Here is a 266375-nt window from a genome sequence, read left to right on the forward strand (position 1 = left end):
CTCTGGACTTGAGTAGGAGAATGTTAAAAGTAAAACAATAGGAAATATATTAGTGATTTTGTTACAGCCAGTTTCTCGAGTAGGAATCTGCTGGGCCAGATCACTCCTGGGATGGATGAAATGTAACAGTATGGACCCCAGAAGGGATCCTGGTGACACACACAAGGCATGAGCCACAGCCAGCCGATATAGCATTTCGCCATACTGGCAGCTACCTCGATAGCGACCCAGTTCTCCAGGCAATGACGAGGTTTCAGCAATTTTCGACAGTACTGCTGTATGAGGTAATACTTCCCTTCCACATCAACATGCGCACTTCGATCTTAAATATACCTCTGCACCAACTGATGAGGTCATTGGCAATCCATACTAATATTATAAATGCGAAAATAACTCGATCTCTTACGTTTTCATGGCTAAGTCGTTGACCGGATATCAATAAAATCTGGCGTGAGACGGCTTGAGCCTTGATGAAGATGGGCTACATTACAAAGTGTGCAGTACAAGATATTTATTTGAAGAATTTTACGCAAATTGAGGATAAAACATTTACTCTTTGAAGACGCTAGTTACTCTTTTGAATTTTATCATCTTTTTAAAATACTTTTATCGGATATGTTCTATGTAATATGATGCAACATTACCAATACAATGTTTGTTCGGCTCTCAACCTGCTTAATCCATTCTTCTATACTATAACCAGTATTATTAATTGCGAAAGTGACTCACACTGTTACTTTTTCTCGACTGTACCGCTGAACCGATTCTGATGGTATTTGGTATGGAGATAGGTTGATCCCTGAGGAGGACCATAGGCTACTTTAGAAAATTGTATTTTTTGAGTATTATTAACATTTTTAAATATGGTACACGCGAGTGAAATGCAGACGATGCTGGCGCGATGGACGGCAAATTTTAGTGTCTATAGATTACTCAGTGACAGGGAAAATACAATGTTATTATGCGCGTGGTTTATGATATTGAGTTCCTACACTACCTGGCACAGCGGGAGAGTTCTGTTGAAGACACATCAATAAAATCGGAAGGTAAACTCGAGAATCATATTTAAAACTGTTACTATAAACCTCGCACTCATAGGTCTGATTTAGAGCATAGTTCCAAGAGACATCAAGCTGCGAAAGTTACTCAAATCCGACAAACCTCAGGGTAGTGTCCGCCGAAACTTGGATTCAGAAAGTGATGCGGCCTTAAGAGCTATGGAGACATCAGGACAGGCACAAGCCCGTCGCGTTTTAGACTCTGAACGTGACGCATTTCTAACAGCCTCCAAGACCCTTAAAGACTCACAATGACGGCATAATTTAAAGACTGTACGAAAAACAGAAGGTCGTACATTTTCATGTGGAAAAGTGGGAGGCTCTTGATGAGGCTGCATTTGACTATAATCTATTGACTACACTAATCGTAAATATCACCATAGAGGGTGAGTCAAATGTAGGCACCATAATGCATTAAAATGGAACGGAGAAGCAGTTGGAATGTGTTGCTCTGGTGGAAAAACCTGACATACAGTACTAGATAAGCCAGAGAAACCCCTAAAACCTCTACTTCTGCTCGTATGTAATGAATCGAGGCTTCTTTTAAATATAACTGGAAAATATGAGGGCTATTCTGAAAGTAGGGAACGTTTCCGTCTGACGCCGATAGGCACGCGCCGATCGCGTATATTTTGGTATGTGAGTGCTCGGAAGTTCAGTCGGCATCCATCCGTGACAGCGGGAACGTCTCTGTGCGTCTTGTTTTTTCGATATTCGAATTTGAAATGTGCGCTGCAATCGAAAATCCCGCCAGTTGTGAGGTGCGGTCTGTGATACGGCTTTTTTTTTGGCAAAAGAGCTAAAACCTATAGAAATTTATCGTGAACTGTGCGAAGTGTACAGAAACAACATAATCAGTGAATTTTCCGTCCGGAAATGGTGCATTCGGTTTAAAAATGACCGAACCAACGTTCATGATAAAGAGAAGAGTGGACGCCCGAGCATTGTGACTGACGATCTTGTCTCTAAAGTTGTTGAAAGGATTCGTGAAAACCGTCGCTTCAGCAACCATAAATTCTGCCTGGTACTGTCAAACTTTGCACAGCCTTAGAAGAGCAGTTCATTAGATTAGATTACATTAATTATTCATTCGATAGACACATATAAGAGGGAATCCTCCTGGGTGTGGAACATGTAAGATAAACACATTACAAAAATGTAATTAGAAAAACTTGAGTTTCATTAATTTTAATGATCCCCAGTCAATAAACAGTAAAATTATGTACATTAATCAAATTTAAACTTCTAATATTTACAGCTTTAATACTTACATCTGCTTTCATTAAATCCATCATTCAGACATTTTCTAGTTTCTTGGCTATTACAAAGAAGTATTGTCAAAAATTAAAGCAAATTAGTCATTTCAGTGATCCTCAGTTAAGAACAGTCAGATTATGTACAAGATTTAAAATTAAACTTCCACTATTTACAGACTTAAGACTTACATCTGCTTTCCATACATCCTTCATTCACACAGTTGGTAGTTACTTGGTTGTTACAACCAAGTATTGTCAAAAATTAAAGTATAATAAATTTTCATTAAAATGGTCTACTGCACTTGTTGAGAAACTCATGGATGGAATAAAAACAGTTGGCCACCAAAAATTCTTTTAAATTATGTTTATATTGTGCCTTGTCTGAAACTAAACTCTTAATGGTTGCTGGCAACTTATTGAAAATATGCGTTGCTGAATACTGGACTCCTTTCTGGGCAAAAGTAAGTGATTTTAAATCTTTATGTATATTGTTCTTATTCCTAGTATTGATACTGTGTACTAAGCACTTAGTTGGAAAAAGAGATGTGTTATTTACAACAAACTTAATTAAGGAATAAATATACTGAGAAGCAGTGGTTAATATGCCCAATTCTTTGAATAGGTTTCGACATGATGTTCTTGGATTTACATTACTCATCACTCTTATTATACATTTCTGTACTCTAAAAATTTTTTTTCTGTTTGTGGAGTTACCCAAAAATATGATACCATATGACATAATGGAGTGAAAATAAGCAAAATATGCCAGTTTTTTTATATTTATATGACCTATGTCTGACATCATTCGCATTGCAAACACAGACTTGTTTAGGCGCTTTATCAGTTCTTTAGTATGTTGCTGCCAACTGAATTTATTATCAAGTTGTAATTCCAAGAATTTTACACTCTCAACTTCTTCTACTTCCATGTCCTCATGTTTTATACGCACACCAGAAGGAAATCTCTTGGAAGTTCTGAACTGCATATAGTGGGTCTTTTCAAAGTTTAATGACAGTGAATTGGCTATGAACCACTTATTAATGTCAGTAAAAATTTGATTAACTGCCCTTTCTAAATTTATATTTGATTTACTATTTATTGCAATGTATGTATCATCTGCAAATAAGACAAACTTGGTATCTGGTAATGTAACAGATGACATGTCATTAACATACACAAGAAACAGCAGTGGACCTAGTATGGAACCTTGGTGAACACCACATGTAATTTCTTCCCAGTCAGATGATGTCTGATTGTCTACTGCTGAAGTGTTACATAATGACACCCTTTGTTTTCTGTTAGTAAGATACGACTGCAACCACTTTGCAGCACTACCAGTGACGCCATAGCATTTTAATTTACTTAAAGGAATGCTGTGATTCACACAGTCAAACGCCTTTGACAGGTCACAGAATATGTCAGTTGCCTCTAATTTGTTGTCCAATGAATTAAGGACATCTTCGCTATAAGTGTAAATAGCTTTCTCAATATCAGAACCTTTAAGAAACCCCAATTATGACTTTGACAGTATGTTATTTTCACTAAGGTGCTTAAGTAGACTCTTGAACATAACCTTTTCAAAGATTTTTGAAAAAGCTGGCAAAAGTGAGATTGGTCGGTAATTTGACAGCATTTCCTTGTCCTCTTTCTTGTGGACAGTTATAACTTCAGCATATTTAAGCCAGTTCGGGAATGTTCCTGTGACAGGTGATTGATTACACAAATAACTTAAGATATGACTAAGCTCACATGAACACTCTTTTAATAACTTTGTTGATACGTTATCGTAACCACTTGAATGCTCTGATTTCAAGGACTTTATGATGGATTCTATTTCCTTGGGTGAAGTAAGTGTCAATTCCATTTTACTGAGATTGCTTGTGTGCACTGGTCTCAGATATTCCACTGCATTATTTACTGAACCTGACAACCCCATGCTATCAGTAACAGAGAGAAACTACTTTTTTAATGGTTTGCAACACAACATGCGTTTGTTACCAGGGTTTCATTTATTTTTAAAGCTATTTGTTCCTCCTCATTTCTGGTCCTACCTGTCTCTGACTTAACTATATCCCATACTGTTTTTATTTGATTGCTGGATGTATTTATCTTCTTCTCATAATTCAGGTGTTTAGATTTCTGGATAACCCTATTCAATATTTTGCAGTAATTTTTGTAAAGAGCTATAATGCTAGTATCAAAGGTGCCCCTATGTATCAGATTGAGTTTCCCTTTTGTCTCACGTGATATCTTTATCCCTTGTGTGATCCATGGTTTCTTATTAGACTTCTGCTTAATTTGAGTTACCATCAGGGGAAAACAATTTTCAAATAAGGTGCTAACTTTATTAATGCATGTTTTGTATTTTTCATTTTTGTTTTGGATGATGTAAACATCCATCCAATTAATTTCTCTGAGCAATCTCCTAAATTTCCCAGTTTTTGACTGTTTTATTGGCCTTCTGTGCTCAGTTCTGACAGATGTTTTACCCTGACAATTTTCAAAATTTAATGTTAGGTGTTGCATGTCATGGTCAGATAGCCCACTTACTACTGGTTTTTTAATGTGGCTTAGTCGCCTAGAATTGTCTATATATATATTATCAATGGCAGTCTTAGAACATTTGTATACCCTAGTTGGGAAATTAAACTGAATGACAATGTAACTGATTTCGGTAACTGTTGACTGACGGTGTTTTTCAGGACATCTATATTAAAATCACCAGCAACCACTAGTTCTTTGTTTTTTTTTTATTTTAGATGAGATAACAAATCTACAAGACCGTTTATAAACAGGTTGAAATTTCCTGAAGGTGCCATGTATATGGCTACTATTATGAAGGACCTATTATGCAATTCTATCTCTGTTGCACATGCTTCTAAGTGCTGCTCTAAGCAAAATTTATTAATGTCAGTATTCTTAAATTTAGAACTGTTTTTACCAGATGTGGCAACTCCTCCTTTCTCCATCTTTTGTCTACAGAACTAGGTGGCTAACTTAAATTCTGTAAGGTTTAACATATCTATATGAGTGGTCACGTGATGTTCAGAGAGGCAGATTATATCAACTGTGTTGGACGACTCTAATTCATCAATGCACATAAGTAGTTCATTAATTTTACTTCTGAGCCCTCGAATATTTTGATGCACTAAAGATAGTTGGCATTTCACATTTACCGAGGTGAAGTCGGGTGGAAATAAAATTTCTGCTGATTGCTGTAAATTTTTAACCAACAGCTGTGTTCGCTGATCCAATGTGCCAGGATTATGCTGTTTGATTTCTTTATGAAACTGAAGGTTTGTTTCAATCTTTACTTCTCTCAGAACTTGACTTCATTCTGTCCTACCTATCCTAAAAAAGGTGCTGCTCCAACACCTATGACCACTGGTATATTACCACTCATGGCAGTACCTCCCCCCCCCCCCCCTTACATTTCCTGCTATTAGCCCAGCCCGTTTACCCTTCCCTTTCCTGTTGAGGTGTAGCCCATGTCTAGTATAATCCCATCTACTGAGAGAATCAATAGGAACCAAACCAATATGTGACCCCACACCCGACCCAAGCAGCCGTTCCATTCCAAATTAACTCTCCCGACAGAAGAGTTTAAATGAGGTCGGTCATGGCCTCTCAGAACAGACACAAACACTGGTATGTCTCGTTGCTGATGCACCTTTGCCAGGTCACACTCTATATTGTACCCAGGATCTCTGTCAATACTATTGCCTGGCCCACCCAGTCTTCCTTGGTAAAATCCTCTGTCACCTGACCCAGACCAGCACTTGGTTTAAAAAAAATTGTGACCTGGTATTCTGATCCTAACTGGTCCTGCAAAAGTTGGCCTATACCTCTGCCATGTGAACTACCTAACAACAAAACTTTCTTTCTCTTTGCTGACTTCCCTACACTCTTATTCAATTTTCTACTGAAAGTTTGTTGTGCCCTCTCTACACCTATCTCTGTCTGAGGCTCATCAGCTTCTAAGTGAAGCAACAGGTCAAACTTATTCTTCACATTCACCACAAAGCTGTCTGACAAGGTTCTAGGTCTGTTACTCCTGTTACCTGTTGCCACTTCCCACCTCTCTTTACCCTTCTCCCTCCTTAACCTGTTCAGATCTTCCCTAGCCTGCTCTAATTGTGCCTGAAGGGCAGCAATTTTCCCCTCCTGTTCCACTATTTTCCTATCTCTACTGCATATCCTACAGAACCACTGATGAGTGTGATCCACTTCCCCATTTCCTACGCCGCTACGGTCACCCCAGTGGAAAAACTACTGCACCCATCACACCAAACCCCGGAGCTAACAATTCTACGGCACGTCAGGCACTTTTCACTCATGGTACAAATCTTACTTTAGCGAGAATAAGTCAAATTAAATTACAGAAATACAAGAAAACACGTTTACGCAAGATTAGATCTAGTCTCAATCGTATGTAAACAAACTTACTTTAGTGACAATAAGTTAGATTACCGAAAAGAAGAAGAAAAACACGTTTACAAAAATTAGGCCTAGTCGCAACTGTATGTAAACAAAGCTACTACCGTATGTACAAAGTTTCCAGATACCGGAATTTAAAATTTACGCTGTGTTTCGAAAAATAAGAGTTAAACAACAAAGGGATACGCTTTTCTTAACTTGCTGGAATGGAACAGAACAATTAAATGAGATTCTATAAGTTTTACTGCACTAAGATGTATGCAAGAATACGATCGTAACCCTGCTTTACGTTCCTTTCGCGTTTTCTAGAATAATACGTAAAGAGAAGTGAAAACTTTAATAGTAAGCTTGCAAAACACACTAATACACATATTAAATTAGTTTCGTGAACCAAACAGAGTTTTATTGCACTCTAAAACGCTTATCTGTACGGCAGCACAAAACTCACGCGTCCATAACAAACGTCGAGGAAGGTTGACTTCCAAAATTTTGTTTTTACATGACAATGCCCGACCTCAAACGGCAAACTGCACAAAGAACTCCTTAATTCATTCAAATGGGAAATTTTCCCTCATCCGCCCTACAGCCCCGACCTTGCACCAAGCGACTTCCACTTGTTTCCCAAGATGAAGAACGCAGCGCTATGATGACGACGAGGAACTCCATGCGGGCGTGACTCACTGTCTGAAGTCTCAGGCGGCAGAATTTCACTACGAAGGTCTTTCAAAGCTTGTCCACCGCTACGGTAAGTGCCCCATTGTGTTTGGTGACTATGTGGAAAAGTAGTATGTCACTCGCTCTTTCAGATGTATGTAACAAAATATATATTTCTTTAATGCCAAAACTTTCCCTACTTACTGAATAGCTCTCGTATAAACATGCTTTCAGATTCTACTTACAGTAAAATAATAGAAATACTTTCGTTATGTAAAAAATGTTCAAATGTGTGTGAAATCTTATGGGACTTAACTGCTAAGGTCATCAGTCCCTAAGCTTACACACTACTTAAACTAAATTATCCTAAGGACAAACACACACACCCATGCCCGAGGGAGGACTCGAACCTCTGCCGGGACCAGCCGCACAGTCTATGACTGCAGCGCCCTAGACCGCTGGCCGAGCGGTTCTGGCGCTACAGTCTGGAACCGCGAGACCGCTACGGTCGCAGGTTCGAATCCTGCCTCGGGCATGGATGTGTGTGTTGTCCTTAGGTTAGTTAGGTTTAAGTAGTTCTAAGTTCTAGGGGACTTATGACCTCAGCAGTTGAGTCCCATAGTGCTCAGAGCCATTTTGAACCCTAGACCGCTCGGCTAATCCCGCACGGCTTTCATTATGTACCTACATACCAGCATTACATACTTTTGTTTACACATTCGTTTCTACACCACTACATACAAAGACATATCGCAGTATTACTAGCTTGCTTACTCACCATCACTCTTCATAACAAAACTTCTGATACGCTAGCAAAGCAGCGCATAGCAGCTAGTTGTAGATATATTAGTGCTTGTGTTACAGCCAGTTTTTAGGCAGGGATCCAGTGGGTTGGATTATTGCTGGAAGAGAGGAAGTGTAACAGTAGGGTCCCAAATGGGATCCGGGTGCTCTATTCAAGGTGTGAGTCACAGCCGATACTGCATTTCGCCGTAATGACAGGTTACTCAATTGTGACCCTCTTCTCTGGGCAACGATCAGCCTTCAGAAGGTTTCAACAGCGCTGAAGTATATCCCTTCTGCATTAAAAGACTCCCTTCGTTCGTATGTTTACCTCTAGGCCAGTTGACAAAGGCTTGGCTATCCAACTACGCACGCCTGTGTCAGTTTCGGCTGCACAGTTGACGACACTCCCCTGACGCAGCTCTCATCGCCACGGCTGGGATGCAAACCAACGACTGCTGCCTCATAGCTGGCAATCGGGTTGGATTCACTCTGTCACTCTCTCCACGACAGCACGTGCTGGACTCTGCCGCTACCTCACGGTTCGAGGTTCGAACAAAGGTCCCACCCCCCGGCACTCCCCTCTAGCGCCGCTGGGGAATGACGCCGCTCTACAGCCATCTGTCTGCGGTTCGACATTCCAACGTCAACGGCATGTCCTACAGCTCTGATCACAGATCTGCTACGCTCCGGCCTCTCTGGTCCTGACACTGCCTCACAACCCACACTGAACAACAGCCAACCATTGGAATGGGGTGGTAACAAGGCCACTTGCTACTGGCGCTTACAGGTGTGCATGTGTACTGGCGTGCCTGAATACGGGGTTCAATGCCCGTTGCCTGTCGTATGCCTACTGCAGCTATGCTGCAGTATCTCTCTTTATGATTAACAATAAAGGACTTTGACAACATTTGGCTAGCTTCATCGTCTACACCTCCAACAGAGAAACGATCACTCTCTCCTTTCTCTCTCACATCCTTACACGTAAGTATAACCTTCCCCCACAATTCATTGTAATATACTAATCCCTTCCCTCGCTCACAAAAATATCTGCGAGAATAATAATAACAAAATTCCACGCAATGCAAGTCCTTCAAGATTTTCCTTGACTTTCACGCAAACACTGGAGAGAATGTTACTAAGGGTATAAAAATATCTTGTAACCGGAAAAGGGAACTGTATCTGACAGCAAGAAAGAGTAGTGACCCAGAAACTATCAAAAATTATAAAAACTACTGTGTTATATTAAGAAAAGTTATTAAAAAATCCAGGAGTATGTGTATCATGTCTGAAATCAGCAACTCTGATAATAAAATTAAAACAATTTGGAATATTATTAAAAGAGAAACAGGTCAACCAAGAGCAGAGGAAGACAGTATTACCATCAAATTGAATGAAAGCTTTACGAACAAAAAGTCAGAAGTTGAAAATATTTTTAATAATCATTTTCTAAATGTTGTGGATATAGTAGGATCCAGGTGTTCATTAGAAGATGCTAGGCTGTTAATGGAAGAGGCCATACCTATGCAATTTGATACAATTGAAATCTCACCCACTTCTCCCTCTGAAATTAGGAAAATAATAAACTTGCTTAAAAGCAAAAACTCACATGGAATTGATGGCATTTCCAGCAAAATACTAAAAGCTTGTTCTCAACAGATAAGTAAGATTCTCAGCCACCTGTGTAATAGCTCTCTGGAACAGGGCATTTTCCCTGATAGACTGAAATATGCTATTGTTATACCTTTGCATAAAAAGGGGGATAGATCTGATGTCAACAATTACCGTCCAATCTCCCTTCTAACAGCTTTATCCAAAATTTTTGAGAAATTAATGTATTCAAGAGTAGCTTCACATATCTGTAAAAATGAAGTACTAACAAAATGTCAGTTTGGTTTCCAGAAAGGTTTTTCAACAGAAAATGCCATATATGCTTTCACCAGTCAAATTTTGAATGATCTGAATAACCGAACACCACCCATTGGGATTTTTGTGATCTCTCAAAGGCTTTTGATTGTGTAAATCATGAAATTCTGCTACACAAGCTCAAGTATTGTGGCATGAGTGGGACAGTGCACAAATGGTTTAATTCATACCTAACTGGAAGAGTGCAGAAAGTTGAAATAAGTAGTTCTCGTAACATGCAAAGATCAGCACATTCCTCAAACTGGGGAACTATCAAGAATGGGGTTCCACAAGGGTCAGTCTTGGGTCCTTTGTTGTTCTTATTATATATTAATGACTTGCCATTCTATATTCATGAAGAGGCAAAGTTAGTTCTCTTTGCTGATGATACAAGTATAGTAATCACACCTGAGAAACAAGAATTAACTGATGAAATTGTCAATACTGTCTTTCAGAAAATTACTAAGTGGTTCCTTGTAAACGGACTCTCACTGAATTTTGATAAGACATAGTACATACAGTTCCATACAGTGAATGGTATGATGCCATTAATAAATATAGACCTTAATCAGAAGCATATAGCTAAGGTAGAATATTCCAAATTTTTAGGTATGTCCATTGATGAGAGATTAAATTGGAAGAAACACATTGATGATCTGCTGAAACGTTTGAGTTCAGCTACTTATGCAATAAGGGTCATTGCAAATTTTGGTGATAAACATCTTAGTAAATTAGCTTACTACGCCTATTTTCACTCATTGCTTTCATATGGCATCATATTTTGGGGTAATTCATCACTGAGGAATAAAGTATTTATTGCACAAAAGCGTGTAATCAGAATAATAGCTGGAGTCCACCCAAGATCATCCTGCAGACATTTATTTAAGGATCTAGGGATATTCACAGTAGCTTCTCAGTATATATACTCTCTTATGAAATTTGTTATTAACAACCAAACCCAATTCAAAAGTAATAGCAGTGTGCATAACTACAATACTAGGAGAAAGGACGATCTTCACTATTCAAGATTAAATCTAACTTTGGCACAAAAAGGGGTGAATTATACTGGCACTAAAGTCTTTGGTCACTTACCAAATAGTATCAAAAGTCTGACAGATAACCAACAAGTATTTAAGAAGAAATTAAAAGAATTTCTGAATGACAGCTCCTTCTACTCCATAGAGGAATTTTTAGATATAAATTAAGAAAAAAAATATTAAAAAAAATAAAACAAATAAAAATAAAAAATAAAGAAAAACAAAAAAACACAAAAAAATAAAGTTGTTATATCAATTTAAGTATGTTGTTAAATTAACCTAATTATGTCATGTATTGAAAAATTCGACTCGTTCCACATCATTACGAAATATCGTATTCATGATCCATGGAACTAGTATTAATCTAATCTAATCTAATCTAATCTAAGGCATATCTGGAATTTTCCCAACGCCTGATAACCCTACATCCATGGTTGGGCGATACAAGCATAGCAATTCACAAAAATATTGATGACAATGTCTCACAATGTTCAGAAAATTTGAACCAGAACCAATACAAGAACCCTAAAATCGCGTTAAGCCAGAGGTAATGAACGCATTAACCAGCATGTGGCATTTTCGAAGTGATGAAAAGTAAATCATATGACCTACTTCATAATTACCAAAGCACCAACAAAAATCTGAAGTTGATTACAGTCCGTTTCAGTTGACGAGCAACTCAGAAGACTACGAAATGATACACGTGCTATGGAATAGGAACATGTGAACAGTCTGTCCAGTGTCGCACCAGTGATAGTAGGTTCAACAATTAATTAAATCCGTAAGGGTCCTAAGGCGTGGACCGTTTTACTGTTGTATGATTACCAAATAAGTGCTGTTATCTGATTCTGTTACGCATTGCCGTTAGCTCTAACTGGTTGCTGCTAAATATTCCAAAATTTCCTCCTATTTGCGAGACACAAATTTTATTGTGTGTGTGTGTGTGTGTATTCCTAAGGGACCAAACTACTGGGGTCATAGGTCCCTAGACTTACACACTGCTTAAACTGGCTTACGCTAGCAACAACACACACACACACACACACACACACACACACACACACGCACCCATGCCCGAGGGAGGACTAGAATCTTCGGCGGGACGGGGACGCAGTCTGTGACATGGCGCCTCAAACCGTGCGACCACTCCGAACGGTACAGTTTTATTCTCTGTGACTGGTTAACGCAATTGGTATGCCAAGAGGAGGGAATGTTTGAATATGAAACCAATTTGCAAACAGGAAACGTAGTTTCTACTGGAGAAAATGACTTGCAGGTGTTGAAAAGTCTATAGCTAGTAGTGTCGAGGACAGAACCACTGTGATAAGATGGAGTGGTAAATTATTTCCTTGTTACAACATTTCCGACAGGTGACAAAGATTGTTTCTGTTGCAGTAGCTGTAATGTGCAGCCAGTCATTTAGTTGTCAGTCAGATCAAAACGTAACATTATGCAATCCCTGCCAAGTAGGAGACACAGGCACCTATGCATGTTATGCAGAGCTTTTCGAAAGCGGCACTGTTTTATCTTTTTTGTGTCAGATTCTTGTATGTTTGCAGTACCTGAGAACATGAGTTATCTACAAGAAGAATCAAAGTACAGTACTTGTATCCGCTTGTCTTATCGCCTGATCGCAATCTTTATATTCCTTTTCACATCATGTCCATACAAAGGTCTGATTAATAAAAGATCTGTAGCTGGAAAAAACAATGACGTCAATAATTATTATTCGAGGGTTACGTTATCTTTTGAATTACTGCTTTCAAAAGAAAATGAGAGAAAAAATAAGATTTTTCCTCTAACTGGGCAACTTTACTTTTAGGCATCGAGCGAGATAACGCATCCGTCAAGGCAGTGGATTCTTTTTCTGAAACTTCATGGTTCACATAGCGGCTCGAACATCCAAACGTGGACTTTACGTAGGTTTCTTTAAATCGCTTGAAAATCCAATTCGATTGAAGCAATAGGAGGAGGACTCTCCTGCAGAAACCTTTATGGAAACATCGTGTTTAAAGGAAAAACTACTAATTCAATATTTTCATACTTGCAAAGGATTTCAAATCAGAACGTCGGGTTACTACTTTTTGTGTCTTTGAAGGTACAAGCAGTTCTTTGGCTTGGAAATTGGTTCGGCAATTAGATGCTTGTGTTCACCGGAAAATGAGTTTCATTGACAAAAAACCCAGAAAGGAATTACATTCCGCTAACTCATCAGCCTGAAAGATTAAAGGAGCCTTTTTTCAACGAAATGCAGGATAGTATGAGTTGGTTTCACCACTACAAGAAAAGTCTTTTATAGATGTGGTTATTAACTCCTATTTTATATTTTAGAACAGGGAATAGTGGACATTATGAAAGAATGTTATCTCGAATTTTATGTTAATCAACTAGATACGTGTTTAAGTAAAAGATAGATACAAAGTTAATAAATATATTGTTTACAGAACTTCAGACGAGCATAAAACATACAGGGTGTTACAAAAAGGTACTGCCAAACTTTCAGGAAACATTCCCCACACACAAAGGAAGAAAATATGTTATGTGGACATGTGTCCGGAAACGCTTACTTTCCATGTTAGAGCTCATTTTATTACTTCTCTTCAAATACATTAATCATGGAATGGAAACACACAGCAACAGAACGTACCAGCGTGACTTCAAACACTTTGTTACAGGAAATGTTCAAAATGTCCTCCGTTAGCGAGGATACATGCATCCACCCTCCGTCGCATGGAATCCCTGATGCGCTGATGCAGCCCTGGAGATTGGCGTATTGTATCACAGCCGTCCACAATACGAGCACGAAGAGTCTCTACCCCATAAATGAAAGTCAAGAGGGTTGAGGTCAGGAGAGCGTGGAGGCCATGGAATTGGTCCGCCTCTACCAATACATCGGTCACCAAATCTGTTGGTGAGAAGCGTACGAACACTTCGACTGAAATGTGCAGGAGCTCCATCGTGCATGAACCACATGTTGTGTCGTACTTGTAAAGGCACATGTTCTAGCAGCACAGGTAGAGCATCCCGTATGAAATGATGATAACGTGCTCCATTGAGCGTAGGTGGACGAAACTAAAATGAGCTCTAATACGGAAATTAAGCGTTTCCGGACACATGTCCACATAACATCTTTTCTTTATTTGTGTGTGTGGAATGTTTCCTGAAAGTTTGGCCGTACCTTTTTGTAACACCCTGTATATCGTCAGTTTCGGGATTGTGTCTGTCTGTGGCTTCACGATGTAAGTATCCTACTCTTCAAGAGGAAGTAACACTGCGCACCCGGTATTTAAGAGCCCCATAAAATAACACAAGATGATGGGTAAACATTGCAACATTTCGAGGAGTAAGGACTAAGTAAAATTTCTGAACGATTGTATTCCACTTGTGGGCCACGAATGTACTTACAATTAGATACGCTGGAACACATAAGACACAGCAACAGCGTACGAGATCACAATCCAACCATGTGCTCGAAAGCATCCCAGCAGTAATTTTATGTAGAAATTTTCTTAGTGTATGGTACGAGGCCTAAAGTGTTAATTTCAGAGTCCGTCCGTCCCTGCTCGAATTCCTTGGTGATGCGAATAACTGCGAGCATTCTAGTTACGAAGTCGATGCCGGTGAGTTACAGTTCTCTGAATCATGAAGGCTCGCAGATACTAAGAAGCTGGAAGAGGCATACCGGATAGTTTGCAGCAGTACTGTACTTTCTGAGCATACAACGACAAAACACAAATAATAGATCTCTATTCTTGGGTTTGTGAGAGACTTAACAACACAGATCGAAAAAACTGCAGCTGTGCATGAATGTTAAGCAAATGTTTGTAAGCAGAGTAGTATATCTGTGCAAACAGATGACATTACCGCTTATGAAACTTGTCTCTTAGGTTTGTTAACAACCGGTGAGCTTTCCATTTACAAACTGAAGGGTTGCTTTGTCTGGTACACAAGCCAGCCTGAGTGCGGTGTTCTGGTACTTTTTCACGCTTGTTAAAACGCATATCACACACCAACAGTTAAACTACAAAAGATTACACGATCCATACACGTATGGTGCACAAGACATTCTTCTGTTAGGGTAGCAACTACAGCGACAGGGAGCGTATTCGATTCGTAAATTAAAAATAAAATAAAATTTGTGCAATCATGAAAATTTGTGCAGTGACGAAAAACAATGGATACTATGCGACGGCTTGAACGCTAAGACGGAGGGAGGGAGGGAGATCGAGGAGTGTTAGATAATTGGCAACAGTACCACACGCACTATACACGTTCCTGGTAAAAGCATCGTGACAGGAGCTATCAGTCAGTCAAAAACGAGATCGTCATTGGTTACTCACTTTCTGTATAGTCTCTCCAAAGTAGGAAGATATTTCGCACCACCTATTTACGGAAGTAAAACCTACCTACCGTAAGTAGCCATACGACATTCTTACTTCCATGCAAATAGCCAATTACTTGTGTAGAGATACTTCATCTGTGTACAAGATGTGTCTGAAAAGTCCTGTGAACGATCTCAGAAAAAAAGGAAACAGAATTACAAATACCTTTACTGTTCTTAAAAGTAGTCACCAGTTTATCCTGTAGTGAAGTAGAAGTGGATAGTTCTTGTGAATTATTATGGGTGGAGGTTACACTCAACAACCGAGCTAGGTTAATAATTGGCTCCTTTTACCGACCTCCCGACTCAGCAGCATTAGTGGCAGAACAACTGAGAGAAAAATTGGAATACATTTCACATAAATTTTCTCAGCATGTTATAGTCTTAGGTGGAGATATCAATTTACCAGATGTAGACTGGGACACTCAGATGTTTAGGACGGGTGGTAGGGACAGAGCATCGAGTGACATTATACTGAGTGCACTATCCGAAAATTACCTCGAGAAATTAAACAGAGAACCGACTCGTGGAGATAACATCTTGGACCTACTGATAACAAACATACCCGAACTTTTCGACTCTGTATGTGCAGAACAGGGAATCAGTGATCATAAGGCCGTTGCAGCATCCTTGAATATGGAAGTTAATAGGAATGTAAAAAAAGGGAGGAAGGTTTATCTGTTTAGCAAGAGTAATAGAAGTCAGATTTCAGACTACCTAACAGATCAAAACGAAAATTTCTGTTCCGACACTGACAATGTTGAGTGCTTATGGAAAAAGTTCAAGGCAATCATAAAATGCGTTTTAGACAGGTACGTGCCGAATAAAACTGTGAGGGACGGGAAAAACCCACCGTGGTACAACAACAAAGTTAGGAAACTACTGCGAAAGCAAAGAGAGCTTCACTCCAAGTTTAAACGCAGCCAAAACCTCTCAGACAAACAGAAGCTAAACGATGTCAAAGTTAGCGTAAGGAGGGCTATACGTGAAGCGTTCAGTGAATTCGAAAGTAAAATTCTATGTACCGACTTGACAGAAAATCCTAGGAAGTTCTGGTCTTACGTTAAATCAGTAAGTGGCTCGAAACAGCATATCCAGACACTCCGGGATGATGATGGCATTGAAACAGAGGATGACACGCGTAAAGCTGAAATACTAAACACCTATTTCCAAACCTGTTTCACAGAGGAAGACCGCACTGCAGTTCCTTCTCTAAATCCTCGCACAAACGAAAAAATGGCTGACATCGAAATAAGTGTCCAAGGAATAGAAAAGCAACTGGAATCACTCAACAGAGGAAAGTCCACTGGACCTGACGGGATACCAATTCGATTCTACACAGAGTACGCGAAAGAACTTGCCCCCCTTCTAACAGCCGTGTACCGCAAGTCTCTAGAGGAACGGATGGTTCCAAATGATTGGAAAAGAGCACAGGTAGTCCCAGTCTTCAAGAAGGGTCGTCGAGCAGATGCGCAAAACTATAGACCTATATCTCTGACGTCGATCTGTTGTAGAATGCTGTAGATGCTGTAGTATACAGAGAAGTTGCAGCATTAGAAAATTGTAGCGAAATGCAGGAAGATCTGCAGCCGGTAGGCACTTGGTGCAGGGAGTGGCAACTGACCCTTAACATAGACAAATGTAATGTATTGCGAATACATAGAAAGAAGGATCCTTTATTGTATGATTATATGATAGCGGAACAAACACTGGTAGTAGTTACTTCTGTAAAATATCTGGGAGTATGCGTGCGGAACGACTTGAAGTGGAATGATCATATAAAATTAATTGTCGGTAAGGCGGGTACCAGGTTGAGATTCATTAGGAGAGTCCTTAGAAAATGTAGTCCATCAACAAAGGAGGTGGCTTACAAAACACTCGTTCGACCTACACTTGAGTATTGCTCATCAGTGTGGGATCCGTACCAGATCGGTTTGACGGAGAAGATAGAGAAGATCCAAAGAAGAGCGGCGCGTTTCGTCACAGGGTTATTTGGTAACCGTGATAGCGTTACGGAGATGTTTAATAAACTCAAGTGGCAGACTCTGCAAGAGACGCGCTCTGCATCGCGGTGTAGATTGCTCGCCAGGTTTCGAGAGGGTGCGTTTCTGGATGAGGTATCGAATATATTGCTTCCCCCTACTTAAACCTCCAGAGGAGATCACGAATGTAAAATTAGAGAGATTAGAGCGCGCACGGAGGCTTCCCGCGAACCATACGCGACTGGAACAGGAAAGGGAGGTAATGACAGTGGCACGTAAAGTGCCCTCCGCCACACACCGTTGGGTGGCTTGCGGAGTATAAATGTAGATGTAGATGTAGAACACACTTCTGAATTTGGTTGTAAAGCTGTTGGAAATTGTCAGCAGCAAACGCTTCCTGTGCAATCGCTCGACGCACCTTCGACAGCGCGTTGTTGGATATCAGTAACGTCTGCGAAGCGTTAGCTTTTCAGGGCTAATTTAAGTCGGGGAAACAAAAAAAGTCTACTGGCGCCCAATCTGGAGAATAAGGATGGCGATGAAGAGCATTCACTGGTTCGTGAACAATAACGCTTCCACTGTCTTTGCTTATCTTCAACTCTTATGGCTCAAATGGCTCTGAGCACTATGCGACTTAACTTCCCAGGTCATCAGTCGCCTAGAACTTAGAACTAATTAAACCTAACTAACTTAAGGACATCACACACATCCATGCCCGAGGCAGGATTCGAACCTGCGACCGTAGCGGTCGCTCGGTTCCAGACTGTAGCGGCTAGAACCGCACGGACACACCGGCCGGCCCAATTCATATGCTGTCATTGTCAAGGATAGCTGCTGATCATTCGTTAGCATCCGTCGAACACGTTCGTTGTTGTCTGGGATGGTGCTTGTTGATCGCCGATCTGAACGCAACTCAGAAACTCATCTTCGACACCTTCCTTTCGATCTCTAAAGCGTTTGAATAACTCAGACATACACTTTTTACTCAGAGCTCCAGCACTGTACACGTCCACTAAATTTTCCAGAACCTCCTCGCCTTTTTCCCTAATTTGAAGCAGAATATAGTGTTGACATGTTACTCCATGTTGCAATGACACGATTTCTCACACTGACTCCATCTGCTTGGTCGCGACATGCACCAGTGCTTCGCTTCGCTGATTGCACGATAGGGGACGCTTGTCGACATCCTTCTCAGTGTGAATATGCGGAGGCCACATCCTAACCAGCGCGGTTTACAGCGTATGGGACCATGTACCGAACTTTTCAGAGCCAATCTGTACTTGTCCCTGTGACAATAACTTCATCCAACCACCCCTTCAACTTCACCTCTATGGTAAGGAAAGTCTTCGCATCTATCCTCTCCCGGCGAGTTCATAAACACTTGAACCAATACATATTGTTTCCTGTTGACCAGCGTGGTTATCATTCCAACTTCTGTTCTTTCGTACCTCATCCATCTACTATTACACCACCTTAACAATCAAAACTCCACAAATTTTGCATCCATTGACCTTGAAAATGATTATGACCGTGTATGGTATTTTGGTCTCCTTTCCAAACACCAGATGTATGCACTTCCAATTCTACATTTACATTTACATCTACGTCTACATCTACGTTTACGTCTACAACCATAGTCTGCAAACCATCGTGCAGTGAATGGTAGGGGCTGCTTCCTATTATATCTGAGATTCGTTCAAATATATTTTCAACATAAATCAGTTTTACATGACAGTTAAAATATATGAAGATGATAGTATCACTGTTGCTATGACATAACGATGGTGCTGGTGATTTTTGAGAAAGTATTATGTTTGTATTGAAGATGAACTGCGAGAAGCTAATAATATTGAATGGGAGGCAAGAAGAACGAGGGAGAGAAGAAAGCTTGCGTTAGGATATGACTGTCATAGATCATTGTAGGATATAATTCGTAGGACGGGTATGTAACGCGGTGGATTTCATTGTTGTGAAGTGGAAACTAATTGTGGATGGACAAGGCACGAATGTACATGGGAATTAAAATATTGTCGTAACACCGCGGCATTTCGAGATAATAACGTAGGATATAGGGTACTTGAGTTGGAACTTCCACTTTCTATTCTGGGTAAGAAGATGCTCTAGGAAGAGAAAATGGGGTGGGAACAGGATGTGTTGGTATAGGATGTGAGTTGGGGGAGACAGACGAATGCGGAAACAGTGGTGGAGATCCTGTCCCTCCGTGACTGAAGGGATTAGTAAAATTTTTCATTGGCGGAGATATAGGTGATTACGGAAATAAGACAGGGCGTATTACGTCATATAGATGAGGTGGATGACAGAACGACGTCGATTTCAATTGGTTTTGGGTTTTGTGTTGAATGGCAAAGAGGTTAGCTTCCACGACTTTGTAATTACTCCAACGGTATAGATAGCACACCAAAATATTTCAGCAAACAGAAAGAATGGCTCTAATGAATTCACAGTCTGAGGTTGTCTAGATACAGCTCCAAATGATTTAAGTTACAGAGATATTGCTTGGCCTTGATTTGAAATATGCATGTAAGTCGAGTCATTTACTGCTTTGGGGCGACAGCCCAATTGACCACAACAGACCTTGCAACTTCGTCCACTGAAGCTGCATCAATTATCAAAAATCCTAAAAGCCTTAAAAATGGATTAGCTGGAATAGTCTGCAGCTTAAAATTCTTATCTTGGTGTGATTTATCGACAGAGTAAATTCCTCAAAAGTTAATTTTTAACTGTGGAGAATTCAGATCTGACCTACAACAAACAGTTTTATTTCCTAATACAATCAGACACATAGTTTGACATTTGTGATTTCAACCTTATCAGACGATCAACTTGTGATAAGTATATAACGTTAAACATAAACGTGATTTTGACAGGAAATAAAAAATTGCAATCTATGCTCAATGAAGACAGGCCACGAACAAGAAAACGATGACATCGATGTCACCTTCTCCAAAGTGTTTAGCCTGTGTTTATGGGATGAAAAGGGATTATTTTAATTGAATACCTTGCAAAAGACGCAACAGTAACTTACGATTAAAGCTCAAGTCTTCTGGACCAACCAGAGCATTGAAACATAGATTGCAAAAGGAGGAAAAAAATGCTTTCATCAAAACTACTCACCTCCTCACAAAGGTACTTCGGCAATGGGAGACGTGGTGGATTAGAAGCGCGAATTGATGAGATATCCACCCAGGTCGCAAGATTTGGCACTCTCTGATATCCACTTACACTCTCATCAAAAGGAATTTGCGGTAAGGAACCTTTAGAATCTGTAAGATGACGCGTTTTGGCGTAGGCGTTTCCGTACAGAGGTGGTGATAACTACAGGTGCCAGATAAAATAAATAATAGCAAAATATACCAACATGAAGTGAGTGAAACCATAGAATTACTTACGACAACGCTTTTACTCTGAAACAATTACCTTAGAAGTTATGCCTATGACGTGCGCTGGCACTTATATCACTTATATATCTATTAACATAAATCAGATTGTAACAAACAAGCTGTTGTTGATTAGATCTTGTTGAGGGCAATCAATTTAGCTGAGCAGCTTTTACACGGGGTACCTGAAAAAGATGCGATAGCGCGATGTAATAGAATAGTAGAGTTAATTGGTTTAATGAAACTTCTCTAAGTTTCAGATACAGATACAGATTGACAGACAGCACCAAGCCATTCTGGAACAGTATAACTCAAGATCAAGAGCTGCAATTGACTCACATTTACCTAGATAAATTGATGATGAATTACGATATAATTAAATAATCGAATTAGAAAATGATATTGAATAAAACAAATCCGAACACATTATGAGAATGAGAGGAAAAATTCCTTTAAAAACAACATCCAGTATTACGTTTGTAGTGTAATTTATAAGTTCAAGAACACTTTTTAATTGCGTGTATCTCAGGTACTAATCATCATAGAAATAACTATTTACGATTAATTTCCTTGTTTCACTAATTAGAATGGGACACCATGGACTATGTTAATGAATTCAGAAAAATGTAAATAACTGGCATTTTACTTGCGAGACACCTTCTGACGTCTATAGAAGAAAAGGAAGACAGGTGTGCATTTGGATAGCCTTTCACAAGACTTTGTGCACAAAAGACGTCATTTTACATCACACGTACATGTCTAAGACTGTAGGAACTGCTATTGACTTTCGTTAACTTTCGATGCTGTGTGCTTGGAAAACACCATATTCCCGGCGGGGTCAGGGATTTTCTCTGCCTCGTGATGACTGGGTGTTGTGTGATGTCCTTAGGTTGGTTAGGTTTAAGTAGTTCTAAGTTCTATGGGACTAATGACCATAGATGTTAAGTCCCATAGTGCTCAGAGCCATTTGAAAACACCATATTGGGTTCCGTAATTTCGTATCGTAATTTGCGTATTATGAAAGTTTGTGTCCCGCACTATTCAAAATTTCGTTTTTTACCTTTACATTTCTAAAAGGTTCTGGGACTATCTTAATAAGCTAATAGAAGTATGTTTGCAATATCCGATATTATGTAGAGAGTGCTCTCTCTCCCTCTCTGTCTGTCTGTCTGTCTCTCGCTCTCTAACACAAAAATGTCTTCAGTTACATTACATGTTTATCCACCAATATGACGTTTTACGTAATTTTGTTGCAACACATTTTATCAATAAAGACGCGTTTTCGAGAGATCCTCAGTGGTTTGAAACAGCATTTATTAATTGGACAAAAGATAAATGATATTCTGCTCTAATTCGTCTGTTGGAATGGCTACGCAGCCTTTATAATTAGAGAACAACTCCTGAAACTAGTTGTCAGAGTTTCTAAAAATAAGCCTATTTTGTCGAGGCACCTTTATGAACAGTGTTGAAGTTATACTTTAATGGATACAATACTAACTCGCTTCAGTTTTTGTTTTTTCATTTATTGTTTTAAATCAGCAAGGTATCTCAGATTCGGTGGTGACGAAGTCATATTAGTCTAAATTTTTCGATAAGTATCACTGTTAATTCATGCCAACACTTTAATTTCTCCCTTACGCATAGTCCAGTTCACATGAATGCAGGACCTTATATATCCAGGTCACAGCATCCTGCAGGAAAGTGAAACCGTAACCTCCACTGCTTTCTACGTGAGGTGAACGTTGCTTTCAGCGTCATGTTCGCCTAGCGGGTTGTGAACCTAACGATGCCGAAAGTCGATAGACAGCTTTCAATACAGCGTGTGATGTTACAATGACGTCACGTTTGTACAAAGTCCTGTGAACTGTAGGTTACCCGACACAGGCAATACTAGTCAGCTGGACAGTGAGCGTGGCAGCACGGTGCTGACCGCAAATGCAGTGGTTCGGTTTGGCGGAAGCGGTGATGGGGTTTCGTGTGGCAGCGACAGCCACAGTAACTCGAGGGGCGGATCGGCCGGGTTAATGAGTAGCACAGTGCAGAAATTATAGAGAAATTCAATGTCATTGTGGAATTATAGCGGTTCATTAAATGATTCGTGCGGGTTTTGCGGTGCGCCTGCTCTGATATAACTCAAGACCATTTGTCACCAGAGGAACGCATAATTACGCTGAACTTAAGACATATAATTACTATTATTTGAACTAGTCCACATTCATCGAAATTTCAGAGAATATTAGTAGAACACTGCAGACTAACATTTAAAGGACATAGATAATTACGGCTGTACGCAAATAACCTTAAGAGCCACGGTAATCAGCGTAGTTAACTGTTCCGCTGGAATTTTCGTGATGTTGCTACTTCACCCGTTACGTCAGCTCGTAAATTCGTGTGACTATTTAACCGTTCTTCCACAATTGTAATTTAAGCACGGAACCTGCTCGCCGAAGAAACAATGAACAACGTTCACTGACCCAAAAGGGGGACTGCAGCGAAACGTAAGCGCAATTCTTAGCTAAGAGACTCATTTTCAATGCAAGGCTGAGGTTGAGTTACATTCATTTACAACGGCAAGTAAACTCTCAAATCATCTCTTTCAGTTGTGTTCTGTCGTCTTCATAGTGAGTCTGTATGATTATTCGACTGTGATCAATGTACGTCTCAGCTGCTGTCTTTATTTACATGCCCGGCTTAAAACTATTGGTGCCTTAGTTTATAAGGAACGTCATATACATACGAGTTTTATCAGTACGATCAAATAGTCATAGGATTTAAGCTCATGTGCGACTGTGTACTCAGGTATGACAACTATCCTGACATAAACCTTCAGTGATTAAAAAATGAATACTTCCCGTCCGGTAGCGCTATGTATGAAAACAACTGACTGTGCTGTGTACAGTCTGTGGCTGGTTGGACTCATTGTTGGAATATTCGCTTGTGTAGTGTTGGGCAGTTGGGTGTGAACAGCGCGTAGCGTTGCGCAGTTGGAGCAGAGCCGCCAGCAGTGGTGGATGTGGAGAGAGACATGCCATTATTTTGAGAGGTCCGCCAGAAAAAGGAAATTTGTAAGAATAGTTGTCATAATTGATAGATATATATGATGACTTTTGAACATTATTAAGGTAAATACATTTGCTATATTATTCGCAAGACTCTTCGATGGTGATTTTGCACCCGCACAGTTGCAACGGACGGCTGCTGGACATCTCTACAAGGACTGCAGTGGGTCTGCACCATTGGTGGCCCACTAATACCATTATCTCTACAAGAAATACAGTGGGTCTGCTCTTTGATAACCTGCCTGCCAATATTCTTCAAAACAGCGACTGACTCTGCTGTTGGTTCGCTCTGTTGTGGCTCCTTACCTGTCTGCATGTCAAGAGTCAGCACTGTCTTTCAGTTGGAAGGACAACACTTCTTCAAGACTGCATGGAAATCCACTACTTCCGTGTGCATTTTCTTTTACTGCTCATACTTTGTACTACTGTGATGAATGCTCAGGACTGTCTTTATGGACTGTGAGGACAATTTTTGCTTTTGACCAACGGTATATCAATAATTGTGAGCATTTGATATACACTACTGGCCATTAAAATTGCTACACCAAGAAGAAATGCAGATGATAAACGGGTATTCATTGGACAAATATATTATACTAGAACTGACATATGATTACATTTTCACGCAATTTGGGTGTATAGATCCTGAGAAATCAGTACGCAGAACAACCACCTTTGGCCGTAATAACGGCCTTGATACGGCTGGGCATTGAGTCAAACAGAGCTTGGATGGCGCGTACAGGTACAGCTGCCCATGCATCTTCAACACGATACCACAGTTCATCAAGAGTAGTGAGTGGCGTAATGTGACGAGCGAGTTGCTCGGCCACCATTGACCAGACGTTTTCAATTGGTGAGAGATCTGCAGAATGTGCTGGCCAGGGCAGCAGTCGAACATTTTCTGTATCCAGAAAGACCCGTACAGGACTTGCAACATGCGGTCATGCATTATCCCGCTGAAATGTAGGGTTTCGCAGGGATCGAATGAAGTGTAAAGCCACGGGTCGTAACACATCTGAAATGTAACGTCCACTGTTCAAAGTGCCGTCAATGCGAACAAGAGGTGACCGAGACGTGTAACCAATGGCACCTCATACCATCACGCCGGGCGATACGCCGTATGGCAATGACGAATACACGCTTCCAATGTGGGTTCACCGCGATGTCGCCAAACACTGATGCGACCATCATGATGCTGTAAACAAAACCTAGATTCATCCGAAAAAAAGACGTTTTGCCATTCGTGCACCCAGGTTCGTCGTTGAGTACACCATCGCAGGGGCTCCTGTCGCAGTGTCAAGGGTCACCGCAGCCATGATCTCCGAGGTGATAGTCTGTGCTGCTCAAAACGTCGTCGAACTGTTCGTGCAGACGGTTGTTGTCTTGCAAACGTCCCCATCTGTTGACTCAGGCATCGAGACGTGGGTGCACGATCCGTTACAGCCATGCGGATGAGATGCCTGTCATCTCGACTGCCAGTGATACGAGGTTGTTGGGATCCAGCACGGCGTTCCTTATTACCCTCCTGAACCCACCGATTCCATATTCTGCTAACAGTCATTGGATCTCGGCCAACGCGAGCAGCAATGTCGCGATACGGTAAACCACAATCGCGATAGGCTACAATCCGACCTTTATCAAAGCTGGAAACGTGAAGGTACGCATTTCTCCTCCTTACACGAAGCATCACAACAATGTTTCACCAGGCAACGCCGGTCAACTGCTGTTTGTGTATGAGAAATCGGTTGGAAACTTTCCTCATGTCAGCACGTTATAGGTGTCGCCACCGGCGCCAACCTTGTGTGAATGCTCTGAAAAGTTAAACATTTGTGTATCAAAGCATCTTCTTCCTGTCGGTTAAATTTCGCGTCTGTAGCACGTCATCTTCGTGGTGTTGCAATTTTAATGGTCAGTAGTGTATTTGTTATCTTTAATATAAAAAAATTGGCAAATGTGTATTGACCACTGCCCATAACAATTTGTAAAATTTTTTGTGGGAAACATGGGAGCTATGTAAGTAGGCTGTTTAGGTTTTTACGTTGGTAACACCACATAGCGCTATGTATGAAAATCACTGACTGTGCTGTGTGCAGTCTGTGGCTGGTTGAACTCATTGTTGGAATATTCGCTATTGTAGTGTTGGGCAGTTGGGAGGAGAGCGGCCAGCAGTGGTGGATGTGGAGAAAGACATGCCAGAGTTTTGAGAAGTTACTATAAGCGGACGATATAGACGTGTGGACGCCAAAAAAAGGAAATTTGTAAAGATGGTTGTCATGAATTGATTGATATGTATGTTGATTTTTGAACATTATTACGGTAAATACATTATTGCTTCTCTATCAAAATCTTTCATTTGATAACTATGCCTATCAGTAGTTAGTGCCTTTAGTAGTTAGAGTCTTTTATTTAGCTGGCAGTATTGGCGCTCGCTGTACTGCAGTAGGTCGAGTAACGAAGATTTTTGTGAGGTAGATGATTCATGAAAGGTATAGGTTATTGTTAGTCAGGGCCATTCTTTTGTAGGGATTATTGAAAGTCAGATTGCGTTGCGCTAAAAATATGTCAGTTTAGTGATGATCAGGATAAGTAAAGAGATAACTGTTTGAGTACGTTGAGTTTTGCTCAGGTGTTTGAAAGTCAAATAAAGTAGAAGTTTACCAGCACAGTCGTTCATAATTTTTCAAACGGGATGTTTCAAGCTGAACATAACGTCATCATGATCGGTGATGAAGTCATCTGCCTTTATTATTCGGAGTTGTCAACGGACTTGTCCGCAACGCTGTGTCTCAATTACTGCCAGTTCCCCTTGCGTTCTCTCTTTCCATCAGAGCTATAGTTGAGTAGGCATAAGTTGAGCCATGGACCCGGCACGGCACCTTCGCATGGCTACCGAATCCAGTAAAGTAACGCGAATTTCTAAATGTTTCTACAGCAACGCTTCAGTGTTGCCATAGCACTGTAGACCGCCACTGCTGTCGCCTGCAGACGTTAGCATTTCGCAGCTAAAGTTGGCAACAGTGCTGCGTACCTCGCAAAATGGTGCCGTCGTCATACTGCGCCGTTTGCGCTTCTTGATTACGGCTTGGAACGAGGTGGCTATGTACTACGAGCTGCGCTCTGCCTTCTGCAACACAGCACTCTTTGCGTGCCCCTGACACCGGTTGTGACTCATAGTATGAGTCGGATCTGATTCTCTTCCTTCCGCTCCACGTAATAACTTTAACTGAATTTGCTATGCAGCAGAATAAGAATATATCTGCTTCAACAGACATTTTCATCTGCTCAAATAGTAAGAGGACAATGACGAAAGTTCATTCTCATACACTGGGGGACTTTTTCCACCGTGTACAAGCTCTAGAGGCTGACAGATGAGAGGATACGAAACAAAGAAGGTCTAATGAGCTTATGTTCGGAAAGGCATGGTTTACACGCTAGAGACCATTTACTCAATCGTACTTTGTTACAGAGACTGCGGTCTAATGAGTGCTGTACTATGCAGCCACAGTTACAGTATGCATGGTTTCTTCGTAGAGGGTGGTACTGTTCCTCGTACGTCAAGCCTTAGCGCCCTCTCCTGCTATAGTAATTGGTAATGTTGTGTCCGATTCACTGTTCTTGCTGACTCACCTTCTATTGGATGTGTACAGAGTTGCATGCAACGGTTCCGTATTCGAATCGAGAGCTAGCCAACATGGTGTTTACTTACCGAAAGGCAAATGCCAACGGGCAGCAAGGTTGTACCAGGAGACCTATCCCCGCCGACAACACCCACAGCGTTCAATGTTTGCAACAATGTTTCGCCGTTTGTCAGAGACAGGATCGGTTCAAGAAACAAGAAATCATGAAGAACGCACCCAAAATGTTCGGACCCCAAACTTGTTACAAAATCTGACTAACACTGTTTAAGGTGACCGCCATGTCAGGGTAAATCAGACTACCTTGTGGAATATTCTCCATGACAATTGTTACTACCCTTGTCACTTACAACATGTGCAGGGCTTACTATTTAAGGTGACCGCCATGTCAGGGTAAATCAGACTACCTTGTGGAATATTCTCCATGACAATTGTTACTACCCTTGTCACTTACAACATGTGCAGGGCTTACTAGCGCCACAATTTTCACATCGGGAACAGTTTTGTCACTGGTTTCTTCACCAGGAGCCACAATTCCAGGATTTGTATCATCCATCCTATTCACAGACGAGGTCAGCTTTACGCGGAGTGGTATCTTCAACTTTCATAACAGTCGTCTGTGGGACAGTATGCAGAACCCCTGTGGTATTGGGAAAGCGAAGCATCAGCATCGGTGCAGCCGGAACGTGTGGGCCGGGATAATTGGCGACCGTAGTTTGGGACCAGTCTTCCTTCGACGTCACCTAATGGGTCGGAATTATCGGTGTACTCATTTATTTACATGTCAAGTTCCGTAGGACCAAATTGAGGAGGATATCTCCAAAGTCATGGAACGTGTCAGTACACGAAATTACAACATAAAAGTAATAACAGATAAAAATAAAATGATTATGAACCTGAAAAAAGTCAAGCCATAACTTTAAGTAAACACAATCAACAATACAACAAGAATCTGCTTAATTTTTCAAGGAACTGTTCGACAGTATAGAAGGGGTGACCCATGAGAAAACTCTTGAGTTTCGATTTGAAAGCGCGTGGATTACTGCTAAGAATTTTGAATTCTAGTGATAGCTTATTGAAAATGGATGCAGCAGTATACTGCACACCTTTCTGCACAAGAGTTAAAGAAGACTCATCCAAATGCGGGTTTGATTTCTGACGAGTATTAACTGAATGAAAGCTGCTTGTCCTTAGGAATAATCTAACATTGTTAACATGAAATGACAGCAAGGAATATATATATATATATATATATATATATATATATATATATATATATTGAGAGGCTAATGTCAAAATACCCAGACTTGTGAACAGGGGTCGATAGGAGGTTCGTGAACTTACACCACTTATTATCCGAACCGCCTGTTTCTGAGCCAAAAATATCCTTTTAGAATGGGAAGAGTTACCCCAAAACATAATACCATACGACATAAGTGAATGAAAATACGCAAAGTATACTAATTTTAGTGTCAGATGATCACTCACTTGGGATACCTTTCGAATAGTAAAAATGGCAGCATTAAGTCTTTGAACAAGATCCTGAACGTGAGCTTTCCACGACACTTTACTATCTGAACACAGAAATCTGAACTGTTCAGTTACACTAATCATATGCCCATTCTGTGAAATTAAAACGTCGGGTTTGTTGAATTGTGTGTTAGAAACTGTAAAAACTGAGTCTTACTGTGATTTAGGGTTAATTTATTTTCTACAAACCATGAACCTATGTCGTGAACTGCACTATTTGAAACCGAGCCAATGTTGCACACAACATCTTTACCACCATCATCATCAAACAGAAATATCTTAGAGTTACCTGTAATGCTAGAGGCCATATCATTTATATAAATAAGGAACAGAAGTGGCCCCAAAACTGATTCCTGGGGCAGCTCCCCACTCAGATCCCACATCAAAGCCATTCCCAACACTGTGAATAATGACCTTTTGCTATCTGTTACTAATGTAAGGGGAGAACCAATTGTGAGCTACTCCCTGTATTCTGTAATGGTCCGACATCTAGAGCAATATTTTGTGATCAACTCAGTCAAATGCCTTAGTTAAATCAAAAAATGTGCCTAGCGTTGAAACCTCTTGTTTAACCCACCTACCTCACAGAGAAAAGAGAATATAGCATTTTCAGTTGTTGATAGCAAATCGTGTTATATAAAATGATCAATTATCCTTACAGACACAGCCTTTTCAGTAACTGTAGCAAACACAGATAGCATAGAAATAGGTCTAAAATTGTCTAAATTATCCCTTTCTCCCTTTTTATAAAGCGGCTTTACTACTGACTAGGTCTAAGGCGCTGCAGTCATGGACTGTGCCGCTGGTCCCGGCGGAGGTTCGAGTCCTCCCTCGGGCATGGGTGTGTGTGTTTGTCCTTAGAGTAATTTAAGTTAAGTAGTTTGTAAGCTTAGGGACTGGTGACATTATCAGTTAAGTCCCATACGATTTCACCCACATTTGAACATTTGAACCACTGAGTACTTTAACCGTTCAGGAAACTAACCATTCCTAAAGGAAAAATTACAAATATGGCTAAATAGAGGGCTAACATGTGCAGCACAGTACTTTAATATTCTACTACACACTCCATCATAACCATGAGAGTCCTTAGTCTTCAGTGATTCAATTATTGACTCAATCTCCCTCTTGTCTGTATCACAGAGGAGTATTTCAGACATCAATCTCGGAAAAGCACTTGCCAAGAGAATGATATGATTCCCTGTAGAAACTATATTTTTATTTAATTCACCAGCAATGCCCAGAAAATGATTGTTAAATACTGTACATATATCTGATTTATCAGTAACAGAAATAATTTTACTACGAACTGACTTTATATCGTCAACCTTATGCTGCTGACCAGACACTTCCTTCAAAACAGACCATACAGCTTTAATTTTATCCTGTGAATTAGCTATTCTATTTGCATACTACATACTCTTTGCGTTCCGAATAACATTTTTAAGCACCTTACAGTACTGTTTGTAATGGGCACTGTGGCTTGATTGTGACTACTTCTAACATTTTGTTATAATTCCCACTTTGTTTTACATGATATCCTTATCCCACTAGTCAGCCACTCGGGCTGCCTTTTACTGCTAGTGCCCCATTTAGAAAGTTGTAATGGAAAGCAACTCTCAAAGAGCATGAGAAATGGGTTAAGGAAAGCATTATATTTGTCATCTATGTTATCAGCATTGTAAACATCTGCCACTCTTGTTCCTTGACGAGGTTTAAAAACCTCTCTATTGCTGTTGGGTTAACTTTCCTACATGGTTTGTGATTATATGTGACATTTGTTTGAGTACAAAAGTGCTAAAATTTGTGCATCATGGTCTGAAACGCCATTCACTCTTTTATCAACAGAATGTCCATATAGTAATGAATAATGAATAAAAACATTGTCTATGGCTGTGGTACTGTTCCCCTGCACCCTAGTTGGAAAAAACAGTGTGTGAATCAGATCATATGATTTAGGAGATCCAACAACATCCTTTTTCTTGCACCATTATATGCAAAATTTATATTGAAGTCACCACATATAACTAATTTCTGGTACTCTCTATAAAGTGAACGAAGAAACGTCTCTAGCTTGAGCAGAAATGCTCTGAAGTCAGAGATGGGGACCTAGAAACAACAACAATTAGAAGTTTAGTTTCACTAAATTTAACTTCCCCTGCACAACATTCAGATATCTGTTCGGTGCAGTACCGTGATACGTCTATGGACTCAAATGGCATACTGTTGTTTACGTACATGGCCACAGCCCCATCCCACAAGGAACTCCTTGAAAAACAGCCAGCTAATTTGCATCCTGGTAAAGGGAGCCTCTGAATTGTCATATTATTTAAGTGGTGCTCTGATATACCAATAATTTCAGAGTCAACATCTATAAGCTGTTCACTAACTTTATCTCTAATACCTCTTATATTCTGATGAAATATGCTAATTCCTTCTCTACTTGAAAACATGATGTCCTCTGAAGGTGAGTCCTTAGAGGGACTTCCTTTAAGCAGGTATACCTACCAGCTGACTTTAGTCTAAAAAAGGTGCAGTTGTAACACCAACTAGTACAGGAATTTTTCCATGACTGATCCCATCACCACCCAGTACATTGTCACCTAAAAGCTTTGCTAGCCTCCCCTTCCCATACCTACTGAGGCGCAGGCCATGCCTAGTGAAACCTGATCTACTGATTGACTCCACTGGCACCATTGAAATGTGACCCATGCCCTGTGCCATCAGTGCCTTCTCCAGCCCCATGTTGACTCGCCTAATAGCCGCATTAAGATGAGACCGATCATGACGCTGAAGCAGTCGCACGAAATGCACATTAGTGCCACCAGTTTGAGTAGCTATCTTTAGCAGCTCACCACCTACATCATACTCCCCTTTCCTATCAAGACTGTTCCCTGCACCACCCACTATCATTACCTGATCCTCTTTCGTAAATTTCCTACATAGCTCCCCTATGCTGTCAGTCATCTGAGCCAACCCTGCATTAGGCTTCACAATGCTGGTGACCTGGTACTCACTCCCCAACACTTCCTGCAACCGCTGGCCCACACCTCTACCGTGCGGACGACTACATCTACAGCTACAAGAGGCTCCTCTCCACTCAACGCTGACAGTTGGTCAAACTATAGCATATAGGCAAAGTACAACTGTCTGAATACCCCCTCGTCCTAGCTGCCTACTTGCCAACTGCCAGTTCCCATTCCGCAGCAGCCTTCACCCTCCTCAACCTATTTCCTCCTTTGCTTGTTGTTAATGAACCTGAAGTGCACAGATCTTACGCTCCTGCTCCTCTATCAACTTATTTCTACTACAGATTCTGCATTCTCAGGAGAGGGTATCGCTAGAATTCCCACTGGCTTCCCCACTGCATTTCCCCAAATGAAAATACTTTGAACAAATCCCACACCGTAACCCACTACTCATGGTAAAATTTTACAGTTACTGAAAGAAGCTATAGGTCTACGTTACCTAAGTTCAGTTACACCAGTGGAATTACTTATAGAACTAACAATAGCGGTCTCGAAATTCTCTCCACTAAGAGAGCAACTACTTGATTTAATACTACTAAACCACAACTAATACCAATACCAATAAAATTTCATAAAATTATTAGCTAAATCGAAAAATTCAAGCGGTCAGTGGAACACTCAACTAAGTTGAAACACTGAATGAAAATTGTACTGATATAGTTCTCTAGAAACGCCGGCCGCTGTGGCCGAGCGGCTCTAGGTGCTTCAGTACGGAACCGCGCTGCTGCTTCGGTTGCAGGTTCGAATCCTGCCTCGGGCATGGATGTGCGTGATGTCCTTAGGTTAGTTAGGTTTAAGTAGTTCTAAGTCTAGGGGACTGATAACCTCGGATGTTACGTCCCATAGTGCTTAGAGCCGTTTGAACCATTTTTTCACGAGAAACAATAAGAAACGTCAGCTGAAAACTAAAGCATGACATTTACCAAGCGATTTCAACCCACAGAAAACTTTAGAAAGCACAGCGAACGAAAGTTTCTAATAGTTTATTAAATCATTATTTCGCCACAAACAGCACGAAAAATTGTTGAAAACTATTAAATTTAATAACTGTATAACAGTGCACAAATAACTTTGTCAGGATTTAGCTTGCAGGTGACTTTGCCCCCGCTGCTGGAAGAAGTGCCATTGATGATTCGAAGTGTTATGTGGCTGCTACATGATCGTGCCCCAGCTCACTTCGCCGTTAACGTCCAGAAGCATCTCAGTCGTGTCTTCGCTGGTCGATGGATTGAACGGGGAGGTCAAGTTGCGTAGTCTGTTCGCTCACCGGATCTCAACCGAGAGATTTCTGGTTATGGGCCCATTCCAAAAGTATCGTGTATGCAGAGCCCATTCCAGATGTGGAGACACTGGAGTAGCTAGCATATTCATGCTGCCTTTGACATTACTCGGATGCGCCTGGCCGATGCGACCGTGAGAGACAGAACATACTATGGCACGTACACGCATGTGTTGAGGCACATGTAGACTATTTTCAACACGTACTGTATCTGCGGCTGCATGGCACAGCGCATGTTACACCTTAGTCTCTGTAACAATGTATGACTGAATAAATGGTCTCCAATATGGAAACCATGCCCTTCCGGACATAAGTTGATTAGACCTTTTTTGTTCCGTGTCGTCTCACCGATCAATCCCCAGAGTTTTTGCACGGTGGAAAAAACACCTTGTACACAGTCACCTTTCACCAAGCTGATTAAACAATTGCATTTGTTTCTAATCTCACCCCTTTTTGGGATAATTTTAACTTTAGGGCGTAACTGATGTTAATGCCTAAATATTCCAAAAGAACAAGTTTTCGATTCTGATAAAGAAATGAGACAGAGAGTGGGAGACTTAACGCCCTCCTCTTCTGTTGTTCACTCTCTTTGCCGTTCTTCATAGCAGTTGTCCTGGTTATAATGCTGGTTATAATGCTGACCAGAACAGGATGAATGCATCAGAGGGATATTGCAAAACAAATTATAGAAACCAATGACTTTTGATTGCTATCCTATAAAGAGCAGACTATAGGTAAGCATACCCCCTGCTGACAGAATCACTGAATAATTTTAGTGCTGGGAGCTGAAAAATTATTTGCCGTAAATATGTTTATGGTATACTATAATTCACAACAGTTGTTAACTTACCAGTGTAATCCATCGTAGATAGCGAGAAAACAGCGCTCTAGCATTTAGAAGGTAACTAACTTTCTATCAGTAGGCAAAGCAGCAAAGCACATAGACGAAATTGACGCAGATGAAAAACTTACAGTAGGAAACTAGGATCTATGATTCTTCGACAGAACTACTCGCATCGGCAAAAGCAACCACTATGTCATGCTACAAGCATATTTTAAGGATTCTATCAGTGGGGTATAGTTGTTATTGCGATAATTTATTATCAGGCGTAGTTATCGAAATACATTAGAATGTTTAGTATTTGTGAAATAACGCCATTCTCTTACTGATATGAAACAGTGACGTAGTAAACGTAACTGGCGCTGGGCCACAACACATTATTGGCGCCTCCCTCCCCTCCCCCCAGTCCCACCTGCGCTCGGGGTACTACAGTACAGTTCACTGTCGCCCCACCCTCCTCCAGAAACACATAGACTAATAAAACATTTAGAATTTACTCTAATAATAATATATTTTCCGAAATATCTTATTTGTCTCTGCGACAATTTGGTGCCCCTCTGCAAGTGGCGCCCGAGACGTTATAGACCTTATTGCCATGCCGCCCCCCCCCCTTTTCCCAACCATACGTCACAGATATGAAAACATCATATTTGAGACGCATTTCTGGGCCGACCACTATTTACCAAGGTAAATCTGCACAGCCGACGCAGCCTTAGTTGGTTAAAATCGTAGTGGTGACAGGACATGTCGTTAGGGATGTGCGATGTTGCCAATTTATCGATGCTGGTTTAGATTTCATCATCGATGCCTAAACATCGATGGCTGATAACAAGCTACCTCAAAACAGTGATGATAAATGTTGAATACCTGAATAGCTTGGCGAAAAAAGCAACATACAGATACATCAAATTTTATATTTATTAATCAAGCGTGATCCAAGTATGAACGGATTCTTACTGGTCACAACACATTCATTATAGCATTGAATTTTTCTCCATTTTTAGTGCGTTTGGTAACAACGTAAATGCTACAATAACAAAAAATGAAGTAGCAACAACTGCTGACATGACTCGTCAGCGAATATTACCTTTTCTATGGTCCTTGGGAGAATATGACGTCCCTTCATTGCTGTATCATTTTGTAATCTTCTTTAATGTTAACACAGACCACGTGAAAACGAAGGAGAGTTGAAAGTATTTTTTGTTCGTAATAATTATGTATCAAAATAGCAGATACAAAATGTAAAATTATTCGAGAACTAATACAACACAAACATCTAATAAACTTATTTGTGGATGCTTTGGCTTCCTTTATATAAATACTTGTATTTATAGAGATCAAATCTAATCTTATGTGTTTTTTGTCATTAAAAATATTTCAAAAAGAAACAGCATACACTATATACCACGAAAGCATTACCTGAAACAACATTGAAAGGCAGTTTCCACGCTTAGCTCTAACAACAGCCGATGTTCTTGCTTTAGTTCGTTCAGAACTGTTGCTGGTCCAGTCTCCTCATCAGGCCAGCGATTAAGAAGTCGCGACATCCAAGTTAGATATTTTATCCTAACGTCAATGTTTCGTTGTCTCAAAGACATCATTATCGATTTTCTAACTTCGAGTTTTAAACTCTAATTTTTAAACATCGATTATCATCGGAGACCCCTAATATCAACACCTGAATAAGTATGGAAATATCAGAGATGCGACAATTAATAGTTACTAACCATCAGATAGCTTCCGACGTCACGAATTCCGAACCATAGTGCAAAACATGAACCCAACGTTATTCTCCACAAACGCTTCTTAGTGTATCGGTTGTGGAGTCCACAAGGTCTAACATGGATAAAATAATACTGCTTATTAGAATATTCACATTATACACTGACGACACCGACGCACCATACCGACAGTATGAGGGAACCCACTGGCAAAAATCTTCTGCACGATTTGTCAACATGTCCTGGCACTGAATACAAATAGAATTTTTAATGGTCATTACATATGAGGCAAGAACAAGATTTCGGTAAGGAAGCAATCATTCAGAAAATAAGAGGCGGAAGGTGTCGGCGATGACACTCAGATAACGTTATCAGTGCTGTTTTCTGGACTAGCCAGAGAGCAGACGTGTATCGTCCTGATGGAGGCGGAAGATAAAATGCCGATGATTGCAAAATTAAATTTTTATCTCACCGACGCATATCAGTTTTGATTTTTTGCGCATCATTTCATGAATTCCACGTAACACGAGAGGCGCTGTTTCACGTCGAGATAAGTCCGTGAAGTATATAATCACTACCGGATGACAAACGAATGCAGAGTGTTGTCACAAGATCAGCACATCGGTAACTATTACGGCAAGACCACTGCACACTTGTAAAATGAGAGGTAGGTATCAGTGTTTCTCACAGTTGATTAAGTTGGAAGCGAAATGACTACGTATCCACTCAGGTGCTGTCCAAGTGGATGGCAGACACAGAACTATTCAGTGTCAGAATAAATCGATTATATGTGGGGAAAGTATTGGTACTAGATTGTTGATAACTTCCGCTGCGAATGGTATGTGGAATGGATTCAAAATTTTACATTGGACTAGAAATTACTCGAATAGTGGAACAACTACTTAAGGACAGAAGGACTGTTAGCTTATACCGTCGCCTGTACATCCCACTGTCATAAATCACAATTTCAGACAGCCGTCCGTTCTGCACACGACAAACTGAGTAGCGTTGTAATAAAGTCTGAGACAATGTCAGTGAAAACACGAACTGGGAGATTTTTTCGAGTCTCCTAAGCTCCAAGAATAAAAATAAAATGTGCTTCCTATCACGTCGCTGTGTTATCAATTAAATATGCCTACAACTGCAACGCTGGCTGGTCTCAGTAAATTCGTCCCTCCTACGATATTTTATTGGAAATATTTTTTATAATTTATTACTTTTTTCTTTTTTGTGTTGAATTCTCGAATTCTCTCAACTATGGACCACGTACAATAATTACAACTATTTATTAATCAAGACGTGTTCTTTGCTCTTTAATTCCAATATTTTTTCATCCTTCCTCTCCGCTGTTTCATCGGTTTTCAGGCAAGATTCTTGAGCGCTTACTTTTATCTTGGCCTTGAAATCCCCCTACGTTATCAATTTTGGTTTTGGATATTTCGCAGTTTTGGAATCTCCCTCAGAAACATTCATTTCTTCTGGGACTTGCTGATCACCTCTGCAATTTATTTTTGTACTTTTTGTTATTGAAGTACTGAAATATTTATTTAGCTAGTATGCTTTCCCCCATGCATTTTATGTGTGCAAGGAAAATGGCGCTTCTTTCCTAAATGTTTGCATATAGATTTCTTTTTCGTTCACTGCAATGTTTCCGTCTAATAATTTTGATGGGGTTGGATGTTCCTTTATGATTTGTCCGCGTCTGCGAATTAAATTTCTGTTTTTAAACTCCGCTTTTTCTATTTACACAAACATGTTTCGACATCTATGTGAAAAACAGGTGTGTACTTGCAATCCAAAAACATACCAAACGAAAGGTACACAAAAGGACGGAAATCGTAAGTACATAACATAAACTACAACTACTCTCCAAAGAGTATTCCCATATTAATAACTCTTTAAGCAAATTTTTCAAACTGTTTTGCAGATGACATACTGTCAAACCAACCCGTACACATCCTACTTCGCAATTAATTTTCTTCATTGGGTCAGGCAGTCCGCATGCAAACGTTACAGCGAAAAGGATACGATTTTACTTAATTTCAGTGCAGTCATGATCTCCATAATATGAAAATGTTCGCTGCTTGCTGCAGTCTCACAGTTACACCGAAGGCTGTTAGTCGAATGGTCCATATCGCACACTCAACACAAAAGTTTGAGCGTTGCTGCTACAGAGTGCTGATCATGGTTAAGGACGAGAACACAATGCCTTTGTACTTCAGAAGCATGTGCAATCTTTGAAAGGAGCTCGCAACAAATTGATCGTCATTTAACTGCTGTAATAATTTGTTACATAAGTAGATACAAAGTCAGTGTTCGCACTGATACCCAATAAGTGTAATACCACATTTCTCATTCCAGAAAGAACGCCAGCGAGCTTACTATTGGGTATCGAGAACACGAAGCCAATGTACTATGCTGTTTTACAAATTCTTATGTGAGCTAAATGAAAAAATGAGGACAAATTCAGTAAAAACAAATAATACTTTTAAAGAATAATTCAGTAAAGACAATAAAATAATACTTTTAAAGAATAATTCATACTGGAAAGAAAGAGTCATGTAAACATGAAGAAGAGTTGCAGTTTGCATTTATCAAGGGAGAAATGAAAGAAATACAATAAAACAGTAATGGATCACAGGGAACGATGAATATGTGACATAAATATAGGGCGAGTCAGCTGCCCCTACGTATGCGTTTTATGCAATTTGCAGCACCTTCAGATACCACGCACAAGATTTTTTACCCTCTTGATCGCTATGCGCAAATTATTAGTCCTACAGAAAAAATTTAAACAAGACTTTTCTACAGAAAATTTAATGTAGTTAAATTTTGTACTGGGGCACTTATCAGCTACAGGCCGTACTTTTGGACTATTCAAGAAAAACGTGCAAAAATTACCTTAAATCGCGTTTTTCTTGTATAACTCGAAAACTCTGGCGCCCAGTGGAAACGCATCCCAGTACAACATTTAATTACATTAAAAAGGTCCTGTTAATTTTCTCTGTAGGACTAATAGTCTGTGTGCAGCGAGCGAGAAAATATGAAAATCTCGAACGTGGGTTTTGAAGGTGTTGTGGATTGCATAAAACCCATAGTTAGGGGTAGCTGAACCATCCTCTACAGTAGAGCAGAGTCGCAGATACCAGTATTTGAAAGTTTGTCGGTAAGCTCGCTGCTAACCTGTATGAGGGGCAGTTATCACGATTTAACAATCGCCTGAAAAAATAAACTTGCGTATCTAATTGTTTCGTTTATTTCCAAGCATATGTCCGCGACCGAAGAAATCATCTGGATTTGACCTGACACGACTGCAACATTTCCAGTGCTGCCGAAAATGAATTACCGCACGGTACTCCGCTTTATCAAAGGGCTGCGACATTTTCTATTGTCTCTTTTAGCGGCTTGCTACGGTAATTTGATGCGGTGTTTTCAGTTTGTAACGGATTGCAGACATGTACCTGCATTCAAGCAAAAATTTAATTCGCAGAACGTAATCCTTTCGAGGTGATAATTAAAACCTTACGACTGCACCTCGTATAATGATCTGGGATGCGCCACTAAATTTTCTTGAACTGGCATGCTGTCTGTTATTGCGGGGCTTAGTCTCTCCTTCTCAGCACGGCTTTCTCTTTGCGTGCAACACTACCAAAGTGTCTACGTGTTCGGAGAAAGGAGAGCAGCCAGCAGCACTTCTCTTGACCGCCAGTACAAATTTCAACTGATTTCTTCTGAACTACTTTGACCGACGACACTGAGATTTCTGACAGTTTCTGGTAAAGTATTTGTATTTTGATGCGAATCCAACTGATAATCGCTGCTACACTTGGAAATAATGGTTTCGCAGATGTCAGTTCTGCAGAAAGGACCTTTCGGGACATGGACAATGTAGAAGTCGAAAGAAGGACAACATGATAAGACATAATGGTGCATTTTTCTACTATTTCATTAAAATTGGTAAAAATAATTTAATCTAAAGAAAGTAAAATAGCAGATATCAAAGAATTTAGAGATACTAATAATCAAAATTTTAAGAACAAATGTTGTTAAGAGTAGTTCAGATCACTTCTTGGTAGGTGCAAAGACGGTAGTAACTTCTTAGGGGCAAAGAAAAATTAAAGATGCAGATATTCCTACGAAGAAAGAATGTACCATCAAGGAAACTTAGGTAGCCTGAGAAAAAGAGTCTGTACAATTTCTTTATAAATTACGGTCACCAAACAAATTGAGGCCCCTAGAATTAGAAACAGCGAAGGGTATGTACCCAGGAATTGAAAAGTGCATAACTGAAGCAGTATTTGAAGCGCTGGGACACCAGGAACAGGAAAGTTAAACCCGAAAAAGTTGTTGTGTAGTAATTGGTTGAGAGCAAGAGACGAACAGGATAGAGCTTTGTTTACTAAAATCAATAAAGAAGTAAAAAATACATCTGTTAAAGGGAAAATGAAATCTGAGAGGTTAAATGCGAGAAAGTCCATCGATGCTTGGGGGGCACAAAAGTGGCAGCGGGATGGGAAATGGTTGTACTATCGAGGAAACAGGTAAAGGAAAGTGCAAACCTGCCGGTTTTCAGTCTAGTAGAGTGGGAGAAGAATTTTAAAGGCCTGCTAACAAAGAAAAGGATAGAGTACAAGGAAATAAAGTCAGTGGTGGGAGACACCCAGGACGATCAAGAGGTGGATAAAATAATCACGAAAGAGATACACATTGCGGCTGCACAAATAAAAATCTGTAAATCAACAGGGTCTGGAAATACGCGGATCTAGTTAGATATGACCCGAGTATTCTGCATAAATACCTATGTAGGTTATTTAATAAACGTACGAGTAGGTGGTAGGGCAGGGAATTCCAATACACTGGAACTTAGCGTATCCAAGTCCCCTACATTAAAAAACAATATAAGAAAGGGTGTCGCGATTATCGTGGCATAAGTGTTACAACTTTAATTATCAGTGTATGGGAGGATTGTAAGATCAGAAACGGGTAAGATTATAACTGAAGTGGAAAAACAAAGTGGCTTTCGAAGAGGCCGGTCATTTTTAAATGACATCTTTACCTTAAGTCAGATCATGGAAAAGAGACTAGAAAGAAATCTAAACAGTCATTTGGAGTTCATAGATCTTGAGACAGTATATGACACAGTGCCACTACAGATAAGGTTCGAGGTCCTGTGGTCAAGGGAACTGCCAAAAAATTATGTAAATAATATCATAAACCTCTGCAAGTCGGCAGAAAGTGTCATTAAAGTGAGGAAAGAAATTTGTAGAGGCCTTCAAAAGAACTAGAGAACTAATCCAAGGCTGGTGTATGTCTCCCACACTCTTGATTTATTTATTTTATTTATTTTATTTATTTATTTATTGTTCCGTGGGACCACATTTAGGAGAAGTCTCCATGGTCATGGAACGAGTCAATACATGAAATTATAACACGATTGTAGAAACAGATAAAATGAAATATAAGAAACATATTCAGGCGACAAGTCGTTAGTTTAAATAAAGAAAATCAAGAATGTAACACTAGAATTTGCTTAATTTTTTAGCTCTTCCAGGAGCTCCTCGACAGAATAGAAGGAGTGAGCCATGAGGAAACTCTTCAGTTTAGACTTAAAAGTGTTTGGGCTACTGCTAAGATTTTTGAGTTCTTGTGGTAGCTTATTGAAAATGGATGCACAAAATGTATGTACAAAAGGCTCTAGATCCTTGGTATAGAAAGTGACTGGGCATAGGGATTGAAGTAGAAAACTATATGCACACACTTTTCTATGCTTATGACTCAGGTTCTTGCAGAAAACGAGAAACAGGATAAGTCTTACATGCTTAGCAAGTTGTTGGAAGAGTATAAAAAGTGGGGTTTGAAAATTAATTTTGAGAGGACGGAAAAGAAGGAATATCTATGTTGTGGAGAGGAGGGAAGTAACTTGGACATAGGTGGACATGATATCAAAGTGAACAAAGAGTCTAAGTATCTAGGAAGTATACTATCACATGATGGAAGATGTGACAGAGATATCCAACAACATATCAAGCAGAGAAGGCTGGCTACACAGATATTATGTTGTGCGCTTCGGTTCTCAAAAATGGTTCTAAAATGCGATTATACAGATTCAGTATGGAACGAACAACAAGTCACGGGATTGAGTGTTGGCAACTTATAGAAAGAAATAAAAACACAGTTAGAGCTTTAGAAATGGACCACTTGACAGGAGCACGTACAATTTCCTGCGTATGAAATGAAGAAATAAGAGAAAGAGCGCAGACACCTTGTAGCATTATAGATAGAAAAGAAGGAAAACAGCTAGTATGGTTGGGGTATGTCAAAAGAATGGAAACAGACAGTTGGCCTAAGAGAGCACTTTCATTGCAACGTGCTGGAAGGAAAAGAAGAGAAAGAAGACCACGAAATGGCTGGCTAACGGGATCCAAGTAGCGATGGAGAGAACAGGAACAGAAGAGGATGAGGAAGAATGGCGATATCGAGGCGCCTGTCGGCAGAGATGTGGGATGCGCTGACAACTGTAGCACACTCGTGGTAATAATTACAAAAACATATGATGAGAATCAGCAGGGCTGCCATTCCTCTGACTTTCTTCAATAAGAATATATGAGCAGGAGTACGTCTTTCTCAAACAGCACCAAAATGTTTTATTTCGTAATCGACTTCCTCTCCTCAAAACGTGTACAAAGACGTATCACAAACCGTAACACAAAACTGACTTTTGACTCTCCTGTACTAGCACGCAGCTGATGCAGTTGACAGTAAACAAATGGAAAGAAAAGAAAAAAATGTACGCCAGTCGTAATTTTTCTGCTAACTTACATTCTCCATAGATGATTAAAAGTTCTAGATTATATCTTCGTTCTTGAAAATGTACTCACACAAATCTTCAACTGAAGTAGGTTGACTAAGTGACCAGTGTGCATTTTCCTTGTGTTTCCACCTGTTCACTGTCAACTTCAGCAAGTGGAGGAGTTAGGCTTGCTCGGGTGCCTCAGTTGTGTACTGTTGTACGATACTCAGAGTATATTTTGTGTTACGGTTTTAATGACGTCATCCTTACGTGAAGGTTACGCTGTGATACGGTTTTGGATAACCTTTGACGAGATGAAGTGAATTACCGAATAAAATATACAGCGTACTATTTAAGAACGGCGTATTCCCGCTCATGTATTCGTAATGAACGAAGTTAAGGAATGGCAAACATGCCGGTAATGTCTCCCTCTAGTTAAACAACATTTGCTTTTTTTTCCCTTGTCACCTCTAAACCTTAGGTTTTCCTGTAACTGGCTAGACAGAGTAGGTCAAAAATCGGAGGAAGGCAAGATCACATAAAAGAACACGGGTGACTGTCAGACAACCGATCTAAAGTTCTGGAGTTCGATTCCCAGTCCTTCCTAGTACTTTAAAGTTAGTTACCGTTTATTTCAACTGTGCTAACGATTTTTGAATGTGACAAATACCATTCCAATAAAAAAAATTGTGACAGAATTCCTCCCTTGCGATCTGTCTAAAGTAAACGTAAGAATGTCTTTGCGGAGTACAAGTTGCTACAACCATCGAGCATTCATATTTATCATTTCAGGTTGAAACTTCCTGGCAGATTAAAACTGTGTGCCCGACCGAGACTCCTTTCTTTCAGGAGTGCTAGTTCTGCAAGGTTCGCAGGAGAGCTTCTGTAAAGTTTGGAAGGTAGGAGACGAGGTACTGGCAGAAGTAAAGCCGTGAGTACCGGGCGTGAGTCGTGCTTCGGTAGCTCAGCTGGTAGAGCACTTGCCCGCGATAGGCAAAGGTCCCGATTTCGAGTCTCGGTCGGGCACACAGTTTTAATCTGCCAGGAAGTTTCATATCAGCGCACACTCCGCTGCAGAGTGAAAATCTCATTCTGGAAACATCCCCCAGGCTGTGGCTAAGCCATTCTCCGCAATATCCTTTCTTTCAGGAGTGCTAGTTCCGCAACGTTCGCAGGAGAGCTTCTGTAAAGTTTGGAGGGTAGGAGACGAGATACTGGCAGAAGTAAAGCTGTGAGTACCGGACGTGAGTCGTGCTTCGGTAGCTCAGCTGGTAGAGCACTTGCCCGCGATAGGCAAAGGTCCCGATTTCGAGTCTCGGTCGGGCACACAGTTTTAATCTGCCAGGAAGTTTCATATCAGCGCACACTCCGCTGCAGAGTGAAAATCTCATTCTGGAAACATCCCCCAGGCTGTGGCTAAGCCATGTGTCCGCAATATCCTTTCTTTCAGGAGTGCTAGTTCTGCAACGTTCGCAGGAGAGCTTCTGTAAAGTTTGGAAGGTAGGAGACGAAGTACTGGCAGAAGTAAAGCTGTGAGTACCGGGCGTGAGTCGTGCTTCGGTAGCTCAGCTGGTAGAGCACTTGCCCGCGGAAGGCAAAGGTCCCGAGTTCGAGTCTCGGTCGGGCACACACTTTTAATCTGCCATTAAGTTTCATGTCAGCGCACACTCCGCTGCAGAGTGAATATCTCATTCTGGATCATTTCAGGTTGGTTTTGGCTACCAAGGGCGGTTATAAAGCATTTTATTCTGTGCGATTCAATCATGAATAATTTAAAGAACAACCGGACAGAGTCTGGGAATAGCCTGTTTATGTTGCGTAATCTAGGGGCCCATCCAAAACACAAGCGTTACTTTTTGGTCATTCCAACCTCAGTAGGCCGAAATATCAGCAATCCGTACCACATTTAACCATTTAACTCTTAGTGGGACAGACGTCAACTCCTCTCCTTCAGGAAAGTGTGCAGGAGTAATAACAAATAAAAATGTAATGTGCAAGGAGGCATCAGCATCTCTCCATGACGTACAAAAATATAAAAAGCTCTTTCCACTTGACCTTAAAAAGAAACTTGTACAGACACTTTTACTTCCAATTATTCATAACAGTGATGTTACCCTGCAAGTCCTTTCTCAGGAAAGCTTACGGCATCTGGAACTGGTTATGAATGCATGTGTTCATTATATTTGTAATGTTTGACTCTTTGATCACATTCCACCACCTTAAGCACATCTGTCCTGGTTGCGTGCAGACAAGCGCAGAGATTTCCATACCCTCTGCCTTCTCTACTGTCCCTCCAATGACCACTGTCCCTTATATCTCTCCTAGACCTTAAAGCTCTTGTCTGAGCAACATGGCAGAAAAAACCGCTCCCATCAGAGCAAAATTCTTCTATCCCGCTGAATAACATCTCCAACTTCACAAGACAACTAATGACTTATCTACTAAAGCAACATTAAGGGTCACCATGGTACTTGTACGTACTCGTTACCCTGAACTTCCTCATTTTCCAGTATTCTTAATCTATGCAGTCTCCTTAAATTTTCTTTACCCATAACTCGCTGTATCAGGAAACGTCTATTTCGTACGCTTATAAAATATTGTTATAACTACTACTATCGTTGTTGTTATTACTGCCATTATTATTATTATTATTATTTTACTGTTATTAATAATATTAATTATTATTAGAGGCTGTAGCTGCAGTAGCACAAGTACTGCCAGTATTAACTTTATTAGTTAATAGTCTGTACAATTTACTCACACTGTCACTAAGTCACTCAAATCATTCTAATACTAGTTGTCATATAAAAATTGTGATTTCTTACGTAAAAAAAGGTAATATGTGTGTGAAACTTTCGTCGTTTGTAAGAGAAGGCCTGATGGCCCTCATCAAATGAGGTCAAATAAATAAATACATAAAATATATATCACATGGGGAAATGTGACAATATACTGCAATTTTTTATCACATCTGGAAAGTAAGGAACTTAAAGAAAATTGCGCAGTAAGTTCGCTCAGAACTTTTGTGAGGAATACGTAGAACCATTTTAGCTAAGCTGTTTCTTGCCTACGACAAAAAAAAAAAAAAAAAAAAAAAAAAAAAAAAAAAAAAAATAGACACGCCATCCTGTGAATGTACTGACAGTGAGTTTATAGTGTGCGCACTGCTTCCAGCGTAATTCTAGGGAGGGTAAGGGACAAGCGTCGGGAGTGGAGAAAGCCAGACCCGGCACGGACGCGTGCTTCGGCCAGAGGAGCGGTAGCCGCCATAGCCATGCCTTTTTCTGCGTATCCCACTGAAGATGGCGCGCTTTCTGCTCCGAGTAGGAGAGCACCACCATTACTCGTTTTATCACGAAAACCATGAACACACACAGACAAGAGAAACACTACGGATGCTGAGCCAACAGTGTATGTTTGATAGCTTACATTAACAAAAACTCAAAAACACATTTAGCGACCTGAAGTCTTGCAGTTTCGACCGGACGAAAAATTTATTTGTTGGTAATATTTTAATCTATTTGACCTGACGAGATCAGGGCCAAGCTTTCATAAACACAAAACTTTTTGTGCCATATTTTACATATACACTCCTGGAAATTGAAATAAGAACACCGTGAATTCATTGTCCCAGGAAGGGGAAACTTTATTGACACATTCCTGGGGTCAGATACATCACATGATCACACTGACAGAACCTCAGGCACATAGACACAGGCAACAGAGGATGCACAATGTCGGCACTAGTACAGTGTATATCCACCTTTCGCAGCAATGCAGGCTGCTATTCTCCCATGGAGACGATCGTAGAGATGCTGGATGTAGTCCTGTGGAACGGCTTGCCATGCCATTTCCACCTGGCGCCTCAGTTGGACCAGCGTTCGTGCTGGACGTGCAGACCGCGTGAGACGACGCTTCATCCAGTCCCAAACATGCTCAATGGGGGACAGATCCGGAGATCTTGCTGGCCAGGGTAGTTGACTTACACCTTCTAGAGCACGTTGGGTGGCACGGGATACATGCGGACGTGCATTGTCCTGTTGGAACAGCAAGTTCCCTTGCCGGTCTAGGAATGGTAGAACGATGGGTTCGATGACGGTTTGGATGTACCGTGCACTATTCAGTGTCCCCTCAACGATCACCAGTGGTGTACGGCCAGTGTAGGAGATCGCTCCCCACACCATGATGCCGGGTGTTGGCCCTGTGTGCCTCGGTCGTATGCAGTCCAGATTGTGGAGCTCACCTGCACGGCGCCAAACACGCATACGACCATCATTGGCACCAAGCCAGAAGACTCTCATCGCTGAAGACGACACGTCTCCATTCGTCCCTCCATTCACGCCTGTCGCGACACCACTGGAGGCGGGCTGCACGATGTTGGGGCGTGAGCGGAAGACGGCCTGACGGTGTGCGGGACCGTAGCCCAGCTTCATGGAGACGGTTGCGAATGGTCCTCGCCGATACCCCAGGAGCAACAGTGTCCCTAATTTGCTGGGAAGTGGCGGTGCGGTCCCCTACGGCACTGCGTAGGATCCTACGGTCTTGGCGTGCATCCGTGCGTCGCTGCGGTCCGGTCCCAGGTCGACGGGCACGTGCACCTTCCGCCGACCACTGGCGACAACATCGATGTACTGTGGAGACCTCACGCCCCACGTGTTGAGCAATTCGGCGGTACGTCCACCCGGCCTCCCGCATGCCCACTATACGCCCTCGCTCAAAGTCCGTCAGCTGCACATACGGTTCACGTCTACGCTGTCGCGGCATGCTACCAGTGTTAAAGACTGCGATGGAGCTCCGTATGCCACGGCAAACTGGCTGACACTGACGGCGGCGGTGCACAAATGCTGCGCAGCTAGCGCCATTCGACGGCCAACACCGCGGTTCCTGGTGTGTCCGCTGTGCCGTGCGTGTGATCATTGCTTGTACAGCCCTCTCGCAGTGTCCGGAGCAAGTATGGTGGGTCTGACACACCGGTGTCAATGTGTTCTTTTTTCCATTTCCAGGAGTGTATAATGATAATGCTTACAACATTATAAATAGCCCAAATGGTAGTAACAGGAGTGGAAGGATGATATGAAAAAAAAAATCTGAAAAAAAAAAAGAATTTACATAGGAGTAAGGCTGTATGGTAGAACATTACTGGCTATACACGATGATAGCATTAATCCTACTACTAGCGCTAATAATGATAATAACAATAATAAAATAATAATAGAAGAAGAAGAAGAATATTAACGTTAGAACATACAGACGTTTATACAGGCGTACAAATGTGAAACATTAAGACACAGTGAGTTCTAACAAGGGGAACTCCCCATCGCAACACCCTCAGATTTAGTGGTAAGAGGGCCCAGTGGACAGCCCGTCAAAAACTGAACACAGTTCAAGCATGAAAACAGGAAGAAGGTGTACTGGACTGCGAAAAACAAAAGTAAAACAGAAAAAGTGATCGGTCGAAGAACAACAAATGAAATACAGAGCAGCTGGTAAGGTGAATGCCGTCGTGGTGGTTCAGTGGTTACGCCGGCATGGTAGCTCAGCGTGTTCGGTCAGAGGGTTAGTTGCTCTCTGTAATAAAAAAAGCTGAGTGAATGGCTCTAAAATCAGCTTGAACGGGTGCCATGGGATGTCCGCTCCGAACAAATGCAACGAACAAATAGAGATTTAAAAGATAAGTGGTTGCGATGTTAGACTATCACGCGGGCGAACCGTGTTGGCACCTTACTCGTGCCTTTTTTTCCGCTTTATTCAAATATGTGTCTGTACCGAGGTGTAACGTCCGTTTGGAACAGCGAGGTGTAAGTTAGGGACGTATAATGACAGCTGATTCTGCACAAGTACTCTATTAGCAGCCGAAAGGATGTGGCTTTCGAATGGGAGCAGCAAACTTTGATGACAAAGCGACAAGTCAACAGACTCCTTCACCGGAAAACACGTCTGATGTGTCATACACGGCATTAGTGACAGTACGTGTGTCATACGATAGGAATCTCTTATCGACGCACCTAATTTGTACGACTGGTAAGTGAGTGAGGTATGCCTCCTTGCCCGATATAGGTGTTCGGCCGACCGCTTTGGTAGAGCGGTTCTAGCCGCTTCAGACTGGAACCGCGCGGCTACTACGGTCGCAGGTTCGAATCCTGCCTAGGGCATGGAGGTATGTGATATCCTTAGGTTGGTTAGGTTTACGTAGTTCTAAAACTAGTGGACTGATGACCTCAGAGTTAAGTCCCATAGTGATTAGAGCCATAGGTGTTGGTATGAACTCAGCAGTTTCACAATCACACAGTTTCTCTGTGCTCTGTCGAAACATATGTTTTTAACGTTTTTGAAATTGCGTTCCGTTTTGGAGTACTCTTGAATTCCTTTGCTGTAACTTAATTCACACCCGTTTATTTGTTGTTTTTATATCTGTGAGACGTCTATGTGGTATCTCGCCTGCTCTAACTGTTCATCACATTTACGGTAACGTATTCTTACCACATGACTCACATTCTATAACCAATGTATAGTATGACAGCTGCCAAGACTACAGAAAGAGAACAAACGTTTCAATTACCGGACGGCCAGTACATAATGTTGTGAAAAAGTTTTGACCACGCGTTATCAGCTTGGTAGTCTAACACCATGACCACGTACAGATGAGGCCGTTGCTGTATGAGATTGCTGTTTATTGTACTTCTTATTCTTGGACAGTTTACTATTTACATTTTGCTTTTTTTCACAGTTTAGTAGACCTTCGTCCTGTTTTCATGCTTGATCTGTGTGCAGTTTATGACGAGCTATCCTGTGGGACTTTTACCGCTAAATCAGAGAGGGGTGCGATGGGGGGATTTCCTTGTAAGAAAGGATTTCTAATAGACTGAAGAAGCTAACGAAGTTGGTAAATGGGGAGTTCTGTTGAGGTTAGAGCGTTGTGTTGGGAATGGATTGATCTTAATTGTCTTAGAGTAAGGGATGCGTTTGAAAACAGAAGAATAATTTATTGTCGTTTTAGAGGGTTGGTCGTTAGCTTTCTTTTGAAATTTGAGATGAGATTAATTTCTCTGATATGCTGACGGAGATAGTCCCAACGTAGGATTCTTTCTACTAAAAATGATTTAGGGAAAGGCAGTCATTTCATGGAAAGGGGCGAAACGGACTTTCCGCTGATGGATACTAATGATTTTGATGTGCCCTGCAGATGAGATGGTTGAGACAGCGAAGGGGTGTGAGGAGTGTATACGTTGTTTAAACAATAAATCAGGTAGAATTTGTGGAAATCTCTGTGTTCGTCTACGCGTAGCCAGAAAAGATGCTCATGAGATGGCGGCATATGACCATAAATGACGAACTTCAAAGTTATATCCCAGGAAAGCGTTCGCAACCAGCTCCAAGCATCATATAATGAAGAGAGAAATCGCTGGGTAACGCCACAGAAGTCTACAACTCAAAATACAATTGGCAGGCAAGTAACCGAGGGAAGAGTTCTGTGACCCTTGCTGTTCATGTTCTATATTAACGAACTAGCACACAATATTAATAGTAACGTAAATGTTTTTGCAGATGATAGAGTTATGTGTAAAAACGCTGCATAAATATTGAATCAGAACTTAATGAGATTTCAAAGTGGTGCAAAGATTGGCAAGTCGTTATAAATGTTGTGAAATTTAAAGTCGTGCACTTCACAAAACGATAAAACGTAATCTCTTATGAAATATCAATGAACCATAGTTGGAATGAGTCAATTAATATAAATACTTGGGAGTAACAGTTTGGATTGATATGAAATGGAACGATTACATAGGCTGAACCGTAGGTAACGCAGATGGCAGACCGAAGTTCATTGCTAGTATACTAGCAAAACGGAATCAGTCTACACGTAGGTTCCTTACAAAAAATCGTTGACCCGTCATAGAATATTACTCAAGTGTGTCGACCCATACCAAACAAGACTAAGACGACATATAAACGTATACAAATAAGGGCTACGACAATGGTCAGAGGTTTGTTCGATCCATGGATGAGCGTCATTGAGAGGTTGAAAACATCTCTGTTGGCTGACTCTTGAAGACAGACGTATACTATCGCGTGAGAGCGTACATACAAGGTTTCAGTAATCTGCTTTAAGTGAGATATGCTAAAGCCATTACATTTCACTCCCGTTCGTATCACGAAAACAAGCTGTCACTAATTACAGCAGACATAGCGGTGTTTAAGCAGTCATTCTTCCCGTGCTCTATGTGTAAATGGAACAGAAGGGACCCCTAATGAATGGTTCATTGGCAAATAGCGTCTGCCATGCCCTTCAAACCGGTTTGCAGATGTAGAAAGTGCCCGCTCTCATGTATGTACGTGAAGCTCGCTGATGAGCCTCTTTGAACAAAAGAACAAAATGCTTTTGGGTGTTAGCCCACATCGTTATGAAACACTATAAAACGACGTTTCGATCATCCTTACAGCTGTCTTCCTCAGGGCAACAAAATTTCTCTCAGTCATTCTGAAGAGAACCGCTTCAAAAGTCGGCTGTGTAGACTAGTGTTTCATAACGAAGGCCCAACACGCAAAAGAATTTTATTCAAACTGGCGCTGACAGTGGAAGTCTACGGACAGATGCGAATGAGGCTGTGTTGTTTGTCCGACAGCGGCAGCGGCTGCGGTTGCAGTGGCGCTGCTGTTGCTGCAGGTGGCGGCGGTCGCAGCAGCACCCAGGAACGCCGGCTGCCTGTCCTCCGGAGATCCCCGCTGTTGGCGCTCACACACAGGTAAGCTGGAAGATGAACTATTACATCTACCGACTTGACACAAAATCCTAAGAAGTTTCGTGTTCAGTCAGTACACGGATCAAAGCAATCTGCCAAGATACTCGGAGCCCATTCTGGGGGACTACGATACTAGAAGGTATCAGATAGATTATATAATGGTAAGACAGAGATTTAGGAACCAGGTTTTAAATTGTAAGACATTTCCAGGGGCAGATGTGGACTCTGACCACAATATATTGGTTATGAACTGTAGATTAAAACTGAAGAAACTCCAAAAAGGTGGGAATTTAAGGAGATGGGACCTGGATAAACTGACTAAACCAGAGGTTGTACAGAGTTTGAGGGAGAGAATAAGGGAACAATTGACAGTAATGGGGGAAAGAAATACAGTAGAAGAAGAATGGGTTGCTTTGAGGGATGAAGTAGTGAAGGCAGCAGAGGATCAAGTAGGTAAAAAGACGAGAACTAGTAACAATCCTTGGGTAACAGAAGAAATACTGAATTTAACTGATGAAAGGAGAACATATAAAAATGCAGTAAATGAAGCAGGCAAAAAGGAATACAAACGTCTCAAAAATGAAATCGACAGTAAGTGCAAAATGGCTGAGCAGGGATGGCTAGAGGACAAATGTAAGGATGTAGAGACCTATCTCACGAGGGGTAAGATAGATACTGCCTACAGGAAAATTAAAGAGACCTTTGGAGAAAAGAGAGCCACTTGTATGAATATCAAGAACTCAGATGGAAACCCAGTTCTAAGTAAAGAATGGAAAGCAGAAAGGTAGAAGGAGTATATAGAGGGTCTGTACAAGGGCGATGTACTTGAGGACAATAATATGGAAATGGAAGAGGATGTAGATGAAGATGAAATGGGAGATACGATACTGCGTGAAGAGTTTGACAGAGCACTGAAAGACCTGAGTCGAAACAAGGCCCCGGGAGTAGACAACATTCCATTAGAACTACTGACGGCCTTGGGAGAGCCAGTCCTGACAAAACTCTACCATCTGGTGAGCAAGATGTATGAGACAGGCGAAATACACTCAAGCTTCAAAAAGAATATAATAATTCCAATCCCAAAGAAAGTAGGTGTTGACAGATGTGGAAGTTACCGAACTATCAGTTTAATAAGTCACGACTGCAAAATTACTAACGCGAATTCTTTACAGACGAATGGAAAAACTAGTAGAAGCCGACCTCGAGGAAGATCAGTTTGGATTCCGTAGAAATGTTGGAACACGTGAGACAATACTGACCTTACGACTTATCTTACAAGAAAGATAAAGGAAAGGCAAACCTACGTTTCTAGCATTTGTAGACTTAGAGAAAGCATTTGACAATGTTGACTGGAATACTCTCTTTCAAATTCTAAAGGTGGCAAGGGTAAAATACAGGGACCGAAAGGCTATTTACAATTTGTAGAGAAACCAGATGGAAGTTATAAGAGTCGAGAGGCATGAAAGGGAAGCATTGGTTGGGAAGGGAGTGAGACAGGGTTGTAGCCTCTCCACGATGTTATTCAATCTCTATATTGAGCAAGCAGTAAAGGAAACAAAAGAAAAGTTCGGAGTAGGTATTAAAATTCATGAAGAAGAAACAAAAACTTTGAACTTTGAGGTTCGCCGATGACATTGTAATTCTGTCAGAGACAGCAAAGGACTTGGAAGAGCAGTTGAACGGAATGGACAGTGTCTTGAAAGGAGGATATAAGATGAACATCAACAAAAGCAAAACGAGGATAACGGAATGTAGTCGAATTAAGTCGGGTGATGCTGAGGGAATTGGATTAGGAAATGAGACACTTAAAGTAGTAAAGGAGTTTTGCTATTTGGGGAGCAAAGTAGCTGATGATGGTCGACGTGGAGAGGATATAAAATGTAGACTGGCAACGTCAAGGAAGGCGTTCCTGAGGAAGAGAAATTTGTTAACAACGAGTATAGATTTAAGTGTCAGGAAGTCGTTTCTGAAAGTATTTGTATAGAGTGTAGCCACGTATGGAAGTGAAACGTGGACGATAAATAGTTTACACAAGAAGAGAATAGAAACTTTCGAAATGGGTTCTACAGAAGAATGCTGAAGATTAGATAGGTAGATCACATAACTAATGAGGAGGTATTGAACAGAATTGGGGAGAAGAGGAGTTTGTGGTACAACTTGAGAAGAAGAAGGGACCGGTTGGTGGGACATGTTCTGAGGCATCAAGGGCTCACCAATTTAGCATTGGAGGGCAGCGTGGAGGATAAAAATCGTAGAGGGACAAGAGATGAATACACTAGGCAGATTCAGAAGAATGTAGGTTGCAGTAATTACTGGGAGATGAAGAAGCTTGCACAGGATAGAGTAGGATGGAGAGCTGTATCAAACCACTCTCAGGACTGAAGACCACAACAACAACAATACGTTTTAAATCCTCTTCCGGCCATACAGATTTTCGTTTCCTGTGCTTCCTCTAAGTCGTTTACGACAATTAATGGGTAGGTTCCTTTGAAACGCGCAATCCTGATTTCCTTACCTATCCTTTCCTACTCAAAGCTTCTGCTCAATCTCTAATGTCCTCGCTTTTAATGGAAAATGACACAGACAAGACCCAAATACTAAATTTCGCTTTCGAAAAGTTGTTTGACAGGAGAAGACGGTGCTGTTGTTCCTTCTTTAAATTGTCGGACGAACGTCAAAATAACAAATATCGAAATAAGTGACAACGGGATAGAGAAGCAACTGCAACTGCTCAACAGAGGAAAGGTGACAGGACGTGATGGGAACCATAAAATTCTACGCATAGTATGAGGAAATAGCTCCTCTTCTATCAACAGCGTACTGTACGTCGCAGGAGAGAAGAAGCTTTCCTAGTGACCAGAAGAAATTGGAGGTCATTTGGGTTCTCAAAAAGGGTTAGCAGACAGACACGCAAAACTATAGGCCTGTAACACTGACGACGACCTGCTATAGAATTTTGGAACTTGTTTTGGAACATTCTCACATACCATGACATTTCTGAAGTTCGAAAATCTCCGCTGTAGGAATCAATGTGGCTGCCGTAAACAACGACCTGTGAAACCCAGCTCACTCTGTTCGTGCACGAGACCCAGAAAGCAGTAGATACTGGAGCACAGATTGATGTCATGTTTTGTCATCTCTGGAAGGTGTTTAATGAAATTCCATACTGCCGCCTAAAGAACAATATACAATCCTGCGGAATAACAGACCAGCTGTGTGACTGGATTGAAGGGTTTCTAGCAAACAGAAAACTATATATCATTCTTAGCAGAGAAAAGGTCAGATGTGAAAGTAACTTCAGGCCTACAGTGATGGAGTGTTAAACCACCATTACTTTCCTCAGCATACGAGTATAAATGACGTACTGGATAAAATCGGAAGTTGCATGATCATTTTCGCGGATAATGCCGTTGTGCAAAGAAAAGTCGCAACGCTAGAAAATTCTAGAGAAGTGCAGGAAGATCTGCAGCAGATCGACACTTGCTGCAGACATTGCTAGTAGATTATCGGCATAAACAAATGTAACGTATTGCGCATCGATGGATAGAAAGACTCATATTGTATAGTTAGACGGGTACAGAAAGATTACTAGGGTGCTGTAAAACAAGGTATCAGTCCAGGGACCGGACTCTGCATTAGCTGACTGTGTTAGGATGTCGATGTCAGAGTGCGGCTGGACCGTCACCACTTGGGCAGGGATGAGGAATACTTCGATGGCAGCTGACATGCTCGGCGCTCGAAGGAACTTGTAAAAGGTAATTAACAAACAAGCACTTAAAGTCCAAAATACGCTGTTGTCTTCATTCTTGGCTGAGAGCAGTAGCGGCGGGCAGAAGGGCGCTAGCCACGCGGGAATTCGCTGACACCCGCACGCTCCGTGCTATCTCAACCCCTTTAGCGGCGGAAGCACGGCGTCAGCACCCTTTTACATCGGGGCATGTTGGCTACAGCTCATCCGGCATTGTCCGTGCTGCCTCTGGTGTTAGCAGCTAAGGGTAGTGGCTTACCAGAGCACTCTCATACACAGCGCTCTGGCATGCAATGACTGGCTCTACACCGAGTGTGCATCGTAGGGCTGAGTCACACTCCAGCTCCCAACAAGAGTAAGACCCGCAGCATTGGAGTGACATCACGGCACATTGGCTGCAGCTCGTTCGGTGTTGTCCGCATTGCCTCCGCCGTCAGCAGCTCGGAGCAGTGGATCACGAGAGTGCTGTCATTGACATCGTAGACTTCACCACGGAAAGCAACCATAAGCTCCTTCCTGAATGTGCGAAGGTGGACTGGGTCACACTGCGGCCTCCGTCACGTGTAAGGCCCGCAGCATATGAGTACGCCTACAGCAACAGAAGGCAGCCAGCACCTGTGGCATGCCCCTCTGCGATGACGATTCTTGAGTGATCTTTGGCCCTCCAACTAGGCCTCTGGAAGGCCAGGCGGTGACTGTCATTCTCAGCTTCCCATCAGTTTCGACTCGAACGCAGGACTGCAGCCTGGAGTGGCAAAATCCACTTGGCAGGACTCGTTGTTCCAACAGAAGATATGGAATGACATAGGTCCAACTTCCTGGTTGGCTGGAAACTGAGTACGAGTAGATCCAGTCACTAAATATGAGTGACATTTAGAGAGGAACTGTTTGACTTGCAGTGCTATTGCAAGGCGATGGTAACTCCCTTTTCTCGACTGGTCAGCTTTCTGCACCTGGTTGTAGCTGAAAGGTATCTTAGCTTCGCCTTTCAGAAGCAGTAGTGAACATGTTCTGCAGCGTCAGTTCTCTGAATAACCTTTCTTACATCTGAGTTATGCCTTCGTAATTCACTCTGCGTGGTCAACAAGATGATGGCATTCTTCTCTCTTTCTATGATGTCATTTTTCCGCCTTGGCATCTTTCACACCCAGTTCTTAATGCGTGTAGCAATTAACTCTGTCATGCGGCTGTATTACATGCAACAACAGCTCTCCTTCCTTATTGGCATTCCACCCATCTGTTGGACACTGACCTGCCTTGTTCGCCTCTTGCGTTACCGGAAGAAGACTTGTAAAATTCTACTCAACTCTCAAGTGTATTATTGCGTGGCTCTTCAGTATCTAGGAGTATGTGTAGGAAGCTGCTTAAAGTGAACTTACACACATAAAACAAATCGCAGATAAGGCAGATCCATTGGAAACACCTTCAGAAGTTAAGCCATCCACGAAGGAATAGCTTACAAAACCACTGTTTGACCAATACCTGAAATATTCCTAGTTAGCTAGGAATCCGTAGCAGAAGAAGATCCAGAGAAGATCAGTGTGTTTCGTTACAGGTTCACTTACTAAACGTTGAGGCTTTACAGAGATGCTCAATCGGCACCAGTGGCAGACGCTGCATAAGAGGCGTTCTGCATCGCAGCGTAGTTGACTGGTAAAAGTTCCGAAAGCTTACGTTCCTAGCATATCATTTCAGGTGTAAATAGGCTTAAAATAGCCTATGATATACGGTTACAAAATCTCCTGTTCGATTTAGGCTGACAAAGAGATAACGGTGGAGCTGAGTGAATAAAAATGTCTTGCGATGAGCAAATATGAAAATCGGTAAAACTCTTTTTTTCCAGTGAGGTACCCTGTAACTGATCTTATAATATGCAGTCTGCCTTCAGTGAAGAAGGATGATATATGCTGCACATAAGCAACTTAAATTCGCTGATGTGCAAACATAGCAATGACAGTTGAAAGAAAAACTGTACAAAAGAATGTAGAACATGTTTCTGTTGTAGAGTCAGGAGCTTCTATTACCGAAATAACACTCAATCTTTCGCAGTATTTACTAGTATTTATTGTGTTGCATGTTCTGAATAATTTCTCTGAGGATGCGAGGGATAACAATAGTTTCAGTTTAATGCTCTATCACGTTTAATAGTAGACAGATTAACAGAAAATTGTAAACTACTGAAAAGTTAGTAACGGTACCATTCCCACACAAGTCAAATTCATTCACAATGGGATTTCATAATCTACGAATATGTTGTTGACATGCATACAAACATACTTTGTTTAACTAGCTTCATGAGAAAAATTAACATTAGGCCAAATTTTCTGCACCTTTGAAAACATGACTCAAACTGTCTTATTATGCCCCGTCATAATGTATAAAACTACTGCTGCTGGGTCTAGACCCAGAAGAAGGTCGCTGCAGCCGTGGCCGAAGCGTTGGTTCTTCTCCAGCAGCAGTAGTTTTATACATTATGACGCGGTACCATACCCAGAAAACTTTAATGTCGACTGACTCTGGCCGCGGAAGCCTACGCAATTATGTCTTATTATACTTTATATTGAACGTTATTTAATATTATTCTGTACGTTAAGAGAGAGTGATGTCATCCCACAACTGGAAAGTTCGCTGACTGATTTGCAGAAAATCTTAGACTTCGTTTAACCACCAATCAGTGCTTCCCCTTCCATCACTAAAGTACATGTGATGAGCTACAAGTTTCGCTGTGTTCTGAAATTCTTGTGTAAATATTTGATATTCCCAGATCAAGGAAAGGCAAGAACATCATTTCAAATAAAATCATTCTTATTACAACAATGAGGTGCTAAAAACGCTTTGATGACCGCTTGTCACTTACTGTACATGAACTAAATCCAACATACATTGTAATCAGGCCACAAAAAATTCAAATACGATTGAAATTCCTGTAAAACAATCATGTCGTACATACGCTTAGCACAATGTATTTATTTCTTCTTTATATCTGACTGCAACAGGTACCGATGAACAGCATCACGCTCTTGGGACACCAGACACTCAGAAATCGTCGCTTACTCAGTCAAAGGTTGAGAATGACAACACATGGCTACATTCTGAACAAGAGGATGCTGAACATGGAAGAAGTGAGCAACACTTAGTACAAAATGTAAAGAAGAAACCTTTATATGGCTGGTCTAGTCTCATAAAAGCTATATTTCAAGAGAAAGAAAACAGAAGCAGAAGCGAAGAAGATGACAGCAGCGACAGCAGTAGTAATGACAGCAGTGACAGCAGTGGAAGTGACAATGAAAATTCTAGTGGTGATAACAGTGGCAGCAATGAAAGTGATGGAGATGATAGTAACAGCAGTAGTAGTGATGAGGAAAATACTAGTGGTAATAACAGCGGCAGTAATGACAGTGATGAAGATGACAGTAGTAATGATGATGAAAATACTAGTGGTAGTAACAGTGGCAGCAATGAGAATGATGAAGACGACAGTAACAGTAGCAACAGCAATAGTAACGATGATGAAAACAACAGTGGTAATCACAATGGCAGTAATGACAGTGATGAAGATGATAGTGGTAATGATGATGAAAATAATAGTGGTAATAACAGTGGCAGCAATGAGAGTGATGAAGATGACAGTGGCAATAGCAACAGCAGTAGTAACGATGATGAAAACAACAGTGGTAACAACAGTCAGAGTAATGAAGATGACAGTGACAGTGGAAATGGTGGTGGAGGCGATAGTGGAGATGGAGGTGATGGTGGACATGGAGGCAATGGTGGAGATGGAGGAGATGGAGGACATGGAGGCAATGGTGGAGATGGAGGAGATGGAGGTGATGGTGGAGATGGAGGCAATGGTGGAGATGGAGGTGATGGTGGACATGGAGGCGATGGAGGCAACAGTGGAGACGGAGGCGACGGTGGAGACGGTGGCGATGGAGGCGATGGTGGAGACGGTGGCGATGGAGGCGATGGTGGAGACGGTGGCGATGGTGGAGACGGAGGTGATGGTGGAAATGGAGGTGATGGTGGAGATGGAGGTGATGGTGGAGATGGAGGTGATGGTGGAAATGGAGGCGATGGTGGAGACGGAGGCGATGCTGGAGATGGAGGTGATGCTGGAGATGGAGGCGATGGTGGAGACGGAGGCGATGGTGGAGACGGAGGCGATGGTGGAGATGGAAGTGATGGTGGAGACGGTGGTGATGGAGGTGATGCTGGAGATGGAGGCAATGGTGGAGACGGAGGCGATGGAGGAGACGGAGGCGATGGAGGAGAAGGAGGTGATGGGGGAGATGGAGGCGATGGAGGAGACGGAGGCGATGCTGGAGACGGAGGCGATGGTGGAGACAGCGATGGTGGAGATGGAGGTGATGGTGGAGACGGAGGTGATGGTGGAGACGGAGGTGATGGTGGAGACGGAGGTGATGGTGGAGACGGTGGTGATGGAGGTGATGCTGGAGATGGAGGCGATGGTGGAGACGGAGGCGATGGTGGAGACGGAGGCGGTGCTGGAGACGGAGGTGATGGTGGAAACGGAGGTAATGGTGGAGACGGAAGCGGTGGTGGAGACGGAGGTGATGGTGGAGATGGTGGTGATGGAGGTGATGCTGGAGACGGAGGCGATGGAGGAGACGGAGGCGATGGAGGAGACGGAGGCGATGGAGGAGATGGAGGTGATGGTGGAGATGGTGGTGATGGAGGTGATGCTGGAGATGGAGGTGATGGTGGAGATGGAGGCAATGGTGGAGATGGTGGTGATGGAGGTGATGCTGGAGATGGAGGCGATGGTGGAGACGGAGGCGATGGAGGAGACGGAGGCGATGGAGGAGACGGAGGTGATGGAGGAGATGGAGGTGATGGTGGAGATGGTGGTGATGGAGGTGATGCTGGAGATGGAGGTGATGGTGGAGATGGAGGCAATGGTGGAGATGGAGGCAATGGTGGAGATGGAGGCGATGGTGGAGATGGAGGTGATGGTGGAGATGGAGGCAATGGTGGAGATGGGGGCGATGGTGGAGATGGAGGTGATGGTGGAGATGGAGGTGGTGGTAGTGATGGAGGTGATGGTAGTGATGGAGGTGATGGAAATGATGAAGGCAGTGGTGGTAATGACGACAATGGTCAGTCTGATAATGAAAATGGCAATGATAATGGGGGCAGTACTACAGAAGGTAATATTGGTGATTGCCCTGCTGTGGGAAGTTGCCCATTACACGAAGATGCCGGATCAGATGTTACTTTGCTGCCACATGCAACTGACTGTGGAAAGTACTGTGTATGTGAGCATGGTATTCCAGTAACCATGCCTTGTCCTGCTGGACTCTACTTCAACCCAGAACTGAGAGTCTGTGATTGGCCTTGGGCTGCAGGCTGTAAGGCACCTACCCACCTTGGCAGTATATGGTACTTCTTGGCACAGATCTTACGCCGACATCATTAATGGATTCCACTCTGTATATCAACATAATCTGATGCAGATATACTATTACAGGAGAATGTAGCAGCTGTAACTATTATATTGTTTTACAGTCAATATTTATTGTACTTTGAGCACAAATAAATTTTTTATACAGTGAACAGACTTATTTGTTTGTTCGAATTCGAAATAAAGTATCCTTAGCGCAGCTTGAAGTAACTCTCCAAACTTTTATCTATTCAATAAACCTATTTTTCTACCATGTGTGGCTGATTTGTTTCCTTTCTTCAGTATAACGTCATTACCGACGTGCTGGCTTCAACACCTTTGCCATCATCCCATTATCTCATCCTTTTTACCCCATTACAAATACACTGAATTCCCAAAGAAACTGCTACACCAGTCTAACATTGTATAGGGCCCCCAACGAGCACGCAGAAATCCAGCAACACAACATGGCCTGAACTCAACTAATGTCTGAAGTAGTGCTGGAGAGAGTTGACAACATGAATCCTGTAGGCATATCCATAAATACGTATGAGTACGAGGGGTGGACATCTCTTTTGAACATCACATTACAAGGCATTCCAGTTATGCTCAATAATATTCATGTCTGGAGAGTTTGGTGGCCAGCAGAAGTGTTCAGAAGAGTGTTCCTGGAGCCACTCTGCAGCAATTTTGGACCTGTGGGGTGTCACATTGTCCTGCTATAATTGTCCAAGTCCGTCGAAATGCATAATGGACGTGAGTGGATTCAGGTGATGAGACAAGATGCTTAAGTACGTGTCACCTGTCAGAGTCGTATCAAGGCGTATGAGGTGTCCCATATCACTCCAACTGCACACGCCCAACATCATTACAGAGCCTCCATCAGCTTGAACATTCCCCCATTGACATGCAGGGTCAGTGGATTCATGAGGTTGTCTCCATACCCGTATCTGTACACATCCATCCGTTCGATACAATTTGAAGAGGGTCGCCCGACCAGGCAACATGTTTCCAGTCATCAACAGTCCAATGTCGGTGTTGACGGGCCTAGACGAGGCCTGAAGCTTTCTGTCATCAAGGGAATACGAGTGGGCGTTCGGCTCCGAAAGCTTGTATCGATGATGTTTCGTTGAAAGGTCCGCACGCCGACATTTGTTGATGGCCCAGCGTTGAAATCTGCAGCAATTTGCGGAAGGGTTGCACTTCTGTGACGTTGAACGATTCTCTTCAGTTGGTCCCGTTCTTGCAGGATCTTTTTCCGGCAGCAGCGATGTCGGAAATTTTATGTTTTACCGGATTCCTGATATTCACGGTGTCACCCGTGAAATGATCGTGAGGTAAAATCCTTACTTCGTCGCTACCTCGGGGTACTGTGTCCCATCGCTCGTGCACCGACTATAACACTACGTTCGGACTCACTTAAATCTTGATGACCTGCCTTTGTATCAGCAGTAACCGATCTAACAACTGCGCCAGAGACTTGCTGACCGCAGCGCCGTATTCTGCCTGTTTACATCTCTCTGTATTTGAATACGCATGCCTATGTCAGTTTCTTTGGCCCTTCAGTGTGGTAGGGGTTTATGAGAGAGATGATAATCAGAATTGGTGATGGGCGCAAAGAGGCACAGTAAGGGAGAGTGTGGAGTAACTAGCATTTTTATATATGCATAATTTTCCATTGGTGATTTTTAAGACATAGGAATGACATTTTGTGAGTGCTGTTGCGAGTATATTTTATTTAATAGTTTCAGATCAAAGAGAGTTCCAAACGTAAATAACAAATAAATCCGTGTCAGTACAAAGATTAATCGGGAATTAGCAATATGGGAGTGGAGAAGTGTGAAGAAATATGCATAAAGATTTTAATTTCTGATTTCCTGCAACACCTGAGACCGTTTCTTCGTTATGTCTAAGAGCAGTCAGATCATACTGTGGACTCCATTTGTCCTGACAATGTTTCTATACTAAAGAAACATCGTAACGGAACTGTTCGCCATCTTCATTACTAACTGCACTAGTTATCAGGGAAGAAGACCAAATGATGGGACTAGAAATTTGTCACGTAACGATACTATGTCATTGAATACGACTTATCGTCAATGTTACCAAACTTTCTTCAAGTCCTGTAGTTTGATTTCTGAACTGATGACCATTATTGGCATTTTATTATACACATCTACGTAACAGTTAAATTTAACCATGCCAGATTACCCCGTATACACCGTTTTAAAGCATATCGATGTTAAATCTTAGTGAATCCAAGTTGCAAACATCACTTCATTTTTGAGCACAGAATCCACGACTAAGCCGAGCAGACGAAAACGCTGTTAAGCAGAGTTATTGGTTCTCATAAACTTGCAGTTTCGAGAAAAAATTTCAAAAAACATGTCACGATTGTTAAGATAACATTATGCTGAAATAGGAGAGATAGGTGTCATTTGCGTAGTAACATGGGAGCCAGTGCATGAAGCTTAACGTCTGGGGCTTTTTACTGAGTAACTTGCATTGACAAAAGACTGCTCTGGAGAGAGAAAAGCCCAACGTTCGAGTCATTCTGTACCGTCTCCCAGCATAGAGACCTGAAAAATCTCTGCTTGACTCTGCCGCTTTTTCACTCCTGTATGCCGGTGCTCGCGATGACCAAAAAACCCGTTTCACCTCTGATCTGAGAGTGAGCTTCTACAGTAAGTATGTTGCGGCTCACGTCGGGTTACTACAATACTGTCGTTTTATCCTCCAATTTGTCTTCTGTGCATTTTGTAGATTTTGTTTTACACATGACAACGACTGCTTCAGATATGGTTAATATCTTTGTGTGATCGGTCATCAGTAATTTTTTCTAATAACGCCTTTCCAGCCGGAGTCATTCAACTTCTTAGCCAGTGCCTCTGTCCTTATGAGAAAAAATATTGCAACACTTTAGGAATATAGAGAACAGTTAAAACTCCAACAACTGCATATAATTCTTGATTATCATCGATCTACGCAGAATAAAATGCCAATAAACCGTGAATGATCGTCTGTGCCTCGTTTGCATTATAGCAGTTAGGAAGAGACACGCATCAGTGTCGCAGTAGTCCATGGTAAGCGATGGTGTTATGAGACACAATACACAACAATACAATAATATTATTTTATCGTAGAAATTCTTTATACGATATTCTGAAATATTTACTATATTGTTGATATGTATTGGAACACGTATAGAGATCTTGTGGTAAATGGCATCAATTATTTTTTTTTGTTTACGATATAATATTATAATCGCACCAATCCTTCCACCTTCAAAACAAGAAGATCGATGACAGTTTAGAAGAATTATCTCTGGTAGCCTCAGTAAGTCTAATGCCACTAGCTGCTTGAGGATTCAAGAACTGGTCACCTGGCAGCGCAGCTACTGAGCAGCTGCCGACTCCTCATCGAGGGATAGTGGGTAGAGACAACGGTGTCCATTGGAAGACTTCTCTTGTGCGTCTACTAAAGAGATAACACCGCAGAGATAAGAAGATGAAAAAACACCATACATATGTTACTCGACTGACTATGTTTCACACAGTTTGACGATCTGAGAGTGGACGGCAGTATATTTAGCAGTTAATATTCAAATCTCAAAATCAGAAGTTACTTGGCTAAATAAAAGAAGCGTAACAGAAATCAACAGATCTAAACAAATAGTTTTCAGTAGAAGAAAAATAGGTCTCCTCAGAGAGGTAAATCGTGGTATACTCATCAGTCATTCACACAATCCATCTTTTTCAATAATCTAAAGTGTTGAGAAAAACGTAATAACAAAAGTAAATAAGGTAAGTAAAAGCACGCAAATAAGCATTGATGACATTCAAAATTTTTCTGGCGTAAAGGTTGTTCACCGAAATTTCTGGAGAACTGTCAGTCCTCAGTGACTTGCAGTCACAACATTTCGCGCATTGAGTCTTCTGGCCATCTTCAGGTGTATACTGCTGAAAGTACATAAGCAATGAATACCGCGATTAGCAAGAATAGTTCATTGAAATCTGAATTCGAGAGTCCTCAGAAAGCAATGAAAATTTACTAAACTAGATCTCGATATGGCGGGTGAGATCATTCTCCTGTTAGCTATAACCTAACTCACTCGGCTATAATGTAAAAAATGAAAAAAACTAGAGCAAGAGTAAATATGAAGTAGTTACTGAGGTTTTACAAGTATTACTAGCTTTATGCTGATGTAGTAAAAATATCATGAAACTCATTTGGAACATTCTTGTCGCTCAATGGTTCCTCCTTAATGTCTTGAAAATCTTCTGTAGCATGAAACAATGGTATTTAATTGTTACAAATACAGTGACATTACCTTGAAGTAATTCTCCCAAAATCATGAAATTTCTTTAAGGGGTTCGGTAAAGGTCCAAATTCATGAAATGTTCAATTTTTACTTGTTTGCATTTTAAAAGTCTACAGGCTTTCCCTTTTGAACTGATATGTAATTTGTTCAGTTCGGAAGACTACAACTATTTTTAAAATATTTTTGAAATATGTGCTGCATAGGTGTGAGCCACCATCGCGCTATTAAATTGCTGTCAAATGTTGTACTCATGAATCTACAAGCTCATCGTGTACATTTTAGTGATGTGAGTGAAAATAAGTGTTACACAATAAATGTTTTGGCTAACCTGTGATAGTTCGATAAATATCGCTCAATCAATTGTCGTGTGTTTCATGTTTATTTACTCTTTTTTGATCCTGAAAATATTCAGTGCAGAAATCTGAATGTAGTGGACACATACAGAAACGAATGGGATCAAGACTTCGGCGACTGAAAGCTACATACAAAAAACAAAAACTCAGTGATGGTAAAGGGTTGGATGGATAGGGAAGGTTAAGTGACAGTGTAATTGAAAAAAACCACAACTATTATGGAATGGCTGTTAGGCAGAACACACACAGTGTCGATGAAATGAAGAAGGCTGTTTGGGCTCTTTTTTTCATGCTTTTTTAAATGATGAAAGTTCTCTTCATTACTTGTGCCGCAAAGGAGAAAACAGTTGGTGTAAGTACAACAAGGGATTGCTAACTGGTGAAATGTACACTCATAAACACAGTCTGCCTGATGCGGGAATGGAGGGGATAACACCTATTTTCAGAGACTTAGTAGCACTTGAACTGTTGAAAAAGTGTGTTCATGGAAAAACTCAAAGCGCCAATGAAAGTGTAAATAGTGTTATACGGCCAAGAATCTCAAAGACTGTGTTTGTTGGAATGGAAACACTTCGATCCGGTGTTCAAGATGCCTCTTCTGCCTTCAGTGATGACAACGTTGTAAGGTGCAAGGTATTTCGAAATATGGGAATGAAGATAGGTTTCAACATGGTACTTGCTTCAGACAAGGAACGCCTTCGTGCTGCTGACAGGGCTGTAAATAGCCTTAATATACAAGCTACAGTAAACAGAAGGAGGACAAAGAGGAAGCTAAAGGAGGAACTTGCCGGAAGATATGCACTCTATGGACCTGGAATGCACGAAAAAAGGTAATCCAAAATTTCTCGCTCGATTCCCAATAGTTTTATTTTTTCGTACATGTTTCTCAGGATCTACCAAACCACTTTGCTTCGGATTGCTTTGAATTTTTCCAGAGTCCCTTAAAATGCCGAAGCAAGAATCTACTTTCTCGGAATTGGCAGAGTATGCTTCAATCGTGACATCATAAATTGCAGGTTTCCTTTTATCCAAAAAACTTGGACAGATCTGAGATACTAATACATTACTTGAAAAATACAACACAGTCATCGTAAACCTTCGGACAAGGACATGCTCCTTTGGCTCTGGCTGCTACGTTTCGCACCCGTCCATGAGCACGCTGTTGATCTGTTCTCCGTCCTCTAATATCATTCCACTTCGTTCTGAGCCCCTGACTGTACTTCCGTGAGCCATAATTCCGTCCCGTATGTTCATGGTGATAATCTTGCCTTCTTCACAAACTTTTTCCAGAGGCGGTTTCTCTTCTCTCCCATGGTTTCATTTCGCTTTCGATTTTCACAAATATTCTTCGCCCGGCTCTACAATTTGATTATTACGCAAATCATCTGACTGTGAACTTCGTGCAGCAGGCTTTTCGTGCCTACATACTAAGTGACGTTCCTTATACGGGAGTTCCAGATAGTGACAGAATGAAGGCTTCCAAGACCGGATGTCATTGTTGCTAGTAAACATTGAGGGGTATAAGGTCGTGGTCCACGAAACCCTTCGGCAAGACTCAGTGGAGGAGGAAGATGCCCAGCGCAGTTCTGAACGAAACGTTAGGAACAGAAGAGCTTCGTGAGCCACATCCTTACATTCCGAAAGGTTTACCAGCAGCAGTTCAAGGTAGTGACTTCTCTAAAAAAAATTTCAATAACTTGGAGTATGTTCCGTTATACATCTGGTTGTGTGATCGGCTGATGACGATATTTAGACTCTAATCTTATGAGCTTTTAGACCAGTATTTTGCCAGGAATGTCATCTCATGAGAAACCGTCTTTTTATTTTTACAGAAATAACTTAGTTCCAACTTTTTTGCCTTAACGAATCGTATCTTTTTTTTTTTTATCAGTCTACTTCAGTTCCTCTCTAACAATAACCTTCACATTGCGGCGGGGCGGGTAATAATTCTCTTTCTTCGTACTGTTCACTGCAAAAGTTCCACCTACCTCAGTACGGCGTCAGTTCACCATCTCGTTTCTCTGCATACGTATGTATTGTTCGGACGGCGGAAAAGCAGCGTTGATGAAAACGTCGCCGATCGCCGATACGTACATAGCAAAGTCCGCATAAACTCTAGTAGCCAGCTATCCTGTAAATTCGTCATAATAATTTTCTGGCAGAAGGCAGTTGCTTCTTTCCTTCAGTAAAATGTCACAGTTGTAATACAATCCTTTTTATTTCCTTTAGCTCAAACGAAAAAACCTGCCATCAAGCCCTCATGTAATTAACTAACGAAACTACTACTCTCAGTTCACAGTTCATGCAATCCAGATCACACGCAAAGCAGCCAGAAATGTACTTAAGTCCGACCCGAATAATTACGCGATCTCACAGTCAATACTGCGCTACTGTAGATGAGTTTCACACTCGATCCTTTTCAGTGGATTTCTAGTAAAGACATTGCCCCCCAAAATTATTCCGTATATGTATACGAAACACGCCACGCGGAATTTACGCACAGACCGAAAATTCACACGCGGTTATCTTTCCAACAAACCAATTCCAAAACTTCCAACTTTCACCAATCTGTTCGTAAATGCAACTGCCTTCACGGCAACACAATCTGGACGCGAGAAACCAATTACTTCTTCATTTTACACGTAATGAAGACTGAAACGTTCAACATGACCTGCACGTCCAATAGCTGACTAGCGACCGCTTGAATGCTGCTTCTACCACAGCATATGTATCTAGCAGTGCGCGGGAACTGCTAAACTCTGATTGGCCTATCATTTTAGCTGGCCAATCACAAGAATTGTTGGCCTGCTCCAATCACTACTGACAGATGCATTTACGCCGTTCCCACATGCAAATACTAATATAATGTTTAACAATACCAAACGAAGAGAAATCTGGCACTAAAATCTGCCCACTTTGATTACGTAATGTAATATATAAAATTAATCTTGAAATTAACATATGTCCCACATACACACACTCACTCACTCTCATTTATTCCCACAACAATATAAGACACAAATAAAATTTTGTCTGAATTTTATATTACGAAAATGAAAAATAATTAAAGTTTTGTAATTAAATCTTAATTAAATAATTCTGCACACTGAGAGTTCTGGTTATGTTTTCAAATGATACCAAAAGATAAAATGTTATTGTTCCTAACTGAATTTGATTCCCTAACTGTCGGTTTTGGCTATGACAGATAGAAGGCTGAAATTTTTACACAATCTTATCTTGAATAATAAAAACTAGCGTACCGATTTTGAACAAGATTGAACTATATTTAGTATAGTTTATTTAGATTCATAGGGGGTTTGAATATGTATGTATGTATGTATGTATGGTATTCTGCCTTACGGCAGGTCTTGTCATGGGTTAAGCCTCTTCCACTCTTGTCTGTCCATAGCCAGTCTTTTCATTTCTGAATATTTGCCTCGTTTGATATTGTCCAGCATTTGATATCTTCTTTTTCCTCTTCCCCTTTTTCCCTCCACCATTCCATCTATTTCTTCCTTCAATAACCAGCCCCTCCTCAAACAATGTCCAATCCAGTTCCGTTTTCTCTTTCTGATGACTTTCAGCATGTTTCTTTCTTCTCCAACTCTTCTTAACACTTTTCCATTCCTTACTCGGTCTTCTCACTTCACTTTTTTCCATTCTTCTCCATATCCACATGTCTAGTGTCTCAAATCTTCTTTCATCTTCCTTCCTCAATGTCCAGGTCTCCGCACCATATAGTGCAACGCTCCATATGTAGCATTTGGCAAGCCTTTTCCTCACATCTTTGTTTAGTGGTCCACAAAGTAATTTCTGTTTCCTCTTGAATCCTTCTTTTGCCATTGCAATTCTTTTCCTAATTTCTGTTGAGCAATACATATCATCCATTATTACAGTTCCCAAGTAATTGAAGTTATTCACTTGCTCTGTTTCCTCTCCCCCTATTTTCATAGGCTTTCTCCCCTTTCCTCCAGTTACCATGCTTTTCGTTTTCTTCTTGTTAATCTTCATTCCATATTCTTCTACTTCTGTGTTTAGATCATCTAACATTTGTTCCATCTCTCTTGCACTTTGAATATAAGCTCCTGGTAAGTGACACACTGGCGCGTTCACACGCTGCAGTAGCAACAGGTGCACAGGACACATTGCTAGGACACAACTTGCTGCCTCCTTCACAGCCTCCGGCACCAATACTGCAGGTTGTACTGCAATGTAGCTTACTGCAATAATTGTTATCACGCATTAACTCGCGACGTCACAACATGCTTTGCTTGAACCTTCCGCTGGAAGTCCGTTCATCGTCCACTGACAACACATCTGAATCTGTACTGACTAGCAACCAGTTCACTGGACACATGCTACTGCTCTCGTTGTCTGAGATTGCAAAAGCAGGCATTCGGCACGACTTGCTAAGGTTGTACGTAGATCTTCCAACTAGTGAGTCCGACTCTGACGTTGGTTTCAGCTGTGGCTCCAGTGGTATTGAACATTCGGTAAGAAAAATAGGAGAGTTTTGCTTTTCGTTACACATGGCTATGTTTCTTTTTGTGACTCCCTTTAAATACCTTCGTGATTCCCTCTCTACTTTTCCCAACGCTGATTTTATTTCCCTCTCGAATTCCTCTTGATCTCTCTTACATTCTTTCAGGATTTCCTCTCGACATTCCTTTATGAAACTGATTAGCGACACCATACTCAATGTTAGTTCCATGTCTATTGATTATCCCTCAGCTACATCATCAAATCCGGAATCTTTGAATTCTTTTTTCTCCTTTAAGACACAAAGGAGCTACAGACGTTGGCTGCGAGTGGGCACTGGTTTAAATCCATGAAGAAAGTTGCATATTGTGCCGGACCGGGATTCGAACCCGCGTCTCCTGCTTACTAATCAGATGCTCTGGCCTCTAAGCCATCTGGACACAATGGTCAGTCCAACTGCACGTACCACTCTAGACCATAGCGCACCTCCCGTCAGACCAAAATTTTTAACTTATCCACACACTACGATTCAGTGCCCCTTGTCCATTATCCTCATATCTCGCGCTATTTTGCCGATTTCATAAGATTTCGGGCGTGGTCTGCATCTGCACTGAAGCGATCATTGGCCGTCTCGCCTTAATCATATACTGAGTCTGTTCTTTTGGCGCCTGACGGGAAACGTTCTAGAAACGCGCGTGCAGTTGCGGTGACCACTGTGTTCGGGTGGCTCAGTGCACGCCGACACTTGGGTCAGAGGGCTGTTGGCCCTCGGCAATAAAAAAGCTGAGTAAACGAATTAACAATGAACTTCAGCGTCTGTCAAGGAAGTCTCCCATACCAAATGCAACGAACAATCGCGACCTCTTTTTTTTTTTTTTTTTTTTTTTTTTTTTTTTTTTTTTCAAAAGTGGTCTGAATATCTGTCTAGTGAGCAGGAGATCCGGATTCGAATTTCGGTGTGGCAAAAATTTTCAACCTCCCATTGATTGAAATCAGTACCCACTCACAGCCAAGGTTTGCGATTCCTTTGTGTGTGAGTTCATAGTGGCTGCTGGATCAAGATGGTGCCTGCTCTTTCTCACTTGTGCGAAAGAACAGACACTATATATGTACTGCATTCTCCCTCTTTGCTGAGCCGAGTTCCCCCAACATTGTCTGCTGGTATTTACTCTTTTACTAACGGCATTTTTACACTTGAAAATCAAAGATGTAGAACTCAAGTCTAACTTTCTTCTTCTATACAGATTTAGTCACACGCAAAATGGTTCAAAACTTTCGCTTCGATTGGTGAAATCAAACCCTACGCAGTTGCATTTTATGACATTAATGTATTTTTCTGCGACTGTTGGTTGTTGTGTTGTGACGTGGTGCCGAAAGTGAGCAGGTACCTGTACATCGTAGTACGGGTCGTCCTGAACTGCTGTAATCTAAAGGTTGCCGTTTCGCACATGCTCTCTTAGGCGATCATTCTTTTCAACCTCTTTGCACATGGCCCCTTCGCTGTATTGTTCGTATCTGTTCCCCAGGTTCACTGCTCCGACTGTTCTTCAACGAAAAGCATCTACTTTCACGGTAAGACAACAGTAATCCTCTCTTCACGTACATTATAGTTTGAATTTTCGGCGATTGGACATGAGTAAGGGATGCTTGAAAGAGAGAACATGCTTCTTTGTTAAATAAATTTGACTATGTTGCGTAATATGGAAACATGTATCTTTACCTTAGAACAGTGATTCCTAAACTATTTAAGTAACGGGATACTCAGCAAAGTCCTATTATCTTACTGAAATCCACATCAAATTAATATATGTGGAGGACACTGAAATTCAAAATAAGAACAAAAACATTTATTAGAAATATTTTCTTAGTGATGCAGTTCCATTTTTTATAGTTTACGATAACTTCTAATCTGAAGAATTAAAGTTCTGCAGTTTTATTAACATTTCTTTTAAAGTTAGGTATCATAGCTCACAGTTATATGCGCTTGTCTAGAGCAGCATTTGTTCACGACCTCTTGCACAACAACACGTTGTAACGAAACGTAGCAAAGGTAAGATAACCTTTTGGTTTCTTCAGTGTATTCATTCTCAAGACTAACCCAGTACTCGTTCAATGACACAAACTCAGCCGTATGTTTTAATGCAGTTGAGCTCTGAAGATCAATGAATTCATCGCATTCCAGGACGGTTAGCATCAGATTACCTGTTAATGGTAAATGGATTTTGTACCCAATCGATGTCAGTATCAGTATCTGGAAAGTAATCCGACAAAGGTTCCAGCAGGTTTAACAAATGACCAGCATTGATACTTCTAGAATGAGATTTTCACTCTGCAGCGGAGTGTGCGCTGTTATGAAACTTCCTGGCAGATTAAAACTGTGTGCCCGACCGAGACTCGAACTCGGGACCTTTGCCTTTCGTGGGCAAGTGCTCTACCATCTGAGCTACCGAAGCACGACTCACGCCCGGTACTCACAGCTTTACTTCTGCCAGTACCTCGTCTCCTACCTTCCAAACTTTACAGAAGCTCTCCTGCGAATCTTGCAGAACTAGTACTCCTGAAAGAAAGGATATTGCGGAGACATGGCTTAGCCACAGCCTGGGGGATGTTTCCAGAATGAGATTTTCACTCTGCAGCGGAGTGTGCGCTGTTATGAAACTTCCTGGCAGATTAAAACTGTGTGCCCGACCGAGACTCGAACTCGGGACCTTTGCCTTTTGCGGGCAAGTGCTCTACCATCTGAGCTACCGAAGCACGACTCACGCCCGCTACTCACAGCTTTACTTCTGCCAGTACCTCGTCTCCTACCTTCCAAACTTTACAGAAGCTCTCCTGCGAGCCTTGCAGAACTAGCACTCCTGAAAGAAAAGATATCGCGGAGACATGGCTTAGCCACAGCCTGGGGGATGTTTCCAGAATGAGATTTTCACTCTGCAGCGGAGTGTGCGCTGTTATGAAACTTCCTGGCAGATTAAAACTGTGTGCCCGACAGAGACTCGAACTCGGGACCTTTGCCTTTCGCGGGCAAGTGCTCTACCATCTGAGCTACCGAAGCACGACTCACGCCCGGTACTCACAGCTTTACTTCTGCCAGTACCTCGTCTCCTACCTTCCAAACTTTACAGAAGCTCTCCTGCGAACCTTGCAGAACTAGCACTCCTGAAAGAAAGGATATTGCGGAGACATGGCTTAGCCACAGCCTGGGGGATGTTTCCAGAATGAGATTTTCACTCTGCAGCGGAGTGTGCGCTGTTATGAAACTTCCTGGCAGATTAAAACTGTGTGCCCGACCGAGACTCGAACTCGGGACCTTTGCCTTTTGCGGGCAAGTGCTCTACCATCTGAGCTACCGAAGCACGACTCACGCCCGCTACTCACAGCTTTACTTCTGCCAGTACCTCGTCTCCTACCTTCCAAACTTTACAGAAGCTCTCCTGCGAGCCTTGCAGAACTAGCACTCCTGAAAGAAAAGATATCGCGGAGACATGGCTTAGCCACAGCCTGGGGGATGTTTCCAGAATGAGATTTTCACTCTGCAGCGGAGTGTGCGCTGTTATGAAACTTCCTGGCAGATTAAAACTGTGTGCCCGACAGAGACTCGAACTCGGGACCTTTGCCTTTCGCGGGCAAGTGCTCTACCATCTGAGCTACCGAAGCACGACTCACGCCCGGTACTCACAGCTTTACTTCTGCCAGTACCTCGTCTCCTACCTTCCAAACTTTACAGAAGCTCTCCTGCGAACCTTGCAGAACTAGCACTCCTGAAAGAAAGGATATTGCGGAGACATGGCTTAGCCACAGCCTGGGGGATGTTTCCAGAATGAGATTTTCACTCTGCAGCGGAGTGTGCGCTGTTATGAAACTTCCTGGCAGATTAAAACTGTGTGCCCGACCGAGACTCGAACTCGGGACCTTTGCCTTTTGCGGGCAAGTGCTCTACCATCTGAGCTACCGAAGCACGACTCACGCCCGCTACTCACAGCTTTACTTCTGCCAGTACCTCGTCTCCTACCTTCCAAACTTTACAGAAGCTCTCCTGCGAGCCTTGCAGAACTAGCACTCCTGAAAGAAAAGATATCGCGGAGACATGGCTTAGCCACAGCCTGGGGGATGTTTCCAGAATGAGATTTTCACTCTGCAGCGGAGTGTGCGCTGTTATGAAACTTCCTGGCAGATTAAAACTGTGTGCCCGACAGAGACTCGAACTCGGGACCTTTGCCTTTCGCGGGCAAGTGCTCTACCATCTGAGCTACCGAAGCACGACTCACGCCCGCTACTCACAGCTTTACTTCTGCCAGTACCTCGTCTCCTACCTTCCAAACTTTACAGAAGCTCTCCTGCGAACCTTGCAGAACTAGCACTCCTGAAAGAAAGGATATTGCGGAGACATGGCTTAGCCACAGCCTGGGGGATGTTTCCAGAATGAGATTTTCACTCTGCAGCGGAGTGTGCGCTGTTATGAAACTTCCTGGCAGATTAAAACTGTGTGCCCGACCGAGACTCGAACTCGGGACATTTGCCTTTCGCGGGCAAGTGCTCTACCATCTGAGCTACCGAAGCACGACTCACGCCCGCTACTCACAGCTTTACTTCTGCCAGTACCTCGTCTCCTACCTTCCAAACTTTACAGAAGCTCTCCTGCGAACCTTGCAGAATTAGCACTCCTGAAAGAAAGGATATCGCGGAGACATGGCTTAGCCACAGCCTGGGGGATGTTTCCAGAATGAGATTTTCACTCTGCAACGGAGTGTGCGCTGTTATGCAACTTCTTGGCCGATTAAAACTGTGTGCCCGACCGAGACTCGAACTCGGGACCTTTGCCTTTCGCGGGCAAGTGCTCTACCATCTGAGCTACCGAAGCACGACTCACGCCCGGTACTCACAGCTTTACTTCTGCCAGTACCTCATCTCCTACCTTCCAAACTTTACAGAAGCTCTCCTGCGAACCTTGCAGAACTAGCACTCCTGAAAGAAAGGATATTGCGGAGACATGGCTTAGCCACAGCCTGGGGGATGTTTCCAGAATGAGATTTTCACTCTGCAGCGGAGTGTGCGCTGTTATGAAACTTCCTGGCAGATTAAAACTGTGTGCCCGACCGAGACTCGAACTCGGGACCTTTGCCTTTCGTGGGCAAGTGCTCTACCATCTGAGCTACCGAAGCACGACTCACGCCCGGTACTCACAGATTTACTTCTGCCAGTACCTCGTCTCCTACCTTCCAAACTTTACAGAAGCTCTCCTGCGAATCTTGCAGAACTAGCACTCCTGAAAGAAAGGATATTGCGGAGACATGGCTTAGCCACAGCCTGGGGGATGTTTCCAGAATGAGATTTTCACTCTGCAGCGGAGTGTGCGCTGTTATGAAACTTCCTGGCAGATTAAAACTGTGTGCCCGACCGAGACTCGAACTCGGGACCTTTGCCTTTCGCGGGCAAGTGCTCTACCATCTGAGCTACCGAAGCACGACTCACGCCCGCTACTCACAGCTTTACTTCTGCCAGTACCTCGTCTCCTACCTTCCAAACTTTACAGAAGCTCTCCTGCGAGCCTTGCAGAACTAGCACTCCTGAAAGAAAGGATATCGCGGAGATGGCTTAGCCACAGCCTGGGGGATGTTTCCAGAATGAGATTTTCACTCTGCAGCGGAGTGTGCGCTGTTATGAAACTTCCTGGCAGATTAAAACTGTGTGCCCGACCGAGACTCGAACTCGGGACCTTTGCCTTTCGCGGGCAAGTGCTCTACCATCTGAGCTACCGAAGCACGACTCACGCCCGCTACTCACAGCTTTACTTCTGCCAGTACCTCGTCTCCTACCTTCCAAACTTTACAGAAGCTCTCCTGCGAGCCTTGCAGAACTAGCACTCCTGAAAGAAAGGATATTGCGGAGACATGGCTTAGCCACAGCCTGGGGGATGTTTCCAGAATGAGATTTTCACTCTGCAGCGGAGTGTGCGCTGTTATGAAACTTCCTGGCAGATTAAAACTGTGTGCCCGACCGAGACTCGAACTCGGGACATTTGCCTTTCGCGGGCAAGTGCTCTACCATCTGAGCTACCGAAGCACGACTCACGCCCGCTACTCACAGCTTTACTTCTGCCAGTACCTCGTCTCCTACCTTCCAAACTTTACAGAAGCTCTCCTGCGAACCTTGCAGAACTAGCACTCCTGAAAGAAAGGATATTGCGGAGACATGGCTTAGCCACAGCCTGGGGGATGTTTCCAGAATGAGATTTTCACTCTGCAGCGGAGTGTGCGCTGTTATGAAACTTCCTGGCAGATTAAAACTGTGTGCCCGACCGAGACTCGAACTCGGGACCTTTGCCTTTCGCGGGCAAGTGCTCTACCATCTGAGCTACCGAAGCACGACTCACGCCCGCTACTCACAGCTTTACTTCTGCCAGTACCTCGTCTCCTACCTTCCAAACTTTACAGAAGCTCTCCTGCGAGCCTTGCAGAACTAGCACTCCTGAAAGAAAGGATATTGCGGAGACATGGCTTAGCCACAGCCTGGGGGATGTTTCCAGAATGAGATTTTCACTCTGCAGCGGAGTGTGCGCTGTTATGAAACTTCCTGGCAGATTAAAACTGTGTGCCCGACCGAGACTCGAACTCGGGACCTTTGCCTTTTGCGGGCAAGTGCTCTACCATCTGAGCTACCGAAGCACGACTCACGCCCGGTACTCACAGCTTTACTTCTGCCAGTACCTCATCTCCTACCTTCCAAACTTTACAGAAGCTCTCCTGCGAACCTTGCAGAACTAGCACTCCTGAAAGAAAGGATATTGCGGAGACATGGCTTAGCCACAGCCTGGGGGATGTTTCCAGAATGAGATTTTCACTCTGCAGCGGAGTGTGCGCTGTTATGAAACTTCCTGGCAGATTAAAACTGTGTGCCCGACCGAGACTCGAACTCGGGACCTTTGCCTTTCGCGGGCAAGTGCTCTACCATCTGAGCTACCGAAGCACGACTCACGCCCGCTACTCACAGCTTTACTTCTGCCAGTACCTCGTCTCCTACCTTCCAAACTTTACAGAAGCTCTCCTGCGAGCCATGCAGAACTAGCACTCCTGAAAGAAAGGATATTGCGGAGACATGGCTTAGCCACAGCCTGGGGGATGTTTCCAGAATGAGATTTTCACTCTGCAGCGGAGTGTGCGCTGTTATGAAACTTCCTGACAGATTAAAACTGTGTGCCCGACCGAGACTCGAACTCGGGACCTTTGCCTTCCTTTCTTTCTTCCTTTTCTTTCTTCCTTTCTTTCAGGAGTGCTAGTTGTGCAAGGTCCGCAGGAGAGCTTCTGTAAAGTTTGGAAGGTAGGAGATGAGGTACTGGCAGAAGTAAAGCTGTGAGTACCGGGCGTGAGTCGTGCTTCGGTAGCTCAGATGGTAGAGCACTTGGCCGCGAAAGGCAAAGGTCCCGAGTTCGAGTCTCGGTCGGGCACACAGTTTTAATCTGCCAGGAAGTTTCATAACAGCGCACACTCCGCTGCAGAGTGAAAATCTCATTCTGGAAACATCCCCCAGGCTGTGGTTAAGCCATGTCTCCGCAATATCCTTCCTTTCAGGAGTGCTTGTTCTGCAAGGTTCGCAGGAGAGCTTCTGTAATGTTTGGAAGGTAGGAGACGAGGTACTGGCAGAAGTAAAGCTGTGAGTACCGGGCGTGAGTCGTGCTTCGGTAGCTCAGATGGTAGAGCACTTGCCCGCGAAAGGCAAAGTTCCCGAGTTCGAGTCTCGGTCGGGCACACAGTTTTAATCTGCCAGGAAGTTTCATTGATACTTCTAACTTCACTTAGTAAGTCCAACGTGTTTTACTGCAGAATATTATATAAAAGTGGAAAATATTTAATATTGTCCTTTTTTACGCAGGTAAACCAGAGCTTAAACCTCTTTTTAAAGGCTGGTATTTTTTTCTCTCGAGATAAGTATGGTTGTTGATTTTCCCTGCAAATATGTAGTGATTTCGTTGACTTATCCAAAAACTTCGGCAAGATAGGCTAACTTTATAAGCCATTATTCATCATGCAATACTTCGGAAATGTTACGGACACTGACATGTTTTGCCCCATTTAGAAAACCTTCAGCTCGTCACGAAGTTCATATAGCCTGGCTAAATGCTTTGCCTCTGGAAAGCCATCGGATTTCAGTACGCAGGAGGAGTGTCTCGTTCGGACTACCCATTTCTTACCAAACGTTTTTGAGTAATCTTGACTGGAGAGAACGACTTTTCATGTAATTAACGATTTTCACAGCGTCATCAAGAACTTTCTGTAAGTCTGATGGCATTTTCTTTACTACAAGAGCATAACTCTAGTGTTACATCCCGGCGCAAAATTTTTAAGTTATGATACGGTGCCCTTTATTTTTCCTACCACTGCAGCAGCCCGTCGTTATATATATCAACACATTTTTTCCAATCAATGCTGTGTTTATTCATGTAACAAGCTATGACTTCAAATATTTTTTCCCCAGTCGTATTGGCTTCCAAAGGTGTGCAGAACAGTAAATTTTCTTCGATTGATGTACCGAAGATATATCTCACTAATACAATTAATACTGATAGACTAGCTACATTAGTAGTTTCATAAAGTTGCATTGCTAACAAATCAGATGCATTGGATCTGTGCTTCAGTTAAGCTTCGATATTATCGGATATTTAGTGAATGCGATCAGACACAGTGTTGTTTAAACATTGTACTGCTGCAACTTTCTTTGCCGTGTCTTCTCCAAGTATACCCTTAACTTTTTCTAACATGCAGTTTGATTAAGTTCATTGCAATTGCATGTGGTTTTCCAGACCGAGCTATCTGTAAATTAGGAGATAAGAGGATACAGTAGCATTTTCATGATCAGTTTTTGCAAATTTATGCAATTTGGAAATTGCTCATGAATACTTCTCTTTGTGTTTTTGGAAAAAAACTGATATCATTTTCCTTGAGATTTTCGTGTTTTGTATCAACGTATCTGGCACCAGATAACTATTTACTAACACCTTTTTACAAATAAAGCATAATCGATAGAGTTCTTTGATAGCCTAAAAGGTAAAAATCCAAAGGACAAAGAAGTGTCATTTTCTTTCTTTCGTTGACTTTGCTCCTTCATTTTCTCTTCTATCTCTTGTTGATTTTGATGCCATTTTTTTTCGCACTCTAAAATTAATGAACTAATAACTTGCTAAAACAATTATTTTCAACGAGAAATAGAATTTTGACTGAAAAAGGAAATAAAAAGGTAATTTAAAAACACTAAAAAACACGCTTTTGCAGCGAATGAACTAAAAAGTAAAAAATAAATTTTGAATATACGGATTAAGTTCAGCTACAGTTAGAAGTCCCTCAGCTCAATAGTCATTAATTAATTATTAATAGCTAATTGTAAAGGTCAAATTAATAACAACAATAATAATAATAATAATAATAATAATAACACATATTTACACATCGTAATTAATAATGTGTAACTTTACTATAAAAAATATATCTAGTTGAGAGACTTCTTACTGCTTTTGGGTAAAAGCTTTACATTAAAAATTTTTTTTGTTCACATCGTTATACAAGAGTATATTTCTTAATTTTCGAGACTTTATGTCTAATTTGTAAAAGTAATGAGGAGACTCTAGGCTTAGCATTTTGTATGTGATAGTAAATACACAATCATTTGATTCATATCTTCCAGGGTGTATATACGGACAATAAAAAAATTCCCTGATTTTTCCCGGATTTCCCGGGAAAAATATACTTTTTCGCGCGCGAAACTACACTTTTTCCATGGTAAAAATACGTCTTTCCGTGTTAAGTGACAATATACTCTCCCTTGGAGATATAAAACTTATCAAACTTTAAATGGTAAAAGTTTTATACGTCGCCGTAGAACTTCCCTGCATTTTAGGAAATGAAAAAAAGAGTTCTGAAAGATCCTTGATGTACTGTAATGTGGACATTGCATATTTCCGTAGAAAACACAATTACGTGTGAAACTGTTCCAGAAACCATCTCGCACAGTTTCCGAAGGATAATTACACTTCTTGCCATGTTTACTGCATGCATAATTTGTAATCTATGAAAGAACTAAAATAAATATGAGAATAATCTTGAAGTTTGGTCTTCTGTAGCGTGTGTTACTCTTTAAAAGATGTATTAAACACCAATGTGCCAGTAAAATATTAAGTAATGGTATGAACGGCTGGTCTCCCTGAGCCCTAAAGTTTTCCAAATGGCTGGTCATCAAAGTGTTAAGTTCTGAATTAGAGTCAAATGCACCGTGATTTAAGAAATTTATCGCACATTCTCACACCTGAGACAGTTCATCTTGTGTAAAAGAAAATTTTACTTTGGAAATAAAGGTTCTCAAACCACATTCGAAATGTTTTGCCGCGACCATCTAAGCCGTGTACACAATAAGTTTGAAAAATCTTTTCGAAACATGTTTCTGGCTACTTGATGTGGATATCGTTTGCTAACATGTTTCGAAATACGGAAATATATATCCGTACCAGTGTCGCCACAGATCAAAGGAAACAATGTTTCAGGCTAGCTAGTGAAAGTCGCAATCTGTCGTCTGCTGTATAGAGTTGTTAGGTACTGTATTTTCGCTTGCTGTAGTACGTTTCACGGGAACAAATGGAAAGCATTAGGCTGCAAACTGTCGAGATGATACCGCTGCACCAGCCTGAGAACTGCTTGTAGAATATTCGAAGCAAGCAGCACAAGTGCAGCAATAAAAAAGAAGGTTCTCTGAAGAGAATTGCTGCTACATTTGGTAGAATAGTGACAAAAGCTGTGTAAAAATAAAATAAGATCGCTTGTCTTAACTTCTTTCGAAATGTGACGTAAATGCATAAGACTCTGAAATGAATTTACTGTTGTCAAAAAAGGAAGAGTAACAGCTGTTTTTGGTTGATTGTAAATGCATTCCTGAAATTTCTGTCTTTTCTTGAAACAAATGATGCTTCTATATTTGCCAGAAATTCAAAATCGATGGATGACATCCGAGTGAAACTGAGGGAACGAGAGCGATGTTCAATATTCAGCTAGCGAAGCTAATTATTCGCACCTGTTCTGTGGTATCTTTTAGTGCAGCAACGACGACGACGCCTTTCATTTTGCTAGCGCAAACCTTTTAGTTTCAATAATACTGAACCACATATCATTACAATTTCCTTGTCTGTAGACATAACGTTGCAGACTCTATGAAAACAATCCGACAGATGGTCTTGATGTTTTTCATCATTCGCATGAGACTGGGTACCTTTTCTTTTATTTCTTTATTTTGGCCTTCGGTTACAAGGACCATACAGCCAATAATGCTTATAAAGTGCCCAAGAAACATAATCACAAAAATCCGAATAGCACAAAATTACGAAGTTAGCATACAGACAGACTCTCGGCCGCGCGGGATTAGCCGAGCGGTCTGGGGCGCTGCAGAAATGGACTGTGCGGCTGGTCCCGGCGGAGGTTCGAGTCCTCCCTCGGGTATGGGTGTGTGTGTATGACCTTAGGATAATTTAGGTTAAGTAGTGTGTAAGCTTAGGGACTGATGACCTTAGCAGTTAAGTCCCATAAGATTTCACACACATTTGAACACTTTGAACACAGACTCTCAAAGTAAATTTAGACAAACACTAGACAGCGGGCGGCAGTGATGACAATGACATTGGTGCGGAATGAGAAACAACACTATACAGCAACATTGTGACAAATATGCATATGCTATTAAAATAAAAGACAAAACATAAAAAGCCCGCATCTCGTGCTCGTGCGGCAGCGTTCTCGCTTCCCACGCCCGGGTTCCCGGGTTCGATTCCCGGGGGGGTCAGGGATTTTCCCTGCCTCGTGATGGCTGGGTGTTGTGTGATGACCTTAGATTAGTTAGGTTTAAGTAGTTCTAAGTTCTAGGGGACTGATGACCATATATGTTAAGTCCCATAGTGCTCAGAGCCATTTGAACCATTTGAACCAAAACATAAAAGGGCAAACACAGTACACCATACAATAAATACAACAATAGCTGAAGAACTAAACTAAAATAACATCATATAACAATGTGATAAATGTAGGATACAGGCAGACATACATAAAATAAAAGAAGAACCCTAAATGACAAACACAATACAACCAAAGGTAGTCACAGTATAAAAATGACATAAAATGCACAAGAGAGCAATAATGAAAATTTAATATAGAACTAGAGGTCTGTACGCGAATTAAAACACAAAATTACGCACTTGATTACGAACCAAGCTGATGCCATGTGAAAATCAGGCTCCAGCAACTCATAAAATAACTTTGGATGCCGGTGGCTTTCAAGTACGGTAATCTGTGAGCAAGTTATATTTATCAAAACAGTGGACTAAAACAGGAACACTGATGGGGAGGAGATAATCACTCGGAACACCAGGCTAACTATGCAGTCGTTCAGTGGGAACATGCCAGTATGATGGGATTAAGATCCCCTGGTGCCGGTGTGTCATCCCAACGTCCAGACGTGATAATCTTCAACCGATATGGGAGCGCGGGGTAACACCCGTGTCCCAGTCTCATGTGAATGACGGAAGTCACATGACGTCTTCGAAGCTGCACTGAGGCGAACCATGGTCAAGAAGAGATGTTCGGTTGTATGGCCGACAGGTGGCCGCCCTTAGAATGCTGAGAGACATGTCGTTCACAGCTCCAAGCACGATAAGCAACCTTCCGTATCGTCGATATGAGATCCGTATAAGGGATGGGCGTTGGGCGTAACTGGCCTTCTGTAATTATCCTCTTGGCAAGGCGGTGAGCAATTTCATTATCAAGAATGCCATGATGTCCTTTAATCCAGAGTAATTGAACGGCAGTGCCTAAGGTCTGCGCGTCTCTTATGCCACCAAGACATCCAGAACATACCTGTTGGTCTGTTTATCAAACGTGGGATGATGCAATTTCTGCAGCATACCTTGAGAGTCCGTAAATATCAGAACGAACCTGAATGTCCAGGAACCATAATGAATAGCTTCCCTGTTGGCCAGTAGCTCCGCCGCATAGATGGAAGATTCAGGTGAAAACGCAGACATTTGGTAGGCGTCACTAGAAGATCAAAAGAAGGCGTATCCCACCACCCGCCTCAGATTTAGAATCGACTGTGCAGATGTGAGCATACTGTGGCATTGTATGGTGAGAAAATGCTACAGGTCATGAGTGATATTGGTCTCCGCTTGGAAATCGGAAGAGCAGGTACGTCACTGGGGCTTGGGCGAAGAATAGACAAGCAGGGAGTTTTGTGTAGTTTGGAAAGGGTGTAAAGAGATGGCGCCGTTTCTGGTAGCTGCGAACTAATAAAGGACTTCTGGCCATTCGTCGTCTATCAGCTGCCTGTGTGAGTTTCCAGAATCGAACTACCACCTTAAGACAGGCACAATCAGATATCAAAGATCGACTTATAGACAATGACATGACGGATGCTTCTACCATCAGGGCGTTGGTGGGCATTGATTTCATGGCTCCGAGGACAAGACGAATCACTCTACAATGGAAGACATCGAGCTTGCGCAAACATAGTCTAGTACAGAACGTATCAAAACAGGGCAAGCATACGCAAGACGTTCACAGTGTTATCCACCTTACCGATGAGGAACGCAACATGTCGAATCCGCGTGAGACTGCTGTCGAAATAGCCGCCAAGGAACTTAGCATGTGCCCGAACAGGAAATGTGTACGGGCCAAGACGAATTTCGGATGAGAATTTATTAATCAGTTTCCTCATGAATATCACAACAACGGATTTATCAGGTGACAAAGTGAGGCCATCTATTGGTTATGAACTGTAGATTAAAACTGAAGAAACTGCGAAAAGGTGGGAATTTAAGGAGATGGGACTTGGATAAACTGAAAGAACCAGAGGTTGTAGAGAGTTTCAGGGAGAGCATAAGGGAACAGAAAAAATATTGAATTTAATTGATGAAAGGAGAAAATACAAAAATGCAGTAAATGAAGCAGGCAAAAAGGAACACAAACGTCTCAAAAATGATATCGATAGGAAGTGCAAAATGGCTAAGCAGGGAGGGCTAGAGGACAAATGTAAGGATGTAGAGGCTTCTCTCACTATGGGTAAGATAGATACTGCCTACACGAAAATTAAAGAGACCTTTGGAGAAAGGAGAACCACTTGCATGAATATCAAGAGCTTTGATGGAAACCCAGTTCTAAGCAAAGAAGGGAAAGCAGAAAGGTGGAAGGAGTATGTAGATGGTCTATACAAGGGCGATGTACTTGGGGACAAAATTATGGAAATTGAAGAGGATGTAGACGAAGATGAAATGGGAGATATGATATTGCCTGAAGAGTTTGAAGAGTTTGACAGAGCACTGAAAGACCTGAGTCGAAACAAAGCCCCCGGAGTAGACAACATTCCATTAGAACTACTGACAGCCTTGGGAAAGCCAGTCCTGACAAAACTCTTCCATCTGGTGAGCAAGACGTATGAGACCAGGCGAAATACCCTCAGGTTTCAAGAAGAATATAATAACCTCAATCCCAAAGAAAGCAGGTGTTGACAGATGTGAAAATTACCGAACTATCAGTTTGATAAGTCACAGCTGCAAAATACTAACGCGTATTCTTTACAGACGAATGGAAAAACTGATAGAAGCCGACCTCGGGGAAGATCAGTTTGGATTCCGTAGAAATGTTGGAACACGTGAGGCAATACTGACCTTACGACTTATCTTAGAAGAAAGATTAAGGAAAGGCAAACCCACATTTCTAGCATTTGTAGACTTAGAGAAAGCTTTTGACAATGTTGATTGGAATACTCTCTTTCAAATTCTGATGGTGGCAGGGGTAAAATACAGAGAGCGAAATGCTATTTACAACTTGTACAGAAAGCGGATGGCAGTTATAAGAGTCGAGGGGTATGAAAGGGAAGCAGTGGTTGGGAAGGGAGTGAGACAGGGTTGTAGCCTGTATATTGAGCAAGCAATAAAGGAAACAAAAGAAAAGTTTGGAGTAGGTATTAAAATCCATGGAGAAGGAATAAGAACTTTGAGGTTCGCCGACGACATTGTAATTCTGTCAGAGACAGCAAAGAACTTGGAGGAGCAGTTGAACGGAATGGACAGTGTCTTGAAAGAGGGTATAAGATGAACATCAACAAAAGCAAAACGAGGATAATGGAATGTAGTCGATTTAAGTCGGGTGATGCTGAGGGAATTAGATTAGGAAATGAGAAACTTAAAGTAGTAAAGGAGTTTTGCTATTTGGGGAGCAAAATAACTGATGATGGTCGAAGTAGAGAGGATATAAAATGTAGACTGGCAATGGCAAGGAAAGCGTTTCTGAAGAAGAAAAATTTGTTAACATTGAGTATAGATGTAAATGTCAGGAAGTCGTTTCTGAAAATATTTGTATGGAGTGTAGCCATGTATGGAAGTGAAACGTGGACGATAAATACCTTAGACAAGGAGAGAATAGAAGCTTTCGGAATGTGGTGCTACAGAAGAATGCTGAAGATTAGATGGGTAGGTCACATAACTAATGAGGAGGTATTGAACAGAATTGGGGAGAAGAGGAGCTTGTGACACAACTTGACTAGAAGAAGGGATCGGTTGGTAGGACATGTTCTTAGACATCAAGGGATCATCAATTTAGTATTGAAGGGCAGCGTGGAGGGTAAAAATCGTAGAGGGAGACCAAGAGATGATTACACTAAGCAGATTCAGAAGGATGTAGGCTGCAGTAGGTACTGGGAGATGAAGAAGCTTGCACAGGATAGAGTAGCATGGAGAGCTGCATCAAACCAGTCTCAGGACTGAAGACCACAACAACAACAACAACAACAAAGTGAGCCCATTTTCGAACGCCCATGCCGCCAACATTTCACATGCGTCGGCAAGCCATTGGCGTGTCACCCAAAAGCACGACGAGCGAGGGTATATACAGACGTCGTCTGTGTACTGAAGAACTTTGACGGGTAAGCTGAATAAAGCCTCTAGGTCGACGAGAAACAAACAGGGCATTTAGTAAGGGCTACGGGACACTAGGTAGGATTCGTGCAATACATTGTCCTGATCGTGGATATATACGGTACAGCAACCAAGAAAACTGTATAGCATCCGTAAAATCATCACCGGCAGATGCAGCAGCTGCAATTTGTTGATAAGTCCGTGTACCAGGACATTATTGTAAGCCCTCTAAAAGTCAAGAAATAAGGTTGTTAAATACACGTTAGTGAAGAATGTGTTTTCAATGACCGTCGCAAGAGAAGTAATATTATCATAAGTAGTTCCGCCCCTGTGGAAGCCGTTTTGAGTCCGTGGAAGCAAGTTCTCATGCTCCAACCACCACACGAAACTTTTGGAGACATTCGAATATCTTACGTACGCAGTGTGACAGTGTAATCGGCTATTATGATGCCGCCTGACCAGAGTCTTTCCCACACTTCAGTACTGACACCAATACCAGAGTTCTCCAGTCACTGAGAATATTCGCATCCCTCCAGATGTCATTAAGGATGTTGATAAGAACATGTTTTGCATCGTCAAACAAATTTAGAACGATGGAGTAGTGGATCTGGTCATAGCCGAGAGATTTATGTCATGAGGACGTCGGGCCCTGTGGAATTCGGAGGGAGAGAATGGCGTGGTTAAACTGTCTCGGCAGTGGCGCCTATCGGCGCGAGTTAGATGGGTTCCGGCGCGGCAGATGGAGGGGCAACAACGGCGGCAAACTCGTCTATCCAGATCTGCAACCGCTTGAGAGACACCAGTTTCGGTTTGAGCGAAACCACGATCGATCAAATGCATCCAACGGGAGGGTGCATAGGTAGTTATCCACAGAACTTCCTCCAGCGTTCTTTTTTCTGGGCCTTGAGAAAGTCCTTAGTGGTTGGATACATCCGTTTGTAGGTGACATAGTTCTCTCACGTAGTTTGACGTTTAAGACGACTGCAAGCCAGTCTCCATTGCGCTATCCAACACGAATATTATGGGTCCTACGAGGGAATCGGGGATCGTCTGGTGCCAGTCATCCTCCTCCTGTGTGGAATAGAACGCGATGCCACTAGACTGATATAATTCCTAAACATAATTTACCTTGCTTGCGGGGACGCCACGGAGGGGAATGACAATGACGATAGTTGATCATCCATTAACGCCATATCGTAACCAGTCTGCCTGATAACGTTCCATTTACGAGATGGCCTATAGGCCTTAACGGGCGTTGTAGAGAAATTCGATGTCAGAAGAGCGTAGTGGTTAGACGCCATAAGATAGGGAACAGTAGTTAATGTAAAAATCAAAGGAAATGACGCTGAACACAGAGTCAAATCGACGACTGAGGGTCTCTGTCCAGGAAATGGAAGTAACGTAGGGGATTCATCATTGAGGAGGATAAAACTGAACTCGTCGAGCATCTCAAGGATCCTGTCTCCCAATCTATCATTATAGGCACAGCCACACAGTCTGTTATGCACATTAAAAGACGCCACAGCACAATATTGGGTGACGATTGTCGGTAGTCAACTACAATCATCGAACTGCCATACTGTCCCAGGTGTGACAGCAAAGGAGTACCAAGACATCACTGTTTATGCAGTAAACCACAGTCATCATCATCGGTTAAAGGTACCACTCCATGATGGCAATGTCAACAAGTAAGACCTGGCATCGCATGCTGGAGTGCTTCTCTCATGATTTGTGACACCCATACAAATGAGTCGACGCCTTCCAGTATTTAGTGGGGATCGTCGAGCACAGAAACTGACGCAGCACAAAAGGAAAAGACTGATAAAATACAAATGTAGAGTTAAGAAAATGATATATTTGTAATTTTTTTCTTTTGTAAAAGTAATTATTTTATCATACATGTAAAGCCCTTAATGTGATAGAGACCTTAAAATATTATGTAAAAAAATTAATTAGTATAAGTAGATAATCTCAAAAATCCCTGTAAAGCCAAGTTAGTTTTCCATATAAAAAAGGTTTTGGTTAATCATAGGTTGAAAGAGGATAGAATAAAGAAAAAACACTTCTTCACTCTTAAAACAGTGATACAAATAATGCCTAAATAAATAAAACAAAGTCACACAACAGAGCTTCACTAAAGAAAAGTTATAACCACACTAAAACATGATACACTGTACACTAACGAGTTTAGAAAAATTAATATTGTAGAAACAATTTTTGGAAATGAAAAAGAAAAACAGACACATACTGGCAATGACAAAGAATAACAACCTTAGTAAAGTCTATAGTTGCCTAACAACAAAACATAAATTGTAGAATTAAAAAATAGAAACAATAGCTATAAAGAAATCATAAGAAAAAAAATTGTTAACAATGGCTGAGAAAAGTTTATTGGAAAATCTAAAAGAACAATTTTTGTCTGACTTTGTCAATGTTTTCCTCGACATTGACAAACCCCAGACAAAAATTTTGTCAGAAGGAGGGAGGTATGAAAGACGTCGTGGTCTCCTAACCTTCATTGCTTACATGTTCCGCCCTCACAATCATGTTCCGCACATCAGGACGCTTCATTCGAACCCAAAATCGATGAGATAAAGTCAATTTTGTATGAATTCATGTAAACGGTATGCAAATAACTAGTAAATCACAAGTGCACACCGAGATTGAAATACTCGAGGCTGGCGTACACACACACATTCAAGACACGACGGTCACAGGGGCTTTTAGTTCGGGAGAGGCAAACCGCATGCCGAGGGGCCGGTCCCTTCAGAGGACGAGTCAACTTATCTACGTCGGCCGGCGACCACCCGTGGAGCAGACAGCATTTGCCCAAGTGGAAGGGAGAATGACCCCGTGTTCGTCTTAAAAGCAAATTCTGCTACATCGTGTGGGAGCGCCCAGCCTACGCATTCTTTACAAACATAGCACGCAATTTCAGAGGTTTTCACAGGGAGACAGCAAACGCCAAACGCTGATGCTACAGATTTCCGAATTGGTCGCCTTAAACGAAACGTCATTCTCCCATTTTAGAAGTGCAATGCTGATTAGCAGACGATATTCCTGACGCCTTGAGCTGAAGGAGTAATGGAAGAGACCGCAAGATATACCCCTTCAGGTCTGGCATGGAGAGGGTCCGTTCCATTGTCGCTCTTGGAATGAGAACACGTAACGAGAGCGTGTGCGCACGTACGTGTGCTCAAAGAGCGAGGAACAAGTCTCTCCTCAGTACTTCACTGGGAGAGCACCTCCGTCGAGAGCGAATCTGAGTGCGACTCTATATTCAGTCCTTGCGATTACCGTGTTGGCCAACACACTTATTGTGCGGTGTGAATGGACAGAGTTATAGTTAAACGCCTGCGAGCGAATTTTTGAGTGGCATCACGGTGGACTGCTTATCTGACCGGTGTACCACGCCAATGGTTAGACTAGGGGCGAATAGGAGTCATTGACTTCATCAAGATGTAGGGAGAGTTTGATTGGCGAATGTCAATCCGGATAGAACGAGAGTTATCTTATTTGTCAGCAGCAAGCAGCGCAGACAGCAGTCATCACAGCTTACGGTATTGTGCGCTAAAGCTCTTGCGAGCCCCATATTTCCTTCACAACAGTACACTTCACTGCATTTCAAACACGACAGCCTTGACCATACCTAGCAACGTTCTAACGGATAATTATTAAAGTTGAGTAGACACAGCTCTCAGCCATTCTGCCAAGTCAATAACAATCTTAAACTTTGTATAGAAATTTCATTAGCCAATCCTATTCTTAAGAGGTAACTCCACATTCCGAGAAGAACCTGTAAATAACTTGTTCAGTTCATAACTAAAAGTGCCATTGTGATTTCTCAGAATTTTTCCAAAATAAATAATAATTTTCGTTAGTTTCATGTTTTTCTTACATTAACTGGCACTACTCCAGTACCCAAGTATCCCACTAGTTACGTAAGAAATTTTGTGAATTTTTGTGTCATTTCCTTACAGCGGACGACTCCAGAAGATATTTATTGCTGAAAGTTTTTCAGGCATTTCTCTTTAGAACGTTTAGGAGCGTCTGTCTGACTTCTGTAGTAGTGTGAGGGTGGAAACTGCATCTTGCAGGAGCCACAGGGTAAAGGGTACATCTCAGATTAATCCGTTGCGCAGAATGACAGAATAGCACCCACACGCTCACACCATCCGTGTATTGATCAACGAAGTGCAGCAGGCATTGAACTCCATCGCAAAAACTGACATCCGCCACCCGTACTACACGACGCATGTACGTTTTGATGGTCGTATTCAACATTTAGGCTGTTACACCGTTTGCAGAATGAAATTTTCACTCTGCAGTGGAGTGTACGCTGATATGAAACTTCTTGGCAGATTAAAACTGTGTGCCCGACCGAGATTCGAACTCGGAACCTTTTCCTTTCGCGGGCAAGTGCTCTACCACCTGAGTTACCCAAGCACGACTCACGACCCGCCCACACAGCTTCAATTCCACCAGTACCTCGTCTCCTACCTTCCAATCTTCACAGAAGCTCTTCTGCGAATCTTCCAGAGCTAGCACTCCTGGAAGAAAAGATATTGCAGAGACATGGTTCAGCCACAGCCTAGGGAATGTTCCCAGAATGAAATTTTCACTCAGCAGTGGAGTGTACGCTGAAACTTACTCTGTGCTTGGGTAGCCCTGATGGTAGAGCACTTGCCCAGAAAGGCAAAGGTACCAAATTCGAGTCTCGGTCCAGCACACAGTTTTAATTTGCCAGGAAGTTTAAGTTATACCGTTTATTAATGTACCAGCTTTTCACGTTTGCAATGGTTTTCTAGAGCTTACATGAACCTCTGACCTTGCAACGTTGATCACTTACAAATGTTCTGTAGACAAACGTACGTCCGAAATTTTCTTATTGTATATTAACTTGGCTGTTTTTTTCCCCATCCGTGTAATTCCTTGCCACGATCACTACAGTACCAATGACGATAATAGTAATAAAATTTCCCCCAATGTAGTAAAATTATGAATTTTTCTGGGTTCCATTCTAGTACCGGAGAGAGGGTCAAACTGAACAACATGTCTGGAAGCTGTTTTCAACTTATGAGTATCAGTTTACAAAAATACTAACGACACAGCGTTTCGCTCCAAGGATGCACCGAGCGAGGCAGTAGTTTGGAGACTGGTCTCGCATTTGGGAAGACGACGGTTAATACCCGTTCCATCGATCCATATTCAGTTTTTCGTGATTTTCCTATATTGCTGGGATGGTTCCTTTGACCTAAGAATATAAAGGACAAAACCAAGGTCCAGAAGATTCAGTTGCAAGAATTTTTAACAAAAAAGAACAAGAAATCTCGACGACTTGGCCAGTTTTACTGTTCTGCGAGTGCTGTTACCTGTACATGGTTGCTGCTAAACATTCGAAAACTGTCTCCTATTTGCACGACGCTGTACTATTCTCTATGACTGTTTAATGCCGTTGAATGTCGACAGGAGCAGACGTGTGTGTGAGAAATGCACTGGAAAACAGTAAATGTAGTTGCTTCTGGGCAAAATCACTTACGTGTATTGAAAAGTCTATGGCTCGTAGTGACAGGAATATGTTCGCAGTGATAGTATGGAATGGTAATCTATTTCTTTGTTACAACTTTGTCTACAGGAAAGAAATTTTGTTTCTTTCCCGTAGTTATAATGTACGAGCAGTCACCTATTAGTCAACCAGATCCAATCGTTACGTTTTGCAAATACTGGCCGGCCGCTATGGCCGAGCGGTTATAGGCGCTTCATTCCGGAACCGCGTGACTTCTACGGTCGCAGGTTCGAATCCTGCCTCGGGCATGGATGTATGTGATGTCCTTAGGTTAGTTGCGTTTAAGTAGTTCTAAGTTCTAGGGGACTTATGACCTCAGATGTTAAGTCCCGTAGTGCTCAGAGCCATTTGAACCATTTTGCAAACACTGCTAGGTAAGTGACACAGGTATTCGCGAAAGTTAATGAGCGTTTTTTCGAAAGCGGCGTTGTTTTATCTCGATTGTGTCAGAATTTTGACAGTTTGCAGTGCCAGAGGACATGCGTCATCTATAAGAAAAACCACAGAATCTGTAGGCGCTTGTCTTATCTCTTGACCACAACCTTTACATTGCTTCTCAGTACCAGAGGACATGCGTCATCTATAAGAAGAATCACATAATCAGTACCCACTTGTCTTATCTCTTGACCACAACCTTTACAGTGCTCCTCAAATCATGTAGATACATAGGTCTGATTAATAAAAAAGCTGTGGCCAGAAAGAGAAATGATGATGTAAATAACAGTTATTCGAGAGTGAATTAAATTTTACGTTATCGTTCGAATCTCTGACTTCATAAGAAAATAAGCGCAGAAATACGACTTTTGGTCGATGTTGACGCCTTTTTTTTTAAGTACCGATCGAGACGACGCGGTCATTAACGCACTGGATTCTATTTCTGGAAATTCAGGTTCCAAATCACTGCTTGAGTGTCCGAAGGTAGACTTCCCGTATGTTTTCTTCTCCGCTTAAAAATCAGTAACTTCATCTTATGCAGTACAAAGAGGACTCTCCTGCAAGAAACAATAGTACTCGCAACTTTTTTGGAAAACGTCGTGTTTAAAGGAAAAGCTATGAAACAATTTGTCCAGAATTGTTTACCTGAAAAGTATTCCATATCAGAACTCTGGGCTACGATTTCTTGCATTTTTGAAGCTACAAGCCAGTCTTCGGTTTAGAAACTGTCTGGGCAACTAATATGTTTGAATTTAAAGGAAAATGAGTTTCAGTGACAAAATAGCTACAAATGAGTAGCATTCCGATAAGTCACAGCCTCGATGGATTAAAGACGCCTTGTTTCAACAAAATGCAAGTTATGATTTTTGGAGACAGTATGATTTGTTTTCAACCCTACATGAAAACTCTGTTGTGCTCAAGGCTCTTACCTACTACCTGTTACTTTTTAATTTCAAATTTACAGTAGTGTGCTGTGTAACGTAAGAAAGTAATCTCGAATTTTCTGTTAGTTTAACTTGACATGGGTCTAGTAAAGGATATAGACAAAGACAAAATACATTGGTTAAAGAACTACACACGAGCTCAGAATATATCTCAGTATGGGATTGTGTCTAGCTGATGCTGCACGAGGGAAACAGTCAACTCTTCACAAGTAAGTAATACTGTGCACTCCATATTTAAGAGTCCCATAGAATCACGCAAGATGAGGTGAGAGATTGCGATGTTTGAAGGAGCTATTACGAAGTAAAATTTTTGAACGATTATTTTGCAATTCTGGAGCACGAATGCACTTACAATAAGATACACTGGGAGGTAAAAGACATAAGAATAGCATACGAGAATACGATCCAGTTGTATGTTGGAAACCGTTTCAGCAATAGTTTCGTGAAAAATTTATCGTAGTGTATGGTAGGGGACCTAACTGTTAATTTCGTTATCCGTCTCTGGTCGAGTGCTACCGAGATTCGAGTAATTACGGACATACTGGTTATGGTTCAAATGGCTCTGAGCACTATGGGACTTAACAGCTGAGGTCATCAGTCCCCTAGAACTTAGAACTACTTAAACCTAACTAACCTAAGGACATCACACACATCCATGCCCGAGGCAGGATTCGAACCTGCGACCGTAGCGGTCGCGCGGTTCCAGACTGAAGCGCCTAGATCCGCTCGGCCACGCCGGCCGGCATACTGGTTATGGAGTCGATGACGGTGGGTTACATTTCCCCGAACTATGACGATTCCTACTTGTAAGAAGCTACAAAATTCCTGCAGCATAGTTTACAGCAAAAGTCACTTCACTGCAGTACTCCATTTTCTGACGTGCATTGGCAAAAAACAAATAAGGAGCCTCAATTCTTGGCTTTGTGAGAGACTGTCAATACCACAGGTAGAAAAAAACTGCAGGTGCGTATGGATGCAAGGAAAAGGTAGTGTGTAAGTATACTGTAGCTGTGGAAACGTGACGCTAATCTGTCACTTAGACTCGCTAAAAACTAGTGCTCTTTCCATATCATAAAAGGAAATATAGCAATTAAATTTCAACGAAAACTGGCTACCGAACTTCGTAATGGCACTTGATTTGAATACCCCCACAATACCAAAAAGGAGGGGGGGGGGGATGGTTTTGATAGTGCACATTGTACAAAGTGCACTGATTTTGCTAAGAATGTTGCTAAAATAAATTAATTGAAATTAACGATTTTTTAAGGTGAGCATAAACTGACCACCCCCTCATATTGGTAATACATTTTATGGAAAACAAGTTGGAGTTGCTGCTCTACAGCGGAAGTACGGAATGGACTTGACGCGAGGTATGAGATTTCGATCAAACAATTGAGGAGGGAGCAGAATGGATCTGTTTAATACAGAAGTGACCAAGGATTCAGCTTTGTGGCAGAGTGCCTCGCCTGGCTGCCACACTTCCCCTACTGCACGTCACACTTTCTAACCGTGAGGAGGAGGAAGAGGGGGGAAAAACTGCGAACGCATCGCATTTAAATGACAATGCGGTCGCACTCCATACGACTTGGTTTTACATTTCACGTTTCTCAACAACACAGATTAAAAACCAAAATTTTGAGTTTTATATAATTATTTTTTGCGCACCGAAGACACAATTTGTGTCTAATACAAACTCCTTGCATAAGGAAGTACGTAGACAGTTTCACCGATTTTCTCACTCAGGTTGCCACGTAATCGTGACTTATTTAGTTTAATTAACGAAAAAAACTTTTTCCGCACACATACGTTGGTCGAAATATTGTAACACTTCGGCAATCTCATTATGCAGATTTTTTTAATGAACACACCGCCATTTGACTGTATTGTTGTTTATTAATTACGACCTGGGTTTCGGACTTTTATGTCATTTTCAAGTGATTGAGTTTATGTCATTAACATATATTGCAGGACGTGGAAAGTCTGCCTCAGGAAAGCAATGTAGACATTCTGGACAGTTTTAACATTAACGGGATTTGTCTTTAATACGGGAATTACCTTGCAGACCAGTCAGTTACATCTGCACATGCACATCGACGCTTTCAACTGGAACGGTAAAGTGTGTCGAAAATACACTCCTGGAAATTGAAATAAGAACACCGTGAATTCATTGTCCCAGGAAGGGGAAACTTTATTGACACATTCCTGGGGTCAGATACATCACATGATCACACTGACAGAACCGCAGGCACATAGACACAGGCAACAGAGCATGCACAATGTCGGCACTAGTACAGTGTATATCCACCTTTCGCAGCAATGCAGGCTGCTATTCTCCCATGGAGACGATCGTAGAGATGCTGGATGTAGTCCTGTGGAACGGCTTGCCATGCCATTTCCACCTGGCGCCTCAGTTGGACCAGTGTTCGTGCTTGACGTGCAGACTGCGTGAGACGACGCTTCATCCAGTCCCAAACATGCTCAATGGGGGACAGATCCGGAGATCTTGCTGGCCAGGGTAGTTGACTTACACCTTCTAGAGCACGTTGGGTGGCACGGGATACATGCGGACGTGCATTGTCCTGTTGGAACAGCAAGTTCCCTTGCCGGTCTAGGAATGGTAGAACGATGGGTTCGATGACGGTTTGGATGTACCGTGCACTATTCAGCGTCCCCTCGACGATCACCAGTGGTGTACGGCCAGTGTAGGAGATCGCTCCCCACACCATGATGCCGGGTGTTGGCCCTGTGTGCCTCGGTCGTATGCAGTCCTGATTGTGGCGCTCACCTGCACGGCTCCAAACACGCATACGACCATCATTGGCACCAAGGCAGAAGCGACTCTCATCGCTGAAGACGACACGTCTCCATTCGTCCCTCCATTCACGCCTGTCGCGACACCACTGGAGGCGGGCTGCACGATGTTGGGGCGTGAGCGGAAGACGGCCTAACGGTGTGCGGGACCGTAGCCCAGCTTCATGGAGACGGTTGTGAATGGTCCTCGCCGATACCCCAGGAGCAACAGTGTCCCTAATTTGCTGGGAAGTGGCGGTGCGGTCCCCTACGGCACTGCGTAGGATCCTACGGTCTTGGCGTGCATCCGTGCGTCGCTGCGGTCCGGTCCCAGGTAGACGGGCACGTGCACCTTCCGCCGACCACTGGCGACAACATCGATGTACTGTGGAGACCTCACGCCCCACGTGTTGAGCAATTCGGCGGTACGTCCACCCGGCCTCCCGCATGCCCACTATACGCCCTCGCTCAAAGTCCGTCAACTGCACATACGGTTCACGTCCACGCTGTCGCGGCATGCTACCAGTGTTAAAGACTGCGATGGAGCTCCGTATGCCACGGCAAACTGGCTGACACTGACGGCGGCGGTGCACAAATGCTGCGCAGCTAGCGCCATTCGACGGCCAACACCGCGGTTCCTGGTGTGTCCGCTGTGCCGTGCGTGTGAGCATTGCTTGTACAGCCCTCTCGCAGTGTCCGGAACAAGTATGGTGGGTCTGACACACCGGTGTCAATGTGTTCTTTTTTCCATTTCCAGGAGTGTAGATCGAAAACGGATGTAAGATTGGCAGTGTCCTGAAAAAGTTTAAGTAACTAACCTTGTATTTCTTTCAAGGTCTCAATTATTTCTTCAGACCTCATGTTTTCTTTAAAGCCAGTGAGCTCAAAGAACAGGGCTGTGTTTGTTAAAATGTGTTCCTTCTACATTGCGATTTTCTTTTTAAATGCATCCTCATCACGTCAGAAAGAAGTTGTCTCTCATCTTGCAATGTCTTACTGTGGGCAAATGAAGGGTCTCTACATGAGCTTCTTCATAATTTTGTTTGCCATTTAATTTAACGACCCATGTCTGGCATCTCAATTCTGGGCGCAAACTGTGAACTACACAAAAAAAGAGACTGAGCAGCTTAGTGTGTCTATAGTGGGCACAAGGTATATTAGCTTTGTTTCACCTCACATTTTACTAAAATTTTTGGTAATTATCGGAGCCCCGCGCGCATATCCAGCACATCTGTGTGCTGTATGACAGTATATCTGTCACCTGATGAATGAAAAGCATAAATGAGAGTGTACAAGGTAAATTTCAGTATCTAGATCTGTGGGAGTAAAAGCAGTCTGCCGTTGTGGCAGAACAGCCAACCCTATAAAGCACGTACCAGGTAGCAAAGAGGTTTCTGTCCGCCTTACACGAAGTTCTTGTACAGGTTGGCACCACACAATAGTGATCTCTCTGGTCACTTCCGGAAGAACGGAACGCGTGGGTTCCAAAAGCGTTCGCTCGGCAGTGTTCCGCGAGATGGGCGACAACGACTAAGTGAGAGGGTACGTATTCATAGTTAATATATTATCTTATTTTCGTAGATTGCAGCTTCCGTCAACATTAATGCCTTAATCTCATCGCTAATTGAGCGGTATATGGAATTTTCCTGGTTAATTTCAGAGAGTTGCACTTAGTCAAGCATGCAAGCCATTGACCTGCTCTACCTCTTCTCATTTCAGTCTGATTTAGTTCGTTGGTGATCTCACGAGTATAGTATAAGTGATTAGATGTTTGAAACTTCGATTTCTGTTAGTAATCTAACTTGTTTCAGCACGTGTTAAGTAGGGATCTGAGAGCTTGAAGTTTGCAGATCGTGAATCACAGTAATGTATCCTGTCGAATTAGGTCAGAAATTCTGAATTTTATCACTGCTTTTATCAAAATTTTTGTTCAAATGGGTCAAATGGCTCTAAGCACTATGGGACTTAACATTTGAGGTCAACAGTCCCCGAGACTTAGAACGTCTTAAACCTAACTAACCTAAGGACATCACACCATCCTTGCCCGAGGCAGGATTCGAACCTGCGACAGTAGCAGCAGCGGGGTTACGGACTGAAGCGCCTAGAACCGCTCGGTCACAGCGGCCGGAAAAGTTTTGTTGTGACGACCACGTGTTCTGGATTGTGAGAAACGTTACATGTCACAGTTACTGATTCTCGGGGGTAAAACTTACAAATTAGTTTCAGAACATCTTCTATGGTGCAACCAGTAAGAGTTTATTCTTATCGATGAATTCTTGTTCACTTCCTTCGTGCACTCAGGCCAAGGGAATGGCCGTGTGCCAACACGTGCATACTGGTGAAGTTTTTCTTTATTCTCCTGAATCTCTATTATATGTGTGTATGTACGTGAATGTAAGGTGTTGTGGTTGGCAGGAGAGCCAACACCGTGTTACTAGAGGAGGCCGAAAGGCACGCGTTTTAGCTCACGCAGGCTGGCGTGAGGTCTGGAACAGGACAAGGAAATTAGAATTTAGAAAAACGGATGTAGCTGGTAGAATACTTAACTTTAATCCATTAATGATGAACGTCGCTCTTGACGGTACATGATTCACAATATCAATAATAACTGAATATGGCGCCTTGCTAGGTCGTAGCAAATGACGTAGCTGAAGGCTATGCTAAACTATCGTCTCGGCAAATGAGAGCGTATTTTGTCAGTGAACCATCGCTAGCAAAGTCGGCTGTACAACTGGGGCGAGTGCTAGGAAGTCTCTCTAGACCTGCCGTGTGGCGGCGCTCGGTCTGCAATCACTGATTGTGGCGACACACGGGTCCGATGTGTACTAACGGACCGCGGCCGATTTAAAGGCTACCACCTAGCAAGTGTGGTGTCTGGCGGTGACACCTCATAAGGCCCTCAAGCCTGCAGTACTTTTGTAACTCAGCCAAGAGCGTTATAAGTAGCGTGAATAAAGGGTCGCTATGTGTAAGATGAGTGAAGCGCAATTTGAATAAGAAAATGCTATCTGACAGTGAAGTCAACGTAAAAGAGTGGGTCGCCACCATCTCTAGCCACATGACAAGGAAGAGGTTGGGCTGAGTCGAAAAATTACTCAATTTATTCATTAGAAAAACTCGTAAACATTCATTATGAAGTCACTCATAAAGAACGGGATGTAATTATTAATATGATCCCGGAATTGTTCACGTGGATCAAATGTTAAAATAAAGCAAAGAGTGAGCGGACACACTGCATAAGAGTAGCTTGCAACAACATTCCTGACAACAAGTTCTACTCTAATGCATTTGTTTAAAATAAAAAGGCAACACTAATTATTGCACCTGTGCGCATGGAAACGTGGTGGATGGGCTAACAAGGAAAACTACAAGGTAAATGGCGTAGGTACCGCAGACGTAACATCGGTACATTGTATAAGGTTGGAGGGAAAATTATTTATCCCTTGAAACATTGATGTAAGGCACCTACATAACTGCTGATGCCTAGTAACTAAATTCAATAGACTCGTGTGCCCACATGGTTCGCGGAAACACAATTTTTCTTACCGTGGCCAAATTTTAGTAACATTAAACCACGCAACAGCGAACAATTAATATTTTACAAAGGACACATTTGAATAGACAACTGGTAATGGCAGAGGGCCAACAAACTCTAATATTAACCCAAGTGGATGATTTCCAACGGACACCAACTAATGAAACAAAGAAGATTCACGAAGAGGAAAATATTACCAAGGTTCGGAAAATAATAGAATGTACACACACGCAGTCGCAGGCACACAAAAATGTTCAAATGTGTGTGAACTCTTGCGGGACTTAACTGCTAAGGTCATCAGTCCCTAAGTTACACAAATGTTGCATTCCTTGCTGCGACCCAGTAAAACAATCTTTACTAGATGAGACGCAAGACCGAAAATTAAAAGCTCCCCTCTCGCTATGAGACAACGCGCCACGCGGTTAAATAAACTTACCCTTCTTCGAAGAGACCTCGGAAGCAGACCCTCGGCAAACTGGAAGCAGACTGACCTGCTCACACACTCCAACGTCTCCCACGTGACCCCGTGGCCAGGAAAACCCTGAGATGAGGCTTCCGCTACCAACCTAACACCACTAACTTTCACACAAGGAGAGCAAAACTCTTTGCCTACCTGAAAACTATAAGGGTTGACCATTCTGTAAGACTACCGCAGCAGACTAAACCACCGTATAGCAACATGAAATACACCCACATTCATTCACTCACGCATGCCAGAGTGTTCTGTATCACTGGAAAGCAAATAAAATGATAATGAAAGGGGACTACAGGGCCCTTTCAACCATCATACATTTATTAGTTGTTTACCCTATTAGTTTGTTCAGCTGTTCTTGAATAAACGTGATATTTTTACAACAGTACATGCTTACGTATTCCCTCGCTAACGTCCATTTTATGTCCTGCTGCTATTCGTTGTGCAACAGATAAGTATGGCCAAGTTACTCAACTATCATAAATGTGTAGCTCCGGCAACTCAGTTCATCTAAACATTAAAGCTTTTTCTTTCATGTACATTCACATATCGCCTTCCCATCTTCCATATTAATAGATACCTCATTTTTATGGACATCTTTATCACGAGCAGCAACCCCCACTGGATCTTTCACCGATGGGTACCCTTTACTGTGTGCACTCTGTAATCAAGCCAATTAAAATATGAGATCTGCAACCTATTCGGAATGTTTTAACTTTCGTTCCTGCACTTCTTTTTCTTTCATAAATTCAACTACAGTGAATTTGAAATCGAAAAGTCATTCTAGGCATGCTCCTGACTAAGTCACTTTAGTCTCGATACTCTTCGTTCAGTACCATCGAAAACTGTTGCAACTGACAATAGAGTAATACGTGCGACTTCAGAAATCTTACTATTCGTACCACTAAGATCTCCCCGATGTTGTTCAATCTGTATATTGAGCAAGCAGTAAAGGAAACAAAAGAAAAATTCGGGGTAGGTATTAAAATTCATGGACAAGAAATAAAAACTTTGAGGTTCGCCGATCACATTGTAATTCTGTCAGAGACAGCAAAGGACTTGGAAGAGCAGTTGAACGGAATGGACAGTGTCTTGAAAGGAGGATATAAGATGAACATCAACAAAAGCAAAACAAGGATAATGGAATGTAGTCTAATTAAGTCGGGTGATGTTGAGGGAATTAGATTAGGAAATGAGGCACTTAAAGTAGTAAAGGAGTTTTGCTATTTGGGGAGCAAAATAACTGATGATGGTCGAAATAGAGAGGATATAAAATGTAGGCTGGCAATGGCAAGGAAAGCGTTTCTGAAAAAGAGAAATTTGTTAACATCCAGTATTGATTTAAGTGTCAGAAAGTCATTTCTGAAAGTATTTGTATGGAGTGTATCCATGTATGGAAGTGAAACATGGACGATAAATAGTTTGGACAAGAAGAGAATAGAAGCTTTCGAAATGTGGTGCTACAGAAGAATGCTGAAGATTAGATGGGTAGATCACATAACTAATGAGGAAGTATTGAATAGGATTGGGGAGAAGAGACGTTTGTGGCACAACTTGACCAGAAGAAGAGATCGGTTGGTAGGACATGTTCTGAGGCATCAAGGGATCACCAATTTAGTATTGGAGGGCAGCGTGGAGGGTAAAAATCGTAGAGGGAGACCAAGAGATGAATACGCTAAGCAGATTCAGAAGGATGTAGGTTGCAGTAGGTACTGGGAGATGAAAAAGCTTGCACAGGATAGAGTAGCATGGAGAGCTGCATCAAACCAGTCTCAGGACTGAAGACCACAACAACAACAAGATCTTCCCATGGTCTATGCCTGCAATTTTTGCACAAAATCCTCCTTGATGTAAAGAACAATGAATCCTGGCTGTCGATCATTATAAGCTTTTGTTCTTTCATTATCTACATCTTTAATTTTTGTCTGCATGTTAATGTCGTTTCACAGAAAATTTGCAGTACCCGTTGCTTATGCGATTGCATTATACACAGGATGATTACAATTAAGGTTAAACTTTCATACGCTGTATAAATAACACCACTGGTCAGAATGACGTCAAATTGCAGCGGAATATTGTCGGAGAAGGGGGAAAACGTATAACAGAAGAAAAATAAATAGTTACAAAATGTAGCAAAATGGTTGAAATGGCTCGGAGCACTATGGGACTTAACATCTGAGGTAATCAGTCCCCTAGAACTTAGAACAACTTAAACCTAATTAACCTAAGGACATCACATACATCCATGCCCGAGGCAGGATTCGAACCTGCGACCGTAGCGGTCGTGCGGTTCCAGACTGAAGCGCCTAGAACCGCTCGGCCACTACGGCCGGCCAAAATGTAGCAATAGATGGTTCTGTAAGCATCATATTTTGATAGTGGTCGACTACAAATGACAAATGAACCATACAACAATTCCTAAGGTGTACGTTTGACACTAAACAAACTGTACAACTCACTGCGCATGGTGTGATACTGTTAGCTACGTAAGCCCATCCACCACGGCAAAGTAACATCACATCGGAGGGGAAAAATCGGTTTTTAATTGTCCTGAGGCCATATACCGCATAAAAACCATGAATCAGAATCAAATCGGAATAGTAATTTCCTGTCCACCGTTTCCTGCGACAACTTGAAATCGAGAAACGGCATGTTCCACAACTGGGCGAAGTGTTTCCGGGGTCACTGTCAGAATGTGTTGCGCAATGCGTTCCTTCAGTGCTGCTAAGTTCGCAATCGGAACACTGAACACAATATCTTTCAGATAGACCCACAGCCAGAAGTCACACGGATTAAGATCAAGTGATCGGGACGGCCAGGCTGTAGGGAAATGGCGGCTGATAACTATAGCATTTCCGAAATGGCGCTTCAGCAGCTGCTTAACTAGATTTGCGATTTGCGGAAGTGCGCATCTTGCATAAAAATGATCCCATCCACACATCCACGCTGTTGGAAGCTGGAATGACGTGGATGCGCAAAAATACACTCATAGCGCTTGCCAATGACGGTGCAGGTAACAGGACCGGAAGCACCTGTCTTTTCGAAAAGATATGGCCCTATGATAAATGATGCCGTAAACCCGCACCACACAGTTACCTTTCCAGGATGAAGTGGTGGTACTGGTCGATTTGCACATGGGTTTTCCGCTGCCCATATTCGACAATTCTTTGTACTGACATGTCCTGTCACATGGAAGTGGGCTTCGTCTGTCCACAAAATCTTGGCCAATCATTGTCCACTTCCATGCGAGAAAGAAATTCTAAAGCAACGGCCTCTCTTGCTGGCAAGTCAACAGGAAGCAACTCGTGCACATTGGTAATTTCGTATGGATAGCAAAGAAGAATGTTTCGTAGGATTTTACGCACCGTGCTCACGGGTATGGCCAATGTTCGAACAGTTCTCCGTGCACTACACGTTTGCACACCACCATTCGTCTCCTCCTGCATTGCTGTAGCCACTGCTTCCACTTACGTCGAATCAATTCGTTTCCTCCCTCTACCAGGTTGCACACCAAAAGAACCCGTCTTTTCGAATTTACGAATCATTCTGCAGAGCGACGTGTGCACAGTCATTATTATAATACAGCTTTACAAGCAGAGCGCGATCCTGCATTGAGACAGTCACGGCAAACGTCGCAGAAGCGAAAGGAGGAAAAGCCGTGTACTCGGGCTGTTTATACCAATTTCAATGGGTCGTGCGCATGACAGGTGTTTTCATTTACGTATTCTGACACATACAGCGCCATCTATTGATCAATTTTTGCACTATTTTTTTTTCTCTCATACGTTTTCCTCCTCCTCCGATAATATTCCGTTGCAATTTGACGCCATTCTGACCAGTGCTGTTATTTCTACAGGGTTTTGAAAGTTTAACTTTAATAATCAAGACAGAATGTCAATCCCAAGGGCCCGGGTTCGATCCCTGGCTGGGTCGGAGATTTTCTCCAATCAGGGACTGGTTGTTTTGTCCTGATCATCATCATTTCATCCCTCCTGCCGACGTGGTGTCAAATCTAAAGACTTGCAACCGGCGGTCGGTCTACCCGGCTCACCCTGTATATCGAGAATTTTCATCCCTGTCATCCCACTTATTTTTAAAGGCTTGTGACGATAGATCGGCTAGACTGCTCCTTTTTGTGGAAACAGCAGGTGTACCTGTGCAAGTCCTTTATACCACGTAAAAACAGTGAATCCTAAACAGCGCTGACATCACGAATCTTCCGAAATCAAGGGAATTATGACGATCGAAAAATACCACTCCGCAATACAAAATGAAATGTCGCGCTGTTTCGGGCACATCTGAGAAGCACCAAAGAAAGCCGAGACAGACTAGGTCTTGGCCGGCAAACGACCCGCACGTCCTGCACGCATGAAGTTCGGCAGGCCGTGGCCGGCTCTGGTTAGAAATGTTTATACACTGCAGAATTTTCTCAGTCGCGAATATGTCTACGGGACTCACTGCTCCGTTGTGCCAAAGGACGAACTTCCACTCGAATTTGTAGATGATGAGGGATGTGAAATAAAATAAATTAACAAAAGAACCGCAGTAGTACAGAAAGACGTAGATTACTTCCACGTACAAACAGTGCGCCAGAGAACCGCTATGCAGAGAACAGGGGGCAGTCTAGCGAGACAGAGAGATGGGCCGCACGCAGACGAACTCTGCGCAACACGTTAGTGTCCGTTGCTTGACCTGGTACGCCAGCCAGCCTGAGTGCGGTGTTCTGGTAGTTTTTCCACACTCGTCAAAATTAATGCGGCACACCACCTGTTAAAGTACACTTTCACAAGGAATAAAGTTTCAAAGTTTACACAGTACACAGACATACAATCCACACTTCACTCCTCTGTTAAGGGAACGACTGTAGTGGCAAGAGGAGTACTGGTCAGTTAGTTCAAAATGAAATAAAATTTGTGCCGTCATGAAAAACAGCGAAGGAACGTTGAAACAATTTTGCAGCAGTACCACACACAATAGATACGTTACCGGTTAAAACATCGAGTCTTGAGATCGCAGTCAATCAAAGACGATATTCATTCAAAATGTGTGTGAAATCTTATGGGACTTAACCGCCAAGGTCATCAGTCCCTAAGCTTACACCCTACTTAACCTAAATAATCCTAAGGGCAAACACACACACCCATGCCCGAGGGAGGACTCGAACCTCCTCCGGGACCAGCCGCACAGTCCATACGATATTCATTGGCTACTTCCTTTTTTTATAGGCTCTCCAAATTAGGCAAATACTACGCGCCCACTATTTACCGAAGCGTGCGCCATACTTGATCATACGATATTCTTCCTTCCATGCAAATAACCAGCTATTTCCTTAAAGGTACAACTACAAAGTACTGAAATGCTATAGACAAGGTGTATCTCAAAACTTCGGAGAATTTTCTTAGAAAATAAAAGAAACACGAGTTGCAAACATAATACCTTGAAAGTAATCACCATTAGCTACAACACATTTCTGATGCGGGTTATAAAGATGTTGGAAACTGTCAGCAAACGCTTCTTGTGGAGTTGCTCGGAGCACCATGGCCACGAGTTGCTTGATGTCCGCAAATTCTATGAAGCGTCTCGGGGGAAACAAAAATCAGTCTGCCGGTGCCAGATCTGGAGGATAAGGAGTGTGTTAACGAACAGTCACCAGTTCGTGAACAAAAGTGTTTACAATTTCTTTACTTATCTTCAACTCTTATCCTATCATTCTCAAAGACAGCCGCCGATCATCAGCAAGAACCCGACGCACTCGTTCAATTTTATCTGGGACTGTGCTTGTTGACCGTCAACCCGAATGCATATCATTTTCAACAACATTCTTCCCGTCTCTAAAGCGTTTAAATTACTCAAACAAACTTTTTATTAATCTTCGACAACGTACAGTTGTCCTAACGTTCCATGACTCTCCGTCGCCATTTCCCCTAATATGAAGCGAAACGTGTTAACCCGTTGCCCGTTTTGCACTCCATGTTGCAATGACACGGTGTCTCTCACTGAATCCGTTAGCTCGGTCGCGACGAGCCTCATTGCTTCACTTCGGTGACTTGCACGATAGGGTGCGCTTGTTGACATGTGTCTCGAAGCGTAGGCGCTGGCGCTTCATCCTAGCCATCGCCGTTTTTAACATAAGAGATCATTCACCGATCTTCTCAGCCGAACCTGCTACCTACTTCTCTAGAATAAACTTCTTATTGCCCCTTCAGTTTCAGGTCGGAGGTGAGGAAGGTGTTTGAATCCATCCTCTTCCGGTGGCGTTATAAACACCTGATCAGCAATTACTGCTCATTGTTAACCAATATAGCTTTCATCCTAACAACTTCTCTCTCGTACTTGTAAGCCAATGTGGCTGTCACCCTAACTACTTCTCTCTCGTACCTCACCCATCTCCTATTGCACCAGTTTAACAGTCAAAAGTCCTCAAATTTTGCTTCCATTTACCTTGAAAATGCCTGATGTCGTTTATGGCATTCTGCTCTTCCTTTCATATACACGCTGCGTGAAATGTATTCTCTGCTGCAAATACGAACAACTATTAGATGTTTTTAATGAAAAGATGACAATGAAAATTAGTATCAGACGGAGGCCCGAACCTGGATTTCCCACTTCATGCGAATGGTCGCCTTAACCGCTTTCGCTATCCGTACACGAGTCACAGCCAGATCCAAACCTTAACACGTCGTCGTTCCCGCGTCACAACCTGTACTCGTACACACATTATGTAATTTTCATACAGGGGAGAATATTTAATTTAAAGTCAAGACTTGAAATAAACAAAATTAATTTGATGAACTACCCAAGAAAATGAGAACTTTTAACATTGCAGCGCGTCAGCAATCGTGAATAATTTAATGATTATAAAGAATCCGCCTCGATTGCAAATAGAAACCGGATGTTGACCTAGGTTATCCGCAGGTCAACATCCGGTTTCTATTTGCAATCGAGGCAGATTCTTTACAATAATTACCCAAGAAAATCATTGTGTGCTCAGTGAAAATTATATAACTAAAACTCACTACCGAAGCACATTGTAAACGATTCATAACATAAAGTGCAACGTTAGACGAAGGATATCTACAAAAATAAATTACTGCCCTACTCGGAAGAAAACAACAGTTAGAAACTACCAACATTGTTAGCTGAAAAGTAGTGAGCTTGCTAACACGACACCTGGCAATCCTGACTACTCACTGTTTGCACAGTAATGCAGGGTGAGATCTACCCTGACATAAAAGTGACTTGTCTCTTACTCACCATGCTGTTTTTGTGTCTGGAGTAGTAACGCACACGAAAGCAAAAACAAATCAGCAGACGCAGCAACTAAATGTAAATAATCTACTCAACGGTTTTTTTGTCCGCTTTGTGTGGCGTAAGGCGCAACGCAAAGACGATAAAAATTTCAAACTTTGCTGTGAAGCATGGAGATGGGTTTTACTTTAAAGAAAATCGTTTTTGAGAAATCGAGCTCTGGTTATTGAGAAAAAGACAGCACAATACAGGAAGACTAACGATTGCAAAATTTTCTCATTACAAAAAAACTTCAAACACATATTTAAAATTCTTCCAAAATCTTCTCTATTAACATAAATAAAAAGAAAATAAAGTATTCCGGATAGCTTCTCCCAGATTCCAAATAACAGATCTCATTCTCTGAAAAACTCAACTGTACGCACTATGTCTCAAATAAGTGTCTCAGCGCTGCACAACTAATTGACTAACAAGTCAACCACAGCTAAAACTTAACACAGAGTTAAGGATCTTATTCACTTCTCCTACATTGCACTCACTTGTCTTTGGACCAGTACAGTAAAAGAGAACTATTTACAATAGTAGAAAACATATTACATCTTAACAGTAATCACGGAGTAGGTTAAGATAGAACGGATTAGGATATATAGATGACATTGATGGTAGAACGATGTAGATTCTAATGAGGCTTATTAGCATTTTAGTAATTTTAAGCAGTTTAGTAATTTTAAGAAGTTTTGGCCTTTGTATTGGATAGTAAGGAGGTTACTTTTTCCTGTTTGGTTTCTTTATCAAGAACAGGTTCCACCCATTTAAAGATAACTTATTACTCATTCCAATGGGATAGATAGTTCACAAAAAAAATTTAACATGCAGGAAGAATTCAGAGTCTGAGGATGTCTAGAACAAGCTCTAAATTACTGTAGTTGCCGAAAAATTGTGTACCCATTACCGGAAATTTGTGTGTTTCGCCAGATTCGCAGTCTTGCGAAGTGGAAACATAAAACCAAGCGAAAGCACAGTCTGCTGTGGCCACTGGGACAATTTGGCCGCTACCCCAAAGTCATATACGACTCACTTTACGTGAAAAATCCACCGGTATCCTGTACCATTCGGATTTAGTCACATGATGATTGCAGGATACCGGTGGATTTGTCACGTAAAGTGAGTCGTATATGACTTTGGGGTAGCGGCCAAATTGTCCTAGTGGCCACAGCAGACCGTGCAATTTCGTTCACTTTACTTACTTCGATTGTCCAGGCATTCTAAACGAATCAGAAATGGATTAACTGGAACACTCTGCCATCGTAAATTTCTTTTTTTGATATGACTTTTTGCTAGAGGAAATACTTACGACGTTGACGGAAATTTACAGGGAGCCTGTTCTTTTATTTTGAACTGTAGAGAAGTTTCATTTTCTGATAAAATTATATTTATGTTTTGATATAAATATACCAAACTGTGATCTTGAAATGAAAGTGCAGCGTTTGATATATTTTATACCGATGGTATAAAAATATAACGTGATTTTGTCAGGAAATAAAAATTGCGGTCTATACACGATTAAAACTGGCCACGAACCAAAAACTATGAAGTGGATTTGATCTGCCACAAAGTTTAACGCTAGTGCCTTACGGGATGACATGGGATTATTTTAATTGAATACTTTTCAAGAGATGCAACAATAGCTAAGATTGTAGCTTAGGTCCTATGGACCAACTAGAATGTAAAAGCACAGACTGCAAAAGGGAAAAAAAGTCTTGCATTAGGACTACACACATTTCAACAAACGCACTTTGGCAATGGGAAAAGTGAGGAATTAGAAGCATGAACTAAAGAAACATGGAACATAAAGAAACATCGTCCCAGTTTTGAAGATTTACATCCTATGACGGCCACTTATTCTGCCGCCGAAAGAAATCGACGGTTAGGAAGCGTTTGAATCTGAAAGTTGACAGATATTGGCATCGGCCTTTCCTGTACAGAGGTGGTGGATGCTTGTAGCCGGAAACGGCGAAAGGACCCAGTGCGCCGGTGTGCGGCTGCAGTTCCGACAGGCGACTTAAGCACGCAGTAGCACTGATGTTAGGGAAAAATCTTTCGAGATGGGAAGAGGCTTTCATTGTGAACTGGGCAGAGAACGTCGGATGACGGAGAATATTCATATTGAGGGACTTGATAACTATACATGGCACTTAAACTACAGGCAAATGCACCCGTATGAAGAGAGTAAGTCTGGTACAATTTCTTTAGACACAATGCTGTCTGAAGTGCGGTGGCACTTATAATATATATATCTTTATTAATATTACTCAGATTGTGACAAACAAGCTGTCATTGATTAGCTCTTGTTGAGGTCCATCAATTTAGCTGCACAAGATTTACAAGCGATACCCGATACAGGCGCGATAGCACAAGGTGATTGAATCGTAGAATTAATTATTTTCTGGGAACATAGAGATAAGATACTGATTGCTAGAAAACGGCATGTCATTCTGGGATGACAGCAACAGTACAATTAAAGAGCAAAAGACTTGAATTAACATAGGCAAATTGATGATTAATTATGATACAATTAAATATACAGTTTTGACAATGATAAGGAATAACACAAATCTGATTACATGATGAGAAAGAGAAGAATTTCCTTTCGGAACAATGCCAAATACATAATAATATCTTATCATTTACATACATTTTTTTCAACTATAAATTATGCAGTTTGAGAATAATAATTAATAGGATGTAAGTATTGGAATAAAGGTCATTCTGGGCCATTTTTTTGCGTAGGTTGCATGCATTCAGAAGAAAACTACATTCAGGATCAAAGGACCGCCCCCCCTTAACATATTGTTTGCTAATTGATTTACGACCCCCTGAGGGTTGACTTATGACCTTCTGAAGATAATTCAACCTTCTGAGAAACTACCCTTCCCCCCCCCCCCCCATCCCCACTAAGAAACCCGAAGTATCCCCTCCTCCCCTTCGCCAATACAAGCACAAATTTTATATTAAATTAATAGACTAATTACTTAAAATGATAAATTAATTACGCTCTCCCCTCGCCCACATACCGTCTCCTCTCCCTCATCTGGTTTTTGGTGGGAGAAGACTCACTCTGTGCTGGAGAGGAAGGATCTCATGACACGAAATTCAAATCAATGTCAGTTGAGATAATAATATATTGTTCAGTTCACTTTGCATATTCTTTATTTAATCATTTTGCAGGAGACAGGGCTCCTCCACTTGGGTACAGCTCACATCTGCACACCTGCCCACAACTTTCCATGACATAATAACTGTAAGCACCAAGGAATGGAATTTAGAGCAAATTATTAGACGGTGCACCAGTGGTCTAGGGGTAGCATCTTTGATTCATAATCAGAACGTCGTCGGTTCCGGGTTCGAATCCCACCGCTGCATCAATTTGATTAATAATCTGCATTGGCGGCAGAAGACTTCCGGCGTAAGAAGTTACCCTCATCCTGCCAACAGCGTTGTCAAAGAGGGCGGAGGATCGGACAGAGGTTCAGGGCACTCTCTTGTCCTAGGAGTGGGAGACTGCCCCTAAAGGCAGAAGAATCGGCAATGATTAACGGCATGAGGCTGCAAAAGACAATGGAAACCACTACATTAAAGACACGTAAAGTGTCACGATGATATCTCCATTGGCAAAAGATTCCGGAATAGTACTCTGTTCGGATCTCTGGGAGGGGACTGCCAAGGGGGAGGTGACCATGAGAAAAAGATTAAATAATCAGCGAAAGGATAACGTTCTACAAGCCGTGGCGTGGAATGTCAGAAGCTTGAACGTGGTAGTTTAATATTTTTTTGTGGTATTCAAAAAATTTAAAAACTTCTCTCATACCAGCCTGATTTATCTTCACTGATCAGGCTAGTAAAAACATGTGTATGTTAAGGGAATTTTCATTCACAAAGCAGGCTTATCACATTCACACAGATCAATACTGTTCTATCCTGATTAAATTGATCTTAACTTAAATTCCATAAGGCAGTGAAGCAATTTCGAAGTCTCGGTGCGACGACAATTGTCAGTCGATCTCCTGAGAACATTTGTAATAATTATTAACTTTCGGTGACCACATGGGGAAGACCGGAGATTTGCTGGTAAGACCGTGTTAGCCTATTTATTTGAAGTAACTGGATATCTTGAGCATACAAAACGGCAGGTTCGTCCAGTGTAAATCAGACGTTCTCCACTGATCCCGTGCAACACAGCGTGGTAAGCAGACACTGTCAATAATAATCAGTTAAATAATACGCGAACACACTTACTTTAGTTTAGTTCATGTATTAAATTCCTTCTCATACAGAATCTCATCAAGATGGCGACTAGCTCAACAATACATACATATACATCCTCCTTCTTTCCCGGCTAATCGGCAAGCATTGCCTCATTCTTTTCATAAGAGAAAACAGATAGCAGAGAAGCTATTCCATGGAGTAAATGGACGCTCCAAGGAATAATAGGGCTGGAAACTACTTTGCATTGATAATAATCGTATATTAAAGTTTAGGAATCGGTAAGATAAGAAGAGATATTTCGAGATATGTACTGAGTTATATAATTTATAAAATTTCTGAAAATATCGCGGAGAGACCGGTGCAAGAGACATTACAGTAGGGAAACTAGAAAATCATAAAAGGGAAATACAAAGGCTCGATCTAGATATAGTAGAGGTCAGTGAAGTGAAGCGGAAAGACGAGAAGGATTTTTAGTCAAATGAATATAGGGTACTATCAACAGCAGCAGAAAATGGTATAACAGGAGTAGGATTCGTTATGAATAGGAAGGCAGGGCAGAGAGTGTGTTACTGTGAACAGTTCAGTGACAGGGTTGTTCTTATCAGAATCGACAACAAACCAAGACCGACAGCAGTAGTTCAGGTATACATGCCGACGTCGCAAGCTGAGGATCAAGAGACAGAGAAAGTGTATGAGGATATTGAAAGGGTAATACAGTATGTAAAGGGAGATGAAAATCTAATAGTCGGGGGACTGGAATGCAGTTGTAGGGTAAGGAGTAGAAGAAAAGTTTACAGAGGAATATGAGCTTGGGACAAGGAATGAGAGAGGAGAAAGACATTGAGTTCTGTAACAAGTTTCAACTAGTAATAGCGAACACTGTTCAAGAATCACAAGAGGAGGAGGTATATTTCGAAAAGGCCTGGTGATACGAGAAGATTTCAGTTAGATTGCATCATGGTCAGACAGAGATTCCGAAATCAGATACTGGATTATAAGGTGTACCCAGGAGCAGATGTAGACTCAGATCACAATAGTGATGAAGAGTAAACTGAAGCTTAAGACATTTGTCAGGGAGAATCAATACGCAAATAAGTGGGATACGGAAGTAATAAGGAATAGTGAGATATGCTTGCAGATCTCTAAGGCTTTATATACAGCAATAAGGAATAGCTCAGTAGGCAGTACAGTTGAAAAGGAATGGACATCTCTAAAAAGGACCATCACAGAAGCTGGGGAGGAAAACATAGGTACAAAGAAGCTAACTGCGAAGAAACCATGGGTGACATAAGAAATACTTCAATTGATCGATGAAAGTAGGAAGTACAAAAGTGTTCCGGGATACTCAGGAATACCGAAATACAAGTCGCTGAGGAATGAAATAAATAGGAAGTTTAGGGAAGCTAAGACGAAACGGCTGCAGGAAAAATGTGAAGACATCGAAAAAGAAATGATTGTCGTAAGGACAGACTCAGCATACAGGAAAGTCAAAACAACCACTGGTGACATTAGAAGCAAGGGTGATAACATTAAGAGTGCAACGGGAATTCCACTGTTAAATACAGAGGAGAGATTGGATAGGTGGAAAGAATACATTGAAAGCCTCTGTGAGGGGGAAGATTTGTCTCATGTGATAAAAGACCAAACAGGAGTCGATATAGAAGAGATAGGGGTTCCAGTATTAGAATCAGAATTTAAAAGAGCTTTGGAGGACTGAAGATCTAAAAAGGCAGAAGGGATGGAAACCACTCCATCAGAATTTCTAAAATCTTGGGGAAGTGGCAACAAAACGACTGATCACGTTGGTGCGTAGAATGTATGAGTCTGGCGACATACCATATGATTTTCGGAAAAGCATCATCCAGACAATTCCGAAGACAGCAACAGTTGACAAATGCGAGAATTATCATACAATCAGCTTAACAGATGATGCATCCAACTTGCTTACAAGAATAATATACAGATGAATGGAAAAGGAAATTGAGGATGCGCTAGATGACGATCAGTTTGGCTTGAGGAAAGGCAAAGGCATGAGAGAGGCAATTCTGACGTTGCGGTTAATAATGGAAGCAAGACTAAAGAAAAATCAAGACATTTTCATAGGATTTGTCGACCTGGCTAAAGCATTCGATAATGTAAAATGGTGCAAGATGTTCGAAATTCTGAAAAAAGTAGGTGTAAGATATAGGGAGAGACGGGTCATATACAATATGTACAAGAGCCAAGAGGAAATAATAAGGGTGGACGACAAAGAATGAAGTTCTCGTATTAAAAGGGTGTAAGACAAGGATGTAGTCTTTCACCCCTACTGTTCAATGTGTACGTCGAGGAAGCAGTAATGGGAATAAAAGAAAGGTTCAAGAGTGGAATTAAAATTCAAAGTGAAAGGATATCAATGATAGGATTTGCTGATGACGTTGCTATCTTGTGTGAAAGTGAAGAAGAATTACATGACCTGCTGAACAGAATGAACAGTCTAATGAGTACATAGTATGGATTGAGAGTAAATCGAATAAAGACGAAGGTAATGAGAAGCAGTAGAAATGAGAAGAGAGAAAAAATTAACATCAGGATTGATGGTCAAGAAGTTGATGAAGTAAGGATTTCTGTTACCTAGGCAGTAAAATAACCAATGACGGACAGAGCAAGGAGGACATCAAAAGCAGACTAGCAGTGGCAAAAAGAGCATTCCTGGCCAAGAGAGGTCTGCTAATATCAAATATCGCCCTTAATTTGGGGAAGAAATTTCTGAGAGTGTACGTCTGGTATACAGCACTGTATGGTAGTGAAATATGGACTGTGGGAAAACCGGAACAGAAGAGGATCGAAGCATTTGATATGTGGTGCTACAGACGAAAATTGAAAATTGGGTGGGCTGATAAGGTAAGGAATGAGAAGATCCTGCTCAGAATCGGAGAGGAAAGGAATATGTGGAAACACTCATAAGAGAAGGGACAGGGTGATAGGACATCTGCTAAGACATGAGGGAATGACTTCCATGGTGCTAGAAGGAGCTGTAGAGGGCAAAAACTGTAGAGGAAGACAGAGATTGGAATACATTCAGCAAATAATTGAGGAGGACGTAGGTTGCAAGTGGTGCTCTGAGCTCTGAGATGAAGAGGTTAGCACAGAAGAGGAATTCGCGGCGGACCGCATCAAACCAGTCAGAAGGCTGATGAAAAAAAAAGAAAAGAAAGAAAAAAAAGAAAAGAGAAGCCATCGTTTCCAGTCGCTCATCTGCCGGGTGCGCCGGGCGTCGGTTGAAGCATCAAGCGTGCGCGTATTGTTGAGTGAATATTTAACGGAATGCATTTCGCAGCTCATAAAGACTCCACACTGTAGGAGATAACTTCGTCCTATTCCACTTCCCTGAGGAAGTTGAAGGGGGCCGATAGGAACAAAGGACTGCTACATCCAGTCACATGACCCATTACATGGTGGCATATAAGAGGGATGCAGTCTCAGTCACATTCAGTCAGTAGAAGATCCATGAAGTGCCAACGGCAACCATGACTGTCATCTGCTTCTGAAGAAGCATAAAAGTAAGTACATGTGGCTTAGTTCCATGTCTTTGTTCAACTTCATGTCCTTGTCTGTGGATGCCTATTGTTTCTTCTTCGTTGTTCAGCTACCTCCAGCATGTCAGGACCAGCAACAAACTCTGGCCTGTCGGCTCCAGCTGCGGCAGCACCACTGTGGGATCCTGCAGTCCACCTGAGCAGCATATTGGAACAGACAACGAGCTGCTGTTATCCACCACTCTCATCAATGAAGACACTCAGCCAGTGCCCTATTCTCAGAAGGTCTGAGCTGAGGCCTTACATCATTCAGTGTAGGGCAGTGCTGGTCACCGACAGATGCACCTCCCAGAATATTTTGGTGTTACTGCTAGGACAGAGAGGTGGTTTGGTGGATGTGGATTGCTCCCAGTGCTTTTCACTTCAACTTGTAACTTAACAGTTAGCGGTTCAAAGCGCTTAAATATTGGTGTTGAAGCATCAGTGGATAGTGAATGGTGTGTTGTGTTGCAGATTGAAAATGCTTCGAGATGTGTTAAAGTGCTGTTTACGGATTTGGAATGAGATGGACTGTGACGTGCGGAACACTACATCAACTAACAGCTGACCTCCGAGCATTCGCATCCACCACTGGACTTGTAGCTTCTTAGTTTCAAACTATCTGTAATATCACTGTACATGGCACGGCACTCGTGGTGAGATCTGAACGCTGATCCATTTATCTGCAACACATCACCATTACAAACTTGTTTGGCCTATAGGTGGTGCTATCCCTTGTGTTGGAAAGACTGAACCATAGGCTTCCATGTGTTCAAATTGTGTATAAAGACATTGAGAACTCACTCCGTACATATAGTGTGCATGAAGATGATTTAGAACACTGCATCAATACAGTGTCAAAATAAGAAACTGAAAGAACTCCCATCAGTTTGAGAGAAATACATGCTCGCTCAATTCTGTGTGTACAAGAAAGCTTTATTTGCTAATTTTTGTACGGATGTGAAGATAAAGAAAGAATCAGTTGATATTTTTGGCGTTGTGCACCCAATCTATGACTGTTGAATAAAAATATATATATTATCACAAACTGTGTTCTTATTTGGTTCATATCTCTCATAGTAATGTTACTGCTACAAGTATTTTCACTGCAATGTCTAGAATACTGCAGAAGAACCAAGCTATCTGAATCATCTTGTCACCACAGTCAATGTCTTCAGTCATTGTCAAACCGAATGATAGACGATACTTTGACTTATATATATACTCTGCAGTTAGTTGATGGCATATATTTCTATGAAAATCCATTGCACACCGAAACCTGATGTAGTCGGTATCATGACAGGATGGGTGACACTTCAGGACTTGTTGTTAAGTGTCTGATTCTGTGATGGTTCGGAAGAAGACCAGAAGAAGAAGAAGAAGAATGGCTACTCCTGCCTAATAACATACGAGCAATAATTGTAGGTCCATCCAACTGCGACAAGACAAAAGTTCTCAAGCCGCTGCTAACACGTACAGACGGAGTCCACTTTGAGCATGTTTGTGCATTTTCGAAAACAGTGTTTCAACCCAAGTATCAGTTACTACAAAAGATACTTTAGGATGTCGATCGTGTAACATACATGACATTCAGTCAAAGTAGTCAAATTCTTCTGCTGGAAAATGTAAAACCAAATACAATGTTTATATTTGACAATGTTGCTGTGGAAAACCAAATCAGATTCTACGAAATTTCTGTTTTGCTCGTCATATGGATGTTTATGTATTTTATTTGAGTCAAACATATTCCAGAATCCTGAAACAGTTGCTCAGGGACAATGAAAATTTCATTATAGTTTTCAAACAAGACAATTTTGAATTTAAAACACATTTACCAGGTGCATGTAGGAACCAACATGTCATTCAATGATTTTGTAAAGATATGTGCAGATTGGTGGAATCACTCAGAGATGGGGTTCCTAGTTATTGATAAATCAAGTAAAATGAATGACAGTTGGTATAGATGGAAGTTCCAAGCGTTACTCTACACAAAGCTATGAAAAAAAGTGATAAGTACATTTCTTTACATCACACCATGGACAAGTTCATACATATGAGAGGCTCTCAGCCCGAGAGGATAGGTGTACATAGACAGAGGAAAATTTCAACTTCTCGAACGTGAATTAGTGATGTAGCGATTTGTGCTCAGACCGTTCTGAGACTGATCCACGACATAGATGCTAGGGTTCCTTAACCTTAGATGTTCACTCGGATCATTCTGAAAAGGAAAGTAGGCTACTTTGCCATAAAAGTTGATGGAATTGAAATGAATGTAAACGACTTAACTGTAAATTCTGATAATACTGGACTTAATGTATATAAGGTGCACGCAGCACAGGAGTTCACTTAGTATATAACAAGATGTCGACCAAGCATAAGGTCATCACAGCACACTAGCCTATTTGAGATAAGTTATGACTGCTAAGGTTAGGACATTTGGATTGAGAGCAGACACTGAGAGGAATATGTAAACCAGCTACAGAATCTCTCGATGAACTCTCAGCGAAATTACACAACGACGACGGCGTTGCTGACTTCATTAACCTCTACAGCGATGCTAAGATAGACAAAACAACTGATGCCAGTGGTGAAAACCATGTATGTTGTACGTGAAGCCTATAAGTTTAAAAGAAGAAGCAGTACAAATAGGTGACAGAGAGTTTCAGAGAACAACTGGTCAAATGTCCTCGTTTTCGTAAATACCACAAAACTGTTAATTATTCACCCAAAGATCTGGAGATGTGAAATACAGCAATTGACTGGTGTACATAGGAAAGTTGGTAACTGGCACAGTGCGAAATATACAACCATTATAAAACCTATATCAGATGCTCAATGTAGCACTGGTGATTGTATTGACATCCAGCATAAGAGCCAGCAATCGGCCACCACAGTATATATTCTACGACGATTCCATTGAGCTAATATAACGATCGCGTTTGCTCGTGGAATCAGCTGCTGCTGGTAATACTGCTCATGCAAATGACATTGTTTCAATAATTTCTGAGCTTAGAGAGACAGATGTACCGAATGAGTATGGAGGCAGTAGTTCGAGAACTGCACAAACCAGCACGCAACACATACCCTTGTAAACATGTTATACACTCCTGGAAATTGAAATAAGAACACCGTGAATTCATTGTCCCAGGAAGGGGAAACTTTATTGACACATTCCTGGGGTCAGATACATCACATGATCACACTGACAGAACCACAGGCACATAGACACAGGCAACAGAGCACGCACAATGTCGGCACTAGTACAGTGTATATCCACCTTTCGCAGCAATGCAGGCTGCTATTCTCCCATGGAGACGATCGTAGAGATGCTGGATGTAGTCCTGTGGAACGGCTTGCCATGCCATTTCCACCTGGCGCCTCAGTTGGACCAGCGTTCGTGCTGGACGTGCAGACCGCGTGAGACGACGCTTCATCCAGTCCCAAACATGCTCAATGGGGGACAGATCCGGAGATCTTGCTGGCCAGGGTAGTTGACTTACACCTTCTAGAGCACGTTGGGTGGCACGGGATACATGCGGACGTGCATTGTCCTGTTGGAACAGCAAGTTCCCTTGCCGGTCTAGGAATGGTAGAACGATGGGTTCGATGACGGTTTGGATGTACCGTGCACTATTCAGTGTCCCCTCGACGATCACCAGTGGTGTACGGCCAGTGTAGGAGATCGCTCCCCACACCATGATGCCGGGTGTTGGCCCTGTGTGCCTCGGTCGTATGCAGTCCTGATTGTGGCGCTCACCTGCAAGGCGCCAAACACGCATACGACCATCATTGGCACCAAGGCAGAAGCGACTCTCATCGCTGAAGACGACACGTCTCCATTCGTCCCTCCATTCACGCCTGTCGCGACACCACTGGAGGCGGGCTGCACGATGTTGGGGCGTGAGCGGAAGACGGCCTAACGGTGTGCGGGACCGTAGCCCAACTTCATGGAGACGGTTGCGAATGGTCCTCGCCGATACCCCAGGAGCAACAGTGTCCCTAATTTGCTGGGAAGTGGCGGTGCGGTCCCCTACGGCACTGCATAGGATCCTACGGTCTTGGCGTGCATCCGTGCGTCGCTGCGGTCCGGTCCCAGATCGACGGGCACGTGCACCTTCCGCCGACCACTGGCGACAACATCGATGTACTGTGGAGACCTCACGCCCCACGTGTTGAGCAATTCGGCGGTACGTCCACCCGGCCTCCCGCATGCCCACTATACGCCCTCGCTCAAAGTCCGTCAACTGCACATACGGTTCACGTCCACGCTGTCGCGGCATCCTACCAGTGTTAAAGACAGCGACGGAGCTCCGTATGCCACGGCAAACTGGCTGACACTGACGGCGGCGGTGCACAAATGCTGCGCAGCTAGCGCCATTCGACGGCCAACACCGCGGTTCCTGGTGTGTCCGCTGTGCCGTGCGTGTGATCATTGCTTGTACAGCCCTCTCGCAGTGTCCGGAGCAAGTATGGTGGGTCTGACACACCGGTGTCAATGTGTTCTTTTTTCCATTTCCAGGAGTGTATTAAAGATTTGGATGATCGATAGCAAGCTGATCTTGTGTATATGTGGGAATATTGACATGTGAATAATTGATTCAAATATATTTTAATTTGCCTTGGCATTGTCAGTTAAATCACAAATGGGGAGAAATGTCGCAGAAGTGTTTGAGCGTTTGTTGCAGACCTATCAGGCTGGACAGTTTTACAATAGGTACTTCACGACCGTGATGCAGTGGTATGGAATACATCACTTCTCAACGTTCACTCAACTGAAGACGAGTATCGTGGAAAGTATAAACAGAACAATAAAAGGTAAAACATGGATGCATTTTAGTCTTCCCGACTCATACAAATGGGAGTATATCCTCCAAGAAATAATTCTATATCACAATCGAACGAAACAACACAATCAAAACGATACCAATCGATGTTCATGATAATGGACTCATGGATACGATGTACTATTAAACTGCTGAATCCATGTAAACAGAAATTCAATGTAAATGATTTGGTGCATATCTCAAAACACAAGACAGCGATTAAGAAGTCATCCCTCTCAGACGAGTCGAGTGAGACATTCAAAACTTCCAAAGTGCAGAGAACAAATCCCTGACATTACATCTTAAAGGATAGCAACGGCACTGAAATTTCAGGATGTTTTTACACAGAGGAAATGCAAGAGAGCTCAGAACCATATGTGTTTCTCATAGAACATGGTTGTTGGTTGGTTTGGAGAAGGAGACCAGACAGCGTGGTCATCGGTCTCATCGGATTAGGGAAGGATTGGGAAGGAAGTCGGCTGTGCCCTTTCAGAGGAACCATCCCGGCATTTGCCTGAAGTGATTTAGGGAAATCACGGAAAACCTTAATCAGGATGGCCGGACGCGGGATTGAACCGTCGTCCTCCCGAATGCGAGTCCAGTGTCTAACCACTGCGCCACCCCGCTCGGTCCATAGAACATGCAGTAAAATGTCGAGGGAACAGGACACTACTTAAATGGCATGGTTTTCCTGCAACACAAAACAGCTAGATTGACGCTGACGATTTGATATATAATGCGTCGCACAGTCTACAACCAGCAAAGTAGCATAACTTTGGCGATAGAAGAGAAATTATAGGAGGTAGTGGTATGCTAGACAAACATTCGGTCAATTTGCTCATTGCGGGGTGTAATTACTGTGGACATGGAGAAAGCTTAAGAAACGTTTGGCTTGAGGTGATAAGCGGATTAATCTGCACGACGAGGCGTGTTTGGAACAAAGGAGTGCTTACACGAAGCGTAAAGATCTCCCAGGACGTTACGCTGCAGAACAAATTTTAGCTGATAAACCCAAGGCAATACCTGTATTGGTACAGGGCAGCGCATTGCAGTAATTGTAGCTGATGATACATCCGTTGTAAAATTAAGTTTGGCTTGGGAATGAAAAAGAAGAAGACAGCGATGTAGAAAAAGAAGGCAGGCCAGGGATTTTTTTAAAAAAACTGTAACCTGACAGCGCTGTACGCAGCTAAAAGCGCCGTGAATTGTAAAGGACCGGTTAAAGTACCCGGGTCCAGCCGATACCCAAGACATCAGACAGAGTTGTCCCCTTCCCCATTCCTGCCATCGCAGGTCTCTCAGCGAAGTATTCACTGGCTGGTGGTGCTTCGGCTATTACCAGACCAGTCAAGAATGCGCAGAACTCCCAGAGGAAGCAAGCAGACATAACGGAACGATAGAAGCAGTAGCCATCAGAAAAGGACTGTACCTGAAACCATACAAGAAAGGACTAGGTCTCCTCAAAAATTAAAAAAAAAAGAAAGCCTTTAGCTATCCTACCGGATAGACCGCACACACATAGAGATATGCTCAAGTTTGTTAGAAAAAAAATTGAGCATTCCAAGATTGTGTGGTGTGTTTATGCGGGATTCAACACCGAAGACCATGTGGAAATCTGGAAAGTGTGCAATAATGAATTTAGATGTGGCTAGGTTACCAGGAACCCATTGCGTAGCGTATATTAAGTTCAAAAATGACTCTGAGCACTATGGGACTTAACTTCTAAGGTCATCAGTCCCCTAGAACTTAGAACTACTTAAACCTAACTAACCTAAGGACATCACACACATCCATGCCCGAGGCAGGATTCGAACCTGCGACCGTAGCTGTCGCGCGGTTCCAGACTGTAGCGCAGCATATATTAAGAAAACTGCTAATAACGTCTGCTAGTTCGACTCATTTGGAGACCTGCTGAAGAGTAGCAACGATACTTCACCGACAGAAGACGTCTGTTCTGCAATTTTCATCTCTAACGAGACTTTAATACTTACTTTTGTCAAGCCGCTGTGGCCGAGCAGTTCTAGGCGCTTCAGTCAGGAACCGCGCTGCTGCTACGGTCGCAGGTTCGAATCCTGCCTCGGGCATGGATTTGTGTGATGTCCTTAGTTTAGTTAGGTTTAAGTAGTTCTAAGTTCTAGGGAATGATGGCCTCAGACGTTAAGTTCCACAGTGCTTAGAGCCATTTGAACTTACTTTTGTGGGCATCTGTGAATCATAATCCTCCTAACATTTATCAAGAAGAATATACAAGGATGCGCATTAAACATCCGCTCATCCATTTGGCTTCAAATACAGAGTCGTACACTCTGACTATAAAAGAACGATCGCGAATCACTTCCCACCGATTAATTTAAGCAACGGCGAATGGAGTATTACGCTGATTGGACTGGAGACATACAACAGCAGTTTGAATATCACAGAGTGTAACAATAACCTGGTGGAAATAGAACGTGGTGCATACGATATTGGCTATTTAAACGACGTTTTAAAATGATATGAAAAAAGATTGTGATACATGCAAACATGCAGAGTTACACATACTAGGTAAATGTTTTATATTCGCGAGATCTGTAAGAGGAGCCTGAACTTCAGAGTTAACACTCTCTCACTATTTGCCCAGGCACTTACAGATCTGAAATAAAGACACCGAATGCCGCGATTGACTGTAACCAGAAATGTTCAATACGACAGCTACTGGCATTCACAAATGGACAGGTTTTGGAGAAGGACCCTAATAAATGTTAAAGATGCGACCAAGCGGCGCAATCCGTGACAAGTGTAACACTGCAACAAACTCTTATCTCAACAATACAATTTACGCATTGTTCCTACAGCTACAACTAGGCTGCAACTAGGCGTTGATAGGGGTCTCAACGATCTTATCGCTGAGACCCCTATCAACGCTATTTACCTTCCAGTCACTGTTCAGATACTGGAGTAGCAGGAGCTGCTTATTGTGGACGAGCATACCAACTCATCGAACCTTCGTTGTGAGGAAATAATAGTGTTGCTACATCTAAAGCAGAACCATCAGCATATATGCCGATACCTGTTAGGACCGGAAACAGCGGCGGCGATGTTCAACCAGCTGGCACTCGCAGCAGCTTCCTGGGGTCCTCATATTGTTAACAAAGACAGGATGGGCGTGAGGTAAACAGAATAGCTAGCTGATAACACAAGGGAACTACGATATTCTTTAATTAGTCTGAAACCTTACAATGACGTCATTCGATATAACTAGCCTGGTGGAATATGATGAATGTATTGTAAGCTAAGAATACTTCTGTCGTGTGCGTACTGTAAGACCTTCAGTACACACACCATCAGATTATTTGACTTGTCGCTCTAACGAAGTAGGCGAGTGTCAGCAATATGTCTCGTGGTCTTATCGTGGCGTGTTTATCTTCTACCGTTAGGTCAGACGATAGGAATGCCACTTGCACGCTTAGAGTAGCAGATTGACGGTGACCAACTTTAAACAGAACTTGTTTAATTTTCACACACATTTATTAAAATAATAACAAGCATAAAGATTACTTAACTTGGTTCTGGATGCTATTTACAAATGACAGTCTGAAATTCCTTTGGTAGTGGTACTTTAATCTTATTCTCACATGTATCTCTGATACTTGACAAAAGTGTCTATACATTTATCTTCATGGCTATGTACAGGAATATGGTAATCTTATTGGGCGCAGACTGAAACTTGACAGTAGACTGGTACAGACAAATGTAGAACTCGTACAGACTGGTGCAGACAAATGCAGACTGACCAATCGGAGGTCTGTACACTTGTTATAATACCTCGCGCGTTCATGTATCACTGCGCGAGTGTGATCCACGAGGAGAAAAGGTTCTACGTTAGCAGCAATCTCATTGGCTGCGTTACATATTAATACGCGGATCGGCGGAAGCAGAATTTGGTCCGTCTCTATGGCAGCGCCATCTCATAGTGCGGAGACGGACGAGCGCCGCGCCTGCGCTGTTGTGCTTAGCGGGGCGCGCTCTTGTACGCGCTGACTACGCGGAACTATGTACACAACATCTAATACAAAACTTGTGCATTAACCTTATTTCACAAGAATGATGGAATTAGGATTATCACGAAACACCAAGGCGCTTTAACCTTCCTATGCAAGAGTTTTATGTATCTTCATGGGTCATGTACGAAAAGGGATAGTACTGCACTGTGGTATCGAACCTTACACTCAATGCAATAGCGTTCCTGTTTCACGAGATACGATATGGACATAATGTGTGGAGTTTGACCATACACACAATGTAGGCATAGCATCTACTCTTAAAACGTATGTCTCTCTTTCTCCTTCGGATTCCAACGAACTAGAAAATGCTCGATGATTCATAGACGAGCCAGTGGATAGAACAGTGGAAGATTAGAAGAGATTTACTCGATGTTACCTCTAAAATTCCTTATGGGGTACTCTAAAGACATGCAGTGAATTGTTCTGAGTGCTAAACAGGAACTTATTGTGGTATGGGGTACAACGGATAACAACTCATACATTCAAGGAGCCCAAAAGAAAAACGAGATCACCATCAATAAAGTAATATGGGAAGTGCCACAAATCACGGTATCAGATAAACAACGTTAGAAGCATTTAAAAATTATGAATGCCAGTATATTTATACCATTATCTTTCTCTTAATAGGAATTTTTAGAGTACCCAGTGCTGCCAACTGCAAGCAGACAAACGTTGGAGTTGCCTAGATTCATCATACATGCAATTCAGACCAATATAAGAGCGAGCGTAGCAAATGATTACACCAAATTCGGCAATTGTTAATGCCAGAGTCTACCTGAACTGCAAATCCTACTCATATGGCAATCTACAGCTGCAATGGAATGAAAATATATACAGTCTAGTATGTGACATGTATGTGACGATCCGTTCTTCACTCTATGAAGAAAATGGATGTCTACTTAACACACAGAAATTCAAGGAGCTCTAGCCAATCATTGTAATAATAGACTGCTCAAAACAGAACAAGATACTTAAATCTTGACCTATAGATGTATGAACTGAATTTGACTGTTGGCAAGTTTTCCAGAACACACTGCAGCGTATGCTTTAGTTCTAGATGACCATGTGATGAGCTTCTCCCCTCTCGCTAGTGTTGTGCAACGAGATGTATAAATGAACAGATGCTGAGCCACACACAAAGCATTTCACAATGACATCTCAAGGTGTGAACAGCATTGCAGTTGGCCAGAGTTTCAGTGATGATGAGCATACACAGTTCATAGTTAAAGATGTTGCATTTGTAGCATACACAGAAGATGCTGGGATAATCGAGAGATTCTCAACAAGCATCGCATCGCCAAGGTCTTTCAAGGATGTGAAGTGTGCTAAAACACGGAGGAGAGAAAAGTGGTTAACACTTTTCTACCGTGGAATTCACTGGGATGATCCTGGTATACCCTATAAAGATACAGTGACGTTGCTTCGATTATTCGACCACAAAGATACCATCATCTGCGTCAAAGACGAGAAAAAGATCATATGGATGCGTCGAATCTTCAAGTTTGCTGATATTCAAGACCGGAAATTCTGTGGGTGTCCTGCTCTCCATCGACTCAAGAAGAAGATGTATGAAAATATTGTTGCTGTGTCTGCTTATGGAAACGTAAAATTACTTTTACGTGGGATGAAAAGTAAATGAATGTTTGCCCCAGAATCTGTTTATGATTTCTTTTCAGCCTTCGCCCACCTCGATAGTAAACAACTATGCCCAGATACTATGTCCATGGTTTTCTCCAAGTACTGATGATATAATTTTAGACATTTTTGCTATATGTCTTTGGCAGCAGACATGGTCATGCGCCTCCTGCTCCCATACGCTAATTTGTGCTGCATGACAGGCGTAATCCCATGGGGTCATTCTGTGTATTTTGTTATGTTCCATGTTAAACTTCACCTTCACGTTCAAAACTAATGTCATTTGTGTTTTGCAGATCCTTTACATATATATACAATTGGAATAGGTTTTTTTTTGTAAATAATGACAACGACGATTTACGCTAACGAGTTTTTCATTTTTTTCCGTTCTCACAAATACAGTATGATTCTTGAGATGAGATTTGGTTCTTGATGTACAATATGATTCTTATATTCAATGCAGACGCTTTTTTTTAACACAACAACAAAAGATTCACTAGTGGAAATATTACAATTTTCAGATATATAAACCTTTGCTAAAAACTAAAACGGTGACACTTTTATTCTTATACTACAAGTAAATTCCATGCTCCCAATAGCATCAATTCTGATGGACTGTGAACTATTTGTATATATATGCATCTACGCTTAAAAAGTAATCATACATGGATGGCTAGCAGCAACTGAGACATAAAAATTGTTCTATTTACATGACATGCATATTTCTGATGTACAGTTCCTTACACTATGATAAAAGATTCATACTATTCTACAACATTTACACCCAGTCTCATCCTCTTCCTGTCACTCAATGAAAGTCCCCCCACCCTCCCCCACTGTGATTTACCTAAATCACTCCAGGCAAATGCCGGGATGGTTCCTTTGAAAGGGCACGGCCGACTTCCTTCTCCGTCCTTCCCTAACCCGATGAGACCGATGACCTCGCTGTTTGGTCTCTTCCCCCAACCCAACCAACCAACCAACCAACCCCCCTCCCCCCACTCTCTCTCTCTTAACAAGTGAATAGTGGAAGAGTTTCAATCCCATCATCACAAATGAGCCTTTCGTCGGCATGAGGCGACACGCCAGACATATATTGCAGCACAGTGTACACTTCGTCTCCTCTCGATCGAATAGTAGTTTGCTCCAACGTATGCTGCTCCTGCGGCGGAGCACTGCGAACACCACGGTACAGGCACCACAATAGTCTTCAGTCAGGAGAGCTCTGTATGCCGCATGACGCACACCCTCATCCCGCCTCTGGAAGGCACCATCCAGTGTGTGATATGCTTACTTTTTTGCTCACACACCTACAGAAACCATAATCAGTGACCCATTTGCCTCGTATTTCATTAGGCCAATACCTCTTGTTCTGTGTAACAATACCGTTACGGTGACTATGTCGGAAGATTTGTCGAACTCTTCGTCATGGCACCTCATTACTTCATATGGATCTCAGTTCTTCACACAATAGATGAACCTATCTGTATGCATATAAAGTAACTTATGATCTGCAAGCTGCGCGGGGTGGCCGTGCGGTCGTAAGGTGAGATTCCGAACACGACGACAGCTACCCTCCGCGGTTGCGAAAAACAGATGGCAACGCTGCCGCCTGCAGTCGGTGCGTTGAGGAACGCAGCGACAGACAAGCTATGCAGCTGCCGGTAACAACTGCGCGAGGCGAGATGTCTGTTAACACCACCGCTGTTATTGGAAGAGGAAGCCGATGACATTTTATTGTTGCATTCCAGGAAAAGACGAAAGCTGGTACTGCCTTTATATAAAAGTAGAACTGCAGAAGGTAGTTGCACAGCACTGATAAAAAGACATTTGTTAGGTGATGAAGCTGCGCGGGATTAGCCGAGCGGTCTCAGGCGCTGCAGTCATGAACTATGCGGCTGATGCAGGCTGAGGTTCGAGTCCTCCTTCGGGCTTGGGTGTGTCTGTTTGTCCTTAGGATAATTTAGGTTAAGTAGTGTGTCAGCTTAGGGACTGATGAGCTTAGCAGTTAAGTCCCATACATACCAAGAGTTGTTAAAAATGTTTTGCAGATATTAAGAATAAGGCTGCTGATCATGTTGATGCCACCTTCTACTCAATCAGATTTCAGTCGTCCTGAAGAAGAATTTTGGCTTAAATGGAATATACCTAATTCTGTAGGCGCTATAGATAGAAAGCATGTTCGCATAAGGGCACCAGAGAAAAGTGGATCTCTGTTTCTTAATTACAAAGATTTTTTTCCAATTGTTTTGCTGGCTATTGTGGACACAAATTGTAAATTCATTACCGTTGATGTCGGCGCTTACAGAAACGAGTCTGATAACGGTATATTTCAGAAATCGGCTATGGGCAAGAAAAATGCCGCAAAGGAGTTTAATAAATCTCCACCAAACTGTTTGCCAAGCACATGTGTGGTATTAACACATTTCCTGATAGGAGACGAAGCGTTTGCTCTCAGTGATTGTATGGTTCAAATGGCTCTGAGTACTATGGGACTTAACATCTGAGGTCATCAGTCCCCTAGTACTTTTGTTGTTGTTGTTGTGGTCTTCAGTCCTGAGACTGGTTTGATGCAGCTCTCCATGCTACTCTATCCTGTGCAAGCTTCTTCATCTCCCAGTACCTACTGCAACCTACATCCTTCTGAATCTGCTTAGTGTATTCATCTCTTGGTCTCCCTCTACGATTTTTACCCTCCACGGTGCCCTCCAATGCTAAATTTGTAATCCCTTGATGCCTCAAAACATGTCCTACCAACCGATCCCTTCTTCTAGTCAAGTTGTGCCACAAACTTCTCTTCTCCCCAATCCTATTCAATACCTCCCCATTAGTTATGTGATCTACCCATCTAATCTTCAGCATTCTTCTGTAACACCACATTTCGAAAGCTTCTATTCTCTTCTTGTCTAAACTATTTATGTTCCATGTTTCACTTCCATACATGGCTACAATCCATACAAATACTTTCAGAAACGACTTCCTGACACTTAAATCTATACTCTATGTTAACAAATTTCTCTTCTTGAGAAACGCTTTCCTTGCCATTGCCAGTCTACAATTTATATCCTCTCTACTTCGACCATCATTAGTTATTTTACTCCCTAAATAGCAAAAATCCTTTACTACTTTAAGTGTCTCATTTCCCAATCCAATTCCCTCAGCATCACCCGACTTAATTTGACTACATTCCATTATCCTCGTTTTGCTTTTGTTGCTGTTCATCTTATATCCTCCTTTCAAGACACTGTCCATTCCGTTCGACTGCTCTTCCAAGTCCTTTGCTGTCTCTGACAGAATTACAATGTCATCGGCGAACCTCAAAGTTTTTACTTCTTGTCCATGAATTTTAATACCTACTCCGAATTATTCTTTTGTTTCCTTTACTGCTTGCTGAATATACAGATTGAATAACATCGGGGAGAGGCTACAACCCTGTCTCACTCCTTTCCCAACCTCTGCTTCCCTTTCATGCCCCTCGACTCTTATAACTGCCATCTGGTTTCTGTACAAATTGTAAATAGCCTTTCGCTCCCTGTATTTTATCCCTGCCACCTTCAGAATTTGAAAGAGAATATTCCAGTTAACATTGTCAAAAGCTTTCTCTAAGTCTACAAATTCTAGAAACGTAGGTTTGCCTTTTCTTAATCTTTCTTCTAAGATAAGTCGTAAGGTCAGTATTGCCTCACGTGTTACAACATTTCTACGGAATCCAAACTGACCTTCCCCGAGGTCCGCTTCTACCAGTTTTTCCATTCGTCTGTAAATAATTCGCGTTAGTATTTTGCAGCTGTGACTTATTAAACTGATAGTTCGGTAATTTTCACATCTGTCAACACCTGCTTTCTTTGGGATTGGAATTATTATATTCTTCTTGAAGTCTGAGGGTATTTCGCCTGTCTCATACATCGTGCTCACCAGATGGTAGACTTTTGTCAGGACTGGCTCTCCCGAGGCCATCAGTAGTTCTAATGGAATGTTGTCTACTCCCGGGGCCTTGTTTCGACTCAGGTCTTTCAGTGCTCTGTCAAACTCTTCACGCAGTATCTTATCTCCCATTTCGTCTTCATCTACATCCTCTTCCATTTCCATAATATTGTCCTCAAGTACATCGCCCTTGTATAAACCCTCTATATACTCCTTCCACCTTTCTGCCTTCCCTTCTTTGCTTAGAACTGGGTTGCCATCTGAGCTCTTGATATTCATACAAGTGGTTCTCTTCTCTCCAAAGGTCTCTTTAATTTCCCTGTAGGCAGTATCTATCTTACCCCTAGTGAGACAAGCCTCTACATCCTTACATTTGTCCTCTAGCCATCCCTGCTTAGCCATTTTGCACTTCCTGTCGATATCATTTTTTAGACGTTTGTATTCCTTTTTGCCTGCTTCATTTACTGCATTTTTATATTTTCTCCTTTCATCAATTAAATTCAATATTTCTTCTGTTACGCAAGGATTTCTATTAGCCCTCGTGTTTTTACCTACTTGATCATCTGCTGCCTTCACTACTTCATCCCTCAGAGCTACCCATTCTTCTTCTACTGTATTTCTTTCCCCCATTCCTGTCAATGGTTCCCTTATGCTCTCCCTGAAACTCTCTACAACCTCTGGTTCTTTCAGTTTATCCAGGTCCCATCTCCTTAAATTCCCACCTTTTTGCAGTTTCTTCAGTTTCAATCTGCAGTTCATAACCAATAGATTGTAGTCAGAATCCACATCTGCCCCAGGAAATGTCTTACAGTTTAAAACCTGGTTCCTAAATCTCTGTCTTACCATTATAAAATCTGTCTGATACCTTTTAGTATCTCCAGGATTCTTAACTAACCTAGGGACATCACACACATCCATGCCCGAGGAAGGATTCAAACCTGCGACCGTAGCAGTCGCGCGGTTCCGGACTAAAGCGCCTAGAACAGCTCAGCCACCGCAGTGATTGTATGATGAAACCTTATTCCATAAGAGTTGTTACATCACATCGAGAGAAACAGATCTATAATTATAGATTATGCCAAGTTCGTCGAGTGTGAGAAAGCGCCTTTGGGCTATTAAGCCAAGTATTTATGGTATTTTATAGTCCTATTGCTGTGGCGCTTGATGTGGCTGGCGACCTCGTTATGTCGCCATGTTGTTTACACAATTTGCTACGAGACGGTTATCTTGAAGAAAATGGTATTCCATTTTATAGCTATAGTGTTAACGAAGCAACCAGCCAAAACAACATGCATAGCTTTTCTCGTTTTGGGGGATTTCTAAACAGCAGTGGTTTTGAAATTAGAGACAAACTTAAAGATTTTTTCTCCAGTGAATACGGTTCTGTGGCGTACCAAGAGGCAGCAGTTAACAATAGGTTGTGAATAACAAAGGATTGTAAATAATGATTTGTGTAAGACAAAACATATATACTGTTGCCTTTTTAACATATTCATATTTTAATTGTTAATGCACATGTAGATCTATTTGTTAGTAAATAATTGGCTGAATATACGTACGTACTTGTTTTATTTAACTCTTGTGCTACAGCTTTCCAGACGTTATCTTTCACTAAAACATTTCTGTATTCTTCATGTCCTTCGTCACAAATTACAGAATATTTCGCCACACTGTTAATTAACTTTTCTTCATCGGAGTCCGAGAAACTCATTTTTACTGAATTGGGTATGTTCGGCCAGTAAAAGCAGTCTCCGGTCGCTATGCGGTTCGGTGGCAGCGGCACTACTGCTTCGTGAACGGATGTGCGGTCTGCCGCCAAAGCAGGTATGCGGCAGCAGAAGACGCTGCCGCCGCGTTCCGCACGCCTCACATTGCAACTTGGGCGTGTGTGTGTGTGTGTGTGTGTTGTCCTTCGCGTAATTTAAAGTAAGATTAAGTAGTGTGTAAACGTTGGGACCGATGACCTTAACAGTTTGGTCCCGCAGAACTTACCACAAATTTCCAAATTCGCATTTAGGATCTGCAAAATGAATTTTCGTAAACTCATAATCGAATCGGTACACATGGAATTTGAAGAGGTCTACTGTGCACATCTCCACATATGAAGTTTTCATGAACTCTACTGCAACCATCGTCATCTCCACAGCAGCAGAGGTTTCTCTGAATATTATGACTCGTTTAAAATTTGGTTTGGCAGTACACTTCCTTACGTCACAATGCCTGTCCCATTTGGTTGTAATCAAAATTTTACTATGTTCCCTCAAATTCTCTTTGTTTTGACAAAACTTGAATTATTCATTAATTTTAAAAAGTCGCTCTCAAAGTCACACTTCGTGGAAGCTCTCTGTTTCGAATTCAGATCAATATACTCCTTCAGTCTGGGGGATTGTTTCAAGGAGATATCCCGGGTGATTCTACGCAGCCTCGTCCCCAGTCTGAGATACTGCTGGAGATTACGACAGTGAATAATGTATCTCCGCTTAATTCCTCAGCGTTGTCATCAGTTTTGGGGTTGCACCTCCTCGTGGAACTAGTTGCTGCGGGCACAGCAGCAAATCGACGTGCAGCATCATGAGAACTAATAGGGTATGCGGTATGCGACTTCCCCCTCCCCAACACAGTCCACTTCAGAGTCAGCCGTCATACCCTCGATTTTTCCACCTATTCCCTTGCATTCTTCTTCGAGCACCCATCAAAACTCACCAATTGGCAGTGATTATTACTAGGTGTGCCTGTATAAGTTACTGATATCCAAGTAAATGATGAAACTTAAATGAAGGGCTGCATTGAACATCTCCCCCCCTCTCCCCCCCCCCCTAGACGTGGCTTATTTGCCTTGGTGTACCTATAGACACATTGACGAAGTCCCTCATGTATCCCTCGCTCAAACAAACAAACAAAAAAATATCAATCAGTAGTTCGATGCTGCGCTTCATTTTCTTGAGCGTAACGTCCAAAGACAACCCAGGTGTTGTGTGATAAAAAGGGGGATCCAGATAATATTTGGTCACGTATAGACTCCAAAATTTCTCGAAAACATCTGGCAGCAAGCACACGCCTGTGGCCATGTAACGCTGTGTGTGCTCTCATAAAGTGGAGATGTTGAATTCGCGCCGAACATTCACAGCATGCTCGTGCTCTGCATTCGATATAGTATCACTTGTACGGATGCTGGAGAATGCTGTTGTGTTCGATAGCCTGGTTTCGTTGAGTTTTGCCATCCTATCCAGACGTATGGGAAAACTCCCTTCCTGGTCACAAGTTGAAACTTTTCTTCGTCGGGGAAGCAGCTCGGGTGATGAGCATATCTTTCTGAGGCAGAGTTTCAACAAGTTTCTGGAGTGGCACTCGCATAAAATGCAGCGGCGCGTAATTCTTGGCATCATTTGTTTGGAGAATGAAATATATTTCTCAACACTCTCGAGTGGGTCACTGATCTGATCCATCTCCATATCGAAATTACCCAAGTGCTCAACAAGAAAGTGAGCATCATACTTGCTTAAATTACGAAAGAAAACGGTCTGTGTCGTGGTAATTGATACTTCAAGTTAAATGTGTTTGAGCAGCGTCACGGAACTTTCCTGTAAGGTGACAGGGGTCCCTACGAGGAGTTTCCGTTTTTCTGTCTAACGCCAGCACAGAAATATGGCAGTCAACCGCCTTCATGAATAAATCTTCGTTTTTCTTCGACTTGGTCATGGGAACGTTGTTGCTGTAAAGCCTATCAAAGTCCCATGAAAGTGTTTCAAGCTCAGTGAGAAGTCAAACTGCAGGATTACCCTAAACATAAGATTTATATCGGTTAAGACTCGATTCATAGGACGGTGCAACTTGGTACGTTGCCACAAATGGTACGTACTTTTCTGTGAAGGAAGTATGTGATGCTGTAGTGTCACCTTGACAGCGAGCCGCAGCAGCGATGAGGCATTCAAAGTCGGCATACGCCATAAACTGGCATCGCTCCTGTAGGTGAACATTCTTAAAATTTATGAATTTGTTTTTCTCGGTAGGCATAATAAGATGCACCGAGTCCTTGGAAGCACTATCTACTACATGCTTTGCTTAACAACCTGTCTGAGGAAAACCCATTAAGACACCTTTAGTAAATATACTTTATACGATGGTTTTTAGACAATTGGGACGAATTGAGTCGGCACATGTCCCTGATCCAAACACAATGATGTCTGTCTCCATCTGAGAGTAGCAGCACGTTCACATCCATGTTATGCTCACCGGGATATTTTGAGAAATGAAGGGATTCGACCATTGTAAGTTTATCCTGTTTGGTCTGCTTATCTGATTTGTGTTTCTTCAGGCCACAAACATGAACCGATATTCTGGCATTCTGCACTGCAGATTTAGGTATGTCCTGGATCTTGAGGGGGAATTCGCTACAGCCAAAATTGTAACAACTATGATTTTCAAGGTATCTACTGTATCAAGATGTACGCTGCGGTTTTTTCGTGTAATTTATTCCGCAAGACAGGACTGACCACACAAAACAAGTCTGATGTTTTAATTCGAGATTAATATATGCTTTCTGATCAGCTATATCCCTAGGAAGCTTGATATAGCAGGACCCTCCATTTATTGGATCATAGGCTTGTGTGTAGACGTCATGGTGTTGTATTCGGCTGAATGCTTCAGATGACGCCCTGACTTCCATTACAGAAAACCGGTCCACTATAACTGTCAAGGTGGACTCACTAAACCACTCGGCAATTGAGGCGCTCCGTGATATCACACCATTTTTCTGCCAAAGACAGTGAAGCCTTGTCTCTTCAATGCCAGAGGCCTGTTTCAGTTTGTGTAACAGTTCAATGCACAGTACAACTCTGTATTTAATGGCGGGATACAGCGGATAATTAATAATATTGAGGAGTTCAGTTTCCAGAATAGGAAGGCACACTTTCAGAAACCCTACAGGATCACGGTATACTCCTGCTGCGTTTTCGATACTAGTGGACGAGATTCGCTCCTCAAAGGCATCCGCAATCACCGAGTATTCTAATTGCGGTATGGCATTACCAATTTGATATCTTTCACGAAAAGCACAGGGAAGGGAACTGCCGATAGCCACAGGACTGCTGCTATTACTGTAACTACAGCTAGTTGACGATAATTCTGCTGCTGCTGGCTGTGAGAAGGAGCAGCGAGGTGTACGTACCTTGCAGTTCAGGCAGAACGTGAGCAAGGAGGAGATGCGTTGCCCTATTGTGAGCAGCCTGCCTGCAGTTGCGGAGATTGTTGTTGCCACGTTCTTGAGGCAGTTGCCGGAGAAGGCTGGCTCATGGACACCAGCCACTAGCTGGTACGAGGTTTGCGGCAGTGGCGGGGTTAGCTATGGCTGCTTTGACTTCCCGTGCAGTGACAAGCGGAGCATTTCACAGCTGTGTGTGCAGCACAGGAACTCGTCTTGTTGGTGGTTTCTTCGCCACCCATTGCACTTGCATCGTGATGTATTGTGTTGAGACACATGCTGGCAGGAGAAGAATAACGAAAAAAAATTAAGTACAACGTTCCAGGTATTGCTTGCTGCTTCTGCAAGCACATTATTGTAAACACTGGTTATGTAAGCAGTTTTAGTGCTTATAAAAATTGTCTACATTGATCTGGCTTCAGGAGATCTGGAATCACCTCCGGCATCTCCTCACTTCGACACAGCTCCTACTCCATCTCCTCCACCATTGTGGCAGTCCATCATTCTCGCCTGACCCACTTTGGGTCCATCAATCTAGCACTCTGGAATCACTTCCGGCATCCTGATCTAATAAAATAAAAACATATACACACACAAAGCTCAGAAAATGTTTTTAGAATGTACAGTTACTCTCCCTGCTCCACTGCCTCGAAATAATCTAAAACAACAAAGGATGTGTCTCAGACAACAGCATATTATATATACACGCAGCATTGTGCTGAAATTTTAGAAAGAAAGAAATGTTTTAAAGAATTTATCTCTGCAACATATTACACATACACACAGTACTATGACGAAGAAAATATATATATATGGAGTACTTACAATGCTGCTGCTGCTGCTGCCTCTCAGCTTCCAACTGGCCAATGGCTTGGTGGATGTAAGTTGTGTTAACACAGGGTTATTCATGGCAATGGAAAACCTCCATAAACCCCACACGCGTGTGTGCTGTTGCTGCACCTATTTCTTCCAGGTCACCTTTAGTAGTATACTCTAAGTTCCCAGGCAGGCTAGTTCCTATTCCTCTCACTATATCCGATCCTCTTTATCAAAGTCTCTGTGGAAAACCTCTACGTTCTCTGTCAACTGGCTAAGCACGGTACTAGGTTTGACAATACTTATTACCTGGTATTCTACACCAAGCTTTTCCTGTAGCATTTTGCCTACGCCTCTGTCTGACATTTCTACCAACTTAGCTTTTAAAGCTGTTCTATGAGTTTTCTGCTTTCTACTTTGCTCAAAAATTGGGTGAGGCTCTTCCCTTATTTCAGAAAACAAGTCAGATCGACTGATAACTGGAATTTGAAATGTGATTTCTGTAGTCCCCTCCTTTTGCAATGTATACAAAACAACAAGTAGCGTTGCGAAAACAGGGTTACTTTTTTTTTGTTTCATTAGAGCACATGAGAGGTCACAGAATATATATTAGACGTCACACGTCACAGTATGTATATTAGTCATGAAATATGAGTAATTTAAATAACTTGTATTGTGTTCGTTTGCATGGCCATCTGCCGCAGCAGCTGTTAAAATGACTTGTTATTGGTTTCACCGTCTTAAGCTTATTGCAATTAATTATCTCCATTAACAAAGAGGGAAGAAACAGTGGTTTGCAGAATATGTGAACAAGAAGCAGAAACACCATAGTAAATTTCATGCCAATTAAAATACTGTTTTTAATCTAAAACAAGCATGTACCCATATTTGCAGATTAACCACAGAAGACGCTTTGTAAGTAAAAGCGAAACGCGTATGGTGTAAAATTCTCTTCAATTATTTGCTGCAAGCCTGAGAAGGAGAAACCAATAATAACTGAATTTGCATCGTACTTGTGAGACACATTCGGACGCAGATTTGTGACGTCAGAGGCCAGGCAGGTGACTATATACAAAAAAAAGGAACAGGGGAACAGGTAGCGGTGACCAGTGAAGCAGTCAGCATGGAGGCACGGTGCTAACCTGATGTGCGGCAGGCCCGGACGGTATTTCGGATTTGTAGAAGGGATGGTGGGGTTTCGTATGGAAGCCACTGCAGTCGCGCATAAGTTATGGAGGTACTTAATGTCAGTGAGGAATTATTAATGGCTCATTGAGTAATCTCTGTTAGACGGAAAAGTGAACTAGTTTGCAATTGAAGATTCGTGTCTCTTTTGAGGTGCGCCTGCTCTGAAATAGCTCAAGCCCCCTTGTTCTCTTACTCTCCCACTCACGACATCTCCAAAACAAGCGGATCTGATAAAATCTAGCAGAATGCTTAGTGTGTCACATTCAACTAGCTTATGTTGTTCATTAAGTCCGTTGATGAAATTTAATGTCAGATTGACTCCCTGCGTATCCGTCGAAGAAGCACTCCGCCACTTTCACTCGGTATATCATTTCTTTTTCATGGTAAATGTCTGACATTACATACCGTTATCACACCTCTTCGTAAGAATAACGTACGTGGTTGTTAGAATGGCGTGATGGTTAAGGCGGTCAGTTTGTGTTCTGCAAGTATGGATTTCGGACCTTCTCAGTTAAACGATTTTTAAATGATGTTAATAGTCGTTAGTTCAGGAGGACAACGAGAATTATTAAATATGTATGATTTTAAAATATTACGTCTACACAGCCGGTCTTGCTTTATGTAATTTCATTTCCGCTTGGCATTAAACAGAATGATCTCTTTTGTGCTTTGTCAGTATGATTTTTCGCGAAGTAAAAAAAAAAAAAAAAAAAAAAAAAACATATGCTTTTTCCTCGATGCCTTCATCAACGCTGATGTAATGCGCTATGCGACAAAGAAAATCTATCCGTCTTTTTGATTAAATGTCGTAAAATAACTTAAAATCGAGTCTATCGAACGCCTGAAAAGAGCAAAATAGATAGAACAGTTTTTATATGTAATCTGCTCCCCTTTTATTTTATTTCCTTTTTTCTTTTTTTTACAAAAAAGATAAAGGACAGACCATTTTTTTTTCCTTCTCTCGGGAGTGAACAAAATATTTCAGTACTGCGTCCAGTTTCCGTCTTCCTCTACAACTGCATTTAACCGCCAGGGAATAGAGGCACCAAATTTCCAGATGAATCTGTTGTTCTATGGCTCTTCCCATGCGGATAGCGCTGTCTTGGTTGTCGGTGCATGTCTTCCAACACCGAATTATTTTCTCCATATCGAGTCCATAAGAGCTCTATTTGACTGAGGTCATCACCTTTCGGAGGCCAGTCCAAGAGCTCAACGTCTTCGTTCACTTGAAACCAGTGTTTTACATAGTTCGCTGTGTGGGCAGGAAAATGGTAATACTGGATGATGATACTGTCTCCGGAAAATCTCTGGAGAACTGTATGAAGCGTTACGTTGTCCAGTATTCTACAGTAGTAATGACTATAAAAAAAGAGCAGTCCAGTTGCCACAGAATGCGGCAACCATTTGCTGCGAACTGAGAATTTCCCTGTATTTGGGCCAGTGCTACTGAAAATGACTAAGAAGATTTCGATGTTTCCTTCAAGGACACATGTAGGAGCAGCAGAAGGAAGAAGTTAATAGAGATAATGGCAGTAATAACCGAAGTATCTGGTAACTTACCATTCTTGAATGGTATTTCTCGATCTAAAGATATTCTTGAAACAGCAAAATTTTCAAACTGGCTTCCAGTCGAGGCTATGATGACCAAAAGCTTCTTTACACCTTGCTGACATGAGACTAGCGTAATTTCTGTGTTAAAAGCCTGCTGATAATTAACTAGTTAACGGAGAAAATTCTTTCACGGTGTTTAATTTCTAAGCTAAGTGCATCATTCGTTACGACGTAATCATCAGCGTAGCAAATGTGGATTCCAGTGGTCTAGTGGATCTATTCAATTTTCTTAAGATCCGAGGTTCTGATTCGATTTCCACTTCTGACGTGTATTTTGAAGACACACGAATAGAACTCCTTCACCTCTAGTAATGCGAAGTGAAGGACGTGAGGCTGTACTGTAGTTCAGAATCCACATTCTAAGCCTTATATCCCGCAGCTACGATATGGGCAGAGCCGGCTTAGGTTGGGCCAGAGGCAGAAGTCGCCGCACACAGAAACTCTGTCGCCACTGTGCTTCGGTACACTAGACACTTTATTTCATTTAATGAGCCAAGTGTCATTTAAGGTCACAGGGCTCTTATTTTATTTGAACTCGAGACACTGAAAAATTTGGTGCTGGACTGGAATTTACACATCGAACTGAAATTAATAACTTCGTACGAACAGGCCTTGGAAGACCCAACGGTACCGACCGGCCTCCGTGTCATCTTCAATCCACAGCCGTCACTGGATGCGGATGTGGAGGGGCATGTGGTCAGCACACCACTCTCCCGTCCGTATGTTAGTTTACGAGACCAGAGCAACTACTTCTCAATCAAGTAGCTTCTCAGTTTGCCTCACAAGGGCTGAGTGCACCCCGCATGCCAACAGCGCTCGGCAGACCGTAGGGTCACCCATCCAAGTGCGTTCACAGCCCGACAGCACTTAACTTTTGTGATCTGACGAGAACCGATGTTACCATCGCGGCAAGGCCCCTTGGCACACATTCAACAATTAGTGATAAATAACTGTCATTTATAATGTCTCCTCGTACATTGTCAACAACAACGATAGGTGTCCTTATTTCTAGTCAAACATGCACACCTCTCACTACTGGTGAACAAACAATTCGAGGATAGAAAACAACGGCGGTAGGTACCGGTTTCTGTTCCCCGTCAGGCAAAAACTTATATCGTCATTTCAAATTCAAACACTTCGCTGCTGGTGCAAAAATTCGATATTTAACATCTGCTTTTACTTAGTTAACAATGTGCTTAAGCGCTGGGGTCGAATCCCCGTTACAAAACTTTACATCGTGGCACTTCATTTTAAATCCGTGCAGAGTTTGTCACTTGAAATTATGATAAACGTAGTTAGTTAACAGGCTTCCAGGCAGATCAGAAGAATTTTCGTTTAGATTTGCTGACTGATACTGATACATACTTCGATATTTCTCGACCCTTTTTTGCCTAGTCACCAATGACGAACATTACTATGATAGAGTCTCGGTCAGGAACGGAAGCTTTGCTTACTTACAATGACTATAGCTGTTTGGTTTCAACGCAGATCCAGAACAAAAAAGTTTTATATGTCGTTTAAAGTTCAAACATGTGCACAAATAACTGATCAGCCGTGAGTACAGAGAAATTACTGGTGATACGATGTTGATTTTGGAGCTTGCCGCTGTTAATCACGTTGCTTTTAACTGATTAGTTCAATATCCAGTTTACGACAGAACGACGTTTCCCTTCTACATTATCATCTGTCTCTTCAATGTTTACCATGGTCCTGCAATAACGTATAGTCGGATCTTAGACAATAGATCCTTTTCTTCCAAGAAAAGGAATGGATACAATTTCCTCCTGTATATCTATTACCACCTCAGTTTTTCCTAAGTCTAATTTTCCTTTGTATTTATGTAAGAAATCAGCCCCTACCAACATTTCAACATTAAGTCTATTAATAATTAAAAAATTCTGTTCAGTCTGAATCCCACCTATAGTAATGGGTTTCATTAACTCTTGTTTAACTACCTTTTTGCTTCTACCAGTGGCCACAATTATTTTAACCCACTAACTGGCATAATAGTTACTTCTTTACTTTCAGGTAGAGCATTTACAAGTTCCTGTGACACTGCACACACCTCGGAACCACTGACTATTAAACATTAAAAACTGTTACCTCAATTATAGGTTGTCTTGGATTTATTTTCAGATATTTAGGCTCAGGCTTGTCTAGCAAATCCTGCACCACCTCTTGTCTGTCGAAACCTACCCCTCCTGTGGAAATTAAATTTCCATTTACGGGATCCTCTTTCACCTTATTTTTATTACTCGCAGCTTTCATTAAACTACTCAAAATGGAAAAAGCATCACCGTCTTTTTCCTCCTCCTTATCTGAAATATACTCTGTTTCTGCAACCCTGATTCTTTGTCTTCACATTCTGAATTATTCCACTCACTTTATTAAAAATTTCCTCAGCACTTTCATGCTCTCCCTCCTGTATTTCTATAGTATTAATTCCACAGTCTATAGGTAGCCTTCCATCTGTTCCGCAGTGCTGATTCACCCCCTCCTCCTGATCTGAGTATTTACTTTCTGTACCTCGTTCCTCCTTAAAATAGTTTCTGTGATCTCTATCTGAACTTTCCCTCTCACAAAAAGCTACTAAATTTATTGGATAATCAAATTGTTTTTCAGTGTCACTCTCCTCTGCCCTACTGTTTTCACTAACATTACTTTCAAAATGTTGTGTAGCTACCGTTCTTACCAAGGGCCTCGATAGCGGGTTTACTTTGTACGGGTTTAGTCTGCAAACGGTAGCATCATCACAGAGTGATAGCAGTTTTCCTGCGGTGTGATGTCATTGCCTCTGACTTAAAACTAACTAACCTAAGGACATCACACACATCCATACCCGAGGCAGGATTCGAACCTGCGACCGTAGTGATCGTGCGGTTCCAGACTGTAGCGTCTAGAACCTCTCGGCCACCCTGGCCGGCTTTTGTACAAATCTTTCTTGGGATCATACTTTTCCCCAGACTAAAACTCATTCAAAACCTCCATTTGTTTTCTTTTTCCCAAATACTCAACCAAAAAAGCCTGTTTGATCTCCACTAATCGGTCATATTTATCTCAAGCTAAATTACCCCACATTCTAGCTTCTCCCACTAGATTAGAATTAATAAACCCTATTTTTTGTTTTCACTCCATACTTTGGACAACACGTCCTCAAAGTCACTCCAAAATTCTTTTGTATGAACATTCTTACTTGGATCAAATTTCAAAAATTGGTGATGTGTAACCGGCAATTTCATATGATTCTAATGTTCCATGAGATACTACACAGACATTATTGGTGTTAATATTTCGTTCGACTTTTGTTAGTCTGCTTTCATGCTCCTACAACTGCTCATTCACATTTGCATGAAACTGATGAATGTTAGATTCTATGTTAGTAAGTTTACTAGCAGCTTGCATACCAAACTTTACACACACATCTTTTCCTTATTTGAATTTATTAGCGATTACAGTGTGACTTTGCTCACAGTACTTTTCTACATTATGGACCTGTTCATTAACTTTGTCTAATTCTAAATGTAACTGTTGCTTTGACTGTTGGTTGCCTTCAGCAACTTGCTCTATCTGTGTAGTTAGTTCACTTTTCACTGTCACAACAGCAGTATTACATTCTTGTCTGACTTACTTAATGTCACTTTTAACATTTTTACTGAACAGAGTCTGGTCATTTTTCCAAGAATCTCTCAAATTCGAAATTTTATCCTCCATTTTAGCTTCTGTTTCCACTGACAAGTTATTAAACCTCTGATCAACTTCAGTGTGTAAGTCATTTATTTCCAAACCTAATTTATTAATTTTAGTATCAATGTTTGTACCCATTTTATTTATTTTATCGTCAATATCAGCACTTAATGATGTTTTAATTTCACTACCCATTTTCTTCATATTAACATTCATCTGATTCATATTCTTTAGAATATTTAGTAACGGATCTGAAACACTATCTCTTCGTCACAAGCAACTGATACTGATTCCTGTTTCGTTTTAGGAATAGCTACAGGCATATATTTAACATCAGCTTCCACCATACCTAGTCCATTTTCTACCCCATAGTTAGACGACATTGACTCAAGTAAACCACTGTCCTCTGTTTGTGATACATCAAAGTTGAAATTACTTATCACTGAATTATCTTCCTAATTTACATTACCTAGATCTACCTTTAGTTTCTCATCTACGATTTCCTGATTGTTTTCAGTCATTCTGCAAAGTTTCTTGGCACACACACACAAAAATTTAAGTAGAACACTACTTATCTTTGGCCTCATCCGGTTGACTGCACGGCTAGATGAAACTGCTGGTCCGTCTACCTAGCTCTGCCTAGGTTGAACCAGAATACGGACCACCGCTTCCTCCACGGCTGCCAACCACTCCAGATGCCGGTCAGCTGCAACAGAAACGCAGTCCCTCGTAAGTTCAAATGGCTCTGAGCACTATGGGACTTAACATCTGAGGTCATCAGTCCCCTAGAACTTAGAACTACTTAAACCTAACTAACCTAAGGACATCACACAAGTCCATGCCCAAAGCAGGATTCGAACCTGCGACCGTAGCAGTCGCGCGGTTCCGGACTGAAGCGCCTAGAGCCGCTCGGCCACCGCGGCCGGCCATCGTAAGTTCAGCAGTCGCAGACGTAGTCTGCCACCTCGTTCCACTGGCTGCCGATTCTTGACGAAAGTTGATTTGCACACGTGTCTATTGTCCTACTATAGTTCCTTTTTACACACGCGTGTGACTACTTCCCAAGTTCACTAAGCACTGCTGCTTTTATAAAGTTCCTACACATCCGAACTTTATTTTTGTTTTTCACGGCCGATGCACCACCAATAGCTGGGGGTCGGGTTAGGATTGTGGCGTAATTGTTTGATCACTGTCTCTCGTCGCACTGTGCACTACACAAGTTCTACCTACCTCAGTACGGCGTCTGATCATCAGCCCGTTTCTCTGCATACGTAGATACTGTTCAGGTGGCTAACGGTTGCAAAGTCGCCGTAAACTCCGGTAGCAAAGTATCCTGTAATACCTTATAACAGTAATCGGATGGAGGGCGATTGCTTCATCTCTTTAGAAAAATGTCAAAATTGTGCTACAAGTTCTTTTACTTCTTTAGGTTCGAAGTGAAACTTGCCATCATCACGTATTTAACTAACGAATAATATCACTGTCCTCAGCTCACAGTGCAAACAAGTCAATACGCACACATGGCAGTCAGGAATGTACTTAAGTCCATCCCAAATTATCACGCGATTTACAGTCATTATTCTGCTACAACATACAAGTTTCGCATTCGGTCCTTTTTCAGTGGATATCTAATAAAGAAATTGCTCGCCAAATATACTATAGAGGAATATGAAACATGCCACATGGAATTTTACAAAGGCCGAAAGTTCACTCGCGGTTCTCTTTCCAACAAAACAATCTAAAAACTTCCAAACTTCACAAAACTGTCCGTAAATGCAACTGCTATTACGGACACGAGAATCCAATTATTTCTTCATTTTACACATAATAAAGACGAAAACATTCAACATGACCTGCACGTCCGATAGCTGACTAGCGACTTGCCAATGCCTTTCCTTCCAGAGCCTATAACTACATCAAATGCGCGGCAAATGCTTAACTCTAATTGGTTGTTCAAAATGACCAGCCAATCAAAACAATCCTTCGAGATCATTTTCGCGCTAAAGCTTGTAACCTCTTCCTCACTTATCGACCTTAATGACAGTAAAAATTAAACCGCGTGTACCTAATGGAAAGGAAATTAATTTTGAAAAGGGGTAAAGTTAATAAAGAAAGTAAAGGTGCGGTCGTTACGTTAACAATTAACTGGCGTTAATTACATATTTGAGATTGGGGGAAAATTACGGTCGCCAGTCCTATGGACAGCTACTACAATAACTGAAAAAGAATGGTTATTGCACATATAATTAGCACTAAAAGCGTGGCAACTGAAGGTAAACACGTGTTGTGTGAAAACTGAATGTTTGTCAGAAGTAATAAATTTCGCTACACTCTGACTTAATTTAGCAAAAGAATTAATAAAACCGGATAATTGAAAGTTAATTTAGTGACCGAAATTAATAGTCAACTTTGTTTCTGAAGCACTGCGAAATTCAATAAAATAAGGTTAGTCTTGGGCTACCTCAACAGTCATTGCAAAAGCTACTCGAATCTACGCAATTTAGAAATAAAAGATTTAACTTTGAACTTGAATTAAATGATTCTGAACAATTAACAATAGTAAAATTTAGTACGTACCAAGCTGAGCTGCAGTCACAGGTAAGCTAAAATATGGTAACAAAACTCGCACTCTTAATTTGTGCTTGTGTAATCTAAATATTGTAGCCAGCTATGAATACTTTAACTGAACTTTGAAATTAAAGCAGTGAAATGGAATGATATTACTTCAACGCTGGCGTCTGAATTTCAACGACACTCGGGTTCGTTTCGGAAAAGGAAGAGACCCTGATTGGTAATGCAATTGGGACAATGAGCAACAAAGGTTCATGCTAAGTTGCTGTATTTTAGTGATGCAAAGGGGTTTGAAAAGCTGAGGTCTGCCATACAGTTCTAAAACTTTACGTGCTTTCAGTCTTCCTTGTTGGTCGATCGAAGGTTTGAAGTCGTCGATCGAGGAGGTGGCGACAATCACTTATTGTCGGCCGTCGCTGCTGCAGAAGCTGGATGTTGGCGCCCCTTCTTCTCGACACGGTCACAAGGGGAAACGGGCTCTTGATGTGCGTCAGCTAATGCTTCCCGTCCGCGACACCGTGTCAGAAACTATCATAGCAAATCGAGCGTAATTACATGCCGCCAAACCCCGAAAGCGCGGCAACTCGCGGCAGCGTCACACAACCCACCTGGTCCGCCGCTCTACTCCAGCCAGACTCCCGCTGTGCCCGCCCTCCACGCGGCAGAGTTAACACTACCAAAGATCCTAAACACTTTGGTTCTCCACACGACCTGTCGGTGTAATCGTTCGGTAGCATAGTTTTCCCTAGGCAAGAGCCAGTGTAAAAATACAATAGTAAAACAATTACAATATATAAAGACACAGAAATATCATATCTTCAGGTAACAAAATAAGGAAAAAAATTATAGTACAATAGATGGAAATAGGAGGATATGCATTTCCGGCGTTACAAGCTGTCCTACGCCAGTCATTATTCACATGTGCATTTACGTCACTTCATCATGCAAATATTAATAAAATGTTTAACAAAACTAATGAAAAGAAAACTAATCTTGAAATAACTTTAGAAAACTATTACTCTACAAACGACTATTCTGGCTGTCTTCTTACAAAAGCAAGTACCCTTGGACATATGTCATCAGCAAGGTGGGGAAAAGACAGCTTTCCCATGACACAATTACGTAATGCTGTACCTCAAATAATATTGAATCTTTATGTATGTCTCACATACACACTCTCACTCATTCTCATTTACTCACACAACAGCACATTAACTAAATAATTATCTTTTCTGAATTTTATATGACGAAAAAAGAAAGTAGTTAACGTTTTTTAATTATGAAAATCTAAATAAATTGTTCTGCTATTTTGTAAACTTCAGTAATGATTCCAAATGATACTAAAAGACAAACTGTTATTAATCCAGAGTTAAATCTTACAAGTGTCGGTTTGGGGTGTTTTAGGTAATTTTCATTAACTCTGAAAGTATGCCAGCTAGAAAGCTGAGATTTTTACACAGTCTTTTTAATAACAAAGGGCAGTATATTAACATCTAACTAAACTGAATAATATTTAATATAGTTTATTTAGATTCTTAGGGGCTTGAATATTCTGTCGCTCGAATTGACACAGGTACCGCTTCCCATGGCTAGGCTAGTGAAAGGTGCGAATGAGTAACGCTAAGATAAAGGCGACTGTTTCTTTCACCGCCACCGGCTCCAAAGCTACGAGTCGTACTGCAAAGTAGTGCGATAAATGCTAATGCGTATTGACTTGAGACGTTACAACAGTATTCGTTACAGTTATGATCAACTGCATGCTAGTCAGTGTCTGCATTGCTGGCCCTGAAGGCTACACTGCTACTAATGTGGGTGCTCCAGCATGGTTCCATACTTGGTGCCTCCGAACCGCTTGAGTTATTGATCTGTAAAAGTAATCATTCTGTATACTCCACTGTATTGCTTTTACAATAAATTTCGAATGAATAGTAAAAACTCAGTGAGTGTTCTAATTTATTTCCAGGAATATATGTAAATCAAATTGTGTGCACAGTTGTAAATCGCTGCCATGAATACCAACTGCACACTCCTTTTCCTCAGTTAACAAGTTGGAGGTTGTGGAGTTTGTCGAATTGCACGATACGGCACACCATCGCAGCAGGATCTTGGCAAAAATGTCAAATGTTTGGACTGTATTATAAAACATGTAATGCACATGTGACTATGAAGGCTTTCCCGGCGTAATAATTGATAATATTCTTCTCGGGTGTGCAGCCGGATCATAGCCTCTTCATGACACAATATTTCCGCGGTCCAACTGGTCGCCATTTTCAGGTGAGAGTGCTGGTACACGATCTCGCCGGAACTGACTTCTCAGTGCAAGCGGCGGCCCCTATATAGGCCGCAGAAGGCACACAACGCGTGCGTGAGAAGGTACCGTAACTGCCCTCTAGCGCAAGTAAACATACCGCGCCGCCAGTGGTGGAAACAGGCAAAATCGAGATATCGCTATCAAAAATTAAAAATATAAAAATTTTATTCCGACGATCGAAACACAAACCGTTGTTTTTTAATGCCTGATAACACCGGGTTCCAAGTCTTACTTAAAAGATAACCCTTGTCTCTATTAATAAGATTATCAGATAAACGAATCTCTATGGATTCTTTTAAAAGACAGTCCCAATAGCGAGATGCAGGGGTAACCATTTGTGTCTCGTCATATAGCATTCTGTGTCCCTCGCTAAGACAGTGTTCCGCCACTGCAGATTTCTCAGGCTGAAGCAGCCGTGTGTGCCGCTGATGCTCAACACATCGGTCCTGAATGGTCCGGATTGTCTGACCAATATAAGCCTTCCCACAGTGGCAAGGGATCTTGTACACACCGGGCTTCCTCAAACCCAAGTCATCCTTAACAGAGTGAAGAAGCGCTCTAATCTTGGCTGGCGGACGAAAAATACTTTTGATATGAATCTTTTCAGAATTCTTCCTATCTTCGAGGAAATGCTCCCAGCAAAAGGCAGAAAAGCCACCGATTTGCAGGTATCTTCTGGTGGTTCAGGCGAAGGTCCAAACTGGAAAGCACGGAGGATCTGTTTATCTGTATAGCCATTCTGCTTGAACACAACCTTATGATGGTCCAATTCTTGTGTCAAGCTTTCTCCACCTGAAATGGCATAAGTTCTTGTCGCCAACGTCCACAGTACCCCCGTGCGCTGGACCGATGGATGACAGCTAGAAGCATGCAGGTAATGGTCCGTGTGCGTAGGCTTTCGATAAACACTGTGTCCCATCATCCTTTCTGTACACCAGAACATCCAGAAACGGAAACTTCCATCACTTTCCACCTCCATGGTAAACTTGATGCTAGGTTGCAGGAATTAAAATGATCTAGGAGGTGGTCAAGAACTTCTCTCCCATGAGGCCACACCATAAACATATCGTCAACGTACCTCCAGAAACAGGTTGGTTTTAAGGACGCCGTCTTCAGCGCCATGTCCTCAAAATCTTACATAAAAGACTGGCGACTATTGGGGACAATGAGCTCCCCATAGCCACTCCGTCAGTCTGTTCAAAATATTTGTCATTGAATAAAAAGTACGTCGACGTTAGCACATGGCGACAGAGCCTGGTTGTTTCCTTATCCAGTTTATCACCAATTAATTGCAAGGATTCTTCCAGAGGAGCCCGGGTAAAAAGCGACACGACATCAAAGCTCACAAGCAAATCCCAGGGACTAAGAGACAAGGACTTCAATCTCTGAAAAAACACCATAGAATTGGGAATGTGATGTTCGCATTTACTGACGTGAGGACCAAGAACAGATGCTAAATACTTGGCTAGATTGTAGGTAGGAGCACCCAAATTACTCAAGATCGGACGAAGCGGAACCCCTTTCTTATGAATCTTGGGTACACCGTATAATATCGGTGGCACGGCAGCACCAGGACGAAGTTTTTTGAGAACGTCGTCAGGTAAAGAACTCTTGTTCAGCAGTGAAAGCGTCTTCTTCTTTTTTTTATTTATTTATTGTTCCGTGGGACCAAATTAAGGAGAAGTCTCCATGGTCATGGAACGAGTCAGTATATGAAATTATAACACGATATTAGAAACAGATAAAATTAAATATAAAAAAACATATTCAGGTGACAAGTCGTAAGTTTAAATAAAGAAAATCCTCAATGTAACACTGGAATTTGCTTAATTTTTTAGCTCTTCCAGGAGCTCCTCGACAGAATATTTACTATATAAGTGACTTATTAGTGTTTTCTTCATTCACCTCTGCCTTTCTTGTGTTGTGACCTGATATTTGTGAGTGTTTCGTATCGAGCAACGTAACCTCTTACCTGTGTTTACATTCCGCGCTGACCAAATGGTTCAAATGGTTCAAATGGCTCTGAGCACTACGGGACCCAACATCTTAGGTCATAAGTCCCCTAGAACTTAGAACTACTTAAACCTAACTAACCTAAGGACATCACACACACCCATGCCCGAGGCAGGATTCGAACCTGCGACCGTAGCAGTCCTGCGGTTCCGGACTGCAGCGCCAGAACCGCTAGACCACCGCGGCCGGCTTCGCGCTGACCAGTTGCAGCTGTAGCGGCGCATCGAAAGCTAAGTACTAATTAATTGTTTGTGTATAGTGGTTTATTTAGGAACTTTAGTAGTCTTCAACCGGAGTTTTTTGTGTTTTCTGGTGAAATAATTTCAGAAGAACCTTTTGGGAACTGTTTTCAGCTTCGTTACTGTGTCATTAGACGTTTGATTCTCTTTCTGTATTAGTCTTTTGTTATATTCACATTTGTTGTTTATTAATACTGTTAATAATAGTAGTTACTTACCTTGTAGAGTAAGTTTGTGATTATTGTAGTCAGGTTTTTAACATATTCTTATTGTAGTAGCGGAACTTAGTAAAAGTAAAATTTTACCATGAGTGAGAAGTGTGGGCTTTGCCGTAGGTTCATGAGTAGTGGTTTGCGGTGTGAGACTTGTTCGAAGTATTTTCACTGGGGGGACTGCAGTGGGGAAGCCAGTGGGCATTCTGGTGAGATCCTCTCCTGGAATTGCAGGTTATGTAGCAAGAGTAAGTTGATAGAGGAGCAGGAGCGTAAGATCTGTGCCCTTCAGGTGCAGTTGAAAAACGCACAGGAGGAGCTAGATAGGATGAGGAGGGAGAAGGGGGTTGGGGAATGGGAGCTGGCTGTTGGCAAGAGATCTGCTAGGAGAAGAAGATTTTCAGATAGTTTTACTGTTGGTGTTTACAATAGATATGACCAACTGTCATAGTGGAGAGGAATCTCTAGTAGCTGTAGATGTAGGAAGTATGCAGCAAACCTCAGTAGTTACGGTGGCTAGAACAGTTGCAAAGTCGAAGAGGAAGAAGAAGGTTCTGCTGTTAGGTAGTTCTCATGGCAGAGGTGTAGGCCAGCAGTTGCAGGAAGTGCTGGGGAGTGAGTACCAGTTCACCAGCATTGTGAAGCCTAATGCAGGATTGTCTCAGGTGACCGTTAACATAGGGGGGTTATGTAGGGATTTTACTAAAGAGGATCAGGTAGTGATTGTGGGTGGGGCTGGTAATAGTATTGATAGGGATGAGGAGTATGACATAGATGGTGACCTGGAAAAGATAGCCACTCAGACTGGCAACACGAATGTGCATTTCGTGGAACTGTTTCAGCGTCTCGATCGGCCTCATCTTAATACAGCCGTCAGGCGTAATAACATGAGACTTGGGGGTGCGCTGATGACAGATAGCACGGGTCACATTTCAGTGGTGTCGGTAGAGTCTATCAGCAGGACGGGTTTCACTAGACATGGCCGGCACCTCAACAGGTATGGGAAGGGGAGGTTGGCAAAGCTTATAGGTGACAGCATAGGTGGCTGTTAGTGGGTAGTGGGTGTTAGAGCTGCACCTTTTTTAAATTGGAGTCAGCTGATAGGTATTCGTGCTTAAGGGAAGTCTCTCTAACAAAGGAACCACTTTAGACAAAGCTTAGGTATCCGAGTAATGAGGGAATGAGTACAGTTCAGCAAAATATACAAGGTATTAGAGATAAAGTTAGTGAACTGCTTATAGATGTTGACTCGGAAATTATTGGTATATCTGAACACTTCTTAAATAAGGAGATAATTCAGAGGCTTCCTTTACCAGGATACAGGTTGGCTGGCAGCTTTTCGAGGAGCTCTTTGCGGTGTGGGGAAGTAGCCATGTATGGGAAAAACGGCATCCCATTTGAGTCAATTGATGTTTCAAAGTACTGCACTGAAAAGGTGTTTGAATGTTGTGCAGGTGTGGTTAAATTTAACGGAGCTAAACTTCTAACTGTTGTTATTTATAGATCCACAGACTCCGATTTCACAACATTTTTGCTAAAGCTAGAGGAGGTTCTTGGTTCACTTTATAGGCAATACAAAAATTTAGTTATATGTGGTAACTTCAATATTAATTGTATAAGTGATTGTGCAAGGAAGAGGATGCTGGTAGACCTTAATTCATATAATCTTATGCAAACCGTATTCTTTCCAACGAGAGTGCAAGGGAACAGTAGAACAACCATAGACAACATTTTTGTTCATTCCTCATTACTAGAAGGGTATTCTGTTAGCAAAAAGGTGAATGGCCTTTCAGATCATGATGCACAAATTTTAACTCTAAAAGATTTTTGTGCTGCAACACGTGTTAAATACAGGGTGTTACAAAAAGGTACGGTCAAACTTTCAGGAAACATTCTCGACACACAAAGAAAGAAACGATGTTATGTGGACATGTGTCCGGAAACGCTCAATTTCCATGTTAGAGCTCATTTTAGTTTCGTCAGTATGTACCGTACTTCCACGATTCACCGCCAGTTGGCCCAATTGAAGGAAGGTAATGTTGACTTCGGTGCTTGTGTTGACATGCGACTCATTGCTCTACAGTACTAGCATCGAGCACATCGGTACGTAGCATCAACAGGTTAGTGTTCATCACGAACGTGGTTTTGCAGTCAGTGCAATGTTTACAAATGCGGAGTTGGCAGATGCCCATTTCATGTATGGATTAGCACGGGGCAATAGCCGTGGCGCGGTACGTTTGTATCGAGACAGATATCCAGAACGAAGGTGTCCCGACGGGAAGACATTCGAAGCAATTGATCGGCGTCTTAGGGAGTACGGAACATTCCAGCCTATGACTGGGGAAGACCTAGAACGACGAGGACACCTGCAATGGACGAGGCAATTCTTCGTGCAGTTGACGATAACCCTAATGTCAGCGTAAGAGAAGTTGCTGCTGTACAAGATAACGTTGACCACGTCACTGTATGGAGAGTGCTACGGGAGAATCAGTTGTTTCTGTACCATGTACAGCGTGTGCAGGCACTATCAGCAGCTGATTGACCTCCACGGGTACACTTCTGCGAATGGTTCATCCAACAATGTGTCAATCTCATTTCAGTGCAAATGTTCTCTTTACGGATGAGGCTTCATTCCATCGTGATCAAATTGTAAATTTTCACAATCAACATGTGTGGGCTGACGAGAATCCGCACGCAATTGTGCAATCACGTCATCAACACAGATTTTCTGTGAACGCTTGGGCAGGCATTGTTGGTGATATCTCGATTGGGCACCATGTTCTTCCACCTACGCTAAATGGAGCACGTTATTGTGATTTCATACGGGATACTCTACCTGTGCTGCTAGAACATGTGCCTTTACAAGTAGGGACACAACATGTGGTTCATCCACGATGGAGCTCCTGCATATTTCAGTCGACGTGTTCGTACGCTTCTCAACAACAGATTCGGTGACCGATGGATTGGTACAGGCGGACCAATTCCGTGGCCTCCACGCTCTCCTGACCTCAACCCTCTTGACTTTTTTTTTTTTTTTTTTTTTTTTTTTTTTTTTTTTTTTTTTTTTTTTTTGTCATCAGTCTACTGACTGGTTTGAAGGGCCCGCCACGAATTCCTTTCCTGTGCTAACCTCTTCATCTCAGAGTAGCACTTGCAACCTACGTCCTCAATTATTTGCTTGACGTATTCCAATCTCTGTCTTCCTCTACAGTTTTTGTCCTCTACAGCTCCCTCTATTACCATGGAAGTCATTCCCTCATGTCTTAGGAGATGTCCTATCATCCTGTCCCTTCTCCTTATCAGTGTTTTCCACATATTCCTTTCATCTCCGATTCTGCGTAGAACCTCCTCATTCCTTACCTTATCAGTCCACCTAATTTTCAACATTCGTCTATAGCACCACATCTCAAATGCTTCGATTCTCTTCTGTCCCGGTTTTCCCACAGTCCATGTTTCACTACCATACAATGCTGTACTCCAGACGTACATCCTCAGAAATTTCTTCCTCAAATTAAGGCCGGTATTTGATATTAGTAGACTTCTCTTGGCCAGAAATGCCTCTTTTTCCATAGCAAGTCTGCTTTTGAGGTCCTCCTTGCTCCGTCCGTCATTGGTTATTTTACTGCCTAGGTAGCAGAATTCCTTAACTTCATTGACTTCGTGGCCATCAATCCTGATATTAAGTTTCTCGCTGTTCTCATTTCTACTACATCTCATTACCTTCGTCTTTCTCCGATTTACTCTCAAACCATACTGTGTACTCATTAGACTGTTCATTCCGTTCAGCAGATCATTTAATTCTTTTTCACTTTCACTCAGGATAGCAATGTCATCAGCATCTCATTGATATCCTTTCACCTTGTATTTTAATTCCACTCCTGAACCTTTCTTTTATTTCCATCATTGCTTCCTCGATGTACAAATTGAAGAGTAGGGGCGAAAGGCGACAGCCTTGTCTTACAGCCTTCGTAATACGAGCACTTCGTTCTTGATCGTCCACTCTTATTTTCCCTCTTGGTTGTTGTACCTATTGTATATGACCCGTCTCTCCCTATAGCTTACCCCTACTTTTTTCAGAATCTCGAACAGCTTGCACCATTTTATATTGTCGAACGCTTTTTCCAGGTCGACAAATCCTATGAAAGTGTCTTGATTTTTCTTTAGCCTTGCTTCCATTATTAGCCGTAACGTCAGAATTGCCTCTCTCGTCCCTTTACTTTTCCTAAAGCCAAACTGATCGTCACCTAGCGCATTCTCAATTTTTTTTCCATTCTTCTGTATATTATTCTTGTAAGCAGCTTCGATGCATGAGCTGTTAAGCTGATTGTGCGATAATTCTCGCACTTGTCAGCTCTTGCCGTCTTCGGAATTGTGTGGATCATGCTTTTCCGAAAGTCAGATGGTATGTCGCCAGACTTATATATTCTACACACCAACGTGAATAGTCGTTTTGTTGCCATTTCCCCCAATCATTTTAGAAATTCTGATGGAATGTTATCTATCCCTTCTGCCTTATTTGACCGTAAGTCCTCCAAAGCTCTTTTAAATTCCGATTCTAATACTGAATCCCCTATCTCTTCTAAATCGACTCCTGTTTCTTCTTCTATCACATCAGACAAATCTTCACCCTCACAGAGGCTTTCAATGTATTCCTTCCACCTATCTGCTCTCTCCTCTGCATTTAACAGTGGAATTCCCGTTGCACTCTTAATGTTACCACCGTTGCTTTTAATGTCACCAAAGGTTGTTTTGACTTTCCTGTATGCTGAGTCTGTCCTTCCGACAATCATACCTTTTTCGATGTCTTCACATTTTTCCCCCAGCCGTTCCGTCTTAGCTTCCCTGCACTTCCTATTTATTTCATTCCTCAGCGACTTGTATTTCTGTATTCCTGATTTTCCCGGAAAATGTGTGTACTTCCTCCTTTCATCAATCAACTGAAGTATTTCTTCTGTCACCCATGGTTTCTTCGCAGCTACCTTCTTTGTACCTATATTTTCCTTCCCAACTTCTGTGATGGCCCTTTTTAGAGATGTCCATTCCCCTTCAACTGTACTGCCTACTGCGCTATTCCTTATTGCTGTATCTATAGCGTTAGAGAACTTCAAACGTATCTCGTCATTCCTTAGTACTTCCGTATTCCACTTCTTTGCGTATTGATTCTTTCTGACTAATGTCTTGAACTTCAGCCTACTCTTCATCACTACTATATTGTGATCTGAGTCTATATCTGCTCCTGGGTACGCCTTACAATCCAGTATCTGATTTCGGAATCTCTGTCTGACCATGATGTAATCTAATTGAAATCTTCCCGTATCTCCCGGCCTTTTCCAAGTATACCTCCTCCTCTTGTGATTCTTGAACAGGGTATTCGCTATTACTAGCTGAAACTTGTTACAGAACTCAATTAGTCTTTCTCCTCTTTCATTCCTTGTCCCAAGCCCATATTCTCCTCTAACCTTTTCTTCTATTCCTTCCCCTACAACTGCATTGCAGTCGCCCATGACTATTAGATTTTCGTCCCCCTTTACATACTGCATTACCCTTTCAATATCCTCAGACACTTTCTCTATCTGTTCATCTTCAGCTTGCGACGTCGGCATGTATACCTGAACTATCGTTGTCGGTGTTGCTCTGCTGTCGATTCTGATTAGAAGAACCCGTTCATTGAACTGTTCACAGTAACACACCCTCTGCCCTACCTTCCTATTCATAACGAATCCTACACCTGTTATACCATTTTCTGCTGCTGTTGATATTACCCGATACTCATCTGATCAGAAATCCTTGTCTTCCTTCCACTTCACTTCACTGACCCCTACTATATCTAAATTGAGCCTTTGCATTTCCCTTTTCAGATTTTCTAGTTTCCCTACCACGTTCAAGCTTCTGACATTCCACGCCCCGACTCGTAGAACGTTATCCTTTCGTTGATTATTTAATCTTTTTCTCATGGTAACCTCCCCCTTGGCAGTCCCCTCCCGGAGATCCGAATGGGGGACTATTCCGGAATCTTTGCCAATGGAGAGATCATCATGACACTTCTTCAATTACAGGCCACATGTCCTGTGGATACACGTTACGTGTCTTTAATGCAGTGGTTTCCATTACCTTCTGCATCCTCATGTCGTTGATCATTGCTGATTTTTCCACCTTTAGGGGCAATTTCCCACCCCTAGGACAAGAGAGTGCCCTGAACATCTATCCGCTCCTCCGCCCTCTTTGACAAGGCCGTTGGCATAATGAGGCTGACTTCTTATGCCGGAAGTCTTCGGCCGCCAGTGCTGATTACTTATCAAAGTTTAGGCAGTGGCGGGGATTGAACCCGGGACCAATGACGTTTTGATTATGAATCAAAGACGCTACCCGTAGACCACGGGTAGCAGCTTTCATTTATGGGGGCATTTGAAAGCTCTCGTCTACGCAACCCCGGTACCAAATGCAGAGACTCTTCGTGCTCGTATTGCGGACGGCTGTGATACAATACGCCATTCTGCAGGGCTGCATCAGCGCATCAGGGATTCCATGCGACGGAGGGTGGATGCATGTATCCTCGCTAACGGAGGACATTTTGAACATTTCCTGTAACAAAGTGTTTGAAGTCACGCTGGTACGTTCTGTTGCTGTGTGTTTCCATTCCATGACCACTGTGATTTGAAGAGAAGTAATAAAATGAGCTCTAACGTGGAAAGTAAGCGTTTCCAGACACATGTCCACATAACATATTTTCTTTCTTTGTATGTGAGGAATGTTTCCTGAAAGTTTGGCCGTACCTTTTTGTAACACCCTGTATAGTCATCAGCTGTTTAGGAAAGCTGATCCAGTTGTTGTAGAGACCTTTGTAAACCTTATCAAGGAACAGGAGTGGCAAGATGTTTATAGCGCTGATACAGTAGACGACAAATATAATGCTATTCTCAAGACTTTTCTTGTGCTCTTTGAAAGTTGCTTTCCGTTAAAACGTTCAAAACAGGGTACTAGCTCAAACAGGCAGCCTGGGTGGCTGACTAGAGGGATAAGAATATCTTGTAGAACAAAGTGGCAATTATATCAAAACGTTAGAAACAGTCAAAATCTAAATGCAGCAGACTATTACAAACAGTATTGTAAGGTGCTTAAAAATGTTATTAGGAAGGCAAAAGTATGTGGTATGCAGATAGAATAGCTGAGTCTCAGGATAAAATTAAAACCATATGGTCAGTCGTAAAGGAAGTGGCTGGTCTGCAGATACAGGTCGAGGATATAGAATCAGTGCGTAGTGGGAATGTCCGTGTTACTGATAAGTCGCATATATGTACAGTATTTAATAATCACTTTCTGAATACAGCAGGTGAACTAAATAGAAACTTAGCCCCAACAGGGAATCCTATAGCACTCTTAGAAAAAAGTGTTCCGAGACTGTTACCTGAAATGCTCCTCCATGATACTGACAAGAGGGAGATTGAGTTAATAATTAAATCACTAAAGACCAAGAACTCTCATGGATACGACGGGGTATCTAGCAGAATACTGAAGTATTGTTCTATGTATGTTCGCCCAGTACTTAGCCATATCTGTAACTTTTCCTTTAGGAGTGGTCGGTTTCCTGACCGATTAAAGTACTCGGTAGTGAAGCCACTTTATAAAAAGGGAGACATTGATAATGTTGACAATTTTAGACCTATTTCTATGCCATCGGTGTTTGCTAAAGTTATCGAGAAGGTTGTATATACAAGGTTACTGGAGCATTTAAATTCACATAATTTGCTGTCAAATGTTCAGTTTGGTTTTAGAAATGGTTTAACAACTGAAAATGGTATATTCTCTTTTCTCTGTGAGGTTTTGGACGGATTAAATAAAAGGTTGCGAACGCTAGGTGTTTTCTTTGATTTAACGAAGGCTTTTGACTGTGTTGACCACAAAATATTACTGCAGAAGTTGGACCATTATGGAGTAAGGGGAGTAGCTTACAATTGGTTCGCCTCTTACTTTAAGAACAGAAAGCAGAAGGTAATTCTCCGCAATATTGAGAGTGGTAGTGATGTTCAGTCCCAATGGGCCACTGTTAAATGGGGCGTTCCCCAAGGGTCGGTGCTGGGGCCACTGCTGTTTCTTATTTATATAAATGATATGCCTTCTAGTATTACAGGTGATTCAAAAATATTTCTGTTTGCTGATGACACCAGCTTGATAGTGAAGGATCTTGTGTGTAATATTGAAACAGTATCAAATAATGTAGTTCATGAAATAAGTTTGTGGCTTATGGAAAATAATTTGATGCTAAATCACAGTAAGACTCAGTTTTTACACTTTCTAACTCACAATTCAACAAGAACCGATATTTTGATCAGACAGAATGGGCAATATATAAGTGAGACGGAACAGTTCAAGTTCCTAGGTGTTCGGATAGATAGTAAGCTGTTGTGGAAAGCCCATGTCCAGGATCTTGTTCAGAAACTAAATGCTGCTTTATTTACCATTAGAACAGTATCTGAAATAAGTGACACTTCAACACGAAAAGTAGTCTGCTTCGCATATTTTCATACGCTTATGTCGTATGGTATTTTTTTTTTGGGGTAATTCTTCTGTTTCAAAAAGGGTATTTTTGGCTCAAAAACAGGCTGTTCGAGCTATATGTGGTGTAATTTCGAGAACCTCTTGTCGACCCCTATTCAATAGTCTGGGAATTGTGACATTGCCCTCACAGTATATATTTTCTTTAATGTCGTTTGTTGTTAGCAATATTAGCCTATTCCCAAGAGTAAGCAGCTTTCACTCAGTTAATACTAGGCAGAAATCCAATCTGCATGTGGAATGCACTTCCTTGACTCTTGTGCAGAAAGGAGTGCAGTATTCTGGTGCATCCATTTTCAATAAGCTACCACAAGAACTCAAAAATCTTAGCAGTAGTCCAAACTCTTTTAAGTCTAAACTGAAGAGTTTCCTCATGGCTCACTCCTTCTATTCTGTCGAGGAGCTCCTGGAAGAGCTAAAAAATTAAGCAAATTCCAGTGTTACAGTGTTGATTTTCTTTATTTATTTTTATTTCTTTATTTTATCCGTTCAGTTGGGTCGTCCTGCAATGTTTTGTATGCTGAGTCCTCAAGTAAGAGATCCATCTTCCCCAGATAGTCATCACGTGACAGAAGAACCGTTGCGTTGCCTTTGTCTGTAGGTAGAATTATCAGAATTTCGTCTTCTCTAATGGATCGGACTGCTGCCCTTTCGAGAGAGGAGATGTTACTGCGTGGAGGCGGCGCTCGCCGCAATGTATGTGAGACCTCTTGCCTAGTCTCTTCAGCTTGGTCCTCCGAAAAGCTGGACACCGCTTGTTCGAATGCGCAGATGAATTCGGTGTAAGGTACATTCCTCGATGTAGGGGCAAAATTCAGGCCTTTCTCCAACACTGACAGCGTGGCGTCGTCCAGTTCTTTACTCGTGAGGTTAATCACTGTCCGCCGACGGGCGTCGTCATCAGATAGCATGGGTTGAGAACAAAGCCGTTGAAACTTTGAAGACTGTTTCCTGACGGCGCTCCTATGCGTCCTATCTGTTAGTGTCCAAGAAAAACTATCCACCCATTCCCAGGATGCATCCGACAGCAGCGACGATAACTCCAAGTGCAAGAAAAGTAAATCCTTGGATATGAGATCCAGTTGTCTTCGTGCGAAGCGAATGCGCTCCTTGACTAAGTCGAAATTGGCACGCTTCTTGATGTTGTTGGCCGTTTTCGTATCAATAAAATGCACAAATCTAGCAAACTTAGGTATTACTCTCCCATCGCGGCATCTCAGCAAAAAGGCGAGGGCACTCAGCAACTTGCCTTTCTTCTTACGAAGTTTATCAAACTTCTTCACAAGTTCCACCATTTGCTTCAACCTGAGAAATCTGCAGTGGCGGAGCACTGTCTCAGCGAGGGACACAGAATGCTATATGACGAGACACAAATGATTACCCCTGCATCTCGCTATTGGGACTGTGTTTTAAAAGAATCCATAAAGATTCGTTTATCTGATAATCTTATTAATAGAGACAAGGGTTATCTTTTAAGTAAGACTTGGAACCCGGTGTTATCAGGCATTAAAAAACAACGGTTTGTGTTTCGATCGTCGGAATAAAATTTTTATATTTTTAATTTTTGATAGCGATATCTCGATTTTGCCTGTTTCCACCACTGGCGGCGCGGTATGTTTACTTGCGCTAGAGGGCAGTTACGGCACCTTCTCGCGCACGCGTTGTGGGCCTTCTGCGGCCTATATAGGGGCCGCCGCTTGCGCTGAGAAGTCAGTTCCGGCGAGATCGTGTACCAGCACTCTCACCTGAAGATGGCGGCCAGTTGGACCGCGGAAATATTGTGTCATGAAGACGTTATGATCCGGCAGCACACCCGAGAAGAATATTATGTAATGCACATACGAACCAAGGAACCATTAATAAACCGTGACTGTGGCGACAAACGCAGCAAGTTCTGGAAATCCGCCTTAGATGTGATTATTGAGAAGAATGAGTTGTAATGGACAAAGCTAAAGGGGAACTTGAAACAGAAGTCAGAGCCCAGAACAAGCCACGGACATCGGCTGCAGCCGGCTGTCGTCCATGCTCGATCAGCACCCCTCAGCGGCAGCAACATTTCCGTGACACGGTCCCGGGTGTCACCGCCTGGGGCCAGTCCTCGGGAAGCCACTCTAGCTAGACTGACCTCCGCGTCGTCGATGCGCACGGCCTATTTCGCCATTGCACCGTTCCAGGTGGTTCGCAGTGGCCCACAAACGCAGTCCTTCCGCGAAATTAGCGTTCAAAAACAGCCATTAAACGGTGCCCCAGCCGAGTAGGTTTTTTTTTTTTTTTTTTTTTTTTTTTTTTTTTTTTTTTTTTTTTTTTTTTTTTTTTTTGCATGGGAAGACTACGCACGGCGCCTTCTGTGTGATAGTCGTCGCTACGTATCTACTAAATAATAATGTCGTGTGACTAGGGCCTCCCGTCGGGTAGACCGTTCGCTGGTGCAAATCTTTCGATTTGACACCACTTCAGCGACTTGCGCGTCGATGGGGATGAAATGATGAAATGATGATGATTAGGACAACACAACACCCAGTCCCTGAGCGGAGAAAATCTCCGACCCAGCCAGGAATCGAACCCAGGCCCTTAGGACTGCCCAGCCCGAGCGCTAGAACTGCGCCAGCTGCCCATCACTGTTCTCCAACCGTCGGTCCAGACTTCGATTCTGGGTAGCTCCATTGCCACGCCGCTGGGACGCCGTGTCCTACCGAAAAATGCGTAACCGCCTTGCTCCGCACAACAACCAAAGCGGGCGTCGTGCGGCTTCTGTGTTACCGTCGTCGCCGCCCTGTGTGGCCGAGCGGTTCTAGGCGCTACAGTCTGGAACTGCGATACCACTACGGTCGCAGGTTCGAATCCTGCCTCGGGCATCGATGTGTGTGATGTCCTTAGGTTAGTTACGTTTAAGTAGTTCTAAGTTCTAGGGGACTGATGACCTCAGCAGTTACGTCCCATAGTGCCCAGAGCCATTTGAACCATTTTTTTTTTTTTTTTTGTTACCGTCGTCGAGTCACCGCGCCGTGTCAACGCTCCACTGAGTATCTCGCGTGTCTACACCACCGCTAAAAATTTTTATTTCTGCAATTTTCTGGTTCAGAATTTGTTTATTTATTTCGTTACAGTGAGGTGAACAGTTTTGAGTTAAGATATTTGTTTTTCATTTTCGTATCATTTTCTATCTTGGTACAATGACAACGAAAACTAGAGCACAGGCAAGAATGGACAAGACTGTAGAAACAGCTCCAAACGAATTTCAGAAAATTTCAGACATAGTGTAGAAAATTCTTGTGAGTATAGTGAAGTCAGGGAACTTTCGCACAATACTGTGAATGTTCAGAGTATAGGCTATTATTTGGCAATCATGCTTTATGAACTGTAGGGAACTACACGCATTTCGGAAAGGCAAAATATCCTGACACAATCCGATTTTGTTATGAGAGATGCAGGTGTTGCTTCTACTTCTACAGAACACTAATTTTGTCTTCCCCTCTTTCAGAAATAATGTTACACAATTAATACTAGCAGAACTATTAAAAAATCCGTTGCCGAACTTCGTGGAGAGATCAAAGAGTCTAAGGATGAGATTAATGACAATTTAAATCTTAAATTCGAGGAAATGTCAGAACGGTTGAAAATTCAGGTACTCGAAAAACTCAAGTCTGATATTTATAATCTTGGGTCCAGACTTGACCATGTACAGTCTATTGACATTTCTCAGTTGAGACAAAAGCGTCACAACAAGAATTGCAAATAGAGGAATTAGCACAAAATTTTGACTCATTACAGCTAACACTGAAGTTTTAAAAACGCAAAATCTGTTGATGACAGATGCAAGACGAGTCTAAGAATTATACAAGGGAGTGATGCAAAGGAACAATGATTCAGCCAAAAGGTCAGCCGACACTTGGCCGATTCCGTTTGCCGATAACGAAGAATTTCAGTCTATGCATCATTTTAAAGAAGGTCAAATGACAATCAAAACGCAAATTAAATTTCTTGGCCACATTGTCTCTACGAAGGCTGTCTTACCCGATTCAGGAAAACTGAAAGCAATTGTAGAAATGCCTGTACCTGCAAACAAACGACAACTTAGAGGATTCTTAGGCCTTCGGAATTTTTATCGACGCTTTATCAGTTTACAGAGCTTGTCTACACCTAGACTGTGTCAACACACAAGCAAGAATACAGTTTCGGACTGGGATGATATTGTCCATACCGAATCAGATGATGTGGAAACTGCACTGCTTAATGCACCCATATTATCAGACCCTGATTTGTCTCTTGATTTTTGCCTTTCTACAGATAGCTCAAAATCTGGTCATGGCGTATAGTTGTTTCAAGAAGTTGTAGAAAATGGAATTCTTACACAGAAAAGTGTATTTTGCCACCTCATTCTTAACCAAAGCCGCACGTTAACTATTCTGTCACCGAGCTCCAAGCTTTAACGATAATTTGTGCATTCGATAAATTTCGTTACTTTCTACAAGTATACACACTAAGGTATATTCCGATCACCGGGTACTTCAGTTCCTTATGGAGGCTAAACTAAATCATGATCGTTTAAGACATTGGGCTTTGTCCCTTCAGGAATTCATTTCACTGTGATTTACAATCCAGGTTCTAAACTCATTATTACTGATGCACTTTCCCGTGGACCTGTTGGTTTAGTCCACAGTAATGAGGCAGATTCAAGTACAATAATTTTAGTTTGTTATATATGCAAAAAGTAGTCTCTGAAAACTTTATTTCATCTTCATTGTGTGATATTGCTCATGAACAGAAGAAAGATTCTGTTTGGAAATACATAAAATAGAAATGGGAAAACAATTCAAATACTGCGATAAGACAGTTTTATCTTGTGGGTAACCACATCTTATTCAGACGTAGACGTCCTGACAGTGCTGTTTTTGTTCTGTGCATCCCAGAAAAACTCATCAATAAACTCATGTGGTACACACATCTCATTTACTCACGCTTTGGTCCTAAGAAATGTTTTCTGAAATTACGGGATCATGTTACTTCAACAACACGGAAAAGCGAATTCGAACAGTCTAAGCAAAATGCAGGCTGTGCCAAAAGGTAAAACCACAGAACACCTCTATTGCAGATCATTACCGTGAAACTAAGAGAATTATCCGCTGTTGACATTTTTGGTCCAGTTACGACAGCTAAACATGGTCATTCACTTGTTTTTGTAGCTGTTGAACTTACCTCTAAATTTGTGTCATTCCCACCTTTACGAAAAGCAACTGCAAACTCTATTTATATAGCATTCGTAAAGAGTTTTCTGAAACAAGTAGGGCATGTTGAGAAAATAATTTCTGATAATGGCCCACAATTTCGTTATAATACATGGCTAAAAACTTTGAGATGTAGAAAAATTAAACTAATATTTATATCACATTTTATACCTTCTTGTAACCCTTCTGAACGTATTATGGAAGAATTAGGTAAGCATTACAGATTGTTTTGCTGTCGTCAACACAGAAACTGGGATTTGTAGTTGTCGGATTTTCAAAACATCATTAAAGAACTATCAAATGATTCTACAACTTTGCCTCCACTCCATTTACTAAAGAATAAACCACCACCAGATAGTATAAAACAATTAATAGCCTTCCTCACACAACGGCGTTTAAGACACCGTGAAATAATTAATTTAGCATTTGAAGACATCGAGAAAGCCGCAGAGAAAAGAAAAAGCTACAGAATCCACAAGTGACCGTCAAAAATTTACAGGTAGGTCAGAAAGTGTTACTTAAATCGGGTCGTTTATCTCATAGAGGAAAGTCTTTAAGTGGCAAGTTTTTCCTGGTGTTTGAAGGTCCTTTTCACATGCGGAGAATCACACATGCAGATACTGTGGAACTCGAAATCATACGCACTCATAAATCACGAGGTATTCATCATGTACCAAACATTAGAATATAAAAAGAATAATACTGTAGGGGGTTTACTATTCTGTAGTAAACATATGCAGCTACGAGCATAGATGCCCTAACTGTTGCAATGGATTTTATTACTTTAGCTTTTGGCACTGTTTCATACTCTTCAACTAATCTGAATATCTGTTAACGTATCTTTTAATGTCAATCTTCTTAATAGGGAATTAATAAAATAGTGGCTATCTATAATTTGTGTTGTCTGAGGAAAAGTACTTTGAATTTGCTAAGCATAATCTGACAAGAAGATAATACAGTGGAAGTAGACGATTTCTTTGCATTTATATTTGCGCTGTGTCAATATGGAATGGTAAGTCTTCTACGAACAATTTGTATTCAGCTGGTATTATTCTGAGTTTACTAGTGAGGTATCTGAGTGAAATAAAAACTATTATCTTATTTCAAGAGTTTGGAACTTTTGAGATTTTGGTATAGCAGAGTAGAGTTGGTTTGATGTTCTGAGCTAATTACTTGTATTTTTTTTTCAGTAAGACAGTTTGCATGTGTAATGAAGTTTCTTGGGACTTGTGGTAACTCCTGGGTTCTTGCTTTACCTTTACCAGACAGAATACTGTGTTATTTTTGAGGGAAATGCATGAGATGATATTTTCCTGTAGATAGATTTTGTGAAGTAGGTCATGATCACGAATTTTAGAGGTACATACAACTGCTGACTTTATTTTGGATATGATATTTTGTGAGAGTGATTCAGAATTGAGAAAGGCATTGCTAATGGATGGTACTTTAACTAGAAACATTTCTGACTTATGCTTGCCCTGCTGTTTAGGAAGTATCTTAAAGAGCGATAATTTCAGAGCTGTATACATACACATCATGAATCTACAGAGTACTGCGTGATAAGGATTTTGTGTCGTCGTTGACACTGTAGAGTATTGTACCAGGGGAAGTAACGACAGAGGATGTTGTTTTGTGGTGGTATGCCTTCTCTACAACACAAATTGCACACATGTATTAACAAGTTTCTTCATTCATAAGAAAAAAAAGCTACTCATCTTTAAGCAAGTTGTTGTAGTACTAGCTCTTCCGTAATAGTCCACATTAGCCTCACTACAGGTGAAGTACACCTTCCACTACATACACTACATTGATCACAATGTACTGACGGCCACGAACTAGAATAGTGACTGAGCTGGCAGCCGAGCTGACTGCGACTGCGACTCTGTGACCATCTGCATGACTGTCTGTGACTGACTCGGTGGGCCATCTGGTCTGCGGCGGCGATCTAAATACTGGCAACCGAGAGTGCAGAGTGCGTTGGCAGCACATTGCTTGCGAGTCTGTCTTTGGCCCCTCTCCTGATAGGTATTCTTCATTCAGCGCCTATTATCGATCTTCTTGCAGCCTCTTTGCTTACCAGTGCGCTGGCGACAGCTTATGCCAGCACAATGGATAAGAAATGTGATGAGGAATTGAGTTTTAGGATTGCCATTTGAGGCTTATGATGTTATTATCGTTTACAATAGAGCAATTACGGTTTATTATGGAGCAATTATGGTATTTTATATGAAGTGGGTTATGATTTGTAGGATACTACACACGAGGCGTTATATATGATTTAATGAGGAAGCATTTTTGCAGCTATTTGTGGAACAGTATAAGGTAAGGAATATACACTCCTTAAACGAAGCAATCCACAGCTGCAGTAGATACATGGAAGTTCTTTTTGTGCACACTTTGTTCGAAGGTAGAGCCACATTGATACTATCAAGAGAGATTTATTTTGTCACGAAAGGATTTCTGAGAGGACAGTACTATTGAAGTTTTGTTGCTACTGACGAGATGTATTATGACGTGTATGACTTATCGATTATGGAAAGAACACAAATTACAATCTAGATATTAATCATACCTGTTACTTTTTTTTTTGAGTCATCAGTCATCTGAACGGTTTGTCGTCCCCACCATGAATTCCTCTCCTGTGCCAACATCTCCGAGTCGCACTTGGAACATATGTCCTCAATTATTTGCTGGATGTATTCCAATCTCTGTCTTCCTCTACAGTTATTGCCCTCCACAGCTCCCGCTAGTAGCATGGAAGTCATTCCCTGATGTCTTAACAGATGTCCGATCATCCTGCCCCTTCTCATTGTCAGTATTTTCCACACATTCCTTTCCTCTCCCACTCTGCGCAGAACCTCCTCAGTCCTCACCTTATCAGTCCGCCAAATTCTGAACATTCCTCTGTAGCACCACATCTCAGTTTCTTAGATTCTCTTTTGTTCTGGTTTTCCCACATCCACGTTTCACTGCCATACAATGCTGTATGAAATGATCGTATGGCGTCGTTCGGCCGCCAAGTGCAAGTCTTACTTTAGTCGATTGGGCAACTTGCAGCCGACGATAAGAATAAAATGATGGTGAGGGCAACAAAACACTCAGTCCCTGAGCGGAGAAAATCTCCAACCCGACCGGGAATCGAACCCCGGCCCAGGGCATGGGAAACAAGTACGTTACCAGCCAGCTAAGCAGGCGGACGTACAATACTGTGCTCCAACCGTACATTCTCAGAAATTTCTTCCTTACATTAAGGCCTGTATTTGGTATTAACAGACTCCTCCTGGACAGGAGACTGCTCTGCTTTTGATGTCCATCTTGCTCTGTCCATCATTGGTTATTCTGCTGCCTAGGTAGTACAATTCCACAACTTCATCTAGTTTATGACCATCAATCCTGATGTTAAGTTTCTCGTTGTTCTCATTTCTGCTACTTTTCATTACATTCGTCTTTCTTCCATTTACTCTCAATCCTTATTCTGCTCTCATTAGACCGTTAATTCCATTCCGTAGATCATGTAATTCTTCTTCACTTTCACTCATGATAGCAATGTCATCAGTGAATCGTATCATTGATATCTCTTCACGTTGAATTTTAATTCCACTCTTGAATTTTTCTTTTATTTCGATCACTGCTTCTTCAATGTACAGGTTGAACAGCAGAGGTGAAAGACTACATTCCTGTCTTACAGCCTTTTTAATCCGAACACTTCGTTCTTGGTCCTCCACGGTTATTCCCTCTTGGCTCTTGTACATAGTGTATATTACCAGTCTCTCCTGTTACTCCTGTTTTTTCAGAATTTCCAACATTTTGGACCATTTTACACTGTCGAACGCCTTTTTCAGGTCGACAAATCCTATGAACGTCTCCTGATTTTTCTTTAGTCTTGCTTCTATTATCAACCGCAGGGTCAGAGTTGCCTCTCTCATGCCTTTACCTTTCCTAAACCCAAACTGATCGTCACCTAACACATCCTCAATTTTCTCTTCCATTTTTCTGTGTATCATTCTACTCAGCAACTTGGATGCATGAGCTCTTAAGCTGATTGTGCGATAATTCTCGCACTTGTCTTCGGAACAGTCCGGATGATGCTTTTCCGAAAGTCACATGGTATGCCACCAGGCTCATATGTTCTACACACCACCATGAATAGTCGGTTTGTTGCCACTTCCTCCAATGATGTTAGAAATTCTGATGGAATGTTATCTGTCCCATCTGTATTATTTGATCTCAAGTCCTCCATAGCTCCCTTAAATCCTGATTCTAATACGGGATCCCCATCTCCTCTAAATCCATTCCTGTTTCTTCTTGAATCACACAGACAAATATTCCCCCTCATAGAGGTCTTCAGTGTAATCTTTCCACCTATCCGCTCTCTCCTCTGCATTTGACAGCGGAATTCCCGTTGCACTCTTAATGTTACCCCCTTGCTTTTAATTTCACCGAATGTTGTTTTGAATTTCCTATATGCTGAGTCAGTCCTTCCGATAATCGTTTCTTTTTCGATTTCTTCACATTTTTCGTGCAGCCGTTTCGTCTTAGTTTCCCTGCGCTTCCTATTTATTTGATGCCCCAGGGTCTTGTATTTCTGCCAGCCGCGGTGGCCGAACGGTTCTAGGCGCTACAGTCTGGAACTGCGCTACGGTCGCAAGTTAGAATCCTGCCTCGGGCGTGGATGTGTGTGATGTCCTTAGGTTAGTTAGGATTAAGTAGTTCTAAGTTCTAGGGGACTGATGACCTCAGAAGTTAAGTCCCATAGTGCTCAGAGCCATTAGAACCATTTCTTGTATTTCTGTACTCCTGAATTTCCTTGAACGTTTTTGTACTTCCTTCCTTCGTCAATTAAGTGAAGTATTTCTTCTGTTACCCATGGTTCCTTCACAATTACTTTCTTTGTGTCTATGTTTTTCTTTCTAACTTGTATGATTGCCTTTTTAGAGGTGTCCACTCCTCTTCAACTGTACTGCCCACTGAACTATTCCTTGTTACTGTATCTATAGCCTTACAGAACTTCAAGTGTATCTCGTCATTCGTTAGTACTTCCTTACCCCACATCTTTGCGCATTGATTCTTCGTGACTAATTTCTTAAACTTCAGTCCACTCTTCATCACTACTACATGATGATCTGAGTCTATATCTGCTCCTGGGTGGGCCTTAATATCCAGTATCTGATTTTGGAATTTCTGTCTGGCCATGGCGTAATATAACTGAAATCTTCTTATATCACCCGGCATTTTTTCTTGCGATTCTCGGACAGAGTATTCGCTATTACTAGTTGAAATTTATTACAGAACTCAATTAGTCCTTCTCCTCTCTGATTCCTTGTCCCAAGCCCGAATTCGCCTTAAACTTTCTTCTAGTCCTTCCCCTACAACTGTACCCCAGTCCCCCATGACTATCACATTTTCCTCTCCCTTTACGTACTGTATTACCCTTCCAATATCGTAATATACTTTAACTAGTTCTTCATTTTTAGCTTGCGACGTCAGCATATATACCCGAAATATCGTTGTCGGTGTTGGTTTGCTGTCGATTCTGATAAGAACAATCTGCAGAAGAGGGCGAACAAGCATAGTGTAAGCAGCCTCTTTAGTAGCCCTATTGCATTTTCTAAGTGGTTTGCCAGTAAATCGCACTCTTTGGCTTGCTTTACCCATAACATTATCAATGTGATCCTTCCAATTGAAGTTATTCGTAACGATAATTCCTAAGTATTTAGTTGAATTTACAGCGTTTAGTTTTGTGTGATACAATCACGTAACCGAAATTTAGCGGATTTCTTTTGTTACTCATGTGGATAACGGCACACTTTTCATTATTTAGAGTCAATTGCCACTTTGTGCATTCTACAGTTATCTTGTCTAAATTGTTTTGATCATCTGGTGGCGGTCAGGGGTGGCATCATCGGCAATCAACAGTGCTACTAAGATTGTCTCCTAAATCGTTTATGTAGATCAGGAACAGCTGAGGGCTATAACAGTTCCTTAGGAAACGTCAAAATTACTTCTGACTTACTCGATGACTTTCCGTCAGTTGCTAAGGAATGTGACCTTTCTGACACAAAATCACTCCACAGAAACGCAATTTGTTTAGGAGTTGCTTGTGAGGAACGGCGTCAAAAGCCTTCGGGAAATTTAAAAATGTGGAACTAATCTGAGATTCGCTGTCTACGGCACTTATCCCTTCGTGAGAATAAAGAACTAGTTGTGTTTCACAAGATCGATATTTTGTGAATTCTTGTTAACTTTTTTCCTAGATAACTCATAGTGTTAGAACACAGAATATGTTCCAAAATCCTATTACAAATCGACGTTAGTTTACTGACTTGAATGAAACCCACCTCGTCTGCATAATTTCACATGTATTGGGTTACGAGTAGTTTTTCTTAGAGAATCTTCAGGCTGACGAATCTTCAGGCTGACGAGATACAAATGGTCTGGTTGTTACATGTAGACCCTTATGTTCATTACCATAACCAGAAACAATGATCACAACATTCCTCCGACCGCTTGGCAAAAGCATAGCGAACAGGCATTGCATGATACCTACAGTAGACTCTACTTTACGTACAATTCGAATTTCTCCAGGTTTTACGAGAGGTCCTTCTATACCGTTGTGCTGTGGTATTCGTTGCAGGTTGATCACTCTTACCGATTGACAACCGAAAGCATTTCGTTGAACATCTCTTTATCTGCAACTCCATGCTCTTGTCTTTCACCTTATGTGCAATTGTCGTCGTTACTATACAAGTTTTGTTAGAGAGTCAGGATAGGATGGTGAGCCTCTCCGATCATGGACTGTTCTACTAGGACCATATCTATCCAGGACAACTATTTCTTCTGAAAGAGAAGCATAGTGTCTCTGTATTCCCTAGATCACTACAAAAAGTTTAGATTTCCTTCCTGCGATGTGACATTCCCGCCGCTTTATCTACCTACGTTACTGAACTTGTAAATTGTTTTTGTCGAACTTCATATTTCAGTTAACGTTGTGTTACAACTATCTCATTGTCACAGACACCAGTTTTAATGTGAATGTCCACTGAAACGTTAGTTATTTTTGTTGCCATTATATTTAAAATATTTTTGTCATCTACGGGTTTCCAAACAGTTTCAACAAGATGATGTTTGGATCATATACGTCTCCAAGGATTTGACACTTAATCTTTCCGTTACAGAATGTATACTTGTCAAGGAATCGTTACCCCACCATGTCTTTACTTTCAGTACCCTGACGAGTATAAAACCAAAAACATAATGGAGAAGCATTAAATCTTAAGTACTGATACTCTGGTCTTGGCAGTCTGTATTCGATGCAAATCTCATCTGATGTTGGCATATTAAGACTTTTGGTTATCATCCTCTGTTATTTCAATAACTGTGAAACTTTCCTTGCGTAATTAAATCATTTAACGGCTGTGGAACTACAGGTAGAAGGCCAGGTAATGTGAGCCTTGAATTCGAATTGAGTCCACCGTCGTACTTGTTATATTGTAATTAAGAATTTAGCAATACAAGACTTCCCGACAGGTGGGGATCGAGTTATCAACACAAAACCAAATAGGGATAATACAAAATTAGGTCTCATTATGATAGAGAAAATAGAAATACAGGTGAGTTATTATGAAGGGAATCAAATCCCAAATAGACATAAGTACGTTCTCACCCTGGCAGTACAAGTATGTGTGCCTACTAGCTCCAGAGGGGAACGTATTGAGAGACTGCATGATGAGATGAAAGAAGTTACACTCAGGTGAGAAAAGTCATTGGACACCGATATGCTTATATGCATTTGGTGGTAGTATCGCGTACACAAGGTATAAAAGGGCAGTGCATTGGTGGAGCTGTCATTTCTACTAAGGGAATTAATTTGGAAAGGTTTTCGAGTTGTCTATGACCGCACTACGGGAATTAACAGACTTTGGACGCGGAATGGTTGTTGGAGCTCGACGCATGGGGCATTACATTTCGGAAATCGTTAGGGAATTCAGTACTCCCACATCCACAGTGTCAGGTGCGTGCCGAGAATATCAAATTTCAGGCGTTAACTCTCTCAACGGACAATGCAGTGGGCGACGGCCTTCAGTAAACAACCGAGAGCAGCAGCGTTTGCGCAGTCATAACAAACAAGCAGTACTGCGCGAAATAATCGCAGAAATCAATGTGGGAAGTACGACGAACGTATCCGTTAGGATGCGAGTGCCTTTGCGAACAGCACAAGATCGCCTGCAGAACCCTAGTCGACTGGGAAACCGTGGCGTGGTCAGATGAGTCCCAATTTCAGTTGATAACAGCTAATGGTTGGGTTGTCAACACGGCACTGTGCAAGCTGGTGGTGGCTCCATAATGGTATGGGCTGTGTTTACATGGAATGGAATGGCTCCTATGGCCCAACCAAACCAATCATTGACTGGATATGTTCGGCTACTTCGAGAACATTTGCAGCCATTCAAGGACTCCATGTTCCCAAACGACGGTATCATGTGACCGGACCACAACTGTTCATGAATGGTTTGAAGGACATTCTGGACCATTTGAGTGAGTGATTTGGCCACTCAGATTGCCCGACACGAATCTCATCGAACAGTTGGGACACAATCGAGATATCAGTTCGTGCACAACACCCTGCACCGACAACACTTTCGTAATTATGGACGGCTATAGTGACAGCATGAGTCAATATTTCTCACTGTATTGAGATGGCTAAGGTAGACAAAAATTTAATTGTGGACCGAGACTGAAATTCGATAGTGGAAAATGAAAGAGAAGAAAAAAAAATTGGAGAAGGTGAACTGGGGGAAAGAAATGCATAAGAAGGCCGCATGATAACATTTTGCACAGATTCCAGTACAACAGTCGCTATCACTCGCTTTAAGAAATTTATGATTCAACTTGATTAAAACAAGAGATTGGTTGATAAGACACATCCTGAGAGATCAAGGAATTACCAGTTTTATAATAGAGGGAAATGTGTGTGTGTGGTGGGAGGGGGGGGGGGCAGGTTTGTATGAATATGTAGAGGGAGAGACCATTACTTTGCTACACTGACGAGGAGAATATCGCAAATGGCATTACTTGATTTTCCAGAAACTACGCTCAGTAGAAGAGGGGTCAAAATAAGCAAACACGTGTCTCGTCTTGAGGAAACTATGATCATGGTTTTCGAGGTATTTTATGTTCCTTTTAGCGAGTAAATAAATCAACCAAAGCGGTGTCGCAGTGGCTAGCGTCGCTGCTTCACGGTTTTGACCCTGTGTTTGAAACCCTATCATCATTTTTATTTTTGTGTTTTATTTACCTAACAATGTCCGTGGAAGCTTACGACACAAATGTTTTCTAATGTATACTGAAATCATGTTGGCCTTATTCGTCTACTAATTGTATGTCTAGTGAATGAATAAAAAAAAAACAACAATATATGAATGAGAAAATAATTTGAAATTTGTTTTAGGTAAAATACCTGTAGTGTGGCTTGATTCATAATCAACTGCAAGGACCAGTTTTCGAGAAAGTGATCCATTACGTCTGGTTTGCCACGAAATTATTGCCAACGCATGAAATCTTCACCAATGTTAACGACGTTACCTTCCTGCGTGAGATTCGTACGAAGGAATGTCACTGTAGGAAATCTGTCTTCGCACGATGCTCGGGACTTACCAAATTTTTATGTTTCGAACGTTTCTACGATCGGTATGATCCATGGGAATGCACCAAACCTTCCTGAAAAATAAACATGACAATAAAATGTAACAAATAATGTAGGAATTGATATAAGAATGAATTATAAGAATATGACACTTTCAAAAGATTGCAGCACCTGAAAATATCATACAACACATTTTATATAATAAGTGTATGCCCCTGTGTACCCCAACTTGCTCTGAAATAGTCATGCAGTAACAGTCTGCGGAGATGGGTAGGTAAATGAAAATAAATAAATAAATGGAAAAATAAAAACTCTAATTGGGTTTCGAACACAGGGCGCAAAAGGAGAAGCGCGACTCTAGCCACTGAGCCACCAATTCGGATGAGATTTTCGCCCACTAAGAGGCATCTAAGTTACGTCTTAAACTTTGATCTCCGTTTTCGCAGAAACGGTCGAGTGTCTAAGGATAAGCCGAGACACGTGCTCGCTTATTTAGACTCCCCTCCCACTGAGCGAAGTTTCTGGGAGATCGTGTTATGGCACTTGCCGTGTTCTCCTCGTAAGCAGATTCAAATGGGTGTTGGCCGCAGTAGTTATGCAGAGGTGAAGAGACTTGCGTAGGATAGAGAAGCGCGGAGAGCTGCATCAAACCAGTCTTCGGACAGAAGACCACAATAACAAGTCGTTCATACAGCTATAGCAGAGGCTTCGCAGGTTCTCTACCCACCGTCTCCCCCACAACCCTCTTGTTTACAAAAGATATAACGCTACATATCGAGTATTATGTTAATCTTGCACTCACGAAAATTATCTCTGTTGTTACGACAAGGAATGTATCGAGCCGGCTCGTCGAATATTTTTACCGTTTTGATCTAGAAATTATGCATAAAAATTTTGTATGTGAATTAAGATAACCTGCTAATGTTCATTAATTCCTTAAATCTTGCTGATGATCTAGTATTAACAGCATAATTTCAGAAAGTAGTAAGTGTGTGTCAGCAGTGCAGAACAAACACGTTGAGCCCTCTAGACTGAAGTTTCTCTTGAGATTAGAGACTCTGTTTTGAAGATCGTAGATCATCATAATGGAAAAGTGTATTTACAAATCTTTGCTTTGGTGTGTTTTCGTAGTACACTCTTTGTCCTGTGAAAAAGTTGCGTTTTTTTCATTAGTCTAAAGAATATATTTTTATGAATAAAGTCAATTTTTACTCTAGAATGTGACTCACAATCGATAATCCATATAGATATGACGTACTAGATGGCTATTTTGCATGTTCCCGGTATCCTAAGATCTACAATAATGAACTTTTATCATCTGACGAAGGGCAGCTTTATTAGATTACGTAACGTAAGCACTGCCGGAGTCCATTATCTGCAGTGATTATGGAATGAACTGTACAGTCAGTGCACCTGTAGGTCCTGAAAACAAAACAGCATTTCAATCATGATGACCAAAGTGAAAAAACGTTCCAGATATCTGCAGCAGTCCTAAGACCATTCAGTTGCCAGTAGATTGATAAGTTAGGTGGTCTCATATTATGACATATGTCACACAAAGACGGCAGGCGTCAAGATAATTAGCACTTGAATCATAAGCACCCTGGAACTTTCGCACGTGTAAGTAATTTTTTTTTAGAGATAGATGCATTCCTTTTAAATGCTTTTCTTAACGAACATTTAACCCTGGTCTCAGCACATGTAACAACACGCACTTAGTCGCAAATGGGTCATCGAAACTGTTTGTGACACAACACAGAGTGTAATATAAGAAATTTTCGTAGTGATTATGTTGTAATTTTGAGTAATGGAGTAAGTTTTGACGAAATATATTTTGTCACTAAATTGTACATATTTTCATATGAATGAATATGATTACGTAATTTACATGCAATATCCAAAAAAGTACTATGTAATAACATATAGTAAACACGCTGGTCTAGTCAGGGAGATTTGCTACTGTGAACAGTGAAACAGTGTATCTGAAGTACGAATTGTTGTTCTGCTGAGGCATGCGCAGCCGCACAGGGAAGCTGGGTCTGGCGCCAAGCTCTTACACAGTGGAGTCTCACAGAAGCGGTCAGGCATAGTGGTTGCTAGCGGCACGTAGGGCAGCACATTGCAAGGTACCAAACTAGAAGAATTGTGTGTTATGGCAAGGCATAATTACAGTGTTAATTGGATACAGTGCAAAAAGCATCAAGAGGAATTAAAATGGAAGAAGAGCACTGTGTACCCAAAATTGTTTATTGCAAAGTGACGATAAGAAGAGCCTGTTGCCGTGCATTATCGGCGATTATTATCTTAAGCAGCCACTCAGTGAAGTAAGACCAGACCAACTTTACCATTTATAAGTGCATCACGGCTAGCCAGCGTAGTAGTTCCATTCGTGAATAATAAACAACTTAACGTTAACTCTGTGTTATGAGTCCTTAAACCTGAAAAGTTACCAAATAGGATTAACGATAATAGCCTTTGTTTCTCAATGAAATATTCTGTTAAAAACTAGTATTAATATTCATTGATTATGAAAATATAATTTCAGTGAGTTTTTAGAGACAAGAGCCTATTGTAGATCAGAATATTTAATTTCTTTGTGTGATCAGTAATTTCTGCTCTCATTTCCAAAATACGTAACAGTGTTACCTGATAGTCGATCAATAGTTTTTTAATGAAAGTTACACTAATAAGACATACGTGTTTTGCTTACAGGAAAATATTCATTTAAGAACAGTTACAATAATGTAAATATTAACAGTCGGCATTATGGTAGGCTGCGCGAAGCTATTTATAACATGAACTGAGTGCCAAACATCTAGCAGTGAAGTGCATAGGCTTAGCCCAATTTGTTTTACTTATTTCATAGCTAGATTTATTTGATGTAGCAAATCGTGATTTTGAATCTGAGCTCGAGTCAGTGTTATTGTGCACGTCCTCTTCTGATTGTGTTGCATTAATTTTTATTACGTAAACACTTTTCCAAATTGATTAACAACTATACAACACTGGGCGCTCACACCGTGAGCTACCGACTATTTCCTATAACCATTTCAATCAAACTAAAAAAAAATATTTAACTTCATTATCTGAGAATTCACTAACTACTTTGCAATTTTTATTATTTGTCAGAATTCCTTCCGCTGTTATTGCATAGAAGTAGTCGTGCAATAACGATTCAGTTACAGCTGATGCTATTTTTTTTAATTTAATTTGATTTAATTTGTTCTTCGAAACCGATGTCTTTTCCCAGACAACGGGGCCATTAGGAACGCGTGTCATCAACAATTACAATCATCCGAAACTGTATGTCCAACGCTGTACTGAAAAAAAAAATGTAGACACGTAATATGAAAGACAACAAAAATTGCTTTGGTTCGCGGAACATTTATTACTTAAGAAAGTACATTGCTTTCTGGAAAACAGAGAGTCCCTTTAGTCAGCTGTAGTGCCAGTACTGCCAGTGTCGTCGAAGCTGCCGTCTGCTTCACGTCTACTGTGCAGCAAGCTACGTAAATTTAAATGTTAACTGTGATTTTCTTACTTGTCACTTCTTTTTCCGAGTGTTTTTGCTTCTAGGAAGCTTTATTTTTGTGTACTAGTAATAATGTTCCATAGATTTCGTGTTTGTTTTGAATACAGTCCAGAGACAGTTACTGCTTATTTTCATTGCTTCCAACAAGAAGGGCCTAGTAACCACAGTTTAGTCAGCTATCAGCCGCCTTTAGTGAATTAGCAGTCTAGTTAAAAGTTGATTACTTAACTCTCTACAGTAAATTGTTGATTTCTTAGGATGGACAGAATGTGTGACTGCTGTGTACGGATGCTGGAGGAGCTGGCCAATGTTCGCGAACAGCTGAACGTGCTGATGGCCACGGTCAGCCGTCTTCAGGCTGCTGCCTCGGAGTGTAGCGGCAGTGGGGAGTCTGGTGCATCGCATGGCTCACCCCAGGTGTTACATGCTTCACCCACTGTCCCTGCTGTCGAGACATCTTCGCGGGTACCGGGCACGATTGGGCCACTCTCTCCCCAAGGGGAGTGGCGGGTTCAGCGGTGTTCGAGTAGCACGAGGCGGAGGGTCAATGTGGAGGCTGGCCGTGTGGCATCGCCCGCACTGCCTGTGAGTGGACATGTGGCCGCTCCTTCAGGAAGGTCCGAACAGGTACATGGGGGGAGGGGTTTATCAGTGATTGGGAGCTCCAATGTTAGGTGGGTGATGGAGCCCCTTAGCGGAAAGGTCGGGGAAGAAGGCCAGTGTTCACTCTGTCTGCTTGACGGGGGGTCTCATCCGAGATGTGGAGGAAGCCGTGCCGGCGGCGATACAGAGCACTGGGTGCACCCGACTGCAAATTGTTGCTCATGTCGGCACCAATGACTCCTGCCATCTGGGTTCAGAGGTCATCCTCAGTTCATTCACGCGGTTAGCAGAGTTGGTGAAGGCGGAAAGCCTCGCTCACGGGCCGGCCGGTGTGGCCGTGCGGTTTTAAGCGCTTCAGTTTGGAACCGCGTGACCGCTACGGTCGCAGGTTCGAATCCTGCCTCGGGCATGGATGTTTGTGATGTCCTTAGGTTAGTTAGGTTTAAGTAGTTCTAAGTTCTAGGGGACTGATGACCACAGAAGTTAAGTCCCATAGTGCTCAGAGCCATTTTTGAACCTCGCTCACGGGGTGGAATCTGAGCTAACTATTTGTAGTGTCGTTCCCAGAACCGATTGCGGTCCTCTGGTTTGGAGCCGAGTGGAAGGCTTAAACCAGAGGCTCAGGCGATTCTGCGGAGATCTGGGGTGCAAATTTCTCGACCTCCGCAATATAGGGTCCCCCTGAATAGGCCAGCCGTGCACTACACGCAGGAAGCGCTACAAAGGTAGCAGAGCACACTGCAGTGCACATGTGGGTTTTTTAGGTTAGAGAATTTCCTCCCTAGGCCCGACGAGGCGCCTCCTGAGACGCGACAAGGTAGCAGTAGGCAAAACGCAATAGGGAATGACAATATTAATGTGGTAATAGTAAATTGCCGGAGCGTCTATAAAAAGGTCCCAGAACTGCTAGCACTAATAAACGGTCACAATGACCACATAGTGCTAGGGATAGAAAGTTGGCTGAAACCAGATGTAAACACTAATGGAATTCTAAACTCAGATTGGAATGTATACCGTAGAGACAGGCGTGTTTACAGCGATAAAAAGTGCAATAATATCGAAGGAATTTGACGGAGATCCGAAATGTGAACTAGTTTGTGTGAAGGTCACGGTTTAAGCAGGTTCAAACTTGGTAATTGGATGTCTCTATAGACCCCCTGGCTCAGCAGCTGTCGTAGCAGAACACCTGAAGGAAAATTTGGAAAATATTTCGAGTAGCTTTCCTGATAATGTTATAGTTTTGGGTGGAGATTTTAATATATCAGATATAGACTGGGAGACTCAAACGTTTATAACGGGTAGCAGGGACAAAGAATCCAGTGAAATTTTTTAAGTGCATTATCTGAAAACTACCTGGAGCAGTTAAACAGACAAACGACTCATGGCGATAACATATTAGACCTTCTGGTGACAAACATACCCGAACTATTTGAAACAGTTAACGCAGACAGGCAATCAGCGATCATAAAGCGGTTACAGCATCGGTGATTACAGCCATAAATATAAATATTAAAAAATGTAAGAAAATTTTTCTGTTTAGCAAAAGTGACAAAAAGCAGATTTCGGAGTGCTTGACGGCTCAACACAAAAGTTTTGTCTCAAGTACAGAGAGTGTTGAGGATCAGTGGACAAAGTTCGAAACCATCGTACAATATGCATTAGATGAGTATGTGCCAAGCAAGATCGTAAGAGATGGAAAAGAGCCACCGTGGTACAACATCCGTGTTAGAAAACTGCTACGGAAGCAAAGGGAACTTCACAGCAAACATAAACATAGCCAAAGCCTTGCAGACAAACAAAAATTAGACGAAGCGAAATGTAGTGTGAGGTGGGCTATGCGAGAGGCGTTCAACGAATTCAAAAGTAAAGTTCTATGTACTGACTTGGCAGAAAATCCTAAGAAATTCTGGTCTTATGTCAAAGCGGTAGGTGCATCAAAACAAAATGTCCAGACACTCTGTGACCAAAATGGTACTGAAACAGTGGATGACAGACTAAAGGGCGAAATACTAAATGTCATTTTCCAAAGCTGTTTCACAGAGGAAGACTGCACTGTAGTTCCTTCTCTAGATTGTCGCACAGATGACAAAATGGTTGATAGCGAAATAGATGACAGATGGATAGAAAAATAATTAAAATTGCTTAAAAGAGGAAAGGCCGCTGGACCTGATGGGATACCATTTCGATTGTACACAGAGTACGAGAAGGAACTTGCTTCCCTTCTTTATGTGGTGTACTGTAGGTCTCTAGAAGACCGTAGCGTTCCAAAAGATTGGAAAAGGGCATAGGTCATACCCGTGTTCAAGAAAGGACGGCGAACAGATGTGCAGAACTATAGACCTATATCTCTAACGTCGATCAGTTGTAGAATTTTGGAACACGTATTATGTTCTAGTATAATGACTTTTCTGGAGACTAGAAATCTACTCTGTAGGAATCAGCATGGGTTTCGAAAAAGACGGTCGTGTGAAACCCAGCTCGCGCTATTCGTCCACGAGACTCAGAGGGCCATAGACACGGGTTCAGAGGTAGATTCCGTGTTTCTTGACTTCCGCAAGGCGTTCGATACAGTTCCCCACAGTTGTTTAATGAACAAAGTAAGAGCATATGGACTATCAGACCAATTGTGTGATTGGATTGAAGAGATCCTAGATAACAGAACGCAGCATGTCATTCTCAATGGAGAGAAGTCTTCCGAAGTAAGAGTGATTTCAGGTGTGCCGCAGGGGAGTGTCATAGGACCGTTGCTATTCACAATATACATAAATGACCTTGTGGATGACATCGGAAGTTCACTGAGGCTTTTTGCAGATGATGCTGTGGTGTATGGAGAGGTTGTAACAATGGAAAATTGTACTGAAATGCAGGGAATGGCAATTCAATCTCAATGTAGACAAGTGTAATGTGCTGCGAATACATAGAAAGAAAGATCCTTTATCATTTAGCTACAATATAGAATGTCAGCAACTGGAAGCAGTTAATTCCATAGATTATCTGGGAGTAGGCATTAGAAGTGATTTAAAATGGAATGACCATATAAAATTAATCGTCGGTAAAGCAGATGCCAGACTGAGATTCATTGGAAGATTCCTAAGGAAATGAAGTCCGAAAACAAAGGAAGTATGTTAAAGTACACTTGTTCGCCCACTGCTTGAATACTGCTCACCGGTGTGGGATCCGTTCCAGATAGGGTTGATAGAAGAGAGAGAGAAGATCCAACGGAGAGCAGCGCGCCTCGTTACAGGATCATTTAGTAATCGCGAAAGCGTTAAGGAGATGATAGATAAACTCCAGTGGAAGACTCTGCAAGAGAGACGCTCAGTAGCTCGGTACGTGCTTTTGTTGAAGTTTCGAGAACATACCTTCACCGAGGCCCGGGTTCGATTCCCGGCTGGGTCGGAAATTTTCTCCGCTCAGGGACTGGGTGTTGTGTTGTCCTAATCATCATCATTTCATCCTCATCGACGCGCAGGTCGCCGAAGTGGCGTCAAATCGAAAGACCTGCACCAGGCGAACGGTCTACCCGACGGGAGGCCCTAGCCACACGACATTTCCATTTTTTACCGAGGAGTCAAGCAGTATATTGCTCCCTCCTACGTATATCTCGCGAAGAGACAATCAGGATAAAATCAGGGAGATTAGATCCCACACAGAGGCATACCGACAATCTTTCTTTCCACGAACAATACGAGACTGGAATAGAAGGGAGAACCGATAGAGGTACTGAAGGTACCCTCCGCCACACACCGTCAGGTGGCTTGTGGAGTATGGATGTAGATGTAGATGTAGAATACGTTGCAGGGGCCAGCCATAGTCAGAACACTGTTCTGTGTAGCTATGAGTTCATTATGTCAGAGCCAAGTACATTCGACGTCAGGAAATTACTGGTATTCGTATGGCGGGTACTTCACTAACGAATGTAGCTACAGGCACCGTATCCAAGATTTATGCCGCATCATTCGGTAAGTCAGAACGCGGAAGAGTGTGTATGTTGAGTGGTCGTGATGGACGGTCATTGAAGAAGATTGTGGCGAAATATAAGAGGATCATAGCTGTGAATGTCACTGCATAATTCAACGTCGCACACGAAAACACTTTCAGCACCAAAACAACATGAAGTTATACAAGATTTGTTATGTAGAACATCCGCAGCGGAGAGGTGCGATAGTTAATTTAGAGAGATCTGCTTCTGCTGTACTAATGATTTATTCAAATCTCGACCGGTTTTTGGATTTTAAATTCCCTTCTTCAGGTGTATGAGACTGTACAGAAAGGAGGGAAGAAATATAATGCAACATATCTGCAAGAACCAGGAGAGTAGTCTACCGAAACAAGGCAACTCACTCACCGTATTTACTAATGCATAAAATGCGGTCGGATCAGGCACTGCATCTTGGCGGAACTAGGAAAAATGAGATGGTCTCATAATCAAACTGACGTAATAATGTAACGTCTGGGCGGGTGGGACAAAGGAAACAGAACACTGGAACAAAAACTGTACTCGCACTGTGCGCCATCGGGCAGCCGCACGGTATAAATGCCAACTACGACTGAGCAGAGGGCCACGCCGGAGGTCTGGAAGCCGGGACGACGGAGGCCCCAATGATGTACCGGGTGATCAAAAAGTTAGTATAAATTTGAAAACTTAATAAACCACGGAATAATGTAGATAGAGAGGTAAAAATTGACACACATGCTTGGAATGACATGGGGTTTTATTAGAAACAAAAAAAAAAAAAGTATTACTAGACGCGTGAAAGATCTCTTACGCGCTTTGTTTGGTGGTGATCCTGTGCTCAGCCACCACTTTTATCATGCTTGGCCTCCCAGATCCCCAGACCTCAGTCCGTGCGATCATTGGTTTTGGGGGTACCTGAAGTCGCAAGTGTATCGTGATCGACCGACATTCTTAGGGATGCTGAAAGACAACATCCGACGCCAATGCTTTCCCATAGCTCCGGACATGCTTTACAGTGCTATTCACAACATTATTCCTCGACTACAGCTATTGTTGAGGAATGATGGTGGACATATTAAGCATTTCCTGTAAAGAACATCATCTTCGCTTTGTCTTACTTTGTTAGCTAATTATTGCTATTCTGATCAGATGAAGAGCCATCTGTCGGACATTTTTTGAACGTTTCTATTTTTTCGGTTCTAGTAAAACCCAATGTCATTCCAAGCATGTGTGTCAATTTGTACCTCTCTATCTACATTATTCCGTGATTTATTCAATTTTCAAATTTATACTGACTTATTGATCACTCTGTACAACTAAGTAAACTGATGATATCAGCGAAGATATAGAAATTTTGGACCCACTGGCTCGAGCGCTTACTACTTCATTTAAAAACATAACGGAAAATGAACGAGCTATGGTGTGCCGTAAGACTAAATAACTCTCAAACATGTAACAGGTTACATTTTTAGGTAACAAGGCAATGGTACATAGACCAAATGAGTGAACAGAAGATTAGACGTAAAAGGCGTGATAAAAGGTAACGGTAATGAGCAAAACAATGTTGAAACCTACTGTTCAATTGAACAACTATAAGTTTCTTAAATAATACGTCACAGGTTCAGCCCTATTTCTCTAAACTCTTATTCTTTAATTAGTTGTTTCGCATTAATCATCTTTACCTATTAATATTATTTCGTCTAGTAAAAGGCGCTGAATCCAATCATTTTAATTTGTAATTTCGCTCCTAGCATTGCTATACTTATATTTTAGATTTTTACGATCGTTTTTTTATTTATATATTTTATATATTTCATTTTACGTCACTTGAGTCCATAATCTAGCCTACATATGAGATGACTCACTTTTGCAAATCGCATTTAAGTGAATGGCATAGGGTTCATCGAACCACCTTCACAATTCTCTATTATTCCAATCTCATACAGCGGGCGGAAAGAATGAACACCTATATCTTTCCGTACGAGCTCTGATTTCCCTTATTTTATCGTGGTGATCGTTTCGCCCTATGTAGGTCGGTGTCAACAAAATATTTTCGCATTCGGAGGAGAAAGTTGGTGAATGGAATTTCATGAGAAGATTCCGCCGCAATGAAAAACGCCTTCGTGTTAATGATGTCCACCCCAAATCCTCTACCACTTCAGAGACACTCTCTCCCCTATTTCGCGATAATACATAACGTGCTGCCCTTCTTTTAACTTTTTCGATGTACTCCGTCAATCCCATCTGGTAAGGATCCCATACCACGCAGCAGTATTCTGAAAGAGGATGGACAAACGTAGTGTAGGAGTCTCTTTAGTGGATGTGTTTCATTTTTGAGTGTCTTGCCAATGAAACGCACTCTTTGGATAGCCTTCCCCACAACATTTTCTGTGTATTCCTTCCAGTTAAGTTGTTCGTAATTGTAACTCCTAGATATTTAGTTGAATTTACGGCCTTTAGATTTGACTGATTTATCGAAATTGTTCAAATGGCTCTAAGCACTATGGGACTTAACATCTGAGGTCATCAGTCCCCTAGACTTAGGCCTACTTAAACCTAACTAATCTAAGGACATCACACACCTGCGACCGTAGTAGCAGCGTATTTCCGGACTGAAGCGCCTAGAACCGCTCGGTCACAGCGGCCGGGACTGATTTATCTTGCAACCGAAGTTTAACGGATTCCTTTTAGCACTCATGTGGATGACCTCACACTTTTCGTTATTTAGTGTCAATTGCCAATTTCCACACCATACAGATATCTTTTTCTACATCGTTTTGTAATATGTTTTGATCTTCTGATAACTTTATTAGCCGATAAACGACAGCGTAATCTGTTAACAACCTAAGAGTACTGATCATATTTGTCTCCCAAATCGTTTATACAGATAAGGAACAGCAAAAGGCCTATAATACTACCTTCGGGAACGCCAGAAATCACTTCTGTTTTACTCGCTATTCTTTATGTTACTATTACGTTTTATTACGGTTTTTACTGTCTAATCTTCTCTTTAGTCATTTGGCCTATGTACCATTGCCTTGTTGCCTATTATGGCAAGTCTGAGAGGTTTACACATATTTTCCTCCCATTCGTTTAGTTGTTTCGCCTCTTAGCAATTTTTCCTTATCATTATTGCTTTGGATAACGTAGGGCGCTCGGCCTAATCATTTTCGGCTGTTATTTCGCTACGTCCATTACTGCACTCACATTTTCCATTTGTGACGGTTTTCATACATTTTATTTTTATGTCACTTGAGCCCGTAGTATCGCATACGTGAGGATTTACTTAGCATAGTCTATTTTACCATTAATTATTTCCCTGCTGTTACTGTTTTTATCCCTTTATAGCGTCCCCAGTGAAATAATACGAAAAGACTTAAAAAACAGTATTTATAAAGAAGAGACATTTAAAAATTGAATAATATACATTTTTCTCATGTATGCGTATTATAATAATTTCTCTGTGTAAGTTTCGAGGGCAAAATAATATAACAAAATGATCTAAAGAGATCACAAGATACGCTCTTTTGTTAATTTTTTAGTCGTCTTCACTTCTTTTCTTGTCTTGGTTGCGTGTAGACGGACAGCTTGCGAGTGCTGGCAAATGCAAGCATAATTGCACTAATTAAGCAGATAATATATTGAATTAATATTATTGTGCACTTTTAATTTGTAAGAGGTGATCCCGATTTCATGTCCACCATCCTTTGAATTAACCTGCATTCGAGTAAGTTACAGTTCAACAATCGCAGCGGCCGATGCAGCCAACGACGCCATTACGTGGCGATATTAACTTATAAAATTTTAGCGGAAGCGAAAAACTCGCTCGCTATTAAAATAATATACATTTTTCTCCACAGCCGCACGAAGTTGCAGAAAATACGTAGCTTTAAGATTCTTATTTACAGTACCACAGCCGAAAGCCAGAGCCAGGACTCCGACTACAAAGAAATGATTAACGGAGGTAAGAAAAAATACCCTCGCGCGTGTGTCGGCCGCAATTGTAATTAACAACTAAAGATTTTTTGCTTTAAAGTGAACTGACTAGCCGAGGAAATTAATATAAAAAGTTTATTCCGTTGCTCATGTTTTAAGATTCAGCGAGCCTAACGTTCATTAACGGAACAAATAATTTATACTGAAGATTAATATTGTTAAAAAAGAGAACTTCACAAAAGCATTTAATTGTAAATCAAAATAAAATGAAATATCATTTTTATTAAGGCCCACCACGTAAGTCGACAACAATCAACATAATAATAGTATATTAAATTACGACGGCCGACGGACGCGAGACCTTGTTCATTCATTCTGAGTATGTACCATTGTCTTGTTGCCTAGAAACGTGACATATTGTTACATGTTTGAGAGTTATTTAGCCTAACCGCATACTACAACTCGTTCATATTCCATTATGTTTTTAAATGAAGTGTTGTAAGCGCTCGAACAAGTGAGTCCAGATCTATATCTTCACTAATAAATTCAGTTTACTTGGTTATACACCATTGGCGCCTGTGTCACATCGCACCTCCAGTCCTCTGGCATGGCCCTTCACTCAGTCGTGGTTGGCGTTCATACCGTACGGATGCTCGACGGCGCACAGTGTAAGTACAGAGTTTGTTCTAGATTTCAGTTTCCTTTGCACCGCGCTCCCGTGTGATACATTTTTAGGTTAGTTTATTTATGGATCCATGTCCGTTCTCTCTAGTTCCGTCAGGATGCAGTGATTTGGAGCTCGTGCTCTGCCTGACCCGACCGCATGCTATGGATTAGCAAATACAGGAAGTGAGTCACTTTGTTTCGGTACTGTGTTATCTGGTTTTTACAGGTACGTTCAATTATCTTTCTTCCGTCTCTCTTTTGTACGCTACAGTCTCATACACCTGTCGTCGTTTAGAAATATTAATTATTACAACTGTAAAGGATCTCTCTAAATATATGGGAAGCTATCTCCATAATTAGTTGATTGCAGGGCGTGCTGGTGTACCCAGAACACTCATCAGTGACACAAATGCCCTTAACAGGAAAACATAGTGCCGAAGCCACGGAACCTGGGCTATCGGGCAATGGAAGAAAGTCATTTGGTAGGAGGAGTCTTGTTTCACACGGTTTCCAACTTCAGGCCATTTACGTCCCAAGAGTGAAGCATGGTGGGGGTTCAGTGATGGGCCTCATGGTTAAATGCCAAGGATTATGTGACTATCTTGGCTGATCAGGTCCATCCCATGACACAATGTTTGTTCCCAAGCTGTGTTCCAAGAAGAGGGCGCCCCTGTTCACACAGCTCGCATCGTCCAGGACTGGGTACGAGGATGAATTGGCGCACATCCCCTGGCTGCCTCAGTCACCAGATCTCAGTATCATTGAGGATTTGTGTTCTGCTATAAGGAGAATGGTGTGTGACCTCTATCGAACTTCATCATCGATACCTGAACTTGGTACTATTTTGCAAGAAGAATCGTATAAGAATCCCTTGAATACCGTACATGACCCGTATTTGTCCACTCTGAGACAACAGTAACGGTTTTGGTTCAAATGGCTCTGAGCACTATGGGACTTAACATCTATGGTCATCAGTCCCCTAGAACTTAGAACTACTTAAACCTAACTAACCTAAGGACATCACACAACACCCAGTCATCACGAGGCAGAGAAAATCTCTGACCCCGCCGGGAATCGGACCCGGGAACCCGGGCGCGGGAAGCGAGAACACTACCGCACGACCACGAGCTGCGGACCGTAACGGTTTTCCTACACGATATTAGGCATCGTTATGTGTTGTGTTCGCGGTGTTCCCATGTTTTTGTCCAACCCCTTTATTGCCATAATTAGTGGAAATGTACTCGAAAAGCAAATTTTTTGATTGAATTACCGACTAATTGGGTTCAAATTTCACTCATAGTCCACGAATTGGAGCACTTTTCTGCTAAAGTAAGACGTCATCTACTGAACCTGTGTGATCAAGATAAGAAAAGATCCAGCAGGGCATCAACCTTGGCCTCCAGGAGCATCTGACCTGGATATGACTATCTCGTACATGACATGTACTCGCGGTTGCGAATGTGGACCACCATCACCAGGGTATTGGAATGACGACAGCGAAAATTGGTGCCCGACCGGGTCTAGACCTCAAATTTCCCGTTTATCGCGAACGGTCGCCTTACCGTTAGGCTATCCAAACACGACTGCCGGCTAGACCCAAACTTCCATATGTCGTCAACCATATGTCTGCAACCCATACTCGTAGATACATTACATAAATTCTCGTGCACACGAGATAGTTTACTTGAAAGTCGCTTGCAAGGGGTCGGCGAATAAAGACGATATTACAGTGCCTGTGTTATTAGGAATTAATGATGCAATGTTACTTCGGACATGCATGCATTGTTGTCATTTCATTGTCCATATTCGAAACTTTGAACACATTTAATGTATTTCGTGACGGCTGTAGTCGCTGCGCCGCGCGGGATTAGCCGAGCGGTCTCAGGCGCTGCAGTCATGGACTGTGCAGCTGATCCCGGTGGAGGTTCGAGTCCTCCGTCGGGCATGTGTGTGTGTGTTTGTCCTTAGGATAATTTAGGTTAAGTAGTGTGTAAGCTTAGGGACTGATGACATTAGCAGTTAAGTCCCATAAGATTTCACACACTTTTTTTTTTTTTTTTTTTTTTTTTTTTTTGTAGTCGCTAGTCGCTGCAGTGGCTAAGCCTTCTTCACACATACATGCATGTCCGACGGAACATTGCATCGTAATACGAAGTAACACATGTGGTCTTAAAAGTGACACATACTGCTCTCATGTTTATATGGTTGAACAAATGCTGCAGTGAACTGTACAGTTTGTCAGGCTTTACGAGATGATCGAGTAGTATTGGGAACAGTTCGTAACTCACTGGAGAGACGGGTGCAGTAATGCATCGCACCACGGGTATGACAAGTGGTACACCTTCTTTAATAGGTACGAATGCACAGTAAGTTGTAACATGTAACATGCTAAAATAGTATTGTATTTCTTATCGGCGTAGACCATGGGTGAAATCTGAGCTTAATGAGATGGTAACTTAATCTAAAAGTTAACATTTAGAATACATTTGTCATAACTAGGACAATATTTAGTACAAAGTCATCGGCGGCTCGTAACCAACATTGGAAATAATTTTGCAAATTCATCGTTCCCAGGTCCATTCTTAGTGGAACGTTTTCGAATCTATTCACTCGAAAAGTAAAACTTACAATCGAAATAAAGATTTTGTGTTGCAGCACATGCCTGTTGGTATTTGTTTGTTCCAACAAGAACCACATACGCTCTCTTGGACATATTGAGGCGGATGACAGTTGTGGAGCAGAAAACCATGTGACATCGAATAAAAAATTCTTTTCCGTGGAAGTGAGAAGCTGACTGAATTCATGTGGCGCACAACTCACTCGTTTACTCAAGGAAAAAAAAAATGCGAATGAGCAGTGAACTACAGAATGCTAGGAAAAGGATTATATAATTTCACGACTGTTTGCAACATGCCCAGCACGGAAAGATCACAATTGTCTTGTTGTGTATGTAGGGCCATAAATCTACTGTAATAGGTTGACCATCCTGTGGGAACAGTGACATCTTCCGGAATAAAGGATAGCCTTTGTTTAAGTTTAAGTTATAGGGGATCTCCACTCTAAATTTTATTCAAATCCGTCCAGGTGCTTCAGCGTGAAGGAGCGACAAACACATTAACTCGACGAAGAAAGATAAAAGGAAAAATTCTTTTTCGGTGCAGCGTAAATTTTATAATATTTATTCGGGCAGCAACGTCATCTGAGTAGTAGGGAGTTGACGGCGTCAGCACACTTTTGATAAAAAATTGATATGCAAACTAATTAAATTGATCAAATAATTAACCCCCGCCAGACCAACCCCCGCCCCCGACCACGCCCACCTCCGGCCCCAATCGATGTCACATGTTTTTCTCAGCTGCACGTGTGCCATAGCCCCCCCTCCCGCTCCCCCGCAACCCTCCCCACAACCTCTAACATATTGGCGGGAATTACGAATTTTGTCGGGAATTTCTTTGTCCCAGGGCTGTACTGACATCCCACCCTCTCTCCCCCCCCCCCCTGCTCCCACCGGAATTGGCGGAAAATAAAAATTGGCGGTTCCCTTTCCAGGAATCGAACCCTGACTATACTGGATGGAAAGCCCAAGTGCACCCCCTTAACTCAAGGAAACTGTCCAGCTAACGGAGAGGAAGGTTAGATTAGTGTACTTTCTTTAATTTGGTCGGGAAACTGACGCAAATATCGATCCTAATTACATAATTAACCACAAAGATCGGGCCTAATTACACAACCATATGCATACTGCTACACAAGTACGGCATAAAAGCGCAATATAGCTCAAAAACAGACGATACCATACAACAGGTGTCATACTACTGGGAAAAAATTTCGCAGTACCACTCGAAAGCGACACACACACCCAACCCTACACTACACCTACAAGCTGACAGGATAAAGGCTGGGGTATAAGGTACTATTTTTATTCTTTTTCACAGGAAATATGTTCAACTTACAAGATGAGGTGTTGGGCAGAGAGGAGTTTAAAAAGTGTATTACATGTAAGCATACCATATCTATCGCTTTTTGGCGTCAAAGTTCACTACAGATGCCTGCTCAAAACCCATACGGCAGCCCAGGTAGTCGAAGCCAACACACGCTACCGCAACCGGTGGAAAAAAATTGCGTCACAATTTTAATTCGAAATTGTCGTGAAAAAACCAGCACTTTTAATGAACTGATCGTAATGCAGCACATGTACTGGGGAAAATCGTCGTCCTAAAAGACTACAGAGGAGGCAGTAATTCTATGTGCATTCTCCTCGATAGGCGCCCACAAACTGACGAAAATCGAGGCCCTCTAACACCCTCCCTCCACCCCTCCCTCCCTCCATCCGCCAACGGGGTGGACACATACTACTTCTAACGGCAACCTGCTCCGCCGACTGCCTTGTGGAGCGGGCAGGCCGCTGTCTGCCCTTTGCTGCCACGATCTGGCCGCCACCTTATGGTGGCGGTCCTAGACAACACAAAAGGGAAGTTAAGTAGCATAACCAAGGCCGTCAGGATGATGCTCCAGATGGCTATTTCAAAAGTCGCGCCCTTTGCTGTTTTTCTGCTGACTGCATTTGTCTGCAGACCCCAACAGGCCCTGCAGCAATCCTTTGATGTGGCGCCCCTTACCCCTTAGCACAAAATGGATATTTACAGGCATAATTCTCTCCATCTAGAGAACTGTCCGGATCAGCACTCGGCTTTCCACCATATGCCCCTCCCCCCCCCCCCCCCCTCCGCCCTCTCCCCCCTCGACCGATGGCCCTAGCAGTCTGGTCCCTTCAATCCCACAAACCAAGCATACCAACCCCCCCCCCCCCTTCGATAGAGAGTGCCTGTGCCTGGCGACCACCACAGGAGTCACGCCGCCCCCGCCCCCTCGCCTGCAGCAGCCGGCCGTTCGGTGATTGAGAACAATTGTATTTTATGTCAATGCATCTATAATCGAGCATCTATTAAAAATAGCAAAACACACTTGTGACCATAATAAATGTCCTCTTTAAACGAAAATAGCCATTTTCTTTTAGTTTTATGAGCAAAATCAATATAGTTTTTACGTTAGCCTGCAGTCGCATCTCATTATTTTGTGATGTCCAGTGAAGCGTACCAATCACAAATGATCAGCAGAGACATGTCCACCCTACGTAAAATCAGGGAAGAAAACGTCGAATATTTTGATGCGAGAGCTCCCGATCACCGCAGAATGTCCTCGTTATTTCGAAACCGTCATCGGAGTAATGAAAAAGCGAGAATTCAAACTCCAAGGAAAAACAATCTATATTATGCACATTCTTCCAGCTTGTTGAACAAATTACACGACTTGAGAGCATCTCTCGCATTCAGTGTCTGTAAATAAACTGTCACGCACATGTGTCTTTCAAGCATTTCGGACAATTTTTCACGCCGTTGGCACACATGTCGGAAAAAAACAAATTGATTTTACGTTTGATAACAAGAAGCTATAATTCAAGGGAACGTAGTTGTTTTGTACACTATGACAGGGTTCCTTTTGTGATGATATATCGTACTAGCCTTTACTAAAGAAATTGTGAAAGCCTGTATCGCCCTCTGTAGGTGGGAGATTAAAATTTCGTTTAAAGATATCGCCAAAACAAGAAAAAAAGAAATGCTTGTGAAGAATCATTCTGCGGTGCCCTAGCCATCAATTCCGCCCGCCAGGTGGCACATCATTGATATCAGTTTAATAGGCAGTTAATTGAATTAATCATGAGAGTCGCTTTCCATGGTGAAGAATTTTTTTTTTTTTTCAGCATTGGATTACACTCACCAGATAGGACAATTGGGAATCCATGGATGAAATATGATGTTCCTTTCGAGGAACACTATTGAGAAATGACATTTGAAGCTGACCACAGAGGGATTCTACAGCCCACAACATACATTTCGCATAAGAACTGCACTATTAAAACACGATCATAACGCATATGTTACCATCAATGTTATATAGGACTGATGTGAGCATAGTATAATTTCTGAACCGTGATCGGATGTGAATAGCGGGGCTATACATCTCTGCAAAGCTATATTGTTCGTGTATCACAAGGAATCAATGTTTTAAGGAAGTAGTTTTTCGTTTTACAGTTTATCTCCATAGTTTATCATAGAGAAACCTGCGAGGAGAATGTATGCCATGCGCTGGAAATATACTTCTTACATTGGGTTAGTAACAGTGTTGCATTCCATACGACTAATCGGTCGGAAACCACAACGATCTAACATTATAGCGTGTTTTAAGGGCAGAACATTGTAGCCTTAGGAATGCGTGTGTCTATGTTCTCTCTTACTAATACCTTCTTGGTAATGACCCCAGACACTAGAACAATACTTTAGAATTGCTAGTGCAGTTGATTTACGTCAAACGCAGCAACATCCGGCCCCCTGGAGCTCCATCATGCATAAAAACCACCTGTTTCTTGTTCTTAACCGTCTGCTATATCATCACAACAGTTTCATATCTACTGTACACCGATAAGGGGTGCCAACCTCCTCGACATTCCTCGATTTGGAGAAATCTTGCGCTCTTGGATTGGTGCGGGACAGCAGTTACAGCCTCGGTTCGCACTGTTCCTACACGAAACGTGGAATGTAGCGGTCTACTTCTGGTCAGCTGCAGGGAGCGTTGGTCAAAGATAATGCGAGGAGATCTTTCTGTCTCTAACTTTAACCTAAAATGCGAGAATGCCATGTGACTCCCATCCACATGGAGAAAGATCGTAAGTTATGCACTATGATCGAAGTTCTAGAGATCTGTAGGTCGCTGTCTGGTATACTTTGGTGTATATGTTCGAGAATTAACAATGAATGAAAATTCTGCACAGTCATATACTTACATTCGCGATGGTACTCGCAAAGTAGTGGAGGGGCTGCTTAGCGATGAAACAGAAATTGGTAAGCATGCTGCCGCGTCGTTGGTCGGCGTTGAAATTACGATAAAATTGCTAAAATTGATCGCACTATCAACTATGATGCTTATTATTACAGCACATCGACGGTATCTTTTCCATCCCAACAGTCCAGGTATGCTGTTGGCTACCAAATAATGTGATTTACACATTGCAAATGGTTCAAATGGCTCTGAGCACTATGGGACTTAACATCGGAGGTCATCAGTTCCCTAGAACTTAGAACTACTTAGACATAACTGACATAAGGACATCACACTCAACCATGTCCGAGGCAGGGATTCGAACATGCGACCGTAGCAGTCGCATGATCCCGGACTGAAGCGCCTAGAACTGTTCGGCCACCGTGGCCGGCTGATTTTCACCATGCGACGTCTAGTTTCCTGGGGGGAGTCAATGGACCAAACATGTCAATGTCAATTAAGAATCTGACACAGACGTCAAAGTCGTGGCGGCAAAAAAAGTGTACAGCAGTGTACAAAGCGTGTTACAGCAGAAAAAGCGGCGAATCAAACAACGAAACAGGGTCCCTCTCGTGTGACTGGTAACATGTGGGAGAAGGTTCTCTTACAGTACAGGTGATCAAACTTTACACCGGTCTGTGCGAGCGACGTCGATCACAGGCCACCTGCTCCAATGGATAAATACCTGCATATTTAATAGGATCACTGCATATGCTCGTTGCCGGCATGTAGACGGTATTCGTTTTCGATATATCGGGAGAGAGAGATGCGGCAATAATCTATTGGATGAAAATAATGGAGCTTTTATAGTTCGTAATTTTTCTCTGCTGGATGGTACAGAGTAATGATGATAGAATGTTTCGGTGATAGACGTGAATGAATCCTGAGGATAATTCGATGTTGAGTCTTCCTAATATTCCCAGCAAGAAACACGACCGTAACTGTTCGTACTGTCGTCGTGTTGCTCGAGCAGGCTTCATTTGACACTGACTTTACACATGGCACATGGGTGGTGGAGCTACAACATGTTCCCACTTCCACCGAGTGGTCAAAAAACGCTCCTATAGCATTAACTCAGGCGACTGTTTCTACACAGGTTGCAGAATGTAGTGGATATTGCTACCTCCAACTTCTGGGTAAACTTGCTAAAACTGATTTCGCTATCAACTGTGTTGTGTATTACAGTACATCACTTCATATCAATGGCGTCTTTCCAATCCCGACCATCCGCTGAGTACGCTGTTGATTACCGCATAATGACTGACTGACACCACATTGTTAAGATGGAGGGAAGCTTGACAGAACACTGGATATCTGCTACTTGTCACTGTGTAACACGGGATTAAATGTAGAGCTCATAACCTTAACACAGTTGTTTAGAAGCGTTCCACATTGATGCAAACTCGTCCTATTCCCATATGCTGTGATACCATACATGTTTTTTTTATTTCCTTTCACCAATAAGACAACAGTACCTCTTTTTATTTGTGCTGCCTCACTCGTGTTGTGAACAGCACCTTCTGGCGATGCTCAACACCGGAAAAGTAATCATGTACATGACTGCAAAATGAAGGAATAATGCTTTTGGAAATGGAGCTCTGAGGCATCCTCTACCTTTTTGATACGAACATGAGATTAACTGTGCAGCTAATGACCATCGAATAGTTGTTGGAAGCGCTCTACAATACCGCAAACTCTTCCAGTTTCCATATGTTGCTGTGCCTTCCACATTTTTGTCAATGAGAAACATCACATATGTGTTTTATTTCTACCAGCTTGCAGAGTGATAACTGTATAGTTGATGCCATGCGATGTTCAGTTTCCTGTGAGAGCCAAAGGATTGAAACATGTTAATGTCAGCCTAGCAGCAGCTGATACAGGTCTCTAAGTCATGGTAGAAAAAACAAAAGTGTATGGTGGTGTACACTGATTGGGTGTGTTACAACCGAAAAAACAATGTATTAAACTGCTTATGAAGGAGCAATACAGGAACCCTCTCATATGACTGATAGTCTGCTGGATATGGTCATCCTACAGTAAAGGTGATGAAACTTTACGCCGGTCTGTGGAAGCGACTTTCATCACGAACCACCTGCTACAATGGATAAATACCACTATAGTTAATAGGATCGCCACGTATGTTTGGGTGATAGATATGAACACACTCTGAGAGACACAGATCTCTTTTGGACTTCCTGTATGTAGTTTGGAGATGTGTCGCAAAGCTTCGTCCTTCCTCCATTCCATGTATGATGTGTAGTCTTCCTAATTTTCCCAACAAGAAACACCAAATTTTCCCAACAGGAAACACCACTGTAACTGCTCGTACTATCTCTTCTACTACCTCGTGTTGCAGGGGAAAGCTTCGTTTGGCGCTGGCCTTACACACTGTACTCGGTTGGTGGAGCTATGGCACAATGTCGCCATTTCCACCGAGTGGTCAAAACGCACTCCTGTCGCATTAACTCACCTCGTCCTGTTTCCCCCACAGGATGCAGAAGGTCTTAGATATAGAACTCTCCGACTTCTGTACAGGTCAGACTTATCACATAGACTAAACTGCAGGGAGGGCGGCGCAGAAACTTAAGAGCAGTTACAAGATGCACAGGGACTGTCTAAAAATAGTGCTAAAGCTCTTCGTGTATGGGATCCTCATCAGATAGGTTCGAAAAAAAGGGTGACTCTTCAAGATACGATAGTGGCACAAATATGATTCACCAGTGGATATAGCCAATAAAAGACGTGTCTACAAGATACAACTTGCGTACGTGGTAGAACGGATAGACTTGATTCGAAATCGCAGACAACGTTTCTACCTGGAAGCGTACCACTATCAGCTTGTAGACTCAAGATGGCTTTTTATGCAGGGTAATGGTAACATGTGCGTTATGATCGTTTTTTAATAGTGCAGTTCTCATACGAAATGTATGTTGTGGGCTGTAGAATCCCTCTGTGGTCAGCTTCAAACGTAATTTCTCTATAGTGTTCCTCGAAAGGGACATCGTGCTTCATCTATGGATTCCCAGTTGTCCTACCTTGTGAGTGTAATCCGACTGCTGAAAAAAAAAAAAAAAACATACTTCACAATGGAAAGTGCCTCTCATGATCAATTTAATTAATTAGCCTATCAAATTGATATCAATGACATGCCACCTGGCAGGTGGAAGAGATGGCAGGGCACCGTGGAATGATTTTTCACAAGCATTTCTTTTCTTTTTTTCGTTTTGGCGTTATCTTTAAATGAAATTTCAATCTCCCACCTACGCAAGGGGAGACAGGCTTTCACGATATGTTTCGTAAACACTAGTGTGATTGAGACGTGGGACCTAGGGAAAGCAGGAAAGATGTGGACGGGGCCTAATCAGTTACCGTTGGTTCCACAGAAAACACACACACTTTATTTTTAAAAAACAAAACCCTCAACAATCATTTTTAAGAGATTTTACTACACTGGTGCTTGAAAGCCTTATTATAATAATTGCAAGTTATTGTCGCTGGAGGCCACAAGAAGTGTTACACACAATCAACGGCTGAAGGCCTGATTAAGAAGGCCACAAGCAATTTCAGAATACACAAGGGCCGAAGGCCTGAATTACAAATAAGGTGGACAATTACACTTTAAGAATACTAAAACCCTTTGTAATAATTTTAATAACTTGTAACAAGCTATAGTAACGGCTGAAGGCCTCATTAAAACAAAACTGAAAATAATTTGTTGGCTCAAGGCCACAAGCAGTGTTACAAAGAACTAACGGCTGAAGTCTGGAATTACAAGTGTGGAAGGCGATAACGTGTTAAAACATTAGGGTAAATTTTAAACAGTTATGACAACTTGTACAAATAATACGGAGTGATCCACAGACAGTTCTCCCTGGATCGACCTGAGGAAGATGACTACAGCTCTGTAATCGGTAAGACAGGCCAAGAGTTGTACTCACGGAATATTATGGCAACTCACACTAGGGGTAGCTTAAGCCTCGACCGACCGACTAACCAAATCCGGCTAACGTCCGATCACCAGTACAACGATGGATTTTTTTTTTAGGCAAGGGCGAAGAGACGGACAGCACCACGTCTTCAGAAAAACACCTAAGGCCGAAGGAAACTAGAACCAAGGTAGACCTCCCAAAACATATGCACAGTATAGAATTTTTTTTTTATTAAAATTCTTGACCAAGGTTTCGGTACATATAAATATACCTTCATCAGAAGTAAAACTTCCTGAATAGAAACACACATTCATTAGAAAAGCCATATCAACGAAAGTGAGAAACAGAAGCTTAAATAACGGTGAAATTGCTAAAGTAATACAGGCACACAATCTTTAGTACTTACTAAAAATTACATCATGCACTGGAGAATAATAAAACAATTATGCCAAAAGGCGTCGTCAGTAATTAAAATATCATCTCCATTTGTACAACATGTGTAATGGGCACAGGATCAAAGCGAACAGTTTAACAATGTTACTTCGCCTATGAACTGTTGAGACACGAGTGTGAAGGCACTAAGGCAGATTGTTTCGCCGAGAGAGGGCCCTTGCATGTGCCAGACTCGCGCATATTACAATCCATAATGGCTGCCATCCTTTATTGTGAAGAATTTTAACAGTTGCTGCTGCAGCCATGATTAAAATCTTGAAATATGTACCTGCCCAGGTTTCAAAGGCTGTTTCGAAATACATGGACATCTCATTTAAAATCCTGAAAACAGGTATGGCTATTGACTTCACTAAACAGTGTGAGAGACGCCATTTGACACCGAATTATGTGAAGGCTTTTATCAATGTGAAACAGTGTAAGAAGTTTCCATCTACTAAAGCTAAACTGGTGAAACAAATTATGAGTGACAGAATCAGTGACCTTTATAAGAAGAAAGATAAACTAAATGAAGAAGCTTACTCTTTGTATCTCTGTATTACTAGAACTTTTAAAGATTATTTTAACTTTCACGTAGACAGTGTTTGGCATAGTGTTAATGAGTGGTTACACAATCGTAAGGTTGAAATTCAGTGTAGGCATGATTTTAAACTTCATAAACTGGAAAATATTACCCCAAAATCTAATGTTGTTCATGCAAAAAGAACTGTCAATTGCGAACACCAATTTTTCGACAGAGTACTAAACAAAACTTCTATAAGCTTTACCCCTCAAGAAAGCGCCATGCTAGCGATAGGTTTTAAATACAATTTCATGCCTGATATTAACGATCCTAAAGTGATAGATAATTTTATTGTTGACCTTAAAGTTGGTCTTGACTCCGTAAAAACTGAAAAATCCCAACAAAATAGGATAGCTTATGAATGTAGCGCAATTATAGAAAGAGAGGTCAAGTCGGTAAAAAACAGTGATTTAAAACAGAGAGGTGGTAACATTATTACTAATATTAACCGTAAATTAAAAAATAATGAGGCTCTCATCACTAAATCAGACAAAGGAAATTCGCTTGTTGTAGCCTATAAAAGTGAATATATTGCTAAAACTTTGGCTTTTTTCGAAGAAAATGGTATATTTGAAATTGAGCAGGATCATACCCCTACGTTACAAAATCAAATTAGAGATACGTTAAGAAGAAGTAAACATCTTATGAAAGAGTTTCAAAAGAAAACCTTAATTAACATGAACCCTAGAGCACCTACGCTTAGAAGTCAGTTTAAGGTACACAAAAGTCAACACCCAGTTCGTCCCACTGTTAATGGAATAAAGAGCCCACATCACAAATTAGCGAGATTTTTACACACTAAAATTAAAGAAGCCTTTGTTTTTGGAAACAATTACTCTGTTAAAAATAGTGCTGAGGTAATAAACAAGCTAAAATCAATAGAGATCCCTTCTTCCTCTCGTTTGGTTTCTTTTGACGTCGTAAGTTTATACACTAATGTTCCAGTGGATATCACTCTTAAGATTATTGAAGGTAACATTCGACAACATAAAACTTTAAGTGAGCTACAGTTGTCGGAACTTATGTCACTACTGCAGGTTGTACTAGATTACAATTACTTTCAGTTTAATGGTAAAATGTATGAGCAACCATTCGGCTTAGCCATGGGTTGCCCGTTAGCTGGCATCTTTGCTGACATCTTTGTGAATGCACTAGAAGAAAATTTCTTCAAAAACAACCCTACGTTAGGCAATAAGATTTCTTTTTATGCTCGTTATGTTGATGATATACTCATACTATTTCAAGGGTGTGGCCAAGATCTACAACAACTGTTTCATGTTTTCAACAGTTTCCACGAGAAAATGAAATTTACAAAAGAGATACAAAATAACGAGAGAGAACTCAATTTTCTTGATTTGAAACTTAAGTTATCGGGTAACACTATTAGCTTCGACATTTTCCGTAAAGAAACTTTTTCTGATAATATTATTCCAGCAGATTCCTGTCATCCTCAAACTCACAAGATCGCCTTTTTTCATTCTGCAGTTCATCGCGCTGTGAGCACACCTTTAGCACAGAATTGTTTTGAAAATGAAATATCTTTATTAAAATCAATAGCTACTAACAATGGATACGACCCTAAATTAATTGACCAAATTGCTAAGAAAAAAACAGCTGTAAAATTTTCTACTTTAGGAGATAACAGGGCAAAAAACTATGAGAGTAATAACTTTATTTCTATTCCATTTTTAGGGAACGTTTCATATAAGATTAAAAGACTTTTACAGACACAATACGGTCATAGAGTTGCTTTTTCCGTAAATAATAGCCTCAAACGTAGAGTAATTCATAATATTGGAGCACGAGAAGAACTCAGCACTAAGTCCGGTGTATACAAAATTACTTGTAACGACTGCCCAAACTATTACATAGGGCAGACAGGTAGACCCATTAAAGTTAGGTATAAAGAACACAGGTTAGGTAAAAATGGGGAAAACGTATATAATTCCACCTTTGCTGAACATCTATGGCTCTTACAGCACACGCCAAGTGAACTGGACGACGTAGAGCTGCTTCATGAAGCTGATAAAGGTGACAAACTAGACTTGCTCGAAGAATTAGAGATTTTCAAGCATCTGTCTCTAAAGGATGGTTTTGTTCTTAATGAACAGGTGCAGCTTCGAAACAAAAATTTTTTAGACAGTTTCAAACCCCTCATTGCCTTAATGTAATATAGTTTGGCTGACTAGGAGTTATTTTCTTGCTTGTTGAAGCCGGTGAAATGCGCTTTTCCTGTCTTGTTGGGATCTACATATTGTGATGTTTGTTAGTTATGAATTTCAATGTGTATGTGTGGTTAAATGACTACTATGTTTTATTCATAATGACAGATGGTTTCGTTTTATTATAACATTTTGGTTGTTTCGCTAGTATGTATTTCACTGCCTACGTTACGCGAGACTCTCGCGCATTACACTAGTGCCCTCTCTCGTTAGATGTTCCAAGCGCAAGCTTTATCCGTTTGACACTAGGACACAGGTAAATTTGGTTCTATATTTCTAGTTTACATAAATGTCTTTAATTGGCGTGATACGCTTTATTTATTAAGACAAAGTTTGAATTAACACAACCTTTAATAATTTTTGATGCGCTTATGTATGTATTTATGGATTGTAATATGCGCGAGTCTGGCACATGCAAGTGCCCTCTCTCGGCGAAACAATCTGCCTTAGTGCCTTCACACTCGTGTCTCAACAGTTCATAGGCGAAGTAACATTGTTAAACTGTTCGCTTTGATCCTGTGCCCATTACACATGTTGTACAAATTGAGATGATATTTTAATTACTGACGACGCCTTTTGGCATAGTTGTTTTATTATTCTCCAGTGCATGATGTAATTTTTAGTAAGTACTAAAGATTGTGTGCCTGTATTACTTTAGCAATTTCACCGTTATTTAAGCTTCTGTTTCTCACTTTCGTTGAGTGGGGTCTGGACCCCTCCACAATCCTCCACACCTATAAATCCCTCATCCGCCCTATCCTTTGTTACGCCCATCCAGCCTGGATCTCCGCCCTCCCTACCTTCTATAAATCCCTCCAAATCCTTGAACGCCATGCTCTCCGCCTTGCCTATCGCATCCGTCTCCCCTCCCCCACGCGGATCCTGTATGATCTCATCCCCTTCCCCCACCTCCTCCTTTTCCTTGAAAGGATACGTATCCTGTACACCTCACGTAAACTTGATCCTCCTTACCCGCTCATTTCCCCGATCCTCTCCCACCCCCGCCCGCTGCCGCGCCTGTATTCCCACGTCCCACCCGGTCTCCATCTCTCCACCCTCCATACCCTCTCCCAAGGTGGCTTCCGCCAGCTCCCTCTCCCTGATGATGTCCTCGTCCCCTCCATCTACCCCTCCTATCAACTTTGACCCTGCCCCGCCCCCCACTTCCCGTGTCCTTTCCTTTCGGCACCCTCCCTCCCTTCTCTTCTCTTCCCTTCTTTTTCCATCTCCCTGTCCCCTCCCTTCCCCCTCTTCCCCCGGGCTTCCTCTCCCCCTTCCTCCCTCCCCCCTATCTCCCCTGCCCGTGGCATCTCTGCTCTCCCCTCTCGCTCTCCCACTCCCCTTCCTCCTCCTCCTCTCTTGGCAGGTCTCCGGACTCGCACACGTATAGTGAACATTCGCGCGCCGGAGATCGTCGCCTTTTGTGTCTCGTGTATGTGACGTCGTATAGTGTTTTTGGTGTCCGCCGTCCCACTCCTACGTTCACTTGTGCCGTCGGACTCATCAGTGTTTTGTGCGCCGTGCCAACGTGTTTTCAGTGTTGTTATCGTCACATGTGAACGACTCCGTGTTTTTTATGTCTCTGTGACCTCTCTCTTTTGCCCGTCACTTTGTTCATTGTCATTCACCATGTTTTATACTCTGTTAAAACGCTATGGCTGAAGAGCGGCGTAGTGTGCCGCTGCCAGCCTACCTGAGTTGTACAGGTTTTAAATTAACAATAAAGTAAAAAAAAAAAAAAAAAAAAAACTTTCGTTGATATGGCTTTTTTAATGAATGTGTCTTTCTGTTCAGGAAGTTTTACTTCTGATGAAGGTATATTTATATGTACCGAAACCTTGGTCAAGAATTTTAATAACAAAAAAAAAAAAAATTCTCTCCTGCAACTGTTTTTGGCTGCCATCCTTTATTGTGAAGAATTTTAACAGTTGCTGCTGCAGCCATGTTTAAAATCTTGAAATATGCACAGTACAATTCAAGAGGCTGTCGAACCAAATGCCGTTTGACAGCATCAACATGACGAGGAAAGGTACACTGTCGGAAAAGTACGCTAACCTTCTGGGCAGGTAACTGGTGCGTTAGCGGACACAAGGCAGAAAATATCGCTGGTTGCACTTCATAAGAATAATACTACATCCAAACTAACCTCAAAGAGCAGAAGGCCGCTAATAGCTTCCGCCAACCAGACAGACTCCACTTGTTGCGGTTGGTCTCACCGATCCTAGGAGCAGCAACACGTAAGCAACAGCAAGACCTCAAACAGCGGAGGTTTCAGTACTGGACACGGTTCACTCAACTTCAAACAACCTGGGCTCGGTCGTCGGCTACAGCCTCTCGGTGCAACAGTGGCCGTTTGAAGGAGCATGTGCCCCCTCCCCCCGTAGGTGGATGGAGGGAGGGAGGGGTGGAGGGACGGAGGAAGGGGCAGTTTGTGGACGCCTATCGAGACCAACGCAAATACAGCTACCGCCTCCTCTGTAGTCTTTTAGAACGACGATTTTCCCCAGTACATGTGCTGCATTATGAGTGCTGGTGTTTTCATGACAATTTCGAATTAAAACTGTGACACATTTTTTTCACCAATTGTGGTAGCATGTATTGGCTTCGATTACCTGGGCTGCAGAATGGTTTTTGAGGAAGCTTCTGTAGCGAACTCTGACACCAAATAGTGATAGATACTGTAAGCTTACATCTAATACACTTTTTAAACTCCTCTCTACCCAACACCACATCTTGTCAGTTGAACAAATTTCCTGTCAAAGAGAATAAAGATAATATCTTACACCCCAGCCTTTTTCCTGCCATCTTGTAGGTCTAGGGTAGAATTTGAGTGTGTCTGTCGTTAGTTTCGAGTAGTATTTCGAAATTTTTTTCCTAGCAGGATAACACCAGTTGTGTGGTATCGTCAGTATTTCAGCTGTATTGCGTTTTTATACCGTCCTTGTGTAGTAGCACTATGCATATGATTGTGTGATTAGGCCCGATATTTGTGATTAATTACGTAATTATGATCGATATTTGCGCCAGTTTCCCGACCAAAATAAATAAGGTACACTAACCTAACTTTCCTCTCCCGCATCTGGACAGTTTCCTTGTGTTAGGGGGGGGGGGGGGGCACTTGGGCTTTCCATCCAGTATAATCAGTGTTCGAGTCCTGGAAAGGGAAGAACCAATTTTAATTTCCCGCCAATTCCGTGGTAGGGGGGGGGGGGGGATATCGGGACAGTCCTGGGGCAAAGAAATTCCCGCCAAAATTCGAAATTCCCGCCAATAGGTTAAGGGTTTGGGTGGAGGGTGGGGTAGATGGGGAGGAGGGGGCTCGGGCACACGTGCAGCTGAGAAAAAACATGTGGCGTCAATTGGGGGCGGGGGTGGGCACGGTCGGGAGCGAGGGTTGGCGGGGAATGGGCGGGACGGGGGTTTTAATTGATCAATTTAATTAATTTGCATATCAATTTGATAACAAAAGTGTGGTGACGTTGCCAACTCCCTACTACTGTATGTGTCTGCTAATGCTTGCATGCCATAAACAAATCCAGATTCACTGAAAGCGTACCACATTTTGCATGTATAGGCACGACGCCACTCTGTCGTACACCATTTAAGTGTAGCCATAGTTATGTCTTCAAGCGTCTCAGAAGCTATTAAGTTATGCCTAACGCGCAGCAGCTAGAATACAACGGACTTGCATGAAAGAATGGATACACTTTGAGGATTATATAATCATTATATTTATTACGTTGAAGCGTATTATGTAGAACATATTAAACAATAAAATAGTTTTTTACAAATACCGTACAAAAGTCAAAGAGTAACTAGGTTATTCTATGAATAATTATTGTTCCACAAGCCGAACTATATTCTTCACATCAATAAATAATTTGTGCTACACACAGGTAAAAGTAGCATATGTGTTAAATCAGGGTATGAGCTAATTCCATTACCAATTTCTTCCAAATCCATTCATCCGTCTCGGCTTGAAGGAGTAACAAACACGCTCAGACACAAACTTTGGCACTTTTATAATATATACGAAATTCGTGTGATGACTACCTGTAAATGAATTAGTTGCCAGAGTTTTTTCAGCTGCTCATTATTCCTCTGACACACACTTGAGTCCTCTTCTCCATGTTGTAAAATTATTAGATGCTTCAATGTCATTCGTACTTGTATTATTCTGTGAATTTTATTCCTCTTTGACGTCGTAATCGACCACTCATCAGAAAGTCGCTGTTCAAATTGATATTTGCTTAGCTTAATGTAGTCAGGATCAGACACACTGTCGTCCGATCCGAACGACATTTCTTCTTCGAAAGTATTTTTCACCATATGAGATAATTACTCGCACAGCAGTTTGGTAATCACATTGTCAATCAAATTCGCAGACGTGATGGCAGATCAGAACGAAATCACACACTTACTATACACAGGCACATGTTAGCCTTGAATCAAAGTGACCTCCAGACTGAAGGGGAATTTGTGAACAGTTGGTAACGACATTGAATGACAGTTAATTTCGTGGAAAATTGAAGAGCACACAGTGTATCAGACAGCTTCTCAATAAAGCGCAGTCATGGTTAACTGTCGTCCGAAGTTCAGCAGTATTTAACTTTCCGCTAGCTTGTGTGAATCCGGGGATACTAGCCTTAATATTTCCACGGATTTGAGGCTGTCCACTATCGCTTGCTATCTGCTGGGAATCTTTGTAGCTGGACACACCTACTGCATCCAATAATCACAATAATTTCTGTTAAATAATCTAATATTCAGCATCCTCGACAATTTTTCCACCAGGATCATATTTGTAAGTCCAGTGTCAATATATGATGGCTTCTGATATTTTCTTAGCGTGGGTCATCCTGTCTCAAAATTCGCTTCCTAGAAAGAATAATAATTTCACTTCTACCGCAGCGTCTTCTCGAAATGCACTGAAAGTTAGTCGATATTTTCCTCTTTCTTTTCCTAGTCATTCCTTGCTACTGCCACGTATTCCTTACTTTCTTCCAGAAATGTCATTTGGTCAGCGAATCTTGACCTTGGTATCAGATCCCTTTTGCACTTAAATATTTCCTCCATTCCTTATTCTACCATCAAAGAAAGATGCATGTGCAACAATAGTAACAGTAAACTTTACCTTGCTCGCTTCCTAACAAGAATTAGTTTTTCGTGATATTTTTACAATTCTAATTTGGTTTTCACAGATACTCTAGCAAGTTATTTTATTTGTTTCTATGTTATTCCGATTCATGTCAGGAAGTGTATTTCCTCAGATTTATCTCAATCACATACATCCTACAATATGTTTGTAAATATAGACTCTATAAACGATATATTCCGAGTTGCTTTGCATTATGCCAAATATGACGTCCAGAAACCACGTGAACTGCATGTTCTTATTACTTCATATTTACTACATGCACAATAAACATGAGATGCGCCCAGGATACAACTAGACAAGTCACAGTTCTCATTCTTCACATTTTTTGTGCAGAAGCCAAAATAAGATTGATATTTGAACGTGACATTATCTCCTCTACTGAAATGTATTGATTTTGACCTTCTTATATAACCTGAATATCTTTGTCTACTCGTTCACATCTGCATTTTGATTTCAAACTGTACAGAGTCTTGCTTTCATAGTTTTAAGTTGAAAAGGTTTCAAACGTACTACACTATGTACTACAATACACGTAAATAAAACAATTTTAAATGCGTTTTTGAACTCCGTTGTTTGTCTTCAGCAAGAGTGCATCGTGTTCATATTTTTGGGTCAAGCAAATCATATGCAATCTTCTTTTCAACTTAATGTACATATTATGACAATTCAAGTTAATCTATGGTTCATTAAGATTCCATTTATGATATATCAGTTTTGAGGGTCATACAACGAACGATAGTCCTGAAAACACTACACTGTGATCACGGCGTGAAGGAAAAAGGGGCATATATTCAATTCTAGGTTTACCTGTAGCACTATTAAAACAAATATTGAACATTAAAATGTACGGAGTAATATGAGATGTCCAAAGCTTACGTGTGGATGAAACGGAACAGCAGCGATAAGAGATAACCCACACAGTGTTATGTAGTCAAATTTGCTTTCAGTATCTCTCTGAGAAACGACAAGCCTAAAATGAAACAATAATTTTCATACAGAGAACAGCACAACTTTCAACATGTGATTATTCTGTTAGAATGTGTCAATACGCTGAAGAAAATTACAGTTTCCCTGATAACATGCCTCCTGTTGAGGGAAGCAGCTAAACAGTAATACACCACCTCTGTACGGTGGACACTGAGAGACACCCTATATTTATTCGCAAAAGCTTTTAAATACTGAAAAATCAAGAAAGACACATTACTGTCACGTAAGTGAACTTTATGCCTTACATTAGGCACATTTCGATGATGGAATGATCAAGATTATAGAACTACAAGATCTCTCACTTTAAGAATTCAGGATGGTGTGAAGATATTTGACTGAATAAAAGTCTCTCAAATTTTTCGCGAAGTAGTATTAACTGCAGAAGACGAAGACGGTGACGGTGACAGTTGTCGAAGCTCGAGAATTGTATCCCAACTGATACGGCCATAAAACCAAAACTTTTTACTGACCTGAACGTTGCGAAGAGGAATCACACGACGATGGGAGCAATTCAGTCAAAACAATCGATTCATTCGAATGTTGGGAAGCAAACGATTCATTCAGTTGTAGTTCTACGAATTGGTTGAATTTTTCATTCATTCTTCTGAGTTGAACGGGTCTGTAGCTACAAACGAATGAAAACCATCAGTTCAGTCGGTTTTGGCTGTACGTATCGGCTGGATTATTTCTCATTCCTTTCTTTCCAGTGAAACCAGTCCGTGGGAGCAATCGAATAAAAACAATCGACGCAGCCCAGCCTATTCAGTTCTGAGTATAAACATTCGATCGTTTTGCCAATGTTGAATTATTATTGTTTACGATACGATACTCTGTTATCGCCTGTGGCCACTGTTGTTCCCGTTCCGATATTTTCCTTTATTGAGTCCCAGTAAATAACTTTCATTTCAGTTTTTTGTCCACATTTATGAATAGCAGATTTCTTAACTGTGAACTTTCTTTCTCTATCAGAATGTCGAAATGCTCAGGGGCGTGGGAATGGAAGAAATCACATGACGGGATAGAAAGTGTTCTTCAAGATTAATACAATGCGGTGTTGAGTATCTGCAAGGATGACTCATCTAATGAAACTATATTAATTAAGCAAATTCGAAGAAAACTAACGAACGATGACATATTTCTGGCAAAACAAATAAATAAATAAATAAATATATCCGACAAGTGACGTTATATGCTTAAAAAGCAAGTAACTAACTCACCAAACATGTCAATAAATTAAATATTTTCTGCTTTATGTTCGCTTCACCTCAGAATGTACCGAAATTAAAATATTGGTGATGGATGCAATCAAGTGGGAAGAGAGAGACAGGCGTTCTTCCTTTTCATATTCCTTTTTCCAGCATTGGTGCAGGGTCAGCACCTCCCTAATCCCCAGTCCCCTGGGACAGTATTTGTGTATCCCAAATGCCAACGTGTAGAGTTATTCCTGCGAAAGTGAACGAAATCTTTGTAAATAATTGCGAATAATGTAACTGAGGCGGGACTTAGGGGACTAGCCTGGCGTTCACCAAGTAGAATGTGGGAAACCGCCTAAAAACCACATTCACGCAGGCCAGCACACCGATCCTCATTAATCCGCCGGCGGTTTCGATCTGGGGCTTCATCACTTCCACGTCCAGGAAAAGACCTTTAACATGCGTGGCTACCCGGGCAGGTAAAACGGACAGACAGATTCAATAAATTTAAATAAGTAAGTAATTGTTCATTTATTTCAACATGAATTCATTACGTAGCACCTGTTATTAACATTTCAAAATCAACTAAAAATACCTATCGAATGCAATAATTACGAAAATTTCGTGTTTAACCCTTAACATCCGAGGTACGGTCTCACAGATCGCTAGCGTTTATTGTTACTCTATTGCTAATGCACAGGTGTAGGACAGGACATTACAGATTCTTTCTCAAAGATGCAGTGGTTTGTTGGTTTCCACTTTCACGTGCGTGAATATTTACTATTACTGCTTCCTTTGTGCTAGCTGTTTCTGAGACCGCACCTGGGACTTTGATATATGAATGCAGTAGCCAAGTCTTCATCTGATCTTCATGTTACGGGCCCCGACTTTGATTATACTTTTTTAAAATGGTTTGAGAACAGTTTAGGAAGTGATGTTGGGTTAAAAAGTGACAAGGATACGGAAGGTGAACATAATTCAGGATAGGAAGACTGCGATAGTGAAGACGAATTTGTTTTGCTGCCTGTGAATGTAACAACTGATCAAAGTGATGAAGATAGAATCGTAGAGACTGAATCTTTAGGTAAATGAAACACATATCGCTGGTCGTCAAAGCCTCGTCCGACGATGGCCAATGGCATTATTTTTCCACATGTTGGATGTAAGTGGGGTGAATACGTTTGTCCTTCCTACAAAAACGGTACTCAGGTGAACCGCTTTAATTTTCTGAAGATGCTTGCAAACTCGTTGATGATAGCAAAGATAAAAAGCGAGTCAACAACTGTCACATAGCCCGTGAACTCCTTGTCTCCATTCACCGTGTTTTGTGTGCGGCAGAACCAGGAGTAGAAGTCGTAGAGCGCTTGGAAACGCGCAGAGCTTGCACCACCTGTGACCCGAAAAAGAAGAGAAAGGCGTCTCCTATATGTCACTGTTGCAAGAGCTAGTCTAGCTGGATTTCTCTAGAAAGATTTCCAGTGAGAGCAAAGAAAACTTCTGAGAAGAAAACTAAAAACCTTGAAAATTACTAGTGTAATTTTCGGTTTTTTAATGTTTTATAGAATCTTTTATATTTTTATTGTTACATGTATAATAAACAATAAAAATATAGCAGAAGGTAAAATTTACAGTGCAGAATACTTGAGGTTTCATAGCATTACCATTATCATGTAATATGTTCATTTTATGCAATTTTTTGTTTAAATGCGTTTTTTCGTAAAAATAAAATAAATATTTTATTTGAATATATTTTTAGGTGTTAATAATGTAGCCCTTCATATAAAAACTGAACTGTTTTACTGAAACTGCTGAATACAGTGTTTATGGCTATTTAAACATAGCAGTCTGTCAGACCCTACCTGGAACATTATGTGACAAAAAAGTGACCAGGGGAGCTAAGGGTTAAGTAAACAGGTATATAAATTCCGAAAATATTTCATTTTTACAAATATAAACTCATGTTCAGAAAAAACGGAACACCTTGGATGGCTAGAGATAGGACGTTCATATTCACAGGACATGTGCATTAATATGTTCTGCAGAAATGATCAGCATTTCAGTCACCTCGGTTTAGCATGTGTCCTGTTGCCTAGTCCCCCATGGGCCCTAATTACTTGCTCCATGCGTGATGACATCGACGCATATAAGGCGCGAATGGCGTCCTGTGGTATAGCCACCCATGCTGCACTCACCTTGTTCCTAATTTCATCTGCAGTGGTCGGCATTGGGTTACAGCACTGCACCTGTCGTTTCACCATATCCCACACATTTTCGATTCGCGACAACTTTGGTGACCTGGCGGGCCACATCATTGGACAAGTTCTCTTCCCTTGCAGAGGCCTTCAGTTTAATCTTACCATCCATCTGTTCTCTTCTCTGTATTTAACAGTATATTTCCTATTGCACTCATAATGTTGCCGCGCTTGCTTTTAATCTTACCGACGGTTGTTTTGAATTTTCTATATTCTATATCAGTCCCTCTGACGACAATTCTATTTTCGATCCCTTCAAATTTTTTCTGCAGCTGTTTTCCCTGGATTTCCTAGTTATTACATTCCTAAGTGACTTACATTGCTGTGTTCCCGTCTTACTTGAAGGTTTTTGTACTTCTTACTTTCATCGGTCAAATGAAGTATTCATCTTGTGTTCAAGGTTTCTTCACAGTTACCTATCTTCTAGCTATTTTTGTCTGCACTACGGTTAACGAATTAAATACTAGTAGTCGAGCATGCAGTCGACTGTGTAAATATACCGCAAAACGATCTCTAACCAGAGTATTGATTACTTTGCCATTTATTTTGGAGCCAAAATATTTAAATTTATTCCTCAGCAAATTTGTTGTTCTCAGCAATTATTATACAATATCGACGCTATTAAAAGTGTTGAGATAAGTTTTCTGTGACACTGTTTCTCTTCGATAATGTTAGAGGCAGGAGAAATGATTTAAAGTTCATCCCGTGGCCGGGACTTGAACCCGGGCCTGCTTGCTTACGTACCAGAAACGCTGACCATTACCCCAACGCAGCACTAATGTCAACTTTGCTACACGGACTACACAAGTTAAATGCCATAGCCAACACAAACTTCAATTCATATCTCCAGATTATTTCCCCCTTACATTGTCACTATTACCAGGGCTCTCCGGCATTGGAATAGCACGGTAACGTTGGTCTCCCTCTTCGATTTTTACCCTCCACGCTGCCCTCCAATGCTAAATTTGTGATCCCTTCACACCTCAGACCATGTCCTACCAACCGGCCTCTTCTTCTTGCCAAGTTGTGCCACAAACTCCTCTTCTCCCCAATTCTATCCAAAACCTCCTCATTAGTAATGTGATCTACCCATCTAATTTACAGCATTCTTCTGCAGCACCACATTTCAAAAGCTTCTATTCACTTCTTGTCCAAACTGTTTATCGTCCATGTTTCACGTCAATTCATGGCTACACTCCATACAAATACTTTCAGAAACGACTTCCTGACACTTAAATCTATACTCGATGTTAACAAATTTCTCTTCTTCAGAAACGCTTTCCTTGCGATTGCCAGTCTACATTTGATATCCTCTCTACTTCTACCATCATCAGTTATTTTGCTCCCCAAATAGCAAAATTCCTTTACTACTTTAAGTGTCTCATTTCTTAATCTAATTCCCCCAGCATCACCCGACTTAATTCGACTACAGTCCATTATCCTCGTTTTGCTTGTGTTGATGTTCATCTTATATCCTCGTTTCAAGACACTGTCCATTCCGTTCAACTGCTCTTCCAAGTCCTTTGCTGTATCTGGCAGAATTACAATGTCATCGGCGAACCTCAACGTTTTTATTTCTTCTCCGTGGATTTTAATACCTACTCCGAATTTTTCTTTTGTTTCCTTTGCTGCTTGTCAATATACAGACTGAATAACATCTGGAAGAGGATACAACCCTGTCTCACTCCCTTCCCAACCGCTACTTCCCTTTTGTGCCCCTCGACTCTTATAACTGCCATCTGGTTTCTGTACAAATTGTAAATAGCCTTTCGCTCCCTGTATTTTACCCCTGCCACCTTCAGAATTTCAAAGAGAGTATCCCAGTCAACATTGTCAAAAGCTTTCTCTAAGTCTACAAATGCTAGAAACCTAGGTTTGCCTTTCCTTAATCTATCTTCTAAGATACGTCGTAGGGTCAGTATTGCCTCACGTGTTCCAATATTTCTGCGGAATCCAAACCGATCTTCCCCGAGGTCGGCTTCTGCTAGTTTTTCCATTCGTCTGTAAAGAATTCGCGCTAGTATTTTGCAGGCGTGTCTTATTAAACTGATAGTTCGGTAATTTTCACATCTGTCAACACCTGCTTTCTCTGGAGTTCGAATTATTGTATTCTTCTTGAAGTCTGAGGGTATCTCACCTGTCTCATACATCTTGCTCACTAGATGATAGACATTTTTCAGGGCTGGCTCTCCCAAGGCTGTCAGTAGTTCTAATGGAATGTTGTCAACTCCCGGCGCCTTGTTTAGACTCAGGTCTTTCAGTGCTCTGTCAAACTCTTCACGCAGTATCATATCTCCCATTTCATCTTCATCTACATCCTCTATCATTTCCATAATATTGTCCTCAAGTACATCGCCCTTGTATAGACCCTCTATATACTCCTTCCACCTTTCTGCTTTCCTTTCTTTGCTTAGAACTGGGTTTCCATCTGAGCTCTTGATATTCATAGAAGTGGTTCTCTTTTCTCCAAAGGTCTCTTTAATTTTCCTGTAGGCAGTATCTATCTTACCCCTAGTGAGATAAGCCTCTATATCCTTACATTTCTCCTCTAGCCATGCCTGCTTAGCCATTTTGCACTTCCTGTCGATCTCATTTTTGAGACGTTTGTATTCCTTTCTGCCTGCTTCATTTACTGCGTTTTTATATTTTCTCCTTACATCAATTAAATTCAATATTTCTTCTGTTACCCAAGGATTTCTACTCACCCTAGTCTTTTTACCTACTTGATCCTCTGCTGCCTTCACTACTTTATCCCTCAAAGCTACCCATTCTTCTTCTACTGTATTTCTTTCCCTCATTCCTGTCAATTGTTCCCTTATGCTCTCCCTGAAATTCTGTACAACCTCTGGTTTAGTCAGTTTATCGATGTCCCATCTCTTCAATTTTCCACCTTTTTGCAGTTTCTTCAGTTTTAATTTACAGTTCATAACCAATAGATTGTGGTCAGAGTCCACATCTGCCCCTGGAAATGTCTTACAATTTAAAATCTGGTTCCTAAATCTCTGTCTTACCATTATATAATCTATCTGATACCTTCTAGTATCTCCAGGCTTCGTCGATGTATACAACCTTCTTTCATGATTCTTGAACCAAGTGTTAGCTATGATTAAGTTATGCTCTGTGCAAAGAGGCGGCTTCCTCTTTCATTTCTTACCCCCATTCCATATTCACCTACTACGTTTCCTTCTCTTCCTTTTCCTGCTATCGAATTCCAGTCGCCAATGACTACTAAATTTTCGTCTCCCTTCACTACCTGAATAATTTCTTTTATCTCATCATACATTTCATCAATTTCTTCGTCATCTGCGGAGCTAGTTGGCATATAAACTTGTACTACTGTTGTAGGCGTGGGCTTCGTGTCTATCTTGGCCACAATAATGCGTTCACTATGCTGTTTGTAGTATCTTACCCACACTCCTATTTTTTTATTCATTATTAAACCTTCTCCTGCATTACCCCTATTTGATTTTGTATTTATAGCCCTGTTTTCACCTGACCAAAGGTCTTGTTCCTCCTGCCACCGAACTTCACTAATTCCCACTATGTCTAACTTTAACCTATCCATTTCACTTTTTAAATTTTCTAACCTATCTGCCCGATTAAGGGATGTGACATTCCACGCTCCGATCCACCGAACGTCAGTTTTCTTTCTCCTGATAACGACGTCCTCTTGAGTAGTCCTCGCCCGGAGATCCGAATGGGGGACTATTTTACCTCCGGAATATTTTACCCAAGAGGACGCCATCATCATTTAACCATACAGTAAAGCTGCATACCCTCGGGAAAAATTACGGCTGTAGTTTCCCCTTTCTTTCTGCCGTTCGCAGTACCAGCACAGCAAGGCCGTTTTGGCTGTGGTTGCAAGGCCAGATCAGTCAATCATCCACACTGTTGCCCCTGCAACTATTGAAAAGGCTGCTGCCCCTCTTCAGGAACCACACGTTTATCTTGCCTCTCAACAGATACCCCTCCGTTGTGGTTGCATCTACGGTACGGCTATCTGTATCCCTGAGGCACGCAAGCCTCCCCACTAACGGCAAGGCCCATGGTTCATGGGGTGGCTGTTGCTACTGTTTACATAAATTCCATAAATGAAACCTCCTTTTGATTATAAAGCAGCTGCGCCACACATGTTCTAAAAAACAACAATCAAGAAGTTGTTTGCATTGTATACTTACATGAAGAGATGTTTTTATAACTTAGCAGGTGTCTTCTATATTATTTGTACGAACACCCGTTTCGGGATTTTTAAGTGTCACTTTGTTATTGACAGTAACACATTTTTACGACCTAAAGCAGTCGGAAATGACTGTCGCTCCTCGACAGCACTAAGCAACACCTTCCTTGTGCGACTCTGAACATTTCTGAAGAAACACTTGTGGGTTCGTGTTACGATTCCTAAAAACCAATCTTCCAATTGTTATTATTATTATTAGTATTAATATTAATATTTCCGTCTAATCAGTTTTCTCCTACGCAACATAACCTCCTCGATTTCATCTGTAACTCCGTCGTCACCAACTTTCGCACTTACTTTGAAACATATTTTAATACACACTTCTCTGCAGATAATTGTAGTTCATCAGTAATATGAAAGGATCAGCACTTTTTCACCCAGAGAAAGGTGAACTGAAGATATTTTGCTACATTTGACTTGCTTCCTCCAAACCAAGAATTTCTGCGAATGCTGCAGACTGACTCTATAAACAATCTTTTTGCCGCTGCATACCAAAACATATGTACCTCTGGTACATTCGGCCATTTTCTGCTACTGGCGATAATCCATGAGACATTTGTCAGGTAACTACGTCGCCTCGTCTTCCATAAGGACAAACTCCCTGTAACGAACAAATTCGCACGCCATGGCTCAAACAACAATGGAGTGAAATCGAATTTTACGTTCAAAAGAGAGCTTTTTTTAGTCTGAATTCAAGTGTTTCGGATTTTTCGTTGGCTACTTACAAGAACACCAAATGCAGCATTAACATCTATGGCTACCTTCCAAGGTAGACCTCGGTATACGCTACAGATCAGTCTGTCATCACAGGCAGTTGTTTTGCTTTCACAAAGACTGATAAAGTCACCTAACTAAAAGTCAATACCTGTAAAAACGTACATGCTGTCAGTAAACTTTACCTTGGGTTGGCGGAACATAATACCCATGACACAGCTCCACCTCCTTTCGATATACTCCAATCGGAAGAACTTAAGCACCAGCAGAAGAAACTTGTTAATAAAACCTAAATTACTACCTATTTATCACTGCCAGCACTTTTACGTGTTAAGGAGCCATCATATTTACATGGACGTGGACTACGTTATATGTCATTTTGTCAGCTTAACCTACATTTCATATTCACATTCGTTGGTTTCACCAACTCACAGCAGACTGTTGCCTTCCAGCCTAAACTAGACCTTGGGTTACGCTGCAGATCAGTCTGTCATAACAAGTAGTTGATTTGCTTTCGCATCATTTTTTTCCCCAACTCAAAACCAAACTGTTGCCTTCCAAAATAACCTACACCTCCAGTTACGCTACAGATCAGTCTGTCACCACAGCCATTTTCTTTGCTTCCACATTCGTTGTCTTCACAAACTCTCAACGAAACTGCTGCCTTCCAAACTAACCTAGACCTCGGGCTACGCTACAGATCAGTCTGTCATCACAGGCAGTTGTTTTTCTTTCACATTTCTTGCCTTCGCCAATCACAGCCAGACTGTTACCTTCCAACCCAAACTAGACGTCGGGGTACCCCACAGATCAGCCTGTCACCACAAGCAGTTGATTTGCTTTCACATTCGTGGGATTCGCCAACTCACAACCAAATTGTTGCCTTCCAATGTAATTTGGCCATCGACCTAGGCCACAGTTCACAACAGAAATGCTAGGATTCTGCAACAGCAGAAAATAACCGGTCGGCCATCCACTCAACGGAAATCATTCGTGAGGATCTGTCATCAGTACCTTAATTGCATATTTTATACAAATTTCTTCTGATCAGATTCTCACAAAGGAAAAATTTCCGTAAATTAGAGAAATCCCGACGTAACTACTTCAACATAAAAAGAAAATTAATAAAAACAAAGTTAGTAAAAATCTGTCCTTAAAACTTGAATAATTCATTGAAATCCATAACCAACACAATATACCACATTTCAGAATAAATCATTAGTGACATTTAACCACACAAATTGCTAGATATATCAATAATACAAATGCCAACATACAGCAACAGAAAAATCTGAAGAAAAAGCTGTCAACAGAACGAGACTAAGTCGTGGGCATCCGTCACCACAAGTAAAATTGCGTATTTTGTGAGAATTAAATGGTACCAGTCAGTCACTACTAACGGTATTCGTAGTTCAGACGTGTTCATTAATAGTTATTTACATACAAAATCATTAAATTGGTGCACACAACTATAAAAACGCCCAGGTGGAATGTTTATTTATATCATGCACGGTAATACCTACGAACGCAAGTAATTCGTATCTTCCAGCTAACAGGTCGTATTTCGCTGTACAAATGCATGCCTCCAATTACCTGCCACCACCCATACAAGCACAACCGTTGCCATCCTTTGCGCTATGCCACAAACAAGAACAGAGCGTGGACGGCCTATTGTACAGTCAAAGTCTAACTAACAGTCGTGACACTGTATCGTTTTTGTTACCATCTGCGAAAGGCAGCGCGCCAAGGGGCCAACAAGCTAAACTGTTGGGTTCAGCGAGATCGTGTGAAAGTAAATACGAATAGTAATTGTTTATGTAAGTCTGTAGAATGGTTTTTAGAAACGGGAGCGTCTGTCGCGCAATAAATTGCAAACAACAAAAAGCCCACAAGTGTTTTTTTAGGTTCCCTAATTACCTTGGGAGGTATGAAACGGAACATTACAGGACATTTTATTTACAACTCCCTTCTAACCTACAGATATTTACTGAAAAATGTCGTTTTCTTTTAAGAACTACAAAATTGCTAGTGAGCAATAGAATAGCTGATCTTTCCTACAGAGACCTTGTATATACAGGATGGTCCAAATATCTCACGAAATAAGCATCAAACGAAAAAACTACAAAGAACGAAACTCGTCTAGCTTGAAAGGGGAAACCAGATGGCGTTATGGTTGGCCCGCTAGATGGCGCTGCCATAGGTCAAACGGATACTAACTCCGTTTTTTAAATAGGAAGCCATATTTTTATTACATATTCTTGTAGTATGTAAAGAAATATGAAAGTTTTAGTTGGACCCCTTTTTTCGCTTTGTGATAGATGGCGCTGTAATAGTCACAAACGTATAAGTACCTGGTATCACGTAACATTCCGCCAGTGCGGACGGAATTTGCTTCGTGATACATTACCCGTGTTAAAATGGACCGTTTACCAATGCGGAAAAGGTCGATATCGTGCTGATGTATGGATATTGTTATCAAAATGCCCAACGGGCGTGTGCTATGTATGCTGCTCGGTATCCTGGACGACATCATCCAAGTGTCCGGACCGTTCGCTGGATAGTTACGTTATTTAAGGAAACAGGAAGTGTTCAGCCACATGTGAAACGTCAACCACGACCTGCAACATTTGTAGGTGTTTTAGCTGCTGCCGCGGCTAATCCGCTCATCAGTAGCAGACAAATTGCGCCAGAATCGGGAATCTCAAAAACGTCGGTGTTGAGAATGCTACATCAGCATCGATTGCTCCCGTGCCATATTTCTATGCACCAGGAATTGCATGGCGACGGCTTTGAACGTCGTGTACGGTTCTGCCACTGGGTACAAGAGAAATTACGGGACGATGACATATTTTTTGCACTCGTTCTATTTAGCTACGAAGCGTCATTCACCACGAGCGGTAACGTAAACCGGCATAATATGCACTATTGGGCAACGGAAAATCCACGATGGCTGCGACAAGTGGCGGGTTAATGTATGGTGCGGCACTATGGAAGGAAGGATAATTGGCCCCCATTTTATCGATGGTAATCTAAATGGTGCAGTGTATGTTGATTTCCTACGTAATGTTCTACCGATGTTACTACAAGATGTTTCACGGCATGACAGAATTGCGATGTACTTCCAACAGGATGGATGTCCCGCACATAGCTCGCGTGCGGTTGAAGCGGTATTGAAAAGCATATTTCATGCCGCGTGGATTGGTCGTCGAAGCACCAATACCATGGCCTGCACGTTCACCGGATCTGGCGTCCCCGGATTTCTTTCTGTGGGGAAAGTTGAAGGATATTTGCTATCGTGATCCACCGACAATGCCTGACAACATGCGTCAGCGCATTGTCAATGCATGTGGGAACATTACGGAAGGCGAACTACTCGCTGTTGAGAGGAATGTCGTTACATGTATTGCAAAATGCATTGAGGTTGACGGACATCATTTTGAGCATTTATTGCAGTAATGTGGTATTTACAGGTAATCACGCTGTAACAGAATGCGTTCTCAGAAATGATAAGTTCACAAAGGTACATGTATCACATTGGAACAACCGGAATAAAATGTTCAAACTTACCTACGTTCTGTATTTTAATTTAAAAAACCTACCTGTTACCAACTGTTCGTCTAAAATTGTGAGCCATATGTTTGTGACTGTTACAGGCCATCTATCAGAAAGTGAAAAAAGTGGTCCAACTAAAACATTCATATTTCTTTACGTACTACACAAATATGTAATAAAAATGGGGGTTCGTATTTTAAAAAAAAACGCAGTTGATATTTGTTTGCCCTATGGCAGCGCCATCTAGCGGGCCAACCATAGCGCCATCTGGTTTCCCCCTTCTAGCTAGACAAGTTTCGTTCTTTGTAGTATTTTCGTTTAACGCTTTTTCGTGAAACATTTGGCCCGGTCATGATCAATGGACCACCCTGTATACTCAACTATGTGAAGTTTTCTGCACTACACTTCTAGTCAGATCAGTGAATGTGGAATGTAAAGAAACTTGTATGGAATACAGTATCTACATTATTTAGGCTGCCCAGAATTCGAAGAGAAAAAACAGGGACACGTGTGTTTGTACATTAAACTTAACTTCACATCTATACTTATGCTTACTTTTCTAGTCAGTAATTGTGATATTTTGAAATCCATAATAGACCTACGATTAAGCAGCAGCTGAAAAACCCGTAACAAAAATGCATCTTCGTGTTGTGAATTGGAAAGGAAAATATAGGTACGTTAAATACAAATAAAATTCTTTGCCTCAGAAATAAAAAAAGTCTGATACATACTTTTTTGCCATAGTAAGTTGGACATATTTTCTGCAATATTTAGTCATTATTTTAAATAGGTACAATTTCTTAATCATAAAAACAGTAAACTGTTACTAATCTGTAATCAAATATAAATTATACATTTCATCCGAAAACTGAATATTTTGTTTAACAGGAAAGTGTTAGCGCAAGCGAGTATACCTGCCAAACAATATTCAGTATGCACTAATGACAAATGCCGCATCGCATACATTATTCACAAAATTAGCTTCCAAATGGCTGCAGTACCGTTAGGAAAAATGTTTTAAGTGATACTTCTTTATATTTACTTTCGTTTTGGTTTTTTATTGTCTTGAGAGCCATAAAGTGGAAGGTCGGCATGTTAGGGGCACTCGCAGGCAATACCTGCTTTCCTTTTCAACTTGCTTCTTACGCTTTTTTTGGCGTAAAACGAGTGACACCAAATGCGGTACGTATTGTGAAAATATGTATTATTTCTGTAACGTTCTACTGCTAGAAAATTTTGTTTTTCACATTTATTTAACTAAATGAAAAATATTATTGCGTTCATTTTGTTCCCAAATTAAAAACAGTGACTATTATGTACCCCGAATAATTTTCTCGGAACATCAGGACATTCTACATCTACATTCATACTCCGCAAGCCACCTGACGGTGTTTGGCGGAGGGTACCTTGAGTACCTCTACCGGTTCTCCCTTCTATTCCAGTCTCGTATTGTTCGTGGAAAGAAAGATAGTCGGTATGCTTCTGTGTGGGCTCTAATCTCTCTGATTTTATCCTCATGGTCTCTTCGCGAGATATACGTAGGAGGGAGCAATATACCGCTTGACTCCTCGGCCGGCCGGGGTGGCCAAGCGGTTCTAGGCGCTACAGTCTGGAACCGCGCGACCGATGCGATACATCCTGCCTCGGGCATGGATGTGTGTGATGTGCTTAGGTTAGTTAGGTTTAAGTAGCTCTAAGTTCTAGGGGACTGATGACCTCAGACGTTAAGTCCCATAGTGCTCAGAGCCATTTGAACCATTTGACTCCTCGCTGAAGGTATGTTCTCGAAACTTCAACAAAAGCCCGTACCGAGCTACTGAGAGTCTCTCTTGCAGAGTCTTCCACTGGAGTTTATCTATCATCTCAGTAACGCTTTCGCGATTACTAAATGATCCTGTAACGAAGCGCGCTGCTGTCCGTTGGATCTTCTCTATCTCTTCTATCAACCCTATCTGGAACGGATCCCACATGAGAAAACCAGGACTGTCCCGGCAAAATTGGGTCGTCTGGTCAGGCTAACATTATTTAATGTGCCAAATAAGCCACCACAATTACAGCCGAAGGAAAAACCGCGCATACGAGATAATAAAGGGCCAAAACTGTTTTCCAGCACAGAGGAAACCAATTCCACAATTTATTGAAACTGCAGGTGAGCCACAAAATTCATGAACTTTTACATATTCGCTTTTGATGCAAAAGTAATTACATTTAGAGATATATTCGTGTATTAGAAAGTTGATTCAAGTATAAGAATGTGTGAACCATTAGACATCACATAAAATTGTTACGTGTCAAGGAAAATACATATCATAATAAGAACAGGCAACAACATAAATATATATTTCTCATTAGGGCTGCTGATAAAATATCGATGTATCGACATTTTTCCAAAAAGTATCAATATACAGAGGCGATATTATTTTCACCGATATAGCGATGTCAAAGTGGCAACATCGAGCGCCGATATTTTTATTTTGTATTATATTTTCTCGCAGTTTTCTTTTGAAGTTATAATACAACATTATTAATACAACTAAAACCGCGCGCTTGTTCTGAAAACGGGGCGTCGGTGTGCGGATACCGTCAGTCGTACCTAGACACGAGCGAAGTTGAACCACCTACCAAGATGTCGGACGGTTGCTCCGAGGAAATATTGTGGAATTTGCACAACGTGATCCGGCGGCAAACCCGTGAAGACTATTTACAACATTATTTTACTTTCACTGTGTGAAACAGTCTTGCTACTTTTTGAGCTTTCACTACGTCCAGTCTTTCTCTTTGAGTGTATGAAGTAAGTATAGATGGCACAAAAGAATTCCGATTGCACTTGGGGAATGGCGATGTGAATGGCATGACAAGATTTCCGGTGTGAAGAAGCAGCACCCCATTTGTGTTAAAAAACAATTTGTAACGCAAATAGTGTGCTATTTCTTCATGTCGGCATTCTTCAAAAACTGTTGCCGAAACTGATGAACAAAAATCTAAATGGCAAGATTGGTCTTTGCGGTGTACGGAGACGTGTGAGGGGAAATGCTGCGTAATCGGTGCTCGGTGTTACCAACAGAAACTGAAACGTTTAGCTTCACCATGCAATTTTTAGGTCGCCCGCATTGGTAGTAATGAAGAAACAGGGAAGTCGACATGAAGACGTGTTCGGGACAAATGCGATATGTGATGAAACTGAACGATGTTCCCATCGGACATCTTTTATTGTGCCACTTATATGCTGTTACCATTATTAGCAAAGTGGTTATCGCCAAACGTGGATGTGCATTGTTTTCCTTTCAGTTCCTGCTCTGAGAGGGATACGCAAGCTGCTAGCTTGTTGACGTACAGAATAACTAATAATAAATCAATACTTAAATATACAGCTCTAAAACTGGCAGTATATTTACAATGTTCAGATGGTATCTTTATAGGCTTGTACGGCGAATTTCTTCCGTCGATAATTTGATATACCGATACTACTTTTCCATATGTCGAGGGCCGATAATGATATTTTTTAAACATAGATGTATCGGATGCCCGATATTTTTAAAAATATCAACAGTCCTACTCCTTGTCCATGAAATATCTGTTTATATTCTCTTGCTTTAAGCGGCGTAAGCTGCAGTTGTAGACATATCAGAAAGTATTTCTTCATGAGTAAGTTGTAGCTTATGTTACTCAATCACTGTGAGTCGGTTGTTTTCACTTTTCTCTCGCCACTATTCATGTCTTCTGATATTACACAAACTCTAGGAGGCAAAAAATAAATAAACAAAATAAAATAAACAAATATTTCTTAGATTACCATCAAGTACAAATGAGAGGAAAAACAGACATTATCCTTACGACGCATGTTACTGTACTGTCCCACCGCTTCTAGCGCTAGTCTCACTCAAGTTGTCGAAAGGTAAAAACTTCCACAGAAGAAGGTGCATGACATCCATGGTCGTGACTGAATGCAAATATCGTATAAACTATTTGCTGTAAGTATTAGATCGTGGTAAAGTTTGGTCACTTGGAATGTGAGGACATATTACAGTGTAGCTCAAATTATTTTGATTCGTCAAGTTGAAACCTAAACACATTCCTTGTAACAGAATTAGGTGCCGATGAGCATTTATACAACTATTAAAAGTATTTAAATGTGTATAATTACATCGTGTTCCTATCGCTTATAGAGTATATACCAGTTATGGCGGTTATACGGATAATACCCGAAGGCCTTCTAAATGAAAAAGCAATCTCTGACCAAAGTATCGATTATTTTGTGATTTACAAACATGGACCCAAAATTTCAAAGTTCATTCATCTGCGAATTAGCTTTTCCCAGAAACTGTGTTACATAACCGAGAAGAAGTACGTGAAACATACTTCGTTTTTAGGACGGTATTTGTGCTGTCAATTTAATACAACATCCTCTGCAATAAATTTCACAGTAGTTTTCAAGCATCGGTAGGGCTACGAAATATCAGTATATACTGTGGTTTTAGCTGGGAATATGCTACTACTGCTTCAGTGAAGAAGAAAATTGCACCTAGACGGAGTATCAGACGTACGTACATTACTTCGCACCTAGTGAGTCGTGATGATCACTTTATTCTTTGACAATGAAGATGAGGAGGTAAGAATCGATAAATACAAATAACGTAACTTTAATCGTAGTTTCATCCTCATAGATCGATGCATGACACGAAATTTATGCTTTCATTCGTTAGATGTATGTTTACATAATGACGCTATGAAACTGCTTTGCTTCTCGTCCAAATAGATGTATTTCATATCATGCAGTAGTTCCGATGATAAAACAGATCCTCGAATTAGTTTCGTTGTTGAACTGGTACCACAATCAACTGCCTCCTAATTACTAGAAATCTGGACATTCCATTTAACTATCACCTCTTCTACGATCAAGGAAGTTATAAATATTAAGCAGACCTTTCTATAAAATTTTTGACTAGTGATAAACACAGAGAGTTCCATTCCAATTTGGAGAATTAGTAATATACTTTTCAGCTGAAGAGCAGGCTATCTTTGAATGAGTCTGTCTTCGTCACACTACACACATGAATGTTTGTGGCATATTTAGGGATTCTAGTAAAGTCCTTCTTGGTAGAATGCTCTGTTGGCCGCACGTCAGATGCAAAGGTGCCCATGCCTGTGGAAAGGGAGAGGGCGCCCTCGCTCTCAGTGAAAGGAAAAAAATATGCCGAATCAGGTGTCTTTCTTCCAAGAAAGCCATTTAAAAGTCGGTATTACAGGTTGCCAAGCGTCCTCCTAAATACTGAAAATATTCCGTAACCCTAAGTATACTCCCCTCTCCCCCCTCCCCCTCCCTACTCCCCCCTCTCCCCCGCCCCCCTCGGAGTGGAAAAAAACAATCCCTCGTAGTGAAATGTACAGTGTAATTAACACCAAATGTATACTTTAAAAAAAAGAATCATACGTAATATGGTTTAATTTTTATATACCGGTATCGCACTTTGAGGCACTATAGCACAACAAACCGAGAAGAATAGGTCGGCTCTTCGATGGATCTTTAACGCACTGTACCACTGAAACTGCATATTTGCGCAATAAGCAATTATAAATACGAAATCCACCAAATACGGCATGATGGAAACTGTGCAATCGAGATTGTGCTGTACGATGTGCTTTTGTTACACAATCTGAACAAAGGACACATGATCTAGTTACTGAATTACAGCGAGCATAGCAGACGTGAACTACTCAGTCAATGGTAACGTGACTATTTCGTCGCGCGCCCACACAAATTAATACACATACAGCACAGAAATGGTGGAGCTATGGCTTCATATATAATTTTAGTTCTGCTTTGTTTTCGACAGAGCTATGGCTAGGCTAGGATGTGAGACGACGTCTTAAACTGGTGCAAATGAGGCAACTTTGCTACTCTTGTGTGCGAAAAATACATGACTCTTTCATTCCAAATGTTTCGTGGATTCTATATCGCGATTTCCGAGGGTATTGTACTGCTTGGACGCAACAACAGAAATTATCCTAGAACATTAAAGAAGGGGGGGGGGGGGGGGGACTGTGAGATTGTTACTAAACTATCTTAAATTTCATTATTCCAAATTTGTTTTCAAATGAAGTCGTAATTTATAGTTTGTAAACTAGTTAATTACAATTATAAGGCCTTCCGTGATTTGTCACAAACAAAATAAGGACAAATTGTCTGGTTTACATCATATACCGGCAAATATAGTGCTGAAAATGTTGGTGAGAACCACGAATTTGTACCAGCTGCAATCGTAAATTCTTGGAGGGTGTAGTGATCTACGATTAAATTATTTGGAGTGAAACAGTGACTTTTATATTCTTTGTTGCTACAAATACGTCGCTATTGTTCTACGAGTAGCTTGCGTTGTCCAGGAGTGTAGTTCTTTCCGATGTATTTTCGTAATATATCGCGGTTTCCTATGATTTTGTTAGGCTGGGACATAAGAGCACGACTTGGATTGGCAGAAAAATCTGGTTGTTGTGACAGACTGCCAGAGGTCTAGGTTAGGATGGAATGCAACAGTTTTGGCTTTGAGTTGGCGAGACCAACGAATGTGAAAGCAAACAGTCTGGGTGTGGTGACAGAGTGATCTGTAGCGTAGCCAGAGGTCTAGATTCGGTTGGAAAGCAACAATTTGTTTGTGAGTTGGCGAAGCGAAATTTAGGAAAAGGAAACACAACACAGGCCGTGAAATCGAAGGAAATTGGCTGTTAGCTGGAATTCAGCGTTGGTCGAAATAATGCTTCCTTGAGCACATTGAATTTCAGATCGAGGACGTATTCAGAATAATAAAACAAAAGATCCTCCCTGTTACGACGGCCGTCAGTAACTACTTCCGTTCATACAACACTCTATGTACTGAAGGTTTCCGGTATCTCAGCGTGAGTCATAGTGTGCACTTCGTAGATATGAGAGATGGTTCCCTTCGCACACAGAACGTGGACAGAATGCTGCGTTGCGGGACATCAGAGTGGTATCAGACGATATGACAGAAAGACCAATCACTTCGCCATGTTTCCTATCTGAGTATATGTTCCGTCGAGCACATGCCCAGAAAGAAATATTACTTCTCTTTTTTGTTGAATTGGGTAAACATTACCCGCCCGGCGGAATTGTGATGCAATAATTCTTTCAAAGTATGCTCGAACTAGTGACTACAGTTCCCTGGCATTCGGTGAAATCGGCGCTTTCAGTTTCCTAGACATTACAGCATATTACAGCATTACTTTGCTTGGTTCTGTACATTACATTGGAATATCTACTTCGTTTGCGTTTCATTCTCAACATTTTTTCGTCGTTTGTTTGTTCGCGCATTGAAAATGTGATAATTTGATTGGCTGATTACATAACGTGTAATGTGCTCTCATTCTGTGTTCTGATTGGCTGAGGGGTTCACGTTTCGTGTGCCCACACTTCGTGACAAAAGCAAATCGCACAGCGCACTCTAGATTTCACAGTTTCCGAAGTATTTGTTGGATTTCGTATTTATACTTGCTTACTGTTTCAGTGCTACAGCACATTAGAGATCTATCCAAGAAACGTCCTTTTTTCAGTTTGTTGTGCCATATTGCTTAAAATAAATGGTCTGTTCTGATTCATGCTTCAATGTAGTTAAAACAAGTAAACCCTCCTCCCCCCTCCACTCCTCAAATGGAATGACGTTTTAATACCTACTCCAGGTTGTCAGTGTATTTTATAGTTATGCTGATAGAAAAATCTATGTTCTGTGTTTCTGAGTGAGTTATAGTACATTAAGTTTTGGACATTATCATACAATAATTCATTTGACGTGCTGAGAACCATAAAGCGCATCATCGTCGTCTGCAAGATTGTAGCATTTATGCGTGCTTCTGACAGCTGTTGGTCATAAGTTGAGTCAGATTTATTTGTGCTGTTGGCCCACATTGAAATACGAACATTCACGAAAAGATGTGCCACTGGTTTTTCTTATATTTAATGAAACCTGAGATCGACGACGGTGAGCTTTTGACTCTTATGGTTGTCAACTCCTCAGTTGTATTCTAGTCAAGTGACCATGTTGGTAGACATTACGAGCTGAATTTGATCACTTGCACAAATGGCAGTTTGTTTTTGTAGTTGGTTGTTCACTATGTAAGAATCGGCTTTCGTTAACTCTGTAGAATCTTTTTGAGTGCTAAGAGAAAAGTAAATTACGACGAAAAGTTAGCCACAGGGGAAATAAGGCGTCCCAGACCAGATCTGTTGACTGAGAAAGTTACGAAATCAAATAAGCGTGACTATAAGCAAACATTTAACAAAAAAGTGTACAATAAAATTTTTGTGTAGGTGTAACGTAAGAATGATTTTCAGCCCGAACGTTAATTCGTGGACTAATGCATGTATTAGGAATCTTGTACATTTGTCCGAAAAAAAAAAAATCACGAAATCTGCCAATGACACGAAAATGTGAAATGCAGAGTAGCGAAAAGTTAAACATTATTTCGTTCGTGCCCTAAACTATACTTCATTACGGACGAAACAACAAAATTGCACAGAAACAATTCTTTCATCAGTCAAGTTATTCATGTTAATTATTATTATTATTATTGTCATTACTCTTATTATTATTATTGGCAGTGGCTGTAGATTTAAAAATATGTTGATAAGCATAACCGTTAGACAACAGATGTTATTAATTCCACACTTTCAAATTTATCTAAATCTAAAAATTTGTGAACACCCAGAACGCATACTCATGAGCTTCCAATGTGTCTTTGTTGCTGTACATTGTGTTCCAACTGTACAGTCTTTTATGTTTATTTTTACGTCTGACATGTATCATTAATTTTATACTTATATGCAGCAGTAGGTGGAATGTGTGCACTAGTAACCAAAAGAGGCCTTCCAGATAATATACTTTCTTCGCCTTGCATTACTGCTTTCTTCTGCGTTTGTTGGTTCAATATGTGGCACTTAAGATTCCTAAGGTGAGCATAAGCGCTTACACGTGTAAAATAGTTGGCAGAAAAAACTGTAATCTTCAAAATAAATTTTTAGATTTACTGATAGTCACCTTCAGTGTCAATACGCTTTGTCGAACGATGTCCAGTGAGTAGATTCTGTGTCTGAAAGTCCAATTCTGGAAGACATGCTCAGTACCCATCTACGACAGTAAAAATATCTTCACGTTGCTCAAAATCTTATCTGCTTCTACATGCTACCCTGGAATTCAGACTTAAATGCCTGCCAGAGGGTTCTTCGAATCACCTTCAGACTATTTCTCAACCGTTCCACTCTGTCGCAGCTTACATCTTACCGTACGAGCTCTGATTCTCTAATTTTATTACAATGATCATTTCTCTTTATCTGTGTGGCGACAATAAAATATTTTTGCATCCAGAAGAGAAAGTTCGTGATTGAAAATACGTAAAAAGACTCGCCGCAAGGAAATGCTCCTTTGTTTTAATGACTGCCATCCCAAGTCGCTTATCATATCCGTGGCACTCTCTACCCTCTTTAGCGATAATACAAAACGAGCTGCTCACCTTTGAACTTATTCGATGTCCTCCGTCAATCCTATCTGGTAAGCATTCCATACAGCACACCGGTACTTTAGCAGAAGACGAACAAGCGTAGTGTAGGCAGTCTCTGTAATGAACCTGTTGCATATCTGAAGTGTTCTGCCAATAAAACGTAATCTTTGACTTGTCTTCCCCACATATTACCTATATGATCATTCCATCTTAAATTATTCGTAATTATAATTCCTAAGTATTTAGTCGAATTTACAGTCTTGGGTCTGTATGATTTATAGGGTAATCGAAATTTAACGGATTTCTTATTGTACTCATTTGGATGACCTTACATTTTTCCTTATAATGAGACCACGGCCACTTTTTACCCGATTCAGATATCGTGTCTAAGTCATATTAAAGATTTGTATATTTCAATTTGCTTTGATCTGATGACTTTACTAGACACTAAATGACAACAGCATGTGCAAACAGTTTAAGAGGCCTACACAGTTTATCTCCTATCCTTTATTTAGGTAGGGTAAGCAGAGGGTCTGTAACACATCCTTGGGGAACTCAGGATGTCACTTCTGTTTTGATGATGATGATGATGAGTCCCATACTTCTTTACGGAGCGTAGGGGAGCGATGCGGGAGACCCGCGCCGCCTTACTAGGCAAGGTCCTAGTGGAGTTGGTTTGCCATTGCCTTCCTCCGACCGTAATGGGGATGAATGATGATGATGAAGACGACACAACAACACCCAGTCATCTCGAGGCAGGAAAAATCCCTGACCCCGCCGGGAATCGAACCCGGGACCCCGTGCTCGGTAAGCGAGAACGCTACCGCGAGATCACTTCTGTTTTACTTGATGATTTTCCGTCAATTACTACGTACTGCGACCTTTATGAGGGTAAATCACGGATTCAGTCACACAGCTGAAGCGATACTTCATGGGCACGAGAATTAATTAGAAGTCTCTCGTGAGGAACGGTGTCAAAAGCTTTCTGAAAATCTAGAAATTTGGATCCCTATCTATAGCACCCATAAAGAGCTAGTTGTGCTTCACAAGAACGATATTTTCTGAGTCCATGTTGACTGGGTGTCAATAGACGGTTACCTTAGAGATAATTCATAATGTTCGAACACAGTATATGTTCCAAAACCCTACTGTAAATCGACGTTAGTGATAGGGGTCTGTAATTCAGCAGATAACTCCTATTTCCCTTCTTGAGTATTGGTGCAACTTCCCAGACCTTTGGTACGGATTCTGTCAAGCGATCGGTTGTATATTATTGACAAGTATGAGGCTATTTCATCAACATTCCCTGAAAGGAACCTTTTTTGGTATGCTATCTGGACCGGAAGACATACCTTTATTAAGAGCTTTTTAGCTGATTCATTACACCAACGATATCTAATTCTAAGGAAAGCCAAATATGTACAGGGTGTACATAAAGTCCGGTAATACTTTCAATTATTTATTTCACAAGAACTAAACAATATGCAGATGTCATACATATTGCATTTTGAAGAGAAACCCTGCAAGTTTTTTACAAGTATTCGATAAGCGAACCACGAGTAACCCGGCAGACGTCAATACGTTAATATAATTCTTGCCATACCCTTCCTAGCATGGCATCGTCGACTGTGGCAGTCACTTCCCGGAGCTCCGCTTCATCACGTGGTAGAGGCAGTACATTTACCAGATCTTTAATGTGTCCCCACAAGAAAAAAGTCACACGGGGAAAGATCTGGTGATCGGAGAGGCCATTTCATGAAACAGCTGTTCCCTTCTGTAGCACAGCCGATTCATCGATGCGGCAGCTCCGTGTTCAGGTACCCACGAACATCACGATGAAAATGGGGTGGAACCCCATCCTGCTGAAAGATGAACAGAGAGTCCGATTGCATTTGAGGCATCAGTCATTGCTGCAACATGTCCAAGTAGGAACATCCAGAAACAGTGCTCTCAGCGAAGAAGAATGGCCCGTACAGTTTTCGGAGTGACAAGGCACGAAAAACATTTACCTTAGGGGAATCACGCTCAAATTCAATGCATTTGTGTGGATGCTTTGTACCCCAGATTCGACAATTATAGCTGTTCATTTTCTCATTAGTGTGACTGTAGCGCCTAGAACCGCACGGCCACACGGCCACTCCGGCCGGCTTACGGTAAAGTACTGTTAATAGTCACTCCAGCAGGCTATAATCTAATTCGCCGTTTTTTATGCTTCTAGATAGTGATTTAAATGATATTTGGTTTCTGCAGTGTAATTTCGCCCACTGTAGCAAATCGGCGTCAGAACAGATTCAGTTCTTTTTTTAAATGATACTGATAGTGAATAAGTGTGCGTTTGCTGTTGATTTAGGTCAGTATTCAACAAATGCAGCATCCGCAATGCACAAACTTTTCTCATGGGTAATTCTTCGTGCAACATGAATCATGTTTTTTCGTCTGATATGACTATACATTTAACTGTTGATTGCTTCTCGTCCACTTACGCACTTCTTCCATCTTTTCATGTATGGTAGAAGTTTTGGGGCTATCTTTCGCATTGCTCATCAGAAACGCACTGCACATTAGAGTTCACCCACCCGTTTTTTAAATATGAAAAACGAAGGAACAGATTCTTTATAGAATTTTAATCATTATATAATCATCCAAAACAAAGAGATTGTGGTGAGATATTACAGTTTGTCCCTATGAAAGAAACAGAAAACACGATTACTTTAACCTTTGCAATACCAAAAGGGGAAAGTTGGGTACTTCCTGAAAATATTACAATCTAGTCAGCTCCTTTATACCTTAAAATTTTGAAAAAAACTATTTTTTTTATTTTAGTGTATTCTTCTGCCAGATTCTATATACATTTTAACCCTAGCAATACCAATGCATTTTCCATAATGCGCATTACCAAGGGAGAGCGTACTTTATGCCCACCAAAAAGAATCGTTAATTGTTGTTGTTGATTTATACTAACAAAATACTTTTTAAAGATTTAAAGATGTGTTTTGTAGTGTCCTCAACAAGAAAATATTTTTTGCACATTCTAAGCAACATGAAAAAACATTCAATAACGTGTACTACCGATGAGGAGTTAATTTATGCTCATTTTAAAACAAATTTAAAAATGCTAATTTCGTTATTTGTTGTCGACTTTTAATCACAACATAATTTTCAGAGAGATACTGATGTGATTGATTCGTAAGGTTTTGAACCTGAAAATACTAAATATGATATTGTTTGGAGAAGTGCCATATGCGACTAAGACTGAAATCTTTGTGTTAAGTTTGACTGAAAAACTCAAAGTATTTTTGGAATCTGCGAAAAAAATTCATTAAAGGAAGTATATAATTTCTTTTCAAAATTTTGGAATATAAAGTAATTGATTAGATTACAATATTTTAGAAACGTGGACATGAAGAACGCCCCCCCCCCCCCCCCACCCTCCCACCCTGGTAGTGCGAGGGCTAAATAAGTTAAACTTAACCCAAAAATTTATGTCCCAGTAATGTATGTCACTTTCTCCATTGTACATCATAGTCGGTATTTCGAAGTTCGGGGCCTTATTTACACATCAGTAGCTCTTTAAGAAGTATGCTCAGAGGAAAAGTCAACAACAGTGAACGAAATTTGCCTTTTTAAATTTTTTGTGGTGGTCATAAGGTCGGCAGAAAGCTATATCGAAAGCTAATTATGTGCTAGGTCTGTTGGTGTATGTTGGAATAACCGTGCTGTGAGGCAGTCCATCAGCTAACACAAAAAGTATGAATCGGCATTAAATTTATGTAATGAGAGATAGTTACTACTTGCAGTACAGGAATTAAAGCGTGAATTCTTGTTGAAACTAAACTGGTGTCATGAACAGTCTTCCACGCAATGTAAGAAAAATAGGATGCAATGCACCAATACTGAAGTCACACAAAACGTATTTGTAGCGAACTTGGTGCTTAAAGTAAGTCAATTGTTCAATTAACACACACATACACACACACACACACACACACACACACACACACACACACACACACACACACACGCACACACACACACACACACACACACACACACACACACACACACACATATATATATATATATATATATATATATATATATATATATATATATATATATATAAGTCACTATTAAGTTAAGCTGAAATTAATTTTCTTCTAATTTTCTGTGGTTGCGATCATACAGTCCATCCACTAAATCTTGATGATAAACACATGTATATTTTAAGATGTCTTGTAGGATGGAAGAAATTACTACTTATTATTTCAGGTATAAGTCATGCTTTTGAACGAATAATGGCGTAATAAATGAAAATATTCTTGCCTCTATGATAACTCTTAATGTATGTATTTTCTTGCATTTTTTTAATCACATACATCATTTACTACAAATATTGTTGATGCAGGAGTAAAAATTACACGTCCTTTTTGTGTGAGATCTAAAACATAAGTACCCTCAAGCGATACTGAAACAAAAGTTGTTAAAAAAAAATTGAATATTCCCAGACATTGTTCTTTTGTTACAAAGATAATTTTAAAAGCCTATCTTTGCCGTCTTCTGCGGCGATATTACTTAACTGATGTTGCTAACAGTGAACTAAAATGTATTTTCAAGTTCTGGATCCTACTTACACATCAGTATCTCTCTAAAAAGTATTTTGCTAATATAATTCAAGAACAATTAACAGATTTAGTTTCTTTTTATTTTTGTTCGGGTGGGCATAAAGTGATCCGCCCCCCTCCCCTCACCCCCCTCCGAACTTGGTAATGCGTGTTGCACAAAATGCTTTGGTACTGGTAGGGTTAGACAGCTCTACAAGCAAGGTTATTTGGCAGTTCAAGTGGACCCTTCAGCTACGTTAACAGCCAACATCTATAAACACCTTCTCTAACAACTTTTTCCTTGACCCACGTCGTGTTTCCCTTTCAGGGCAGAAGAACAGGCGGCACGCGGCTGAAAGAGCGGCCGATGCTATACCAGAGGTTGAACGATGACGAACAGATACACCGTTTCTACGATTTCGGTGACGAACTCGGTCGTGGAAAATTTGGAGTCGTTATGAGGGTACGCGCACAACTCACCGGACTCTGCTGGGCTATCAAAGTCATCGAGAAGAGTCAGGTAGATCTTTCATGTGCGGGCGAATCTGTGCTCAGGTGCAATTTCCTGAATGTTAAACTAACTATCGAAATCAACACTGTTGTTCACTGTTGTCTTGGGGAAAGACACAAACATATGTTATAAATAGAGCTCGAACTTATATGAATACGTGCATGCATTTCTGCACTAATAATATGAGAAATATGCTCTAAAACCAGAATGAAATTTTCACTCTGCAGCGGAGTGGGAGCTGATATGAAACTTCCTGGCAGATTAAAGCTGCGTACTGGACTGAGGCTCGAACTCGAGACCTTTGCATTTCGCGGGGAATTGCTCTGCCATCTGAGCTACACAAGCACGACTCACGACTCGCCTTACAGCTTTACTTCCGCCAGTATCTTGTCTCCTACCTTCCAAACTTCAGGAGAGCTTCTGTGACGTTAAAACATGCATAAAATATAATATACATTACTATAACTTTCTCAGATTTATTAATCTTCATGAAGTAATCCAATTAATTTCTAAAGACATTCATTGAGAAAATAAATATTTATAACATTGCCTCTCTTTCGATTTCTCAGTCTATTTTAGTATTAGTCGTTTCTATTGCAATAAATAATCAAATATTTTTCTCGGTTTTCTGGAAGAATCAACTTCATTGTGTGATTTAAAATGTTTTTTTATAAACATAAAGATCACTCTACACGAAGCCACAGGGCAGTACCGAAAAGAGGTTATTACAGAATAAACATTAAGCTGTTTTTCAGATTCTCCTCGTAGCACCTTATTCACATTTCGAAGAGACTTTGAATCTGGATATCTTGCTCCAGTTTTTTCAATTTTATTTGGAAGGCACATTCCTATTTCTCCTGGTACATCCCCGGCGACAGCTGTTTCTTGTACCTGCAGGGCAGAAGATAGAGGTCCCTTTTTTCTTCCAAATGTGTGATTGCGGCTGGGAGTTTGGTAAAACAGGTCGTAATAAACATTCATTAATTCTGAATGCACTTTTCATTGCAATAATAGACTGTAGTAAGGGTACTTGCTGCTTCATTCGTTTCCATCACGTTGAGCACGTTTTCCACATATTCTAAATGCTCATTGTAATATGCCTGCTTCAATCTATGTTCCCCATGTTGCCATCTTATGAGGATTGGCTTTCGGGGTAAACGAGTATCATGTATCATATCAGGAAATAAATTCTCTCTTGATGACGCCTTCACCGACACCTTTTTCACACAGGAAATTAAATCATTTATTTCCGGATAATTCACCCGAATTTCCTCTCCCAGTCGGTGAAGAGCATATGCTAAACAAATCGTATCAACTACCTTACGATAAAATACCTACAAAGCCTTAGGAGCCTTAATCATGTATTCTACTGCAATCACCAAGAGTTTTCCTTCATTTTCTCCAGCAGGCCACAAAACACGTAATGAAGCAGGAATAACCCTAGCAATCACTGAATGGTTTGTTTCTTCCAGTACCCTGGAGAGAATGAGATGGGGCGTTCCTGGTTCAGTTCCCGTCATTTTTATCACTACGACCTTGGCAGTAAATCTCCTGCAAGAGTCAGTTATTTCATCTACAGTTAACCACAAGTTTGAGTCGATAATATCGTATCTTATTTCTTATATTACCCGAAAAGAATTATTTTATTGAAAATTAGTAAGCACTGTGTGTGTAATTTGGAGCCTCATTTTTGGAAGAACAAGTTTAAAAAAATTATGAAAGAATGTTTCTTTATCACAAACTAACCTAAACCAAATCCCATGGCACTCTAGGCCATATATAATTTTGTATTTTTATTTTAAAATATTTTTGTATAATATATTTAAAAGTTTTAAATAGTTGTGCACTCGAGGGTCCTTTGACCCACTCAGTCATTTCTTCTTGAGAAAGTGGTAATAGAATGTTGGGACAAAGTAACCTCAATGAGTCTCTCTGGAATAGATATTCGAGATCATGAGCAGCAAATTAAGAATACTGTGCAGTATACATATCAGCTGCAATACACAAATCACTAAAATCTGAAAATAGCCACATTTCATTACTCGTGTTGGACTGATAACCTTTATCAAATTATTCCATGGATAAAACAGTTTTTGTTTTTTGTTCTACCCATTTGCAGTAGGACTTTGTCTTTCCCTTATAGTTCACATTATCACACTCTTCAATCACCTCACTCCTAGTTCTGAAATATTCTTCTTTCTTGTTCAAGATGGTATTATATTGCCAAGCTCCTAACTTATCTTTCAAAACTTTGTGGTGCTGGACGTCATCTTGTACATCAGAGAAACTTTCAGAATCATCATCAGATTCTAACCTCAATTCATCTTCATTTTGCGGTTGCTTTTGTCTGGACCAGAGTAATCCCACATTTTACAAAAATGTGTTCCATTTTACAGAAGTGTTAAATATATTATCTACATTAAATTTCACACAAATGACAGTTATTACCTAGTAATGAGAGACTGCAAAGTTACACTCACTGAATTTTTAGCTTAACTGATATGAACCTTCTAGTTAGAAGTTATTGTGGTGTAATACTATTTATTTCAGAATTTTTTTGATCAAGATTGAGTCCAGTGCTATCAGCACAGTATTACTTCATTGAACTCACGATCTTCTACGTCGTTTTTTACGCGCTGTAAATGCATACTACCTTGTTCACTCCAAGTTAATGATGCAATTTTAGCGAGGAAAAAATTTAAAACTTTTTCTGACATATAGGACATATAGGAACCCAGCGTAGTTGCAATAATGTATGTAAACGAACGACTGATGTGGATAGATTTGACAGTGTCTAGCAAGAAAATTAGGATTGCATCAGTATATTCGCATTGTGAAGGGACAGATCAAGATAAGATGGATAGTTTTTATGATGCACTCAGTGATGTAGTTGTTAGAGTAAAGGACAAGGACAGTATTCTGCTCATGGGTGATTTTAATGCCAGGATTGGAAATCGAACAGAAGGGTATGAAAAGGTTATGGATAAATTTGGAGAGGATATGGAGGCAAACAGGAACGGGAAACAGCTCTTGGATTTATGTGCCAGTATGGGCTTAGTAATCACAAACTCCTTTTTTAAACATAAGAACATTCACCGGTATACTTGGGAAGGCAGGGAAACCAGATCTGTCATTGACTATATAATAACAGATCAGGAATTCAGGAAGGCTGTGAGGGACACACGTATATTCAGGGTATTCTTTCATGACACTGATCATTATTTAATCTGGAGTGAAATTGGTATTGTGAGGCCGAAAGTGCAAGAGTTCAGGGCCATATGTAGGAGGATAAGAGTGGAGAAACTTCAGGATAAGGAAATCAGGCACAAGTACATAACAGTGATCTCAGAAAGGTACCAGTTAGTTGAATGTAGTCAATTACAGTCATTGGAAAAGGAATGGAGAAGGTACAGGGACACAGTACTAGAAGTGGCTAAAGAATGTCTTGGAACAGTAGTGTGTAAAGGTAGGATGAAGCAAACAGCTTGGTGGAATGACACAGTCAAGGCAGCCTGTGAAAGGAAAAAGAAGGCGTATCAAAAATGGCTAAATAGTAGAACTCAGTTAGACAGAGAAAGTTATGTTGAAGAAAGAAACAAAGCCAAACAGATAATTGCAGCATCCAAGAAGAAATCTTGGGAAGACTTTGGAAACAGGTTGGAGGCTTTGGGTCAAGCTGCTGGAAAACCATTCTGGAGTGTAATTAGCAGTCTTCGAAAAGGAGGTAAGAAGGAAATGACAAGTATGTTGGACAGGTCAGGAAAACTGCTGGTGAATCCTGTGGATTCCTTGGGCAGATGGAGGGAATATTTTGAAGAGTTGCTCGATGTAGGTGAAAATACGATCAGTAATGTTTCAGATTTCGATGTACAATGGGATAGGAATGATGATGGAAATAGAATCACATTTGAGGAAGTGGAGAAAATGGTTAATAGATTGCAGTGCAATAAAGCAGCTGGGGTGGATGAAATTAAGTTGGAACTCATCAAATACAGTGGAATGTCAGGTCTTAAATGGCTACACAGGATAATTGAAATGGCTGGGAGTCGGGACAGGTTCCATCAGACTGGACAAAAGCAGTAATCACACCAATCTTTAAACATGGAAACAGAAAAGATTGTAACAACTACAGAGGTATCTCTTTAATCAGTGTTGTGGGTAAAATCTTCTCAGGTATTGTTGAAAGGAAAGTGCGAGTATTAGTTGAGGACCAATAGGATGAAAATCAGTGTGGGTTTAGGCCTCTTAGAGGTTGTCAGGACCAGATCTTTAGCTTACGGCAAATAATGGAGAAGTGTTATGAGTGGAACAGGGAACTGTATCTATGCTTTATAGATCTAGAAAAGGCATACGACCGAGTTCCTAGGAGGAAGTTATTGTCTGTTCTACGAGATCATGGAATAGGAGGCAAACTTTTGCAAGCAATTAAAGGTCTTTACATGGATAGTCTGGCAGCAGTTGGAGTTGACAGTAAATTGAGTTCATGGTTCAGAGTAGTTTCAGGGGTAAGACAAGGCTGCAACCTGTCTCCACGGTTGTTCATATTATTTATGGATCATATGTTGAAAACAATAGACTGGCTTGGTGGGATTAAGATATGTGAACACAAAATAAGCAGTCTTGCATATGCGGATGACTTAGTTGTGATGGCAGATTTGATTGAAAGTTTGCAAAGTAATATTTCAGAGCTAGATCAGAAATGTAAGGACTATGGTATGAAGATCAGCATCTCCAAAACGAAAGTAATGTCAGTGGGAAAGAGACATAAACGGATTGAGTGCCAAATAGGAGGAACAAAGTTAGAACAGGTGGACGGTTTCAAGTACTTAGGATGCATATTCTCACAGGATGGCAACATAGTGAAAGAACTGGAAGCGAGGTGTAGCAAAGCTAATGCAGTGAGTGCTCAGCTACGATCTACTCTCTTCTGCAAGAAGGAAGTCAGTACCAAGACTAAGTTATCAGTGCACCATTCAATCTTTCGACCAACTTTGTTGTATGGGAGCGAAAGCTGGGTGGATTCAGGTTACGTTATCAACAAGGTTGAGGTTACGGGTATGAAAGTAGCTAGGATGATTGCAGGTACTAGTAGATGGGAACAATGGCAGGAGGGTGTCTACAATGAGGAAATCAAAGAAAAACTAGGAATGAACTCTATAGATGTAGCAGTCAGGACGAACAGGTTTAGATGGTGGGGTCATGTTACATGCATGGGAGAAGCAAGGTTACCCAAGAGACTCATGGGTTCAGCAGTAGAGGGTAGGAGGAGTCGGAGTAGACCAAGGAGAAGGTACCTGGATTCGGTTAAGAATGATTTTGAAGTAATAGGCTTAACATCAGAAGAGGCACCAATGTTAGCACTGAATAGGGGATCATGGAGGAATTTTATAAGGGGGACTATGCTCCAGACTGAACGCTGAAAGGCATAATCAGTCTTAAATGATGATCATGATGATGATGATGATGATAGGATCAAGTTAGCTGCAAAGACCCAAAGTAATTCTACCTTACAGTACCTGACGGTATTTATGTGGATAATAATTCTCTTTAACAAATATGTGAGCAGAAATACTTCACAATCAATTAAGAATAATAAATGAAAGTGACACAGAATGAAATGTCTGTTAATTTCAATGTGTGCCAATTGTTATCAAATTATTCACTTAATATAATCTGTTTTTTTTCGAGAAAAAGTCACAGTTGACAAATAATGCTGTTATTGTTATGGTGGTGGCGAAAAGCAAAGATGCAGCAGGAGTTGTAATATGCTTACAATTTTTTTTGATTAACTCAAGACTGTATAGTTTATAAAAGTTTGGTTTCCTCATCAAACCTAAGGATGTAAAGAATATAAAAACTATAATGATAATGAAGGCATTATGAAGCCAATCATATATATACATATATATGACTCATTTGTGTTCTTCATTATTGTAGTATGTGGGTCTGCATGTGAAGTTAGGAATAGATGTATTGCCAATATCAATTATTATTATGGAATCATTGAATACAATGAATAATTATGTGCAAAACTACATATGAATTATTTATTTACTATGTGTTTATCTGTAGTTTAGTTTTTCCTGGCATATTCATTAACAAAACTGTCCACCTGAAGGCGCCCACTGCCAAGTCAGTGGCTGTATTTGTGATGACGGCGTCGGCAGCGTAGCTGTTGGCACTCCACCAGCCTTGGAAGTCATCTTGTTGTGCATGCTGAATAGCTATTTCTTCTCCTTAACGGTACTGAGGGTCCATACCTAGGCTTTGCAGAAAATGTAGCCTCAGCCATAGAAGCTATGTTACATCAGCCATAATAGTCGTTTCTTATTTAGATGTCTTCTATAACACACTATCAATTTAGTTTTTTCTTTTTGGCAAAATCTTGGTGCGTCTATATTCCATTTCGAACAAGTTATGCTCTGCAGCAGCAAGATTGTTTGGCTGTAATACACGGTTGAGCTACTAGTGCACTCGGCAGTGATCATTGACTGTGCACTTGATTTGACCAATGTCTTTCTGCATTAGCCGTTGATTTGGTAAAAAAAAAAACGCCCTGACAAAATCTGAGATCGTGGACAGAAGACACTCTTAACCCAGGGTTTTCTTAGTATCCATTCAATCAATCTCTCTTGAAAACCGTCAATATATGATGCAAGTCCGGTCACGAAAACTGACAACAGCAGGGAGGGTGGTGTGCTCACTACATGCCCCACCATGTCCACATCCAATAACGTCTGTCACTTCAGGATGCTACACCGTATGGTCATGTCTTTGGGCTTCTGAGACCAGTTCAGACCGAGTCTTGGAACAAAGGCTGTGGTCACTTCTTTTCTCGCTCTTCTGTCTCTGTAACTCGTACTGCCGTTGTGGAGTACAGAGTACACAAATCTGTCATTAGGGGTAACCATTTTTCCAAAACCATTTTTGATGAACTTTTACACCTCAAAGAGTATCAATTATAATTTTAGGCTGTCTTGTGATACCTGATATCGAAGTTCAGTAGAAATCTGGAGTCCAATCTGATAAATCACTTATTAAATGTGATATTAGCCAAATAGTACTGACATTTGAGGAAATGACCATACTGGAGCTATATACGAGCACAAAATTCAAGGTCATAGTGTAAGTTGTTATCCCACCCAAACCTCTAGGACATTTGCATGTGGTGAATTCAAGGTCACAATGTAATCTGATACCAGTCATTTGTAAAACTAACCCATTCCCAACTACCCTCTGCCCACACCTCTAGTGTAACTGTATGATATAAAAATGGTGTGGGAGATTAAATTCGCCCATCCAGTGTTGGCATATGAGCACCAAAGTCAATGTCAGTGTCCCTCCATTGATCTAGGCAGTTATATGCCTTAAAAGTTGGAGGGGGAATCAAATCTCCCTCTCCTTCCCCTTTTCAAGGTGTGGCTTTTTTTTAAATAATAATGCTGAGCAGTGATACTGGAAAAAAAGAAGGCAAGAAAGAAACTGTATACTGCATTTCCATGACATTCTTTAAAAATATTTTTCGCTGTAATCACTCTTTTCTATTACAGTTCTTCCATAATAGAGACTTTTTTCATAAAATTATCATCTTGTCATGCACTGTTTCAATGAAGATGATTTTACTTACATGGGAAGTGAAATGTGTATTTAATAGTATTGACTTCTACAAGTAGCAGAAGGTGGAAAGAACTAGGCACTGCACACACACACACACACACACACACACACACACAAACACAGACACAATCAACTCAGATGTGTGTATAGCACAAACATATACAATAAAGATAGTGCATACAGATAGTATCCAGTCGAATGAGACATACACATGCATGCACAGTTATTTACTCTATGACAAAAGATCAGTACTATTCCACATACTCTATCTACAAATAAACACCCATCGACTCTTTGCTCAATCACTCGACTGAATAGTATAAGTATGGGATGGTTATGACCCAATCTTCACAAATGAACCATTCATCATCCTGTTTTGACAGACTGACTTTCAGCTGAGGTACAGTGTGCACCACATGATCTCACTATCAAATACTCAGTTCATGAACAATATGTATAGATTGAGACAAAGTACTGTCAACACCACTGGGCAGGCACTCCTTGTAAACCAACAATTATGAGAGGCATTGAGGCATCATGACGTGGGAGGTCGTTTCAAGGTGTGGCAGGGGGCGAAAGACATTCCGGAGGGCTGAACGGAAAGCCTCTCCAGTTTGTCTGACGAACCGGTTTCAGGCTCTGTCTCAGGCTGATACTGATCTTCGGCCTGACATGGCTGCTTGTCCTGTTCCAGAGGTTGCCCCTCAGTCTGCAAGATCCGGGCAGTCGCAGAGGGTGGGCTTACTGGTAGTTGGGAGCTCCAACGTCAGGCGCGTAATGGGGCCCCTTAGGGAAATGGCAGCAAGAGAGGGGAAGAAAACCAATGTGCACTCCGTGTGCATACCGGGGGGAGTCATTCCAGATGTGGAAAGGGTCCTTCCGGATGCCATGAAGGGTACAGGGTGCACCCATCTGCAGGTGGTCGCTCATGTCGGCACCAATGATGTGTGTCGCTATGGATCAGAGGAAATCCTCTCTGGCTTCCGGCGGCTATCTGATTTGGTGAAGACTGCCAGTCTCGCTAGCGGGATGAAAGCAGAGCTCACCATCTGCAGCATCGTCGACAGGACTGACTGCGGATCTTTGGTACAGAGCCGAGTGGAGGGTCTGAATCAGAGGCTGAGACGGTTCTGCGACCGTGTGGGCTGCAGATTCCTCGACTTGCGCCATAGGGTGGTGGGGTTTCGGGTTCCGCTGGATAGGTCAGGAGTCCACTACACGCAACAAGCGGCTACACGGGTAGCAGGGGTTGTGTGGCGTGGGCTGGGCGGTTTTTTAGGTTAGATGGCCTTGGGCAAGTACAGAAAGGGCAACAGCCTCAACGGGTGCGGGGCAAAGTCAGGACACGCGGGGACCAAGCAGCAATCGGTATTGTAATTGTCAACTGTCGAAGCTGCGTTGGCAAAGTACCGGAACTTCAAGCGCTGATAGAAAGCACCGAAGCTGAAATCGTTATAGGTACAGAAAGCTGGCTTAAGCCAGAGATAAATTCTGCCGAAATTTTTACAAAGGTACAGACGGTGTTTAGAAAGGATAGATTGCATGCAACCGGTGGTGGAGTGTTCGTCGCTGTTAGTAGTAGTTTATCCTGTAGTGAAGTAGAAGTGGATAGTTCCTGTGAATTATTATGGGTGGAGGTTACACTAAACAACCGAACTAGGTTAATAATTGGCTCCTTTTACCGACCTCCCGACTCAGCAGCATTAGTGGCAGAACAACTGAGAGAAAATTTGGAATACATTTCACATAAATTTTCTCAGCATGTTATAGTCTTAGGTGGAGATTTCAATTTACCAGATATAGACTGGGACACTCAGATGTTTAGGACGGGTGGTAGGGACAGAGCATCGAGTGACATTATACTGAGTGCACTATCCGAAAATTACCTCGAGCAATTGAACAGAGAACCGACTCGTGGAGATAACATCTTGGACCTACTCATAACAAACAGACCCGAACTTTTCGACTCTGTATGTACAGAACAGGGAATCAGTGATCATAAGGCCGTTGCAGCATCCCTGAATATGGAAGTTAATAGGAATATAAAAAAAGGGAGGAAGGTTTATCTGTTTAGCAAGAGTAATAGAAGGCAGATTTCAGACTACCTAACAGATCAAAACGAAAATTTCTGTTCCGACACTGACAATGTTGAGTGTTTATGGAAAAAGTTCAAGGCAATCGTAAAATGCGTTTTAGACAGGTACGTGCCGAGTAAAACTGTGAGGGACGGGAAAAATCCACCGTGGTACAACAACAAAGTTAGGAAACTACTGCGAAAGCAAAGAGAGCTCCACTCCAAGTTTAAACGCAGCCAAAACCTCTCAGACAAACAGAAGCTAAACGATGTCAAAGTTAGCGTAAGGAGGGCTATGCGTGAAGCGTTCATTGAATTCGAAAGTAAAATTCTATGTACCAACTTGACAGAAAATCCTAGGAAGTTCTGGTCTTACGTTAAATCAGTAAGTGGCTCGAAACAGCATATCCAGACACTACGGGATGATGATGGCATTGAAACAGAGGATGACACGCGTAAAGCTGAAATACTAAACACCTTTTTCCAAAGCTGTTTCACAGAGGAAGACCGCACTGCAGTTCCTTCTCTAAATCCTCGCACAAACGAAAAAATGGCTGACATCGAAATAAGTGTCCAAGGAATAGAAAAGCAACTGGAATCACTCAATAGAGGAAAGTCCACTGGACCTGACGGGATACCAATTCGATTCTACACAGAGTACGCGAAAGAACTTGCCCCCCTTCTAACAGCCGTGTACCGCAAGTCTCTAGAGGAACGGAGGGTTCCAAATGATTGGAAAAGAGCACAGATAGTCCCAGTCTTCAAGAAGGGTCGTCGAGCAGATGCGCAAAACTATAGACCTATATCTCTTACGTCGATCTCTTGTAGAATTTTAGAACATGTTTTTTGCTCGCGTATCATGTCATTTCTGGAAACCCAGAATCTACTATGTAGGAATCAACATGGATTCCGGAAACAGCGATCGTGTGAGACCCAACTCGCCTTATTTGTTCATGAGACCCAGAAAATATTAGATACAGGCTCCCAGGTAGATGCTATTTTTCTTGACTTCCGGAAGGCGTTCGATACAGTTCCGCACTGTCGCCTGATAAACAAAGTAAGAGCCTACGGAATATCAGACCAGCTGTGTGGCTGGATTGAAGAGTTTTTAGCAAACAGAACACAGCATGTTGTTATCAATGGAGAGACGTCTACAGACGTTAAAGTAACCTCTGGCGTGCCACAGGGGAGTGTTATGGGACCATTGCTTTTCACAATATATATAAATGACCTAGTAGATAGTGTCGGAAGTTCCATGCGGCTTTTCGCGGATGATGCTGTAGTATATAGAGAAGTTGCTGCATTAGAAAATTGTAGCGAAATACAGGAAGATCTGCAGCGGATAGGCACTTGGTGCAGGGAGTGGCAACTGACCCTTAACATAGACAAATGTAATGTATTGCGAATACATAGAAAGAAGGATCCTTTATTGTATGATTATATGATAGCGGGACAAACACTGGTAGCAGTTACTTCTGTAAAATATCTGGGAGTGTGCGTACGGAACGATTTGAAGTGGAATGATCATATAAAATTAATTGTTGGTAAGGCGGGTACCAGGTTGAGATTCATTGGGAGAGTGCTTAGAAAATGTAGTCCATCAACAAAGGAGGTGGCTTACAAAACACTCGTTCGACCTATACTTGAGTATTGCTCATCAGTGTGGGATCCGTACCAGGTCGGGTTGACGGAGGAGATAGAGAAGATCCAAAGAAGAGCGGCGCGTTTTGTCACCGGGTTATTTGGTAACCGTGATAGCGTTACGGAGATGTTTAATAAACTCAAGTGGCAGACTCTGCAAGAGAGGCGCTCTGCATCGCGGTGTAGCTTGCTCGCCAGGTTTCGAGAGGGTGCGTTTCTGGATGAGGTATCGAATATATTGCTTCCCCCTACTTATACCTCCCGAGGAGATCACGAATGTAAAATTAGAGAGATTAGAGCGCGCACGGAGGCTTTCAGACAGTCGTTCTTCCCGCGAACCATACGCGACTGGAACAGGAATGGGAGGTAATGACAGTGGCACGTAAAGTGCCCTCCGCCACACACCGTTGGGTGGCTTGCGGAGTATCAATGTAGATGTAGATGTAGATGTAGATGTACACCCTCAGCCCAGCTTTGGGTGGCACCTGTGGTTGTATAGTATGTGTACATTTCCTATCTAAGACCCAAAAACTCTACCATCTGTGATGCATTCACCTTGTCTTTAATTAGACCGACAACATTTGTGTTTTGAAGCGTTATGCCATAAGAATTATCAGTTACATATTTAGATATATCGAATCTGGTGGGGTGGTGCATTATTACTTCACAGGGGTTGCAGCCTTTCCCCCAATAGTTGGAACTGTCCATATCTGTATAGAATAACTTTGGATCTACAAAATGAGTTTTTACGAACTTGTGATGAAAGTGGTGTGGATGGAGATTTGTTACGTCTGGTCTACATACACCTACATTATAAAGTTTTGTGAACTCCATCAAAACCTTAGCCATCTCCATAACGACAAGTTCTTTATTGAAAATACTGGCTCATTTACAGTTTGGCTTGCAAAATATCGCATTATTCGTGAATTTAAAGAAATCCTTTTCAAAATCACATGTCAGAAGGGCCCTCTTTTCGGTGTTAACAACAATAAAGTCCTTCGACCATCGTGACCGACTGAAGGAGATAGTGCCAGTGACTTTAATAACTTTTGTTCTCAAAGTGAGACACTGCTGGATATTTCTGTGCATATCTCTTTTTATCCCCCAGCACCTTCATCAGCTTGGGCAGAGGGGAGGAGGGGAACCATTGTGAATAACTAGTCTCTCCTGACACAGCAGCAAATCACTGCGTGTCTTATACAAACTATAAGTATGTGCCAGTTCTGCCTCTACGACATATATTATGCCAACAATCCACAGTCATATCCTCAAATTCGTCCAACCTGCCGACTTCAACACATTGAAACCCTGCAGTCAGAAGATATTTGATGGTGTGGCCTTGTAAGTAACTTACATCCAAGTATAAGGTGTAGCTCAAATCGTCGAATGCTTTGTACTCATCCCCACTCATTCGTGGGTTATTTGCCTTGGCGCACCTATGTGCACATCATCAAAGTTCCAAGCAAATCGCACAGTTTAAAATGAGAAGCGTGTCAACATCAGTCATCAGTGTCAACAGTTCGATATTGATATCTTTTTTACGTGGCATCCCATGGAAGCCCTGATGCAGCGCAATAGAAGGCCGGATACAGCTGGTATGTTTCTGTGCATATACTCTGGAACTTCTCAAAAATATCCGCAAGGAAGTGTACATCTGTGTCAATGTAAATTCTTACAAACACCCCTAAAAGAGTTGCATTGAAATCCTGCCAACCATTCACCACATAAGACCATACTCTGCATCCATTATGGCATGGCCTGTAAGATTACCGGGGAATGTGGTTATGCTGGGTTTATTGAGTGTCTTCATTGACTGTAGATATTCGTATGGGAAGACACACTTCTTCTTCAAGAGTTGTAACTCCACTTAATCAGGATATGCAGTTGTAACGAGCTTCATATCCTCCTGACACTTTGTTTGAGAAAGTTTCTGAAGTGGTGATGCATAAAACATAGTGAGTCCAGGAATCGAAGTGTTATTTTCTGATTTATTCACTTGGAAACTGGAATGTATTTTTCAATGCTTTCTAACAGGACACTAACTTGAATATTTCTCAAGCAAAAATCAGCCAAATTCTCAACAAGCAAGCGAGCATCATAATCGCTCAAACTGTGCAAGATAACATGTATGTGTCACAGCAGTTGGTAGTTCAAATTTCATATGTTGTGTGATGCACCATGAAACTTCCGTGTTAGGTGGCAGTAGTGTTGGAATAGTTACTTTTCTATCCCACAGCAGTCCACAAACGAGTCAGTCAACTATGTCATTCTCCTGGTGTATGAATTGAAGTGACAAGCTGGACCTGAAGCCTTACTGAGTCACTAAGAATATTATTCACAGACAGATGCTGAGTGATTTGGAGAAGTGGTGGGTACAAGAGAGATTGGACGGTAATTATTAGGACAAGACTTATCAAGTTTTTATGCGCAGAGGAGTAACGAATTTTTTTTTCTTTTAAGGATGAAGCGAAACAGCCACAGACAAATATCTACTTTAGAAGAGAACATGGTGAATGTTCTATTATATCCACAATTTCTTTGAATACAAAATTGGTGAGAGTAGAATCATATGAGCACACAACTAGATACGCGACCACATACGACACATGTCGTTCTGTGAAGCAAGGTTGGGATGCAGTCAGGTCACCCTCACAAGACATCACAGGAGCTAGCAGGCACTCAAAATCTGCGTGTACTGCAAATGTGCAAGACTCTTGGTGACGGATGTCCTTAAACTTTAAGAGCTTTTTTGCCTTGGTTGGAATTTCCATATGTACCGGTTCCCAGCTAGGGAAAACTGCCAGATGCTTTACTTAATATGCCCTGGAATTAAACAAGTAGAGACATCTAGGGCAATAATGCTACCTTGTTTTGGTGAACCGGCGGAAGGTAAGTGGGACATGTTTTGACCCATAAATAGTGCTGTTTCTCCACTTGGAGAACAAAAATAAATCTTTGTGTCTGGGATACTGGCTAGTTACTTCAGAATAGTTGAGGAGTTTGAGGAAGTTAATGTTTGACATATTTTTTTCTGTGCACTGTGCTTTTCTTTCTCTGGCTTTATTACTTCTTCCTTCTAGCTGAAATGTGAACTAATATGCAGATTCTGGTTCTCTAATTTCGGTACATTCTGAAGTGTACCGGAGAGTGTGATGGTACCGAATTTCTAATCCTTACATCCTCAGCTGTTTGGTAAAATCTTGTAAGTTATGCATTTCTCATATAATTTCTTCCGCAAGCTGGAAGTGGCTACACAAAACAAAATTCGCCATCCTCATCAACATATTGGACATTAATACAGGTCCATTTACCAGCAACATGCTCTGGAAGAGGGATAAAACTGGACCTCCCATTTACTGGTTCAAAATCATGTGAGTGTATGTTTAGGTGGATTACCGGCTGAGTGCTTTGTAAGACCCTCATTTCTGCATTTTGGAAAATTGACCTAATATGACATTCAAACTAGAAGAGTGGAACCTCTCAGCGAGTGAGGTGCTCCACGACATCATACCATTTTGTCTAAAAATATAGACAATGGATTTCTCTTTAACACCTAAGAATGAAGGGTAATTGGATTTCCAATATAGAACTGCACTATATGCAATGGCAAGATACCACACATCACTAACGATTTTGAGGAGTTCCCTTTCAAGGAAGACACATGTAGACACATGCTTACGAAAGTGGTAGGGCATTAGTAGTTGGCAGCGGAGTTATTTGTGTCGGTGTAAGAGATCCTGTCCCCAAAAGTGTCTGCAACTCCACAGTAATTTAAAGATGATGTATGACTAACATGGTGCCCATTGACAAGACAGGCGAGAGAACTGTTACTAGCCCACGAATAGAAATCCCATACACCCCTAAAACATATGTTTCCACATCAGCTTCAGAATGGAAATTTAAGAGGAGCTGGAACGATCCACCTCCAACATTAGTTTTAGCAAATAGAAGGAACATTTTTTCTAAAACCATTTAACATATTGCTCTGAAGTTTGGACTACATGTTCAGTGAATTTTTTTCTACAAAATTATAATGCCATGTTAAGAAATATTTATTGGTTTTTGTTTTACAATTTTTTTTAACAGATGCTTATTTTACCTCTAAAATTTTGCACTTTTTCTTTCATAACTCTTGAGTTATACAATATTTTTTTTACAATTTGTTACAAAAATGAAGGAAAAGAAGTAAACAATATTGTGTATAAATTTCATTGATATACTGTGAGCAGTTTTTGAGAAAATGTTCCTCAAAGATGAAAATTTTAAAGTTATGGGAAATGGCTTCCTAAGTTTTTTAATATATTCCTGCCCTATATGATGGATTATCAGCATCCTCTTCTTTTTCCAGTGTTAGTTTCCTTTTCACTGGTCTTTTCTTCCCTTTTGCTGCATGTTGTAGGCTTTTGTCTCTTCTTCCTGCACCTCTTAGTCTTTCTTCATCAATTAGGTGTATTGTGGAAATAGTGTTGTGTCCTGGTTGGAAACCCAAACGTTTCAGCACATCACATTTCATAATGATTCCTTCATTGTATGCTGCCACTGCATCAAACACTTCAAAATGCTATGTTTTTAACTGTACAAACACTCTTTTTGGAATCCTAATCCAAACTAAATTATTTACGCTTTCATTTGGATTTTGTGTTTTCCCATGTAAACGCTTTTCCAATAAACTTGGCTGTGATAAATCTCTGAATATGGGCTTAATTACATCAATTACAGCGTTTGGCAAACTGTTTTTGTGGGCATATTCCTTTCCTCAATGGTACTTTCACCATGAGTCATCACTTGTGGGACACAGTGCATGTTGTGGGTGCTCATTTGTTGACGCAGTATAAAAAATAATGCCCATACTGCTCTCCTCATATGCTCAATGCTTCTTGTATCTTGCCTAATTGCTCACCCATAATACCTCTGCAATCTATCAGTTACTTCATCTGTCAATCTTCCTCTTCCTCTAAGGGTCTTACCGTCACTAAGCTTCTGGGATCCTAATATCTGCTTTAGTTTGTGCAACCTAGCCCCCATGTGCTTCTGCACATGTCCAATGCACTCCTGTTTTTTAATGTGAATTTCATTGCCATAAAGTTTGAGTTCCTCTATAAACTACATCCCTTAGAATGACCATCTCCTAGATAATTAGTGTATCATACATTATACCACTCCTGTGATCTGGAAAAAATTGCTTTCACTCCCTCTACTTCCATCACTCCACTCGTGCTGTGAAAATTTGCTTCACAACTTTCACTATGTTCGTCCTTGGTATTGCCCTTACGTCTACAATGTTTTGAGAGAATAGCAACATCAGTTACTTTGCAACTGTCTCCACTGGTAGCTGTCACAACTCCATTTAGAGATTTATGACCTCTACATTGCCATGATCCATCTAAAGTAACAGTTAAATCTCTACAACTCCCATTATCTGTCACAGCTTCTTCAACTGCTTTCTTCATTGTTGCTTGAGCAATATCTTCAGCAGAAGATCCCAAGAATTCATTGTAAAATCCAAACTTGGTTGGTGGCTTTTGCAAGTTCATAACTCCACATAACATTGTCCCTGCAGCACTGCCCTTGCCAATGCAACACAAGCCATACACTAGCCTACCATTTATATCATGCACCACCTTTCCACGATTACCACTACAAGGAGTACTGTTAGAATTAGAAAACGAAACTTCTGCAGCACGTTTGTTACACTTCAATGACATTTTATGTCCCAAACAAATGTGAGAAGTTATTTTAAATTCCAGTCCAGTCCTCTTTCTTTGCAAACTTGGCATAATACATTATGTTTCAAAATAATAGAGAACAACGAAATGTTAATTATTTCATTCACATAATTACTGTCACTTTCATAGTTTTCAAATTTTTCTTTGCTATCACAAAGTTCTATTACATTCATTCATTTGGAGCAGTTGGTGAAGCAGTCTGAGCAGCATCTCCCTTTGAGACAACAAAAGATTTCTTCTTCCACTCATTGTGCCTTTTCTCAAACACTCGATTCCTGAAACGGGCCATATTGATATCCACAAACCAAATACGTAAAACAGGTATGAGCAAAATTCGTCAAATATGCAAAATTGAACAGCTAAACAACACAAAGCAAACTCCACAAGTCAACACGTACAGTATAGAATTTATGTTTACCGATATGAACAGTGATTTGCCACAGAGATAAAGCCATACAGAGTTGGAAAACAAAACACTAATTCCGCAAAGATACCCTGCTTGCAAACCAGCGAGCGGCGCTGTCAGATGTGACACACCAAGTCGCTACAACCGTTTACGCGGTGGATCAACTTTTCAGCGATAAAAAACACACTTAGAATTCACTTAGAAGGGTGAAACTTGATTTGTTTTACTCAGAAAACTCCAAATAATTTTATAATGAAAAAACCAAAAAACGTTAATTTTGTCATTTTTATCGTTCCGGCTCCCCTTAAAGGCAGTTGAATATTAGAATGCAGTGCTCACAAAAATTACGAATGTTGCTCTGCTCCTACAGCAACATGAGACAATTTACAGACCATTTTCTCCAATATAGATTTATTCTTTTTGAGTTCATTTTGCTGTATGAGTTATTATCATCCATACTTCATACTAGAATTAGTTCTTCCTTCGCATTTGGGATAACACATTTAAAGTCCTCAAAAGCAACCCATAAACTTCTGAAGCAGGATACACACACTAATGCAGTCATAGTCACTTACAGATCCACCAATAAATTGTAAATTTGTGGCAAGGTGTTATGGGACCAAATTGCTGAGATCATCGGTCCCTAAGCCTACACACTATGTTATCTAACTTAAACTAATTTGGACAATACACACACCCATGCCCAAAACTCCAATGAGGGGAGCCACACAGACCATGACAAGGCGCCTCAGACAGGGCAGCTAATTTCGCAGACCACTAAGTTCAGATGATGATGAGGATACGTATGTTTCAAGGGTCTATGAGATTTCCACACTTCTGATGTCGTGGATCTCGACACCATTCAGTTCTCGTCTGAGTTCTGAAAACAGCATAATGTCTAACATGCAATGTCGATGTAGGACTTCCATCCTTCTTCACAAATTGTCCTTTCAAGCATGGGAGACTGTATCTCGCAATTGCCATATGATCTTCATGTTGAACAATAATCCTAATCTTATCATTATTATTAAATGTCACTGAAGCAAAAAATATCTGGAAGAAATGTTCCTAGAGAATGATTCTTTTATCATATTGAAGTGGAACTGGTATATTAAGTGACACCATTGTGTGGTTTCAATCAAATCAGTTTATGGAACATTTAATTCTACCATGTTATCCCATTGTGCTTTCACTATGAAGTGGTGTACTAATAGCTGTATACACACTGCTTTAAGTAAAGATGTATCATGATTTCCTCACCATGTAAAATGACTCGATTCCTGTTCTGGTCCACAGTATTCAACTACAGATCATCTAATGTCTGAACAGTCACTGGGATCTATAAAGTGTAGTTTGGTACCTCACTGATTTTATATCCTGGGTCCACTAGAAGGAAGACTGTGTGAATGACTCTGTCACTGAGATACAAATTTGGTCTAATATTACATTCGACACAAATTGTGCTAACCAGTAGTATATCCATTGGTTGTTCAAACTCACAAATACTATCAGAATCGTTCAGCAAAACATGAAAAACCTAATAGTGCTCCTACTGAAACTTACTTATTAAATCTTTGTTTTATTTCAGTTGCAAACGTATTAACATTTGTGTGTAACTTAAATCCTTTCCCTAATTGTTTTGTAAATGCATTTAAATTGTCAGTATCATATGAACAAGGGGGTATTCCACAACATCATCGTTTTCTAGATTTATTTTATTGTTCTCCTTGATGGTATTAGTATTAGGAATTCTGTTGTATGTCTTCAATCCATTCCTCCTTGCTTCAATTTACTAGTGGAAAGTAGAGCAGACGATCATTCTTTTGAAGTCAGAGTGTACAATATCACATCTAAACTTAAACTGACACAGCGATGTCTGTGCTCCATGTCTTTATGCAGACACCAGGAGGAACATAAGGCAGAAATGTCCACATATATATGTATCAAAGCCTCGGTAGTGCGAAAATTATATAACACACAGTTATTGGTGAAGTAGCAGCATAATGTTTCAGATGAGGGTAAACCCTCAAGTGAGTCACCACAGTAGATGTTATTCCACATTTTTTTTTTTTTTTTGTAGTTCTGAAAACTGGTGGGTACGAGATCCTCCTACCACATCTAAATTTACAATCCCACATTCCTTAGATTTCCACTTCGTCTTTGACCTCGTGTTCCACCTAAACATTCCTTGAAATCTCTGAATGGTGAATTGTTTGACAAATTTGTGGTAGAGTTAAGAGAGGTTTTTTCTACGAAAAGTTCGTGTTCTTTCCTGTGCAGTCTTGAATGTAACCTTTTACTGGTAGCAAATGATAGCATCATCCTATTACATCTTCTAATCTTTTCAGATTTTTCTTCTACACTTTGTGCAGTTTTCAGTGTTTATGCTATGGCAGCTGCCCCTCCAGCTAAACACACAGGAGTTAGGAATGGGTAATTCCACTAGATGTCATAAATATTGGTAAAACCCAAGATCTTTAACCTATCTTGTTACCCTTTTCAACTTCAAGATCATTTTAGCTGCTGACAACGATGTTTCGATGCTGTTTTGTAAACGTTCTGTAGGTGTCTTGTTCTTCTTCTGTGGCGTATGGCGAGCTGCATTTACAATTAGTCTGAAATTTTTCCCAACACCAAAGTTCGATTTGGCATGCATTGTTTTATCAACTGCAGTTCCTGCAGTATGTTGCCCTATGTTCGTTCTTCTGCACATTTTAATGACCTTATCAGCTAAACTGTGTTCCTTGTAGGCCTCGTCCAGCAAGTAAATGAGTAGTGGTGTATTCTGTAGCGATTCATTACTGTCTTCAAATACCTCCTGTAAAATTCGCCTCCATGGTCGGTTTGGAGACTGACTGTCTAGCGATTTGTCCCCATCTGGTGCAGTAGTTCCAGCAGCTGTACAACATACTTAATAGACTTTTTGCTTTCACAGGTAGCTAGTTACTTTTGCAGTTTTGTACCAGTTCTGCAGTGGCTATATCTATGGATGTGCAGTTCATCTGGTAGCTTATCAAGAACACCGCTATCACTTCTGATGTGCTTCCTACCATTCGTGTTTTGCTACTTCACTGTCTGAGATTCATGTGCCCTGTTCTATACCAAACCATGAGTGTTCATGCCACTGTTGTGCGATCATAGGAAGCTAAGCCACATAACTAAAGCCTTGTCCCTCAATGTATTATGACATGCTCTACGAGAAACACGTCAGGTTTAGAGGTTCTCTGTAATTCGTCTGTGTAAAAGCTCCCAGCACTTTATTTAACTTCATCACCCTTTAAGATGTAAGTTGTTAGACTTGTTAGTTGCTCTTCTGAAACTAAAAAAGAAAGAAAAAGATAAATCAATTGACCAGTTTTGTAAGTAGGACTTATCAAATTCTGTCATGTATTTTGAAATGTGTACCAAATCACCTATATTAAATTTCTGTTTGCATAGATCCACCATTTTAATGCTGCTGTATACTGTACTTACAGGGTGTTTCAAAAATGACCGGTATATTTGAATCGGCAATAAAAACTAAACGAGCAGCGATAGAAATACACAGTTCGTTGCAATATGCTTGGGACAACAGTACATTTTCAGGCGGACAAACTTTCGAAATTGCAGTAGTTACAATTTTCAACAACAGATGGCGCTGCGGTCTGGGAAACTCTATAGTACGATATTTTCCACATATCCACCATGCGTAGCAATAATATGGCGTAGTCTCTGAATGAAATTACCCGAAACCTTTGACAACGTGTCTGGCGGAATGGCTTCACATGCAGATGAGATGTACTGCTTCAGCTGTTCAATTGTTTCTGGATTCTGGCGGTACACCTGGTCTTTCAAGTGTCCACACAGAAAGAAGTCACAGGGGTTCATGTCTGGCGAATAGGGAGGCCAATCCACGCCGCCTCCTGTATGTTTCGGATAGCCCAAAGCAATCACACGATCATCGAAATATCCATTCAGGAAATTAAAGACGTCGGCCGTGCGATGTGGCCAGGCACGCAGTGTCGTCTAAGGCAGTTTGTACAGCCACAAATTCATGAAGAATGTCCAGATAGCGTGATGCAGTAATCGTTTCGGATCTGAAAAATGGCCAATGATTCCTTTGGAAGAAATGGCGGCCCAGACCAGTACTTTTTGAGGATGCAGGGACGATGGGACTGCAACATGGGGCTTTTCAGTTCCCCATATGCGCCAGTTCTGTTTATTGACGAATCCGTCCAGGTAAAAATAAGCTTCATCAGTAAACCAAATGCCGCCCACATGCATATCGCCGTCATCAATCCTGTGCACTATATCGTTAGCGAATGTCTCTCATGCAGCAATGGTAGCGACGCTGAGGGGTTGCCGTGTTTGAATTTTGTATGGATAGAGGTGTAAACTCTGGCGCATGAGACGATACGTGGACGTTGGCGTCATTTGGACCGCAGCTGCAACACGGCGAACGGAAACCCGAGGCCGCTGTTGGATCACCTGCTGCACTAGCTGCGCGTTGCCCTCTGTGGTTGCCGTATGCGGTCGCCCTACCTTTCCAGCATGTTCATCAGTCACGTTCCCAGTCCGTTGAAATTTTTCAAACAGATCCTTTATTGTATCGCTTTTCGGTCCTTTGGTTACATTAAACCTCCGTTGAAAACTTCGTCTTGTTGCAACAACACTGTGTTCTAGGCGGTGGAATTCCAACACCAGAAATATCCTCTGTTCTAAGGAATAAACCATGTTGTCTACAGCACACTTGCACGTTGTGAATAGCACACGCTTACAGCAGAAAGACGATGTACAGAATGGCGCAACCACAGACTGCGTTGTCTTCTATATCTTTCACATCACATGCAGCGCCATCTGTTGTTGAAAATTGTAACTACTGTAATTTCGAAAGTTTGTCCGCCTGAAAAAGTACTGTTGTCCCAAGCATATTGCAACAAACGGTGTAATTCTATCGCTGCTCGTTTAGTTTTTATTGCCGTTTCAAATATACCGGTCATTTTTGAAACACCCTGTAGAAGCTCACTATCACAAACATCAATCAGCTTCATTTTTAGCGTATGAGGTTTAGTTTGGTTGTACAGGTCGGTTATTTTTGGGAGAGCAGCTACCCATTTATAAGAACAAAAAAGTTTAAAACGCAGACAGATATGATTTTTCCTCGTTCTGTTTAAACCTTCCATAATTCTCGCTGTCATGTGGGACAATATCGAGTAGTGGTGTATTCTGTAGTGGTCCATTACTGTGTTGAAATACCTGTTGTAGAATTCGCCTCCATGGTCGGTCAGGAGATTGTCTGGGTAGCCATTTGTCCCTGTCTGCAACAATTGTTCAAAAACCCATGTAACATGCTTTCGAGTGTTTGCTTTCACAGGTAGGGTCCAGGCGAATTTGGCATATGTATCTATAATCATCAAAGTACATTTGAAACTTTTATTCACTAATACATACCGCCTTATATCTATGAATCTGCCAGCCATAAATCAGCCAGTCCTCATATTATAACACTTCTATGCAGAATTGTAATGGATACTGGTTTGTGGAGGTCCCAGACTACTTTCTTCTTAATTAGTCAATAATGTATCTTTCCAAAGTGACTCATACTTCGTTTGTTGGAGTTGTATTCTCCGCAATCGCTGATGCTGCGAACAAACCAAGCCATTCTATTATTTTATTAAGGTAATCGTGATATATATACTCCAGAGGTCTAATGTTCATTCTCTTATACTGAATGTCAACACCTTCATTTGTGCTACGTGTATGATATAATGCAAGTCTAATAATATTCTTGCGTTTCCTATCATTCAGGCTTTGTATTCGCCCATCTCAGGTGTTGTTTCGCCTATGTAGGTTAGATTAGCCACATGTAATATTTCAGCACATTTGCATATTTTTTTCAAGTACTTGTCAGGGTTAGAAGTTTTTGAGTAATTAGGTCCAGTAAACCAAACTTTTTCTAATTATTTATCCCCAACCTGTGTTGTGTTCTTGGTTAAATGTATAGAACGCTTTCCCAGTTTATTCAGTTTACCACTGCTGACCCCATACATTACATCTGTTTCTCTAACACTGCCATAGGTAATGTCATTGGTAACAGTACATCCTTGGTCTCCTTCATTTCCTCTATGGCCTCCATCTGTTGTGAGTGAGGGTTCGTTTAAGACTTTAGGTGTGTGTTTTAAGGTGTCTGATAGAGCAGTAGTAATTTCCAACGAATAGCCTTGTGTGTCATAATGATCTCGTGTTTTGTTGAGATGCTGTTGCATTCTATATTAGATTAGAGATAGTACACAACTTATACAGTTTCACAGATTTATGCATATTAATGGGATTTTCGTTTCATATATCTGAAACTCCTTCAGTCTTGTCATTCTCTGGGCTTACTACATTGATTTAACTCAGAAAGGTTCTCATACTTCCTTCGTGAGCATTTCTTTTCTTAATATTTACAGCAGAAAATTGTTTCATATCTTCAAATGGTTCTTCGATTTTATGGACCTCTACAGTAACTGTTTCCCGATATGGCATATTTATTAAAAGCTGTTACACATAAATATGCTTTTGGATACTATAATAAGTGTCAAGGCACTTAATAATTCAAGGGAATTACGACGTGAAAGGACCTCCAAAAGGAAAGAATAAATCATTGTTGAGCGAACAAACGAGAACTGTCGAACTGGGCACAAAATACGAATAAAAAAGAAGTTATTGTGCTACTAGAGCTTTCGTAACCTGGCGGTAATGCAAAGTTTCCTAGCCACTTGATAGCTTGAAACGGCTGTAGTACTAAACTAATTAAATCCAAGTCACAGAAGACAACAAAACAGATGATAAGCAACATATTAACGTAGAGTATCTAATACAACGATTTAGGCACTTTCCAAAGAAGCTGCCATCACTTGAAAAGTTGCTTATTAACACAAGTCGTAGAAAAGGACTGGCAATACTAATGGTATGTAGCAGATGAATTATCAAGTGAGTTAATTGGTTGGTAGGTAGTAATCACTGTAATATCAAAATACGTTACGTGCATGATACTTCATGCAGATGTTTCGTAATTTACGAGTATGTCATCTTCCTGATTTTTGTAGATGACAAGATAAAAAAGTTTTGTGTGTAAAACAGAGGGCACATAGTTTCATAGGAAATATGTGGGTATTTAATGCCATATACACACAAAGGATAAAACATATGAATAAATTATTCTTTTCCTCCCAGTATTTAGAGTCTGTGTGCTGAGAAATATGCTTCGGAATTTATGCAAAGATAATGTGATGAGGATTTTTCTTTTATCTTGCTCTGCTTGATTATCGCTGGGAATTAGGAGTGGCTTGAATTTCTAACGCATATTTTTAAAAGTATTTTTCGTCAGAGCCTATGACACTTCATGGTAATACAAACGAGAACCACTGTATGAGAATGTAGCTTAGTTCCAAGTCATGGTAGTGCTATTGCAATCATATCATCTTTTATACCTTGTCTTTCATATTTACAATGTAGTTGATTATTGTCAATATAACAGCCGCTAGGAACTGTAAATACGTTTATTACAGGCTAAGAATCAAGGCATGAAGTTACTGGAACGAGAAATTAGAATCTTGCGCCTCATATCTCATCCAAACATTATTTACCTGGAGAAGGTCTACGAGACACCAAAGGTATTTATATAAATTAAAATTTCCTACTGCAGTAGTTACTGTGAAAGCAATCGATCCAGAAATTAAAGAATATATTGTATCCAGAGTCTATTTCTGTGTATAATAAATTCTAATGAACATTATGCAATTTTAAATAAACATAAAAAATCGAAATAAGAAGATAAAAATAATTTCCAGTTGAGTAAATGTACTGTGTATCATATTCCATGGAACGTTTTATGTAACTGAATGGCACTAGAGGTAACTTCTGTGTATAATTGTGTTCATTTAGATTTATGCAGATTGCTGTCAAAACAGAATCTGAGGCATTTGTGCAATTGATGAGAGATTTGTCAGTGTTCTGGATGTAAACCAGTAGTATGATCTCACCTTCCTAAAAATTAATAAGCTATAAAATTTCTCCTGTTGGTTCATATTTTATCCAGAAGGTGTGTAAGTTATGGTGTTCACTCAAGCTGATGTGTTATGTAAGAGAGTGACATTATAGCTATGATCGCTGGCCTCAGTTCTCCCATGAATGCAATGTCATGTGGTTGTAATTATTTAGAATAATGTAATCTTTGCGTTGTACATCTTTTCCATAAAAACTGGGCTGATTAGAACGGTGTGAGAATGTCTCTTGTTTTTCCACTATATAGCTGTTTCAACTAGGGTAATAGTACTGAAGTGACAGATGCCAGATAAACATGGGAAGGAGTAATAACAATGATTCGGTAATCTGAAATGGCTTAGCTCTGATATAGTGGGTGCTTGTTGGTAGCAGCAACAGCAGAGGACAAAACGTCAGCTGAAATGTGAACTTAGGCTTTAGAAAGTCAATGTAACATGAATTTGTTAGGTAGAAAAGTAAGCCAATGTGGAACAGCTTGATATATATGTCATTAGAAAGCACACTGCAAAATACTAAAAACAGAAATCAAAGTAAATGACTAACCAGAAAAAGAAACATGATTTATGGAAATGATGATAACATCAGATAAGGTTATAATGAATCAAGAGACTCGCAGAGCCAGAAGTGAGGAGAAGTAAATCACACATCAGTAACAATTGTGTGTAGTTTTGCAGAAGGGCTTGACATAACTGATACTGAAAAGATGGGGTTGTTGAGATCAGTACATGGAACATCAGAGGCTAGCCATTACAAGAGAATTCAATAATATGAATATTTCATTAAACCAGAAGATGTAGTGTCCACCATAAAATCTTTATTAATTGAAATCTAGTGGTTATAATAAAATATCAGTCAAGTTAATTAAAGAGTCTTTTTCTGAGTTTACTAACAGATAAAGTTGTTTATGTAATCAGCTGTTTGTCACAGGAGAACTTCTCGATTGTCGGAAATATGTTGAAGTTAAGCCTCTATATGTGAAACGAAATAAATAAATGCCTTAAAACTTCTATCCAGTTTTACTTTTAATACCATACTCTAAAACTTTAAAAAAGTTAACATAAAAGTGGCTTGTTAATAATCTGACTACAAATAATCTATTGCCAAAGTCACTGACTGAATTTCTAAAGATGTCCAATACTGACAAAGCTGTTTACACATACAACAGATTGTGCTTAATTCATTAGACAGTAAAATTACAGGCTACTAGTATATTCTATGATCTATCAGAAGCATTTAAAATAGTAAATCACAGTATCTTTTATGTAAGTTAGAATATTACGGTGCTACAGGAAACATCACAGAATGGTTCATATTGTATCTATGTGACAAGAAATAAAGGTGTCCCTAGTAAAGAGTCCTGTATGAAGCTACCCGTCCCCATCAGACTGGGAACTAGTTACATGTGGTGTCCTACAAGGCACTGTCTCAGGCCTTTTACTTCCTCTAGGACTCACAACTTGATAAAAAAATTTAATTGAGATGAGTACACCACCCAACTTCTGAAGCCCCTACGCAATGTTGTATTTATTAGGCATAGGTGATACAAAAGTAAAAACTCTTGCATATTTAATTTACTTTCGTTCCATAATCTCAAAAGAGTTCAGGTTTTTGGGTATCTTCCTTAGCAAAGCTAAATTTTTGAAATCTAAATCTGTGTAATAAAAACTATTTGTGGTATGAACTCAAGAACATCGTTGAGGGGCCTGTTCCATGAACTGGAGATGGTAATTATTGATTTCTTAATAAAATTTGCCATAAGTAACATAGATTGCTTTCAGGTCAACAGCTTAGTTCGTGGAAATAGCACTAGGAACAAGAATAACTTTCACAAAAATTTTAAATCATTTACTTTGGCCCAGGAATGTGGTTAGTTATTCAAGAGCACACATTTTTAATAACACCCCAGCAGTCATAAAAAGGCTATCTGTGAAGTTCAGTTTAACAGAACCCTGGCGTATTTAATGGTGGCCAACTGCCAACTCCTACTCTATTGATGGCTTTCCAAAGAGCTCTTCTGCTCTTTTTCAGTGCAGTGATGTGATCATTATAAAAGTGCACTGTGAACTGATTATCTGTTTGATGATGGATCACTGCAATAACATAAGAGTTATCCAGTGCACATCTGTGTATTTTATAAGTTCGACAACAAGATTCTTACTATCTTTTAAATGTAAATATGTTCCAAAAGATTAGACTTATTCCACATCTATGACGACCATTTCTCATAGTATCTGAGGCAGGATGTCAGCATCTTGCTTTTTTTGTAAAAATGAATTACTTGTTCTTATTTTATGACATGTTCTACATCTTTGATGACATTCTAACAACAGATCTACTGGAACGAAAAGTACATCCAAACTAATTTATAATTCTGTGTAACTCTTCTTCTACATCACCTTTCTGTGTGAAGTACAGAATATTGTCCATTATTGAATGGTTTATCGTGCCTTATCTTCAGTCTGTATTCCATCTCTTTCGTGATAACTGGCTACTGATCTACCTCACCTTTCTGTTTGAGGCATGGGATATTGTCCATTATTGAATGGTTTATCGTCCTTTATCTTCAGTCTGTATTCCATTTCTTTCATGATACTTGGCTGCTGATAGATCACTTTGTGATGTTTATATAATACTGCAGCTCGTTTCCTCCAAACCTCTTCATTGAAGTGTGCCCATCATATCGTCCCTATGTTGATTCCTGACATGCTAATCTGTCACTGAATGTATTCACATCTTCCTCCTTTGTTTCCTTGCTTAGCTGCTCTACTGTTGGCTCCTTTTCAAAACATAAACTCACACATTTAGATCCTTCATCCACTTCTGCTTCATTACCTTCAACAGTGCTTTCATCAAAACTCATTATCACTCTGCTTCGTTCATCCAATCTATGCCTAAAACAATTGACATGCTCAAACCTGGCACTACTAAAAATATTATTCCTCCAACTATTTCAAAGGAAATCAGCATTCACTCTTCCATCTATTAGCTCCTGCCACCTACACCATTTATGATCCTCATACAAGTCACTGATAGACTGGGTAATCTGACGTTTGTGTTCAACATTTTTTCACGTAGTTTATGGAATACAGCACACACTTCCTGTGTATCGCAAAGCATCAACATTTACTCCACACATCTTGCATTTAATCATAGACAACAAGGTTTCTCTGGACGTTTTACCATTTTCTTCTGTTTGTATCCTCTTAGATCTCCACTGTCATCATGTTTGATAAGTTTAAGTCTGGTCCTTGTAGCCTCACGCCTTCTGCCGTCTCATAATCTCTTGAATCCTTTTCTCTGCTCTGATAGTTGGAGTTGTGACCAAACAAGGTTATAAAGGAATTAGCACATTGGACTCGATCAGGAAGATGATGATTCAAATCCATGTCAGGACATCCAGATTTAAGGTTTCTATGATTTTCCTGAATCGCTCCAGCAAAGGGAAGGATGGATTTTTGAAGGGGCACAGACGATCTCCTTCCCCAGCCTTGATAAAGTCCAAGCATGTGCATCAAGTAGATATAGTTTGTCTTTGTGGCTCAGTTTCAAAGCAAATGAAAAATCGTGTAATTTCAAGTAAATATTGCTGAAAATGATCAAAATTACATGGAAAACTTTTGCTGTGTTTTTCACAAAATATCAAGAAGCCGCAACAAGAAATAGTTATTACATATGCACAAATAAAATTACTCGTTTTTTAACCCATTTACATAATTTTATGCTCGTTTTACTGGAATATTTCCATGACCTTTTCCAATATTCTCACTACTTTGAAGTTTATTCAGACTTTTTCGAAATTATTTTATGGTAAATTATTCATCTACCATATTGTAAAATTTTCGACCGTTTTCCACAATATTTACTTGAAATTTAGCGATATTTCAAATTCTTGGAAACTGGGCCAAAAATTTCAAACTACATATCCTCAAATAGTTATTTTTAAACGAAAAATAGCTAAAATATACTGGGCATAACAATTGTTATATTAGAAATGCAATTTGATCAAATTTACTATCGATTGTGGTTTTTTTTTTGGTTTGTGACTGAGTTGAATACTTCCATCTTCAAAAAAATTCAAAATCATACCCACTAACTAATTTCAAATATCTGTTTGGCAAAATAGTTTTAATTTATTATTGATCTCCATAAAAAATATTTAGATAATCAGATTCATTAATGTTGTCTGAAAGATATACTTCAGCTCATTAATTTTCTTAAACAATTTTTCACTATTATACTGCTGAGTTTTTTACTTGAAGACTCCATTTATGTGAAAAAATTATTAATTAGAATATTTAAATATAAAAAATGTTTAAATTTAATAAGTAAATTCATTCAGTAAGGAAATATAAAATAGTATTTTTTTGCCATAATACTTTCTCATTTTACTTACTGCATCAAATTTGGCTAAACTTCCAAGCTTTCAATGATATCCACCATTCTTCATGTGCAATAAGATGATAGTTGGTATCATCAAAAGCATGGAATTTTATCAAAATTTGTCACAGCAAGTGAATCATCGGATTTTTATAGAAGAACTCCGCCATGAAAAACTTCGTAGCCATAAATTTTTTCTTATAAATTGACTCAAAAAATAACAACAAAAAATCAAAACTAAAAATTTATACAGTTGAAGAGATCGATTTGTTTCATAATTTGGATATCATCAGTTTATAACAAAAACTGAAAAATCTGAAAAACTCTTTTTTGATGTGATGTTGAAGAATATAAAAAATTAAGAAAAGATGATAATTCTAAAAACTTAATAAGAAATCCAAATTCTCAGATAATCATCTATGTTGCACATGATATGCTTTCCCATACATGTTGTGTATACTAGTCTACCAGCTGTTATATTAGTACTGAAACTCAGCCATAATTTCATTTTCATTTTTTGTGTCATTACAACATTTTTCCATGTGTCGTATAATGACATAAACAGGATAATTTGTTATAAAATCATATGGATTTATATCAGTATTCCCTTTTAATTGTGTAACTCTTTTACAATCACAAAATGAATCATAAGCTCACAAAAAATTATCTGGTGACTCAAAATTTCTTATTTCTTATTTATATTTTTTCAAATCAAAGGTACTTATTTTTTATCGCTTAATTTTGACATTTGACACATAGATATCAATTAATTTCTTATTAAATTTTCCACCACATGTTGGATAATCTGTACCATCAGTTGCAACAATTTTAAAATTCATGTACAGAGTTTAATTACAACAACATTCATTTTAATTCCTGCACCTTTATGACAAATATTTAAATTATTTTGACCTTTTCCATTCACATGGAAAGAATAAAACTGATAGCTCTCAGTCTTTTTCATTTATAGAGAAATTTATTAGTTCACTTCTAAAATAACTGATACAGCAAAACTGTTGAAATCAACCAAGTTAACATTTTCATCATTAATATTTGTTTTTAAATCCTTAATTTTATCATGAATTGAAATAAGTAAAGGATATTTTGGTTCATAAATTATTGGAGCGCAGAATTCAACATCAGGCTTAAATGAAGCTCTAATTTTTCTTTCATTGCAAAAATAACCATTATTTTTAGAAACTTTCCATCAGCTTAATTAAAATTAATATTAATCAATTCAAATTATATAATTCCTTGAATATTATCTGCAACAATTTTGTCATTAAGTTGAATAATTTTATTATTAAATCCTAATGCTTTTCTGATACAATCTTTTATATCCATGTATATCATATCACTTTCAATAGTAATTGTATTCAAATTGTCATTTGCTTAAATGTATATATTTGGCTTTATATTATGAAAAAAAATTTCTAATTCTTTGAACTCTATTGACCAATTTCTGTTTCCTTGTCACGACATAGTCTATTATGCACAATACAACATTTGAAGATGGTGTTGTGTAAGAACCAACTAGTGCAAAATTTTTATAACTACATCTTACAGGTACAGTTAATCTTTTCCTGAGAACTAATGAATTACTGAATTACCACTTAATGAAATTAAGTGACTCATTTATTACTAATACTTTATTACTAATTACATGAAAACAGAATGGGATAAAATCTATGAATTTGAGAGAAGAAAAAATTAACATGGGAAACTCTTACCTAATTCAGTTCGATGCAAAGTAACTGAGCAAAGTGGATGAGAAAGACAACATTAATGATTGACAGTTATATTTAAGCTCCAGGATGGTTAAACTGGAATATAATCAATCATTTATATGTTTTTTCTAAAGGTATAGATAAAAAAAATTCAATAATTTATAAGAAAATGTTTGAAAAAGTTAGAGAGACCACTGACAGATTCTTCAGCTTTGTTAGTTTTATTTAAAATAATGATGAAATTATACCATTAGAAAAGTGTGAAGATAATTCAGTTGTTTTATTTGATGATTTCATTCTTGGAAATCAAAATATAGTTAGGAATTTTTTACTAGTTGTAAATGCAAACTCATTAATGGTTTGCTTGTTGATCTGGTGATAACTTGACCTGTCAACGTCTTACTCATTCAGAACATCTAAATTTGCAATCGTCAGGCAATATGGCTTACTGACAGCATCAGTGCCAAAATTATTTAGGCTCTCCATTTTATTGCTAATGCATCCTGTGCTTCAGCAAACAGAACAGTGCATTTTATCTAACTAACCAGTAATTTGTACTGGTTTCACATTACCTAACACTTTTTGGATTACATCAGCATCCACAGGAATCCAAACCAGCTTTCCTGTACCTGATGGTACGATATCATGGAAAACAATGTATAGCATAGATGTTCGTTGTTCAGATGGTAACACCTTTAGTGTACCTTGTGACATTGCCTCATTTTTAGTTGTTGTTCGCCATGGAAACATAGTTCCACTGAGTTCAACTGTATAGCAAGAAAGGTCGATTTTAGCTCAATATTAGTCCAGAAAGTCTAGTCCGTGAATCGTAGAATAACCTTCACCAGCATCTGGCAACACTTCCAAGTATTGCTGGAAACTGTTAGGTCCAGTACTAAAGTTGATAGGTATTGCCCCTATTACTTCACATCATAGCCACCTGCTCTACATAACCTGTATATTGGAAACATAGTCTCTTCCTGACTAAGACGTCCAGAGTAATGACTGACAAATTAGCATTTGTGTCTCCTGAAAATTTATGTATCTCACTTTCGATTATACGTAAGAAGCAGTATTCCATCTCTGCACACGTATGTACAGTGTTTCATTCTAATGAGAATGTTTTTCGACAGTCGAATCATTCCCGTTTGTGTTTAACAGACGCTTTTTCTCGTAATGTTTTCGTTGATTCTTATTCCTGCACTATCGCGCTTTATAACTGATCCAACCACATTCGCAATAATCCGGTTGGCAACACCACTTCTAGGGATGACACACTTTCAGACCTGTAACACCTGACATGTTACTGTCGTCATGCCTTTCCATAGCACAATACCTATTTGCTCTAACGGTGTGGCGACCCAAATAGCTTCAGCTTCAGGATTCTCCATCCTGTGCATAACATTTCGGCGGCGATTACACAGTAAGACATCAGTGGAAGACCTATTTCTAGCTTCATGCAATGTAACTGCATTGGCTTTGGCTCTTTGTGTCAGCTCGTATGTTTGTGCTTCTATCTTCTAGATTCTTTCCGAAAACGATTTCACTGACTCATTCGTCTTCTTCATTAAGCTACTCAGTTTTCCTTTTAAAAAAATTTCGCACTGTTTTGCTTCCAGTAACGTTGGCGCGAATCATCGACTTCCTCCTGGAACGCTCCTGCCTTACAAAGGACCTCATGATACATTATATACACTGATATCAAAACATTATGACCAGGGCCCACCGCGATGTTGGATGTCGCCTGGTAGCATTGCGTGCACGTGACACGGTGACAAAAGTATGTTAGCGGAGCAGAGACGGACGGGGATCACTCTAGCGTAGATATAAGCTGCGAAAGGGGAAATTCATTGAGATAAATGACTTTCACAAAGGGCAGATTGTTTTTACGCAGAGCCTGTTAACGAGTAACACTAAAACAGCGAAGCTCGTCGAATTTCCTGTGCCACTATTGTTGTAAGGTGGCGTTACTTTACATGCCGCGTTTACATCCAATACGACAGAAGTAAGCCCACTCAATGATAGAAAAGACAGAGATTGTCACTCTGCGGCGGAGTGTGCGCTTATATGAAGCTATTCTGGCAGATTAAAACTGTGTGCAGGACCGAGACTCGAACTCGGGACCTTTAATATCAGCGCACACTCCGCTGCAGAGTGAAAATCTCATTCTGGAAACATCCCCCATGCTGTGGCCAAGCCATGTCTCCGCAATATCCTTTCTTTCAGGAGTGCTAGTTCTGCAGGTTCGCAGGAGAGCGTCTGTAAAGTTTGGAAGGTAGGAGACGAGGTACTGGCAGAGGTAAAGCCTTGGGGACGGGGCGTGAGTCGTGCTTGGGTAGCTCAGTTGGTAGAGTACTTGGCCGCGAAAGGCAAAGGTCCCGAGTTCGAGTCTCGGTCCGGCACACAGTTTTAATCTGCCAGAAAAGTTTCATATCACTTGTACGTTCTCGTGGCAAGTCTCCGCCACCAATAGCCAGTAGTAGATGAGGGAGAGGTACGTTAGGTTGTGAGCATCTACGGAATGACGTAGAAGGACAGAGAAACTACTACTAGGTGTTTGATGGTTAGACGTCCATGACTCTTCACAGAACGTGGGTTTCGAAGGCTTGTCTGGTCTGTAAAGTAGGAGGGATCGTCATCTATGCCATCTTTGCCGAAAGTGCACAATGCTGGTGCACGCACAATTGTTTTGGAGCACACCGTTCATTGTAAGTTGTTCAACATGGAGCTCCAGTTCAGATCACCCATACGTGTTCACATGTTGACCGAACGACAACGCCAGATACGATTGCAGTGGGCCCGCGACCAGTGGGATTCAACAGTCGATCAATGGAAGCGTGTCGGCGTTTCGGATAAACCGCATTTTTGCTACACTAGGTCGATAGTCATCTCCATAAACGCCATCATCGAGGTAAACGGCGGCTCGAAACGTGCAGCGCGCCACACATGCAGGCTGGTGGAAGCGGTGTTATGCTCTGGAAAATATTCTCCTGCGCTATGGTAGAAATCGAAGACATGCTGACAGCTGCGAACCACCTGCATCCCATCATGCTTGATATCTTCCGAACGGCGATGTTATC

The 266375-nt window shown here is 41.2% G+C and overlaps 1 protein-coding gene across 1 annotated transcript; it reads left to right on the plus strand.

Annotated features, from left to right (window-relative positions):
• Positions 1 to 55453: 55453 nt before the first annotated feature.
• On the plus strand, positions 55454 to 231581 carry LOC126474539 (dentin sialophosphoprotein-like). The gene is made up of 3 exons (XM_050102011.1): positions 55454 to 55511; positions 58261 to 58998; positions 231517 to 231581. Exons 1-3 carry the CDS (start codon positions 55454 to 55456, stop codon positions 231579 to 231581), a joined length of 861 nt encoding a protein of 286 aa, XP_049957968.1.
• The last annotated feature ends 34794 nt before the right edge of the window (positions 231582 to 266375 follow it).

Source organism: Schistocerca serialis, chromosome 4 (genome assembly GCF_023864345.2).
Source record: "Schistocerca serialis cubense isolate TAMUIC-IGC-003099 chromosome 4, iqSchSeri2.2, whole genome shotgun sequence".
Taxonomy (NCBI): domain Eukaryota; kingdom Metazoa; phylum Arthropoda; class Insecta; order Orthoptera; family Acrididae; genus Schistocerca; species Schistocerca serialis.

Coding starts and splice junctions, on each gene's coding strand:
- LOC126474539 (XM_050102011.1), top strand. CDS start 55,454: ATGTTGGCTACAGCTCATCCGGCATTGTCCGTGCTGCCTCTGGTGTTA. Junction 55,512..58,260: donor TCTGGTGTTAGCAGCTAAGG/GTAGTGGCTTAC, acceptor TGACTGCAACAG/GTACCGATGAACAGCATCAC. Junction 58,999..231,516: donor AAATGGTGGTGGAGGCGATA/GTGGAGATGGAG, acceptor TTTCCCTTTCAG/GGCAGAAGAACAGGCGGCAC.